Genomic DNA, 240,075 nt, shown 5'->3' with positions numbered 1-240,075 from the left:
CCGGGCGGCTGAGCCCGTAAGCCCCGCGGGCTCGGTTTGACCCAAAAGAATCACAATCATTTAGGTTGGAAAAGACCTTTGAGATCATCGAGGCCAATCTATGACTAAACACCACTATGTCAATTAGACCATGGCACTGAGTGCCAGGTCCAGTCTTTTCTCTAAACACCTCCAGAGACGGTGAGTTCACCACCTCCCTGGGCAGCCCATTCCAATGTCTAATCGCCCTTTCTGCGAAGAAATTCCTCCTGATGTCCCACCCAAACCTCACTTGGCACACTTGAGGCTGTGTCCTCCTCATCCTGTCCCTGGTTGCCTGGGAGAAGAGCCCGACCCCCACATGCCTACAGCCTCCTACCAGGGAGTTGTAGAAAACGAGAAGGTTCCCATTGAGCCTCCTTTTCTCCAGGCTAAACACCCCCAGCTCCCTCAGCCGCTCCTCATAGTACTTGTGCTCCAGACCCTTCAGCTTCGTTGCCATTCTCTGGATTCACTCCAGCACCTCAATGTCCTCCCTGAACGGAGGGACAGAAGGGGACGCAGGATTTGAGGTGTGGCCTCACCTGAGCTGAGTGCAGGGGTAAGAGAAGTTAGGAAGGGCTCTGTCTTAAACACATCACATATTTTAGTGTAAATTCTACCAATGGATGCAGAAATTAACTCTGAAATCAGAATGCAAAGGAATGGAAGTCTCCCTGATTTGGCTTATACAGGTTGGGAATGCTGAGTGCTTTATTAAATCATTGAGCCGCAATTCTATCATGTGTGCACAGCATGGAGCGGTTTTCACTGCTCAGAAAAAGAAAGTAATGGCTGTTGCTGTATTTACTGTGATTATTTCTTCAAGTCTTTATCAGTTCTCAAATCCAAATTCCCTCTGGCCATTTCCAATGTTACTAATCATACAGTCAGGCACAGCTATCTTGCCAGTTACAAAAGAAAACATACCTTTCCTCATTGCTTTAATTTGCTTAATTTTTCTAGGCTTCAATGTTGACCTATTTGAATTCCACTCACTAAATTTAAGAGTGAATATGTTGGGTAAAATTATTCCTTCTGGAAAAAACATGCTTTGCATGATAACACCCACTTTGGGAAATGATGGAAATTATGATTATCGCTGATTTCCTAGGGGTTCAGCTCCTCTGGGACAGAAGTAATACCTTAAGTAACTGTGTTAACTCCTGCTTTCACACTGGGCTTCTAGGTGGCCTCATGCAGAAGAGAAAGGGAAAGAATTAATTACCTTCTAGCTCTATCCAATGATGGCTGGGTGAAATTGCATTTTCAAGTTGGAGAGCATAAAAAAGACCTGTCACTTAAAAATATGCAAAAAAATTTCATCCTTAAAAAAGTGATAGGTGAAACAGTGGCCTATTGCCAAAGCTAAATTACATGGAGGAGGAATTTGGAAGAGATTTACTAAAATCTCTAATTTCAGGGTTGGTGAAAAAATGACAGGAATTGGAAAAAAGAAGTTGCAGAAGCAGGAAAAAAAAGTAGTTATGTGACTCTGAGAAACAGCTGAGTACTTCAGGACTGCATAAAAAGAAAGTATCTTCTGAATTTTTCCTCTTGTCAAGGAAACAAGGTTTGCCATGTTGTTTGTTAGTAAAACAGGATTTACATCATTCTTACATCATCATCAGTTTCTCTTCCTAACTCAAACTACAAACCACCAGATTTTAGTTAACTCATTGTGAGGAAAAGTGAAATTATAAAATTAAGGTATTATGAAAGGTCCTGATTACAGCAATTCTTTCCCTCTGCCTTATAGATTGTATCAGAAGTGCACCAATATTCATCCTTCACTAGAAGCTGGCAGACTGAGAGCTATTTGCTATTTGATACCATCCACGCAATGAAAGAATAAACAGAGAAAAAAACATTGCCAAAAGTGAAGGAATCCTGTTTTACAGCTTACACTTAAATTAGCCAGTTTGTGGTATTTCTAGGATTAAACAGGAATTGTTTTCATTCTAGATTCTGGACAATTGTATGTGGTCCTAAAAACAAATGAACAAACCCAAGAAGACCCAAGTAAAAATTAATTAGCACTGTTTACTATTTATCCTGTAACTGTGTCTCCCATGGACATCTTTCATACCATGTGGGTATTGTGGTGGATTCATTGCTCTGATGTGATAATTCACAGAAGATAAACATTTTCAGCAAATTGTATCTATGATTAAAAACTGCCAAGAACCTGGAAAGCTGAGTCTTTTCAAACTGAATGCAATACAACTCTCCTGCACATACCACAGTGCTGACACTTCCACTTTCCCCTTGCAAAAAAGAGGGTTAAGAAATTAACCACATCTATCTTGCTTCTGAAAATTGCTTAGAGGAAACCTACTTTGTAGTAATCCACTCATGACAAAGAGCATTTATGTGATGCCACATTATTATGCATGTTGTCTGGTATAATCTCCATGGTTACAGATATATTTTTTGCTTCAGCACTTTAGGAAGAAAAATTCTATAGAACAATTTAGGGGAGAAAATTAATTTTCATTGTCATTTATATTGCATTTATTTTATTCTATTTTCTTTCACTTTCTAAACAAGTAAAATTTCAGTAGAGATGGAAAAATTTGTCTCCAGCTGTTGCTTTATCCTGCCATAACATCTTTTAAACTGCAAATTCCTGGAGATGGGGACAGTATTTTTTATGCATACATTTAGTTTCTAATTTGCTAAGAATATAAGAGGGCACTGCGTGTCACTGACAGAGTCATAAACAACAGTAAGTGTGGTGGGATGACTGAACAGTAAATATTTTTTCTTTGCAAAGATTAGGACTCATGCTTCCCTTCTGAGCAGTTCTAAATAGAAATTAGCTGAAGTTAGTTCCAGAAACTGGTGATGGGAAAAATGTAAATCCCAGATATTTATCTCTCTTCCTATACCATTTGCACACCTGGTTATTCTTTGATAGTATTCATAGGGGAAACAGAGGAATGCTTGAGGAAAAGAAACGTCACTCCCCACTGTATTATCTAGAATGCTGTGATGTCCCATTTGTTCCCAAAATACACAGTTTTCTGTATGTGCAGAGTTGAGCTGCCAGAATTAGTCTAGGCTCAGATAACTTGTAAGAAGAGGTACATGTACATAGTGTGCCCTCAAAGAGAGTTTGTTCTATATAAAAAATAATGTAGTCAAAGACGATTTTCTATTTGGGCATGGATAGCCTAACAAGAAGTACATTTTACAGATTATTTATATACTTAAGAGAATGCAGTTGACCTTGCCATGATTTATGAACTTCAGCATTCAAAAACCATAAAGCAATAAACTAAAATATATCTGAAACAAGCAATAGTAAGTGAAATATTACTCTGGTTTTGGTCTTGTATGAGATTATGGTGTTTTGACTGTACCATTCACTTTATTTTTGTTACAAAGAGCCGGAAGTCACCACACTAAAATAAAGATCACTGTCAAATAACCTTTCAATTTCAGATACAGCTGGGATTTGTCAGGATCATATCACAAGGTCATTTTTAAGGAGATTCTCACTGACATTTTGTGAGGTAAGGGATTTCACATTCCAGTTTTACAAGTGTTACACTTCTGATCGTCATGATTATCAACACCATGACAGATTTAGGGCCTGATCTTAGAACTTTTACAGAAGGAGCTAAGTTTATTGTAAATAACTTGATAGCCAAGAATCAAAAGAAAATAAAGGGTCTACAAAGAGTTAGAAGAGGTCAGTCCATGGCCCAAAGCCAAGATCAGTTACACATATATAATTTTTGGCATGCCATTTTTTTAAATGCAGCTAAGATTGTGGTATTATCATAGCTGTTTGTTTAAAGTACTGGACTACTTTATCATAAGGAAAAAACCCAACAACATTTACCTTACCTTTCACTTTCTGCAGGTTAAGCATATTAATTAATTCCATACTGGGCATAGCCATGAGATTATTTTTTCCCCTTTTTTTGCACCTGTATGATAAATATTCAAAAATCATTATGTTTTTCACTCTTTATAGTTCTTTTCCTCTTTCAAATAAGTCCTGATTTCGCAGTTGTTTTTTGTAGGTCATGTTTCCTAACTGCCAGTCACTCTCCTTCCCCTTTGGACTCCTTCCAGTGGGCCAGTGTTTCCTGAAGTGTACTGCTGAAGCAGATAGATTAAGTGAAGCTTTACCTGTTAAATGTAGAGTAGAAAGTGTGCCTTAGTGTCTTACAGACCACACTGAAGCCAGTTTGGTAAAAGCATGAAGTATTACAAAAATGGATAAGGCAGGAGATTTTTTTTTAGAATAATAAACAGCTAGTTGAGGATTTACCTCCCTGAGTTAAACAGTGCTACCTTGTTGAACAACTGTTGGAAGGTAGTGTGAGCGTACTTGAAAAAAATTCATGTTAACAGATCTTGTCCCTCTTATTTTTAAATCAAATTGTCCAGATCTTAATATTGACAAATATATTACATTAATAATGAAAATTACTGGCTTTTATAGCAGTCAGCATTCTAGCAGTGTGGGAGCAATACTTCAGAAAGAAAAAGAATTTTCAATTAAAATTATATTATTTTAAAGTACTTACTTCTGTCTACAATCTCTAATTAAGTTGATGTAACTTAGAATGAGGTTAAAATGTCCTTCTGAAAATTAAACCAGATAACTTTTTAATGTAAAAATATTCTGACCATGAAAGCCCTTAATTTTTAGTCTACTATCTTCATTACTATAAGTGCAGTTTTCCCTATTCCATGTTTAATCACAACATCTTTTGCAAATGTTTGGAAGCTTTGATGCCCTTTCACCGTTTAAGTGGTAATAGAATTTTTTTTTTTCTAAAGCATCTCACAACTTAGCAGAGAGATCCTGGCAACTGAATTTTATAACACGGTTATTTGTTATGACAGTATTTTACCTCTTCAAGAATTGCACTCCTTCTAGAATAAACTCTGACATGACTTGGCTAAAAACTATCAGGCTTTTCTTGCACCTACAACGTAAATTTGCACTACTGTGCTGGGAAATGTCTTATTAAAGAAGGTCTAAATGGGAACTTGAATGGAAAATCTCTTCTGGAAGTTCAGTATGAAGTGGTTCAGATGGTGAAACAAGTGGCTACAAATTTTGTCTACAAAAATTCCTCTTCAGCTGCACTTTGCTACAGATACTACACCCTAAATTTACACCATATAACACTTCACTGTTTGTTAGTTCCTGTATTTAAATACAGAGGTGAAATCCTTAAAAAAGTGGGTAAACTGGGTAGTAAACCTGTAGGAACTTACTCCACCAGTGAAGTTTATGAGAAAGTTTGTGTGTCTATGAATACATTAATGTAAGTATTGTATTGTTATAGCATTACCTTGTCCTCAACTAGAGAGCTTGTTAAGCACATTATACAGTCATATGATAATATTGCTGCATTTGAGAAATGTTCACTGCTGAGCTGAGTGTTCATGTGTTAGTTTATACAGCATTCTTTTCTAGAAAAGACATGTTACTTGTGGTTGGTAAGTCTACAAAGTCTACTAATACAGTCTACAAAGAGCCTCTCCTTTTTTTCAATGTTAAATTGATAAGAGTACAATATGCTTTACATTAGAGGATTAAGAGGAGCAATTTCAAAATAAGCATGCATTGTATCCTGTAAGATTTGGGCTTTTGAATTGTTTTTTATCTTTTCAATGAACAGTAACATACACTTAGGATCTGTCAGAGGAGTCAGAGATTAACTTTTTAGAAAAGACTATTTGCTAGAAGCTAATTATGTCATTAGTAACAAAGTGTGATTCAATATATTAATAAGTTTAATCAATATGCAATCTGCTAACTCATTAGTAAATACATTGTCAATTATTAAAAAAAAAAAAAAAAAACACCACTACATTCTTTCTTCTGATGCAATTTACAGTAAATCTCCTATTCCTTTGGAAAAGCTTGGGAGGAGCTGTGCTGGTTTGTGGGGTCCTCAGTCTACAAAAGTAACGTACCTTGGCCAAAAAAATAAGTGCAGTACTCTCTCAGTTCACAACCATGGCACCACGGCATAAGCTTCTCTTCAATCCTCAAGTTTTGTTATTTCATTATCATTTATTTCTGGAATACTATAAAAAAATAAAACAAGAGCACTGCAGTAAAATGAAAGCTAAAAAAATTGCCAAGAGCTAGGATATTCTGAGTTGAGACTTTTGGATACTGTGGATAATGTGAGCAAGTAAAGAGGAAATATAAGGAGGAAGGAACCTGTGAGGGGAGAGAGAGATGCATATCTAAGTGGGTATATATGCATTTCTAATTTAAAACTTGAAGCTGTTGTGATTTTGCACAACTGAAATAGTTTGTGAGGGTCAGAAATACTGTTTGTGCCCAAAATTCATTGAAGCTACACTGGATTTGTAGCACAAGAGAGCTGCATTATGTAGTCACAAGCAAATCCACCCACTCTTCTACCTAGGCTAATCTCCTCAAAATAAATAACTGAAATCCCAAATTCATCTCATATTTGCAGCCTAAAAGGAGGTATTTACTGGGAAACAGTGCATATTTGCTTTAATTTAGTCTGGCTTTTCCCTTCCATTGCAGGACCGTGTTTTAAGACCTTGCAATTTGTGTTACAGATTTGCCTAGAGCAGAATGGCCAAAGAATGGCTTCTTCAGACTTTTTTAAATAAACTACAGTTTATTGAATAGTGTCATATCTTGGCTTTCTCAAATCTTGTTTTCTTGTTTTGACATTTTAATGAGAACAGAATCTGTATATCATTTACTGCAAATCTGCACCAGTACTACTGCTGAATCAGTGTGTCTGTAATGCATTTAAATGGTGAACAAATTAATACAAAAAGTTATGTCTATTCAAAATGAAAACCTAAAATTTACAGTAAAAAATAAACCTATATCTGCATCTTCTAAAAGTCCTTGAGAACTATGATTGCCTTTAATCATACGAAACACTTTTGTGTTACTTTAAGATCTTTAGTAAGAAGCTTTACACAACCTTTCAGAGAACAATAAATCAAACTCTGACTTTTCAAAATTGATTCGCATGCACTCAGGCATGAATTTCATCTTAAAGATGGATTTCTTGAAGGGCAACAACAGACCTTTAGTCTATTTTTCCTGATCAGATTTTCAGTAGCAGAAAATGAATCGGTTTGATCTGGGTCACATAACTACAGTTATAACTCTTGCCATTTTTTAGGCTTTCCATTTTCCATGCAATAGTTCATTAACATTTTAAATTGAATGATAACCAGGTCATAAGATGTACAAGGCCTGCTTTTCCCCTAATTCCTGTCTGTGAAAATACCTTCAAAATGCTAAATATCAACTGATAGAGATTTAATCACTAGAGAAATGGTCACATAATGTGGAGAGGTGGCCCATACTCTTATTTTTCCATTCTCTGGAAGCAGTGCACAATGCATTAAAATGAATGTGGAATCTTCCTTCAGTTCTTTAAAAAAAAAAAAAACAACAAAAAAACAGTCCTTCATGCTCTTTGGAAAGCAAAAATGCCCATTGTGGCTGCAGATATCCATCATGTCAGATGCAAAATGCAACAGTCATGTCACGTCCATGCTAGATTCAGCTTGATGTAGTTCTGCCTTTTCAGTTTCCTTTCACAGAGCCTAAGCAATGTGACCACCTGCTGAATCCCTCTCTTTAGCGTGTAAAGAATCCTTTGTTTGGATCAGCTGGGCTTCTTTGACTTCTTAGCTCAGAAACAGTTTCCTTGTGGCTTTTCTTATACCTCTCCAAGGGTTTTCTTGGGATAACTTGGGAAACTTTCAATTCAGGAAAAGATGGTAAAACTCAATTCCTTTTCCACTTAGCTGATTTGCGCTTTCTTGCTTTGTTGTCTATCAATGGAGATAGGTCTGAGCTAGCATTTCTAAGTACAGTCTGAATCACTGAAGAAAGAGTTGCAGCAATATTCTGCTTGCAGTTAAAATTTCCTTAAACTTCAAGAGTAATCTTTAATACTTTATTAAATTGAGCTCATCTTTACAATTCTTATAATTTCTTGCCCAGAGAGAACTGTGATTTAGTTTTCAGTTTCACTAAGCCATAGCTAGCTTTTCTGCCATTAAGGTTCTATGTATCTTATGGAAGTTTCATTTTTTAGTTCTTGTCATGCAAACATGGCAATTAAAAAGTAGAAGCAGGTAAAGATTTCAGCATGGAAAAAAAATCAAAACTTCTGATGGAGAACTATTTTGCAAACAGAAGTAAAAGATTCACTTAGAACTTTTACCTGTGTTAGAAGAACTGATTATCAGCATTAAAAGTTAGGAATCATTGTAATATGACTCTAGAGGGTTTTAGGAGACCTCACATCCAGGAGTCTATTCCAGTTAAAAGCAAATTAGATTTATTCAACAGCTTGATGACAGTGTGGGAAACACTGTCTCATCCCCAGAATTTTCCAGCTTGGTTTAAAGCTGTTCTCAAGATCCTTATGACATGTAGTTCAGCTGTTGGCTTTTGACATAGCTGTTGCATGACACAGGTGAAGTACCTGATAATTATCATGTCTGCTTCTCAGAATGGCTATAAATAAAAAATAACCTTTCCTGTCAGTTCCCAAAAGCCGTAAGTGTAAAAACAAGGTGTGATTGCCATGATTTGTCCTTGGTTGCCGCATTTACAGCATCAATTTCACCAGGAACTTTCACCTTCTCTCTTCTAAAATAAAAGCCCTTTTAATAAAAAGGCTGCTCTCCTACCATGTCAGTTATAAAAGCAGCTGTCATAAAGGAGGATACTGCCTGATTTTACAGATCTCAAGGTCACAAATCAACAATGAAAAAGTCTGTAAAATTTATTTCTCTAGAAAGATTGTTTCCATCTCCCTCAAGCAAAATATAAGTTTATTTTGGCTACAGAAGAAAAAATACTTTTTGTGCGTTTCCAGTCAGCTAATGGAGGACCACGCTCACCTATCTCTTTAGAGACTTCTTTCAGTATATAGCCATAATTAACAGGAAGACCAGCCTTTAAAGCTAACCAATAAAGCATCTGTCATCTTTTTAAGATGTACATTCCTTCTCCATCTAGCAAATTTCAAAAATGTGTCACAGGTTTGGCTCATGGAGAGACTCTAAAGTTGCTGCTAGAAGAGATGTGAAAACATGCTAGTCCAGATTAGAAAGTGCTGAGCAGCAGACAGAGCTATGATATGTTAGAAGGCGCCACACTTGTGGCTACTCCTGATCTTATTTTAGATCCACACCACAGAGCTATTTCCTATTTGTATTTTGGTCCATGTGCACTTTTAGTTCTCTGAGAAGCATGCTTTGTGTTCCAGCAGGAGATTTTGAGTCAGTTTTTATTCTTATTGACTAATATTAATTTTAACTCCATTTTTGTTAATTCCAAACTTTTGACTATTCATTTTTCAGGAGAGTGTCAATGGCTCATTGCTCCAGGACATAACTCATTTGTATTCTTAACTCACTAAAGTAGACTTTTCCAGCCTGCCAGAGACACAGCTCCACTGATTTGGGCAGCCAGAGCTCTCATTCAAACCCTAAGTTTTGAGTGAACATTTTTCTCATATGCTCCTGAAGTCTTCCAAATCTACCAAACCAGTCTGCTGGCAGCCTTGTTTTAGTTATATAAAAAAATATTTTAGTTTCAGCTCTTACTCTGTTCCGTGTACAACCATTTCATTCTAATTCTGCCAAAACTTTACCACTCTTGTTCTAGTTCCTGTTAATAAAATGCAGTGTTTCCTGGTCTGCATCCTGTTAGTGCTGACACAGTCTCCTCATATCCAGTGTGGGTTCATCCTACCAAGGACAGGAAATGTTCTGCTTTGCTGATTCAAATCCAACCAGAAATAAAGTGGACAAAGAAACTTTTAAGAGGGATAGTTTAGGTAAGAACACAATAGTTGAGAATGTAACAGTCAAACTCAAAGGGACAAAATATCAGAACTCGCTTGAAAGCCCTTGATAAATGGTAAGAGTAATAGTAATGAAACATAGTCTGAGATTTTAGATGCATTCACCTAATATCACCTTTCTTCTTTGTGTGTTTTTCCTAAGGTTTTTGTTTTGTTTTTTTGTGTTAGTTTTCTTTTAAAAATGCACTCAAGTCTGTATAACTTGTTATTTACAATGGTTGAGCATATACCAATTTAAATTTATATTATTTAATAAATGTTTCACAAGTATTTTTGGAATTTAATTTTACTAATTATAACTTCATGTGGAATCACCTCATGAGGTTGACAGATTTAAATCTGCCATTTAAGCTGCCACATGTGGCCAATTGTCTAAAAAGACAACCAAATCCACTTCTAAACAGTTAAAACAAACTGTGTGATTGACTGTGATGGGTTCTTGAAACATTAATATTACAAAAACTGCTGGGGAACTGGCAATTGCTAGAAAAGAAGTGAAGGACTATTAAAGCACAAGAGGCTGAACTCTAAGGACTCTGCTTAGGGGATATGGAAGTTCTGTATATAAAGACAAACCATTGCTATTCAAATTCTGCTACTTAGTCACACTAAATATATTTGAATTTCACAAATTATCAAATGGCCTGCAGTAGATGTGCTGCTGAAAGAATGAAAGTTCCCTGCTGAGAATTTGAGTGGGACATGGCATAAATATTTAAGACAAGGCATAGCACAAAAAAGGTGGAAACTGACCAAGTGTGCTTGTTAAAGCTTGATAAAGGGAGAAAAAACAAAAACAGGTAAGCCCTCAGGTTCTTCATTTCATAGCTCTCTTGAGCAAATTAGAAAGTCACAGTGTAGGAGAATAAAGTTTAATGGGTACTTTGCACAGTCACATCCAAAATCATGGCTTCTTTTTCCTAACCAAATCTGAATATCCTTCTGCTTCAGCAAGGATAGGTAAGGGATTTGCTGTGTTAGTAGGGCCTCTTTAGCTGATTTAGCATGACTAGGCAGGATGCTGTCCTTCCTCTGAGATTGCTAACGAGCGTCAGGAAGTGTTGCCTTCCTTCCTGACTCCAAGCTTGCTACCTCCACAACATCCTATGCCTCTTCTGTCAGGGCTTCCTTGCCAGAAGACAGAGCAGATATCCACATGCTGCTAAAAAATAGAGGATCCAGACATTTCTGGTGGATACAGTAATCTTATTTCTTTCTTCTCCTCTGTTGTATAAATAACCATCATGTTTTATTTAGTAATGAGTATTTTGGTCGTGAAGGACCAATCTTTCTTATGATGAACTTTATTATGATAATTATTATAGCAATGTAAAATTTTGGACATATAGATTAATTACAATTTTGGAAAGCAATAGTTTTGACACCTTTGGGTTTGAAATATGCTGTATTAACAGATTTGGGTATGTTCAATATACCTACAAAAATTTGAGTATGTTCAAAATACCTACAGTTGTAGTTATTTTCTTTCAATTCTAGCTGTCACAATTACATATTTCACCTCTGTAACAATGGATTTTTCCCAGTGATGACTCAGAGGAAATAGTCTCTCCATGCAATTTTTCACAGAGTAAATCACAGAAGTTTCCCAAAGTTTTCACTGAAAAAAAATGCTACTGTTCTGCTAGAGCAAAAATTTAATGCAACCCCAAATAAATACTAGCCTAAATATGTGACCAAATGTAATTTCATGAAGTTGTGACCTCACTAGAATAGTGTCTGGTTTGGGAACCTTTTTACACTGTTACATAGCAGATGTGCAATTCTGAGTTATATTAGCAGCCTATAACACAAGGCATCACAGATCAGCTTGTCCTGCTGACTAAGCTTTATTTAATGTCTACACAGTCTAAGATACTGGGAATGAATCTATTAGCTGCAGTATTAGTGGCCTCCTCTCCCCTTCAGTCCTCTCTATTTCAAGAGCTATTTCTATGCTATGGTCTATTTCAAGACCATATTACATTCCAGTGACTTTAGCACTAAATCTGGATATACACTGAGATGGCAGAGTAGAATTTGACAGCTATTCAGGATGGAGCTAATTTGTATTGTAAAATTACTTCTTGTTTCCTTCTTGATCTTCACTATTAGCTCAGCTGGTTAGAGTATGGTGCTAATAACAACAAGATCATGGATTTGATCTCCATATGGGCCATTCACTTAAAAGTTGGACTCAGTGATCCTTATGGGTCCCTTCCAACTCAGAATATTCTGTGATTCTGAGATAACAGAAAGTTACAGACATAAATGATGCCTTAAAAGGCATAAATGAGGCGTAAAGACAAATGCCCCTTCCTTGTGGAGATTATAATCAACAATAAGTAATAAAACCACAATATAAAAAACTACTGCCAGGAGGCAATAGATTCTTTCCAGAGACTATGCTTTCCTATGGGACATGCATGCACTTAGTCATTCTTACTCTACAATCGGTCCAGATTAAGTACTGTGTTTCTTTTAAAGATGTAAATAGCAACGCCTAGTGGATTAGCATAGAAACATGTTATGGAAGAAATGCATCTTAGGAAGGATTTGAATGGAGATAGCTTTGAATGCAAGTTCTTCCAGAAATCTTATCAGAAAAGATTTTACATTCAGAGAAGAATAGTTGCTGCCTTTTCATCACAGTTACTTTCTGAAAAACAAGCATTGAAGAGAGATAAGGAAACTTTCTTGTAGACTATTCCTATTATCAAATAGCAACTTTGCTCCACCCTTCCCTTGTATTTGGCTTCTTACAGAGTGCCTGGAGCTGCTGTTTTGTTCCAAGATTACCTTCAGAAAAATCCCCTGCTATTATCAGACATGCTAACAAAAGAAAGAAGTGTATACCACTTCCAAAGAGGAAAAATATAATTAACTGCCATTGATCAAAATCTGGAGAGGTACCCCGTTAGCTTGTCTGAGATGACAATCAATAGCAGTTCAGGACTATGATTTCATACCTCCTACCATTGACACTGTCATACCTGGGCAGTGAATCAGGCTTGAGGGGAAGGCTGGGTGGAGCAACAGGCTGCAGGGGAAAATTACTGTCCCTTGCTCCTTACTCTGTGTCCCATCCCTCCTTCCCACCCCCCAACAAGTAGCAAATGAGAACAGCAGTGGTGGAGAGGTGCTGCTGTGTCTGCTGTTCTTACCTGCTCAGCAAAGAGATAAGGCAGCAGGCTATCTAGGAATGTTTTTTTTCCCACGTCTAAGCACTCAAAATCATTCAGACAAAAGCACAGCAAAAACTTCCATGTATTAGGGTGCTATCCTTGCCCACATTTCCTTCTCTTTGGGATGAGGCAGCAGCTCATCCTGAGAATAATTCTCACTCCTCTCCTTCTCTTTGGGAGGAGGCAGCAGTTTGCTAGTTGGAATTTCCATAGAAGAGGTGTTTCAGACAAGACAGAAGATCCTGCAGACCAAACTGGGCCAGAGGGCTGCATTTTTAACCATGCTGGTCAAGAATCTCCAAAATTCATTTGTGTCAGCCTGACTGCGTCCACCAACTGTGCTCAGTGTTAAAAGCTTTTGGAGATCACTGTTTATATCTGGTCATAAGACTCTTATTCCATCCTCAGTCTTTGTGCAAACCTTCTCTTTGCAATAGGACACTGCTCACAGCAGGGCTACACAACCCTATCAGGATAGTCTCAGACACTGGGCAGCATTACAAAGGAAATTGTCATCACCCAAGAAATTCACGCACAGCTTGTGGCTTTTGGAGTCATCAGTCCTTACTAGAAACAAACAGAGACCAGTATGAACAGGCTGAAGAATTATATTGAACTCATAATTCTGACAGTTGTAGCCAGTTTCATTTTTCCTTGGTTACCTCATTTGTTGTCACAACACTTCATTCTGGAACAGAAATCCAGTGGATAAAGCATGGGATTACTAAATTAGTAATTTAACTGCACCCTTAACATTAGTCCTTATGTACTGTGACAATGTGGAGATTTTTGCACAGTATTATAAAGGAAAAAGTGTTGTGTCACAGTGCTGAGGTGGGAAAAGTACTGTTTGTGATTACGATTGATACTGCGTTGCTGCAGCACAGTTTTAGTAAGAATAATGCTGCAACATAAATGTTTCTTTCAGCTGGGAATATACCTTGTTTGTTAGACTACAGGAGTAGAAGGAATTTCCAACATTCAAGCTCATAAGATGCCTTTTAAGTGAAAACAGAGGCTTGGCTGACTGAGACTAACACGAAGGACTGAAGAAGTTTGGCATTTAGATCACAGTAGTAGCAAAACCAGATGACAAAGCAGAGCTTTAAAAAGCCTCTCAGATGGAAAGATTTAGGATGGAAAGGAAGTGAGAGGAATGGAGGGTGTCGCTTATTAAGGGGAGGAGATAGGAAACAATGATGCTATTGTGGCAACAGAGCTGATGAAGGTCAGAGACAATAAGCTCTGATTTGCATTCTTTCAAAACAGTCATACAAAGTTGGTGATTTTTTAGTGTAAGATTAGGGACATTGTGGCCAGGGAGTTTGCTGTGCTTGTATGATTGTAATCTACAGTGCTTTAGTTTTTCAAGCAAAAACAGTGCCTTCAGCATTTTCATGCAAAGGATCTCTGCTTTGCATTAGACTTGCCATAAGCCTTCTGAAGAATTAGCTACAAACCTTAAGATCTGCAGTTTACAGGAAGCTCTGGGAAGGGTCAGTCCAAGCTCTGGTATCTGGAAAAGCCACTGGAGGACATGGAACAAGCAATGAGGCTGTCAGGTCTAACTCCATCCAAGAGATACTAAGCAGAATATTTTCACTTTAAATACATGCTTTTCTGACCACCTACTGAAGAACTGTGCCAGACACAAGAGGCAAGTGTCCCAAGGGCATGGGATCATAGCTGGATCTTGTGAAATTAATGAGGGGTAGTCCTACAGCGGGATCCATGTTAAATTTCTTTTACAGAAATTGCTTATACATATCTATCTCCTAGGAAACAGTATTTATCTACATTAACATTCTTTATCTACTAGATATATAGAATATGCCTAGGTTCATTGCAGTTTAGATTTCCCTTCTTTAGCATTCCTACAGCTTGCCAGAATGTCTGCTTCTGCAGAAACAAAGGTTAATTAAACACATCCGCCCATTAGATCAAGGAGTGAACATTATTACAGTCTGGCCCCGAGCTACCTTCTTCAGTTGTCAACACTGAAAGACACTTGGAACTACAAATTAGTCCGCAAGCAAAACTAGTTTCAGCAGAAACCACCTGTTTTATTGAACAGAAAAGGTCTTCCCCATATTTACCGTTTTGGCTTGTACTTGTCTTGCTGTTCCTAGTTCCAGCAAGATACATTCTAGGGGTATTTTGCATGTTGTGTGATCCAAGGTTCTTGGGCCTTTATAGTGCCATGTTAACATATAATAAGGAATGTTAAAAAAAAAAATCTACCTTGTCTGCATTGCAAACGCCATATTTTATAATTAATAGAGTTTAAGGGAACTCATATTGGATTTTTTTTTAACTTGTATTGCTTAGCTTTGCCCCTTTCACTGCGCTTTGGCCAGTGAAAGAGCTTGGGAAATAAACTGGCCAACTCTCATTATGTATTTCTTTTTACTTTCTTTTCCCTTTCATTTTCTGGCTCTTATGTATAAGCACCATATTACCACACATGCTTTCTCAATTCTGTGAATCAAATCTAAAGAATAACACATTAATTATATGAACTCTTCAGAGTAGCACTGTGGCTGTACCTCAGTTTCCCTCTTGCCATCATGGGGAATGAAGTCGGGCAGCATATACCTTTCACAAACACGTACTGTTACCATGCCTATAATCCCCACTACTTGAAGAACTAACATTCTTAAAATATTTTCTTTCTGTGCTGAATCAACAGAACAAGGCTGCAATAGACCTGCCAGAGAGCAGTGACCAATAATCTGATTACTTAAGGCAGGCAGGACACAGTGGGGTCTTCTCTGAAAGTAGGATCTTAAATAATGTTAAATATGTAAAAAAGCACAGTATCTACTTAATCATAGAAGCTGGCTTGTATCTATTCTCTTCAATAATAGATGAAGCAAGTATAATTCTCTGTATCCAAAATTCAAGGCCCCTATTTTGTCAGAACTCCTCTCAAATGTGATAATGTATTATGCATCCCCCATTCTCATTCAGATTATCCACAAGTAATTTCTGCTTTTCTCAAGCTGACTCATTCTTCATACTTATTAGATGAATTGTTAATGAAAATGAATCTCTACCCATTAACTGAATGTTCATGTATTTAATTTCTACTGGTTTGGCTAGTTTTGGTGAGACACAGATTCTTTTCCCTATTCCCAATCAGGAAGAGAACACCTGAGAATCTTATTTTGAACCCTGTTTTTCAAAAATATTGTCTAATGTTTGATTAAAATTTTCAACTTCTCAAACACTATTACCATTTCACTTAATGGGTTAATAATAGCAACTACAGATAAAAGGAGACATAAATGAAGAGCTACCAAAAAAATCAGTTATTTGCATTGCTTTCTTGGGTTTGGTTTCAAAGTCTATAAAAGTCACAAAACTGTCTTCTTTGCCCCATTTGTACTAAACAACTCCTGCCTGCTTTTCAAAAACCCTTTGAAAGGCAGTATCTCTGTCCCTGATAGTGGTACACAGACACAGAGCTGTCTTGCAAACTGTTCATCACTTGGCTTCAGGATATTTGCTGAAGTCTCTGAGAAAAAACTCTTATTCTCTAGCAAAAACAGAAAGCAAAGTTGGAGTGGTATTCTGATGGGTCTTGGACAGCCGATCACTGATTACATAGCCCAAGTGGCAAAGTGCAAAATATGCTCATAGTTAACATTTTAAGAAGCAGATAAACCCCAAAGGAAAACTACATGGTAAACTAGAAGTACTGACCCCAAAGAAGAAGCAGAATGTCCTTCTTGGAACATCTCTCCTTGGCATCTTACCTGAAACATTCTGTCTAGCCTGTAATTCAGTAGGCAAGATGTGACAATCTTCTTTACAAGTACAACACATTAAATTACTTCAGAGTTGTTTCTATAAATATAGCATGCCAATGCTTACTGACTGGTACTGCCACCTAGGAGGTTTATTTGCATTCAGCAATGAAGCAGTTGAATTTTTAAGGTATTTTGTTGTTAAATTTCAATTAAGTTGTAAGGCTGCCTACATCACAATGTAAAATGTAAATTCATTACATGTGGTAAAAGTCTTTACAAAAATCTTGGAGCTGACCACAGCCTTTGCTGCTTGTCTCACCCACACAAAAATACTGTATGATACAAAGTATTGTATAAGACTGTGTAACAGGCAGCTATGTCTGTACTCAGGTTTAATAGGGAGCAAGCCACAGTAATATTATTCCCTCATTCCTCTTTCCTGAGCCTTTTTAAGTCTTATGCCTATGTACATATTTTTATTCTCTCCTATGCTGAAGAACACTATTAAGCAGGTAACATGGCAAGGATTGGAGAAATTTATGTAAGTCCTATCAGCATAAACAAATCTGTGGACTGTGCTCAGGAAAGCTCTAAAGCTGCTGGAGCATTTCATTAGGCTGAACACGGGTACTGTTCACTTAAACAGGTCTGCAAGGATGACATCTCTTTCTCTACCAGTTTATTCAGAGATGACACAGCATGTAGTTTAGTACTGCACTTCTAAGCAAATATTTCTTGACATGCTGTTGCTCTTTTGTGCTTCAGGATATATTTTCATTTAGTCATGACAGCATAACCAGCAGTCTATCTTTTCCTTTCTGTGGGCCAATAACTTCAGCATGCTCCATTAATTACAGCTATGGGTATTATTAAGTGGAACGGCCCTATACTCACAAGAGTATGAAAAAAGTTATATTGACTGAAGGAGATTGCTCAGAGATTTAAGGGCATTTTTAAAGTGTATTCCTTTTTTTTTTTTTTTTTTGTGGAGATCTGCTAGATTATATTTTTGAAGTTCAGGATCACTGTAAACAAAACATATTGAGCTGATAACCTGAAGCAATATCTGAACGAGAAAGACAAAAAGGTCCTAAGCAAGGAAAACTTTAGTAAATATTTCAGTATTGCTTAGGTGATTAAAACATAATACTGCAACATGAAAATTAGAACAATTATTTTAATAGACTAAGGAGTTTATTCAACTTCATAGTTAAGTCTACTTTGATGATTAAAATACAGGAAAAAAAAACAGAAGACAAAGTCTATTTTCAGCATTAGCACTGACTCACTGTGGGATATTAAGCAAGTCACTTATTTTACTGCCTCACACTCTGTCTCACCTGTAAAATGAAGGAGCCCGCCTCACAAGTGCTGTGTGGGATTACTTAATTAAACATTTGCTATGCACTTAACATTTCTTTAATGCAATGTGCTGGAAAATTTATTTTTGAAGACCTATATAAACAGGATACAAGAGCAGAATGAGATAGTTTCTATAAAGAAAAATACACATCTCTTTCATTTGATTCCTTCTTCTCTTTGGATTTCTAAAGCATGACAACAAAATAATTAACTACTGGACCTGTTGGTCAGCAACACAAGCTAATTGGTGAGATCAATATTGGCAGCAGCCTGGGCTGCCATGATCACACACTGGTGGAGTTTGCAGTCCTCAGGGATATGGGTTAAGTGAAAAGTAAAGTCAGGCCCCTGAAAAAGAAAAAAAAAAAAGAAAAAAAAAAGAAAAAAAAAAAAAAAAGAAAAAAAAAGAAGAAAATCCATTTCTTCAAGAAGTTAGCAAAAGGAGCCTCCAATAAACCGACCCAGACTTCAGAGAAAGAGGGGCCAAATAGAGCTGTCAGACCTAGACATTTTCCATAGAGCAAGAGCTCTCAATACCCAGGTGTAAGAAATCAGGAAAGGGCATGCGGGACAGGGAAGAGATTTGAGATATTCAGCATGGCTTCATCTAGGGCAAATGGCCAACCTAGTGGCCTGACTACATCACACATTCTAGAATTCTAAAACTGTGAGTGAAGCCTTTGAAATAAGTTTGTAAGTTGAAAAAAATCATTGCCACAAACTAGACAGACCAAACTACAAGTAGGAATAAAAATATATCATTATTCTTCAGTAGATCACACAATTTAAATACTAAGGTGAGTTTTTTTCTATGATGTATAAGCAAGTTTACATCTAATGGAAGTGAATGGCAGTGATTTAAATCCAGATAAAGGAAATAATGTTTTTCTAAAATAGAATTTTTACTGAACTCATGGCCACACAACTTTGTTGGAACCAAGTTCTCAGTGAATTCAAGAAACAAACATTTCTATGGAAATGTGAACAGCCACTGTGATACTCTATTAAATGAAAGAGTTACAAACCCCTCATGTTGCACGGTACAAGACAATTATTAACTGGTAGACATGTAAAAGAACTAACTGGAAGACATGTACAAACATCACCTGTGAAGCCTATTTGACAGCTGATCTCTCTGGACTGCAGCTGGATCAGAAGCAGGTGGTACAGGTCTCTGCAGAAGGCAGAACCCTGGAGGAGGTGTTCTAATGGTCATCTCTGGTACAGCAATCTCCATGCTAATGAGGCTGAACAGCACACAGCACATCTTTACCCTCCTGCTACTCTTATCATAGCCATGTTATAGAAAATGTCAGGTTTGTTCTATCATAAAACTAACTACATCAGCAGTTTTTTAACCAAAGAGGAGTTTTTACCTCACAGTGCAGTTTAGCAGACAACAAAAAGCAATGCTTTTTACTAACACTGTGCTGTGACCCTATGAAGGAGCTCATCAAAACCACAGTGAGCAAAGTAAAAACACAAAATAATGTCATCAATGACATATGCAGAGGTTATGTGTTTCCTGTATGGTTGCTCACATTACCAAGGACTTCTTTGAAGACAGTTATTGTTATCTTAAGCATTCACAGAAATATCACTTCTGCTTTCTGTTGGTTTCATCTAATCCTAGATTGAGGCCTTTATGTAAAGCATGATCATAAGTCCTTTACAACCTTGGAATGAAGTCAGTGCTTGTATTCTACAAGGACAACAGACACAGAAAAATTCAGGTGCTCTATCCTTTTAAAAGCAACTTTCTAGGTTAATAAAGGAGTTCTACAAGTTCATTTGGTAGATATAAAAGCATGCCATTTATTTACTTTCATTATAACATTTTTTATGCTGTGAAACATGGATCATATTACCTTATACATCTATTAAATATAAAAATAAATCATGATCATAAATGTATTATTTATATATTTAAATTGTATTATTTATATAGTTTCTACTAAATTATCACATCAGAGACATTTAGACAAAACCTTAGGCCCTCCACCAATGGTAGCAGAGCCTTCAGCTCTGCATTTCAGAGCTACAGACCAAGATGGAAAATTGCAGCAGTAACACCACCACAGGTTATAGTTATACTAAAAAGAGTCAGTGATTCACTGTGAATGTTTACTTGGCCTGCATGCTTTAGGGATGAGTGACGATTACTGAAGACAACTATTTCTTTTATTCTCCCTTTATTTTGCTTATTACTAGCTACTACTACTACATTCCTTATATGAAACCAGATTAAGAATAAACAAGAGGTGCTTGTCATCCAGCATTAATACAGTACATGTGCTTGGGCACAGCTACTTGTACATACATTTTAGCATTTGTTTCCTGTCTGCCTGTCCATCCACAGCAAATAGGTATGTTGCCTGGTGCAATACATGTAGCTTTTCTACACCTAGTCCACACCTTTAATCCAATCTCTGTGCCCTGAGAGCCTCCCATGCTGCTGCTGTTCCTTTTCTCACCCCAGCTGGGCCAGGGAACTCCCTTCTCCGCTTCAGTGTCAAATACTGACAGCAAGTTTTCCTTTTACTTTTGTGTCCCAAACTACACATAAATGTAAATACACAGAGCAGTGATTGCTCTCTGATCCAACTTTACAAGCTGGATAAATTGGCTGCTTTCTCAGCTGATACTCACTGTGCTTAAAGGATCGTTCGTCCTAGAGCAGTAGTTTCTTAAGGAGTATGAATTAGGGAGGCAGGAGGTGGCAGAAGGAGCTCCACTACAGTTTTACAGACCAATCCACATGATGACTCTAGCTGGACTCCTCCTAGTGCCTCAGAAAGTTATAAGAAAAGGGAAGGGCTCAGGATATGATATCATGCACTCATTCTAAAAACAAGGAAACTGTTGTAGATAATTTTAAAAGTAACAGCTTAAAAATCCTGAATGGCCAATAGGAAAAAATTACTTTTCTAATTCATCTCTCCTACCTTTTCCAGTGAAAAGTTCCAATAAATAAAAATTATAAACTTAGAAAACTATGTTTGCATCATTAGTAGGACTAGCCTAAGAGACCTACTACAACTGAGCCACCTCAGAGCAATGCTTGCTGCTGCCTCTGTCAGAGCTCAAGCTTTGAGCTTGTTGCCAGCTCTGCTGAGGCAAATATACCCAGGCCCAACACAGCTGGGTCTGTGTAAGCAACAGGGACCCACGTGTATGCACTCCTTGGCAGTATCCTGACTTATTTATTGCTTTTCTCGGCAAAAGTAAAATCTTCTAAAGCATCTAAGTGATTCAGGAATCCAATTAATATTTTCTAAAGCAATGTAAGCAAACAGGTTTTTAAATCTTATGGAAAGTCAATGTAATTTTGTGAAGATTTGCAGGGTTAAGTTTTACTCCTTAGATCCTTTTCTAATTGCAAGTCTGCTTCAGAAACAATCAATTTGCAGGGATATATTACTATAAATGTATTTACCAGGCCATTGTCTACAGCTTTTAAAAAAGAAATTAATATACATTTGAAGCAAAGCAGATGTCCTAACTCAGCACAATTGTTTCTTTACCTGGATTTAGCTTTGAAGTTTTCTGGTTTTATTTCAGATCCAAAGCAGCATTTGCATGCCTGAAAGATTCTGTGCCCTTTCCAGCTTTATCAATTCATCTACTAAGTTACTCATTTTTCTTTCAAGTTGTCAGGATAATTTTGTTTCTGTTATAATCCCATAAAACACACTCATAGGAAAATTTAGCCCAGATTTCAAGCAAGCAACATTTTAATACTGTGTTAGGAATTGTGCTTGCCTTTCAAGTTTCTTCTTTTTGTATTAAAAAATTCCAGTGATTTTTGTTCATGCAACTCATCCCAGACTCAACATTAAGGCCACCCATGAGTGATATATTATAGTTTATCTTAATTTTCAAGCTCCTGTATTGGCTTTTAGTTTAATGGCTGGGGTTTGGAGGACCCTTATCATATTAAATCAGTTTAGGGATCAGGCATTTAATGTTTCAGTATTTGTCAGTACTCTTCTACTGAGCTGCACAAAAGGGTGTTGCTCTTGCAGCTCTATTGTTAAAGAAGAAATATTTTGCTGCCAGATTTCTTGTTCTATTTGTGCCTTTTGTTAGTGGACTTTCAATTTCAGGAACTTATTCTATTTAAGAGGATAGGGGAAGAACAATACTTTATAATATATTATTTATTAAACAGATGCTGGTATTACCAATGCTTTTTTATCTGATGGTGATGCATCTCCCAAATAAACCAGCAGCAGTAGTAAAATAAACCAGAGCACAGAACCATTTTCTTCATAAAGATTCTGGGGACTTTTTAACTACTTGTACTCTGAAATGAAGGATCTGGGGGCAATGACTTCTCAGATTGTTTATGAGTTGGAGGAGTGTGATTTAAGATTGCTAATACATTAATTTTTGTAGAATTTGGGAAGTCCTTCTAACAAAACTGTGATAGAGTTTACATGTATATTTTTGTTTCTCTGCTCTCACTTTGATTTTTAGTAGTACTATGAAACATATAGAGGTGGTCACCTGGATTTGAGATTTCCTAAAAGAGCAAAGACTTGTCACAGCTCTGGACTTGATTTGGCCATTTCATGTATTCACACACTGGACTGCAAACCATACCTTTGAAATGCTCATAAGACGAGGGAGCTGGAACTGCTGCTTGCCATGAAGGGGGCAGGGGCACCTCTGGTGTGCTCCTACTCCTCTGTAGCCCAAAGGGGGTTAATCTCCAGTGAACATCTGGCTGCAGCACCTGGGTCACTGCTCAGCCCAAACTCTGAGGAGGTGGGTACTGCCTGCATCATGTTCCTACTCTGAATCTGCAGCAAATAAAACAGATGGTGCCTTGGAATATTTCAGAGGAGAATATTCTGAAGACAACACACACATTTCTAACCAGGCTTTGAGGTCAAACAGATGAAGTAAGCCTTGGTTAACCACAGATACACTGCTGTTCATTCTCTTCTTGGGTCTCTGCAGATTTTAACATCTCTCCGATTGCATCCTGAGTTACTTCAGTGTCAGTATGAAAAGCAGGATAACTGTACAAAGCTCTGTTTTGTTTTGTTGTATTCCTTTTGCTTCTTGCCAGAAATTTGTATTTTTCTTAGATTCTTGTGTGTTCTCCCTCTTCCTCTTTTTCTTCAAGATTTAATTAGAATTATGAAATAATTTTGATTAAAAAGAATCACTGGAGATAACTTAATCCTTTACCCACTAAAAACAGAGCTTCAAAGTTAGGTCAGGTTGCTTAGCACTTTGCCTGGTCCAGGTGCGAATATCTCCAAGGGTGGACATTCTAGTCTCCCTGGCCATCCTGTTTAAGGGTTTGACCACCCTCACTATGAAGTCCATATGAAATGTAACTCATGTTCCTCTCTCATGTATATATATAAGGCTGGGAGGTTTTAACATACAGCATCTGGTAGAAAACCTGGATAGGGAAGTAGTTTCAAGCTTGGGAAAAAGGTGGAAGGGGTTTATAGCATGGTGAAATGAGAAAAAGCCAAGACTTTACATTTATAGTAGGGGAGACACTGATAAGAAGGAGTAAAAGGAAACATGGCAGTGAGGGAGAAAAGCAAGGACTGCTTCACAAGTCAGGCAAGGTCAAGTGTGGGAGGAGAACTTGGATGATGACAAGGCAGGACCATAACTGAAGTGGTCACCACCCTCAGATTTGGGTACCTCTTACAACCCTAAATAAATCTTCAAGAGTGTGCCATAGCTAAAAATATCTTGCCAGTTCTGGCATGAAGTTGATTGCAGGAGATTCCAGAGCATTTTTCTCTCTTTCACTCTTTTCTCTGTGCGATTCCAGCTGGATAGTACGCTTCACATTTAAAACAGTGCTGATCTTTTGGTCTGCTGCTGTTCTGTTCCAGAGAAAGTTGCCTTTTTGAAGAAAGAGCTACAGGTCCTGCAGCATGCAAACATAGGCAACATTTAATATTTACACAGGGCACTATTTATAGATAACTCCAGTTTCAATCACAGTTAATTCTCTTAAAGACTGCTGGACTAAAAAATGCTTTATAAATATATGCAGATATTCTTCTCCATAACAATACCAAGGAGTTAGAGCAGTGATGAGAAATTTTAGCAGTCAGCAATATGAGGGAGAAAGCATTTTCCAATACTGATAAAAAGGAGAACAGAAATTGAAGAATAATTATTTTCTTTTGGTGATTATTTAATTGTTTAGGAAAATACAGTGTGATTGTTAAAACTGATCTCAGGTGTATAAAAGCAATGTTAGTGGCAACTGCACTTTGCAATAACAGAATGCAAAGAAGAATACAGATGTCTGAAAAGAGAGAGATGTTTAAGAAGGGTGAGACAGGTTTGTGTTCATAAGAACCGAAGCCTAGGTGATTTATAATAGGAAATCACTTTTTGTGATTTAAACATGTTAACTGATGATTCCTCCCAAGACTGTTGCGAAGCAGGGAAGGATTATGCCTTGTTTTGACAGATGGAGAAAAGGCTAAGTTCTTACCAGGAACTTTGCCAGCTCCTTTCAAAGTAGTTTCCAAGGAAGATCTTTCCCTTCAGAAATCTTGAAGCTAAAGACATCTCTCGAAGCTTCCCTCCATTACTGTGGGAGAGCAGAGATGGTCAGAGGTGTTGAAGGTACTGGCCTGGCCTTTTTGGAACTCTGACTGGATTCAATCCGAACAAAGAACAAGCAGAAACTGCCTTTCCTATATGATGACTCACCCTGCCAGAGGAAGATTAGTCAATGGAAATTTGTGTGTGCCTTTATTAGTCAGTAAATATATACCCATGCCTGCACATGGCCAGGGGAAAGCACCAGGGCAGTGGGAGTGGAAGGCTGAGTGGAACAGTCACAGCTTTTTTGCTGTCGGCACTCCAGCATCAACAGAAGTAAGAACAGAGGAATGCTAGGCTGATTTCCAGCACTGTAACAGACTTAATGTGTGAAGGATGTCAGGTGCTGAGTCTCAGCTCTCTCATTTACCCTTTCTGCTCAAAATCTGTCCAAGGCATACTCCAACCTTTCCCCAAAACATCTGGGGTCAGTACAGGACAGTTAATTTTTCCTAAATCTTTTCACAAGGAAAATTATTCACTCTAAAACTCATGTAACTCTAGGTTCATTTTGCACTGCCCTTTTAATCAGTAAAGTGGTAATGTGGTAACGAGAGTCTCACAGTGGTAAAGGTAAATAGAGATTTAAGAAGTTCATGTTTAATAAATATTTGATAAAAAGCCAGTCTGCTTCTTTTTTCCTCATTCTGGTCATTGACCACACTTGCATCATGATAGTTCATATATATTGTTAGGTGTACCTTGGCTTTGCCATTCTTTCCCAGAAGTTTCTCAAATAGAATTATTTGCCAGCTAAACCAACTCCAGCTCACATGTTCCTAATACTAGTTTGAATGTTGCCAGCAACATGGTATATCCATGTTCACATCCTAAATGTAGCCTTCACTAGAGATCCAAACAGAAACCTTTTAAATCTCTCTTCATGGCAACTTCTCTCTGCAATGAATTCTTGTTGAAACAAACTGGAGATAAATGGGACCTCAACAACATAACTTTGTGCCTCTTGGTTCACCTAAAACTGCAGATTCAATCACATAAATAAAGGCTGCTATTACCTTACTGTAAAGAAACATTTTCATTAGTCTTAATGATTATAAGATCATTCTACTGCCATATTCTCTCCACTACTCATTAACTGTAGGACATAATTAAAGTACCTGCTTCCAGTGTGTCTTGATGAAACAATAACCAATAACAACCCCCCGCAACACCAGCTCGAACCACGGGACCCATTTTCTGTGTTCCAAGCTCTTAATGCAAGCTGAGCAACTTTAAAATAACTGTTCCTACATCATTGTAATGGCACACACATAGACTGAGAATCCCTCCCTGACCCCTAGCAGAGGGTCTTCAGAGGGGCTCCACATGGAACTGGGCTAGGAGAGCCATTTGCTTACTTATTGACAATTTCCTTAGCTTAACTACCAATGCCTACAAGCTTCCAGTTCAGTCTGTTAAGAGGGGAAAGGGAAGACAAAATTCTTTTGGTTAGCAAAGATTTTCTTTATCATCACTCCTTACTCTTTTAAAAAAGTTCTCAAGTTACACATCTTTGCAAAATAACAAGTCATTCGTCTTTTCTCAGTCTACTCTCACTCCCATGGCTTCCAGGTTTTATCAGCATTTCAGGTGAGACAGAATGCCTCCTGTTGCTCTCTGAAGATTATCTGTCTTAATATTTGGCAATGATTTGCTCTCATTTGCAGAGAAGCCTCCCTCTTAATATGTAGGCTGCCTTCTTTAGTCACATGCTCCAGCCAAAATACTCCAGCTCTGTCTGCATCAATGGAATTTGGTTTGTTTTTTTGTTTTTTTTTTTGGTGGGGTTAGGATGGGAACAAGACAAATTCAGAGATTACATCCTTGACTACCTGACATTGGTCTCTCAGTTTTATTTATTGCAGGTTGAGAGGTCAAACACTACCCTGGTCTGAGCATCATAATAGACTTCATCCAGATTTTTAGTACAGACTAGAAAAAGACAGAATGGCAAACCTAGCACAAATGTGCTCACAATACAAAACTAGTGTATAATTCAATGCAGATATTTTTGCTTCTCTTAAGTGCACCTCATCTCTCATAATAAAAGCTATTGGATGACAAGAAGTTACTGGTTAGGATAAGAACAAAAGGGAGAGAGGAAAACATGACTCAGAGTGTGTTACTTGTTAAAGAAACTCATTATTTAAATATTAAAATAGGAAACATACTGCAGAGAAACAAAAAAGTTCCATTTAACTGCTCTTCACATTCATTTATCGTCATTAAAAGCTATCAGGTATCACCGAGTCTAATTAATCACATCCTGAATTCCCATGCATAAAATAAATTTGTTCATTTAGGGGATCAAAAAAATATATAAGACTGTGTTGCGTGATTTGCTTCTGTTTCTTACCCACATATGCTGTATCTCAGCTTCTCCTAGTGCAAGAGGATGTTCTATCCTCCTGAAATTAGGTACCAAACACATTTAACCTGTGTAAGTTTCAAAGCCAGCCCACCTTTTCAAAAAAGAAACACAAAAATAAAATTCATCACAGATTATTTGACTCTTAGCTAAAGGAATTACATCTATTGAAACTACATTTCAACTACTAAGACAGTCTTTAGCTTAATTTTCATTAAACCGTTTTCTTTGCACAACAATGTACCTTTTGGGGCAGAACATCTTCCTTTGCTATGTTCTGATGAGCCACTAGATGTCCCTCGTTCCTACGTAAAGCTCCAGGTGGGAGACAATCCATGAGGAAGAGCGGGACTACGGTGGAACTCAAGCAGTGCAAAAGCACGTTTGTGTTCACATCCTGCAGGAGTTTTCTGTAACAGGTGCTGGTCGTTTGAATCACACCACTGTGACTCTCTAAGTCACAGCAGTTCCAGATATTGGTGCTCCAAACAGACAACAACAGTAACTGTGTTCAGACAAATTACAAAACCAAGATTCATCAAGGAAAAGGCCTCCAAGATCATCAAGTGCAGTCTTCAAACAAGTATGGCCATGCCCACTAAACCACATAAAAAAGTGCCATGCCTACCTGTTTTTTGAACACTTCCAGGGATGGTGACTCCACCACTTCCCTGGACAAACTGCTCCACTTAACAACTCATTCAGTGAAGAAATTCCTAATATTCAATTTGAGCCTCCCCTTTTGCACAAAAAAGTGCATATATGGCAAATACATGAGACTGAAGAAAGCAGATGAAGACAGCATTGAGGAAAATGGACTAGAAATCCAAGCATCACAGAAACCTGCATCATCCCATTCCAAACTATACATTGGCAACAGCATTTTTCATATACACATGCTATTATCATTTTGCCATTCATGAAGTAAAATGGCATAGTCTCTCATGGCAGTCAGACTAGATAATATTTAATGAAACCATGCATTTGTCTGTAGTTTAGTTGGGGTTTGGAAGGATCGTATCACCATGTAGATTTAGATAACTCCAGTCTAGCTAGGGAATGCTCATGTCAGTATCAGACTGTGAATGCTGGGCAATGTAAGCCAGACATGACACAAACAACAGCATTTAACTTACACTGGCAATGATGAAAGCAAAGTCAAACACTGCTCTGGAGGAAACAAAATGTTTCACCAAGTAAATAGTGTCAGGAAGCTGCTTGCAACTGCCCACTACTTGTTCAACTCCCTTTTCCCTTCCTACACCCTATCTGCCTTTCACAAACTTCCTGACCCCCATCAGTTAATTTATACCATCAGCACTTTGCAAGACCCTGCCACAGAAAGTGCTGCATCTCCAATTCTGTTTTGGAAACTCTTCCTCAGATTAGGACTCACTTCGTCAGTATTTTAAAGTCACAAAGTGGGAGGGAAAGGTCACATCTAAGGGAAAAAAAAGAAGAAACCCTTCCTCTGGATTAGTTTTGCTTTTTAAGTCATGTGAATGATGCCAAATTATATCCATATAAGAAACAGGACTCCAATGGCTTTCTTTGTCAACAAAATGTTCATGACAGAAAGTCACAACATGTCCTTTTCCAGTTGTTTTCAAAACAGGGGTGCTGTCATTTTTCAGTAAGGTTACATATAGAAGGTTCTGCCAACTCAGTGTACTTGTTACCCAATTTTAATGCCACTGACTGAATGATACAGATTTTCATTGCTAATTAAATATCAGATCATGGTGCAAAATCTCAATGTTATTCATGCTTTTAATGCCTGATTATTTCAGGGGGAGCATAAGCAGCTAAATGCCTTTATGAGTCGAATCTCCTTTCCCCTCCTGCTTACCCATGCTGGATATCTTTTTAATAGGAAACTGAGAACTAAGAAATGGAGAGAACAAAATGACCTATTGAACCAATTTTGCTCCACAGCAGAGCTGACAGGAAAACAGCTGCCTCAGCTCAGGGTTCCAGGAATGGAAAAACAGATGTTTCTTAACTGCATTTAACAGATGCTATTCCAGCTTGAAACAACATTTTAAAATGCAGTGTTTATGTATTTCCAAAGTATTCAAAGAATGGAAAAGTAGAAATTTCTTGCAAAGTCTTCAAGTAGTGCCAAGCATGCCTTTTATTCTTTTTCTTCCTCCCTTTATTTTCCCAAACTAACTTATCCAGTTTAGCATTCCTGTGGCTGATACATGCATCTAAATATGCGTTGGTGCCTACATGCCTTAGATAATCAGATCAGGTAGATTAACACTGCCACAAAACTTGCATGTGACCTTGGGCAAATCCCTTTTTTTCCCTGGATCTCAGTTCTCCACTTATGCTACCTAGAGCTTGTAACTTCTCCTTAAGAGCATCTCTCTTAACTACCAATAACTACAATAGCTAATACACAGAAACCACAAACAAGAACACAGCCCTGGGGAATTGCCACAAAATAGATTTTAAAAATTAAATTAACTACCAGCTATTCAGTGAATAGCAAGGGTACATACACTAAAGTGGGTGAGACACAGGTTCTTTATAGGGGAATTACAGACTATCCTGTCAACTGGGAATGCTCTAAGTCCCAGCATCAAGTGTAAAGACAGAAGGGCAGAACTGTGAGAAGACAATAATTTCCAGACTATTCTCTGAATATATTCAAGTTGCTGTGTTATTCAGCTATTACAGCCAATTCTTAATTTAGAATTAAAAACCAGGGAGGGGAGGAGAGGTGTGCTGAAACATTCTTACCCTGAGCCTGACTGGTTTGCCTCTGAGTAAGTTTAGCCCATGAAAGGAACTCTTCTGTCAAGCAACACAGAATTTGTGGGTTATTATTCTCATACTACAAATAGAGAACTGAAGTGACAGCAAGGAATAACCAAAAATATACATTAAAGATTGCAAGTCCATGGAACTGTGCATTTCCCAAGAATAAGCTTTAGCCCATATTTACATAGTTTCCTTCTTCCAGTTATGCCAAGTAAATCACAAGAGTTGGCTGTGATAAAACACTCTGAGCACTTCCTTCCCTGGCTGAAACCAGAGATTTGCTACCAGCCCCAAAATAGAAAACACCTCAGCTTAAATTGGTTACCAGCTCTAGTGATAGTTTTGGTGAAAGTGAAGGTAGAGAAGATGACTTTACTGCAGGAGTTCTTGAACTTGTCAGATATTCCTAATGTTTAGAGTATTGTGCAGTCTGGGGTTAGGGAACTGAAGCTCTTAATGGGAAAGAGATGTTACCATCAGTAGCAACAGAAAAGGAGCAGAAGCACAAATTTAAGGAAGATATTTCCCTGATGTTCAAATGTACTTGCAGTAATTTCCTGGTGTTTTCCCATACACCCCATTGATACACAACAAGTATAGAGAAGATTAAACCAAATGGGTTATCTTTACTAAAGAGTTATTGTGAATAGGATTCTATTCCACTAGACAGCTGAAAAAAATCACCACTTTTTAACAATGCAGATTTAGTCCAAAATTGATTCCTTTTAAAAACCTCAATACCTTCTGACAAAAATGTTGACTTTTACAGAATGATTATTCTATGTGGAAAAAATGAGCCATTATTCAAATATTTCAAAATAAAAACATAATATTTGGGATTAGAAATTATTGAAACACTCTCCAAACATTTTAAATACATAGACTGGAAATCTTAAAACCAAGTCTTCAAATGTTGACTTTCAGAACTAAGATAACTTCTTGTTTTAAGCCAGCCATAGTCAAAAATTCTTTAAAGAATACTGTGTATAATACAGCAGTGTTAAGGGTGAAACCATTGGCTTGTAACAAGGCATTAAAGGTTGATGATTAGAATTTAGTGTAGATTGTAATAACACAGAAGTGATGCTGGGTGCTCTTGGTCTTTCATGGCCAGAGCTTCTATTCTTGCTCCTTGTATTTATGTCTCATAAATTGTTCAAAACTTTATCAATTGAATTAACAGTCAAAATATCACTTCTCAACATCTGGTTCATATTGTCCCAGCTATGCTGGTGCAACTCCAAATTAAACTAAAGGCCTTGGAGTAACTCTATGATGGTATTTGGAAGAAGTAGAAGTCTTTTAAAAATGTCTGTGTTTGCAGCCAAATAAAATCACAGGTGGTTACAGCCTCTGTGGCACGAGATTGCCATCCAGTGGTAATTCCCAAACCTGTATTCACTGAAGGGACTCCAGGAGAGTTAACCAGCAGCCAGTGCTGCTTATATCTACCAACCTGTTACCTGCAAATTCAAACTCCTGAGTAGCAATTGCTAGGCTGAGAGGAACATTTCTGTTAAAAATTGGTAACTTATCTATTAAAAAAAAAAAAATCAGCTTTCCATATTGAAATAGTTTAGACAATGAATGTAGATTTTTGCTTCCTTAAGAGCAGGAACATGCTGAAGGAGGAGGCCCCTGGCACAGCTATATTCAGAGGTACTACCACCACCCTAATGCTGCCTCTCAGCTACTTTTCAGCCCCCTCTGCTGGCATGGCATTAGTCACATCTGAGAGGAATACATCAGTGCTTATTTAAGCATCCTTGTACAGAGCTTTACTACCTGCTCCGGAGTGCCCTGTGCAGGGGATGGAGCTGTGACAATGAGTGATCAAGCTTTGAAACTGGTTTCATGTGAATACTTACACACCCAGACTTCAATATGGCTGCTGGTATCTCTGATCTGCAAAGAACAGGCCCTGAACTCAGACCTTCCACTTGCAGGATAAATGCTTTACCTGCTCTAGTAGATCACATAAATGTCCTTTAGAGAGAATAGGTACAGCTCCAGTTGTCAAGACTCAGTCTGATTGGCATCCTTTAGAGAGGTTTGAGGATTACCTCTTGAACTGAGCCTCTCTGGGGAACTGAATGAAGCAACACAAAGCTTTTAGTTCCTGATTGACCTGAGATATGAAAGAGTGCCAAGCTGCTCAGCCCTGTTGAACTGGTGCAGATCTAGGCACACAGAGAGGCTCTATACAGCAGAATATAGCTTCTGTATAAACAGGAAATGTGGTTTGGGAATCTAGGCATGATGCAAGGTCAGACACAGCTCACTGGGGTTTTTCCACCAACTCTGTTTTAGACTTAGGAACTCAAATTCTGCTCTAAACACTTGTTTTTTGGACTTGGCCTATAGCCAATAAATTCTGGTTAAAACCCCATGTATTTCATGTCAGTTGTACCAATCTACCTAATTCTCTGTTTCACCCTCCCCCCATCTGTAATGTTTTCCTTTGTACTTAACTGTATCTCTTGCAAAGCAGATATGTAGGAATGATTATGAATGATTCATGTATTTGTTTGGCCTGATTGCCCACAGATTAAATAATTTCATACAATGTTCCCATTAGCATTACAGGCATCTTACTTCTAAGCAGGAATTGAGTTATCTGGGGTTGTGGAGGCACCATTGCCGTTAATACTGTTAATACTTGCACGGCAGAGCTCATCCCAGTGAGCAGCCCTTTCTGTCAGGTCTCTTTAGGAGATGAAGAAATAGAAAAAACAATACTTTTCTTTCTAGGAAAAATCCCATTTTGATGCATCTTTTGCAGTAACATATGAAATGAGATGCTGAAGGTTCAGGCTGCTCCTAAGAGCAAAACAACAGTGGAGCTTCTCCCTCTAACTTCTGAAAGAGATCAGTGGGGTGCACATAAAACTGAGACTTTCACATTATGATCATTTACTTCTATTTCACATTTCACTCTGTTCAAGAATGAAAAAGTATACACTAAATTAGTACAAATAAACTATTTTACCTAGAATTGGTCTAACCAAAGTACTCATATTCAAAATTGTATGAAATATTAACAAGTGTAGAAAAGAAAATACACACAAACATTTTGCATTGAAGAATAAAGACTCAAATGCTGAAAATGAGACTCATTCTCCAGGACTAAAATTAGTTTGATTTGACTTATGAATTTAGTGTGGTACAATTGCTTTGAGCCACAGAAAGTGAGAGACTGGTAAACCAGCTCTTTGTGTGCTTTGCAGCAACCATCATATTATGGATATGTGGTTGAATGAAACAATGAGTAATTTATGTGTCTTAATTCCACAGCAGTTAAGATAAGAACAAAAAAAAAAAAAGTATCCTCAGACATTTTCAAAGCAGTTTGATTAATTTTCTACTTATGACACCCATGCTGCAATCCACAATTCATTCAGAATTTTTAAAAAATCAGGAAAAATGTAAGAAGAAAAAAAACTCAGAAAAAATAAGTTCTCCCTTCAAAAAAAAAAAAAAGCAGAACCCAAATGCTTATTATCAGAAACACAGATATTACTTAGTATCTATGGGATCGATACAGTTTCCTCACATTTCTCCAATAAAACAGAACAAATATTTTTGCTAGCCTTTTCTTAGGTAAGCTGCTTTCTCCTAGATAAAATTTTATTGCTGGCTCCTGTACACAGAGAAAGGAAATTATCTTCTTGGAATGCAAGTGCTCTGTCAGTGCAAAAGGCTGCAGTGAGCAGTTGCAGGAACAGGATTAATGACTTGCTGGCAAGAGAAGCTTGGAGCAAAGGTGGGATACAGCCACAATCACAATTTACATTTTCTGGCACCTTTGCTGGAGTTTCTACTCAGGAAAAAAAAAAAAAAAAAAAAAAAAAAAAAAAAAAAAAAAAAAAAAAAAAAAAAAAAAGATGGGGGGGGGGTGTCTAAATTCAGTGAAACCATCATACTGTTCATATTTGATCAGACTGAAAATGAAAAGACAACTGGCAAAATCTCACCCTTCCAGGGTGCAGACCTCAAAGGAAGAGCCAAAGAAAAGTGCAGATCTGCCACCTCCTGTTTCTAGTGTGGACAATACAACGACGGAAATAATTAGCTAATCTTTCATTTAAATAAAGTGTTTTGGGGGAAAGGCTAAAAATAAACACTGATTCATTCCTTGTCAGGGAAGTTTCTTCTGTCAATTATCACATTGTTACTGCTGTTTTTAATCTAGTCAGATGGTGAGATTGGCAATCCTTTCTGCAGGGGCTTCTGGGTGTTATTTTGTGGAGAATCTTACTTGAAGGACTGATTACTGCTTTTATGGGAGCCAGTGGGAGTTTGGCCACAGTCCTTCACGCATGTTAATTTGAGGGACTTCCAAATGTTAGCTAATGATCTCAGAGTTCTTTTTATGAAATATGTGTGGGTTTGGTTTGGGGTTTGGGTTTTGTTGTTGGGTTGTTGGTGTTTTTTTTAATTCCTAGGAGAACACAATTAAGATTGGAGAAATTGCTGCACTGTAGCTCTGGACTGGCCTCTCAATAACACTTGAGTTCTAGAACGACAAAATTCAGAAGCACGCATCACTACTACAGTCGGATATATTATACATAATATATTAAAATAAAATGAATTTGCATTATTTATATAGTCCAAACCATATGCTTTGCATTGCTATGGACTGGGTCTATCTGTTGGCCTTCACTTGCAGCTACCCAAGTAGTTCTTTTTTTAGGAACAATACTAGGGGGAAAGCTTTAGCCTCCGCCTCAAAGCAGGGAAATATGTCAGCATGGAAAATAGATGCACGTGTGGGTGGGGGAGTTTCATTCCTGTTTTCTGAAGCCTTATGTAGCTGTAAACGAGGAACAGGCAAAAAAGCGAGCCGGTGGCAGGCGAACGGAAAGCCAAGGACACAAGTCCAAGCAAGCGCTGGGGCTGCGGCTCACTGAAAAGCGTGCAAAGGGATCTTTGGGCTAAACCCTGATTTGAAACGGCTTGAAACGGAGCACGCCAACAAACACCGCTCTCCGTCCTCCCCCTTCCCACCGCCGCTACCACAGAAAAAAAAAAAAAAAAACCAAACCCAAAAGTTATAGAGATGTTTGTTTCTGGCTACGTTCAGGCCAGAAACGAGATTTTTGCACTTTCCCCATGACTAAGAGGGCAAATAACGACTACGAGACGTTCCTTCCCGCAAGGAACAAGCCCGCAGCACCCCGCGCATCCTCGGCTCAGCCTCCCCGCCGCGGCGCCGCTCCGGCCGTGCCCCGGCCGCAGGGACACGGACAGAACCCGGAGCCCACCCGCTCGGCCCCGAGCGCATCCCCACCCGCGGGGCGGGCGGCCCCGAGCGGCCCCAGCGGCGCCGCGCAGGCTCCGGGCAGCGGCCGCGCCTCCGCCCACCCCGGGCTCGCCGCCGGCCCCGCCGCCCGCGGCAGGGGAGGGGAGGGTAAGGCCGGGGGAGGGCGGGGGCGCTCGGCTGCTGCCCCCGGGACGCGGGGGCGGCTGCCGCGGGCTGCCGGCCGTGCGGGACGGGCGCGCCGCTCCCGCCCGCGGCTGCGGCCGGGGATCTCCCTGCCGCCCCGCTGGGCTCCGTGCCTGGGGCGGGGTGCCTGGGGCGGGCCCGAGGGGCGGCAGCGGGCGCGGCCGGGCTTGTTGCACCCCTGACACATGCCGGCTTACGAGAGTGTTTTCCCCTCTTTTCTTTTCCTTGTTCCCTCTGGGTGAGGACAAGCCCAGCCGTGGTGGGAATTACAGGAGAGGGCGCTGAGGCCTGCCCGCCAGCGGGGGCACCTGCAGCAGCCAAGGCCAGCCCGGGGCCCGCCGAGGAGCAGCGCCCGAGCTCCGGGGGGAGAAGGGGCGCTGAGGGAAGGCGGGGAGGGCACTGAGCAGCGCTCGTGGACGCCCAGCAAACACCGGCACAGTCTGGCCGTGCACACCGCGGTGCTGCTGGACAGCGGGGCTGTGTGCAGCTGTGCACAAAGTCGCTTTCACTCAAAAGGTACGAAAAGAAACAAAGCGCGTAAAAGGAAGGAAGCGCCGTCAGCGCTCAGCAGCCAGGAGACCGCTGGGGACAGGGACCTGCCGCTTCCGCGATGCTGCGCAGGAGGTCTGTGGTAGGAATTGCCAGAGCTCTTGCTGCCTGCTTCCAGTTTAGGAGATTCACCACCCTCTTTTTGCTCATTCCCTTTTCCACAGTCAAAGAGCATAAAGCACAAAATGCCTTCTGTCGAGCAAAAGACAAACAAAGAAATGCAACCATCCAAAACCCAAGCCAAAGTGCATCTGGCTTGGGATGAATACTGGACCATGTCAGCTGGGAGTGAGAATTTTTCAGAAAGCTGGACTCCAGTCCAAAACGGACCTTGTCATTTGGAGTCTGAATATGAAAACAGCTTGGAAAACATTTTTTCAGGCTTCTGACAAAAGAGTTGGTCCTTCTTTTGCTCTGGTATCTAGGCTACATTGTGCAGGCTCATGCATATCACTGGTTTTATTCACATGAGTAATTCTATTTGAATTTGGAGCGACAACGTGTATGTCTAAAGTTACTCATATGCTTTCTGTCTCTTTTATATACTGCAATGATGTGGGTTTGGTTTTTTTTTTTCCATTTGATGGTGCAGCCCAGTAACTGTTGGCATCAAGGTTATAGTGAACCATCACAGTTATTATTACTGTTTGTCAGCTGACACCTTTGTTTTCCTTGCCAGACTAAAATGCAGCTATTCTTCTCTATGCAATCCATTTCAGCTATGCAATTATATCATGATTTTATGCAACCATCTTTCACCTGATGGTATAAATTCATCTCCCTATAAAAGATCTTTTTGTACTGAGTTTTTTCTCCAGTCATGACTGACAGTCATTCCAGTTGTGCCATCTGAGTTTTTCTCACACAAGTCTCTCATGACTTCTCCCGTACAGAATAATCTAAATTCATACTGATTCTAACAGTATATCTGGATGTTTTAGTGTCTGCCAGCTGGAACTTTTTATTTTTCTGATTGCCAAATGCCCTCTCTTTCCTTTTTCATATTTCTTTAAGCTACAGTTTCTGCTATTCTCATAACCTTGTATGTCTTCTCTAGCTCATTGCTGCATGTTTCTCTGAGGGCAAAATGTCACAGGACAAGAAAAACACAATGTCTCTCTTCCATGAAGTGTGGCATTAAGTTTTAAGTGTGACTGAGTGTTTTATTAGATGCTTCTTTTCCTCAGTCAGGAGATATAAAGAACAACCAAGTAAAATTCAATGCCGACTTTTTGTTTTTAATGGAAGATAATAGTTTTTCACTGCTATACTCTCAGCTGTCAGGCATATACTCTAGTCCCTTAATTTGTGCCTGAGGAGAGTAGTCAGGCTGAGCAGCCACTGACTCCTTTGTCAACCAGAGTCTTTCTTCCTAACCTAGAAAATTTTGTGAATTAGTGTGAGCAGAGTCTCCCTTAGGAAATAAAGTATTCTGAAGTTACTTCAGCAGCAGGTCACAAGCTGTCAAGAAGATGCATTCAGTCACACCTAAGGACAGATTTATTACATTCCATCTCCAGGGCACCTGCCTACTGTATCTTGAAAGAATCCAGCTAGTTAGTTTTTGTGAAATCCCCAAATGATTCCTTCTAGGAACACTGAGAACTGCAATTTCTGGGGGAAGGGTGATGACCTGTGCATTGAAATGACCTGCTCCAGTGGTGACAGTACAAATTACTTCCAAGGAAAGGCTAAAAGGCCAAATACATCTTAAGACTGCCCTGAGAACACGGTGGGAATTTCTCATTTCTTTTCTCATAAAGTCTGAGGACCAGGAACCTGTATTTCCTCCCTCTGCCATTCCTAGAAGATGCAAAATCACCTGTTTGTCTTGGGTAATTGCTGAAGAGCTGCCCTGCTGCAGCAACACTTCCACAGTCAGGGTGCCCATTCCATTTAGGTGCTGAGACCACAACCAGAGACTGAGTTCTGCCTATAGGTGGAGTCACCAACAGGACCCTAAAGAAGATTTGAAAAGCAGATTAGGTTCCTGAGGTAAATATCCTATTATATTAAGGACCATATATAAATAAAACCTATGCACACATTGATTATGAGTATAAACTTTTGATCAGACATGGCTGCTACCCTGGATTTATATACCCATAAATGCTATACTTGTGCCACCCATGGATGTGTATTTAGGGAAGTTCTTTCTCAGAAACTTCATTCAAAATTGAGATGCAGTTAAATGACAGATTACCTGGGGAGATCCACTAATCAAAACTATATATTCTAATTTTTATTTTATAAAAAAGCCCATTCTTAAAAAAAAAAAAAATTATCAAATAACTAGCAAACAAAAACCAAACAAAAAATCTCCAGCAAATGAAATTTTAATCTACTAAGGAAACTAAGGTGGCAAATATGTATGCACTTTCATCTTACCATAAAACATATTTAAATACAGTAGAAAAGGCAATTTCCTGATTCATATGCTAGAAGTGTATATAAAAATGTAACAACCCCATAAATATTTAAAATACTGAATTTCTTTTTTCCAGATACTTCCTCCTCCACCATGTCTGGGAAATAGATGAAATATTTACTGTATTATTCTAAACCAAGTTTGTATTTTTGTATTTGTTTACTTAAAAATAAGATATATACCTAACATATAGGAAATACAATTGCATATATTTTTATTTAATAAGTTAATTTATTACTACTTAAGAGTTCACTTTGTAACAGAGATGAAATAGTGCTACAAAACACTAATGACTAAAGGATTTTCATTTCTGGGTGAAAGCTTCTAGAAAAAAACAAAAGACAATATATTAATAATGTCAATTTGCAAATATTAATTTTGGAATGATACACAAACATAAATGTATTATGAACTTCTAAAATTAAAGCTTTAATATTAATGTGATCTGAATTAAAAAAAAGCAATATCTTGCCTGCAGAGCTCCAGAAACAGGCAGTGAGCTTTTCTCTGGGAGAGACCAATGATGTTCTCCTCTGCTGTGCAGTGATGGTGCCAGTGCCCTCAGTGCTGTGGCACTGCTCTCTCCAGAAGGAGCAGTTACATACAGAGACTGTAATATATGCTGTTTCAGAAGAGTTGCCCCCTTTAAAATACCTGTTCATGTCAAAAAGCATTTTGAAGCACTGAGATATAGCAGTGATCATATTTACAAATACTGCCCTAAACGTGTTAAAATTCAACCAAGAGTTAATCAAATAAAAGCCTCTCAGTTTTTCTGTCAGGTTTTAGTATGTCTGCTCTAAGCTTTATTCAGACAACAGGGTTGTTATTGTTTTACTTGAAAGTACCTGTCTTTCTTCTGAACCCTGAAATCAGGATGGAGCCATGTCTTCTGCTTTGATTTGTCATTTTACAAACCCTCTTTCTGTCCTTCAGCTTCTCTTCTCAGTAGAAGCAATACCTCTTTCTGCTCCCTTCCTTTTGTCTTGACTCCTGTTCTTGTAAGCTCAGTCATGTGGTAATTGCATGCCTTACAACACGTGGCAAAGCCAGGCCCTTATTTCAGTACAGAATGCCATTAATACTGAGCTGTCACAGACACCCAACAGTCCTAGAGCCATTCACATTTTCAGGTTGGAACTCTGAAGCTGAGCATCTCTGAAAAGACAACCCACCAGGGAAACAGTTCAGGTTTATCTTGAGTTTAGGAAAAAATAAAATTGCAAATCAGAGGATACTAAATTTATCACACATAGTGAAGCATTGCAAGTAAACATGATATACTGAAAAAAAGCCTTTTTCCCTATTCTAAACAAGTTGGGTTTGTTTGTTTCTAAAACTTTGTAAGAGCCTTGCAAGTCTCCAGAGTTTCCTCATTCATGCAGGCAGTCCCATTAGAACAAGACTTACAATAAAACCACCTCTAGAGCCAAGGTTTCTAGGATAAGTACAAATGAGAAGATCTGTTATTATTTTTGAAAAGCAGTAAAACATCAAGTTGCCTAGTGAAAAAAATGCAGTGTTCTGCGTGGAAAGGTTCAAGACTTGAGTTCAGAAAACTGGGTCATTAACAAAAAGGCCCCAAAACAGAACAAGATTTCCTACTTGGGCCCCTCCCCATATGAGTGGTTTCATATCTCATTACATTCCAAAAAGCTTGATCATTTTAAAAATGAAACTTTTCTGAGTGTATTGAAAACAGATGGAAATGAATCAAGAGGCCAAGATAGAAAAAAGCTGTAATGAAGATCTATTTAAGCAATACTTTAAATAAATAAATCATTTGTACGATAAACCACATCTATCAAAAATATAAATCATTATATAATGAACATATAAACTACATTTCCTGAAATAATTCCTGTCTTGCTACATTTCCTGAATTATTTGTATTATGAAACAGTAGTGGGGCGCCATTAATTGATACATACTCAGTGCTATAGCTACTGCATTAATTGCAGCTCTCCAGGCCCTCGACTCAGCTCCTCCAGCCCTTTAACAATTGGGATTGATTGCACAGGAGCTATTTTTAGAATGGAATGGCAGAAGATTTTGGAGAGCAGCAGACAATTTTGTGTGTGCTACAGCTGTTTTTGGGAAAAAAAAAAAGAAGTTGAATAAAAATGTTCAGAGTTGTCTTCTTGGATTTTTTTTCTGAAGTCAGAGCTTCCTGTTGGATAACTGATATTGTATCAAGTTGAAACTGAGGTCAATGGTGCAGGACACAGAGGACAAGGCTCGGTGACATTGTTCTCAGAAGAGGAACAGCTTTTCTGTGGAAATGGGACTGCTAAGGTTGACAGTAGATGAACTTTGGTGGGTTGGGTTCTGTAGACAGGCAGTCTGGGAGTGAAGTTTGCAATTTAAAATACCAACAATGAAAGGCAAGATTCATTATTAACTTGGTGAGGTTTTTTCCCCAACTGTGGAGTGGAGCAGTTAACTGATTGTTAGAGATTGTAGGTCTGCTTCCAAGAATGCTTCAGCTGAGAGTAAATGGCCAAGACTCACAGGGGCCAGCCGATGCTGAAAAGGTGTGACTGGGAGGTGACACCCATTCAGTTCATCCACACTTGGCCTTTTGTTATCCCATCCTGCTCGCCTACCTTGCAAGAGTTCAGCTGGGCTAGATAACAGCTGGACCAGACTTTGTTGCTAATCTCTTATATGAAATCAGGGCTGTCATCATCTCTGAATGGTTGTACAACAGGAGGCAAGGCTTGGAGGAAGATAAACAAGCAGAAATATGTAGGAAGAAGAATAACCAGCTTTATCACTGAGAAAAAGAAAAAAAAACCAGCAAGGGGACAAGCCTCTTTTACTTTTGTAAAGTATTAGTAACCTATCACCCTTTTCAGAGTTAATGACATCAATAGCAGTAATACCTTGGCACTGTTACACCACACTGCATCAGCAAATTTGAAGTGTTGTACTAAGGAAGTGACTGTCCCCATTTAGTTTTAGTTTTGGAAGTGAATGATTTGGCTGTGGTTGCTAAGAAGCTTGGCAGAGTTAGGGAGATAATCCCTGTTTCATGCCTTCAGCTGCTTTTCCCTTTTCAATGGGATGCCAGAAAGCATTATGGACTTACACACCTATAATGTATCATTACTTCATATCTGCTAATTCCACTGGACATGAGAAATGCACCTTTAGTAAGAGCCACCCATCTTTGCATTCCTTCAGAGAAAACATACAAAGAATATAATTCAGTTTCTACAGTAATAGCTTATAATACTGGTTTGCATAAAAAAAAAAAAAACCCAACAAAATTGAAGTAGTTAATCTTGCCTGAATATGCTGCAAGAGATTCTCTAGCATCTCTTTGTCACTGAATATATTCCAGTCTTAAAAAGGGTAAATTTTAAAGATTAATGGATGATAAATTAAGTTAGGTACAATAATTTCATATTAATAACTAGCTTTTTTATTTAGCTTGTTTTACTGTAATCTTTGTTCTTCCTCAGGTTAAGTGCAGCTTGCCCTGGATTTACATATTACTGTTAGGTAAATGACTCTTCCTTATTGATTTCCATCCTGGGTCCTCAATGCAGCTGGAATTTGGCTCCCACTGGAAAGTCTTGGAACTGGGAGACTTTGTCACTTCATTTGGTGATGTGCCACCTCAGACACATTATCAACACAAATTCCAAAATCTGGTCTAATGCTGGGGGAGGGGGGGGGTTGGGTTGTGCTGTGTTAAAATAAGCCACTGTTTTGAAGAGGATTAATAGAATTTCTTTCTGGTACTTACGTCTTCACAGAACACAGTGACATCTTGTGGCATGGGAAGGGCTGGTGTCATTTTTTTCCAGATGCATCCTCATTTCAGCAGGTTTACAGATAAAAGTCTAAACAAATTCTGGACAACTGCTAATGCATTACTTCCATCTGTAATATTCACTCTTTCCAAAGTTATTTTTAGTACTGGTTTGTCTAAAGTACTCTTTTAGTTGTGCAAAAAGACCAAGCCTTGATATTGTAAATGTATTGTGTTGGAGCTTCACTGATTTCAGTTCACTGATATTCCTTGGAAAACTTTCAGCTCCAGGAATGCTCCTGTCCCAGCCTCACTGGTACAGGAATCTGAGTCAGAATTTCAGGTGCTTTACTCAAGTTAGTATGTTATCACAGATGGACAAAGTTGTCCAATGTTGCTTTTGAGGGGATTGAAAAGAAAACACAGGAACATTTTATCATAAGGTGGAGACTTTTCTTTTTTCCGTTTTTGTCTTTTTGCAGACCAAACAGGGTTTAGCCCTGTCCCTGATATTTTGGGACCCTGCTCTGACATGGCAGCCCTTTGTGAGTTGATTCTTGGATAAGATCCTGGTTTTCAGCATGAAGGGAAGAGCTGGCCGCGGTGCATGGGAAGCGGCCGAGGTGCAGCAGCCGCGTCCCTGTGACCGATACAAACACGCCTGTGCTGTTTGCAGAGGCTTTGTTTATCTCTACGGAGGCCATGGCAGCACCACGCTGAGGGACTTTTGGAGATACCACACAGGTGAGCTGGCCCCTTCTCTTGTAGGTCAGGATTAAAGCGATTCTACATCCAGTCATCATGAAATTGAGGATGCTCTGTACTTAACAGATTATCCTCATTTAAAGTCTTTCCATCACAGGGCTGGATAAACTGATTTTTGTTCATTGGGCATATGGGGGGTGTTTGCTCCTCTTGCAAATGTCCCACAGAGTTTTGATTTCAGTTCAGTTCCTTTTGTTTTTGGGTTTTTTTTCCTCGATCAGAAATACTGAGTCATTTAAAGTATCCTGGTTCTAGCAAGGGATATCAGTGAGCTTTCCTGACTCTCTTAACACAGCAATAGTTCATGCTGTGCACAAAGGGAACATATGAATAAAATACCTTGTAGGTTTGTAGTATCAAGGCACTATCAAATATAAGACTTTTTATTTTTTGACTTGATGTATGGTTTTCCCTGTTCAGTTGTTACTGGAATAAAACAGAATTGTGCAGGGGTTCTTGCTCATGGAATTGTACAGATTTGACGTAGGCAACAATTAAAGTAAAAGCAGTAACAATTATTATATTTAAATGTAACTATTACTATTATATTTAAATTTGCTAAATAGAAAAATGCATGTATTTAATTTCTAACAGAGGAAAGATGACAAAATGCTTCATTTTAAGCAGCACAGCCACACTTAAAGCCCACCTTTTCACCTTTTCCCTGCTGTTTATATGTTGAGTGCACCACTGTCTTAACTTTAGCTTTGGTTTATAGTGAAAAATGAATGGGAAATGTTGGATTGCTCAAGAGATGGTCCAGAAGAATTGGAAGAACATTCAATGGTGGCTTATAAGGTAGTAGACCAGGATTATATTGTCCATATCCTGACATTTTATTTCCTACCAGTGCAAAAAAATGCCACAGGTTATTATGTACTGAAATACTATGCCCAGAAAGCATTTTTGTGTTGTTGTAGTTCAAACCAATGTTTGGAAATCTTTCTGAACAGAGTGACAGTAATTCAGCTCTGCAGCAGCCCTGTGGTTTCCTCAGTCAGTGCTCAATAAGTAGCAGTAATACCAGATAAAGACTGGCAGCACTTTCTCTGACTTATCTGTGCAGTTGTAACAGTTGCTCTGAATTCATTTACATGATCAGCTATGGCATAAAAACATTCACTGCAGAACTTGCGCAGAAGAGGGACGGGGGAGTAAAGCAAAGTAAGAATTACAGCACTGCCTGTGAGAGGAAGACAGAATTTAGGATATCAAGAGCTACCACACAGTGAAACATTTCCCTAAACATGCATAATCCAATATACCTGAGCAATGCCTCAAGAGAGCTCCAGATTCCCAGTGCTGAAACTGCCCCAGGCTGACAAGGAACGAGCAGTTCTGAAATACTGTCCCCATTAAACAGCAGAATGTTCTTCAGGGCTTCCCACTGGGAGAAAATAAAGAGAGAATAATTAAAAGTTGGTGGCTTTTTGGGATTAATTGTTAAAATATCATCATACTGTTAACTATATTTTGCTGATAGCAACCTTTGCATTTAAGAGTTGTTTTCAAAATTATTTTCATGTTGTGTGCCTTCCTGTAAGTGACAAATATTTGTGCATTTTGCAGGGCAGCCTGTATATTTTTGGTGGGATGGTGGATTCTGCTTTCACACAAGCAAAAACTCCTCTCTGGATATATGACATTGGTATGATACACAATAGCCAGTCTTTTCCATGGGACATTCCAAGTTCATAGGCAGTAATAAATAATGAGAACCAAACTGTTTTCTGCTGCTTGTAACACAGCCTTCCCTAAATTTTATAACAAGTAATGTGTGTAAAACTGTGTGCATATTTTCCTCTCAAAATTAGGCTGTTAAGCTATCAGAGATGCTGCTCTTATTTCAATTAGAGAGGATTTTATGGGAAAATTTTATGTATTTTAAGATCTCAGAATTTCCATTCCTCCTTCTCTCCTTCTTATGTTTACTATTTTATCATAAGACCTGATAATTCATGTATTATTTAATTTTTATTTTTATGCCACATATATTTTAGAAACGAAGCTCTTATAGAAGAAATTAGATCAGTAAAGTATATCTCATTTGTACTTTTACTGAAGAAACACATAAGCTAGAGCAAGAGAAATCAATTATTAAATAAGGTGGGAAATTAACATCAACATTTTATAACATGGATTTTTTTTTCTTCTAAGAACAAACATTTGGGATCTCTTAAGTGTATATTCTAATAAAAACAGAGGAGCATTTGAATTTAATACCAATGTTATACACCGTGGATTTGCCCTTTGGAAATCCTGTGTACAGTAGTACTGTTATTTTGATGTCAGACTGGGAGGGGAGAGAGAAGCTCAGTTCTTTTTGAGCCAATAAATCTTGTGTCCAGACCAAGATTTAAGTTTACTGGCTTCTTTTGCTACTTCACGATGTAACTTTAAGTCAATGGGGTTTTTTCAGTCCTTCCTCTGTGTTTTCCATCAGTTGTCTGAGATAACCTGCTGGAAGAAAGAAAAGCCTCAGAACATATTTTAAAGGAGAAAGCATCTTATTACTCACAGTACTTACCAGTGGAAATTGGAAATGAGTTATTCAACATTGGTAGTGTGTCTAGCTGTTTCATAGTTATTATTTTAAATCTTTTGGCAAGAATAGCTTTAAGTAATGCAAGCCTGCGCTGATTTCTTGTTGTACCTCTGTGCTGGGTTATCTGATATTTCCTCTCCTTCACAGTGATCTCAGATCTGTGATTGGTGGCTTTTATTTGAGGGTTATTTAAGGGACCTATGAAAAAGAACAAGAAGGAATAAGTCTGCCATAATAAGGTGTATGTGGTAAGCAGAAGGAGTCATACATCCATAGGGAAATTTGGGATTCCTACAAGTTTAGAAAATGATGAAAATCACAGGTTACTTCTGCATTATGAAATTTTGCTTTAGGAAACAGGAATACAGTGTGGTACCTGTGTAATTCTGTATCAGATAAGGACAGAGGAAAACGGTTCAAACTGTGTCTCCTGCAAGTCTCTCGGTGCTGCTGTCTTAGCGGGATTTCTTCAGCCTTGTCAGTAGAAAACACCAGGACGCGACTTCCTTGAAAATGAGCTGTGTAGTTTGAACAATTACTGTGGGAGGAGTGTCCTCTTGTGGTGCGGGATCTAAACTGCGCTTTATTAACTCAATCCCCCAGATTCCGCAAGATGGACACAGAGCTGCAACGAACCAGCAGAGACGGAGGTAAGGAGCCAGGAAGTGGGGAATGTGTGAATCAAATGCCTGTTGCTTTGTTGATTAAACAGATTGCTTTGAAATATGTTCCCCCAAACAGTTCCAATCTCATCTCTTCAGAGACATGTGGCTGTACTTTATTTCTTTGCACTTTCAATAACTTAAGGCTTTTTCCTTCTTCAAAACAGTGTTTAAAAATACTGCTCTTAAATTTTAAGTCCTATATAAGAAGTTAAGTCCTTTCCTCTGCTGCTGCTTCTGTTTTTCTGAAATACTTATCAAGAAAACTAATTTTAAATGGAATATTGCAACCATACGTGAAGCCTGTGCTTTTAAAAGTAGGGTTGTGAAAACAGATTGGCAGCCACGCTAATACGTTTTGGAACGTGAAGTGCTGCAGCATTTTTCAATTCTTCAGTGTGAACACGTGGACTCACCAAGTTACTGCCACTACTAATTGAAACCTGAGTGGAAGCACTTATGGCTTGGTCTATTGAGATTGATTTTGTATCACTACACATTAAGAATCACTCATTTTTTTGCTACTAAAACTTCATCATCACAATGCTTCTATACCTTGAAATTACACCCAAATTTATTTTTTTTAAGATGTGACACAGTTACCACTCTGGTTACCTTTGCTTGATAGAGGAGTCAAGGGAAAGTTTGGGACTGCAGGGTCATTTGTGGGGGAAAAAAAAAGTGTATTTCCAAGACAGACATTGCTGCTGATATGACTCTATAGGTTTTTGTCTTATTTTTGAACTGCTCTAGAGCTCTGCACCAGCTAACAGAAAAGGTCACAGTGCAGTCGTGTACCATTCCAGCATGTACATCTATGGGGGATACTTTGGCATCAAAGGCATTTCTCAGGAGTTTTGGGAATTCCATTTTGGTAAGTTAAAAAAGAAGGATAAGGTTTTGGTCCAGTGTAAAACAACAACTGCAGCAGGAGAGCTTGCTCTGCTAAGAAAATTCTTGTCAGTAGAAATGCTCTAAGTTAGTTTTGGCTTCTTTTCGACAACATTTAGAGATAAAGTCTGTCAGTTCAGTTAATTGCTTGCTGAAATTAATTAGACTATTCCAGTGGAATACATTTTACAGTATTTGCCAGTTTTACAGCTGAAAATCAGGGAGAATGTTTGTTTACTACTCACTAAAATTCTTCAAGGATTACTAAAAACTTTCAGATCCAGCAGGGACCCTGATTTCAGTCTATTAATGCCATCTTTTGATCTCAAGTCTCCAACTGACCACGGGGAGTCAAACCTGACAGGAGATAGTTTATTAGCATATTCATTACTAGTCTGATTATTGCAAACGAGATGATTCCCAGCAATTTCCTAAACACATAACTTGTTACCTGATGGCCATTCTGTCACTATTTTGAAACAAATGATGGTTTTATCTCATCCTTCCCTCACAGGGAGAATAAGCAGAGACATTAGTGAATTAAAATTTTTGTTGACTGAGTTTTTCCCTCTAACAGCCAGGAAAGTATCTTTCTGTGTCAGAGTCAATGAAGTGACAAAGCTGAAGGAAAAACTGCTCTGTAAATAAAATTTCCATGGCATCTGTCACACAGCATCTGACATTTTCATTAAAAGTTTATTTCAAAACTGATTTTTTTAAATGCACTTTTTCAGTGTCAGAATTTAAACTGTTAACTCATAATAAGCTTAGACTGGAAACCCTTATTCTCCAACTGAATAGTTACCTCCTGCAGGAAGTAAATCCTCTCTCAAATAGGGTAAATTTGATCCATCTATAAATGAGTGTTTTTGTTTCAGGTACAAGGAAGTGGTTGTGCGTCTCCAGCCCCTGTCACAGCAGTGGTCCCGGAGCACGGCACGGCCACTCGGCAGTGGTTTATCACACAGCCATGTACCTCTTTGGGGGGCTGATGGGGCTCACTGAACAGAGGGACTTGTGGAGGTGGGACTTTGGAAGCAGCAGCTGGTCCAGCATCAGAACAAGGTAAACTATTCTATTTGTTACACTAAAAGAGCAGAGAAAGAGAATTAATCTTACTCTTTGATACTGTGTGCGGGTGGAGAGGGAGACGATGCCCTCTTGGTAATTGTAGGGATTGTTCAGATCAGGATGCAGTGCTGCTGCCATCCCTGGGCCTCCAGTTGGCTTTGCTCGGGAGAGCTGTTGGCAAGGTGTTGATGCAGCTGTCAGCAGTGTAATTTTGATGTCCCAATGCAGCTGTTCAGCAGTTATCCTTCTGAGTCAAAAGGAAAACAGAAGCTAAAATCAGTGCTAAGTTTCTTTTTGGTCTCCCCTTAACTGCTGGTTTCTCTTACTTTCAGCCAAGGACCTCCTCCAGTGGTAGGTCACGCTTCAATAGTCTGCAAAGACTCTATGCTGATTTTTGGTGGAGGGATTTCAAATTCCAGCCCTAATGATGACCTCTGGAAGTATAATTTCCATACGCAGACATGGAAGAAGCTTAGTAGTACTACAAAGGGAAACTTTTCTCCTAAAATGTATCACTGCATCTTAGGAATTGGTGCGGATTTCCAAACTACCTCAGATTTCACTGATACATTCCCCAGCCACTGCAAGAGTGAGCAGAAGGACCATGCCCTGCTGGTGCCCATCCTGAGGCACTCTGGCTTTTGCAGCTTCTTCCAGCCACAGCCCATAGAGCGGAGCAATGCCATCGAAATGAAAACCTTCAGCCTGCCCCTGGAGCCAGCAGAATTCCCTGCCTCCCAGACCACTTCAGAGGCAGGACTAGGCCCAAAGAGAGACAGGAGCTGTTTGTCTAAGGACAAGTCTCTCCATCTGTTGGCCTGTTCAGGAGAGGCTTTTGCTGCTGCTCAGGCTGTGGGTGAAGAGGAGAGACCCAGCTGTGGGTGTGTGGCCACGGGGGGCGAGATCAGCAGTACCAACACACTGCTGCTCATTGGGGGCAAACCTTTGTCCAGCTTCTCTGAGATCTCCTTCAGGCAAATGGAGTTTGATTGCTTGTGATTGCTTTGCTTGCAAAGTGAAGGAATAAATTTCCACCACCGTGGCAGTAGGTGGAAAACCAACTGCTTGCAACTGTCTTCAGCTTCCTATCAGCACGCTGGGGAAAAAAATAATTAAACCTTCTCATACTTGCTGCGAACAGATTTTTTACAATGTTAACAAAACCCGACATATATTTAAGTCACAATTTGCATGTAAGTTGTGATTTCTGAGAGAAGCTTGTTGGAATGCTGCTCTTTTTGCTACTTTTCTCCTGGTCACTTCATACCCTTTCAAATTGGCAATGGCCAATGCTGCCTTGAAAATCAGAACTGCCTTAACCCATACTGGCTCCACAACATGCCATTTCAGGGGCAAAGCTTGCTTGTTTTGCATGGGCATAAGAGAGAAATACAGTCACATTTGAGGGATTCAATTAGTCTTAACAGGAATTTTCTCTAAGATTTTAAAGATTTTATATTCTTGAATTTTCTTTGCACAATATATTTGGAACATAAGATGGCCTACAACAAAGGAACCCAACAGACAAATCAGTAACTCAATTCTAGAAGATATTCAAGGATTTGAGGAAGTGAAACCTTGAGGAAGTGAAACAATGAGTGCCCCCTGGAAATCATCAGCAAGGACCAGAGGAAGGGCATTATACCTGTAAGAACAAAGGATGTGCCAAATGAGTGTTAGCTTTAATAACTGAACACAGACTCAAAAGGGTTTGATTTCCTACAGCAGGGTGGGAAGGGAACAGAAACAGGACAGCTTAACAGAGTGGCACAAAGCATGGGCTGTTTTGACTGGTAACTCATGTTTTAGCCCTAAAGAGATTTCTGCTTTTCCAACCCCATCTCTCTTTTATCACCCTATGTAGTACTTGTTACACATTTCCCCTCTGTAGTGGTAAATTCTGAGTTCATATATGGTTTTTCTTCGCTGAAAAGAAAAAGTGCTTGTTTTGCAAGGTAATATTGTCCAGCGTTCAAAGCATTTATTTCCATAGAAGTTACTAAATACTGGCCTTCTGACAGAACATCAGCTGTCTGTAAGAGCTGCTGGTATCTGAAATTACCTGAAAGTGTAAGTTAATGCTTCCAAATAGTTGAAAAGTTCACTTTTCAAAATATTTGGAAATACTAACTTCCAGAAAGTTCACTTTTCAGAAGTTTCATAGAACAATGACTTTCAAGTAATTTACAGATTTCAAGAATATTTACAGATACTTTCATCATCTCTTCACAAGTAACTGTCACATGAATTCAACAAGAAAATTATACACGGATTTGCAAAAGCTACTTAAGAGTTACTTGGACCATCCGTGACCTTCACCTGGAAACAAAGAGGATTACACACTGCCATGTGAATAAAGCCTGCTCCATTTCCTATCACTGTGTGCTCATGTTCACCTTTATGAGTCTAAAATATGTGTTTGTATTTTTTAATTGAACAAAGAACTTACCTTTCTGACCAAGTTACATGATTCTGCAAGCCCCAGTAATTTCCCTGCACTTCAGCTCGCTTCGAGGGCTGCCCATCCTTTGAATTTCTCCAAGGAGAAGAATAATTTCCCAGTTTGAGGAGGTTTGTTTGGAAGGGACATCAATACAGTGACTGAGCCGAGCATGTAGTCAGCACTGCAGTCTTAAATCAGCAGCTTGTTTTCCTCGTGCTGACTGACATGTCTGTTTTGGCTTTATCCTGAGAGCTGCCGTAACATACAGCCTTTTATCAAGGATTGACAAGGGAAGGAAATTTAACTGGAAAGGGCAACAATAAACGGTGATTTTTTCAAGTCACGCAAAGGCCTCCTGGCAGGTAGCGGTATCCTGGGGATGTGCAAGAGCCCCAGGAAAATGCCATCCAGCCTCTGCCATTCCTTTCTTCCTGCCCCCTCAAACTCTCTTCCCTTTGGCAGCCCCACGAAGGGTTTAACATTTATTCGGAGCCAACACAGGCGGGACACAAGCCAGCCCAAAGGCAATGGCTTGGCATAGGCAGGAAAAAGCAGCTTGGAGCGAGCCCATCTCCCCTGTTCCCTCCCCTGAGCTCTGCCCGCGTGCCAGGTCAGGTGGGGGCAACCAGCACTGGCAGCACCACACCCACTCTGTCACCTAAGAGATGCCAAACCTCTTGAGCTGTCCCTAAGGGCCCCGCTGTTCCCTGCCCCTGTACAGGACACGAGGAGCAGGGGCTCGGGAAAGGCCTGGCTGGAGGGATGGGGGCTCAGGGCTGGCTCGTGGGATGCTGAGCCACAGTTGGCCCCAGCAATACTGTGCAAGGGGAGAGAGCCCTGATCCTGAAGTGGGGCTCTGTGCTACAGCAGCTTTGCTGAAGCCACTGGAGGCTCTTTCTCCCCATGTGGCCCATTCCCAGGTCTTCAAAAAACAAAGGTGAGCTCAAGCTGGAAGGGAGGGGTGCTGGGAATTGAAGTGACTGCATCCCACAAATGCCCACAGGAGTGCCTGACACTTCAGTCCACTCAGCGCACATACAACCCATATTTCAGGTACCCCCCAGTGTCCAGACCTAGGGACATAATCCTTGCTTACACCACTGTGACACTTCCTGGGTCATATCCCCTTTCAAACCTTAGCCAGTGCTATCAGCTACACCAAAAGGGTTCTCAGAGCACCTTACTCCTCTTTTCCCACTGCAGGCACCTTTTCAGAGAGGGAGAAAAGAGCCTTTGTGGATGTGCTTTTATTTCTCTGTACCTGTAGCAGTTAATAAGAATTCATCCCAGGCCCAAGCAAGTGACTAAAAGCTGCTGCCATCTGAAAGCTCGGTGGTGGCCTGCATGAACTAATGAATGGAATTATTCCAGCTAGAGGCAAATATTTAGAAACAAACCAAAACATACCATTTTTGGCTGGGACTGAAGGGGCTGCCACTGAAGTTGGTTGTTTATAGAGTATCTCTGAAGAGCAGGGAACCTTGCACATATCTGATACGCTCAGAAATTCAGTCCATAGAACAAAAGCAAAAGGATGCAGCATTCTTGGCAACCTCATCTGAGACATCAGATGTGCTGTTGTATCACAAATTGTATATAAGGGAACAAATTGATCAGCGTTAAACAGCTGAACAAACTCATTGTTTTAACTGACATTTGATTTCTGAACATTAACATGTATGAATGGCAGAAATATTTTTTTCTAAAATGCAGATATTCAAAGGGTTTTTTCAGTTAATAATAGAAAAACCTAAATGTTTAATTGTTTTGAGTTGTAAGTGGATTTGAAGAACAATTCAGTGATTTATCAGTGGGATCACAGTTTGACCTACACAACAAATTGTGCCACAGAGAAATTATCTCCTATGAGCTTAGTCATTAGGATGGAGTAATTTCTCTTCCTTTTGATACTTTCCAGTTTTTGAGAAACAAAGATGTTCAAAGGGTTTGGTTGTCCTTTGCTGCCATCTTTAGCATTTAGTCGATGTCAGGGCTGGGGAGTAAACAGTTCCCTTTGAACAGTCATTAGTGCTGCTTCACTTGAGAACACAGCGCAGTCCCTTGCTGCAAACAAGAGTGAGGGTGCTCGGTTAACTGGCCTGCACTGGAACCACGCCGGGCAGCTCGGGCTCCCCTTCTGGGCACACACCTCGGGACTGGTTTTCAAAGGCAGTGGACTCCTGACAGTTCTCCTGGACAATCTCAGCTCTGTTGGAAAAAAGGCATTTAATTCTTTAACATCTCCCTGCAAGCTTTGGTGCTGTCCTAAGTTAAGCTTTAACTGACAACAGGCTAATTTTGGAGCAGCAACCTGGTGCCCCAAGCCCCAGCTGACCCACCTCCTAGTGCTGTGCCGGTGTAATGCAGGGGGCTTAAAGATGACTCTGCAAGACTTTTGCACTGACATGGTGTATTTCAGACAAAACTACAGTATAAACATTCCAAGACTGGGTTGAGTGGACTACAGATCTACTTGTTCCCATGTACAGTTTCAATACAGATCTCAGTGCAGTGCCTAAGACAGTTCATACGTCACCAGTGTTATGAAACAGAAGCAAGAGGGTGCACTTCATTTTATAAAAAAAACAACAAATAAATTATACATTGAGAGCTATTGTCAAGCTTTACATATAAAAAGTAAAAATACAGTAGTTAGTGCGGCTTTAACAAAACAAATCTAGCTAAAAAAATATTCTTATATACTTTAAAAATAAATTTGTCCAGTTATATAGGTAAGGGTAGTGTGTGTGTGTTTATGGAGCAGAGTGCTCAAACTAAGCAGTCAAAAGGAGGTGAATTCTGCAGGAGAATCCTGTGGCTCCCGGCCCTGTGAGTGTGGCAGCGCTGCTGGCAGTGCCTGCTCCTCAGGCCAGCAGCAACACGGAGCCACTTGTGACACCGAGCCGGGCCCTGGCTTTTCGGGGCTGTGCATCCCCACCAGCACTGCCCGGAGCCACCACAGCTCTGCCTCTGCCACGGCACTGTGTGGAGGGCCCTGCACTCCTGTCCATGCTGCCAACACCTGGAGCAAACACACCCGGGTCACACCTGTGTCACTGAAAGGCCATTAGTATATATTGTCTATATTTTGGTTGAAAAGTTATGATTGTCCAGCTGCATTTGAAAGCTGTGACATTACAGTGTCTAACAGCTACATATATATATGTATGTATATAGATACTACAGCTTCCTAAACTCAGAAACATTATGTGCCCAGATAGAGCTTTAAATGCTAGCTGGCTGCTAGCTGCTATCACTTCACCAGTAGATTTGGGTCGTACCAGAATACGTTCACAATGTGAAAAACACATCCAGTGCTGCTTGTGAAGGACACGCTCATCCCAACAGTATGTCTTTGCTTCATGAAACGAGAAGGAAGGGTGCAGACAAAGGGAAAGCAGGCAAGGACTGCAAACAACTTGTACAGAGACCCACACATAGCTGCACTGCTCACCTGAGCTGCTCTAACAGGGCTGCAAATTTTCTTGCCGAAGTTGTGTCCAAAAAAATGTCCAAAATTGTCTTACATAGCTGTCTGTCTTTGACAAAGTATGAGAAAAATTTAAGTTTAAAATCAAATACATTCAAGCTAATTCATTAACCATGACTGATTAACAGGAAAGTAGGTAATTTATGTCCTATAACTTACCTAATATTAACCTCTATTACCACTGAACTAAAGAAGAGATTCCCTTAATTCTGGTGTAAGAAAGCCTCAACTCCCACATTTTAATCTCCATCTCCTAAGCCTGTAAATGCACACAGCACATGCAGATTCTGATGGTCTTAAATCGGTGAGACTGAAATGCATGTCTCTCAGGTTAATCAGTCTGAGATAAGGGCAGGGATGCTGTTATTATAAACACCAAGATTTCTATAAAACCTTTTACTCCAATCACAGAATATGACTGGAGTAAAATCACTTTTACTTTCAGATCCAATCACTTAGCATTCATTCCTGTCAACTCTTATAGCTTTTCAGTGGTTGGCAGACCTGCCAACATCCTGACACAAGATTCACACAAAAGCTTTATTTATAAATCTCTTTAAATAAATACCAAAAACTAGACTTTAAGAACATGCTTGGACCCTACAGCCACTCAATCAATAGTATAGCAGTGGTAGGAAAATCCTTTTATCTCAGTAGCACACAGGCATTGAGTGATACTTTATAACACTAACTGTAGGAACTATTATCCCTATTTGTGTTTGATAAAATGCACGTCATGAGGAATGCTATATTACCTGTTAGGCAGTCATGTTGTAATACAGTACTTCTAGCTGCAAACCAGAAGAGTGATGCCAAACTGCAGGATGTTCAGATCACAAACCTGTGTCACCTTGGTCTTGCCAGGCTCCCTACATAAGCAGTGATTTTGTTAGATAAGTAAGCTACATCAATGTACACTGAGTGAATAATTGCTCCAAGTATCAGATTTTGCTGGGAAGAGTTGGGTTTGTAGCCCCAAATCTATTAGATATTGCAAGTTCCCAAATTACCAGTTGAAATGTTTGCATTTTTATGTGAAATTTCAAATATTAGTCCTCTGAAAATTGAGGAAAGCCTCGCCCCTCTGAAGTTTCTCTATGTGTGCATGTGCGTAATTACATTTCTCTCCAAACACTGCTATCCTGACCACACTGAAGTAACAGTTGGTTATTTGGATCCATTTAGATTTTAGGGGACATACTCACCACACACTATTTACTTGTTATTTGCTGTGATGGCTTAGGAAGAATCTAAGGATGGTATTCAACATGCAGTGCTGGAAAACTGTAAACTTCTGTTATTCCAGTTTTGGGAGGGATTCAAGCTGACAGTTCGCAGAGCTCCTGAACCCAACGGGAAGAGCCAAATATCAAACATGCCTAAGAAAATGCTACTGCATTCTGTCTATTTACAAACCCAACACATGTAGCTGGCGAATGCCAGCTCAGCTGCTGAGCAAACAGATGAATAGCAAGTGCCAAGTTTCCACACACAGTCCTGGCTTTGTGCAGAAAGCAGACTGTTGCAGCCATTGCTTCCCTTTTCCTGCAGGAACTTTGCTGGCAACTGCATTATTAATCCTGACTAAGACACTTGATATTCAAATCAGGAATCTTCTACGTTTTAATAAGCAGTACGGCTGAGATTTAAAAGTATAAAAAAAGCCAATACTCAATTGGAAGTAGCAGTGAGAGAGCCCAAGGGCTGGGAGCAGGAATCCTGTGCCTGGCTGGGGCAGTGGCTCTGCTCATCAGGCAGCACGGGAGCAGGACCTACCCGTGTGCTGCTCTCCTGCTGGCTGGAGAGGCACCTGCAGCACCTGCCACTAATCCTGAAATCCTGGCAAATTCTTGAGGCAAAGGCTGCAAATCACTGCCTGCAGAGTCACTGGTAAGTCAGTCCTACAGCTTTCTCTGGTCCCTACATTCCTCTCTTAAGGCCTCAGAGGTTTTGAGATGTGGCAGTGGGCCACATAAAATTCATGTGGCTTCTCCCTTAACATGCATTCAGCATCTTGCAAAGAGCATGAGAGCAACAGCAGCCTGAACACCTTGGTGTGAATGCAGCAGCCTCACTGGGCCCAGCTTACTTGCACAACCCATAGTGGTTTGGTCCAAACCTTTGTTTACACTGAGACACGTGCACACAGCCAATGGGCAGAAATGAAGTTGTGCATGCAGGATCCAGAACCAATTTTCACATTTAAATTTGTTTCTAAAACCCACATGCATGTATCTACAAACAGCAGCACTATGCAGAAAATGCCCTCCAACCCCAGTCATATGTTCAAACCTCTTCCTCAGAAAGAAAGATCACAGTTGTTTCATCTGTGCTTCCCTGTTAGATGTGGGATTAATCATCTTTGTTTCTCCTCCCTCTGACTCTGCATTACTTTTTTCACAGGCTATATCACCAGGGTCCATGTGATGATATTACTGCCCAGAGCTCAAATGATCTCTGAACTGTATCCACGGTACCCCAAACTTCACCTGACACCCAAGGGCCTTCACCTCTCTGGGCAGTATGTGCTCTTACTTTCCTTCTACAGAGAAGTGAATTGCTTACAGGAATTTTTCATCCTTTTTTCCTATTTTCACCTAGTCTTTCTGTTATTTGTTCCACATACAACAATTAGATGACACTTGGAACAGGATTCAAAGTGGTGTTAAAAACTGATCTAGCTGTATCCTCATGCTGCAAAAATACCTGGTTAGTATTGCTTAAGCACAGTGTCTGGAAGAAACACCCAGAAACAGCATGAAGAGAAACAAGAAAACTGTTTTCCTTTCTAGTCCTAGAAGACAACGATACTAATCAATAAGCAGTTCCTGAAGCAAGCTGCACTCACACCTTCACTGCTTTTAAAACATACAGATCTCTAGTCTAAAATGCATGTATTTGAATCATGTAGGAAATGAAATTATCAGTATAATATGTATTCTGCTAACGCTACAAGCTGTTTGGCAGGTAATTTGCATTTTCCTGGTTGCAGTGAGCAGCAGCTCAAATCCAGTCTACACAGCTGGTCACTGATGAACTAAATTTCCTTGCTTTCCAGGTACTATCATAGGGTGTGCAAGGATTATTAAGGAGGTTAAGGCCAAAAAGGAGAGTATGTGTTGGTAACAGGAAGGAAAACCAGAGAGAATAATCACACAGAAGAAAAATGTCCTTGGCTGTACGGGAGGGACAGTGATCATCGTGGAGAGCCCTGTGCAGGGCACGGCCACGAGGTGGCCCTGCGAGTTCTCCTCATCCCTGGACGTTCCTTATTCCACAGCCACGCAGGCCCAGAGCTCACAGCCCACAGCACCTTCCAGCACCAGAGCCAGCTCAGGGTAAGGAACAATTAACCCAGCACGAGCAGAACACAACTGTTTTCTTTTCCTCAGTTCAGAACTAGCTCCAGTGTGACATTTCACTTCTCCTGAAGGAGAAGATCAAATGGATCTTTTGGTGCATGTGGTTTTATATCCCAGTTCAGGCTGCAGTTCCAGTTAGATTGTGAAAAATGTAAAGTCTCTTCCTGGATCCTGGCAAACGAGCTGGCTGGCTGACTCCTGTTCAGCACGAGTTTGATCCCAAGCAAGTCTTTTGGTAGGATCCCATAGAAATATGTTAGAAGATTTGAGTTTTTACAAGGTGACAGTTTCACAGACTCCTTCTTCTAGAGTTCAGTGGTGAGTAAGCATTTTGGTCTTATTGTAGCATCCTCAGTAACTGGGCTAAAAGGGGGGAAAAAAAGGCTCTGTAAATACACTCCTCCAAAAAGGTCTGCCATGATGGATTACGAGAGGAGTATTGCTTCAAAGAGCATTCATGGCTGTTCCCCTTGTAACTTAATGAGACCAACAGACAAACCTTTCTAATGGACAACTGCAGCAGAGCAAACAGAATGAAATTTAAACAGTGCAGCAGCAGTACCACTGCCATTCTTTAAAGATGATCGCTGCAAGGCCCGATGGCCACTGCCATCATTCTGCCTCATCAGCATGGCAGAATGGAATAGCAAGGGAAAAGGCTTCTACCAATTTGGTTTTCTGACATCCTTATAGCTTGGAAATAACTGGGGGGCATCCCTCTCCACACCAACTAATCCTCTGGCAGGTACTGAAACACTATAAAGAGATTTCTCAGAATTTTTTTCTGTACCATAACTTTAGTCTAGCATTAGAACATGTGAGCAGATAAGGAAAGAAATTGAAGTAAAATTATAATATACACACATCCGTTTATTTGTCATACTTCAAATGCTATGAACTGAGACAGAGCTACAGTTTATTAGCACAGCAGAACAAGGCATTGTGTCTCAGTGGCCTCTGTAACTATGTCAGTGGAAGCAATTAGAGTGCCCACACTTGTGGAGTGAGCTGAGAAGACCTCACCTCACTTCAGGTGCCTGCTGGGATGGTGTCAATCCAGCTGAGGACATCAGGGTCTCCGTGCTGCCTTTCACTGCCTTCAAAGACAAGGCAACATTATTTCCCAAAGGCCCGTTGGAAATCAGTCCTGTCTGAATGGGGAAGAATGAAACAAGAAACTCAAACAGTGTTTTTATCTATCTATAACACCAGCCAGGACAAGACAAGCTAACTTTTCAATATGATTTATGTATAAATGGCAAAAATAGGATTCATTAAACTCCAGACTGGGCTTTACTAATACAAATTCTTTAAGATATTTTATGGCATTTACCTGCAGTACAATACAGCAAAAATGAAGTTTAACTATTAACAGGGTATATTGTCTGATTTACTCCAGCTGAATTAGTTTGCTTTATTTTTGGTCTGGTACATTAATTTATAGACCTTCAAACTACTAAAAATTATTGTATTTTATTATTTAACTTTAACTCCTGTTTCTTAATCATGACAAAAGCTTTCGTTTTTTTCTTTAAGAAATTGTCAAGTAACTCACTGGCACTATCCACCTCGGTGTTACAATGGGCTGAGAAGACGCCTACAAAAAGCAAACAAAAGCTCAATTAAAAGGTTGAAAGTAGTTGAGAACGCTGTCAAAATAGCATACTGCAGGCGTCCGGGGATGCAACAGCATACTTCCCAAAACAACACCTCCCCCAAAACAATCCGAGATATTTGCCCCTCGTTAGCCTTTGAATCATGCTAGTGATTAGGTGGAGATGTGGCACCCACTGAGCACGGAGCCAGACACTCACTGGGAGCAGTTTCAACTCAGTGCTCCCTTCCAAAGGAAAGAATCCATAATCTTTTAGTGCTTTGTGGACAACCTTAATCCAGAGTACACTACTGTGAAGAGTTTAAAGGTTCTCTTTCTTCCTCCTTTCTCTTGGTGCATAAAATGTAACTCGTTTTTGCCAGCATAGTTCAGAAGAGATTTCTTTTTATCTACATAAAAGGCTTGATTAGCATTACAAGTTTACTATTCAAGTATTTGTGTGTGTATCTATATATACAGACATACACACACGTACATGTCTTCCCATGTAATTTCTGAACTATGTATTACTGAACCCTTATGTATCCCCAAAAGTGTGAGAAGCAGACTGGCACTTGCAGCTCTGCTAAAACAGTACTAGAGGCTCCTGTGGCACACATACAGGTTCAATTTTCAGGTTCCTTCATTTCCCCTGCAAAACTGTCAAGTCTACACCCCTACACCAGCCACCCTGCAGGTGGGGGCCATGTGAGCAGTGATCCCTGTCCATCACTTCTTTCCACTGCTGCAGATCCAAGCCTGGCAGACAGACACTAAAGCCAGAGGAGAGTCCATGAGTAAAAATCACTGTTACGTGCAAAGGAAAAAGTTTGGGTTTGAAATACATTTACCCGAGGTGTGGCTTCTGTAAAGTCAATTAGATTCTCTGTCAGTGATGTTAAGGAAACGTCCTGGTCATCTGGAGTGCTCTATGGAATAAATCAGTTTTGAATTGAATTTCCAGTACTAACCACCCAGGTCTACTGAATACTCTAGTGCCTTCCTGAGTTATAGACCACTATCTTTAACGAACATCACTTTTTATCAGGCCTATTTTTCCACATCTTTCCATTTGATCTTTTTTATAGCCTTTTGATTTCCCTTGTTCTCACATTAAAGTACTGGAAACAACATCGCTGCCACTGTAAGCAAGCAGTGAAAGTGTCCCTTCTCCTCTGCGAAGGTGGGGCACAGCACCATTCAAAAGGTCAGCAAGGTCTGGAGTGGGGTGTTGGAACTCGGTGAAATTTGTGATTATTCAGTGTGATCAACTATGTAATACTGGTTTAGAGGCCCAGCAGCTACAGGGCAGGGTGTTTTGGTCATCCAGAACAACCTGTCAGTCTGTTCAAGTAAAGGCAGCACAGATCCAATGCATTGGACTCTACTTTTCTTTTGGAGAGGGACAAAAGAAAGTTTAATCCCTGAATTTGTGCTCTTCATGGAATCCAGTTAAAAAATACCTTAAGGTAACTAGAATATTATAAATAAACATCTAAATTTAAACTTTTCCTTCTGTGGTTCTTTTGATGGGAACTGCCTATGTCAGAATTTCATCCCTACTGTCTCCCTACTGGACCATGAAGTCGTTGGGATGTAAGGGGCTCTCTCCAGTGTGAGAAAAACAACCAGTTTAGAAAAATAAGAGTTACACCAAGAACTGGAAAGGACATGCAGAAATGGCCTTTGGAAAGATCTGTGCAGTGTCCTTGCCTGCTTCAGAAAGCACTCTCTGGCATTCCCCAGCACCTGGCATTCACTGAGTTATGAGAGGCATGCAGCAACGTCTGCTGGGCTTGCCTGGAGGCATCGGGAGCTCAGAATGTGACATAGAAACCTTCCAGACTGGCAGGTGGTGATACCTTTGAAACAGCAGCCTCCTCAGTTGAAGCCAGGTTGGCTGGAATTAGCAGGTCCTCATGGTTAGAGTCAGCATTGTCCTCATTCAACGCATTACTGAAAGGGGAAAACATCCTCATTAGCACCCTGCCTGGATAGCATGGAACAGGGCTGCTTCCCAGACAGCTCAAAACCTTGACACCAGTTCCACGGAGGCAGACAGTAGACTGTTGTTTGTATGTTAATGTAAATGCCTTCCAACTACCTCCACAGATTACTGCTCTCTCCCATAGTTCCAGCTACAGCTGTGTATAGAGCCAACAGTATCAATGTCTTCTATCTCAAAGGAGTTTTCTTCAGCCCTTGTGTCTAATTTGCCTGAAGCCTTTCCTGTCATCCTCTTATCTTCCTCTTTAGAGCCGGGGGCAGCAGGATGTCAGGAATCTCAGTCCTCTCAGAAGATGAGAGAGATTCACTTACTGCTTGCAAGGATACTCACCCCGAGGCCTGGCCTACTGATTAACTGCTGCAATGGTAATTAAAAATGCATCCCTAAACCTGCTTAGATGTAGCCTAAATGCTCAGCAACTGTTCCTCATCTTTTCAGGCCTTTTCATCATAACCTCCACGTGGTCCCCTTACCCCAGAAACATGTTTCTCCAGAATCACTCACAGAACAAAGGTGTTTGAAGCAGGGATTGCTCTCAGCAGCTCTCTTGGATTTTGAAATACCGGACTGGTTGCTGGGGGACTGCTCTGTGATTTGCCTGACAGGATAAGGTTCCTGGCACAAACCAACAGAAAACAAAAACAGAAAACAAGTACAACCTTCCATGAAAAGCTCTTTATGAATCACTTGTTACAACACAGTTTTGGGACTCCTAATGTAGATTTTATTTGTACATTTTATTTACAGTATCACCCTCTGCTCTTTGACGTCTACCACATGTGCATCTTCACAAATGGGTCAAGAAGTTAGATGTTGTAACCTTTTAAATTTTTCAATGCCTGCAGCAATTCCATTGGACCCTGCAATCATTCCATATTTAGTAATTCTCAGGAAATTGTCACTGCAGGGGTTTGTATACAATTTTTTTTCATCCACTAGAAAACACCTACTGTGAACATACCCATCCCCTCCCCACACTGAAGATGTTCACATTTCAGAAATAATTAGTGATTGAAATTGCTGTTGTAACAATGGTCATCAAGTATGACAGAATAAAAAGCATCTGTATTACCTTGTATATAATAAAACTTAGCAGTTATAATCCTGGTTTTTATCTCAAAACCAATTCACACTCATGAGGTTAAAGTACCCTATGCAAGATAAAATGCAATGGCAACTGAGCCACTGGCAGACCAAACTAAACTGCAGATTCTCAGTTCTGTAGTGAGGTAACTACACCACATGTTTCTTACAAATCTATTCACTACCTGGCAGCAGCCTCCTGAATATTGGAATTCTTGACACCTGTCATGCTGTCATCTTTTCCAACCTGAGAGGAAGAAATGAACAGAGACATACATTTCTGATACCAGTTTCCATCTTGTGCCAGTTCTGAGATTCACAGTAGAGCTGAGTGTCTCTATCCCAGCACAAAAATGTGCTGTTCATCTACAGCTCAGGGACTTAGAACATCAATTCCATATGACAACTTCAGTGCAGAAATAAAAATAGTTCACCAACAAAACCAAATAAAATACTGTTATTTGCTAAGGAATTTACTACAACATGCAAAAAGCCCAGTCTTAGTGACAGAATAATTACTTGATTAGAAGTCAACCTTTGGAGGTTACCTGTCTCAATGACCTCTCAAACCAGGGCTTACACATGGTCTTGTCTTGTTACCTGTTGAGTATCATCAAAGACAGAAATTCCTCCTTGGGCAACCATTCCGGTACAGAACAATTATCACTGTGAGAAGCCCTCTGACTCTGCCTTGGACAAGGCTCTTGGAACACCCTTATCTGCAGGGCACCTTCTCCAACCTCAGGCAATTGAAGAGAAATAAAACATTTGAGAGCATCACAGCTCTGCTCAGTCCAGTATTTACCTTGTGCCCTGCTTCTGCCTGGGCCTTCAGGATATTGCTTTTGAGATCTGCTGGAAGCCACTTTGCTGCTACGATTGGGCTCTCGATTGCATTGTTAAGACATTTATCTGTCAACTTCACCACTTCATCCTAGACATGAAAACATCTTGATCAGAAGCAGTTTCCACATGGGCAAGTCTGGGCAGAAGTTCATCAACATCTCTAAATAACAACAAGGCTCTGAAGCCAGAGGAAAGTCAGTAGATTTATACTGAAATGAAAAAGCAATTTTTTCCTTTATTTTGGAACTCTTCCTTTATTTTGTAATGTCAAGCAACACATAAAGGAAAAAAACCACAATGCTTGAATATGGATATGCAAACTGCTGTGCTAAAAATACAGTGTGCAAGAAATGAAGTGCATCCTAAAACTGCAGCCTAGATTACTGAGAGGAGATTAATATAACAGCCATTATATCATGTCAGTGTAGCCTAAGTAAAAGTTGATAATTTACTCTCAAATGCAAGTTGGGAAGATTTTTAATTTAAAATCCACTTATAAGTTAGACCAAGAGTTTAATTAATGTGCTGGTAACTACCTCTCCCACCACTGATTATATCAGAGCAAACTGGCAGCCAGATACACAATGAAGAGAAGTAAAAAGGAGATACCTTTCACTACAGTATATTTCATGATGAGAATTTCATTTCTTAATTATGAAATGTTAATTAAGCATTCAATCTACTAATTGCTATTTGATTAGTGGCAGAAGGTAATTAGCTGAGTGAAAACTAAACCCTCTGACCTTCCGTCTGAGGGTATGACTCAGCAGGGGGAGACAGAGTCCTGCTTTCCTCACCATATGCCATGGTCTAGAGCAGGCTGTTCCCAGGAGGCAAGTGCTGCAGGACTGCCCGGAGCAGGGACAATCCTGCTGCACTCCCACCTGCACCAACTGCAGTGTGCCCAGGAGGAATGAAGCCATTGCAAAGAGAAGAGCAGAACAGAGGAGTTAAAAAGAGGTGAACACCTGTCCCTCCACAGATCTCCATCCACTCTCAGATTTCTAAATTCTCTGGAGACACTGCTGAGAACTTATAGTAATTTACTCTTTAGAGAGGGGAAAAACATTTCCTTTTTTTTGTCTCCCTCTAAAGCACCTTTTGGGATATCCAAACAGGATCTTAGGAGACTATCTAGAGGAGAATCCATTTTCAAATTTTGACCCAGTCAGCAATGAACTTCACGAAATATCCAAGGGTCACTGTCAACATAAAAAGCTATGAGGACCAACAGTACTTTTAAGTACTTTTATTTTAGAGAAGCTGCTGGTATTGCCAAAAGGAATAATTACAACTAAATTATTATTATTTGTACAGCTGCAGCACCCACTGTGATAATCTTTAAGTCTTTACTGGACCTGACTGCAGTAGATGCCATGTGTGACACTACCTGCACAGCATTTTGAATGCATTATTCCACTAATACAGTAAATCTGATTATTTTAACTGAGCACATCAGTACACTGGTGCTTGTTTACCTTCCTCTTAGCTTCCTCCACCTGAAAAATCAATTTAATTAGGTCACTCTAGTCTATTAATGATTAGACTCCCTTACTTTTGAAACAGCTTAGTTCTAATACAGAATATTTTAATTCAGTAGAGCACAAATTTCATACCACCAAGGAAGTATTGCCCTCAATATTAATGATCCATTTTTTTCAACCTTATTTTGCACTTGAAAAAAGCATAGGTGTCTTACAGGTTTTTTTAATGAAAAAAGCATGTAGCTAGGGGGAAAAGCATCTGGCACCTGCTAATGCCTCCAGATGTCTAATTTACAAGACATTTCAGGTGTTCACACAAAACAGTAAAGCTGCTGGGGTTTGTCATTATTCCAGCTCATTAGGAATGTCTGTTGTTTCCATGGACTAGACCAACTACACTTGTACTGTGTTCTTCAATCAAAACATGGAGCTAGGCATTGATGCAAAAAGGCAAGGAAAGATTAAAGGCAGTAAACAAGGCATGTGATCCCAACCCTTTGTGCTTTTGAGCTCTGTTCACTTTATGCAGGAAGATGGAGCCTAATGCAGGTACATTTTGAACCAACTTCCATGTATTCAGAGATCACACCAAATTCAGAAAAAGTAAACCCTCGTGTCCTTGTATTTCTGACTTGGGAGCAGGCTTTGAAGACGGGCAAACAGGGTGAACCTTTATTGTTCATTTCCCTTCAGAAGCTGATGAAAGCAGAGCGTTGGTGTGTTTAAAGCTATTTGCTCTCTTTGTCAGATCTGGTCACTGCACTAGTGAAAGCTGGGAAAGGACAAAGTCGCATTCTTCCATCGCAACAGATTTTGGCAGTGAGCAGCAGAGAAGAATGAAGCCATTCATTCCCTCGCTTCCTCTTTTTCTCTAGAAGAACAGGGGAAGCTAGATAAATATTTCCCTATCAAAGAAATCAATCAGGATTGATTGATTGCAAGTATAGAATTACATAAAGATGACTGTCAGGCTATCTGTATCCCCTGATGGAAAACAGTTAAAGATTTTTAATTAACAAAGCTGAAGTGAGTTGGCATATAACAGTGCCATGAAGTTCAGGATGCAGCTCTGCCTTCAGGAGTAGAAAGATGACACTTTCTCCCAATGCATTTTACCAAACCTCTTATGTACTGTAACAGTTTCTGCATGTGCTGAAATTTCTAATCACACATGTTCAGAGAGAATGCTGAAATACTGCATTCCCTCTGAAATAATAGCAAGCTCCAGGATCTAAACTTATTGCAAGCTTTTAGTGGATACATTGCAGTCCCATACAATTCTGCCGGAAGAGGATAGCACAAACACTTCTTTTACTAACAGATTAAGAAGAAAAGTAAGTAGAGGAGAAGAGCCCACAGGTACATTTTATAACAAACACCATAAATGAAAGCTTCTATGTTTTCTAAAGCAGCCTTCAAAGGCAGGAAACAAAGTATTTTTAATAGTGACTTTTAGGTCACTCTTTTCAGGACTGGTTTCCAAACCATTAACCTTCCTCTCTGAAGGGTGTGCTCATTTGGTGCTACTGTAACCTACATGTCTTGGCAATCTGAAGCATTGGGAATTTAAAGTATGCAGAGTCTCTAATCTTTGTCTATCTTTTTTAAACACACACTCTCAAGTGACTTTTTGGTAAACTACATCATAGGCAGAAAAGTTTTATTCTATCTCTTCTACCAATCTCCAGTGATCTACTCTTATATTTTCCTAAAGTAATTTGCAGTTCCTTCTTGAAAGCTGAACTGTGTTTTACCTACCTATTGGCATACTGTTGATCCATAATTCTTTGTTATGCAAATGTTCTTGCTCTCTAATCAGATTACTGTCCTCCCAGCATCTGTAACCTCTAAAGTTACTCAGCACCTTATGTGACAGCAGCTGGATGACTGTGACTGCTCTGTATTGGCAGCTGTTTGTTTAGCTCATTACAGGAATCTTAGCTTGCTTATTAAAAATCAGCCACAATTTAAAAACCTCTGAAACAGGTTCGGGCCATTCTCTTCAATGAACCAATTAAATGTTCTTCTCCTCTCTGTCTGAACTAAAGTGGAGCTCAACAGCTAAAATATTCTTAAATCAACTGTGTTCATTTGCTTTAGTTTATGTAGAAGCAGTGTTTCAGCATAACAGAACCTACAGTCTACTGACTAATCTTCTTAGAGACCTGGTAATCTTTGTAATGCACTCACCAAGCAGAGAGGTGCACCAGGCAGCCCTTAAAGGGGACAGGAGCCAAGCAGCCTGCAGCACCACCCACACCAGCAGCCTTCTCTCACATGGAGGTGGAAAACACACGCTTAGGAGTGGGCTTAGCTCAAACACACACTGTTAAACACCTCTCCTGGCACCTGGTTCCTGTTACTATTGAGGGAGCAAGAAAAATCATAGCTGCTTCACTCAAAGTGAGATAAATCCTCGGGCCTCCCTGCAAGGGAGGGTAATCTAAACAGAGATAACACTGTCAGGTGTTTCACTCTCTCTGCTTGCTCAAAACACAAAAATCTCCCAAAGCTTTTGCATCAGAGAAAGCAGAGTAATGGAAAATTAAATTTCATTTTTTAAAGCTCATTAAAAAAACCCAGAAGAATATCCTGTCAGGGGGCAGTTGTGTGATAACCAGTGAATTTATCAAAGTTCACTGCTGTTCTAAGGGAGGATTCTGGCCTCTCCATCCCATCTAGCAGCACTACTTATTTTCACTATGGCCCTGGCATTTCTTTGACCCCTTCCCTGAACCTATTTAACTCACTATTTACCAAGCTAAAGAGCAAACTAAAAACCTAAAGAAACCCAGAACCTCAACAAAAAGTTCAAAACAAAGGCAGTTTGTAGATATATTTGTTCACTGAAACCTGCAATGATTCCTGGTGGTGAGAGAGGGAAGCTGGGGAAGAAAAAGTGAAGAGGAAGGAGGGAGAAGAGAGCCCTCACCCCATTCAGGGCATTCAGGCTTGTACTTTGGCTCAGCTGCTCGTGAAGTGCAGCCTGACTTGCTCAGAGAGATTTGAGAGCAATAAATCAAACCACATCACTCCTCTTTGTGTAAACACAGAGCACTAACACTTACATCAGAGAGCAGGTACAAACTGGCTACTTGACAGGAGGGATGGATCATCAGCAAACCTGACTCAAAACAAAACATCAGAACAACTTTCTTGGAATTGAAAACTGCCAGGAAAGCAGCTCAGCCCTTCCAAAAAGAGGGTGAACTACCCAACACCATGCAGGTAGTAACCTACAGATAAATACAACTGAGAAACATTTCAAGCATTTATGCCTTTTACTCCCACTGATTTTGGAAAATCTCACCAGGCTGCAAGTCTGCACACATGCACCTCTGCCCCCATTTTTATCTCACTGCTTTGTCACACACAGGTTTATATATCATAAAGCATTAGTATTTCCTTTCCCCAGTATTACTCACTCATCATCTTAGAAGTCTTGCAAACAGAGCAAGGCAAGGCTTTTCAGAATGATCTGAACAAAATTCAGGACCATAGCAGGGGAATGAAGGCCAGTTACCTGCACGTTTATGTTTACATTGGGACGCTCAGTTGGCACGGGGCTGCTGTGCTCTGTCTCCAGTTGTTTCAGCTTTAGGAATGGGTCTTCATATACTGAAAAAGACAAAAAATAGATCATCTTCCTAATGTTACCGTGGAGTTATTTGACTTGTAACTTGCATTATTCCTGAATACTAATTACATAATTTTGAAGTTGTGCAAAAAAGCACAGGGATGGGGGAATCTACTTGCTCCAGCTTTGGTGCAAATTTCAAGCCTGCAGACTGTGTGCACCAAATGAGAACACTCTGCACTCCTGGCAGCTCATTTAGCCAGCCATCCTCACAGTGAGCCAGCGAACACAGAGTTAATTGCCTAGATGGTTGCACTTTACTGTCTTTGTGGACAAAGTCACATCCAATGAAGAACTGACTTTTCACTTGTATCTCCCTCCTTGCTGTTCCAGTAATAGGTGAAACTGTCCTTATGTATATAATCTAAGGGAGCTTCCTAAAACAATTCTGCATTTTTTGTAAGGAAACAATCTCGTATCAACCAATTATTTAATCTTGATCTCACACATGATAACATAGAAAAATCTATCAGTTTGCTTACGATCAGAGTCTGCTTTGTCTGCAGCAGTTTCCTTTGTGCCAGGAGGAGGGCAGCTAATAGCCTCTTCTGAATCTCCTGTTGCCAAGCCAACAACTGGACGGCCCAAGGCATCATCCACACAAGTTTCTGGCAACTCTGTGCTGTCTAGCAAATCAACAAGAGGTATGCTGCAAAGGCAGAAAGATGGGCAGAGAGATGCACAATTCTGTTACCACTCTTCCTGTAACAAAAAAAAGCTTTAACACATGCAATCTCTTGTTTCAAGATGTCTTCTGCTGACCAGCCACAATCTACAAAAACTGTTTCAGGTAACTAACACACACTGGCTTTCAGTGAGCTTAAGAAACATGAAAAAAGGGAACATTTCATATCTGTATAAGAGACTTCATAACAGAACAGGTCCACATTGCCTCTGTGTCATCACATAGCAGTGGAAAAAGTGAAGAGAAAAGAAGGGAAGTTTTTTATCCATGAAATACACTCTTTGGAACAAACATCTGAAGTTTTTCTAACAAACTTAAGGAACCCTTTAGGATTTTTACAAGAGAAAAAGAAAAGTTAGGGGGAGGGAACTTGGTATCACAAAAAGGTGTTTTGCAGCACTTCACCCCACACTGGTAAGCAGAACAGAGGGCAAAAGGGTGCACTGCACAGGACTGCTCTGACACTTACGGTCAGGCATACCTAGAACCAGTTTCAGTTCTGTTAACTTAGGCAGAGCTGTGAATGAAACCTTAGCAGTCACAGTGTTTTAAATGAACCACAGCATGTACTCTGTACCCTGTCAGGATCATTTGTTTCACCTCTCTTGGTTTCTGATGGAAATGTCTCCATTTAATTTTGCCCTATGAGCTCTATTTTCAATGAACAAGGAAAAACAATTATAAAAACAAAAATGATATTACAATGTTTATGTTGAGCAAGAGTCAGGAATCTCATACATTTCTCTAAAGCTTGGGAGCAGCTAAAGCTATTCTAACAACAAACTAACAAACACAGAAACCACTGCTGCACAATGCAATGGTTAATCAGACAGCCTGTGCACACAACTGCAGCTCTACTGCTCCCCAGTTCAATCAACAATCACTCTCAATCAACAATCACAGTTTGGCTGCAATATAGATTTAAGAAGAAAAATCTATCAATCCCTTTTGCAAGTCCTGTCCCAAATATGAGAACAATGATATCAAGCCCATACCCACCACAACAGAACAGAACCTACCCTTAAGCACAGACAAGAGATGTTTTCTACTTGACAGTTTAGACCAGTTTTTCCCTTACCACTACCAGGTTAGTGCCTCATGTCCCCCTCCAGCCCCTGGAACCTGGAAGCAATGCCCCTGTTGTCACTACAGAGGCTGCAGGAAAAAACTCCTTCCCCTTCAGCTCAAGCACACAAAGAACTCTTTCAGTGTTAAATATATACCTCTGAATCAGATTACAGGCTATCACTGTTCTAGTGCTAATAATGTAAGAATAATTTTAAGTCAATTAATTGCTGTGAGGCAAATTGAGGCCACTGGCTTGATTCTCTTGAAGCAGTGGAATAAGAAGCTACTAGCAAAGCAAATATAGGGAAAATTTTTCAACTTCCTGTGCAGCCTCTCTCTGCACCACTAATGGGAAAAGGCAATCAGCACACAGTCTTGCAGAGAGGCAATAATGGATACAGAGATTTAATTGTTAGAACTAATAGACAGGAAGAGATGCTCTTCCAGTTAAGGCAACAAGGAATGTGAGACTGAATCCACACCTTACTTTGCTGATACATGAGTCAAAATGTTTTATAATCTTCATATTGAGAGAACAGTTTTCTTCCTATTTTCTGACAATTTTTGGTAAATAGTCTCCAATCTTTAATATGACCACTATTTTAAGAAGTTCAGATTTTACCTACAGCATGCAGTTGAAGGAACTTGGCATAAGTACGGCCGCGCGTCACATAAGCTGCTATGAACTCCACATCACACAGATGATGTAGAGCACCAATAACACTTCTTGTGCTTGAATTTCCCACTCCTTTTCTTAGTATTGTAAGAGAAAACACATGAAAAATGAAGATTTTCTTCCTTAATTGCTAGGATAATTGCATTACACTTTTCCTCCTCATGACTACTACAGTAACATTTACTAGACAGACAAGAGAGTTGATTCAAAAACTTGCCTACTACAGATAAGGGCAGTCTTCATATCTGGCAACATTCTCAAACAGCACACACAGTGTCTAGTGTGCTCCAAAAGCTGTGCACTATCCAAAAGCTGTGTACTACTTACACTGAGATGGTCAAAGTTTGTAAAAAACCTCACTGCCATTTGTGCCCTGGGATGGAGACCTGGCTGAGATAGCACAGACAACCAGGATGAGTCCCTGCAGCTTCACCCCACATCAGGACAGGGCCTCAGGGAAACAAAATGAATTTTAGATAAACTCAAGGAAGCCTCATAAGATTCAAGTAGGAATTGACCCCATCTTGCCTTCACACCCACTGAAACACCTCCTGAGCCACCTGAAATAGGCAGTCAATAAGAGGAAAGTCATACTTGGGGGACCCTCAGCCATTGGAATTTGCAGGCATGAGTTCTCCAAAGAGCAGCAAAACCTTTGAAGTCTCCCAGACTCTTCACCCTCTTCAGAGCACCAGGAGGAAGACTACCAGGCAGGCTTCATAAATGGCCCAACCACAAAAGCAAAAAGCACAAAACCTTGAATCAATGCACAGAATTTCTGACACCTCTTATAAAGTACTGATGAACTGGCACACCAACCATAAGGGAAATTGTCCAAGACTTCCCAGGAAAAGTAGGGCTTCTACCACAGTCAGCTCCCACTCATCAGGAATTGAACAGGCATTACCCTTCCACACACCTGCATTTACCCACATATAAAGGGATATTTTGAACTTTGCATAGTAGTAAGTGCTGGGCTTTATGCCTTCAAATCTATTTCTACCATCATATTTTAAGAAAAATTCTCTGGGAAATGCTGATAAAGGATACCAGGAGTTCAAGCCACATAAATAATTATGAATATAGGAATAATGAAGGGTTGTAATGCATGTAAAGGTTTGTCAACCCATTAAGAAGTCATTACATGCTCAGGAGCTCACACAGTTAAGGGAGTAGCTAATGAATTACTCCTTCTTTTTGCCTGGCCATATATTGGTATAAATATGTACCACACAGCATTCCACGCATAATGTGACTGACAAAGCTCTCAGTTACAAGTGGTGTGAGCAATCTTGGTTTTTTTCTCCCTCAACTACACAGACATTACACAATATTGTAAAATTGAACATCTTATTTTTGTTTGCATATTCTCATGCAACTTTATAAATATGAAAAAAAACAAATGGGTTTGCTTCACTCCAGAAGTTTACAACATGCACCACTCCAAACCTAAAACTAAAAAGAGCACAAGAGATTTTTCCAATCAGCTTGGTAGGTGTCACAGATCTTTAGTTTACAGCTTGCTCATATTTTTTTTTAAAGCAGTGTTGTAAAATAAAGACTCATATTTCATTAGCAAACTCTTTCCCCCCATCAGATGTGGGGGTGAGGAAGCCAAAATATCTCAGGCAATATTATGTCCTCGCTGACATTTACTTCTTGGTTCTTCAGGTCTGGATATCTGAAAACAATGTCTTTTTATTTCTGGCCTCTGTGGCAATTTGAAGTACAGTGAAATAATTTGAAAATCATTCAAACAACTCCTTTATCCTAAAAGCTACATAGAAATTAACTTTAAAAGCCCTCTGTTACAACTTTTCCACCCTTTTTTTAAATAAGAAAAGAATATTGCAATTTAAAAGCAAAAAACTTCAGAAAACACAAGAAAACACAGCGTGTTCAAGGGTAAAGGTTTGTTCTTCATGTTGTTAAAGGACCCCAAGAACACCAATGATCCATGAAGCTGGAGTCTTAACCTCTGACTTAACAATTAACCTTGTGACTCATATGGTAGGACTGGTGTTTGTCAGGAAATCTTTCTGTTTCTTTTCAACTGGACCAGAAAAGCAAAAAAAGAAAAAATGTAAAAAGCAAAAAATTATTAAAAAAAATACTCTTCCCCTTTTTGACAGTTCTGCTAAATTTATTTTTTAAAAATTGAAAATAATTCTATTCCATTTCCAAACAATAGTTCTCAGAAGAGGTCTTATTGAGGGAAAAAAAGGTTGGTTTTCAGATCAATGACATATCTGAGATATTTTTACATGACCATGGTTCAAAAGAAGGGCCAGTTACATCCTCTATTTCTCTTAGATTTTTGAAACCATATTATAACCCACTAGTTGCACATGCAGTTTTATAACAAATGTGACTTCCTGCATGGCTCTCAAACCCAGCTAAAAAAATGAATCTTTCAGTCATTAAGGAAACCTTTAACACAATTTTAAAACATATCTATCTATATGCACACATAGATAGATATATGCTGTTTTTAAAGTAAGAGTGATGTGTGGCTTCTGATCTATATGTAATTTTTCTTTAAAGACTCAATACCAACAGCACGATCTGCAGAGCCTTTGTAATAAAAGCTTCTGCCCCTCTACAGTCAGCTCCAGGTCCGTTGTCCTTATGCCAGAGGGAGCTCAGGAGGCGATTTCCCAGCCTGTGCCGGGAAGCAGTCCCGAGCCCCGGCAGGCCCACAGTCACAGAGCGGTCATGGTGGCTTGCAGAGCGCAGGCAGCGGCAGCGCCGTGCAGCCCCGCGTTCCTGGCGTTGCGCTCGTGGACGAACGCGGGGCACTGTCCGTCCGTGGCGCGGCTCCTCGGCGGGGCCCACGCCTCCCACGCGGCTCCACCACGCTGACAGCGGCCGGCGGCGTCGGGGGGCCTGGAGCGGTGGGGAGCGGGAGGCGCAAAATTAGTCAACGGGCACGGAGGAGGAAGAGGGTGGAAAAGTAAAGCAAAGGTGAGGACAAGAAGATTGATGCGAAAAGACAAGGAAAAGGGGCATTCCTGGAAGGTGAATACTGAAGGGAAGAGGCATGCAAGTACACGTGCACATGATGACACTGCCAAATAAACCCCTTTCTGCACAGCATCGCGCACGTTTCTGTACAAGTCCAAATCAACGAGTTAAGCTCTCATGTATATGTTGCTTACACTTCCCAAATGTAAAGCACTTTATATTTCAAAACACTTCACAGAACTAAGCAAGAATCATGTGCATTTTACAGATGTGAGAAAATAATGTGAATGAGGAACAGACCTCAAGCATACAGTACGTTTTATTTGCAGAAAACAAGTTTAAGTGGCAGGTCTAAATGTACACCTGAAGCAAACATCTATAGCAATACCAGTTTTCAAAGTGACTGGAAAGTGCAGATTCTAAAGTAAATTAAAAAAAAAAAGAAGAAAATAGAAGCTCAGAAAAAATGAACATTACTGTGCAGGAGCAAACAGTAGAGCAAATGAATCATCCACAATTTAGGTGACTAAGGGATTAATACTATTGAAGAAGTTGTCTGCAGCTATAACTTGCATGAACATAGAAATTTAGCTGGAAAAGAACCATTTTATAAAAGGTCACAACACAAACTAAGACCTCACTTTCTAATTTTGCATATGAAAGCATAATGGTTTGTAAATTTTAAATTTTGAGTTCCTAAAATCAAATCCACAGAAATGCTGTGCACAGTTATGGCCACTCTTTGCCACGGTTGGTATGAAGTCCTCCAAAAGCTAGAAAGAGGTGCAAGGGAGAACACTCATCGCTTTATTCAGTCTTTTGAAAAATATTATTATGCAGGAGCCCCTGGAAGGCTTTAGGCACAAACATTTCCAAAGCCATAGGGATAAGCAATTAACTGAAAAAAGCCAAATTTTAAAATAGTTTAAAATGGACAATGATCTGTTAACTGTTGTCTGTGTAGCACTAGGGTCCTTCACTGCTATGTTTTAGGAGAGGCTGATAAAAGGTACAGTCATACATCAAACAAGTGCTTTATAATAAAAAGCACTTCATAAACTACTCAAGTAAGGAAATTCCTCAAACAAAGGTATTCCTTCAGTTTAATGTAAAAGCTTCGATTTAATGAGCTGAATCTAAACAAAGTGGAAGGACTGTTACTGTTCACATCGAAGGGTCAGATGGCCTTCAGCTCAAATTCCACCTTCTCATGTTCCAGAAGAGCTAAGCAGACAGCTGAGTTGGAAGATCACACATATTAAGGCAGGCAAGCAGAAAAGTATGCAGGATTCACAGTGGTAAATGATTAACATTTGGGGATAGTCCTCCTTTAGAAAAGAAACAGGATTTATGCAAAGATTACCCATGTGTAAATACAGAATTTTGGGTTTTGTGAAATACACTGAGGAAGTGACCCATGAATACTGAGGGCTCCAATCCCCAACAGTTCATTCCTCTATTTTACCATTTCTGTCATGGATGTGGTTAAGGGCAGGCTACATCCAATAGCAAAAAAAAAAACCCCTACTTCCCTACTTATCCCATAATAAGGAAGTAACTATTAAATCTCTGTCTGCTGTCCTAACTTCGCAAAAGAAGAGCTTCTTGGGGAAAGACTAAACTTAGAAAGACACTGATCATGTTTTACGTTTTCCAGACTCACAACTAATATTCCAGACCATTTTCAGATCCTGCAGACCAGTACAGCTTTCCTGTACTGACAATTTTATAGAAATGAAGTAAAAAAAAAATCCAAACAAAACCATAAACCCAGAAATAATAAAACCCTTTGTATCTGGCACGTACTTTCTACAATCTGGCAAAATTGCTGTTGGCAGTTGCAGCATTAACATTTTAAATTAAAGGAAACATTGACATTAGGAAGGGATCTAAGCTGCAAAGTAGCCAATAGAGGCATCTGCCAAGCAGAGTACAGAAATCCAGGAGGTCGGGACCTTACTTCTAAACCCCTTCAATCTAACTATCCACAAAATCCACAGTCCAGATAATTTTGGTGTTCTCAACAATCTTTGGCAAGCTCTCTCTAAAGGAAGACTATTTTTCTGACAGAAAGCAAAGATAATTCATGCAGAAACAGGCCAATTAAAGACAGTAGCAGTTGAAAGGAGGTCTTGTTAGCAGTAGGGAGACACCCTTGCAGGCACAATAGCCAAGTCACAGCCCCCAGCAATAAATATATATGTTCTGGCAATTCCATTAACCTAACCCCACTTCCCATCTAGGAAACCAGAATGTAGCTCAATTCCTGACTCAGCTCTGAACTGTTGTCTTTTTTCTACAGCTGGATTTGCCCTGGGTACAGGCAATACTGTTTCCAGTGAATACAGCAAAACCAGAAGACAACTACTTTCACTAACAATGTCTCAAAGAAATGTAACACAGACACAGTAGAAGCAATGCACTCTCAATTAAAATGCATCAGTTGCTTGTTTTCTTTAGGACACATTGTTTTGGGTTACATGCAGGTGTATTTCCCATTCATTCCCATTCTTCTATACAAACACTACATCTTGCAGCAGCTGGCATGTAAGCTGAGATTCCTGGACAACGTTAAAACAGACAGGCTCAAGTTCTCAATGCTAAAAACAGGCATAACAAACCCAAAACTGAGTGGCTATAGAGCCCTGTCTGCTTCAGAACCAAAGCAGCAGGATTTCAGTAAGCAGCAGCAGCCTTGCAAACATGAGCAGGAACATTAGCACAAATCAGGTACCCAAGAAGAGCTGGTCTGAAGCCAAGTCAAACATTTCCACCAAAGGAAATACAGGTGACTAGCACTCATCTTGCAGTTAGGCCAAAAGAATAAAAATAAAACCATATTGAAAATGCTGAAGAATAAAGATGCCACCACCTTTCACCCACCACCATGGAAGGAATCGAGCGATCAACAGGATCCCACCATAGACAAGCACAGATTTCAGATACTAGATAAATCAAGGGCAAAAGAAAGAAAAACAGCATTTATCATCATATGTTCTGATTGAAATGTCAATAAAATGCAACTCAAAGCAGAATTACCATCCCCTTTATCATTCAAAACTGATAGTATTAAAAGTCTTTAAATTAATACAGTTTACAAAATCACATTTGTCACAGCACTGTTAGAAACAGATATCATCTACTTGTAAGAGATACTGAAGCAAAACAGATTCATATGCCTGACAATGGGAGAAAGATCCTTTTTCTTGAGGGTTGAAACTGCTTAAGATAAGAGCTTTGGTGTCACTCCATTCTACCATGACTGCTCCTGATGAGTTTGGCAGAAGCCAGAATTTCCCTTCTTGAACAAGCCATAGGCATGAGAAGCCAAAGATATTAAAATGATCTGTGCACAAGTACTGCATTGATATATGCCAGTTTTGGTTTGAAAATAACTTTGCAATATAGAATTAGTTTAAGAAGAGATAAATGACATGTACACTTATCTATCTTCAAACAAATCCTCTTCATTTTGAGATGCATCTAATCCATAAAACAAATACTCTGATTATACAAAATCAAAGCTCGTATCTTCAGCTTGTGTCATTTTCCCCAAGCTCCCATTCTACACAAGCTCATGAGAAAAGTCAGCTTGCCTATTTCAGAAAGTTCAAAAGACAATTCACAAGGATACCAGCTTACAAAGTTCTGTATTATCCTAAGGATCAAAGTTAAGTCCTTGGACCCCATGATACCAAACAAAGGGTTACAAGCTTATAGCAAATGAGAAGGACCCAACTCTCTCCAAAACTTGAAAATTCTACTCCTCCTTAATTCCTTTAGCCCCGAAGAAATTTTCTTTTGGTTGGCAGTGACTAAGCCTGTTGTCCTCACCTCTCCACACACAATTCATAGGAAGAAATCAGCTGCATCATTCCTAATTTGATTGTCAACTTACATTAGAGATACAAGGATGGCAGCTTATTTAAGTACAGATAAAGGAAAAGCTACTTGAATCATGCATAAGTAATCAGAATTCATTTCCCAGCAAAGCTTAACATACCACTTCTTATCTTGCTGGCTGGCCCCTGGGCTCCTTGGGAGGTTTTCTATTTCCACTAAGACTGGCGCAGAAGGAACTGCTGTTAGGACAGGTAGGTTTGGCTTTGCATTCCAGCTCTTTAGAGACAGAATATAAACAAGTTATTATACACACATTAATGAAGTGATGACACAGTAAAGTGAACAAAACATATCAACACTTCTTCTTAAGCACAAAGCTAAAGCAAGGCCATTTTCTTCCCTCACTTCCCTAGCACTGCATATCTATGCCCAGTCTTTTCCAGCACTGTACACAGTTAATAGTTAACTGTAACATTCAATTGGTCAATCACTGGATTTCAAGAACAGATAACAAAATCTTCAAATCTGTTGAGACACATGAAAATTGCCTTTAGAAAGAATGTAAGAGAGTCCTTACTTGTGATCCATTAGTTTGGCTGATAACAGCATTGTTTGCAGCACTGAAAGACAAGAAGAATTTAAAACTGAATCAGATCAACAAACTGCTTTTGCAGGCTTGTAGAACTGTAAGGACTTTCAGAAAGAAATAGAGTCTAAGATATTTCCAAAGTATTAATCTCTTTTCACAAAGGCTATCAAGTTATTTTTTCTTTGTTCAAGCTGTAGTTTATCTGTAACTCATCTGTTTTAACTCTTCCTTTCCTAAACCAGTTTGGTTTAAAAAGTCTTCCTGATTCAGCAGTAAGATGTGGCACTTCTAAAGCAAAAATTATATAATTTTAGTTAAAACACCCAGCAAAATGTGACATTGTCAAAAGTTCACCTACGTGCTGTAGATACTATGTCTGTTCCATAACTAGAACCCTCCTGATTTGACGTTTCACATCACAAGAGTTTATCAGAAAAATTAAAGAGCTTCTTCTGCATAGAACCTCTAATGGACCTAAAAGCAGCTGATCAAATTTACATGCACAGCAACTCAGCATGGCATTAATAATAATTTTATGTTATTAAATATTTACTATATTTGGTGAATTAAATAAGACCCATATCCCTATTCTTGATGATTTCTGAACCTGCAAAAGACATTTTTGAGACTTTAAAGCAGTAATTATGCATTATAGATTTCATGCAAAGCAAGCTTTTCTCCCAGACTTCCAGCCTTTTAAAAAAGGTTCCCATCTCTTACGACTTTTTAATTTTCTGATTTATGGTCTGGACAACAGCTATGCAACCTGGCAAACTGACAATTCAAACAGATGTCTGTATTTACTTCAGTGACTCTTTAGAATTATTTTACTTAAAACACCATTATGTCAACACTGAACAAGCTGTTCCTTGCCTGTTTCCCCATTCACTCTTTCTCTATTGAGCGAATGTGGAGGCTACCCCAGAATATTCAGAAATATTAAGGAATGCCTTCTGACTAGCACATTCTCCTGTGCTGGGTTAACACAAAAGAAGGGAACAACATACATATTTCATGATGCATTTCAATTAGCAACACTGGAGTGTAGAGTTTCAGAAATGGCATAGCTTGCTGTGGAGACACAACAGTGCCACACCTAAGTGCAGATCAGGAGACCGCAGTCTTATCAGGAGGAGAAACTGCACATGAAGTTTCTCTTCCCACTCTCAGAATGACCTAAGCAACCTGAAACTCATAGAAGGGCATGACAACACAGAGCACTAATCAGTCACATTTTGCATGCAGAGGATCTTAATGACACCCAGGTTTGCAGAGTACTTTCCCACTGTATAGAAAGAAAAAACAATACAGGAAGTCACACTGCAGCCTTGTCCCCACACTTTGAGACCTCTTCCACTCTCATGCAAGAACCAGCTACTACAGACAGAAAATGTTGGGCTGCATTAAGACTGTTGTTCTGAAATGTTATTTTGGCATTCTGTGGTGCTCATCATTGTGCTTAATATCTGTGAATATCTACTTTTTAAAAAAATAATTTGGTTGCAACTGATCGTTGAAGTGTTCACAAGTTATTAAGGCAAAAGACAGAAACCAGAACCGAGTGAACTAAGTTTCTTCACTACCAGGCACTTCCTTTTAACCTGTTTTCCTCTCTTCCCTTAAGGAAGGGTATGAAAATTATATGATTCAGATACATATGAGTAATTTACATTGCAACAGCAAGTATGAACCTACATATCCAGGAAGACTTTTGGTAGAGAAATAAAGAACCAAAAGGCATCCCTTTCAATGATGATCATGCATAAAAATAAATGCAAGTGTAATACAGAATATAAAGCCATCAACTTATTTCAAAAAATACTCATTTTACTGTCTTTTCCTGTCTTTGACCTTCACTGAATGAGGTATTTCAGTCACACAGCTGGAGCAGGCAGACTACAGATGAAAGACCTCCTCACAAACTTTTACCTGATCACTTTGATGGCAGCACATGAACTACAGCTCATATCCAGCAAGAATCATAGCTAATAATAAACAAAATTCTTTGCTAGCTAGTATGCAAGTCTGGCAAAATTGTCTGTGTGACAGCAACACAGAAGCTTTGCTCTGAACACTAACTTTTCTATAAAACAAACACTACCCACAGCAAAACCACAGTTAAGAGTCCAACATGATATCCTCCTTCCGCAGATATGTGCTCAAGTAAAGGTGCCAAACACCAAAGACAAATTCAAACACTGGAATGCACATTACCTTGTTTCTTCCAGTTTAGCAGTGTATGCTGCAAAAATATAAAGCATTAATTAAAATTTAATTTATAACTAGGTTATTAGTTAAATATTAATTATATTATTAATAAAAACAGCCTAGGACTGCCTAAAAGTAGGCAACCAAAGGAGCAAAAGTTGAACCAAAAGAGCAAAAGTTGCACAGATCTCATGTATAATGTGTGATAAACAAAATCTAAATCAGAAACTAAAATAAAAAATCTGAAGAGCAAACTAAAACCAGATTTAAGCAAGTATCTGAAAGCAAACATGGCTGTCACACTTGACCTACGCAAGAGTGGTAGTCAGAAACAAGGTATCAGCTGCTGTTAGATCATGACAATGAAGTGCAGCTCCTAACAACAATGAAAAAAATCTCAATGACAAAAATTTTGAACTCAGTTCATAAATTTAAAATACTGTAGTTAATATATCACTGTTTCCTGGGCCCAAGTTTTCCATCTTAATACCAAGACCTACTGTGCAATTTTTATGGGCAAGCTGGTTTGGACATGCTTTGGACACAAGCTTTTTCTGGTAAATACATGAGGTCTCTAAGTCAAAGAAAACCTAATTTTGAAAATTCAAGAGAAGGGCAAACAGCTACAGGAGAATACCTACCCAGAATTTTTAAAGGAAATAATTACTTGAGTCTCACATTGGATTATACTTCTCAGAATGGAAATTCTTTTACCTTTCATTTGCATGGTTCGTCTTGAGTATCTCTTGCTGGGCCTTCTTTCAAAAGATGCTGATCTCCTGGCTTTGTTGGTCTTTGTGGTTTGATATTCTGTTTTCCCACTAAAAATGCCATGTAAGAGTTCAAAGCAGTAAAATAAATCACTTATTTTTAATGATGGAATAGAGATAATGTTCATAAAAACATCACACTTCTATTTTAAATTCATCTCATGTCAGTATTAAGAAAACATCCCAAACTTCACACCTCAAAAGACCTTTCACAAAAGAGGGTAGGAGTTTTAGAAACATTCTCTTCTTCACCCCATTTCCTCAAGACAAATGGCAGAAGCAACCACTTTTTAAACATTAAGTAGCTGATAAAAGCATGTGTGCCCTTTGCATATTTCTGCGATCCCACTGCACGAGTTTTGGAGAAGCTCAAAATTCTAGAAGAGAATAAAGCTTAAGTAATATTGCCAAAAGTCACAGAGAAAGCTGATAATGTGACTAAAACCCAGCATCCAGGAAGAGCAAGGAATGACAGGAGGTGTGTGCCAAATGACAGTGGCACTGACCTGTATCGGAAGCGAGACCCCAAGCGAATGAAGCCAGACCGACTGGAGCTTTTCTGGACAGGCCCTCGGAGCCGGAAGAAGGCGTGGTGCTCCACTGCACATTTCCACAAGTGCTTGCAGGCTTTGGGATGATCCAGTCTAAATACAAAAGTGTGCTCCTGCTCCTTTCCCTTAAAGCACACAAAGCACACTGATGACTTACAAGGGGCTTGAATAATTCAAATCTAAAATTCCATGCAAGCCAAATAAAATTTGCTTTTTATGATTCCTTATATTATAAAAAATGTTTTAGGCAGGAAAATCAAGCTTTTCAGAAGCTATAATGAACAACTGCTATATCATCTAAAGTTGGAAAAGGCTGGAGTCCATATATTTAACAAGCCAAACCTCTGAATAACTACAAATTAAAGATACCATTACAACAGGAAGGTACTTGTTGATGAGGCTAACACAGTTTCACTTCCAAATCTAATCTTCTCAAATTACCAATGCTCACTTTTTAATTGTCTCAGGGGTATGCAATTTCTTCCCCACAGAAACAAGTCTGAAACCCGCTGAAGTAATTCATTCTACTAAATGTGGTATGTGGGATTTTTTTTAAACTTTCTTGCGCAATGCACGCTATTTCCAAAGTACGTGCTCTAGTTTCACCAGGAATTCTATTTTTAAAAAATGGATGACAGAAAAGTTTATCTTTTACTTAAGTCCCTTCATTTCCCTCCTCCCCACCCAAGTCACAATCACAAATCTTTCAGGCATCCACATTAATTCTCAAAACTTAAATATAAGGAAAGATTAGAAGTATGTAAACTAGTACTGTATAATCAAGACTGAGATGTAACTAAACAGATATTTATCTACCTGTTCATCATCTTCAACAACAACTAGAGTGAGTTTGTTCTTCTTGAAGTCAAGCCTTGTTATCTTTGGCCTGCCAGATGAACAGAAAGTGCAGGTTACATCTAACTTTAGTAATTTATGGAGAAAGTACCTCATATTCATGGTGTTCTCACAACCCAAACAATTTTTTTTGCTATCATAAAAGAAACAAAAGAACCAAAATAAAAAACAGATTTTAGTGTACAATCAGAGAGCTTACCAGAAAAACAAACCAATCTTTGTGTCTCCTTCAAAGACAAGAACTCCTGTAGGTGTTAGTCCCAGGCTGTAATCATTGCCATCTCTTGCCTAAGTGCCACAAAACAAAAATTAGATTCATTTTGGTGATTGACCCTCTATCCAATTTACTAGAGTGATTCATGTGGTTTGTTTGCCCAGTGTTATAATTGCACACATATCTGCTATCTTATACAACAAAACTCTTGTGTTTTGATGATCTTATGCAATGGATTTTTCTTGTTTGCAACCCTTCAATAAGGCTGACTAAAGAGGAAAATTAAAGTTCCTTGATTTGTCTGTTCCTTATGCATTTGCTGCACTTGCACCTCCACAGGAGATTGATGCTTTTTTGTAGTTTTTCAGCTGGTAGCTGTCTACACCCCAGCAAATTTGAATTACTATGATTTTTCAACAAAACTCCTAAGCCTAAATACAAACTATAGTATATACTTCCACATCAATCACACATTTAACATAGAGCAGAAATGCTTGGACTCAAGTTTTACCTTCTAGAAATATATACCAAAGAGTGGAATGTTGACACAAAGCCACATCACTTACTATACAGATTGCATGAGAACAATATTTCCTTTTCTTTCCCCCCTCAAAGCAGAACCAGTGTTGAAATGCAACACAAAACTGACATTATCATTTCCAAAGGTCACCATGCTGTGGTTAAACATACCTTGACTATGTGCATGTCTACACCATACATTTCCAGCCACTTAGCTTTGTTTAAGTAGTTCGTTTCAGCCTGTGCTGGTGTTTGGCCCCTGAAACAAAATTTTTGCTGTTAGGTAGATGCCTGAAAAAGCATAGAAAGGAAAAACTGGTAAATGAGGAAAAAGGAAAAGAACTTCCTGAAAGTTTGTGAAAAATGTAAACATTGGTGACACCTGCTCACCTTATTGAAGGTTAAGGTCACTTTTTAAAGTTTTGATCTGAAAATGCTGCTGCAAAAATTACTGTGTTTTAAGATTTTGTACCTCATAAATTTACTCAGACCTTTGAAAAGCTTCATTTATCACATTATATTCTTTTACAAAGTAGGACAGAACCATATTAAAGTTCTATTTCTGAACAAGCCACAGAAGAAACATCAGCAGTATCTTTTTAAGAGATTCTCTTCACAGAAAAATCAGTGCAAACAGCTGGATAGCATTCACTGGATGATCTAGTACCTGCATTCCTTCCACTTCTCAAAAATAGCTAATTCCATCTCTTCAGTCTGAGTGGGAACAAACCTGAACTCAGACACCAGCTCAGGGACGTGTTCAGCAGGATCATAGTCTCCAAGTTCAGCTACGAAAGATCAACACTGTTAGGCACCGTTCTCAATAAACACCGTGGACATTTCTGCATACAGAATTTCTGCACACTTTTTGAGTTAGTCTAAAGTTGTTCCTTCTCCTCCTCCAGTTCTCACTTCACCTTTTTTGACAGGGAAATTATGAACACTGAACAAATGGTTGTGTTGTCTGGACCAAAGTTTTGTCTTAATGTTTACAAAGTATTGTTGACATATTCCTTAAAAAGCTTCCTATAAAGGGAATTTATCACCATCATTGAAACTCACCTTTTTTCTTTCTTGCAGAGAGTTTTCAACATTTTTATTACTGAAGTATCTACTGAGATGACAGCTGACTAAAGTTACAATAGAATTTTGCCTTAAAGAATTAAAACAATATTTCTTGAGATTTATAAAAAGCAAAATCAGTTCTGACACTTTCCATGAAACTATTTGTCCATTCTACAAGTCAGTTTCTGGTTTTATGATTTGATAGTGCCCTGTCCTGCCTGCTAAAATTACTCTGTGTCAGGGCACAATCATGCAGCTGTTATTTGTTGCTCTCCTTTTCATCTAAGGATATAATAAATGCCCTCCTGGGTCAGTCAAATGGCTCATCGAGTCCACTGCTGCATGCTCAGAGGAGCAGTAAGAGATGCTATGTAGAAAACATACAGGAACATACCAGTTAAGGGGTGTGTCACATCAAAAACACAACTCCATCTCCAACAGATGCTAACAAGTCCAGTTGTAAAGACAGATTAAATATCTAAAATGCTGAAACTGACAATTAGAAACCTTTACTGATTTTCAGAGTCACTAAGCACTGGCTCCTCCTACTAATTTCAAGTTGGTTTGTAATGTCCAGCTCGTAGTCAAAAAATTAGGAATAATTCTGTAACTTGGACTTTGGAAGTCTAATGCAGGCCAATAATTGCTCTGTCTGAAAAATGAAACTACAGATGTTTATGTAGAGAAAAATAGAGAAATCACTGGGAAGACGTGGCAAAGTCAAATAAATGCCAGTATTCCCCAGGTACAGAAATGCCACATGATATAAAACTCCATTTCTTGGATTCTGAATGGTGCAAGCATAATAACAGTCTTTTCACCCCCTCCTTTTTCTTTTTTTTTAAATGCTGACTGAGGAAGTCTGTAGTTCTATAATAATTTACTCCCACTAAAATGCCTGCCTCTGTTCAAAGGAATGCTGTCAAAGCCAGCTTAGGTTCCAGCTGATTTAAATGAAAGTACACAGCTGTCAGACAGTAAGATTAAAGCCCTGCTACAGGCCTCATTGTGGAGCAAGGAAAGAAAAGACCATCACAAAAAGCAGTGGATATATGGCCTAATTAGATCACTTTGTTCTTCCAAAATCTTATTTACTGAACCTGTATCTTAAGGCTCTAACAATGCTAATATTTTTAACTGTGGAATGTATTCTAACTGCTTTCCTTCCACACAAAAGAGCAGGTTAAAAAGGCAAGTGTCTTCACAGTTTAATCCCAACTCTTATACCTACACATGATTTAGGGGTATTAGCACTTCCTGCATGAAAAGAATAAAAGTGTTTTGAAAAATACTTGTAAGAGAACAAATTTCAGCGACTTAGTCCTATTTCATGCAGAGTAAGTGCAACGGATTCATAAGATGAATGTTGTATTGAGAATTTGTGTGGTTCAAACACATGGCACATCAATTGGCTTGAATAAGGCCATATATCCATATACCTATACCCTCCAATACTCTAGCAGGCATTTTTAAAACTTCAAGCCTCCCCTCTTTCTTTTGTGAGCTCCTCTGCTTGAAACCGTAGGAAACGTCACATTTGTTAACATCACCCCCTCATCCAAACAACACGTTCTCATCTGGAATCAAAAGTTAAAGACAACTGATTAATAAAATCTCAGATGACTCAAACACAGTGCTGTATAGCTGAGGATAAAAGAATATGTCACATCTTGTGGCTGAAGAAGGATCTGAAGTACCAACAAGTGCAGTTCAACCCGGAACACTGAAGTATGAGCATGAGACATAGGGCATGATCATCTACAAATAAGATGAAGTCAAAAGCTGGTATTTTATACACAGTGCAAACAAAACCAATTTTGTATCTGATTTGGACAACAAAGACAACACTTGACAGAACCTATATGATGAAAAAAAGTGAGCTGTGTTACTACATCAAAGTGATTCAGGAAGGCTGCAGGCCTCGTATCTTCTGTGAAAGTGGACAGATTTGCACATAAGCACCTGAGAAAACAACTTTAGGGCAAAGCTGTTTATGTTCAGAACCTCCTTGTTCTGTTTCCTGAGGAATTGAGTAATTTTCTGTACATACTCTCAAGCACAAGTACTATCTAAAAGATCTGCAATTCACACTGGATCACCAATGTCTGGCAGAATCTATTTTATGGACATAACAAGGACAGCGTTTTTTAAACAGTTAATAAGAGTCTACACAAAACTGTTTGTGCAACTTCACCCTTCCCTTCTTGCACCTACTCACCTTGCATGTTATAAGCTGCCAACTGGACAGCGGTGTCAAAAGGACATTCCAATCTGCCAAGAGAGAAATGCATTGTTAAAACCTGAACTGACATCATTAGCAGACAACTTATGTAACTGACAGTAAGAAACTGCAAATGTCTGGGATAAGAAAATGAAAAAGTACTTGAAGATTTTCAGAAAATTGAGGAGATAAGCACTACATTATTTAAGCATTCCTCTCCTGATATTCATGTATATAAAAGTAGTATTTTAGAGAAAAAAAAAATTACATTACTAAGCAAAACATATTAATTATCCAAATATAAATGTAATAAACTCTATGTTAAACACGCTGTAATAGTTTAAAAGGCTGCTTACTTTCCACTAAGAATATCCAGTTTCAGCTGCAGAACAAATAAATACCTGTAGGATTAAGTAAGAAATAAGTCATTGAGTAATAGTGCTAATGTGTCACTCAGTCAACAGGAGTAAGTTAGAGCTTGACAAATAAAAATGTTTTCTACTTTTAACATGGGTTTTCAAGACAAAAGAAACTGCGCTGTGACCTTTCAAGGCTTTATCAGTCAGGTTTGTGTGTTTTGTAGGCATTTCAAATGAAGCAAACCCAAAAGTACAAGTCGTCAAAAGCTGAACTACAGTGTTGCATGGAAAAATAAACAGGATATCCAAGTAAATATATTTTTTATTCTCATCTGATTCTACTTGAGCAAAGAACACATTCTTTCATTATTCATACACATACCAGCCTCATAAAAGAATGGTTATTTTTATGTCTTAAAAAAAAAGTTTCTACTATGGATTGTTTAGTTAAAATCTAACCTGGAATGCTGACTGCTAAGTGACTAAAAATAAACAGCAGGCTGCAGCCTTTTCAACTCGTTTACTCTTCGGAGCCAGCTTTCCTTCACCGCCTTGCATATTCTCTACTCTTTTTGCTTAGAAATGGGGCAAATATTGAATATAAATCCCTTGGGTGTGCAATACCAATTCTTCTGATCCAATACCCCTGAAGAGCAGTCCCCTCACTCCCTTATGGTACACAGCTTTCCTTTAACAAGAGAAGAAGTCTCATCAAGTGTAAAACACTGGCATCAACCATGGTATCCAGTCTGAATTCTAGCACAGACTCCCAGATACCTTACACACAACCTCTGCATCAACATGTGCCTGTGTCTCCTCACACTTTCAAACACAGACACAAAACAGGTGCAGGTGTTTTTCCTACAGGTTCCACAGAAGTCCACAAATACTTTGCCAAACCATTTATTAACCAAAACCTTTTGAACACTAGCCTCTCCATGGGGAATAAATTTGGTTGGTACTGACCCCAGATATGAAAATTAACACAGGCCTCCAGTGGGTAGTGGGTGTGACCAGTCTGTGCTCATCAGCCACATAACACTTCCAAACAATTAAAGCATTTCCCATGCTGTGTTACGTGACCACTGGCTGAGAACATGAGCAAGCTGCACCTGTGGAAGCTGAAAAGTAGCCCCAACTGGGTGTCCTGCTGTTTAAAGGTGGAACCCTGGGAAAGCTCCTGCCAGTGACACCTATAACCCATGGCAAAGCTCTGCTTCCCACTGCTTCTGCTACTTTAAGGTATCACACTGTCTCAAGACAGAAGGACAACTTGCTGCTCTCCTGTTCTGGAGGATTAGCTGAACAGGCAGACAGTGTTTAAAAGCCCTCAGGTTTCAGATCTGCCCTGCTAAAATCTGCACAGCAAGGTCTGATTAGCAGAACTCTAGTCAAAATGGATGAAAAAGTTCCATAGATCAGGTCTCAATTTTGTCTACAGTTGCTGGTTTTAAAGACAGTTAAATGTTTATTTAGGAACATGAACAGGGAGGTAAAACATTCTTCCCAGATCAGCAGGAAAGCATTAAAAAGCAGCAGTTACCACATTATGTTATCACATGTAAATATTAAGCTGCACAGGGTACATATGGCTGGAAGGGGTAATGCTACTATAATCTTCCTGGTAGCACTCCAAGGGATTTGGCTAAAGTGCAGATTGAAGAGCCACACAGACATAAACCTGAAGAACAAACAAATGCACTTCACAGTCTTACAAATGGCTAAGGTATGAAATGTCTACAGCTATCATGAAAATACAACTTTGTTTACTCTCCAAAAGGGATCAGCAGCAGTGGTAACAACGCAAAGAAATGTTGCCTTTTACAACAGATCTATACTCCTGACAGGTGGTAGGTTGTGCTCTTTTTTAAAGCACACGTAGTAGTCTCAGCCCATTTGGAAATGCAGTTCTGTGAATGGATTTGTGAAATGCTTTAATCAAGAGGAACTGCTGCTCACCTGATTCTACAAACCTACACCACCTACAGTAGTGTCAACTCAGCTTAACATGGCAGTAAAATACTACATTCCCTTTCCATAAGCTCTTTGAAGACCACACATGCAATGAAATGCTAACTGAACTTCCTTTTTTCAAAGAGAACCTCTAACTTGTAATTCAATGCTTTTCTGCCTGGAGACAGGATGATTGCATGCAGTTCAAACAGCTTAAGAAAAATAAAGACAGAGGAATGATGTCTACTCTCTTCAGTGAAAACCTCTGTCCATCGTGTATAAGCTACTCAGATCAGTTGCGAAAATTGCCTAAGAGAAATGGTGCATTAAGTAATATATTAGTATTTAGATCTCTGCGTCACAGCACATTTATTTCCACACACAAAACAGACACTTTACAAAACGAAAACTACATTTACAAAAAGCCAAGTAAGCAAGCAGTTCTAAAGAATTCTCCAAATTGTTTAAATAGATACCATGGAAAACATTTCCCTGATCTTATTTGGGTCCCCCTCTCACACCCAAAATCCTTCTTACCTTGTTAGCTCTTCACGTAGATTGTTGGGCTCTGATGAGTAAAACTTTACACGAAAATGCAGACAATATGGGGGGCCAACTGCAAAGCAGAATTCATTCAAGACAATAGTAACAGTTACTGGATGAAACAGGTTATTTATTTATTACACAGAATCACATCACAAAACTTGACTGAAATTGGTTGGCTATGTGCTACAGAAGGTCTTAAGGCAGGAATTCCTTTATGCCAGGGAAATCCGTGAGGAACATCAGGGTGAGCGGACACTTAAATATGTGCACGAAAGAGTTTTATGTGTTACAAGTCAACCCAACGGTCCTATCACATTAACGTGATTCTTCCTGCCAAGAGCACACGAATCCAGGATAATCCCTATGTTTAAGGGCTCTATCCATCACCAAGAAAGCTGAGCATCTTGGCTCTACAGTTGACTAAACCTTCAGGCACGCTGTTGGTCTCTGCAACACCTTCCCAGGGCTCTGAGAAATACTCACTGCTGACAACTCTGGCCCTTCTATTCCACAGAAGTTTAGACATACTTTATGGGCACTTAAGAGACTTTTCTATGGAAAAATCATCTCTTCTGGAAACCAAAGAGTTAATTCAGCAAAAGGGTGGATTAATAGCTCTTTAAAAATGTGCATCGCTCTGCTGATTCTTGCATTTGACAGGAGGAATTTTCTCCCTCTCACTGCTTCCAAAACCTCTCTTGTATTAAAACAACACCACAAATCCCTGAAGACTTCCCACACTGCAGAGAAAGGAAGCTGCTAAACAACATCTTACCCAAGCACACATCACTGCAACAACCAGGCTACACTGAACCCTTGAGCAGCAGGTGAGGACTTGGTGGACTGGACACAGATTCAAGCACGCAAGATTGCCCCATCAATGAATGAGGTCCAAGGCAAGTTTTCCTATAGCCAGGATAATGTTCTTTAATATTAGAACATCTTCAGCTGCCTTGACTCCACTTCAACTATAATTAATGAGCCCATAACATATGTTTAATTAAGAACATTAGAATAAAGTAATATGAGCTACAGAAGGAAGATGCCATTAAACAATCAGTAGCACCTGATTGCTGGGCTTTTGTCACCTGCCACCCTCACCTCCTCACAGGACACTGCCCCCCACCACTCATTTCAACTGGCTGTGCTTTCCTTATGTTAAATACAATGTTCCAAGAGAAAATGGAAAGGACACTTACTTTTAACTTGCTTTTTAATGCTTTTGGTGTTGTCCAGCCAGTGCTGAAAAATAAATTAATTTCATTGAATTATCAATAAAGAAATCTCCTAAAAAGAACAACAAAGGAAGTGTTAGTGTAGACCATCTTGGAATAACAAGTAGTTTGTTAAAACAATCTAATTCAAATCTTTCACAATTCATAGCTTTCTGTGCTTGCTGAAGATAATTTTGCTCAAAGTTTGTAATGCAAAATGTCAGTTTTGAACAACAGAAACATCCTGTAGTACCTTATTTAAACCAAATCTTCAAGGCAGCACTGTCTATTTAAAAGAAAAAAAAAAACATACTAGCAAACCACTTCACTAGATCTTCATCCTATCCAGACAAACACTTAATTCACATATTAGCAGGTCAGCCAGTGACAACGGGCCAGAGAAGCATAAATCATAGCTGAAGACTCTGGCACTCAGCTGTGTGCGATGTTTACTTGGGGCAGGAAGGGGAGAGACAGAATAAATATTGTTGGCTTTCAGACATTTTCTTTAGATGACTCAAGTGCAGGAACAGCAGAGCTGTCTGTGTCCCAACATCAGAGTCAGCTCTACCTAATTCTCAAAAATCTCTTCACAGGCGACATTTTAGCAGCTGTCACATGGGAGGACAAGTTACTGCCTCACCTACTAATGCTAATTATAAGCTATATACTGGACAAGAAGCCAAAATAATGGCTTGACTTAGACTGTGTACAACAGCATGTGCAAAAAGCTAAACTTGACAGATTGAAACCCTACACATGTACACTATGGTCCCCAAAGTAATTGCACATCATCACACTGCTGAAGAGTTTATACCAGAAGTTAAAGCTGGAAATCCAACACACATCTAGCGGGACAGATCTCCTTCCTAGTGCTGTGTAGGGCCAACAGCTCCCTCCTCCAAAGGAGGTGACTCACCTAAACAGGAAACACGGCACAAAACATAATTGCATTGACTCAACAGCCAGAGCCAACTACCTGACACACTGTGTCCTGCATGGTTCACCATGCCCAGGGAACACCACCTCATCAGATCAATCCCAAATGTCACCTTGCAACTAATACAGATGAATTATATACTTAGCAAGACTCCTTTTGTTAAACTGTGTGACATGAAGTTCACAGTGAGCTCCAGGGAGGACAGAAAAGCATCAAGGGTATGAAAAAGAACCAGTATTTTCAGGTTGCACTGCCAAGTGTAAACAAATTCCTGCCTCCAGAACAGCCCTGCCTTCTGCAGAGAGCTGAAGTCAGCCTGTAACACAGCCAGGCTGTGACTGATTGCTGTATTAGCTGCAGATGAGAATGCTTAAACCATCTGCTGCTGCTATGCACACAGCTGAGAATGCTCTCATTGCCTATTCAAACTAAGTAGCTACAGAGAGCTGAAATGTATCTAATACATTTTTAAAATAAATCAGGAAGCTTAAGGAGGAATGAAGCAAATATTTGCATAAATTTTGCTTACACTACCAGTGAAATGGGAGGTAAGCAATTTTTTTTTCTACAAGGAAATCATATAATCTTTTTTCCTATTCCATAACCTCACTTGCTGTAAGAGAGTTTACTTACTCCTTCCTCCACAAAAAAAAATATAGAAACTACCCAGCTGGAGGCTTGAAGGTGATTTACATACAGACATGGCAAGGAGAGCCCTTTCTAGGCTCCAGGGCTGGCTGTGCCCCCCTGTTTCATCTCCCTGCTGGCCTCCCCCCTGTTTCATCTCCTCCACATTCCATGGGAAGGCAACAGGCACCGATAGCATTTCACTCTGCTGGGCTCTGACTGCTGCTGCCCACAGGAGCTCTGCTCAATGGTGATGGTGTGCAAGGGAGAAGGGAAGCAGAACTGATTTTAAGTGGGGGTGGGAATGAAACAAAAAAAACAGCCCCAAAACCAACACATGAATGGACAGGCACAGACGTCAAGAAACTTGAGATTTATTCCAAGTGATTACAATGGAATTCAAGTAGACCTGGAAAAGAAGTTTACTTTTGATGAGGGTTTGCACAGAACAGTCTACTGCTGAAAATCAGAGATAAAGTTTGCTAAAGAGAAGGCAATGCAAACAACAGACTGCACAGAGTACTGCAAGTCGTTACTAAAATAGTTTGCTGCTGCAGAAATCAAAAACAAAACACATACAAAAACCTTCAAATCTTGACCCAGCAACATTTCAAGAGTTTGGGCAAATGAGGTTTGTTAGACAAGATGTTGCAGCTAAAACTGATCTCTTCCTGAACAGCAGGGATTTCTAAAACTTTTATATAATTACATGTTGCCAGTTTGTATCAGAAAAAGTAACTAGCAAGGATGGCAATATTCTTAAATTGAGTAGCAGAAAGATTATATCCTTCAGAGCCAGGGACAATTCTGCCTGCAGTAAGGGACTGCATTCTTACACTGTTTATTTAACAGGACTCCTGAATATTCTTGGACAAGTCACTTGATTAGTCTCTGTTCTTTGTTTCCAGCTGCAGATTGGGTTTCTGCTAGAACTTGCCAGCTCCTTTTGCAGGAATGGCTGCTATTGCAACAGTTCTTCATTTCTTAAAGCAATTAATTATCTCTGGCTGTTGCATTCAGCTTTTCTGGCAAAATGCAATCTTTTCTGCTTCATTATACGCAGCTCATCATTAAGGTCCAGTGTAAACAGATTGTTATCTCTACTCTGCTGCTTTTCAGTCACACATAGTTAAGAAAAGGAAGCAAAGTTTGAAATCCCCTGTACCTGGTAGATTGTGCAGTATCAAATATTCAATCACGTGCTCTCTGGACTGGCAGTAATAATTTGCTAGACAAAAGCAAGGCATGACCCACTGCTGCAGCAGAAAAGATTAACTCTTATTAACACATTTCAAGATGAACTACCTTTATTTGCTAGCAGATCAGGAAGATTAAAAAAAAAGTATCATATAGATAGTTCTACCAGTTAAAACTAACCCACTGTGACCTCTTATGAGATCCTAGAGACAGGGAAATACATCAGAAGCCACACAGCAGAAACTGAGTTAGGATACGTTAACCACATAGACAATATTGCTTTTCTGAAGCAAAAAGACAAATACAATAGAGCTCTTCACTATCAATAACCAGCATCTTGGACTGCACATGCTGAGCACAGCTAACATGATCTTGAGAAATATAAAACAGTATGCAATAGGCTGTTTTCTCATTTCTGTTGGTATGCATGGTTCTGAATGCCATCCATCTGTTAGTGGAATGATCTTTTTCTCCTTAGTGTTAAATGTTTCTGTTCTGCAAGGGGTTTAAGACCACTTTCACTACTTGGAACTACAGACCAGCAGCAGCTAATCCCACTGGCTGTGAAGTTTGCTTCAGATGCTGAACACCAACAATTTTCTCTGAGGAGCACATTCTCTACAATTACATGCTAAGCATAAAATTCGATCACAGTAATTTTGGAAAGAAGCCATCACGTTATAAGTGCTTTGGGGTGGAGCAATGTGTCCAAAGCTGTTAAGTTTCTTTAAAAGGTTCAAGTCTGTGGATTTTATTTTTGCCTTTGTACAAAGCTGCAACAATAAGAGACCATCTTCAAAGTGTTATGGATGCAGACCTTCACAGAAATAAAGGAACGTAAGTCACTGCCTCCATTTTTGTATGCTGACCATGAACAATTCAGATATTTAGCTCAACTGTCTGTGCTTCCCCTCTGCCATCCTAAGCTTGAAATAATTCTGAAGTGGCCTTGAAACACAAAAACAATTAGGTTATATATCTAAGAAATAAGATTGACATATGCAGCAGGAAAACACAGTTCTCATTCTACCTGGGGATTTTAGCTAAGTGAATACAAATTTAAGTTACAGGGATGCAGGACAAAGAAAAAAATACTCCTTGCCTAAAGGCTCACTTAACTTGCAGCTACCCTAGGTGGCAGGATTAAATACTTGACTATAAGTATCTATATAAAACTGCATAGCCCACAAGTGAAAGAACTGTGGTTGCTACTGACAATGCTCTGCTTCTGACTTCAAAACCTGTTACATTTTTAGAAACACACAATAAAACACCAACAAACTTGGGCTTGGAAGAACCCTCAGCTCAAAGTGATACATATAAACACACCCATAGCCTCCTAAAAACTTAAGAGTTGCAGGTCTGAGTCACACTGATTTGAACAAATCAAAGGTACACTCCTCCTGCAACCAGACATTAACAAGGTGACTTTTGCTGACAAGAAAGCTGACTGCATTTGCAAAGGAAAACCTTCTCCTCTCTGTATAGCACACAACAGAAGGGCCAAGCACACACTCTAGATTTGCCCCGTCCCCTCTGTATCATCAGCACCAAAAGTTTCTACACGACACACCAGGCTCTGGGGTCCAACTGGACCAGCCTGCCTAGTGACAACAGGAGGTGTGACAGGAACATATGGAAACAAGGAAGGAAGAGACAACAGCATGATCATATGTTAGAGTGCTGGAGGTGGAACTAAACACGGGACACGGAAAATCACACATCTCACAGCTTCTGCACAAAACTTAATTCACAAAAGGCAGCTTTCTTATAGCATTTTTGTCAGTATTAGGATTTAACTTTTACACTGTTGCTTAAAAAAGAGCATAACTACTTACTGCCACTTGTGCTGAATCCATGAACCTTAATCCAAAGTAGTCGCTTTCGATAAGGTCCAGATGATACATGATTTGCTCAAACAGGAGCTGGCCTTTGGCTTTTTTCTGAAAAGATAACAAGACTTAGTACATAGCAAGTAGATTTATTGTAGCATCTTCCTTTTTCTCTGCACATGTTACATTTTAATTCCAAAAATTTAGCTTCTGAAAATATGATGTGGACACCTTTTTTCACCCCCTTGTATTTTCTGATGGCTTCTTTTCTCAAAGGCAAATCTACACCCCACAAGAAACATACAGAATATCCATAAAGAACTTGCATAATCTCCTTTCTTGGAAAATGTCAACACTGACTTGCCAACAGAGTGTTAAAATGTCATTTTATCATTTTTCCTTTTAGGCTTTCCTTACTCACTGACATTCAACAGAACTGGAAACACAGCCAGTACAACTGCAATAACCAATGTACTGGAAAACTTTAGGAGCCAAGTACAGCAAATTGCTTATGAATTCACTACTGTTTGGTATCTAGGCGTTTCACCAGTTTAGAAGCAGGTAGCAAAACCTATTGAATTAGGAGATAGCATTCGATTAGCAAGTGCTTCTAACAACTGCTAGGAAACAGTCTGGGGCAAACAACTTGAATAAATAGCACTTAGATATCACACTCACAAAACTAAGTTCATAAAACTAACTTCTAGGTGCAAAAAGCCAGCTCATATGCTCATACATAATTTATGAAAAAAACAGCTCTGGCCCCAAGGAAACATTGCTTTTACAGTGATGTCTAAAAAATTAAACAGTTGTTTTTAAAGAGAAAACACATAAATAGCACTGAGCAGTTTCTACACAACATATATTCTTCATGCTATGAGCTCCTTTAAATAGATGTAAATGGAAATAATATATTAAGAGTTATTATATCTGAGATGCTTAAATGTAGTAAAATACATTAATAAATTATTAGATCAGAGTAAAGGTCATAGTGTTAAAAAAAATTAAACGCCAAGAAATGCAGGCATTATTTATGCTTACTCAGCCAGCAGCTAAAGGGTTTTTCTATTTCTGTAAAGCCACCATCTTGAAATCCTTTACCTCAATATTTATACATTCAGAACATGAGAAATGGGATAACTTTCTAAGCACATATTTAGTAAGCTAGTAATTAGCAAATTTAGTACACCTCTCAAAATTATGGGCCAGACAAATTTTTCTTCTCAGAAATAATCTGGTTTAATCAGTAAGTAATACCTAAGTAAGTAAAGTTGCATGCTGTAATGCTTGTCATCTTCCTCTACCCTGACCTTCAGATATTTTATATTCAACTTTGCAATCACTATCACTGCTTTACTTGATGTATCAGTTAAATCCAACACAACATATCATAGCCCAAAGCAAAATCTCAAAAAAAGTTTGCAAACAGAGCCCGTCTAAGCAAATTCTCACACAGTTATTTCTTTCCAGGTACTGGGGAGAATAGCAGGAACAGAAAGCATTTGGGCCAGGCAGGCAACTTCAAAAACACACAGCATCTACAAAATATTGTATAATGCAAATACTAAATGTCAACCTCATCAAATTCATTCAGACAAAGTGTTTTCTGTTGGTCTCAGGAAATAATTATTTCTCAGGCAATAACAGATTTATTAAACACCAGCTCAAACAGAAACCTTAAGGCAAACAATCTATAAATACAAACTCATACTTTTCTTTCATTAATTGAGTCCATAGCCTCAGTCTCGAAAGAACAAGGCATTGAACTGTTGATATTTTTTCTCAACACATGATATCTTCTACTTAAAGATTAATATAATAATACAGGTGAAATCAATTCAGCACCTACAACAGCAAAAACAGAAAAACTCTATGTTGCATGAAGCGTTTGGTAGCTTGTCTAAAACTAGTGGAAAATCTCCCGTTATTGAGCAGAACATTTGAGATCCTTCTCAATTCCTCTTAGGTCATCTTTAAAATCTGCAAATTAACCAGTTATCTCAGGCTAATTCCCTGCCAGTGACAGAAGCACTTTGACTCCAGCCTGGAATACTACACATACTACCTCAGACTACCCACAAGCAAAACTTCAATTTATGCAGTGTCAAATTAGTTTCAGAATGTGTTCGCCATTTCGGAAATCTCAGCAGAGGACTCAAAGACTAACTGGACCCTGAATGACTAATGTGGGATAAAGTCCCTGAAGAAACAGTGGAGTGGCTGTGGAAAGATCTACAGGACTTCTGGTTGTTCTCTGACTTAAATCACCAGGGCTGTCAACATAGAATTAATTATGCTCTACTTTGCATATGACTTAAATCACCAGCAGCTGTCTTTGGTATAAGTCAGCAGAAGTGTCACACATGCTTTACTTTACTAAAGTCCTTCCTCCTTAAACAAATAGCAACCAAAAATATTAATGCTTTGTAACCAGTCAACTTTCATGAATCAAAATTTATTTATTCGTATTCAATAAAACTGAGTTCTCAAGAGTTTTCAAAGAGCAAAGATACACTTTTATTACATTTTCTTGTAAAATATTGCTCTAACTTTCTCATGGCAGCATTGGTGCTAATAATATCAAGGTTGTGGGTTCAATCCCCGTATGGGCCATTAAGAGTCAGACTCGATGATCCCTGTGGGCTCCTTCCAACTCAGAATATTCTGTGAAAGTATCATTTTTATCCTGCTGCTGTCCTATGCTTCCCCCCACCCCATCCTTTCTTTCCCTTACAGCATAGCTCAGGTTACACAAGGACAAATATTTTCAAACTGTGTAATGGTTACCGATGAACTATTAACAACTCCACTCACAAGCAGTCCAGTCAGTGGCTGGTCCTCCCTTCAGGGCACAAATTAAACTTCTCATGGCTTTGCAATTCAGTAGAACCTGACTACTCGATTTACAGAGTTTTCTTTTCTCTCTAGGAAGCAACAGCAAACATCTCACAGCAGGAGAATCAACAACAGGAAAATGTAAATAAAATACACCATATATGCAGGGCAGGACCTCTCCCGATTTTGCCACACTGGATAAAAGCATCTTCTGATTACTTGGGAATGAATCACATGGCCCCCGCCCCCCTCCCCCCAATGAAAGGGATGCTCCCAACTAATGACATCTCCTGCTGCTCTTAATAACTGCAATTGCTGGCTGAGTAGGTGTTCCAAAGGCTGGGCTTAGCCCCGTAGCTCAGCAACAAGGCTGGGTGTTCCCCTCGGCCTCTTGGTTTGTCCCTTCACTGCCGGGTAAGGCGATCCCGAGACATTCTCCTCGGCTCAGGCATCTCAGACACTGCCTAAAACCTGAAAGGCAGCATTTATACCCTCTTCTCATGGTCTCAGAGTATCGGCTTTTTCACGGACACACATCCATGAGGATAAGCCAGCCAGGTGCTCCAAACCTGCCTGATGTGAAAGCCACCTTCAGTACTAGAGCAGCCAGTGCAAACCACCACAGGGGCAACACAAGCTCACAGTAACTGGAGAGGAGCTTGTGCTGGGTGAGCACCAGCTGAATGGCTCACTTCAAGTTTTTAATCGCAGCAAAGTAGTTATTTTTTTCTCCAAAACGTGAAAAAAAAAAAAAAACCAAGATCAAAATACCCACCTAAAAAATCTACTAATTAAAATACTTTTCAGAAAATAATCTCTCCTGTTTATTTCTTTCTTTGTGAAGAAATGGAGGGCCCTATACAAGATGAACTTTGAAAAAAATAGATGAATAAGCATTACCTTCATGGGACTTAGTATCCCCTGCATCTTTGCAGCTGCACTTTTTGTTTTGATTTCTTCAAATGACCATGTTAATATTTTTATTAACAATAACTAACAGAAACTATTGTCTTCAATAGCGACCAAGTGGCAAAATTTTTCCTTCCTGATTTTTGTCAATTTATCAGCAGGGTTACCATTCATATGCATACAAGCTTCCTTAGAAATATGCCACTTACACACACACACAAAGAGGAGGTATGGGTCCCTATTCAGGATTTACAGCTACCCAGTTGCTAGGATGTCACCTATGCATGTTTGCAGACCACAGCAGCACAGAAGCAGCAGAGGAGCCTGTCCATTTTTTAAATGAAGTAAATCCTCTTCTCCAAAACCACAGGTTTCAAATAACTAAGGCATGAGAAAGCTTCAGCAGTGAGCTTTAAAGGAAGAAGATTTCATATCAATATCATGCAAAAGGTGTCTGTAGTTAACACCATTAAAGTCTGCTGCAGAATTGGAGGGTTAAAATCCCTTATCGTTACAAAGGCAGTGTTAGAAGTACACATTATTTCTATCACCCTGATCTTCTTATGGCTTTAAGTACTGACCTACAAATGGAGCTGCTCCTCTCCTCAAACACCAAGCACCACACCTACAAATAACTTTTCCAAACTCTCCAGTCAATTTTCTCGTTCATCTAAAGATGCCACTGGCAGCAAAACACTAGTTCTTCTAGTGCTTCCCTCTCTGGTTTATCCTCGGTTTTTGACAACACTGCCATACACACTTGTTAATATAAAACCCTGCAGGCTGGAAGGTTGGGGAGAATTTCTACCTCCAGAGACACAGCTTGTCAATTCTTCTATTTACTCAGTGTTGCACAAGTACAGGAAGGTAAGCATTTGGGATTAAATATTTTGTTCTTTTATTCTCTGGAGAAAGAAGGCATTTCCCAAAAATCTTCATAACAAAGAAATTATTTCAATACCCATCCTAATTGTACATTCATTAGAGTGCTATGTAGAAGGATTTGAATGTACTGTGCTCAGGCTTATTGACCCTATTACATAAGAAAACAAAGACTCAAAACATTCATACCTGACTATTTGTTTTGTGGAAGTCTCTGTTTCAACTTCCTGAAAGTTTTAATCTTCTAACCACCATTTTGATTTAACCAATTTTTTAATTCTTTCTAATACACAATATATCCAAATTGCTTGTTCAGCATTAAGGTTTACAGATTAAATGCCTCCCCCCATTATATTGTCAAACTTTACATTTTTATTTGGTGTTCCACCTGCAGGTTTCTCACAAGCACTCTGATTAAGAGCACCAGAGTTCCAAGGCTTTGAGCTCTTTGCAGAGGCAGTTCAGTAGGAAAGCAGGACTTCAGATCAAATTTACTCTGAGTTAAGAATGTGAAACTTTCAGGCAACTAAACCAGCCTGCAGCACAAGCCCCAGAAACACTCTGGCAGCACACTGCAGGCCAAACAATTTAGTCTTCAAGCAGCACAGATTGCTGCCAGCTGCTCCCTTCCTCCCTCCTTTCCAACAGTGCCAGGGCATGGAGCATTGCACCAAGATTGAAATACTTTTCTGCCATGGCCCTGAAGCAGCTGGGCTGAGAGCAGGACTCGTGCAGGACTCTGTGCTGCTCACACAGGCACAGCCACTCAGCATCCCCTGCCTTAGGTTCCATCGCACCACGGATTTCACTCTGGCAGCCCAGGAGGCACTGGCTCACCCTGCACTATGGCCGGGCCCCCTCCCACGGCACAGACAGCAGCATCTCTGCTGCAGAACACATGGCTCACAACTGATTTTTGTCCAGTTTCAGTCCCCTAAAGGTCTTTCAGAAGCTTAAGCAAACACTCAAAAGTACGTCAATATTTTCAGACAGAAGATCACATGGGAAATAAAGTTTTAATCCAAAACTTTATAGCTTTATAGCCTTAGCACACACAAAAAGGGGCACGTTCAAATATTTATTACTACTTTTGTCAGCTGAGCTTTATTTTGAAACTTTAGAGGTCAGCCTTGAACACTCAGAGTACTCATTTTATTTGATGACTGATTTTCCAGCATTTTTAGCAGTAATGAATTTTCTTGTTAATCAGCATCCATGCCAGGAACAAAATTATGTATTTCATATTTACATCCACAAATATTTAGCAAGTGGCCATAAATATTCCACAAGTTTTTAATAAACCAGAGTGGATTATTAAGTAAAATCAACTTTCACAATGCATTTCTGATCTTGCAGTCAGATCAACACAAATCATTTCTCTCCAAAAAAAAGCCACTGGCTCTCCTTAATGACTTTTGCATTCCAGATAGATTTCTTAATTTTTATTTAAAATAGGCACTACAGATACAGTCTTTTTTTTAATCTTGTTTTATACTCCAAAAGTCTAAACAGCTTAGTTCAATCCCACTATTACACACAGCCCTTGGACTGGTTTATACAAGACCTTTTTTTAATGATACTTCATTATAATAAGGACAAAACCATCTCATTTTGCAACCTCCATATCAAATTTCATGCATGTGTAAGTAAGGAATATTCCAAGATAAAAAACTACTCAGAGAGAGCATCCATTCTCATAATTTCTGTCTTTCATCTTATATCACCAGGAAGCTTTTACCTAAACCTTTACACTTACAGAAAATGGAATACAATTAACACTCCATTATCCATGAGAAGATTATGTAAATTGTGGGTTAGGCAGGGTCAGGTTTTTTTACTGAAACACTGCTGGCTTCCACGAAGTACAGTTCTGCTTCCATAAGATCCTACACTTACTATCTGTCTCTCTTGTAAGGCTGACCTTGCTCCCCCATAAAAAGCAATCAAAAAATTTTATATTCCAAAATTTTATATTCCATTATTTATATTTTCATTTCTCCCCCTATCTATATTATCTTTTCCCTCCCCCAATAAGTACTATGGACAGCATAGAATTGAGTAAACAAGAACTTAATTTTTAAATATTTTGATTTTAAAATCCTCTGGAGCTCTCTATTACTTAAAACAGCACTTCATTTCAAACTCGTGACAAACATTTTTGTTCCTAATTATTTAAAAAGTTGTTGGTGACCCCAGATGAAAACTTTTTGTACTTTCACCTCACCAACTTGCCTTTCCTCACAAACCACGAGCACCAAGAGAGCTGGTATTCCAGCTGTTGAGAGGTTCCCTTGATAGACTGGTATGACTAAGCTGATGGAATCTTCAGGTTATAAACCAGGGCTATTCATGGCTTTTGAGCTTTGGGAATACCAGAGGCACAGTGGGGGAAGATGTAGTTTAGTTTTGCATGGGAACAGGATGAAAAGTAAGATAAGGGATGTCAGCAAAACAGAGTTCTTGTCCTCTCACCACTCACACTACTCAGCAAACATTCCATCCAGGGATCTTAAACAATTGGAAGAAAAAGCATAACCTGACATTTGTCCAAGTTTAACTCAAGTCAACAGAAAAGCAGAATGTATAATGAACAACATCCACAGCAGCATTTACAGATAACATCTATTTTACAAAAACTTTTTCAAGATCAACAAAGTAACAAGCTTCTTAGGGTTTCACTAAGCACATAAGTCTGTAAAAATGGCTGAATGCATTTGGAGAAATCTAAAGCTTCAAAAGAGAGGTAAGAGATGAGGAAAAGTACCAGGTCAAAATGCAACTTTAAATCTGATATTAAGGTGTGGGAAAAAAACTGATACCTTTCAATCTGCCCCAAAAAAACACTGATAACTTGCATTAAGTTCATGCCTCCCATTTTGAACATACCAAGGTGTCAGTAAATAGTATACATGACACAGATATTCTTCAGTCATTGACATAGCTACAAAAGCAGTAGATTCTTGCAAAGAATCCAGTCTATGTACTGTGTATGACTGCAGCTTTGGTGAAAAGTTCAAGTCAGGCATTTTTCTAATTAAAAACAACAGAAGACACAGAAAAGCAGAAAGATTAAGTGGCTTGACAGACACCAAAGATAAGACCAGTGGACAAAAAGCAGAGTTACTGCTCAAATCCTGGCTCTGTGTCCAATAAGTTAAATCTCAACTGCATCATTTACAACCTGTCCCTTCTGTCTCATTGTAAATATTCGGAAAATATCAGTCTTTGCTACTTAATAACTCTCAATTGCATTTGGTTTACATGGCAATGTCCCTTGTGTCTGCTTCTTACTGTTGATTTTGCCTTTCCTTTTTTTTTTTTTTTTTTTTTTTTTTTTAATTAAGGAGAAATTTAGCAATCTCAGGTTCAATTATATCAATGATTGTAAATGCAGATTACTCTTCTCAGTAAAAAATTCACTGTAAGGATAGAGCTCAATGGCATTTTGAGCAAACTTAAGCCTGGTTATCACCTCTAAATGCTTCTTCACCACATTTGGGGAGGCACATGGGGAACCAGATTGGAGAATCACTCCAGCTGGAAACTACATGATGAAATTATACCGATTATTTTCAGCCACAGCATTTTCTTGACTTAGCTTACTGCCTGGCTGCTAAAAAACTGTTTCTCCTGCCAAGGGGTATGAGGAAAACAAGGACAAATGCAATAACGAAAGCAACATCTTTTCTTCCTGTGGCAGCAACAGCTTATGCCACTGTAAAGTAATTGTGTAGCCATGGATTTAAAAAGGTATGGCATTCATTCCTGCCTAGACAATCCTTTCTCTGGCTGTGAACTAACCTGTTTGCTAAATGATTCATTCTCAAGAAAAGCTTTGTTATTTATTTTTTTAATAAAACAATTTCACAGTGCTTAGGTAGACAGTGCGATTGTGCACAAACGAACTGGCAGAGCAGGGGGCACCTCTTTGAGAGAAAGAGTTCATTTTAAAGCAAATTTACTGCCTACAAACTAACCAGTCTCAGAAAAGATCTTAGCTCAAAGAGGACAAAGATTCTCAAATAAAGGTTTTGTAAAAGAAAAAAAAATATACACATGTATTTTTAATTTAAGCTTTACATTTTAGGAAGTGATGTTGTTTTGCCAGGATTTTGTACCCCCCCACTTCATCCCCCGTCTTCCCTACCCTTTTTTCTTTCCTTTCAGAGTCAACCCCAAAATATGAATGATGCAAGTGGAGAAACAAGAATAAACAAGAATAAACACTCTAGGAAGCTTGAAATGAAACATTTAATTTACTTTTAATTTATTGTATTTTAATCACTGAAGAAACTGGTACATGTCAGCCACTGACGATGCACTGTAATTAACACATCAAGGGATGTCAATTTGGTTACTGTTACTCATAACTTAGATGTTCACAATCAAGGATCTCTATTGGCTTTTAAAGAAAAATTCTGGAGTGAAAAGTTTCTTGTAGAAGTAAATAGGTACTACTGCACCCTGGTCTGAGATTTATAGGCCAGGTGGCAGGCCGTGACACCTCTTCAGGTTCAATTTATGCTCCTCAAAGCCTTAGAAATATTGTTGGAGCCACCAGGAATTTGCCTACAGAGCCAACTCCAGCTCCAAAGATCACTGCTCTAGTCAGCAGAGACACCAATTTAAACTTGAGTACTTTTTAAGTGTTAACTCTTGCTATGAAGTGTTTGTGGGCATTCCTGGCCTCAAACCAAACATCCGAGGCACTAAGTAGCACTGGATATATTCGCTACATTGCTACATTGCTTCAGAGATTTACAAATTGATTTTACCACCCTCTATAAACGCCTATCTGTACAGTCATTTTGCAAATAAAGATGCCAAAGGGTTTCTCTGACTCTAGATTATTAGGAGTTCAGGATATCACAAGAGTTATTTCTGCTATGTCAACAACACTGCTCAATCAAGCTGACTTCCTTGCACTACCTAAACACTCCGATTAAAAAAACAAAGGGAAGAAAGAGCTGTGTGGAGCAGCCAGTCTTGAAATGGCTTTTCCTTCTAGTCAGCAGTTCCAACACTAGCACAACTGTGATTGCAGCCAAAATCCTCTGCAACTAGTCAGGTCTCACAGATCCACACCTTCCCAACTTCCTAATGCTCAGCTCCTGAGCTTAAAACAAGTCACTGACAACTATAACACATGGTAATGGATAAACAGAGCACATCACTGCTGGTGCCACTGCTCATCCTGTGGGCCAAAACCAGGTATATAATTAGGCAAGCAGAACAGGCACGTGCATATTAAGGAAGCTTTAGAAATGTAAAACAGTGGCTAACACCTCACTCTGAATAAAGCACCATGCCATGAGACAATCCCTACTATATAATCTGCCCTGAGGAGGGGAAGGAAGCAAATTTTTCCTCTTCCCCTCCCCTCTCAAGTTAGTGTTAAAAACTATGTTCATCTCTGACATAAAACCAGACCAAACCCAACCCACACAGAAATTCATGCTGGTACTTCTGCTCAGCCCTCCTCTTCAACAAGTTACACCAAGAGATTCACCTTCTTTGTCAAGACAGATAGCTCACCAAAAAGAAAACCCAATTCACCAAACAGGTTATCCTCTCTAAGTTATGCTTTGGCACAACAATTGCATTAAAACATCAGAAAGTGGTCAGTGCGTAAGGCATGATGACATCTAGCAAAACACTCTCGAATTTCAGTGAATGCCAGTTACCTATTCCTTCAAAACCTTTTTATGAGCAGTAACTTAGTGGACATCAAGGCACAGGGTCGACTGCTAACAGCAAAGAGCAATATCTTTACCTAACTTGCAAACACCAATCCACATCAAAATAACACAAACCAAGTGTATTTCAAAAACACACTTGGATCGCTCATACCGGTAAGTCCACGCTGACATCTGTCCCGTCCAGCAGCGCCACTCTGCAGGTGATGATGGATTTGGCGTCCCCAGCTGCAGGGATGTGGGTTGCAGCCCTTTGGGCCTCTCTCAGCCTTTCCTTCTCGGCATGCTTACGCATGGACCGGCGTCCCAGCGTGCGGCGGAAAAAGCTCAGCATCTCTGCTACAAAATCCAACAGAGAAAATGAACAGGGTGGAGTTTTTCTACAGAAGAAAAACCCTAAAAACAAAACAAACAAACCAACCAATCTCAAACCCCACCAGGGAAAAAAAAAAAGCCTGCAATAAAGTTCTTAGAAAATCCTAGACTTTGATAAAGAAACGCCAAGAATCAGAGTTTCACTTTTATTTAAACACCCACAGTCTTTGGCTGTGAAAGCCTTTGAAAAAAACCCAGCTTAGAACTTTGAAGACGGCTGGATAACTTTTTGGGAATACAGGAAACTACGTTTAAGGAAAAAAACAGCGACCGCGCAGATCACCTACTGTTCTCTGCAATCTTTCAATGATACAAACGCCACCGCGCGCTTCTCCGAGACGGTGAACCTCCGCAGCTGGAGGCAACTCAGCACTACATACCACCGGCTCCTTTGCTGGCTCACGCGCTCCACCTCTCCCATCGAAAACAAGCGATAAGCGACCCTTCCCGCCTCAGAGCCGCGCTCCCAGCTTTCCGTGCACGAATGCCTCTGGCAGGAGCGGCGAGCGCCCCTCGGGCACGGCGCTTCCCGTCGCACACCCGGAGCTGTGCGGGGACTCAGCCCCGAGCCCGAGGGCCGACCGCCTTGCCCGGCCGCCTTCCCCGCCCGCTCCGACCCCCGCCCGCGGCGCCCCTGCCCTTATATAACGCCCCGGCCCCGCGGCTCCGGCCCCACCTGCCGGGCTCACCTGCAGGGCGGCGGGAGCGTCCCCGCGGCGGCTCCTCCAGGCCCCGGGGGCGGGCGGGGGGCGGTGAGGGAGCCCCAGGAGGGGCCGGGCCGCCGGACATGGCGGAGCGACGTGGGAGGCCCTTAAACGGGCAGCGACGCGCCGGCCATTTCCTCCCCCCGCTCTCACTCACCTGGCGGCTCCCCTGGCCGCGCTCTCCTGCTCGGTGGCGGGGCGGAGATGAAGGCGGAGGGCAGCGGGAAGGGAAGGCGGCAGTCAGACGGGAGAAGGAACGCTCTGCTGCCCGCCGCGCCGGGAGCCCATCGCCCCTTTAACGGGGCGGGGCCTGGTGGAGAAGGGGTGCCCCCCCTCCCGTGCCAGGTGGTTTCGCCCGGCGGAGGGGCCGCCGCGGGGGGTAGGGGGGGGGGCGCGGCGCCGACCACGTGCTCCCCGGGGGGGCGGCAGCGCGGGGCCTGGAGCGGCCCGAGGAGCCGCGGCGGGGAGCGGGGGCGATGGGGCGGCCCCGGGGATGGCGCACCCCTGGGGATTGAGCCTTCGGGACGCGTCTCAGGCTATTTCCCAAAAGTTCTGGAGTTTTTGCTAATGTGGCGTGGAGGTTTCCCCTCGGTGGTTTGGCCAGGAATGTGACCAGCCCTCGGCTGCCCAGCGGTGACTGGAACCTTTAGGCAAATGCGCATTTGAACCATAAAATTTGTAAGAAAATCTTATCTTGAAACAGTGCCTGAAAGAGCAGCGGTAGCAGTGTATTAAATTAAGCAGAGCCGTCTACAAACGAGCACTGTTAATATTTATACACTGAAATAAGGCTGCGACTACAAAATGCAGTTTGCATTTTAAAGTTGAAATGCAGACGCGCAGCCTGTGCCGGTGCCCCGCGCTTCCATCGCTTTTCTCACGTGTCACTCCAGCCCCGCTCCTCGGCAGCAATTACAGAGGGGTGCACTTTACTGTGCTTTTTTTATTACATAAATATTTGTGTCCAAGTCAGTATTTGAGGAAAAGCAATATTAAACTTTCCGTGCGTAATGCCAGCTAAAAGTGACAAAGCTCGGAGTAAAGGAGCTCCCGACACCCTCAAAATCCCAGGATAACTGGGAATCCAGCCTATCCAGTAGCCTGGGAAAGCAGATACTTCGGCTAAAGATAACACAACGTTCACGCTCCGCTCTGAATCGCGGGCTGACACCCGGTCAGTCCCTGCCAGGCAGTGGAACTGGCAAAATGAAACCCACATTAATACCTCAGCTCCACTGCCTGAATATACATCGAGTTCCCTTGTTTACTGAAATAGGGGGAAAATTAAAAAGGCTGACACGTAATTGCCCATTATTTGCTGATGAAGTAACACGTTGACAACCACTCTCCTGCCGCTGGGAGGAGCAGGGCGAGCTTTGAGGAAAGGTGAGATTCACATTCATGTGCCCTGTTTATTTATTCAGTAAGGTGAATTACAAAATGGGGGGAAATTTAGATATTTACTTTTTATCAGCGGAACAGGGACTTTGCTTGCTCTCAGTAGCCTGTCATGAAATACCTGTAGGAGCTTGCAATAAAGTTCCCAAAGAAACCATACAAAATCTTACTATATTTAATGTGGAAAAATAATTTATCTTGAGGATTTGCAGATATCTGATGAATTCTCAGATGAACTAACCAAAGGCTTGCATATCAAAGATGCTTAGTTTGTAGTGGAGATCTGCTAAGTAAATGGGAGTCTCCTGGCTATTAAGTCTACACCAATTCACATTCTCCTATAACAACAAATTGTGGGTAATTCCCTGATACTTGGACGCTGTCCCTAAATGTTCTAACCATCTTCAACTATTCCTCAAATTGAGCTTCTTTCCACTCAGTCATTCACAAGCTCCCATGTTGGCACAAAGATTATGTTCTTCCTGTAGCTACAGTGACAAAAAAGCTTAGTTGCTCATTTTTGCAATTTCTACTTCACACCAGCCTCTTGCTACTCTTCCTGTAATTGCAGTCTACTCCTTCCTCGCTGTTTGCTACTCAGATACAGTCCAAGTATGTACAGTACACATTCAACTGTGTAACTCGTCACTTGTCTTATATCCAGTCTTCCTATTCCAGTTTAAACAAATCTATTGAAAAGCCTCTTCTTACACCTGTTTATCTCCTTAAAGTGCTTTCCCACTAGTTTATATTTTTGTACTTCAAATCCAAACACCCTGTCCTCACTTTAAAGTCCTGTATTTTTCAGTGGAATTAAGAACATATGGGGGGCTCAGACACTCATCCCTCCTGAGAATTTTGTCTTGCCTCCTAAGCCCTTTCATTATCGTTACCTGCTTTTGTTTTCAACATCCCGTCACTTTTTGGCAGCAAATACTTCATCACAAGCTTCCATTTGGAATTTTTGTTCTTCACATCAGTGTTCATCATACCCCTAGCTTTTTGATCAGATTGTCACTTCTGAATACCATCTCCAATACGTTCACTGTATAAAAGGTAATTTAGAAGTTATTATTCCATTAGAGCAAATCTTGCAGTATTTATATATTTTCAGGCAAAAACTTGGGCTGATGCTTTAACCAAGCAACTTAATTCCTGATAATTTGCAACCTCTTCTAATGCACAATCCATAGGGGTGTATTTATGTCATACAATGTCAAGAAGGAAAATACAAGGTGAACATTATCTGGCACCAGACACATATAAATGTGGCACAGCAAAACCATGTGTACAGTAGCAAGAAAATCGGAAAAAAAAATTAAACTTTAAATTACTAAAGCACATCTTTATTTTGCAATTAAACAATTAAGATCCACAAGTAAACTATATATATATTTTCAAGTCTGTACCTAGACAACTATTTGTCAACTGAAATTAAATATATCCACAAAATATGCATAACAGCATTTTTTCACATAATAGAATGAAATTTTACTTAAGACTAAAACAAGACTTGTTAAATGTTAATTAGCATATTTATCCTGGGAACTGCTGGTTTTCAGTAGAAGTTAGTGTATAATTTTAATGGCAAGAATTTTATCAAAATGAGGACAAATACATAAGGCCCTTTAAAGCATACAGTAGCTGCAGTGACAAAAGCTGAATTTATTTTCACATTGTCCAGTGTTGACCAATTTCAAGTTTCCATCATTTTCCATCAACCGCCCTGGCTGCTCAGCCAAGATGGTGCATTTAGGTTGTTGGTTTGTTTTTTTCCCTCCCCCTCATGTGCTTTTAAACAAATTTATAAGCAGAAATCTACTTATGGGAAGAGCCTTTGCATCCCCCCAGTATTAATAAAGATACACAAGAGTTAGTCTAAACAATGCAAGAGCTGTTCAACTCTGAGATGATTTACTCCACACTTGCAGTCCATCATTCAGCAGTATGAAACTGAGATGAAATTTGACAACTGAAATCCACAGCTGGAAATGCAAATTAATTACCAGAAGTAACTGGCAAAAATATTGCCACCATCTGATTGTTAATAACAATCTAAATGATACTCTTCCCTTTGTATTTACATGTTGTATAGCACCTGTTACAGAAAAAAACCCAAACTCTTACACAAACAGCCCTGCCAAATTGACTGGTTAAAATGGGATCACTGGTAAATGAAGCAAACCAAATGGAAAACAAATCTGGATACACTGGATAAGATAAAACCTTCACTCTCTTACCTTAATTTTCCTGTAAGATTATTATGGGTTGTTATTGTGGTGCCCCAATGTACTGAGATAATTGCACTGGATCATTTATAGTCTAGTCCTTGTGGATATATTCTAGTTAAAGAACAAAACAGCTTAACGTAAACTGTTTAACCCTTTCACTCATTTCTCAGGCCCCTGGCCTAGGTGCAAAAGAGTGACAACTTCCTTAAACTTTGTTGTGCATTATCTTTAGTTATCAAAATTCAAATAAGTTAAGTAAAAAAAAAAAAAAAAGAATACTGATTTCCAGGTAATTGATCTAATGTTAAAAATAATGCTTAGCAGAAACATTTACAGTAAACATAGCTAATTTGCAGCTAGCTGAGAGAGATCACATAAATTTACAAGTACCATGTAAGTTTCTATTTGAACCTTATTTTTCCTTTTTTGTTTTTTTCCCCAAATGCAGGCTTCATATTCATATTAAGACAGGAAAATTGAGATGATAGAATTATCTTATTAATATCTATTTTCTGAAAATCCCTCAGAAACACATGAACAATCAACAAGAAATGGTTGGAACAACAGAAAGCATTTGTACCAGGGTGTAATCCAAATAATCTCTGTACAGAAACCCATTAAGCATCTCTCTCCAAACCCAATTTATTTTGTCCAATAGTTCAGTCAGTAGTAAGCATGAGATAAAGTGCTACTATTCAAACATCAAAACACTTTGAAAAAAATTATCCTTTAAAACGTGTAAGCTTGCTAAATATGAAATACCACAACCAACAAGCTGCCAGCCAGTCTGTGAACCACCGTTCTTGCTACAGCAGACTATAATCAGATATTTTAGTGGCTTTTTAAAAATGAGGCTACTAATCAAAATGTCTGAATTTTAAAATTGAATAGTTCAGCTTTTTTTAAAAGAAAGTCATTAATCTCTCCTTTTTACCATTGAGATTTCAATGAGCAAACATGCCAAAGCCAATAGCCAGAACTTACAGCTTATGCACCAGATCAAAACCTGTAGCAGGAGAAGGCCTATGAAAAGGGACTTCCCACACCTGTGGGAATAACAAGCATAGAGGTAAAATTCAGTGAAAAGGAACTGGCCTTCTTTGCAGACTTCTAAACAAATGAGTGACTAAGTGCAGTGGGATAACAGAGACCAGACAGAACAGTTACACTGAAACAAACCATTTCCTCCTTCTAACAGCTTCCCAATCACCACTAATCATAAATCTCTGCATATTCATGCAAGATCCACAGGTAATCAATGAGTATGTTTTTACCAGATCTTAATACTGGATCCTAGCACTAGAAGTAGCAATGGAAAAGAACTTTTTCAGTCTCAAGACGAAAGATGGGTGCACTAAAATTGGCAAATACACCCAACCCAGCCAACTGGGTACCTGAAACGTGAGCTACAAAAAGACTGCAACTGATATTAGAGGACGCCATTCTTCAACTTGGTGGAAGTCCAAATATGCAAAATATTCATCTGGACCGCAACCAAATCACTCCTTTTATCCTCAGGGCTGAGGGGCTTGCTGATTCCCTGCTTGTGGCTCTACAATCAAAATAACAGCATATGTACTGGACAACCTCCTTTTGCTTGGAAATTGGTGGATCTGTAGAGCTTTTCATGCTCATGCTGATTCCCTGAGCCACCAAACATCACCCACACACCTGCACACACACTGCATAAGCATAAAAATATCACATAATTCAGCTCCACAGCATACCTGGAGCTCCAACATCTCCATGCCAGACCTTCCCTTCGTCCCATTTCCCTGGGCAGTGCAACTGCAGCACATCTGCTGCATTTTGGCCCTTCCACAGGTACCATGAAGCTTTTTGGAAGGTCTCCACAGAAAGTTGCCAGCTACACAAGTTCCATAACAACCTCCTCATTTTCCTTAATGTCCCAACTGCTTTCCCACCCTTTCTTCACTAGATGGTGTGCCAGACTGTAATCAGATATTCTAGAAGTGTTATTGCTTTACCTATATGGCATATAAGCTTTTGAGATTTAACAGAGAAACGTGGAAGAAATGTCAGCTAGCATTAAATCTAGTGAGAAAAAACCCCAGGTGTTCTCTTTTTCATAACTGGGAGAGAATAGATAAAAATAAAATGCATAAAAGCAGTATTTTACTGTGTAATACCTACAAGTGATTGAAAATACCAATGCTTCCAAATTCAGGATAAATGAAATTTTCAGCCTTGAATTACCTGGGATTTCTAATGCAGTATTTCTCAAGTGGACTGGCTGACAGTCTATGGGTGGTTTATTGAACAATACCTGTATCTTATTTCATATTTAGCAAAACCAAAAAATGCTCCCAAAAAACACTCAACGCCCCCACTACAGCCCTATGTCTTCCTACTAAAAAAACCCCTTCAAATCCATTTTAAACAAGAGATGGTAGTGGTAGTTTTCAATCTGAACCTAAAAGTAAAAACAAAAATCTTAACATTTTACATTGGCACAAAATTGTCATAATATTGCTCTTATTTACAATGAAAACTACTTTTTTTTTTTTTTCTCTTTAACTGGATTTGTATCATGGAAGTGTTAGAAACATACTCTTTCCCACACCCACCCAACATTTTTCCTAATCAAATGGTATGAAAATAATTATTCATAAAATCCAACAGTCATAACACCAATCACATATAGGTCTATAAGTCATTATGTCTGAAAGATACATTCATGTTTTGTACAGCATGAAACATACAAAAACTTCTTTAAAAAACTCTTAAGGATGATACAGATCTTCATAACCCAAAGTAAAATATTAAGCAGTTTTGCTTTTTTTGGCCATATAAAAATATTTTAAAGGCCATTTATACCACAACAGGTAGAAAAATTTAAATTACTGATTTACGGTGCAGAAAGGCTTCAGTGCTATTCTCTTTCCCAAGCAGTTTTTGGTTACCTTCATCCTGGCTTTGGAGAAGCCAAAAGCCACTGAGTTGCTGATGGCCAATTAAGAATAGTTACTTTGTTTCAATTTTTTTCCCCAGTGCAGCTAGTTAATAAACTACAAGTCAGTGCAGAGGAAAATGCTGAAGAGACCTATTATTCTTGTCTGTGTCTTTAATCAAAACAGTGATGACAGATGACCAATACATTTCCCACACTAAATTGTGGTATAAATGGGACTTTTGAACTCGAACTGCTATGGCAATTTTACATAAGAATATTTAAATATGTGACATACCAATGTTATATAATGCTGCTATAACCTCCATTTCTGATTTTCCTCAAAATAACAGGGCAAATGCTATTTTTGTTTACAACTTAACTATGAACAAAATTTCTTTCAGTATAATGGATGAATTATTTTACTTTTTGGATGTTAAGTGATGAGTTCAATATAACTTTTTAACTAGCCAGCAACTCAGCTAATAACCTTATCATATGGAAGTTAAAGCATCATAAAAAAGAATTTTTATTTGTTGCAAATGGCTTAAAATATAACTGAGATTAAAGCTACCATATTACTCTTTTTCAGTTCAGTTCAGATCCAGAGATTCTTGTAAAATTTATTTTTCACTGAAGGATAACATTGACTTAAGCATCAAATCTAGAAATATAAGTAACAGGGCCACAGCCCTCCTAATATTATTTTGTTTTCTAAAAATATTTAAAACTCTATCTTCCATTTGGCATTGTAGTTCTCGTTCATTACTAAGTCATAAGCCAGGATTTCATGTTTCCTGAATCCCTTTTCATTTAATAGTTCATAGCTGATCTGTTTCAAATGTCCATAAAACAAAGTATATTATACAATATAATTCTTCAATAGTTAAAAATTATTTAGCGTAGAACTTTGCATTTTAATTCTATGCTATATATATAGCTTACAACAAAATTTAATGGATAAACATCTTCAGGAAACCAATACAATAAATTAGAACTTTTAAATAGAGGGCACAAAGTTATGCTGTCACAGGGCAGTCAAATAAGTGACTGTTTTTTTTTCTTACAGTATATTACACTGGGTACCTTGCTTCTGACTTGGTTTCTCCTATACTAGAAAAATATTAAAAAATGGGGACACTTATGCATCTTTCAAATGAGTTCAGATACTGTATCAGACAGACATTTCTTACAAATCTTCTACCTACTTAAATAAGCAACCCATACCAACTAGAACAATTTTGCACAAGCATAACAGAAGGCGACTGGGGTCATTATGAAATTAAAATTACGTTCTGGCATAACTTCATAGTGTTCTCCTCCCTTCTCTCCTCCAAACAAATAAAAGAAAATAAAAGGCAGACCTGTACGAACATGGCTTGAAATCAACTATGAGGACTTAACAAGTTAGTTAGAAGGTAATGGAATTAAATCACATCTGATTGTAAGTTCAACTTAATTATCAGTGCTATTAAAGAGTTATGTCTAATCGAGTAAAACAGCTATTCTCAATAAAAGGATAAAACCAGGTATCAGCTTCTAATGACCTACCAGCATTTCGTAGTAAGATGCTAGTAAGTTACTAGTTGGAAGAGTGAAGGAATGTGTCAGATTTTTGATATAATTACAGCACAGCAGCATAAAATGCTCATTCATTAAGTTGGCAGAGGTGCTTTTGCTACAGAGAGTAGCACACAGGTACTTGTATAACAAAAGAGGGAATGGTATTTCCATGACCCCTTGTGGTAACATATTCCAAGCACCAAGGGCCATTTAAAAAATCTGAATCCATTAAGATAAATATGACAGGACAACACCACCCCCATGGAATCATGAGTGCCTTTCACTGGATGTACGCTGTAAGTCTGAAGGCACTTAAGGGGTTAAGACATAATGCATGCACTAGTTCCCATCACATACTCTGAAGTCACACAAATCAGAATACACCAGTGTATGACACACAAGCTGTGCCAAAGAAATGCTGTTTATTTATATGTTGGTTTTTTAAAGTTTTTATTGTTATTATTTTGTACAAGATGCTGGTAAGTGGGCATTATGCAGCTACTGCTGGGTTAACAGACACCAGCTCTCCTCTAACAACCAGCTGGTCTCTACTAAGGGTGTAGGACAAAGTGTGCTGCATCAGTAGGCAGTGTGTATCTATCTAGTATTGGCAATATTGCTAATGTTGTAAAAAACAAAACTGTGAGAGTCTGTACATAGTAAATAAACCTAGCACTGGAAAAAGACCATGGCTTAGTGTATTTTTTCATTTGTTTTTCATTTTAAGAGACATGGGTGTAAAACAGAGTGAAATAATTCCAAGCCTTGTTTGTAGCAATTCAACCAGAAGCGCAGTATATGGCACTACAATGAAATATCGTAGATTACCCTGAACACAATTAGTTCTTTCAGTTTATGGTTTCGGAGCAAATCACGAAAATAAAGTCTTCAAACAGATGAAGGTTAGAAGAGTTTCAGAGACTGATTTTGTTTCAACGTAAAGTGCAACAGTGCTGAAGTTTTCAAAGTCCTTTGTCAATTCTTTGCTGTACTTCACTATCATTTCCTGCAAGCAGTATTATGGCACAAAGAATGTTGCCAGTTCATTATAGAGGACAGGACTCCTCAATTGATATCATAGGGTTTTTGCTCTTTACTTATGCAGTGATGCTTGTAAAGGTTTAATAAATCCTTCTTCATACACCTTCAAAATAGCTTCACATACAAATCTGTACTGACTCTGAAAAGGAAAGTAGATTTAGTAAATTGAAAAGAAATGTAATTGAAAAATGTCATTTGGAAACAGAAAAGGCCTCTAAGATTTCCCCACCCCATTTTATTGACAGACCAAGAACTGTGTTTCAAAGTTAGTTTAGGAAACGGAAACATAATACAAAAGGAACTTTGGATGAGAGCATTTTGTTTCTCAACAGAAGAATAGGATGAATGGCACTTTGAAATATATACCGAAAGTCATACCCAAATCCCCAGTATTATTATTACAACATCACCTATTTAGTAATTTTCTGCTCTTTATTTCCTTGCTGAAATTTCACTGACCTGAGGTTTCCATGCCCTTGGATTTAGAAGCCATAGTTTCAAAGCACTTTTTCATACTTACATTAACTCAGGCATGTTAGTGGCACCTCCCTGTCAGAATCTGATTTAAAAGAAATGTTTCATGTTTTAAAAACCCAGACCTCCTGTTTCTTATCATTATATAATGTTTAACTGTTCAAGGCACCTGCGTACACAGAGGTGACTAACAGTTTGTTTTATTCAAATAGCAGTTTAAAAACCTGACAGTAATCAAATTACAGTATAATGAAAACAAACAAATAAATGCAAAGCTCCACAACTCACACTGCATCCTGTACAATGTGTTTATGCTGGTTAGACCTCCAGCACACCTGCACTGTCAGTGTTGTGGAACAGCCCTCTCTATGCAGCAGTTAGTGATGTCAGATCTTAAGAGATTAACATATGACCATATCTAGCACTAGAGCCATTATTTGCTGTCCTGTCCCGTGTATCTGAAACATTTCATTTCTCTCACTGGTGTAAAATCCGCGTTTGTCCCCAGCGCGCCCCGAGGGCGGCGGAGCTGGCCGTGCACAGCGCCCCCCCGCGGACAGCGAGCGAACCCCTCGGCACACACGAACCCAGCTCCTTGGGCAGAGGAGGAACGGGAACGGCTGATGGTCACGAGACCTTAAAAGAACCACCCAACTCCTTTATTAGACCTTCTTGCTCTGATGCACTAAACACCTGCTTTGCACTGAATCTTGAAATTTTGTTTTCTAAGAAAAATGAGGAGACCAGATTATATTGAGCACATACTGTGAAAAAATGCAGTTAGAACCCTCACCACTGCAACTCCTACCTTTACTAATAACACTTTCTCCCCCTCTACATATGTTAGACAGCTATCCATCCTGAAGAACTGTCACAAACAGCAAGAGCTATCCTTTGCGATTTTTCATGTATCATTATCTTTCTTATCCTTCCTGTGCTACCTGAATACAACAACTTTTTAGTGAAACATGAGTACTGGAACATTAATTCAGCAGCACTGAATGGCTGATGAGCTAGAAATGGAGACACATACTTTTTGTCAGCCTTAATACGCTCTGAAGAACAAAAAATTTTATTCAAATTTTATTAGAGGAACAGCAGCAGGGACATGAAAATTACTGCAGTAACTACCTTCAAGTAATTGTGATTGGATCTAGTACCTTTTCTCTTTCAAGATGCTTTCTCTCTAAATGCTGTGTACTATGAGTAAAACTACACCCATTACTCATGATTCCTCTTTCAAAAAAAAAAAACCAAAACAAAAACAAAACAACAACAAAAAAAAACAAAAACAAAAAAACCACCACAAAAACTGGAACTATCCAAAGTTGTTTTTTTTTTTTTTTCTTTCTGAAAAAATCCAAGTTGTTTTTTTTTTTTTTTCTTTCTGAAAGACAACACAACTCAACCTTTTCACCCTTTTTAGGTACTTTCTGAAAATGCAAAAACAAACTACTCTTAGAGATAAGCAATACCTGACTGATATAAAAACAAGTAAATCTAAATCTGTTCTAAAACTCTTACAAGTCTGAAATATAATACATGAATTATCTCACAAAACCCGAACATTACAGGTGCACAAAAAATTCTGGTATCTTAAAATATATCAAATACCAGGAAAGCCCCAAAAAATCCTTTAGTAAGTTACTATTCTTAGACTAAGTGTACTTAGGATTGTTTTGATGCATCTCACATGAGATTTAATTGAACTTATTTTTACAAATATTATTTCTTTGATAATTTCCCTTTCAGTCATTATAGAGCATAATTGAGGCTTGTTTCCATTACAACTAAGGCAACATAAAATCACTGAACTTCATCACTGAAGTTTTTTCTTGCATGTCTTGGTTCTTTCTGTGTTTATCTTTTATACTACTCCCGTTCTTAACACCTGGAATTAGGCTCCTGCTTTCTTCTCGGAGTGATTTTTACACTGCTGAAACTTGACCCTTTTTGTCATTATTCGCCAGATATCCCTGAAACAGCTGATGCTTTTTTTCCAAGTTTTTTCTGTACAAATATAAATAATTGCTCCTTTCCAATAGCCTTAAGAATTTATTTTTGCCTGGAGCCAAGGCTACAGCTACACTGGGTAAAGGTAATCTCAACAATATGATCAACAAGTACATTAAAAATCCATCCAATATGACTGGATCATAGGAAATTATTGTTCTGCAACCTAGAACAGCAGGGATGATACTCACAGGTGTTTGGATCATCATGGCTCTTTGATCTCTCATGGTTCTTACAATATCTAGAGGATAAACAGGCTGATTGCACTCAATGAGACACATCGCTGTCTCCATCGTGATCAGAACCCCTGTGCGTCCAATCCCAGCACTGGAACAGCAACAAAAACACAAAGTGGAAAATGAAATCAAGTGTCTGGAGTTCACACTCAAAGACCTTCCTTCTCCTGGATTCTCAGGGTTGATCATTATGGCTCCCATACTGCTGGGGCAGGGATTGGACTGGTTCTGTCTGTCTGGAAGCAGCCTCTGTCCTGCCTGAATAGAGCAAAACCCATCAGTACAGAACTGCCACTCCTTGGAAGAGGAACTGCCTCACCCAGCCATTCCCCTGAGCAGAACTGACAGAGATGTTTGTTAAGATCCTATTACAAACCACACTAACATCTAGAGGATAACAAAACATGAGTGTATGCTGGACACATTGTGTCAGTTTGACCATTACTGAAATGTAACTTTGAAAGTTACTTGTTCTGATTTTAAGGAGTTACTTCAAATTAAGTCTGGCTAAACGACTATTTAGTTCTTTGTCCAGGAGGTGGCATTAAAGCTATTCTACATTTCAGTGATATCATAAGAATTTTAAGCCAAGATGTACATGTGCTGGTTATATAAAATGATTCAGTAGTATTTATATTTCTAGAATTTATACATATAGAACTTAAATGCAGAATGCTTTATCAAATCCAAGCACAAACAAACAGGAACTGTCAAAGAACCTAATGACTCATTTTACAATTTCAAAAGATTCAGAGGGCAACCACGATGGAAAATGTGATAGTTTCCCTATGACAAACATAAGGTAGGAGAGGACTCTTCAGCTTAGAAAAAGAATTCACTGCGTGATGGAGTAGAATACTGAGACAGGGCATGAAAATCATGAAGGGCATGGACAGGATGGGTGGTTCCCATCTCACCTAGAACAGGAATTAGAAACTGTTCAACGAAACTAGTACGACCTTGTAAAGATAAAAATAACCACATGATAAAACATCAGAATCTAGTGGTTTATGCAGCTCAATATAACAAAAACCTTTCTAACTCCTTAAGGTCTTGGTTGCGTTATAATCTCTGTGGGTTTGGACCATTTTATTTTTAAATTATTATTATTGTACAAAATAAAATAATTTTCTATTAGCTACGTGTGTTCTTCACACTAAAGCTGGTGACTTAGTCCTGAAAACAAATTTTGTTGCACTAATGCCCCGTCCTATTACACTGAAGAGATGTTAAAAATAGAGTGAATGCACCATATGGAGGAACACCTGGGCTCCTTCTGCTTGACTCCCTGCTGGAATTTGGTTATACTTCCCAACAGCCACCAAGTTGGGCCAATTAAGTAAATTATGTTCAACTGTGATAATCCATCTCTTTTCTTCTGTGAAACATAAATTTTTCATAAAGCTTCAATTACACATTGAAATTATCAGTTTGGAGCTGAACTGGTGCCTCCTTGAGATGAATGAAACTGTTCCTACTCTCCAATGCTGTTCCAGTGTTTCTGCACTGTTTATCTCATAGAGGGTATATTTGGCTGCCATTTTCACCATCTTTTCACAACCATATTAACCAAAAATATATCAATAATGGAAGCTGAGAAGCAGTATCAGTTAAGACACTGGCATTCTGGTACTACTTTCCCTAAGTCACTAAGATTCACCCTGACCTGCATAAAACAGAACTTGAGAGCAGAACTAATGACATACAATTTCTGATACACAAGGTGTATTTTTCTTTTTCTTTCATCTCCTTCAATAAATACCTAGTTTACTTGTAAGCTTTAAGTTTATTTTATCCCTTACACTTCTCAGCTTCTCTCTGAAAAGAATGCTATATTGCCTGACTCAGGAACACTGACTCTCTGGGGAGTATTCAGAATTGAGAGGTCAAATATTATTCACAGAACTGTTCCCCAAGAACTGTGATAGCACATGTTCATTTGAAAACAACTGGTATTATTCTAGTTTGCTAATCAGGTATTTTAAAATTATTAAGATCTTGAAATTCACTACAGGAATGGAGATGCTATTACAAAGTATTGCACAAGGAAAAGAAAGATAACATTTCATGTGTATGTAAAGATCTAAACAACAGTTATTTTAACTCACAACAAAGGTAAATTGTTGAGAAAAATGTCTCATCTTAATGTAAGTATCAAAATACCACATATCCTAAGACTGCAGACTCGAGAGAAAATGTCTTTTAATTGATCTTTTAACAAACCACCTGCATTTTCCACTATGGATCATTTACACAGCTATTCTATTTGTAGAATAGGGACCTATTCCTTATGGTTATCTTTTGCCATTTCCCTTAATTATTATGTAGATTGTTACCACAAGCATTTAAATTGCAAACAAAACAAAACATACCAGCAAAATGCCTGAACAGAACAGCACATGTTGCTATTCAAAATCTTGCTTATTGAAATGTGATTACCACATTAAATATTTATTTTATTTCAAGGTTGATTTTTCCTGTCATCCCCAAAGCAGATAATATTAAATATTTATTTCAAGAACAAAGCACAGAACAGCTATTTGATGATAAAAAGTTCACTTTGGTGATGTAATAAAATTGGAAAGAAATTTGATACCTGCAGTGAACAACAACAGGTTCTTCTCTGCCAGCCCTCTTCTTTCGCACAAGACACACGAAATCGAGGAAGTCGCTGGAATCATCAGGAACCCCATGATCAGGCCATGCTATGTACTGGATTTGGGTTAGGTGGCGGCTTTCCTCTTTCTAATAAGACACATGAAATTCAATCAAGGGTAATTCAAGTCCCATTTTAAAAAAGCACCAAAAATAGTAATAAAAAAAGTCAATAGTACATTCATAGCAGCTTGTACCCATAATCAAAGTGGCTTCAGGCAACTAGCACTACTTTCTTAGTGTTAACCATCAGTCATCCTGGATTTTACAATTACTTTTTCTTTTTTTTTTTTTTTTTTGCTTAAAAGTGAAAAAAAGGGAATTCACAAATGCTTACATCTTCAACAGGTGAAAAAAATTACAGAGCACCTAACAGCAAAGCAGTTCAAGGACACCAGCAATCTAACTGAACACTAGATGTACAAGAGGTGGTCATATTCTTAGCAAACCAAATTTAACAGAACAAGATAACATCTTACAAGATCAAATGACAGAAGTGGAGTAGGGAGGGGAGATCAGACATAAAAGGTTTCCTTCAGACCTTTTGTGAACAGCAGCAGTGTTTTGGCTTGATATGACCCTCCTACACCTACAAGGCACAAAGACTTTGTTTTCCACTCCCTCCTGGCCCTTGCTCTGGTATCTCAAATATAATCAATCGGCCTCTGGTTAGGGGAGGGGACAGCCCGGGCAACCAGACTCGAATTTCAAAAGAGGAGCTACTGCACTTTAAATAGCCTTTAGGCACTGAATCATTTACAGAGATTCCACGGCTAATAGCAGATGAGCAATTGTCTCAAGAGGACACAGGGCAGGAATTTTAACTGCAAATTGACTAAAAGGCAGCTCTATAAAACTGGCTTCTTAACCGGTAACTCAAGCAGCGAGAAATAACTGTGAACTAAATTCCAGATACTAATTTACAAACATTTCTGACATTGAAATGCTGGCTGGGGAGGCTCTGAAAACTACACATGCCCTGAAAATCATGCAATGTATTTTCAAAAAGGTCCTTGTTAACATGTAGCCACCACTACAGATTCATCTTTCAGCAGGATTTATCTTCCTTCTTCTTGCACATATTGTTCAAGATGGAATTATTAAGAACTATTTGCCTCTACAAAGACTCTTCATCATCAGTGTGATGATGAAACAGCTCTAATGTCTCATGTTCTGAAAACATCAAGGGAATAACAAGTTTCTCAACTTCTTTTATTACTCTTTTCCTTTGACAAGGTTATGAAAGTCACCAATAAAAACTTCTGGATAAATAATATATCCTTCATGTGATCCAATTAATATGATTATGAAAATGAATCTTTGTGATATTTTTGCTTATGAAAAGTTTGTTACCATTCTATTGACAGAATTTCTCCTAAGAAAGTACATGACAATGAGTAGATTTCTAGAGGGTTCTAGAAATAAACAGTGCCATTTACATGGATGTGCCACCAAGTTGAAAAGAAAATCTACATATGTTATAGGTAGTTTCCAAGGATTCTGCAGATTAATACATGAAAATATATTAAGATTTTTACCTCCAGATTAGTCAATGTCATTTCTCGAAAGACATAAGCAGGATTTCCTTCTTCTGAATGGCAGGTAATCTGAAAATTCCCATACGATGAGCTTCCTGATGGCTCTGGCCAGTACTGATGGCATTTAACCTAAGGTCAACACATTTTTAAAGATGCCTATGTTTACATTGAGAGTATAATTTTCATTTTCTCTAGTTTTTATACCTTTATTTGTTACAGATTATTTTGATCATTTTGTAATCACTAATTACTTACCAAATAGACTTTGTTACCTAATTACTGTTTATAAAATAAGGTATCACAGAGATTTCCTGTTTTTGTTTCCAAGAGGACACACGCACCAGCTCTTGCAGTTAGTTTAACTGAAGATGCATGCCTTTAACTCCCATTACAATTTTTAAAGACTTTATCTATAAATAATCCGTCTTAACGCTTGACTGAGAAAGATGCTGCTTTATAAATATTTCTGACCTCCAAAAGCCTAATCTGATCTTCTCAAAGTACATTTATATGGGAAAAGAACAAACCGAAAAAAGGGAAATATGCAACAAAAAAGTTGCTAAGCTAATGCAGAAAATAGGGGGATGAAGATGGTGGACTTCAAGGACTCCCAAACAAGTCCTCAAATGTGAATGAAAACTTCAAACACTATGATTTTCTGATATATGGTTTGAATGCCTAATTACAGAGGTCATTTCAGCTCAAGTGTACTTTTGCATTTCCAACCCACCTGGCGAATCTTTAAGAGCAGCCAGATTTGCAGACTTCCTGCTCCACTGAGACATCCCGGCATGCAGTGGGATAGTGATGTCAGAAGCCTCATGATCAGCTTTAGAGCAGGGAGTCTGCCTATGGGTATAAGACAGATAAGTCCTTTTATTTCAGTATTAAGCAGCTCTCCAAAGAACTCCACAAATATCATTATTGAAGGGGTGGGGGAACCTCAGAGAACTGCTATTGCAAGTCTGTTCTTAGCAGATCTGCAAAGAAAACTCAAAGTAAAAGGGCACTTGTACTGAAATTCCCTCTAATAATGTTTATTTGGGAGCAGGCAGCATCATGCAAACATTGAATCACTGAAAAATGGTTTCAAACCACTGCAACTTCCCTTCAATTATTTTAATTCTATTTTGAGACCTGACCTCAGAGCAAGTATATGGTTGTTAAAAAATCAGAATATATACAGACAGCAGAACCACAGTCCAAGTTGATCAGAACAGCCACAACCCACTATAAATCCATCTTCAAAAGAAATCCTGATATGGAGGAATTCCACTACACTATTAGTGCAGACAGTAATTCCTGTCCACACACTTAAGCAGGCAGTGTGCTACTGTGAATGCTCCAGACTAAACCAAGTAATTCTGGAATTACACTGTGTCTATGACCACACTTGATTGTTTTGCCTATCTCCAAAGGATAGAACTACATGAAATCAAAAGCTACTAAGGAGAAACTACAGCTTAAACCAAAACCAAACAAGCCACAAAATACACCTGAGGCCTTTTACAGCACCATACACAATTATTTTTACTAATTTTAACTCTAATTACTCTATTACTAGTATTCTATTTTAACACATTTTATATACAAATGAAAGGGCAATGATTATTTCACATGATTAAGCAAATCTTTATAACAGAATAAAATTTTATGGAAAATTTGAGACTTCATGTTTTAAGAAAATCCTTGATAAGACAGACATCCCAGACAGGCATGGGATATTAACACTACAAAGCTGTGTTGGGCTGCCTTAAAAATTAATCTCACTACATATCAAAGAAGTACTCTGTGAAAACTGATGCAACTTCTTGGAGTTCCTTCATTTGAAGTTTAGAGAAAAAAAAGTTCTATGAAGCTAAATTCTAGATGCTTTTTACTTTACAATAAAGAATCAAACAAAGCTGACTAAAAGTATCAAATACTTTTATAGTATTTGATATTTTAAATATATAGGAAATAGACAAAGAGTTTAGTGCATTTCAGGACTGAACAAAGTTTAACTATTAGCTGGATTAACAACACCAGAGCATTTAAAATCTAAGACTCATCATTGCAAAAGAACTAGGAATGCACTGCTCTTATGAAAAACAGCTACAGCTGTTCTGGTTGGAAGGGACCTTTAAAGACCATCCAGTCCAGCCCCCTGCAATGAGCAGGGACATCTCCAACTAGATTGAGTTGCTGTGAGCGGCATCCAACATGACCTTCAATGTTTCCAGAGATGGACATTCACCACCTCTCTGGGCAACTTGTACCAATATTTCACCACCCGTGTTGTAAAAATTTCTTCTTTACAGCTACTCTACCTAGATTTTTCTAGTTTAAAATCACTTCCTCCTATCCCCTTGACATATTATATTCCATTACAATAGATTCCTCTAATCTTATAAAAGCTAATCACTAACAGTTGTTTAGAAGATTATGGAAGTAGTATTTAAGGAAATGTTTTACTTACTCTGCCCCGTTCTACTTGGGTTGTTAACATCACAACCATAGAAGAGCCTTGCTCCCAAGTCATCTGCCAAAAATCAGGACAAGTGTTCGGTAACGGACCTTGGCAAGCAATGTACTGGTTTATTATTGTGGAAGAAGGGATTTCCATCTAAGAGAAGACAAAATCATTATTTCACTTCCTACAGCAAATGAAAGTCAGGCATCAGACAGTTACAGTTTAGCAACTAATTTTTAAAAAAGCATCCATGACATTTATTCTATTTCTTAAAGGCCAGCAAATATGAATTGGCACAGATAAAAATTCTTTAAGTGTTTCACGTGCAAAATTACTACAAAGATTCAAATACACTTTACATATGAACTGACAGTCATGTAGTTGCCATAATGAAGATTAATGAGTAAAAAAAGAAATGACAGAGCAATTGGAAAATAATTCAGATGCAAATATTTCTTGCTCTGTGGGTTTTTGACACCAGCTTTTAAAACACAGATCTCGGAATTTAATATCTGGTTTTTTTTTCATTAAAGTAAGTAGCTGTAATTTATTTTTTGTTACTAACAATGAAAAAAACAAGATGCAAAAGAAACTGATGCCGAATTAAACTTTACTGTTGTTGAACACAACTGTTGGAAAAGTAATCAGAAAAGAAGAATTAATAGCTCTGGAGAGGGCTGGCTTCAGATTGCATTTTTTCACATTAAATGCAGGGCTAGACTTTAACATATATGAAAAGATGTGCCAAAAACATTAGGAAGCAAATATATCTACAGGAAATTTCAAATCACCTGACTAGAGGCTTAGTAGCCATTCTAGCCTGAACTAGATTTATATAAAAAAAGATTTTTTTAAATCAATTTTTTAATTGAAAAACTGTAGAATTACTTAATGTCAGAAGCACTTCTGAAAAGTACTACTCACATTTATATAATTTGCATTGATGTAATCTTCATTACTTTTTAAAATAACCCGTGTAGCATCATCTGAAAAAAAATTTAGAGAGATGTTACTTATTTAGTAACCACAGTAAAATACTTTCAGAGCACATATAGATATAGCAATACTTACAAGGCGAAATGTCTCTGTATCTATTTTTGGAAATGTTTTGAGGTAATCTGGCACAAGACATTGTCATTCCAGGCTTTTTCCTATACAATTGCTAAAAGACAAAGCTGATGGTCAGAACATAATGGATGCAATAGTATCATTTTTATATTATTTGCCTAAATAGTATTTGTTCTAAAAAGAGGTGCTTTTTAGAACATAAACTATGGAGCAACAGTAGCTTCAACAAACATGAAAATACTTTTAAAAATAAAGCACTATAAATTTAGTTATGCTAAATCACTGAAAATGACCAAGATGTAACCAAAATTTGTTTAAAGACAAAGTGAAGATTAAATTTCAAGCTTCCACTAAAACACTGATCCAGAGAAAAAGTGATATTGCATAGTGGTAAGTGAATTCACTGCTACTGACATCCCACTTGGTATTTGGGGCAAGCAGATTATGTTGTGTATAGGCATCTACCTATATTGAACTTTTTCACTTAGAATTGTTGGGTTTTTTTCCCCAGACATCCTCTTGTAGTTCAATAACTGTAGAGCAAATCCTGGTTACCTTGCACTTTTCCTGCACAAAATTGCCTTTGAGAAGTTCCTGCCCTTTCATGCCTTAGTCATGCGTTGCCACAACCTTTGTGCTACAAAAAATATCAGTGAAATGATCCAGGTTCAAAAAAAGCAGTTTAAAAAACTTTTACACATTGAACCTGCTAGGGAGAATAAAACTTATATTAAAGCAGAATTTTAAATAACTTAGAAAAAAATCTGCTCTTTCTAAATATAAAAGGAAATTTTACCAAAGTTCTTAAAGAATAGTATATAAAATATATTTTATAAATATATGTTGTAAAATATATGCTAGGTCTCCACTTAGTGAGGAATTCATAGAATTTGCAGTGCTATGTTTTACAAAGCCACTGTTTCCTGCTTTAAGTCCCTTGATCCCATGCATTTAAGATGGATATTACCAAGGCACAAGTCAATGCTGAAGAAAGACCATGGCTATCAGCAGCTTAATGCCCCACATAAAATGCACTACTGTTCTGAAATATGTCAATAAAGATCAACTATTTATAAAATACACAGTTGTATTAGTCTTTAACATTAGGGCAGTATTTTCCATTGGTTATTTTACCTTCCCTCATTGAGATTGCCCATAGAATATCAACAGCTCAGTGTCATTCAGTTTCTACAGCAACTTAGGTATGGAATGAAGGCCTTAGTACAGAACATGTATTTTGGTATACATTCTTCAGCCTTCATCTTTCTGAAAGTATTTTATTAGCATGTCCCTGATAACTACAAAAAGTGTAAATATTCAATAAACCTATTTATAAAACTAAAACATAGGATTAGATATTCTTAATTTGCACATACAATACAGGATTGATTTTTTTCCTTGGTTATTTTTCTTTTGAGAGGGTAAGGCAATTGTTTTGCTAAAGGATGCTGACTGTACTGAAATTTAACTAATCTGCTTTGTTTAAAATAATTGCTATCCCAAAAGACTTGGAACTTGCACCAAGCTCCAGGCAATATGGTACTTACATCAAACTGAGCCAGGACAGTTCCAGTGATAAGCCCCTCTGCTAACTGAATCATGGACTCCCTCAGAGCATTATCATCTTGATGGACACCATCAAGTGGAGATTTCTCAGGGATGTACTGAAAATCAGGCTCACTCTCCAGCTTCTCTTCCACAACATCATAGACAGCTAGAACAAAAAAAGGTATGAATACTCTGAAGATGCTGTTTGACTAAAGTTAGAAGTCATTTATTTAAAATAGCAAAACCACCACATTTCTCCTGTAGAAAAATCCACACTTATTAGCACATTGATTTTAGTGCCCATCAGCAAGGACAGGGAGTCTTTACTGATCATTATAATTAATGATAAAACTATTTTTTCTTTAGTGTAATAGTAATTTTAAGTGAAAACCCATTCACTGACAGCTAAAATTTGATCTAAACTCACATTATACCCTGCCTTGTCTGATATAACTCTCTAATCTCAGATTCTCACATCATGCCTCTGATATCATTACAGCTGCATTTACATTTTACTTACAATTCACTTAGAACTCATTTTAGGCTTCAGTAATTAGGGCAAGATGTGCAGATCACCTGAGAAAATTTCATTTAATACATGGCATTATAAAGCTATCAATGTTCTATGTGTGCTTTGCCTATAAGCTCAGAAATAATATGCATCCTCTGCTACACATAACAGACATATGCTGTTCAAAAGCCTGTTTTTAAATTACTTGACATCACTACAAAGAAGGAAACTGGCAACTCCTCACTTCTACAACTCACATGTTTTTATCCAGAATACAAAGATAATCAATATGCAAGGGGAAAGATAGTTTTAGAAAATGTGCAAACAAAGCTCATAATTTTGTCTGAAAAGAAAGTAAGCACACAAAAGCTGCAAGAGAACTTACACACAGAATGACAGGACATGTAAGTTGAGAGTGCAAATTAGTGAATAAGGGAAAATTTTTTATGAGGTGGATGAGGTACTCTGCAAAAGTAATTTCAATTATTCCAATTAAGCACCAATATTTTTCATTTTGCTTTTTCCTCTCCAACTTCACTGTAGTTAGGAGGTGAAGCAGAATTAAATCCAGTGCCCATCTGCTGGCTATGATCCAACAGTGTATTTTGTGAATACACTGCATAAGCTTTTACTTAGACTGCATTTTAGCACTTCTACGACTCCTCAAGCAGAAATGTTATCAGTGATTTTGGATTGTTTGAAAAATGTATGGAAGGATTTTGTATGTATTGACCTCCAATGTCACCCAAACACTGAGTATTTGGTGACAGGTTATTTGTTTGTGTTTGTTTAAATTTTCCTTAAGAGAATAATAATAACCTTATGAAATACATTCAATATCCATATAGCTTTCTGGACATTTTTATCAATGAGTGAGAACAAAATTTAAATTATCTCTCTGTTAGAAATATTTGATGTCTGACTTCTTAATTATTTTGCAACTTTTAGTTATACACATTTCCTTAGATTATGGGATCAATAGACTGTGCTGTTGCAATTCTTTTTCAGGGAAGGGAGTTATTTATTACAGGTTAAACATTCCATCCCAGGACACAAAATGGAGGTTAGAAAATGAGAGCAGGGTGTGGATTTTTATTTTTAATTATGATGTACAAGCCACTCACCATTGGGTCGAACTAGGAGCACAAGTTCCCCTGAGTGTCTTTCACAGCTAGCTTTAATAAACATTACAACTTGGTCATGGGTATGCTCTGCTATGTCCCTGCCATTAATCAGGACAACCTGGTCCCCTTCATTCAAACGAGGGACACACAAATCAGCCTGCAAGGTTGAGGGAAAAAAAACCAGCTGTAACACAAGCCATTACCAATTTCTTACCTTAAAATAACAACTTAAAGTAACTGTATTTGGGCTCTGGAATCCTAACAGCCCTGTTGCTATGGTTGCTGCACTGTATTCAAATGATAAATCCAAGAGTTACACAATACACAGGCAGTGCCATTTGCAGCTGGGAGGTGACTGGCACTGTAACTTGTGTTTCAGCAGCTGTTACTCTACCCCTTGGCTGATGCAGAAAGCTCCTCTGTTTCAATCACCCTTTGTATAGGCAATTAAAAAGCAGGATGTTTTAACTTTGAAGGGAGAAACATGGCAAAACTGTGTCCAAATCAATTTCACAGGCTTAAATGCTTCAGGTCTGAAATACTACAATAGTAATGGTAAAAAAAAAAAAAAAAAAATAAATATGCATAACTCCCAGTAATCCCAGGGAGAGGAAAAAGATAATAAAAATTGTTATTATAACCACAGTCTAAACATCATTGGAGAAAAGAAAGCACACAAGCCATCACCAACTATCTTCTCCCTACAGAGTGAATGTCTAAAGCCAAAACTATTCATGTTATATAATATATATATAATAATTAACAAGATACATGAAGAATTATTAACTCCACTCTAACACCTATCGACAGCTGACTCCAGTCAGCTGAGTACCAGGTCAGAATTTCTGGCAATAAATCGACAAATATTGTGCCTAGTTTGAAGACACTCTTATAGTCACTAAACATCAGTAACAACACACAATCAGACCTGATGAATGATTCATAATGTCTGGTTTTAATCTAAATGTTGGCTTTACTCAGCTACATCTGTCGCTGAAGTAAGACATTTGCTATTTTAGTTATTTTAAACACTCTTTCAATATGTAATTTATGTGAAATTACTGAATGTCTATATCTAAAAAAAGCAATAAAGTAAAAGTATTTTTAGGATGGCACAGCTCAAGTACCAGTGCATACTGAGCATCTATAATGCCCTGTAATTTTCAGAAATTAAACTTTGTTTCAGCAGGAAAAAAATACTTTTGAGGTCTGAAGAACTTTAAAAAATATGTTATACCGCCCCATCAAATTCTTACTGCACGTAATTTGCTTTGTTCTGATAATGTTATAGCAAAAACTAACTTTCATAGGCAGCTAGGAAATAATTTCTCATTTTCAGTATATCCTTCAAGATACACAGATATTGCTATGAAGTCTGCTTTTTTGATAACTTACAGGTGTTCCTGGAGCTACCCTGGACACTATTACCGGCATCTTCTGATCATATCCACCCTTTAAAAAGAAATTAAATTAGTAAGAAATCCTAAATGTCAGAAGATAACCTTAATAAACATAAAAGGAGTAGATGTACTGTTACCTTTACATTGAAGCCAAACCTTCCATTTTCATCTGGTTTCATTCTGATCATAACAAGATTGTCATGGGGGACACCACCATTGGGCTAATAGATAAAAGTTACATTATATTAGTATGTATTTTGTTCACAGATTTTGAGGATATTGTATTTAATAATTCTGCAGTTTCCTTATCAAATAACTGCTCCTGGACACTTGAGAAAATATCAAGCAAGAACACAAACATCTTGGGTTTGCAATTAAAAGGGAAAAATTACACATTTAAGAGTCTTGGACATAACTAAGTTAAAGGCCTGTTCTGTCAAAGCAAGCTCAAAGCAAGAAAGAATATTAGAAAAGACTAACTGGCTTCAAAACTCTAATAAAAACAGCGTACCAAATAGAAATTTCTTAAATTCTTTTTAATTATGACCACAATGAAGAGCTGCAATAAGAATGTAATACATTGAAAAGGAAGATAATGGAAGACGTCCTTTTGTTTCTATTAACTGCAATATGCCAGTAGTAAGTAAGGAAATCCTGGTTCCCTATCCCTTACTCCATTTTCCAGTCTAGTGGAGTATGAGGGGTGACATATGCTCTGCACTGTTTCAACTCTGAAAATTTTAGCTGCTTTCTTCTTGGTTTTATTTGGATGACAACAACACTGTTAAAGGAAATGCCAATAAACGGAGGAATACTAGCTACCTTTTTAATCTGAAAAAAAAAAAAACTTAGTGCCATTGAAGTGATTTTTAGCTGGTTCCCATCTATATTTATTTCACAGACTGAAATTAGCTAGTATTTCTATAGTTCCTACAGTGAGAGTGCAAAGTAATAAAGAAATGTGTTTCAAGGAAGTTTTCAATGTTATCAGTTATAGCAAAGCAGAAGTCTCATACTTGGAAAAATAAACAACAAACTCAGAAAAGCCAATATTTTTATATGTTAGAAAGTTCAGAACCTGGAGTTTCACTATGCTAAAGAAGTTGGCTCAACTTGGCTCATTAGCAGTTAACTCAGCTGCAGGTGTCTTCTGTTCTTGGTTTACACGACACAAAATTGGCCAAATGTATTCATACTAATGAAAAAGTGAAAATTTTGGGAAAGTAATGGCACAAGAAATGTTGATGAAAGGGAAGGGTCTTAGGCAGCCTGATCATATGCCAATCATTTCAGCCTATGCTCACTGGTGTGGGAGGTCAGACAGAATGAATATCAACCAAGTGCTCACCTGCAGCATTTGGCAGCTTTTGTGCCACTGCATTCCCCAGACAGAAATGCTAATTTCCTGGTTTAAGATACTATTTTGAGCAGAAGTTTATAATGTAAACATGCAGAGAGCACTGTATGCCATCATTAATGTGTTTGAAGGGATTTTGACCACACCTGTTTTCAAGTACTTTTAAGTACTTCTGACATTCTCAGACTGGACACTTAGGGATTGCATATGGAGTAAAAAGTTGTCATTCCCATGTGTGTCCTACTACCTTTCATCTCAGACCCTCCATGCATGCAAAGGAAATTCAATAGCTTTATGTAGTCAAAATGGTGAGGGATTTTCTCTAAAATATTTGAGATGGAACAGCAGAAGACTTTAGCAGTGCAGGAACCTGAATTCTGGTCAGAAAAGCAATTTTGAAACAAAACAACATTCTAAAAATTTCAGTCATGCTATGTTCCTTTTTCTGCAATCCCCAAAATAAAAAGTCATCAGTAGACCAAATTAGATGTTCAATTACAACTGTGCGCTGCCTTCAGCGAGACTGCATAAATGTGTCCCACTGGAGCACAGCAAACAATCACACTGACAATGCACAGAGAAAAAACAATCTCATTCATACAGCTGTGTTGGTTTTGCAGAACCAAAAGGAGTTAAAAAAACAAGTGAAAGTTATTTTTGTCAATTTGGTAAAGATAACCGAATACAGAGCAGAAGAACTTGATGACTAAAGTAGTGTTATATTTCAAAACAGAACAGTACTTTAATGTGACTCAGGTAAGCACTGCCTGAAGACAAAGCTGTTACAAATTCTGTTTCATTATTTAATTATAACAAAAAGTTTTACAACATTCCTAAAACACTCAAAAATTCAAAACTTTCACTTTTGAGTCTTTTACTAAAACTCCAGCTAAGAAATGAAACAGAGGCTTTATGGGAATCTTAACTTTGTTGTAAGGCCTGAGAGAACAGAACACCATAGGTTTACAGTTGAGGATGCAAAAAAAAAAAAAAAAAAAAAACCAAACTAAAGCATTTCTAAATATCAGTTTGGGGAGGTGACTCATAATTTTGAAAGCCTGAGGTTGACAAAACTGTTTACACAGTATTTGCTACAGCTGGACGTTTTCCTATCCCATAACACATTTCTTGTCCTAGTTACTGTTCACATCAGTATAAAATCTAGAACCACTGGAAAACTTCTGGAAGGACAAAAATCACAAAAGTGATCAGGGAGATCTCTCCTCAGTCAGACAATCAACTGACTATCTTACTCATCTCACACATACTTGATTATGGAAAAAGAACTTCTGCTCATATTTTTGTATTTGCTATCACAGGCCTCTTGACAGTCTCTTTCTTGGAAATTCTGATGAGAAATGCAACCACATACTCAAGAAGCTTCTCCTGATAGAACTATTTTAGAAGCTGGCAGGCATTTTCAGGTTTAGCTTTTTAGCTAAAGCTAGATTAAACACCTGCAATGTCTTCTTTAAAATTAATGGCAAATGACTTCTCAAAGAAGAGGTTAGGCAGAAATTTCTGCATGTGCTGAAAAGCTAACGCTCAAAAGGTTTGCATAACCCTCCCAATGTAGTGATTTGTAGTCAATTGACAAAGCACTACTCCAGCAGCTAGAGTAAAACCAGCAGGAGCCAGTGAAGGGACAGTAATGCTGCAGGGTAATGCACAAACACAGCAGCTCTGAAACGCTTCAGAACCAAGCTCATGTAAAATAGGACCATCATTCTGATAAAAAGCAGAATGGTTCAACTGGATCAAAAAACTTACGGTGGATTTTTCAGGTGATGCAGGAACATCAAATGTTTCATTAATATGGTTATCCAGTTCTTGCTGTGAGTGTGAATGATGAATTTGGTTCCAACTGTTCTTTTTAAATTGTTTGGGTGGTAACGCTGGAGGCTGCCCATCTATAGGAGTCTCTTGAGATCTAAATACCAAAATAGAAGTATGAAGTGGAACAATCATGAGATATTGACAGTTCTTTCAGGATTGCAAATAAACTGAAAATGTTAGAAGAAACTCAAGAGTTTGAGAGATGATTATCTGTATATATTTTTAGAACCTCAAAAATGTAGTGCAGTAGAATATATTGGCAGCCTATGTTTGCACCTGTTGCAGCATTTTTCTTGACAAGTAACTACAGAGAACCAGCAAGTTCATCTTTTACCTATGGCCTTCTTAAAACATGGTTTTAGCATGCTTAATCCACTACTTCTAATCTGCAAGCACTCCACTGTAGATTAGTAAAAATGTTCTCCATGTTTTTGTATAATATGGAGAATTTCCATTTGTTAGTCCTCTTGGAATAAAAGCTTAATTGTGTAATTCGTACTACATAAATATATGATTCATCTTTCATTACATGGATTTATATTTAAGAATTAAGAACATTTGGAAAGGCTCAAAAGGGCAGCGAGCTCCCAGTTCCCATTAACTTGGTTTGAATGCCAGTTTCTAAATACCAGCAGGATATGTCATCCTCCACAAGCACCCCATTAAAAGGTGCTATTAAGTCATTTAACGATTTCAGACAACAGCCCACTGATACCAGATCCATAAAGGATCAAAAATGAACTTACAGGTTATAGCTAAATCTAGAGAGAATGCTACCAACAAAATTAGGGGTGTCTGTTCTTTCACCCACATCCCTGGCTGCTTCCTTGAAGAACTAGTAAGGCAGCTTACACCAAGCAACTACAACCACTTTTCAGACAAGTCTGGGTCCTTTGGTTTATCTCAGGGCTGGCCACCATGCACAGAGGGAAGGACACTCCCAGAGGCAAAAGGAGGACACAGCTCCTTACATTATCAGCAAGCTGTAGTGGTAACTCATCACATAACTCCCTCCAAAACACACAGGTAGCCACATGAGCAACTCTACTGTATTTAGTAGTCGCGCCTCAGTGAACTGTTAGCAGGGCAAGACTCTCAGTATGGGACTGCACAAGGTTTCAGGTTCCTGCAAATCTGAAAACCTAAGGCACACATCAAACTCCATACCATAACATTTATCTCGATCCAATTCAAGAATGGTAGATCCCAGATACATGTTCAAAAATAAAAATCTGAGCAAAAAGGAGTATACTGATAAAAAAAAAAAAAGATGAACCTCTTTCAAAAAGCATGAAAACTGGGAAATAGAACACTTCACTTTGAAATGCCAAACATTTTCTGCTTCAGTTTAAAAAAATTAGTCAATATTCTTAGAAAACAAAACTGGTAACATTTTTGTCAGTGTATAAAAGAAAACAGCACATTCAAAAAGATCCCAACAATATTTTCTATATTTTTCTACATTATTTCAACTTTCAGAAAATATTTTTTTCATGAAGTGTTACAAGAAAAAAAAAAGTACTAATTATTCAGTCTGATGTCTGAAGAACCTTATGTTCAAACACAGTTGGGAAGAAAAATAGTATTTCTTAACACTTTTCAGTGCAAGTAACAGAAAAAAGAGCACATTTCATTTTTCAAGATAAGCAGCTTTTCTAAATTCATTTTTGTGGAGAGAAAAATATGATGATTGTCAACATTTGCAAAACAAATCTGCAAGGCAGCTATAAACTATTTAGACATCGACTTACAAAGGTCACCCAGAGATTTTTAGCTGCCTATGCATTCATTCATTCAAATCTGGCCAGCACAGATTACTCAGCCTTTTAAGTTATGTATTTTCCTGAAAACAATTACTCCTGAAAGTTTTAAACCAAAGAAAAAAGGAACAGAAAACACGAATAGAAACACAAAAGAAGTTATTCTGATAAAAGCAGAAGATGGATCTGATGTTTGACTAGATGTCTATACATACATGTCAACAAACACAAGTAAATTCCTACCGAACACACAAACTTAAAGAAAAGATTTGAAAAGTTACTTAAATGAGCATTTTACAAGCAGCAATGCAAGTTCTGTAATATATTAGCATAATGAATTCTGAGAACTAACAATCAAGCCTCGGGCATAAGCTTCACTGCTTTATATTTGCCCAGTCAGCTTTGAATTTCCTTATGAATGCTCAGACAATGGCAGTGAAAGCAGCCTATTCTGCAGGCAAAGCAGCTCTCTGTTACTGAGTTCAGTAATTTACATAATAATAAAATAACATACAAACCCTAGCACTGGCAAGCTTTAGGTATTTTTGTTACAGATATCCGGTCTGATCTTTTTAATGTATTTAGCAAAAGTTCCATACACACCCCCATAAATTTATTAAACTAAACACTTACCACGTGCTTTTGGAATTTGAGGTTATAATTAGCTAAGGGAACTACAAGCACTATCTCTCCATTTAGTGTTGAATAGGATGTGCAGATGGAGAAAAGATGTGCAATTAAAGGTTATATTAGCTGAACTATAATATCCTTCTGAACTGCATGGAAACTGTTAATTTCTTTTCCTATGCTGACTCCAAACTCAAAAAGATCACAAAACCTATTTTCCAGTCAGGTTAGCCCCTCTTTTTCACACATATAAATTTTGATCAATAAATAAGAGCTTCTGACAAATTAGCACATGGACTACTCAAATATTTTCAGCCAGAAAGGTCAAATTGATTAAGAAATAGCTTTTAGGACTGTAGAACAGTATAGTTTAAAATTATATAGCTAATACGAACTTCATGTCTACTACATTCCTTCATAAATGGCAAATCTTGAATCAATAACATCACCTTAAACCTTCAAAAGACCTTAATGGGATTCATATATTTTTGAAAGTCAATGTCCTCATTCTTAAAAGTATCTTATGCTGGAAATCTATACTGGGATATTAAATTTTAGTTTTAAGCTTCCAATGAGAGGAAAAAAAAGAACAAAAATGGAACGCCTAACACTTAGTGATGGAAGAGCAATACTTTTTCTGCTTGGGCATAAAAAGTGCAAAAACATGAAAAAGAACAGCCAGAGTTATACAAAACCACTTCCTCCCTAAGACTCATTTCTATGGTGACTTACTCAAGAAATCAAGTACTAAATAAACAAATCCTAAGAACACTCAGGAAGAACTTGTACATCTTCAAGTAAAGGCATATTAATCAAATAGAGTATTTAAAAATTGTGCTTTCTTCACTGTATCATTGTGTCATTCAGTAAAGATTTCTCATAACTGACTTCAGTTGGAAATCTAAGAACAGAAGGAAGCTGACCCTGTGTGGCCTTTGGACAACAAAACTGTAATATGAGAAAAGATTCACAACTGTTCTAGTTCTGAGAGTCCTTTGGCATGTGAATGTTAAAAAGTCCACCAAAGAAAGGATAATTTACATGACTAGGTCAAATTAATATTACATAACCCTGAAAGTTAGGTAACTAGCTGAGGGTCAAATTGTAACTATTGTAGCCTATTGTAAAAAGCATCATGTGCTATTTTATAAAACTTAAAAAATTGTGTATTCCATTTCCCTCCTCAAAATTACACATAGTTGTTAAAACTTAAAGGACAGTTGGTCTAAGCAAGGTTTTAAAACTGTGTTTAAATAGTTTCCCAGAATAATTTTTCCTGAGACATAGCATTTTTTTATAAACATGTAAGTAGGTATGTAGTGCTTTACACTTCTCAATTGGTTTTGAAACTGTTTGTACAATTTTCCTGCTAACAGAGATTATTATACAAAACTATGAGGGCATATCTGGCATCACCTGTACAGCCACACAAAGATGGTCCAGTGGCAGTGATGAAATGGTATATATTGAAATATTTTCCCCAATTAATCTGTACTCTGAACATAATTTATTGAGTATTTCAGTATCTTTGAAAAACTCAGTGGAGTTTTTTGACTTTCTTCTGAACCCAATACACAATAATAGATCTTATTTTGCCCATTGTATCCTATGGTAAGTAAGCTTACAGTATATTCAGCATTATCAAAAAAAAAAAAAAAAAAAAAAAAAAGCCTGACAGTGTCAGCTTAAAAAAATAAACTCTGTAACAATATACCAAATACACTAGTAATGTCCAAATGTCCAGGTGCCCAAAAGGTATTTTGGCTACGTAGTTTTGTAAAGTTCACTTCTGTGCCTTGACAAAAAGCAACATTTCCAAACTTGTGGGAATTAAAACTTTCCTTCAATTCTATCAAAAACCTAACTTTTGGTTCCACATTCACACACTGATGGTCACACTACAGCAAACCCACAGCTTGGATTGGTGGGGATGGTATTGTAATCCTGAACCTGGAATATGTCAGAGACACATCTTCAGTTCTGTATCATCTATCTCTTCCTCACAGCAAGACCTACACCAATACTGCCTAAATAACAACCACCTTTTTATTAGATTGCCTGCATCTCCCTGACCTCACATTTAATAAATTCTTCAAGGCCAAGATCTCTGACTTCTCTTCAGCAGCCCTGCATGCTACAGTGGCGTGGTAAGAGCAGAACTTACGGGGATGATTCCAGTATGATGCTGTTGGCCTGGGTGGAGGATGGAGATCTGTGATTTACAAACACTTCACTGGGGGAGGTGTGAACCACATGATCCACTAAATGTCCGACTGATGAGGGTCGTAACCGGGCCCCTTCTTGAGTGAAGGCAGAGTTGTGACTAAGAGGGAAAGCAGAGCAGTGCAGTGTGACAAGAATATCATTGCTGATCTACAGTTCTGATACCACCCACTAAAATGGGATGCTAAACAAATTATTTCCTCTCAATGCAAGCACATGTTCATACACATATTTTTTATTAAAATTTCAAAAATCACTGAAACAATTACTGTTGTCAGATCAACATGTATTTCATTTAAGTGTTCAAAAATTATTTTAATAAAAACTAAGGGTTATTTAAAAAATTTATTTACTTTTAATTAAAGAAGCCTGAAACCATTATGTTCCAATGAACAAGCTGACAGCCCAGTCAACAAGAAGAAAAACGGATTCCTAAGAAGACAAATTCTAAGTTCATGGTAGAACTTAACCTGAATTCATTAGATGAACAATTTATCCCCTGCATCTTCCCCTAGAAGAATCATAAGCTTTGCACTGAGAGTCTTATAATTTCTTGAATCTGGTATTTTCCCATTTGAAAACTAGCATCACAATATTAAAATTCTTTTAAACATGCATGATTACGTATGTTATGCTTTAAGCATCATTATTATACAATTTTCAGTAATTTTTAAATGCTACAGGTATTTACAACACTGATCTTGTGAATAATATGCTGTAGAATCTAAAAATCTTGTCGTTTACATAACACAAAATTGAATAATACTGATTCTTTAGCAAGTTTCAGCACACTGAGAAAATTGGTCACCCTCCAAAAGAAATCAGGAATGTTTTCTCACTAACTTAAAACAGAAGGCTTTATTATATGAAGACTGAACATTGAAAGGAAAGGCACAAAAATTGAGAGGAATAAACCTGCAAGGATTTCCAATAAAGTAATTTTCCCCAATATTTTAAAAAGTGGTATTAAATGAAATAAATTATTTTAAAAATATAACATAGATTTTATCATCAGGGTCTTTTTTTAACCAAATTAATAACTTAGTTTTAACTGTGCTTGAGAAAATGCAAACTCTCAAATTTAGGGTAATATGATACATCCTACATTTTTTACAGGTCAAATGAGAAGCACCTAAAACTTACCTCTAAAAACATTTTTGAATCTGAAGCTAAGTGTTACAGAGAATCATTTGGCACACATTTTTTGAAGCTATTTGTCTACATAATACATTAATCCCTTTATTACACAAGTAGGTCACTCACATTAGAGGTACAGAGTCACTTGTAGGGAGAGAAGATTTGATGCTACTCACTGATTTGGGGTTCCAGGTGGAGACCGTGACGGGAGGCTCTGTGTTTCCAACCTATCATCAGACAGTGAGTTCCTACTCACTACTTCCCAATCCATCCCACTCATTACTTTCCGTGCCAAGGGTTTACTGGGGGATCTAGAAGAAGAAAGTAACATGTCTAACCAAAAACTGTATGATGTAAGAACAAAATTATATAAAGCTCACCACAACGAAATTGATGGTCTATCACAGGAAACCAAATGATATGTTAGAAAAGAAACATAATAATGCCAAGCTGTATTTACATGGGCAGTTCTGTATTTTCTCCATCTACTGTACTTCATTTAATGTACTTTCAAAAGAATGCCATTGAAATACTAATAAACTACTGTTGGCTGTGAGGGAGACAGGCAAGGCAGAATCTGAACTCACTAGACTTTTAATGCCTCAAAGACAATCTGATTCAAACAATGTAATCACTGAGAGATCTGAACTTAATAAATGTAGAACGAAACCAAACAAATAAACAAGTGAAAAAATCTCCTCTAAGGAACACAACTGTTTAGCCACCTCAGGAAAAATAAAGCAGTGAAGACACCAGGCTAAAAAACTCCCAAACACTTTGAAGAACTGAAAGTGAGGTAATCAACAACATAGCAACACAGTTACAAAATTTTGTTTAGACATTTGGGATTTCCATCAAGAGAACGTGTCTTGTCACTTGCCAGGCAGATGCAATAATATTATTTAACTATTTAAACTTCTTTGTGGGTAACGAACTTCATCTGTTTTTGTGCCTTCAGGTTAAAGGTCATTCTCAGCTGTGCTTTTATACAAAAGGAATTCTGTTTTCTACTTGCTGTCCTCTCTTGACATTAACAAAACTTTTTCTTCCCATTCTCTAATCATTCCAGGATGCCTGCAATCTCCTGCTGTTTCTTTCACCTCTTCCTTAAGCATAAATGAAACCATACTTGTAATCTCTCATGAAATACATTTCCCTATTATATTGGGAAGCAGCAAATGAATCATCTGTGGTTGCTTTTTTCTTAGCATTGCATTGGATGGTTCAGTCATCCTGCAACTAAACATACCCAGACTTTGTAGTTTGTTGTTTTCAACTGAAAATTCTTCAGCTAACAACAAGAATACTTTTAAACAATCCATACATGTCTGCTGCTGTAACTGTGTAATGCTTGACTGCATTAGTTGCTGGCTGTATATTTTGTGTTACTAAGTTTTTACTTAACTTCTACTGCTTTAATGGTGCTACATAGTTCGGATTTCTCCTCTGTCATTAATCAACCCTCTAGTTGCAGTGATACTTCAATCTTTTGTGACATGATAATTTCATTTCCATTTGCATACATAGTCTATTACTAAATTCTCCTTTACACAACGAGGTGACAACATATTATTGTATGAGCAGTACAGCTTCATACACCCATATCAAAAAATAATTTCTGCCTTCACTGTCCTTGTGACACATGGCAACTGTTCTTTATCTTTGTCATTATTACTGGTTTCCTGAAAGAGCGACTCCAGAAAGAAGGAACTTTGAGAAATTAAGGAACTACCTGCACACAAACTACATCCTCTGAAAAAGGGAAATTTACTAACAAATGTATTTTTGCTTCTCAGAGAACTTAAAATTCAATGCAAGTCACCACCTTGAGCAGATAATATTGTCCTCAACATTATAAAAAAAATCTACAACAACCATTCGAGCATTATATTGAATAAGCTTCATATACAGAAATAAGATGTCAACACTGTTTGGTACTAATGGAGTGGTGGTGTTCTTGTGGAGGGTTTATTTTTATTTTTACCCCACCAAGCAGTTCTAAACATGTATTGCATTCTGCTCAACTGCTCTGAAGTTTTAGTGAGTAACAGCTGACAAACTTCAGACAGTTAAGCGAGATGGACTATTCTAAATAATACTATTTCACGTGTTATTTCACCTGGGGGAAAAGATCTAACAGTATATTGATATTTGAAAAGAGGGAAAATATCAATTAATTCCTCAGGAGAAGCACATCCAGTTTCTTAGAATGCTTTACTATATTTAAGGAATATTAATTTGATTTGAAAAATAATTAGCTTGGTATCAGATCAATTAAACCAAAATTCCAGTTTCTGTAATTTGCTTCAAATGTGAGTAACTCAACCACTTTGGTATCTTTCTTCACAAACACGTACATGCGAGCAGTTCTGAACAGGTAAAGTAACATGAAACTGAAATAGCAGAACTGAAATGCATGTCTGATTCTAGCCTTTTGTTATTCTTTTATTGATCAGGACTCTGATTAGCTGGACCCTGCTGACACTCAATAATTTGTCTACAGCCAGCAGATGAGCACCAAGAGCCAGCTCTACCAAGAGGTGGATTCTACTACCAACCAAAGAGCAGTCTGAGAGGAAAAATGCAGAAGAACATAATATAACCAATGTTGAATTAGGTAAATACAGGACTGCAGATACAGTATTTGCTGACAGACATGTAAAGGTAATTACTGAACCTCATTTACCTTGAGTGACAAAGCAACAAATGGAATGTAGGAAAGTTGGAGGTGGAGCTTTTCTTTATTTAACATGCAACAACAGTATAAGTGCACCGTCCTTGCCTGTGTGAAACTAGTTAAATTACAAAGAGAGACATAGGACCATATAGAGTGGGGGAAAAAAAAATCCAAGTTTTTCCAAAAGTTATATTACTGACTGTTTAAAAAAACCCCACGAATTTGTATCTTAAGCCAAAGTCTGTAACTATGTTTATGTAAACTTCCTCAATTGGTACAACAAAGGAACACAACTCCAAAATGAGCAAAGCATCACCTTCTTCCTTATGAAAACATCCAATGTCAAGAAAACACTCACCTTTAATTGTGGATAGGGTCTGATCTTTCAGAAGATCACTTTACCACCATGATAAACAGCTGCAGTGTTTATCACCAAAGCTTCATCTCAATTATTTTATTAACAGCTCTAACCTCAGAGTCCCCACCCACTCATGTTTGTTGCCCCAATTTCCTGTCTTTGCAGAAATTTCAAAGAAAAAATTACCACACTGCAGAACTGAACTTCTTAGTGCTGTGCTAATTTGAGTTCTCCTGTCAACACTTCTAAATCCAACAATAAGGTTTTTTATTTTAATTAACATTTCAAGTTTGTTGTTAAATATACCTACAAATTTGTCCTTTATCTCTGACTTCTAATAATATTAAAACAATTTTCTTGTCCCAGAGTGCAGCAGAGGAGATGGGAGGAGAACTAAGATGCATAAAACTTTGAAATTTTGGAATTTTAAATTTCACCTCTGTCTCTTAGCCTGGATGCTTCTATTGCACCCAGCACAGGGCACTGATAGTTAATAGAATAAGCCATTTTCAGATTTTATTTTGGTGTACCTGCAGAGACATTCCTAGAAGTTGGAAGCAGTCTCATCTATTTGAGTAGCAACAAAAACTGAAAACTTTACCTGCCCCCAAGTCTTATGAGCTTCAATGTTACAGCAAATACAAAAAATAAACCCAAACACCCAAAACTGAATAGCAGGGATGAAATTACATAATGCAACTAAAAAAACCCATGTCATTATATTAGCTCAGCTACAGTACAGAACAGCCTTCAAAGACAGAATTTGGCATCCACAGCTGAAGAGCTAAAATCTTGCAGAAGCTGGGAAAGAACAAAGGTGGTGTTTGGCAATACAGGTGGGAATTTAAAAAATAATTTCTGTTCCAAAAAGAAACATAACCTGAAGACACAGCCTTGCTTTGTATTTTGACAAGGAGTACAGGGAACACATTTCTCAGCAAAACTGACAAATACTGCTGCAGACCAAGAGACTAAAACTATATAGAAATCTGCAAGGTGCATCACACAAATGACATATGCAATTTAAAACAGCTGAGAAATTATTTAATAGATCTGAATAAGTGCATAATTGAAGCAAGATTGAATTTCTGGAAACAGAGACTCCAATTTATGGTAGGGAGTTTGCAGATACAAATGACTGACACCCTCTCACTCAAACTCCCTGCTCTCAGCCCCTCATTCACACCAGAACTGAGCAACCCTAGATTACTTTGCAAGCACTCTAAGAGAAAGCAGTGCCCTTTAAGAATTCTCTCAATTCAGTACTTGACTGAACATTTTTACTCTTATTATCCACTTTTATTACGTTTCTGGGAATTCTTATGGGGTTTCATGGATTGTGAATATCCTGCAATAAATTAGGCCAAGAGAACAGCTGTAAAGAAAATGATAAAAAAATGCCAAAAGCCAACAAAAACCCCCAAACAACAACAACAAAAACCCAAAACCAAACAAACAAGCTACCCACAAAAAAAACTAAACAACTGCAGCAAGAGTCTTCAGAATGCTGAACTTAGTGCTGCATGAAGATTAAGAAAACAGCACCTACATAATGTATGTGAATTATTACAGAATATATCCTTCACAGTAATAATTCCATGTTTAAAGGTTAAATGTAAATGTTTCTACGATTTGGAAAAAAAATCCTTCAGCTGATTTTAAAGTAAAATCCTGAGAACAAACAGCTAAGCCTAGTTCCTGTAGGTTAAAATTGCTTGTTTAACTTAAACGGCTGTTAAAAAAAAATTATTTCCCTGTCTCATGCCACGGTTCACTCAGCATGTAAAGGCCAGAGCAGCTAGTCATTACTTGTGGCAATCAACATTTCCCAGCTTAGAACAAACAGATCACTCAAGTAACAACTCAGTGTAACTCCCTAAGTTCATTTTCTTACCATGAAATGATTCGAAGATTTGCTTAGACAGCATTAGTTCAAATAAGGCAGTTTCTAATTAGATATTATTAAGAAATCCAAGTGTAAATCTGGATAACTCTATTAAAAAAAACACTGCAAACATTTAACTGATTTTGAGAAAATCTTCTTACATAATAATAACAAAAGTAACAGCAATTATTTCAACTTATAGGTCCACCTAATTCTCAAGAAAGACCTTGAAAAGCAACCAAAAGACCCCCACTGCCTGAGAGCTTAAAAAGCTGTTCAACCCCACCATGACTTTGTCTGATAAAGACACACCACAAAAGAGAAAGGCAGGTTCCAGGAATAAAACCCACACTATACCTGGAAAATCTTAGAAAACAAAATTTATCCTCTGTATGAATACAAAAGGGTTGACATCTACTCAGCATATCAACCTGAAATGCAAATGTTTAGAAGACGAAGAACTAATGTTCTTAAGTTTCTTGAACAACACTGTGTTCTAGAAATGTCTTCTCTTTTAAGCGTTTTCCACTCTTGAAAATATTAAAGGTCTTTAAAATTGAAAATAAATTAATTGCACACTGTCATGAGGAAGACAGAAGAAGAAGAAGCAGCTGATTTGTTAAAAGCCTTTTGAGATGTATTTGTTACAATATACCACTATTTCATTTCACTGATATAAACATACATGCCTCAGACATCAGTCATCAACACTTCTGAGAAACTCAAAATATGTGGATAAATGCTCTATTTCATAATAAAAAAGCAATAGTGAAAAAAAAAATCTGAGGATGGACGAGGCAAGCATTTTATTAACCAAAAAAGCCAATTTTTATTGGCTTTTAAGTTCCAGCCATGGCTTTTGATTTTATCAACTTCATTGATTTTATCCAACTATATATTATAAACTACAAGTGACCCCCAGCAGCACTTGCTGGGTTTTGCTACAAAGGGAATAGTGCCATCTACTGCATAAGAGTTTCTGAAATTATAAAAATACTCCTCAAAACAAACTATCAGCTCTCCTCCACCCTCCTGATTTGGGGAGAATTGTCAAGTTCAGAGTGCAACAAGAAAAACAGTTTTTAACTGATTCAAAACTGTCATTTAGTGAAGTAAAGCTCACCTGTCACAGAGCTGAGTCTCCTCAGTACTAAAAAAAGTTGCTCCAAGTACAAATCTAAATTCACTCACATTCCCAAAGTAAATTAAATGGAGTAAAAAATAGCTTTACGCAGAAAAAAATGGTTTTATAAAATCTACTTGTTGAAGCAGCATGTTACAGCATTTCTGCCCCCCAAACCTAATATGGAGCTATCTATCTATGGTAGGCTGAGCTAAAACCCAAATTAGATTCTAATGCACAGGGGGAAAGAAGGGGTGGAAACAGGGAAGGAAATCAAGGCAGAATTCACCAATGCTCTTAGAAACAGTGTCTGCAGGCACTTGGAAAGTTTGCTGGACTTACTACTAGAAGTCTGCAAGCACAAGTTTGAACTCCAGAGTTCCTTAAGGGGCAAAAAGACATCTCTGATCTCTATAAAAGTAGAAGCTGAAAAAAAAGAACAGAGCTGCCCCCTCCCTGCAAGGATTCTATTCATGATCAGAACAAACTGCGGTGGATGCAGCAGTTGTTTTACTTTGGAAAATAGCATTATAATTTCTGAAGAAATAACTAAATTTATGTCTTGAATCTTTTATTGTAATCATTAAACTCCTCAGGAGCCTGGAATAAAATTAAGTAATATATTCCTGATTAGCCAACTACTCTGTGACCTCACAGAGACAGTGATAAAGCTGTTCTAACAAGTAAGACTCACTGCACTTATTTCTAAAGGAAATACACATGTACAGTTGCAAGATATTATCACAGACAGAAATACCCATTAACTCAGTATTTTAATGGAGTATTTTAACAGCAGGAGGCCATTCTTTGTAATAAAAACAGCACAAAGAGAGCTAATAAATGTAACAACAAACCATGTAGACTGAAGGCTATCCTGAATTTTTAAAATATATAAATGGGGAAAAACTAAGGAATGTAAACTACTTACCTTGCAAATACCCTGTCTTTATTTGCTCTTTCTTTACCATACTGCACAGATTGGACCTCTGTTCTCCCACTGGAAAGCAAAACAAAATCAAACTGCTAAATCCAACATGATCAAATAACAATTTCTTGTTTAAAATTGAACCATCTCAACAAAATGCCTAAATTCTGTTTTCAGTCATGCTCAAGCAATTGCCCTAGCTTCAGTACTGCATAACCTTAGAAAGCATTTGGTAGAAATGTAGGTCTTCTTTCCAAATAATTTTAGATGTTACAAAAGCTTTCCGTTCTGATTGCTTTTTTATCCAAAGCAATAAGAAATCTCTGCTTGGATCTTTGGGTAACACTTAACACTTAATAGTTCCTGTTATCGCCACTGTTAAAAACTTACAGCATCCCTTCTATGCTCCCCCTAAACTATTCCCTGAACTGCTAGTAACTTAGTTGCTACTTAGTTTAGCAAAATAACACAAAAAAATTACATGATAAGCACATCAGGATTATATTCTTCTCTGCAACTTGTCAAAACTAAGTTTAGATTTTGAAACTTGCTGACTTTTCATATGACCAGATATCTTGTGTCAAATCAAAGATTCTTTATAATATTTCATAATTTTTCTTCTAGAAAAAAAATAGCATTTTTGAGTATCTATCAGCACTTAAGAACTGGTGACAAGATACCAGCAACACTGGCTCTTGTAGCCACTTTTCCATTAATAACTTTCGAGCAAGCACAGAATCTCCTACAGGGATATTTACACTATGAAACCAAAAATCAGCTATTTACACCTTCATATTACAGAACTACTGGGTGTGTGAAAACCTGAGAAACAAGTCAGCTGGAATCTCATGAAATTCAGTGAAGGAAAATGCAAAGACCTGCAGCTGAGGAGGAACAAACCCATGCATAGGCTGAGTGTCAACTGGCTGGAGAGCAGGTTTGCCTAGCACAGGTGAGAGCACATCTGGAATGCTTGGTGGAATTCCAGAGCTCCATAAGTCAAGCAAAGGGCCACAAAGACAACTGAGGGTCTGCAGCATCTGATGCATGGGGAAAGGCTGAGAGAGCTGTTCAGTCTCAGGAAGAGAAGGCTTAGGAAGATCAAATGCCAGAAGGGGAAAGCAAAAAATACAGCCAGACACTTCTTAAGGGAGTCCAGAGACAGGACAAGAGGCAATCAGCACAAACAGAAATATGAGACATCCTAATCAGGGAAGGCAGCAAGAACAGGGCTACAAAACAACAGCCTCATCACCCACCAAGACAAAAGAAAGTTTTCACTTTAAGGTAGTTTAACACTGAACCAGGTTTCTCAGAGATGGTGCAGTTTTCCTCCTTGGATCCATTCAAAACCTGGCTGGACACGCTCCTAGGCAACATGCTACAGTGGGCCCTGTTAGAACAGGGCATTGGACTTAACAGTGTCCAGAGCTGCCCTCCAACCTCTGCCATGCTGCCAATCCAGGAAATTTCTCTTTCCAAACCTGCAGCCAGCTAAATTGCTGGGGTTACACATTTTAAACTCCAAAAAGAAGTAAGTTGGCTGTATTTGCCTCTATTCCTTTCCAATAACTCTATAATTGTAATTGTTCTTCTATAACTGCTATTAATAACTGATTTAAGGTTTTCAGAGAATTGATGCTCCTGCTCTTTTCTCTCTCTTTTTGGGCACTGAACTTGATCTACTATTTTATTGTCTACTCACCCCTCATTGTGAAATACCCCAAAACCTTCTACTGTTGATTTCAGATTTTACTACAAAACACTGTATCACTTCAGTGGTAACTTCCCTCCGTTGTGAAGAAGGAACCTACTTGTTTCCCATCTGGTTAAAAGAGATGCTAATACACAGCAAAACTCTTCACATTTTTTGGTATTTTGGAGTATTTGGTTTAGGAATACTGTAAGAACCACTTAGAAAAGTCCAATGACAGTGTACAGAAGTCACCTTTGCTCACTAACAGTCTTCTAGATCCCTCTTGGCAGGTTTATTTAAAAAAAAAACAACCTAAATATCCTTTAACAATTGATGCATAGAAGTATTTTAGACCAATGGAAATAGGTTATGTAACAATTCAATAGTTCAACAATTTCATGTCCCCGATTTATTTCAGAAGAAATTCTGAAATTGAAAAAAATTTGAAAATTCTGCCTAGATCTGTCAGTTCTGTATTTTACTGACTCCTTTTGATAATACAAATGTTGGCTAGAAGTCTCTAGTCCAATCTCCTGCTAACACTAGGTCACCTCTGGCCATGGCTTTGTCTAGCTGACTTTTGAAAGCCTCCACTAACAGAGATCCTCCAGCCAGTCCAGGTGACTTGTTCTGGCAACATAGTTCTAAAAAACCCAAACACTTTGCCTCATGTCCACCCAGAATCTTCATGGTGAAATCTCACCTGCCTGTTACCAGCACCTTTGGGTCCATTAGTACTAACATTACTCTTGAAGTAGCTTTAGGATTGCAGCTGAATTACCCCTTAGCTTCCTCTTCACCAGATTAAACAAGCCTAGTGCCCTCAACCTCTCTTTGTGGACCATGTTATTCCTGTTATGCCGCCTCTCAACAATCTCTCAAACTACGTGCAGAAATTCCCGCCTTTGGCTGTTCCAGCAACATTAATGACCTTCTTCAATTTTATGCAGTTTCCCTTTTCATCTTATGTTAACTTAAGTTGAATGTCATCATCAAAGAGCTATTCTGTAATAGTAATAACCACAACGATTCAGATTCAAAATCCTTACAGAAATGAAAAAGCTCCCTGAAATTCTCTACAGCAACATCGAGTCAAGTGTCAAACACTGTTCAGGATCATAGAATGCTGTCTCTCAAATGGGTACTGTGAATGCTGGTCAAAAACAGATGCTATAAACAGTTAGACACTGAATTACTTTCCTCTTTATACATTTATGCAATTCACAAGTGTGACAGAAATAGGCTGTTACTCTGTTTTCTAGCTTTTCATCATGTCCCTTTGTACGTCACAGACACTACTGCCATTCTAGATGGATGACTAGTACTAGCTCTGTTATTCTCTGTTTCAGGCATGATTTAAACCACCGGCGTTCTGCATTACTTGCAGAAACAGCTAATTCAGTCACTGAACAAATTTTTTTAAAAATAAAAAGTACAAACCAGCAAAACCCAAAACCACCCACTCCACTATTACAGGTATTATAGTTATTGCACATTCTGTGCACTTCCAAGCTTTTTGCCTATTAAGTTCATCCTCAGAGGTTATGGATTTAATTTCTTCCTCATTTTCCAAAGTTCTGGGTTTGAATCACAACATGCATGTCCTTTGTTTTCACCTGATTCCTATTTTATACGTGTAGGTAAGTGGGCTTTACTTGTACAAGCTTCTTTACAATGATTTGTATTTGATATTAACTTAGGTTCTGTTTTGTTGCTGTTGCTGCATGCAGTATCTGAGACTCAACTGTTTTCAAAAAGATCAGGTCAAACACTTTGAAGTTTTGAGACACTACTTTTAAGACAAACATAACCCAGCAGGAGAACAGGCCAAGAAATGCAGCTTGGGAGACAATCTCAGAGCACTAGTGTAATAATGACCACTAATAATATAACAATTGTATTTTCAAGCTATCTTAAAAAATTAGTGACATTTGAAACTTAGGCCAACAGGGAAGGGGAACAGTTGCAGGATTCAAAACCTACTTGAATTACATCTTAATGTAGATTCTAGATAACTCCCTGTGTTTATTGATGAGCTCACTACTCATATTTTTTCCCATATATTTCAAATCAGCACTTACCAGTACCGGAACTTGGAACCCAAAGTGAAATAATGTGCAAAAAAGTTCTTCTGAGGCGGGAGTGGTCTGTCCAAACGGAAGAATGTGTGATACTCAACACAAGCTTTCCACAAATTCTTACATGCTCGGTAATTCACCATATTGAATCCCAGTAATGTTTCTCTAGATTCATGCTAAAAAATAAGAAAAATGTATTTCACATAAGAATTATTCAAAGTACTTTTTGAAACTAAGATAAATATTGTTGGCTTTGAGGTATTTTTTAAATTAATGCTTTTTGAAGTGGTACTCTAATTTTTTATTAACTTTATGTACAACAAATCCTTTTGAACTACCTTTACAATTTCTTTAAAGAATTTTTTTTGTTTCCCTGAATTATTTTTATATTAAAAACAGCCTGCACAAAGGTTAACAATCTGTTTAGTTTTATAGAAACAATTCTAAAAGGTATGACCCAAACTACATGAAAAGAATTCCATGATTTGGGAGCTCAAAGACAATATGCCTTTCTGTTCAAAACTACAGTTAAGATGAGTAATTGTCATGAACATGTGGCAGTTGGAGATTGGGAACAGGTATTGATCTCAAGAGCAACTGACAGTTCCTACTTTTAAATGATTCATTAGATTCCTAGGAAACGTAAGAAGCAAAACGGCAAAGCAAGCTAAGCTACTCTGCCTGTTGAGAGAGCTTGATAACAACCTCTGTAGGTCCATTTTTCTTTCTCTTCTCAGTACAAAATCCTCCCCAACATTTTGCACACCTTAACTGATTTAACTTAGTAGTAAAGCCCTTCTCCAAGTTAAGCTTTTGTTGGTCTGCTCATCTTCAGATCTGCTGAGAAACCAAGGCACAGAGACCTGCAATTCTTCCCCCAGTGTTTTATTTGGGAACAAGAACAACACTATTTTCAGTCACAGGCCAAATTTAGGACAAAATAAAATGGATTTTAAACTAACAGCAAATTCTAAGTATTTATTGATGAAATTTAAGAAATTATATTCAAGAAACTAAATCTTGATATTTTAATTCAATTACAAAGATTACTTATAACTCTGTTTTTAATTTCCAGGTATTGCCAACTGTTCCCCGTATTTTTTAGACATATGAACAGAACGATTTAAAAATTAGAAATCAGAAACAAGATAACAGAAATTAAGCCCATTACCTATGTAGTCATAAAAGGCCTTATGAACAATATAAAAGTCAAACAATAAAAACAAGGTAAATTACTATTCTTCAAGATAGCAACTATGTATGATTTTTGGACTGCCTTCTCTGGATCCAGTAAAGGATGAAACAACTAAGATTTTAGATTCTAACAACAAGTAATCATGATGTAGCAAATTTTCATGTTCTGTCAGCCTCTTAAACAGTTGGAAAAGAAAATTTGACAAGTTACATGAGCTGGTGATCATGCATTTTAATGTCAAAGAATTATAATTATGGGTTGGGGGAAAAAAAACCCTGCTGTTTCCCCTAGTTTGTATTCCAGAAAACAAGCTGATCTGAGTCTCATCCCACCATCTGATCACTAGATCAGACATGAAGCATGAAGGAGGAGCTGGTATGGCAGGATGAGGAGCTGCAGCAGGAGCAACTTAATTGTAATGCAAGACAGCACTTTCACAGGAACTTGGTGTGCTAGAGCTTTAAAGTTACCTTAACAATAGTTCTATTCATAGCTTTTAAAGCTTTCATTGCAGTGCAGGGAGAACTGATCCTCAAACCTTAGTCTTCATCTCAATTACAGCTAGGAAACATTGTTTAAGGTAAAGAATAATATATGCCATTGGCTCCTAAGTGTACTCATCCCTCCCCTATTCACCCTTGAAGGTTCTATAATATTCCAATGTAACTTGGGCACTTGAAATTCATCTGAGCTGATCATTCTGGGGTGCAAGATCTGGTTCTACTGCTGGCTTTAGAGTAAGGCTGCCCCTGTATTCCTTGGAAACAGCAGACTTGAATCACTGTGGGCTCAGCACAGGGCTCCAAGCTGACATATCCATGGCACTTCAGCTGAAATCACATAAAGTAACAGCCTACAGAATGCTTTTACAACACTAGGATCCAGCAAGATGCAGAATGCTCTGTGGTCTGATAATGACATGCAGGCATTTCAGGGGGTTATGTCTGTTGAGATCAGTGCTAGACTGTGTCAGAGAGTCACAGCAGGATTCTGCCCCAAAATTATTACCTTACTAATTATGTCTGTGGTTTTTATTAAAGAGAGGAAAACAGTCTGCTTGCCATGGAGAGGAAGAGTGAAGCAGCTTGGATGTAATATTGGTAATGAAGATCTGGGCCCCAGCACAAAGCTACAGTAAGACAAATAGAGGTAGGATACAGTAAAGGCTAAGTAATTTTTGTGATTCCTATTATTAAAAATGCAAACCCAACAAAAAAGCAGACTGGATATTGGTGCTCTTCTCACACAGAACAGCTCAGTACTTGAATAAGCACCTTGAGAGGGGCCTTTCATTCAAACCCACCTTTGCCTGCCTTGAAACGGTGACTCCAGAGCACTGCTCCAATCTCTCGGTGCTCAGGAAAGAAACTGAGTTGCAAAACTTACTCTCTAATGAGACCCTTTTACTTTAGCTAAACAAGGAAAAATCCCCCCCCCAAAAAAAGCAGAAATTCCCTACCCCATCCCAGAGAGACAAAAAACTTGTGCTTTATAGTGGCAGATGCTCCCCACACTCAGCATCTTCCAGAAATATGCGCAAAAGTTCTGTGAAAACGTAAATGCAGTAAATATACTTCTGCCAGCAGTATTTGCTCTTCATTAAAAAAAAAGCAATGCACAAATTTTGATAGGATTAGGCAGCAATCAAGTAGGCATCTAATGAATGCCAGCGCTACTTAAGATCAAGAATGTACTTGGGCAGATAAGCCCATGCACCACTTTGTGATTTCAGACCAAGTTCATTTTAAAATTCAGTCCAAAAAAGTCAGACAAAATTCAAAGGACAAACTTCAGATACATAACCTATAATTAAAAAAAAGAAAATAAATTATCTTGGCCACTCACTGAAACCAGGTTTCAGTTATGGCCAGAAACCTATCATATTCCAGACTCAAGTAATTTTTCAATGGACATCTGCTTTCTAAAAGAGCAAAAGAAAATGTTGAACAGCTTCTTTGACTGTCAAGGAATCAAGATCACAAAACACGCTGGATGGCATGAAGAGCTTGATGCTGGCTATACTACAGCCAAGGGTGCAACTAAATAGAACCAGAGAAGTTGAGGGAAACATCTAGAAAAACAAAACTACTGAATTATTCTTAAGCAGCTTCAAAGCATGTAAGGGAAGCAGCATACAGAGCAGGCAGAAGAAAGTAAGATACAATGGAAAAAAATGCTATTGAAGTAATGGTTCAGGGGGCTTCTAATGCTGGATGAAGAAGTCCTACATATAACACACTTTTCTCCCATAAAATCATAAAAAACAATGGGGAAAAAAACCCTATTCCAGTGGATATATGCTCCAGCCGTATGATTGTCAGAATACTCTACCAGCTTCCACTCAAGATTGTATTATACTACCACAGGAAAATGACTGTGACATTCAACTGCTTCATCTCACTTCATTTATTTAAACACAGATATAATATAATAAAAGTAGGCAAATAATTCTTTACTTATGTTGATGCCTTTAAGCCATGCCAAGTCAGCGAATAAATTTAATAGGCGATTATGAGATAAGGTACTTGCACTTTTGAGGACAGTTGCAATTAAAAGCACTCAACACTTATTAGCAGTATTTGAAAAATATCTTTTTAGAATTATATAAAAGTGTATATAGCCTAGTTGGGAGAAAATAAAACCAGTGGAAAATTCCTTTCCCAAGTCCACTAACTTAATATTCTACAGGATCTCAGCTTTGCATTCAAATAAATGCAGTTTCTCAGATGTACAATTTATTACATATTTACACACCAGTTTGAAACACATCATCAGCATACCATGAATGTATTTCCCCTGCCATATCGTAAATAGGTGATTTTAAATATGCACTCAAAGCACTAGACCAGAGATATTTTACATACCAAATGTGCAATCACTGAGTCACTTCACCTAGTTTATGCTGCCTAAAGAGAGTAATTTAGGCTCCCTTTACTGTTAATGAGAGCAAAAACAAAAGCAAAATGAAGGATATACCACCATAGAACAAGTTAATCCACCCTAAAACATACTTCCTGTTCAGGCAAGATGTTTCAGCTTTTTTATGTGATTATTACAGAAGAAATGTAATGATGAGCTTTGGTGAGCCAAGTATCACAAATCAGAAAGTATGTTCTTTTAACCTAACTGAAGCTGAATATAGGTGAGATGGATCTTATCCTATGATCCTAGACAGGGAAAGTAACTCTGGAAACAATAATTTTAATATTAGCAGTTATTAAAAAATTAGTTTAAGTATGACTTCTTTGGAAGCCAAATTTGAGCTTTGATCTTAAGATATTCATGACTTGGAATAAATGAAAATTAAGTTCTTGCCACCAGTTTTCATCTGATACACAGAGTTTAAAGAAAAACACTACAAGGCTTTTTAATTTGTTGGCTTGGATAAGATGTCTCAGAAGAGAAATTACATTAATTATATAAACTACATTCTCATGTAAGTAACAATATGTATGTAGAGTGTTAGACAGTAACAGAGAAATAAGATGAGAAAGCTGTCTTACTATTACCTTCTATTATAAGCAGATTTCTTTTCTGCAGAAAATAGAGGAAATACTAAATTACACAGTATCTAATCCTATTTTATATCTAGGTATCTTAATCTTCAAGGTCCTCAACTCTGCTACCACAGCATTTTCTTCAAGTCCTAATTTAGGAAACAACTACAGTCCATAATTTCTGATTTCAAAAAAAAAAACCCCAAATTCTCATCTCACATACAAATACAACTTTCCTGCAACTGTAATGGAAGTTACACACACTGGTATCATGACAAAATTTGACCTCAGCCTGCCTTTGAGAAGAAGACTGTAGCTCCAGCAAGGTTTTACAAAAATGCTGTGTCACCCCAATAAAACATTCCCCCCACCTTTTTTTGTATCACCACTTTTCTGCTCATGTTGCATGATGTCTGCTCACATTGACAGACCTGCTCACTTCATATTTTTAAAGGATCTGCTTTTAAGATGCACCTGTTGTATACCTGTATGACTCCTGCTTTCAGCACTAGTACCAGCCACCAGACATAGGCCTGACCTGACAGAAGAGGTGTTTCTCTTCTTTAACCACCTTTCCCAAAACCTGGAACAGCCTTACAGTAGTCAAGATGCATTTCTGCCTAGAGTCATCGTTTATATCTAGTCTGTAACTTTGCATTTCAGGTCTTCAATCAAAGAATCCTATAACATTAAGGGTTGGAAGAGACCTTAAAGATCATCTAATCCTAACCCACCTGCCATAGGCAGGGACACCTCCCATCAGACCAGGTCGTTCAACACTGCCAGGGCTGGGGCATCCACAACCTGTTCCAGTGTCTCACCATCCTCACAGTAAATCCTTTCAGATGTAAGAATTCTTCACTAATCTGACAGGTTAATCATGTGGTCATATTTTTAATAAATTCCTCCACCTTTCCCCAGTGCTATGTCTGTAACGGAAGCTCATCTCTCGGGGGCACAGAACAATCCATTTCTTGCTGAATTAAATGCTCAGTGGTACTGTGGTGCTTCATGGGGTAGCAAACCCCTCAATGTCTCACCTCAAGCCATGAGACATTCAGCTCCAAGCAGGCATGAAAATATACCATATGTAATTTAGAACTACAAAGGAATTCTTATCTCTTCTGTTTAAATATAAGTAATAAAGCCATCATGTATTACCAAATCTGAATAATACAAATCAACATGTCTATCAAACCTTAATTTACAAGCATATATACAACTGAAGCAGCACTAAGCAGTACCTTTAGTTTGAGTCTGGTTTTTATGAAATTTAAATTTAATATTGATTTACTTTTAATCTTTTTCACATTTATCTTATATAAACAAGTTACATTTCCTGCATACAAATGTAAAACTAAAAGTATCTAAAATATAAGGCAATTCAAATGAAAAAGAAAACTTATAAAACATTGTAATGGTCTGTTTGAAACATGAAACAGCCAGAATGTTGATGAAACTGGACTTTTAATTGCAGACAAAACCAAGAATCAACATAGTATCAGTCAGTATAATGCAGACATGCAGTAGAAGAAATTCCATTCCTTTTAGATCAAATTTAAGACAGTACTCACCAGTTCTTTCCTAAGTTGAATAAAAAACTGCTTGCACTTGAATGAAATTTTTACAATCTTCAACCTAAATGAAAAACAAAACCACAATATTAAAACATTTCATATACTGCATCATGGTTAAAGGCTTAAATACACCTACTGAAAATATACTTTCTAGAGAGAACAGATTTCCTTTCCATGGACAAAAAATAAGATACCAAAGATTATATAAAATCGTTTGTGTAATATGAAATCTATGAGCTGTGTATTTACATTATCTATCAAATTCACTTGTTTACATCCCAAACCCAAGGCAGTTGCTAATTTTGATATTTTTTTCCCCATTCCAAAGCCCAAAGAGCTTTTCTATCCTCAAGTCATTCCAGGCAGATGTTGTTTTTTCTGAGGCTGCTTTCATTATCCCTTAAAATATAAAAAAATCCATTGCACTTCACCTGATCCCTGAACGACATTCTTTCTCAATGTTCTTACATGTTTTTAAATATAACCAGAACTTGTTTTAGTAAAATAGTAAAGATAAGATGTAAGCACAGAGATATGACTCACAACCTTAAAAAAAAAAACATTTACAATATCACATGACAGGGAAGAATCTGCCTACAGACATGTTCACCTTTCAGGGTATCTATAAACATATGAAATACTGACACTAATTCCAGACTGCTTTGGATGGTCACTTTAATAGCAGTTATACAAAATGGGAAAAGGCAAGCTGTATTTTCATCACAATCTAATGATACACTGCTTCAAAGAAATATAATATTAGGATAGTCCATATATTTTATTAAATATACAAGAGTATCACTTTGGTCAAGAAAAAAAAGTGAGGTTCAAATTGTAAAAAGAAAAACATAGTAACTTTTGTTACTTGAAAAATGAACAATTGAATAAATACTGCAAACTGACTGGAATTACTATTGGCATATTTATCACTTGCTGAATAAAAAACCCTTTAGACCAGGAAGGATGAGGAGCAAAACATTAACAGACACCTAAGTTGGATATCTATATATAGAAATTATCTTAACTAAATCAAATAAAGACATTTTTCTCCAGGGGATTATTCAGAGCAGGAACCTAAGTGGGATGTCCTAATTTGTTGGGAGAGTCTTTATCTGCAGTAACATAAAGATACTTTGTGAACATTAGTGTTTAAATTATGGTTATTTACATCTTTTCCCATTTCTTTTTTCTTTCCCAGCCTTGCCATTAGTTTAACAGTTAACAATAAAAAAAATTTTAAAAAGAAGCAGCAGCAATAACTGTTCTATTTGTTTGTTGAGTTTTCTTTTTTTTTTTTAATTCTTAAATTCTTGCTATCAGAGTTGGTTTCTCAAGGATTTGAAACTTAAAGGTGAGTTACATCTTATCTACTGAAATCAAATTATTCCCCTGGCAATGCAGCAATCTTCTTAGAACCTCCTGTGACAAAAAATTGCTTAAGGGTAACGTAGGATGGATCTTATATTTGCTGGATAGGACATACACTAGTGATTATTAACAGTCTGACTGTGGGAAAAACAGAAAAAAATATTAGGCTGCAGCTAATCAATGAGTATGTTATTACTAATTTTTCTAGCACCTTGGTGTACAGTGCAACTAAAAGAACACTTCAATATATACCTTCTCTAAAAATGGTGCTCCATACACTTTGCAACATATCAGATTTACTTAGCAATTGTTCCATTTATAAAAACATTTACTATCTCTGACTCTTTGGGGCTTCCTCTTCTGCTAAAGAAATTACTACCCTTGGTGACTTACAAACTCAAAGAGAATAAGAATAATACCTATGGGGTTTTAATATCATCCCATCATTTAGGCTTACAGAGGGACATCAGATGACTTTGAAGCCTGAAACCATTTGGAACAGACTCAAAGCTGTAACATTAGCCAGTAAGGTCTAACTCAACTCAAAAGAGCCACCATTCAAGTACAAAGGAATGACTTCGCAAAGCTGTTTCCCAGCTATTTCAAAAAAATACAGCAGGTAAGAGTTCCTATGCACTGCTAATATCCTGCTAGGCACTGAATGAGCATATCCATACTCAGCCCAAGGAAAAGGCATCCTGTCTATACTTCCTGATATGATTTTCCCATCTACAGTCACCTCAGACATCCTAAATAATAAAATATATCTTTTTAAATGAAGAGATATTTGAAATCCTAGTCGAAAATGCAAATTGTACTCAAACATGTGGAAGGAAGCTCATGATACCAAGCTCTGGCTCTCACAAGGGCTTTACCACCCCAACCCTTGGGAGAGTGATAAGGCGGGACATAAGCAATCCAGCAAATTTCTTAAGCAAGACCTCTTTCACCCAGGTTCTGGACCAGGCACCCAGGGAAGATGCTCCTGGTGGCCAAACTCACAGACAAGAAAGGATTGTCCAGATCTAGTAGCCAAAGACAAGCAGGGCTCCAGCAGCTGTGAGATGGCCAAGCTAAAGATCTGAAAGGAAGTGGAGGGATGTAGCAGACTAAACCATGGGTTCAGGAGAGAAAACTCCAGTTTGTTCAGAGTTCTGGTGGGCAGAATCCCACAGGAGCTGCCTTTGGTTCACAGGAACAGAGGACAGATAGTCAGTCTTAAAGGACAATCTTCTCAATCCAGAACAATCCTGATGTGCTAGAAAACATGCAAGAACGAGAAGAGGCCAGCCAAGATGCACTCAGAACTGCTGACTGGGCTCAAACACAAAAGGAAGTGTCCAAGATGTGTAAGCAGGATCAGATGACCAAGGAGGAACACAGTACCACCTAATCATTCAGGGATAAAATTAGGAAATCCACAGCACAACTGCAGTTGCAACTGGCACTGGATGCAAAAGGCAACAAAGCTTTCCAGAGATACATCAACCACAAACAACAGGCTAAGGAAAACACATTTCCAACTGCTGAACTGGTAGTCTAGAAACAAAGGAAAGGCTGGTGTACTCCATGATCTTCTCCTTTGGTCTTCAATCTCCTTGGATTCCCAGGTCTCTGTGCCTGGTAGCAAAGTTTAGGGAAAGGAAGAATTATATACAATACAGGAAGATCAAGATAGGACACATGGATACAAGGCAGTGTCCTTTGTTTTCCCCTATTCCTCACTTGTCTTCCTCCTGTTTAATTTCTCCTTATGATCAAAAGGTTCACAATGAGCAATTAAGATATAATATCAAATTAGAAGTGAGAGGGCAAAGACATTTCACTTGAGTCTTCTCTAAGCAATACAGTTAAATCGTTATTTCTTCCCACAGACATGCATTTCTATCCTCTCACTTGTCTCAAAATTCAAGAGTACTGAAAAACAGGTATCCAAATATCTACTATACCTATAAATCACTGGGAAGACACTACACAGCTCCAGTTGCATAGGAGCAACAATAAGTGGAAGCAAAAAGAACTATCAGTACTAGTGGCACAAGAGCAGCAGCGTGATTATGGATAGAAAGAAAGGGTAATAGGTCTATTATTGAGCTATATTGTGGAAATTGGTATTTCAGATTATTACTCATAGCAAAAGAAAGCCTCTAACAGGGTGAAATGGGGAAGGGTGTTTTTTTGGGGTTTTTTTTTTGTAAAGACCAATTATGTTGGAACTATAGTCTTCACAGCAAGAAATTAATATCCCTGGTGTCAGCTGATATGGCTGAATACAAAGAAGAACTGTTTAGGTAATTATACACACACAAAAAAACCACACTAAGAATTTAGATCAGCATCCCTGGCATGCAAACAATATGAAGCAGAACTCAGAGAAACCTCCAACTTTCATTAATGACGTGTAGTGTAATTATGACTTAGATTGTACGTACTCAGTAATTTACCAGTGTGATTTACAGAACCTATTTCTACTATTGCTGTTTCCCAAAAATAACAGCAGTAAAATCAGACTGAAATAAAACTTTCCTGATTATTACAGCATTCCATTTATAAAGCAGCCTTAGCCCAGAAATGGCTCCAACATCTCCAAATTCACACCACATGAAGGATATCTTTTCTGGAATGTGTCACTATTAGAAGGACAGGTCTGACTGACTGGTACAGTAGTTTCAGGTTTATCATTGCAAGCTCCAGTTTTAATTTACCCAATAACCATGAAGACCAGAAATTTAAATGCTTTGAAATGGTCTTAGACTTACTTTCCTTCAAATGCATACAAGTAAAAAGTTCACCACGTTCAGTTGTACTGGCTGCAGATAACACTTTGATATAGCTTTGTTTTTTCTTTCTTTACAAAAATCAACTAAAATTGGACCAAAGACACTGTTTCTTATCTTGGTAAATCACAAAATACGTAACTTTCTACAATGAACCTTGAGACTAAGCTTAGCACAGAAAACCAGAACATCTCAGAAATTCACTGGGTTGCAGAAAAGATCAAGCACACATAAGCAGCAAATAAAATTACAAAATCAGTAGCAAATGAACAGTTCTGATCATTTATCTTGAACTAACAGCTTTTGTGCCTGATGAACTAATGTCTGCTATGATAATCTTATATTACTGACTTCACCCACTCAGAATGCAGCCACAGCAACTCAGCAACACAAGTAATAAGGCTGTCAAAGTGGACTCCAAACAAGCAAAGGAAACCAAGGGAAGGTTGCTTCTGCAGGAACTAAGAAAGGCATTTCCAGAAATGTGACATAACCTCTATAGAGCACCACAGAGACTATAGAGCACTTCTAAAGAATTTAGAGGTGCAAAGATTTTCTGCAGTAAATGCACTTTTTGATCATATAATGAACATGGTTATTCACAGATGAAGAGATGACAGTATCCTGAATGCTCCACCTCAGTTATTCACAAGTACCATAACTATATTAAATTTCAAACACACACCACAATTAATTTATAGGTCACAAAACAGGTAAGAGCAGTCAGTCTCCAGGTTAATATTTTTCAATTCACCTGTCTCTTTAAAGACTAAGCTAGACCATCACACTGGCCCTGGCTATATAGTTAATTAAAAGTAAAATATGCTTACAAACTCCTGAAGAAAAGGAGGACTGAAATTAATTACAGTTCCATTAGAGTTTCAAAGTTGTTAAACAGCACACCATGCAGACCAAACCCCCCCCCAACATTCCCCATGGCACATGAGATAAAAAATTACAACATGATACGAAACAACATAAGTTTCAGTCTTTTTAAGAGTGCTAAAAATATTTTGAAATAGTAAATAAAAACATTAAACAGCTGTCCTTACCACTGAAAAGTGTTAATTCGTACTCGGTTCTTAAAAATTAGTATTCCACCTGACATCACTCCAATCATTATTTCATTGTTACTCTGATCCTTTAAAAGAAGAGAGAAAATTACTTGAAGAACAGTATAAATATCTTTTGAAACCTCATATATATTCATTCTCATCACTCTCTAAATACACAAGATAATGTGGAAGGAAATATGTTTTAATAAGACAAATAAGAAATTAAATTATTCCCTCCTATTTAGGACAAACCTGAATGTTTGCTCTGAGTTCCTTATAGGCTACCACAAAATTTTAATTTCTCAAGTTAGATCTTCTGTATTTCACCAACTTTGATGAAATAAATATGACAGTATTCTGGTTTATTAAGAATAGCAGCACAAATAGACTGGCTTGGCATTTGCTACACTAAAAGCAACCAGCAACTTCAATTCCTACCTGAAAGGAAATTGCAATCTCAGAACACAGAGAGGAGAGAGTCTAAAACAAACAATATTGTATATTTAAAGAATATTTAAATAGCACTTTTGTCTTGATATATCTTTGCACTCTAATCAAGCACCTGCTGTAGAACTCTCAATATGACATTCAAGGCAACAAAGCTCAACCTGATTAACACACAGATAACTAAGCACAAATATGAGCCAAGAAATACCCTCTCTATAGTGAAACAGTGGATATTCAATCAGAAAATCCCAGTTAGGCACCTCACATTTTTTTCTTTTATTTTCTCTTGTCAGCAAAAGCCTGGAAGTCTCACAAAAAGAAAAGCATGTTTTTCCATAAATCTCAGAGGAATACATTTTCACCTTGCAACACTAGTTCATCCAAACTTACCCTTGCATAGTGCAATTCAACTCCATAAAGTTCTAAGGTACGTGCTGTATTGAGATAATTGAACTCTGCTTCTGCAGGAGACAACCCTCTGAAAGAAAGCAGCTAAATCAGAAACGTTCTAACACAACCTCCCACATCAGTGAGTGTAGACAGAAAATCTGCATTCATTTTACTACTTCTATCCCCACCCTGAAATCTGAATTTCCTTTCTCATGATAAACAGACCGTAACCCAAAAATTTTATCAGAAAATAACTTATTTCCAAAAGAACAGAAGTCTTGACAAGAGCCCACAATACATTTTACTTTAATGTACATTATCATTTAAATGTTTGTGGATCCCTAGAATCTGAAAATTAGTTTTACAGTCCTGTATTTGGCATTGGCTATTTAAATTACCATCAACTCACTCAAATGTCTTTAACGTAGCTAAGAGAATTTTCTAAGCCTTTATCTGAAATTTAAGGGAACATTCTGTAGTTTTGAAAGCAAACAACATGACCTGATCAAGCAAATGTTTTATAAATATTGCTTACATTTTGTTAAATTTAACTAACAAAAGGCACTTAAGTTCTAAAATAGGAAGGAACCATCACTGGAAAGTACTACAATTTTACATACTTAAAAAAAAAATATTTTCCATTGCTTCATTGCATTTTCCTCTTTCTGAAAGGTCAGAGACTCGCATGCAGGAAAGAGCAGACACTGAAGAAAAGGACTTTGTTACTTCTAAAGTAACTCTTCACTGGTGAGAGTATCATGAAAACAAAGCCCTTATGCTCAGAACATTCCCAAGGACTGAAAAAAAATCTTAAAGAAAATATACCCGGCTAAGTTAATATCCAATATAATATGCACAAACACTGTTTTCAGAGAACCTTTAACTTAACAAGTTCATTCTTTCACTAATTTAGATACTGATATTCTGTATAGACCATAAATGGTATTTATTATATAGGTATTTAATCTACAAAAAGAAAAATCATCTACAAAAAGAAAAATTATCTTAAAAGAAATAACCAAAACCAACCAGCTGACAAACCCAACAACCCACCCACCTCAAAACCTTTAAGAAAAAAATACTGTTTTGTTTTATATAATAGCACAGCATCAGCAGTCAGGATTTGACAAAGTCAGTATCTTCTGATGTAAATCCTTACATGTGCTGCTGATGTAATTTTGCTATTTCTTTTTCAAAGTCTTGAGGCTGGCTAGGGATGAAAGAATATTCTGAGAGGTAGCCTGGCAAGTTTTCTGAATGGTTGTAGTCTCCCAGCTCGGCTAAAATATTAAAAAGAGAGGTTATTGTTTATCACTAATGTACTTGGCATTGTGCAATGCCCCCAAATTCACATGAGTTTGCTCCCACATAATTTATGATCCACAGCAAAGAAAAATAGAGAAGATATTTGGACTCCCATTTTTCCTTTTGAATAAACAGTCACATTCTCAGTGAATATCGAGATTATTTAGAGAGGGCTTTGATTATGCACTTATGAAGGGAGTTCATAAAGTGTTTAATTTTTAGCAGACAATCCATAAATGCTGTCATTACAGCTAGCACAAAGTAGGATATATATATATATATATATATATAGGATAGTATTCAATTTTCTCTTATTATTTTACTTTTGCTTGTTTTCATGTGATTACACAATTTTCTTATTTTAACACTACAACTGCTATTTAGTCATGAAGATCTGCAAAATCCAGCCACTCATTCTGCACCAAGACACACTCAGAAGCATTAGAAAAATATTTTTTGCACATTAAATTGTATGTATGAAAAAAGCACACAGACATACACCTACATTGAAACTACTCTACTTGAAACTACTAAAAAGTGTGTTTAAATAATTTGTAACATTTTCCTAAAATTATAAGAAATAGATTACAATCACATTTGTCAGAAAACAACACATAAACAACATTTGGTAAAAGTCTTTGAGGCTTTCTAACTACAGTAGAAAAAAAATTCAGCTTTAAAGATCTGCAATCCATGTAACATATCGACAGTGATAGATAAGAAACATAAAAAGAAAAGTGGATAGATAACAGTAATATATCATGATATGGGGTCCTAGACAGGCCTAGCAGCACTGACAAGGCAGATGAAGGCACTTATTGAGCAGGAGGATAAGGAAAGGAAAGGAAGGTAGGAAAGACGTCTGGTTCACTTGCATCACCACAAACAGATCCTACTTTAAATAATTTAAAAACTAGAGAATTGGACCAGGTTTTATAACAGAATGCACTCCTTGCTGATATCCAAGAGTACAGGACTGAGATCTGCTATTTACATGTATTTATAAAGAATCCAGGAAGTTTATTACTAGGCAGGTACGGGAATCATTAGCTAGAGATCTGCAAGCTGAAGAAAATAGCAGCAGGATGTCATGGATAAATGTAAATACAATGGACTGTGCATACCCATCACTTCTACAATATTAAAAAAAACAACCCATATTGCATTCTTAAAACCTTAAAATGTTATCAAACTTTCATAGTTCCTGTTATCAAATACTTTACCTCTTCTAAGACAAATCCCTATGGCATGACAGCATTTGCAGTACATTTTTCAGGCAGCTGAAGTGTAGGAGTTTTGTTTAAGAGAAACTGTTCTATTGACTGACCTACGAAAAGGTGACCACTGAGCAAAACCATGCATAAAACAAGACATTAACATTACTCTAAGTTTTTTATGAAAGTATTAACATGGACACTGTTTCTCTGATATCTACGAAGTATACAAAGTACTAACATGGATGTAAGTATCTTCAACAGTAGAAAAACACATGAATGTGAATGAATATATTGGGATTGCTTAATTTCAGCTTATGAAGAAAAACTGAGTGAGGAAGAGAACTAAATCTCAGTTTTCAAGACTCTTCTACTCACTGGATGGCTTACAATTGCCAAGACGGGTATCAAACTTTTTGGTCAGATAAGGCCAGAATTCCTTTTTCCACACTTATTTGGAGGTTCACTGCATAGTGTGTTAAAAATGCTTTAGTGTCTTAGGAAATACTTTTTAGCATCATTCTCAAAGCAAAAGCCACAATTCCATGCCTCAGAATATACAGGAATAAAAGAGTATTGATCTGGGGTTTTCTGACAGGGTGGCTTTAAGTATTTTTTCCATATCCAATTCAGCAAATGATGCTGGGGGAGGACAACCAATCAATTTCCTCAATCATGAGAAAATTAGCATCATGCCCACAAACACCACAGTACAATGCTATACAAAGTACATTCTTTAGAAACTAATCAATAAGACTTTTTATATATTTCAGTACTAACAAGTACACAAACACAAATTATACTTACATTGAACAGCATAGGAAGCCAGAAGAGCAGCAGTATTATAAGGACAGGGCAATCTGTTTTGTTTTTAAAATGATAAATAAATAAAATTACATATTTCATATGACATTTGGCTGTTGTGAAAACCCTAGTCTTTTATAGTCTACGGACATATTTAACAGGTAATTATTATAAATATTTCCACTTGTATAGACAGTGATTTATTCTTAATATGTTTTTTATTTTTGCAGGCAAAATCTCTCATTATGAACTTTTCCTTGCCCAGATTTGCATTTAATGCTTAACACAAGAAAAATGTCTTACCTTCCAGTAAGAATGTCCTGCTTAATTTGCAAAAAGTACTGGTACCTTATTTAGAAAAGCAAACAAAAAACACTACCATTAAAAAGAAAATCATTTTTCATCAATTTAACGTAATTTGCTTTCACTAAGTATAAAACTAACACTTGACATTTTGCATGCTATTTCCTAAACTCTAATAGGAAAGAAATGAAACTTTGCTTAGTAAACTAACACTACAACTTGGTAAATTAAATTACTTACAAGCTATGAAGTTATATTTTATATTTCACTAAAGGCTACAAATTTCACATTTTCCTGCTTTATACAGCAACCACAAGTTGCAGTTTGCATCTGTGCATGGAGGTACCCTCATAAGAATGATCTGTATGCCTGGTAGACAGAACTAATTTATTCTGAGTATTTGATACTGCTGTGTTTTCATTTATATTAATTTTTCTTAGTATTTTGGAGTTACATTGTTATTGCAAAAGTTGTGGAATCTATTTTGTCAAACACCTCTCAATTAACTTCCCTTGAGCTTCTGAAGTTTTCTTTAAATTATGATGTGAAAAAAGCTTGTTTTAGAAATTAATCTATTTTTTTCATACCCATTCTTTCAAGTCAGGAAGGAAATTAATATAAGAAAAAGAACAGCCAAACATTTTAAAACACAAAGGACTTCCCACCAAACAGGAGCACCAGAAACACCATGATTTAAAAACTCCAACAAGCTGGAAAGTACAAACAAATTTCCCTCTAAATTACTTCCTTTGTTTCTCCAAGAAAACTCAAATATTTTGTTAACCTATCAGAATGAATCTTTTGTTCATTCAGTTTAGTTCCTTCATATTTCACTTAGAGGTTTTAGAAAATTTGACAAAAAGTATAATGTTTCCATAAAGTGGCAAATCACACCTGCTACAAAGCTTCACTGAACTAGAGATTGCAGTGGGGTGCCAAACAAGATTTTTCAAGGTGGCAGGATGTTAGCAAAAGCTTAAACTTTCAGAATAAAAATCCTTGTAACAGAGCATAAAAGCTGCTGTAGAATTTGTCTCCACTGCCTTTTAATTTTTTTAGTAAAAGCGTCACTGTGTGGCAAATTTAAGCATCATTCCTGCTTTCTTATAAATTTAAGCCCTACATTATTACCAATATAATAATCACCTGGTTTCCTTTGTGTAGTTCTGATTCAAAAGCTGGGCTATACCCATTCATTACAAACACCAATATTACTTCTGAAAAGCACTAAATATTAAATATTTATTTCCCAATAACAACTTCAACTAAGAAATTAAAGCCAAAATATATCACTTTATTACATATAACATGACTTCTCATAACTGTGTAGTCTTCAGAAAGTGGATTATTTACCACTTAAAGTCTTACACAAACATTTACAAATACTCACAAAGAAATCCAATTCTTTATAAGCTATATAACAGTAGAAAGGTAAAACATTCCATGTTTGTAAGAATATGAGGGAAAACATTTGTGAACTGACAACCAAAGATTAGTCCATGTGCTCAACCCCTACAAAACCATCTAGAGATTCTCGAACTGACCAGAAAGGCAAGAAGCTTAGTTTAAAAGATATTAACTTCAAGAAGTTAAAACTTCGACATTAGCCAGGCTTTAGAGATCAAATACTTAAAAGACTTAAAATGCATACTGAAACAAACAAAAACAAACAAACAAAAAAAAAGATAAAGCAAATTTCTTTACTGATTAATAAATGCAATAAATTACAAGTTAAATTTATATATTAAATGGATATGGTTCACATGCTTTTCTTTAGCATCTTTTCACAAATATATAGCTGCGCCTCCATTTTATTTGGATTTTTTTGGTATAAAGCTTTATTAGAAATATTTCATGGTACTTAAAGGACATCTTGATTAAGGGATGCCAAGCAGAGTTCATCTTCTGTCCACTGTTTTCAGTGAACAGTGAGGTTAATGGCTTGTTAGCCAACCACCAGTTTGAACACTGAGGCTTCATATATTATTGAGCAAAATGGGAAATCAATAGAAGCTTTAGCAAAGCAGATCTGCAAAAGCCTGAACAACAGACTCCACTAAAACGACAATGGCAGCACTGCATTACCATGTTTTCATCTTGCTTATATAGCTATAGCTAGAAAAGGGCAGGACAGAATTATTGCTAACGAAGTCAACATTAATAAGCAATTCCTCCTGCCATGAGGAGCACTAACGAAGCTTCATTCCCTCCCCAGCCAAGGTCCCGAAGCGAAGCTCTCCAGCACACACTGAGCTCCCGCTGACCTCTCCTGACGTGAGGCATTCAAACCTGCCTCGCTCACGTGAATGCACAGAGGGCTAACAAGACACTGAACCTTTCCCTGACATCTCTTCATACTGCTTCATGTGTTGAGCCATTCCTCTGTTCTCATGGAATTTGTAAAAACTGAGCATTTTGGAACAGTCTCAGCTTCACCCAGAATTGTCAGAAGTTTGCACTTTCTTTTCTTTCCCTTTTTTGAGGTGGGAATATTGATTACGTGAAAGGACCTGTATTTGTGACATAGCATCCTAACTTCACTCCAAAGAAGCCCATGGATAATATCTCTCTCTTTATACTAATTCCAAATGAATTTTCTTGGGGGCAATTAGGCAAAAAGGCAGAGCTGACCTAGATACAGAAACCATACATTATTTCTCATTTAAAAGAAAGCTGTGTTTATAGCTTTGTATTTAGAGAATAACACTTCTCCTGTTTTCTCCTTCTTTATGGTTTACTTCACACTGATCAACATTTATCCTTTTTTTCATCTCCTCATGAATATTACATATTTTCCTTTATTTAAAAAAAATATGTTTTCATTATTCATTATTTTGATAAATTGCCAAATTTTCCTAGAGTAAATATTTCAGTAAAACAAAGTCTCATGTAGAATCTCTGGGACTCATTTTAGTGAATTCTGTCTGAATAGATATGTGCAGAATCTTGTCCAAAATATGACAAATTAAAGGCAATGATAAACAACTGTGGAATCAAAATGTACTCAGGTTTCAAAAGCTATCCTCAATAATTTTTTTGAATGGGGCTGACCTGTTTTCAGAATGGCCAACATCCAAAAATTCCAATCTGTCAATTCATGCCATTTATGTAGAGGGCCAGAAGTAATTAAAAATATGGAAAATTTGAGGCATTTCTTCAGGGACTAATTGCAATTCACAAGCTTCTGATTTTGATTCACACTGAGCATTTTCTTCAATAGATTTCAACACACTGCTATCAAAATAAGCTTACATGATTTAAACTACAACTACAACCACAGACAGATTAATTTTATTAGTACTAAGTAGAAAATTGGGGAGGAAAAAATGCATAATGCTCAGCAATTCTTTAGTCACAAGGGAGAGCACAAAGAAAGATAGAATTAAATTTGTACTGATTGGTAAATACTGGGATTAAGTTTTTCCTCTTTTCTCTATTTTCCTTTTTCTCTTTCTACTTGGTAGCATTTGCTTCATGCAGTTACTTCACTTTGCATATAAATTCATAAGTTTATTCACATAAGCTTTTTGTTATATTGATTTGGTTCAACTGCACAGTTCATATCTGTAATTATTAGATAAAACTTAGAAGCTTGTACATACAACAAGAATGAGTTAAAAGAAAATTTCCATTAAAATTCCATTAAAGAAATTAATGACTGTTCTAGAGAAGTATTTTATTGACAAAGCAACCAGACCTACCTTGTATATTCTTCTTGGAGCTTGTTTGGGTCACTTACAAAAAACTTAACTCTGAAGTTCAGACTGTGAGGAGATCCTCCTGTGGTCAAGAAAAGTTATTTCTAATTAATCAGGGCACCCTGGAAAAATAGCATAATAACAATAGATGAATTGACGAAATACATACATTACTCACTTTTTAATTGTTTCCTGATAGGTTTGTTTGGATCCAACCACCTCTGGAAAGAGACAAATTGTAACACCAACTTGAGAGAAACAAAGTACAAATCACAGCCTTATACATCAAGAAACTGGTGCTTTTCTATTACTTTTTACTTGGTCTTTTACCAAAGTGCATCACTGGCATACACAGGCTTATTACTGATTCTGGAGACATCATCACTATCATCAACAACTGCTACTGCTCTTCCTTCCCCAAGATTAACCTATGTTGTCCAGATACCTTTTTTACAGCACTAATTCTACTTTGAGTTGCCTCTATGACTGTCACAAGAACCTGAGAGAGGTCAGAACCCAACTATGCTGTGTTTAACAACTGTCAGCTACTCTTTAAGAACTACCTATGGTAATGAAGAGCTGTAAGCAGGCTCATTTACCCAACTCAGAAGTTAATTTGTTTGACTACTTCCAGTACATATGACTCTGGATTTTGCAGCTCTGCCACACCCAGGGAGTGATCCCACTGGCTCAAACTGTCAGCCTGAATGTCAGCACTGCTACATTACTAACTGGATCTTGGAAGCCAGAGACTCAGCACTCAGCCTCCTGAATTAAGGACTACAGAATAATTTTACTGAACAGTTCCAATTATTGCTTGTTTCTATAGGAGAACACTGCTGTGTACAGGCAGAGCTTTATAAAAATCAATGTGGCAAATTTCAGATAAAAGTATGATCGCCTGGAAAGTTCTGCAAGTTGTTTAAACCACTGCCCATCAGCAACCCAGCAGTCTCTGTACACACCAACGTAGTCCAGGTAACTCCTAAGTCTATCTTTGCTATAAATACTGCTCAATTCCTTGTGCTGCCTTGCAAGGCAGGTCCCCAAGCATCAGGAAATTGTTATCTGGGCACAGTTCCTATGCAGTAACAGACACCTAACTCAGTACAGCGTGCGACTCCCTCACACTTATCACAGAGCTTTTTATTTTTTTCAGGTGAGGGAGGAGGAAGCAAACACACAGGTACCTGAGCTATCTGACATACACTACGGATCTGAAGTTAGTCCTGTGTCATTTTATTCATGAGGAATAATAAATAATGATGACTAGATCCACATGCTGTATCCTTGTAGTAGTTAACTCAAGAGGAAGTAAAGGGACAGTTTTATACAGCCTCAAAAGTGAGAATATCTGAAAAAAAAAAGCCTCATACAGGATCAATTCACTTTTAAGCCTAAATGTAAAAGCTTAAAGAACACTCTAGGCAGGGATATATATGTACATTTTATAAGAATCTTTCCAAACATGTTGACAGATACTTGATTTTTCCTTTAATATTAATATTATAAAAAAACACAGAGGCTCTGCAATTCATGAGATCCATGTTCAAATACAATTCTAGAGGTTTCACACTCAATTAGTAGAATCTCCTTTTCCTCATCATCTTTATCTGCTGCTGCATTAACTACATCTTAGCAAAATTCTGCTGTGTTATTTCACAAATAACTAGAATATTTGTCAACCCAATATGATTTCCTTGTCCAAATGAACCAAGTGTAAAAGTAAATGTGTATCAAAACCTGAAATTAGTCAAACCCATACATTCTTCAAGCTGACATGACTAATATTGGTAATAATTCTTTTTAGCTCTGACACATTGTTTTCATGGCAACTAGATATGTGCTGAGGAGACAAAATGTTTAGAAACACAAAAAAAAATCTAAAAATCTTTAAAGTATGTGCTTGTACCAAATACCTGTTAAGTCATTCTTTCAGACTAACCCATAATCACCTTGCATTACAGTGTTGTGTTCACCTGCTCCCAGACAGATAAACTAAAAGAAAGAGAGCTTAGAGGCCTACCCTTTGGAAAGCCAGATAAATTTCTGAATGTTGAGTGAAATATTGAGCAATATTCAATTAAATACTTCTTTTAAAAAGCTGAAAAATAATTCAGCCTTTTATCCTGCTTGTTTATGTTTTTTAAGCCTGAAACAAAGGTTAGAATAAAAGTATTACAGAGGCAGTCCACCAATGTCTTAACAGAACTGTCAACAAGTGAGTGTGGCTGAATTTGATGCACAAGTTGGGAAGTAAGTTTTGACCCCATCATTGTGCTGCACATACAATAAGAATTAGGTAAACAACTGTCTTATAAGGAATAATACTTAGCTAAACTGCACTTTGCAAAACAAGTATTGACCATTTGATACTTATAAAAGAAAATATCCAAGAAGTGCTCTTTAGGCAATCAAGATCCCAGTAGTACCACTGTATCTAGTGAAGTGAATGTTACATTTGCATCTCTTGGTTTCCACTCGTGATTTACAAAGTTTCATTGTGTTGAATTTCCTTTCAATTAAGCCAATGGACTGCTGTAAATACTCATTTCCAAGGGAGTCCCTTCTTTGTTAAGGTGATGAGATGACAGCCCTTGTCAGATACTGGACTATATGAAGCACTATTGAAAGATCACCAGATATTTGAGCTAGAAACGGAAACTGCATACACGACAATCTAAAACTCCCTCATTATTCTCGAAGTCCTAATGACAAAAACAACCACAAAACAAATCTAAAACAGTTTTTTTTTTTTTACTACGATAATGCAATCTAGTAAGCAGATACATTAAAACAAGCAATATCTTTTTAATATATTATTTCATAAGCACAGAACTCAATATTTTACTCCAAATTTGTGACCATTAACATGCAATTTTCTCATAACTACAAGATGATAGAGACCGTCACAAATGACACAGTTGGGGAAGATGGCACAATCTTGCAATGGCTTCTATTTACATCTCTGTAAATAACACAAAGCACAGTGATGAACATGATTATGAGTTTTAAAACTGTACTTATAAAACAGAGTTTTATAAGGGATAACTTACAGGGTTATCAGTAGATTCATCAGCCAACTGTAAACCAAAGTAATCTCTCTCAGTCAAATCAAGATGCTTGAAGACTACATCCAACAGAACTTGGCCCTGATCGTGTTTCTGCAGATAAAAAATAGAGACCTTTTCTTTAATCAATAAATATCTACAACTGGACACACAGATTTCAGGCAGGTATAGCACATATAAATTCTTTCAGATGTGCTCTAGCAGCACTTTTTAAAATATCACAAAGTGTATCCCAGCAGCACTATTTTTAAATGAGCTTCATCTCTTTTTGAAACATATGTAAGGAAATCGTTTTTCTTCTCTGTCATTTTCTGACAGTAAGAACTTCTCACTTCTCAGCTAGCTACATGATTATTTCTGAAAGCCTTTCATTAGCCAATCTTGATATTTAAAAGGAGAACAGAAAAGGAAAAAAAAAAAGTTCAGGAATTAATAAAGAACTCAGTGCAAACAAGAATCTTGTTTGGGTCACTTAATTGAAATGTACAGGTCTACACAAATTATCCTTCTTGATCTGAAAATCTATTCCTGACTTCTAATGAACCAGCATATTGAAAATGTTTCTAAAGTTTAATGGCAGAGACAGCTGAAAGAGCCAAATATCTAACCAAGAAGTATCATTTACATAGATTCTAAGATAGCACTCCACTCTAAATGAATTTCTTCAATGAAACTGAGTAACAGTAACACTTCTTCTCAGAGTCAAGTGAACAAACTTGATTTCTACTACAGGGACAAATTTCACCCACAAAATGATATAAAAAGAATCTGTAGTTGTTAGTACCTAGCAATTTTTTTGCCTAACCTGGAAATACTGCCAACATAGTAATTGAAACTGAGTGTGTCATTATGACAGGACTCAATAAATACATTTGGTGAAATCTGAAGGGAGTTTCCCAAAGAAGTTAAAAGTGTCATAGCATCTTGAAATACAAAAGACAAGCAAAATTCTGCAAGAACTGTCAAACAAGAAGAAATATGAAAGAAGATTGATACATTTTCTACCCAGAATTTCTACTTGTCACCAAGCAGAGAAGCTTCTAATAATTTTCTAGGTGCCAAGTATTATTGCAGCTACAATGGATTTGATATACCTTGCCTAGTTTACTGTAGGCAGTAAGAATAATTTTAGAGTTTTAGAACAAAAAAACCCTGCTGTTCTGCTCCCAAAGGACACTGCTTTGCAGAGATTACTAACAGTTTACCTTTACAGTTGTTAAAATGGAAGTATGTAGCTAAAAGATCAAGATAAGGTTGCAAGAATCCCATTAATATCCGTACAAGAGAAAAATCTACAAATCTACCTTCAGACATCTGTTAGCATCTAAGAGCATCCTATCAAAATTAACTTTTTTTTGTTCAGATGAAATTGAATTCAACTGAAGTTTAATAAACTGTCAGAGGCAGTTATCTGAGCCTTAAAACTCCAAGAAGCATGATAACTTATTTCATAATAATAAAAAAGTAAAGTATAATTATCCACAAATTATGTTTGAAGTTAATCCCATGAGGATGATCATACCCATAACTCTGCATGTATCTCTATGTTGAAATTACATAAGGGATCTATTTCAGGTCCCATATAAATTTGACTAAATTGAAGTGACCTAAAATTTCCTGTATTTACTTTGCAAAGGACCTTATTTTTATTTTTTAAAATGGTACAGAGAAAATATCTTACGAAATGTAGAAGCACCATTGTTAAGAGTCAACCACTGAAAAATTTACTTTACAAATTACTAGAAACAAGCAAAGAAAAAAAACAGATGTTAATAAATAAATGTACAACAGCATAAACGCATAAGGCATTTTTATATACAATCCAAATATAGTCACTTAAATTTTTACTAAATTAGGAGTTTCTGTTGTAGTTTGAAATAAACCAATAATCAGTACAGTTTTTACAGCAAATAAAGCTAATTTTAAAATTACATAGCAACACTAATTGCCTCTTGGCATTTTTCCCATGTAGATTTAAATAAGAATACAAACTAAGAACTTTTAACAGTAACTACCAGAAAATGGGAGATGTCTGGAACCTAAGTTTAGCCTTGCAATTACCACAGCTGACACATTACATCCTCTAACAGCATGCAGATACCATCTCTGTAGCTTTTTTCCAATCTAATCCTGCCAATGTATACTGTTTCTTAAAAACCTGAACAAATGTTTCCTAATGAAAAGCTTAGAACTGGCTGATCAGTTTGAATTAAGAAACACAGAACATCATTCCACAACCACAAGGAAGGTATTTTTCCTGCAGTTGAGCAGCAAATTTGTTAAGAGAAGACAGGTTTCAACATGAAGCATTTGTTTGGATCACAATGTTTTACTTAGTGCAAAATAAAGATAAGCATCTAGCAAAACCAGACCTTAGCTTAACCCATCTCTGATATTTATGTAATGATGTTGCAGCTTGCCAAAGTAGGTGAAGGTCACAATTCTGCTTGTTGAAAAAGATCCAAAATACTTGTAATACTATCATAACATTGAATAGCTGCTCAAAATTATAAAACAGTATGATAGCAAGTTTAAATATGTGATTTTTTAATAAAAAAGCAAACCAAATAAATGTAGATGAGCATAATAAGAAACTTGCTTTGTTGCTACAGAGCCAACTTAAACATTATTTCCTCATAAAACAAGAAATAATGAAAACACATATGAAAAATGGGAACTATCTAAGACAAAACCACAGGAGTTAGACACAAAAATGTCCATTTTTGTCCGAATTGGAAGAATTAGAGGGTTATATGCACTTACAAGTCATTGCTGGAGGCAGAATATCTCACAGATTTTGGCCTCTTAGGACAAATTTGACATGAACACTAGACATCAATACATGAACTGCATTTTATGAACTATTTATCATCTAGTACCACTAGCTATAGATTCACTTTTAATTGCAAAATGATTGTCACTTGTTCACAAACACCATGTGTGAAAATTTAGGCAGACACCTGCAGGTTTACACATTACACAGGTCTGATGCCTGCTTACCAACTCCCACCCTCTTCTCAGTCCCCATTGCTGACACTCTGGTTCTGCTGCTGCCAACAGAACTGCAAACACCACAAGATATTGCTGCCATGTCAGCCCAAAAAAATTTGGACTTCTGATGCCAGAGGAAGGGGATGACAGGTTCTGGGCTCTCCTGGAGCAGTCACAGCTCTGCTGCTCACATTTGTGGGATGCTGTGCTGGCTCCTTCACTACTGGCAGCACAGAAACCTTTCCCTAACAGCTCACCACAATGCCTGGGTTGCTGCTCCAGGAGGTGCATTCCCCAACACTGCACAACTGTCTCCTTTCCTTCTACAACTGATGCTATTCTTTTAATTTCTTCTTTTTTTTTTTTTTTGTCAAAGAAAAAAGGGCAAATATCTAAGTAATGCTGAAGATTAAATTACTAAGAACTTCTAAAATTAGAGGGGGGTGGTATGGGGATTTTTGTTTGGTTTGTTCTTTTCTTATTTGGTTTGAATTATTTTACAGGTTTTTAAATTTTGCTTCCATTAGAGTATAAATTCATTAAGTTTGTAGTTCTGGGATAGTAAAGGCTCCAAATTGAAACATTTATCCGTGACCATTAGCCTTGCTCACAGAACAACCCACCCCATCTACCTTGATATATTGGCTTTCAGGAAATTTAAGTAAGTCAACCTGCACGGAAAATATGTAATTTTAGGTATTTAAACAAGTAATTAAAACAAATTAAAGTAATTTGATCTCGAAGAAACAGTTTTACGGTAATGCAAATCTTCCTGATCATGTTGTTAACTCACGTCAGCCTTCTTTCTTCCAGCTACATGTTCTGCTGAAGTCTGCTTTTCAGGATTGAAGGAGGATTTCTTCATTTGGGAAGCATTTTAGAGAAAAGGTTTGTACTCCTCAAACACATGCACAGGTTAATTCCAACTGATTCATCTGCTGGGAACCAATGCAGTCTTTCTCTGGCTGCAGTCCACGGGGATTATCTGGTTTGATTTGTTACGCTGTCTACAAGGTAAGGCTTAGCACAAAGGTGCCTTTTTTTCAGATCGATGGAAAGGGCTGGCTGGATTGTGAACTTAGAACATCACATAAATTATCAAGGGACATTGTCTGTGATCAGCACTTTGCTGTTGGAGAAGAAATAGCATTTAAGTACATTTTTATTAGCATACCACTGCATCCTCCAGATGATTTTACAATCATTAGCATACAGAATACCTATAGCAATCACCAGGAGAAAAAAAAAAAAAAGAGGTGCTAATTTATTTGATATTATCTTTGTTCTTCCTATTTTGAAAACAAGTCCATAAATATTTATGGCTAAGTATAGTGTCAACCACAATAAAGTAAAACAAAGCTATAAAACCTGAGAACCTGTACAGCATGTAGGTTACATTTGCTATGAATGAATACTTTATTATTCCCTATTGTGAAAAAACAGATTGAGGCTAAGACATGAGATCAAGATGTTCAGCACCAAGAAACTTTTTATTCCCTAAACTCAGTTTAAATAGGCAAACTTGCAGGCTGATCTGTATAAGCAGTAAAGCATGATCCATGCAACTAAAATATTTAGTACACTAAGAAGGTGGTAAGAACATATTACATAATTTTTTCTTGGGAGAGACAGAACAGACATTTGAGGATTTACAGCTTTCCTACTTTTCTAGTATCCTCTAAAAATGTACAGCTTTTGAACACCTAGATCAGAAAGAAACACATCTCCCATAACTACTGCCCAACAATTATTCCTTATTTTTCCCAATTTTTACATTCTTCATAAGAAAAACCCGTAAGACAGATATTTTAATGGAAAACTCATGCACCTGAAAGCAAAGATGACAACATTTACAATTTCTTATGCACTTCTAATGCTTTATGTCCAACTACATTTTGCACATATTACTTTTTGGCAGGCAGTATAAACTGGGAAACTGTTAGCAAGGATAAAGAAAAGGGGAAAGGATATAGCAAAAATTATCCCAGAAGGGAAAAGAGGCTTGAGGGTACTAAATTAAAGTCTTTAAAAATCCATCCCTCAGCTCTATCCTCCAAAATTCCCACATTTTACTACTCAGAAGTCCAGAAAAATTAAGTATTTTTTGAATGAGCTACAAAAGTGCCTCAAGAGAATATCCTAAACCCTTCCATCTTGACTGACATATCTAAAACAAATAAACATCAGATCTGCCTCTGAACCTTAAGCCTCTGGATGTTGGATCTTTGCAATTTTTGCCAGATAACAGATTTAATTTCTGATGAGAAGCTGCAGGCTCTGATTACAGAACAGAAAAATGCAATCCCTCTCACAAATCTTCCCTGAAACATTCTAATATATCAGTATCCTTGCTGAACACTGGATGTCACAATTCAATATAATTACTGAGCATTAGAACTTCTTCAAATGGTCTGAATTCGATTTTTCCACATAGATTTGACAATGGCTTCACTTTCTCCCTCACTTCCCATCTGAAGTCCCACAGCCTTATTTGATACTCCTACACTCCATTTGCTGAAGTTCAATTTCCTTCTGAGAAATTTTAATTATTACACCACCTGTTAACTTTCACCATCACATTATTCAACTTTTCTCTATATAAGTCATCAATTCTATAGCTTTTAAAGTAAAAGCAGAGTTCTACTACCACAGGAAAACCTACAGCTTCTTTCCTGTTGAGTTCTGGTTCTTACACACAGATGACTTAAATGCTTTAATGTTTTCTTGTGAGGTCCTTGCCTATTTTTCTTCCCCCCCCCCCCCCCCACCAGGAAGCTGAAAGAAAGGGGTGCACTTTGTGTAACATATAAACAACATCATGAACATTTTTATTAGCAAATGGCATAAATAGCCTATTTTAAATTCCAGGTTCATGTGTAAAAGTTATTGCTTTTTTCCATTAACAGTTCACAATATTCAGCAACCAGTTTTCCATTTTCCTTCCTGTCATTCTCATTAGTGTAATAGAAGGTGGTGAGTTTAAGTGAGGGAAATCACAGAACAAGAATATTATCTGAGGAAAGCAAAGAGCAGGGAGATACTCTAAGACGGCAGCTGTGACCAAGTATAACCATACAGGTGATTGAACTACACAGCTACACAGCTATGGGAAGACTCCATCTTACTCGTGCTCAAAACTCAAAAACCAGAATGCAGCAGAACAAAAGCTTCATTCAGCTCAATGGCAAAACTGTCCTCCATTTCCACTGGAAAACTTTAATCCATTAAGAGCATTACTAGAAATAAATTACGCTTCGTACATTGGATTTTGAAATGAAGATGTGTTAGTATGACAGAGGATGCCAGAATGACTAAGTTCCCAGTAAAACTGTGCACATGTACAAGCATGCCTGCCTGAACACAACTTCCCCTTTTATTCTCTACTTAACACTGTTTCAAAGTCAAACTCCAGCCATACAAATGCAGAAAAGGAAAGCAAGCTCGGGATATTGATCTGCAATAAGCTAGATATTGATTTTCAATAAGACCATTACTTACATTAACTCTGAAAGCTTGTACAGTGTTATCCAGGAGAAGAATGTTGCAGACCACCTCCGTATGCTGCCTGTCTCGTGCCAGCTCAGATGCTCGGACATTGTAGGTTCTGCCAGCAGGCAATCGGAAACGTGCGGTCATTACTGTCCACACAGGGTCTGCAGGCAAAACCAACAGAAAATTTAAAAAGAGCCAAAAAACTCAAATGCAAGAATGTCTTGCTTCAAAGAAAGGTGAAAACACAGCAAGTCCATTATTTAAAACCTCCATTACTGACAAAAGAAAAATGAATACTAAATTCACAATAGCCAATAACAAAGCAACGTCTTACATGTTAGAACACAATCTTATACCAAAATACTCAGTCCTTTACTTTCTGCCCATTGTCCACACCCTCCCTATTTTAAGGTTGTTTTGTGGGTTTGCTGTTTTTTTCACTGGGCTTTTTGGTTTGTTTTTAAAGATTCACAACAACATTTTCAATTCAAAAAGCTCTGTAATTGCTGGGCATCATGGCTACCAGCTTCCTGATATTAGTTGCAATTAAGTAACTAATTTCAGTGCAAAACAGCAAAAAAAAGCTTATATAAAAAGCTTTATGGAGAAGAATAAAACAGCAAACACACAAGACTTTGAGGCATTATTCTGCAAGACGAGTGCATTCACTGTAAAATCATAAAACATGAGAATGCACAGTAGTAACAAAAACATTACCATTGTTTCTTTTCCCCTTTTTTTTTAAATTACAACATGAATAGTTTAATGTTTGTCAAACTACTGAATCTTCTGTCTATGTCATTTTGACTGGATTTAAACATGTAGTTTGGGAGCACAAACAACTCTCATCCTCTCAGCAAGCAACCATGACCATCACAAGTGTATGCTGTGTGCTGAGAGCTGATAAATAAAATGTAAGAATTGACTTTCACTTTTCAAATGCAAGATTCTGGTGATGATCATCCAGCCCCAGCCCAGCAAAGCCCTTATGTGCCCACCTGAAGCTATTAGCTCTACCCAATAATACCAGCTACTTTCTCAAGGGCCTCAAAGGATCAGGGCCTGTGATTCACTTAATTATACATTCAGCAAACTATTTCTACATCCTTTGACAAGGGCGTAAGCAAACAAAGTTTTGTAACTTAAGTAGAGAATATATTGAGACATAAAATTAAAATACCCTAGAGTGTACCAAAAGAACACAGGTATATTCAAAACCAAATATAAAATTATTGATTTTCCTTATCTTGCATAAGATTATGAAGCCTTTAAACACATCTACATGTTGGCTTCACATTTGTAGAGGGGGATAGGAGCATATGATGATAAAAAAAAAAAAAAAAAAAAAGGAGAATTTAGCAGAGGACAGCAAACATTCCAGCAGTGATTAGAGAGCTTGCATGGATCATAAGAGGTATCTATGCTCCAATATACATAAATGAAAAGGGAGGGGTAAGAAATGAAAGATCAATCCCTCCTAAATAGTTGGTAACTTAAATACATAGGCTCTCATGGGAAAGTGGAAGACCAAGAACCAAGCTGGGACTTTGCAGTTCAATCATCTTTCCACTGCCTGCAGACAACCTCCCGAGCAACTGCCCTAAAAATCCCTGAGGTATTTTGCTTTTCTAGATCACATCTTCAGCTCTTTAAGTATGACCACACACCTGAGACATAAAAAAATCTGCTTGATGATCATCCATCCTTGCAAAATGCTTGTTTTGACTTACTCAGCATTTTCAGATTAACAAGTACTTGCTTCCTCACTAGGCAGCTTTTTTATTTTGGCTACTCAGTCACTGGCTTCAGAACTGAAATGCTGTATTCATGTAGAACTATAGCAAGTTTATTTTTGTTTTGCTAAACCAACATGACAAACTGAATGATACAGGGACTAGATAAAGCCATCAGATGCTAAATTTATGACTATGTCTTAATGAAAAATGTATGAAAAATTGTGTCACAAACATTAAAACTCTCAAGTAAACCCTAAAAACAAGTCCATCTGACAACTCCTCATGGAGAGGCTGCTTCTGCTATACCTTCTACAGATCTCAAAAATAAAAAGCAGGAGAAAACCTTTAAACATCAAAGAGGAATTGAACCTCCACACCAGTGATCTGAGCCAACCGCGTAGCATTTCACAAACAGTGTTTTGCCACATAGACACAATCTACAAGCCTTACTAGTCATAATGGCATAAAGGTTGGCATTATCAGTGCAGCTACACAAGTGATAACTACAGCCAAAATTTTAGGATGATATTTGCTGCTGAGCTGAAAGTAAGAAGGTTTCAGGAAAGCACACAATTTGATTAAAATTAGTTTCTCCATACCACGGAATCAATCCCTTGGCAGGTGTAATACACAAGGATTTGAAAAAGTAACAAATGAACCAAGAAACATTGAGAGTGTAATCTTCAGAGTGCTTTTCCACAAATACAAACAGTAATGCACAAAGGACTGTTCAGCTTTCAAATAAGTACTGCAGTCCTCACAAATCCATTTGGTAGTGAGCTAGAAGAGTCTAACTCAACAATACACAGTTTTGCAGCAGAGGAGAAAAAAAAAAAAGACTTGTTAAAAGCTAGAAACCATCATGTTTTAAGAGAAGAAAAAGTTAAGTCTCACCTTTTCTCCTGTTCTTTCCTCTATTTTTGTCTTATTTGCTGATCAAGACAAGACCAGCAATATTTTTCCTTCCTTATCACTGCCTTAAACTAGATAGAAAACTATGTTTCAGATACAGCAACAAATCCGTAAGAGTGAGTAAAGAGAAAATCATCCCTTAGTGACCCTCAAAATCCTTTATCACCATGAAACCATTCACTCAGTCCCTTCAACAGACCCAACCTGCAGATCTATCAAGGCTCTTGCTGTAATATAGATCATCTTTGCTCCAGCCAAACAAAAAACATTGCACAGTTAAAGACAATGACTGGATTTTTTCTCAATGTACATAAATGAAATTATCAAATTCAAGAAAGAGTCACTGTATTAAAAGTTTGCTATGGAAACAGGAGCAGCTATATTGGGCCAGAACAACAGTAGCTTGCAGACTGGAAGGGCAACGACTTCTCCACTCTCTTTAAGGACGAAACAAACAAATAGGACACACACACTTCTCATGCTGCTCCACAGTCTGGAGTTCAGCATCTTCCCAGTGTGAAGCTCATACTCCCATTGTGCTGGACATCAGTCATTCATGAATGTTTTCTCCATGGACTTAAGAAACTATGTTTTGTACTTTCAGATTACGCAATGAAACATTATATTCTATGTCCCATATAAAATACACAGTAGTTGGAACCACCATCTCATAGTAGACAAGTTTCTTGCATGAAGCGAAGAGGTTTTTGCAACTACAGAACACAGTTTTGCAAGTATAATGACTCAAATCCTGAAATGCATCTACAAAATGGAAATAAAACAGCCATGAAAGTAATAGAGAGAAGGTGACAAAAGACTGTTTTCTGCAAGCCACTCTTTTCCTATACGTCAGCAAAGAAACTATGGAAGAATGTAGAAAATATGTTAAAACACCTGCACCATCACATGCACTTCCAAAAATACTCCTCCTTCTAAGACCTGCCAGGGTTATTACATGGAACCGCTTTGTGGCCAATCATGTGCACACAACCCATATTTAAACCTCTATCAGCACATGTACACTTAACAAAAAGGACGCAGTTGTTAAGCACAGATAGACCCTTCAATTACTGGTTTTACTGACACACTTGTTTTACAACATAATTGGCCCCAGACTGTACCCATATCATCTTTGCAACTTCTTTCTTTCAGAAATACATACACCAAGAACACAGACAGTATTATGTCACCCAAACACATATTGCCATTCCTGCTATATATTTTGAAAACTTACTTATAGTGAGATGGCTAGCTCTTGCTTATAAGGTTACAAATTGCAGCTGATTTCCTAACAAATATTGATATATAAAATGAGAAAATCTGATAGAAATTCAGCTACACTCATTGCAGACTTCTGCAATAAAAATATTATAGCTAATGTTAGTATGGAACAGAGGACTGCTTTAAGCTCCAAAGTAAAATTTGCATCCCCAAAAGAAATAGGAGTATAAAAACAAAAGCTGAGACTTAAACAAAAAATCAGTTTGAGAACAACTGGCTTAAACAGCAGGTTAACTTAAGCAAGGTACTACTGTGTGTGCATATCCATGTTGTGGGCAGTGCCACAGCCACTTAATGCTAAAATATTTTTATACATGCAAGTGGATTATTTAAACTGGATTTAATCTTCACATATGATGAAGGTTTTCTGCTTACAATTTTTCAGTGTCTTCTGGTAAGCATGTAATACTTATGTGAATTAACAATCTAAAGAACGTGCTGCTACAGCAACTGGAGAAGGACAGAATTTGTGCAAAGCAACTCCACTTACCTTCCAGGTCTGTGGAGGGAGTAAGTTGTACATTTCCTGCCTGAGCTCAGGTTTCAAGTGGTGAAGCAATTCCAGGGAGTGTTCCCTATCAAAGGGCAGAACATTCCTGCAATACTGGCTCGGTTAGGGCACTAAAGAGCATACAGCAGCTTCACAAGTGAATTTTCGGCATCCTTTATTCTTTTATGTAAATGTATACAGCATAATGACAATTTGCTTGGGCTTACAATAAACTAACTGATTTTAAGCAGCTTAATAAATAAGCAGTTGGTTAAGCAGGTAATTAACTGAAATTTAATTTATCCAAGAGTGCAGCCAATTTGCTGACTTGATGCGAACTTTCTTTAAAAGAACTCTTGAAGTAATGTACAGAAAAACAACCACCTTAACACATTTACTGTAAGCACATGTGCATGCAAGGACATGAGAATTTAATTTTTCATGGCTCATCTAAAGCAGCTAAAGAAGCTCACGCATTGCCAGATTTCCATTTGTTTAGGAGCTTGTATTTTAGCAACCCAGAAGGCATGGATTTGTGGCCCACCTGCTCATTTGGGTCCAACACTGTACATGAATTTCCTACAAGAAGTAGGAAAGTAGGTCAGACTTACAGAAGACCCATGTCCTTATAACATGATGCAGCTTGAATATATTAAGTAAAATGCAGACCCCATCTTTACTAAAATTATCCAGCCAACTTAATTATATATATATATAACAAAAAAAAAAAAAAACAAAACCAAAAACCACCCTTTTAAAAGTACAAAGACAATTATGAAGGTTTAAACAGAATAATACAACATATTGCAATTCAGACAAACACTGAGATATACCTAGAGCCCATCTTCATAGAAGTTTATTGAAAACACATTAGTGACACTACATTAAATGTTTCAATCCAAACTAGTTTGAAAATGCTAAATATTAGCTGGTCATGCGTTTTCTGAGGGAATTCCACATTAAGTCCAAAGAAAATGTTCTTGTCTTTTGTCTTTCAAAAATTTGTTTTGAAAGCTTTCAGCAATTCTGATGCAGTACATAGCTTCAGAACATTGCTTATAAATTAAAGCAGAGCAGAAATGCATTTTCATTTAAGTGAATCGACTCATGCACTACAATCCTGAAATTGTTCCAAAGAGAGTTGGACTTGGATCCTTGTGGGTCCCTCCCAGCTCAGGATAGTCTAAGATTCTGTGATTCCTTCCTGCTTTATGCTGACCAAATAATGGAAAGTATCTAGCATTCATTAAAGTTGATATGTAAACACTGACTTATTTCACTTTGCAGTCACCAGGTGCAAGGCTTCCAGCAAGACTTCTAGCCAGGCAACGGCATCATTAATGATTCCAGGCTCTATCAAACCCTCTTGTTTTATTTCTAAGCTTATTTAATATCAGTTATATATAAATTGACCACATTCATTCTACTAAAGATAATATGCTCCTGAAAAGTTATCATATGGCCACTTCTTAAACTTTTCCTAAAACTTCACTGAAAAAGAGGGATATCATATCTTTACTGTTGACCAACTGGGACAACTATTCTGACCATACAATATAACTACAGCCACTGGTTCTTCAGTGCTACTACACTCCCAGAGAGTCGTGGGAAGAGCCCTGGATATGAGGAGATACTGGCTTTGGAAGCTAGGAAGCTGAAGTTCCAAAAACCTCCACAACTTCTCTCCACTGTGGGTAACCAGACTGTGCTCTTTAGCCTGGTACCTGCATGGGGCTGGCAGCTCACCGACTCCAAACTCTCCTGCTCCTGGGTCAGGGATTCCTGCATCCTTCCTTACAGCCTGGCACTGAGCAGTCTCCACACTTCCTCTGCAAAAACAGTACACAATTTGAGCTGATGTGCAGCTGCTTCTGTACATTCCTCCAAGATCTCTACTATCTGCAGACACTGAGCTGCTTGAGCAAATCCCTCATGGATACCAGACGTATAGAACAATAAAGGAAAATCCTACTTCACTTTTGAAAGTCACCAAGAAAACCTTACTCATGTTCTCCTCAAAACATTCATTATCTCACCTGCATTTCAATCCATAAGCTACTCTTACAGCCTCCTTTTCCACATTCTCAATCATAAGAAAAGCCAAATCTAACCAAAAAAAAGTGTGAGTTCTTAACCTATATGTGAGTTTCTGAAAATATTGGGCCAAAAGTTCAGCAGCTAAGAGAAAAGAAGTTGAATTTAGCCTCTCTCCCCCACCATCAGCTTCTCCTATATATAAACCAATAGCAGAGAAGCAGTTTAATACTCTAGCCACTTAGATAAATTTCTAAGATTGTTAATGCATCTCATGAACATGAGGGTTTCATGGGCTTGGCTGTGGATTTCAGTGCAGTCTTGATGCCTAAATTAATAAGCATTCTCAGTAAAAAATTATCCGAGGATTTTTTTCAAGCTAAGACCTCCTTGAATAATGTTTTTTATCTACTTCTCTGAAAAGGAATTTCACATTTGAACAACTGCTGTGTGATATGAAGCAAGAGTTTCACTGTTATAATTACTGATAGAGACAAAGGTTAAAGATGAAACACCTTGCTTGGTCACTCCCAGATTTTCATACTTTCTAACATAAAAATAATAATTAATGAGTGTTCAGTCACTCTACATAGGATCTGATAGACACAGCTGGAGGCTGTACACCAGAACACAGCAAATTAGTGAGATAGTACTGTAGCACACTACTGTTTTCTCTGAAAAATAAACTATTTGGACAATTTGACAATTCCCTCCCTTGCTCCTCCTTGCTCCCAAGAAAAAGGGCACAGCTAACAGAGAAGCCTATTATAAACGACACTTCTATCTAATTAAATGTCAATACTCATTATGCTTGAACTGCATGCACCACACTCACAAAAAAGCCTCTCAAATTCAGCTGATCCCTTTCTCTGTTTTGAGCCAGAAGTAGAACAGTACAGAAAGACTGGTATCTGCTTTGCTTCACTCCTGTATGCAACATTTCAGAACACACATTACAGCAAGATAAAATTCATTGGTTTGAGATTACAACACCTACTGGCAGTTTAGGAGCAATATCAATAAATAAAAGAGTTCTTAGAAACCATGCCATCAACACTTACAATTATTTTGAACCTAAACCCTTTATGTCCTCCCTTTCTGTGCTCAGTCATGTTTCACATGTAGACAATAACCTCTCCATCTTCACTATCCAGGACTCTAGATGAGATAACAGCCTGAGAAGATATTAAAAATTCTCTGGCAAGGAAAAAAGAAGTGGGGAAAAAAAAGGCAAATAGACTTATAAATTCCAAACAGCTCAATATGGTTCCTTTTAAACCCATTTTTAAGCTTCAAATTTAGACTTATTGAACACCTGTCCAAACACATTACAGCTTTGCATTGTCAGAGAGGCTGAAGAAACTCAATCAATAGACTAAAAGTCTGCAACCAAGAAAGAGCTAGAATTAAAACAGTCAGACCCTTTCCCCCCACCCCATCCTACATCATCAGGGCCCCCATCTCCCTTTTCACTGAATCAGTCCTACAGGCCAGAGAATGAACAAATGCAAAGACAACAGAAAGCCTCCTTCCAGCTATTCCTGACAGCTCATGGCTCAGCACTCACTGACCTGATGACAACAATACTGCAGAAGAGACAAGACCTTTCCATCACTTTCACATGATCCAAGGAACACCTGTCCTGCAGGTGACACACTGAAGCCACAATCAGAGTGGAAACATCATATGAATTTGTGCAGCTGTTTTGTTTCTGACCTGGAGACTTTTCATTTCTAGGTGCTATTCAGGTGTTAGGGGGGTTTTAGGGAACAAGTCACACATACATGTGAACAAGATGTGTGAAGAACCTCACATGAGGTTTCAGAGATTACTTTGAGCAAAACCATGGAAAATTTCTCTATAATATGCAATACACCCCTACACACCTTAAGGACCAGAAAAAAGAGCACACCTACCCCCCTATTAAGCAATGGACTATAGCTGATCTTCAGGAATCACCTGATCACAGTGTGACTGCTTTACGGAATGGTTTAGGGAAGCCATACCTTGGTGTGAAGAAACAATTCACAAAGAGAGAAGGTAGCTGAGGCTAGAAATGTCTTTATGTAACAATATTGGTACCATGTAAGGCCTTTTATATGAAAACACAAGTTGATGGCAAGCACCAGCTAGAGCAGTGCCAGCTTGTGAGGCAGTAAGGCCACAGAGAGGGAAGAGGCCCCAGGGGCACAGCTGTGGCCACTTCAGGCAGGCAGGCAGCAAACACGCACAGGCACCGTGGCAGCAGCAGCAGCCACACTCCTGCAACGAGCCCCTGAGGATGGAAACGGCAAAGCTAGCAGGGAAAAAGATTAAATCTAACTTTATTTTTTAAAAAGCCAACCAATCCCTGTGGAAGGGCAGATAGCTGAAGCAGTCAGTAAAGGATATGTCCACCAGGAAAAACAAGAACAGGAAGAGGAGCACTGTCCTATCACTAAATGATGATTTAAAGTATCCTCCTATATTTAAAAAATATTATAAATTAAACCAATATGCAAATGCATTTATAAGACATAAAACCTCCTTGTTTCCTAGTATGCAGCTGTCAGTTCATATTTTGAGGTGTTTATCATGTGTAAAGATTACTAGGAATAAATAAAAAAGTTTTCCAAGTGAGTTCTACCTCCATTATTTTAAACTTGATTCTATCCATAACTTGCCCTTGTTTGAAAATATCATTAAAAATGGTAATCCATGACCTTCACACAGATGATTACTACATCTATCTCTTTCCATTCCTGGAGCTAGATCTCTTATTCTTGCTTTTATGACTCAAAGCTATAATAAGATGTAGTAAATGAAGACTATAACGAAACATTACTAAAATATCTTGAGAGAGACATCTCAAAATAAATCCCCAGTACTTTTTAAAATGTGTTGTTAAACTAGGTTAAATAGATTTAAATAGATCTTTCATTAAAGGGAAATCTGGCTCTGATACAACTCAAAGATCAGGAAATCTAAATATTACCTATCAAAAGAAAAAAGGGCTGAAATCAGAGCAAGTTCAGACAAAGTACAGAAGCACTAGGTGATAACAACTTAATATTTAATATCTTGCTTTAGGGTGGGGAGAATATACATCCCCCACATCCAAATTTCTTCCTACAGTTTTCCTCAAAGGTTTCAAAGCATAATTGATTCCCCTTTGCAATATGACTTTAAAAAAAATTCTTCACCTATTAAAGAAAAGACTTTACGGTTCTCCACAGACTTAGTAGAAAACAAAAGCGCCTCAGTATATAAAAGGAGTTTTTAAAATTTTTGAACCTTTAATGACAATGCACAACTGCCTGTAGCTAGCATAATCAAGTACAGTCCTTTCATGACACTAATTATTAACAGATCTAAACTTGAGCAACAGCCCAACTACACATGCTGAATCAAGGAAATATAGCAAGAGAAAATTAGGTTCAGATTTCAGCTTTTCCATCAACAAATGAGAGAGGTTTTTAAACATAATTTAAGAAATCAAAAAGAGAAAAGTTATATGCAAATCACAACTGATGGTCCTCAACAGTTGTACACAATTAAGCAGATAAAACATGTAAAACACCAAATGATGCGAAGTTACACATTCTAATTTGGTGTGACTGTAAATGAACTCTGTTGTACAAGCCTCAACCACAATTACCTGAAAACAACACGGACAGAAAATATATGATGGAGAAAATCTGTGGGCTTGCCGTGAACCACTTGAGCACCCAGGGATCAATACTGCTGCATGCTGAAGGACCTGCAAGTCCAGAGCAGCCACTGGAACAGGCAGCTGGAGTTCCACCTGTGGCACCTGTGCTGCGAAGCCTTTGAAGTTAAAGGCAGTCTGAACTGAAAACAAACTGGCAAAATTCAGAAAAAGCTTTTATTCTACTCATAGCCAACATCAAGTTGAATTTTGGCTGTCACTAAAACTGAGGTATTAGACAGGGAGGAAAAGTTGTCTGTGTATATTTTGTTCAGAGTTGCTAAACCTAAGCCAAATTATCTTCAATAGATTTAAACACAGCAGATGCTAATTCTATGGCTTAGTGTAACCAATTGGACACGTTCCATCAAAATTAGTTTTTAATCAGAAACACCATTTCCATAAAATAGAACTTTTCACGTGGAAAATTTCAGTTTTGCCAAAACCCACCGATTTTCCGCGGGAAACACTGAAATAATGCCTATCTGGCTACCTGCCTGGAAAACACTTGTCAACTCCACTTCTTCCTCCAGCAGAAAACAAACCAAGGGATGTCTTCTCGCACTGCTGCCCAGAAAAGTGACCTCAGTCCATCCGTGGCCCTGGCTTTCAGCCACACTGCCTTGCACTCCGGGCACTCGGCCTCTCCACAGCGCTGTGGCTGTGGGCTGTGAAAGGCAGCAGGTCACGTTTTGGTTGGACATGGGATGAGCACTCGAGAGACCCCAAAGCACACCAGGGAACTGGAACAAGGAGCTCCCCACATGAGGCAAGATCAGTTTTGCTGGTGCACCTGCCCAGTTGCAAAAGAACCATTCTATTTTACATCATCCCAAATTTTAAGGCCTCCTTTTATCTATTTCTTTATTTACTATATTTCACAACTTCACCTCAGCTTAAGTTAAGTATTCTTCCTACTTCTGCCTCCTCTCGAAGACTTTCTTAATAGAAAACAATTTCCAATTTCAAGACAGTTCACGATTAGAAATTCAAAATTATCTGAGTGAATCTGACAAGGAACATATCATGCATGTTCAAGCAATCAAATCTTATAATCACTCACATGAAACACAATTTTAAACAGGAAATATAAAATCACAGTTTCGTGGGTTTAGTTTCTTTAGCAAAGTATTTTAAAGATGTCTATACTCCACAGATTTGTAAATTGTACAAATGCACTTTGTAACAATTGTATCTGTACTTCTTACAAAGTAAAATTCTGAGCCAAATCAAAAGTTTTCCAAAATTGTGGCATACTGATCCCAACAGTCACACCCTGTCAGGGGTTATGACACACTTACACATTAAGGGCAGACTGCAGGCCCCCTGCACTCATCTTCATGCATTCACAGTTTTGAAAATTGTTAAACTACACTCACGTTTGGACATAAGTAAGAAGATAAATGATCTTCATGCATATTTCTAAGATTATCTAAAAACACTTTTCCTTTTGGGATGTATTTCCTTGTCTTGAAAATAAATTGACAAATTTACAGAAGCATCTGTAAAAAAAGACCTGGGAAGAAAACGTAATGCAAGAGGAAAGACAAGATCCAAAATTACATAAAAGTTAGTAATTCTGACCAGGGTTCATCAAACCCAACTTCAAAAAAACCCTTCAAGTTTTTTTTTTTTTTTTGTTTCAGAATATGACCGTTTTCTTCCTTTTAGCTTTTGTTCTTTATAGAATTACACAGTAATACTTGACAGTTTCCACAAAATTAACTCAACAAAAATAGCAGACACTATTAATGGTGTGAAAAGCAACACAACACTGTCATGGCTAACTATGAATATACCATAGGGGGAGGTGGGGAGCAGAAATCCCTACATTCCTAAATCCAAAAAGTAAAGGCACAAAGTTGAAGGTATACAATTGGAAAAGGTGGAAGAGCTAAAAACACAGAGTTTATAATGCACTACAGCTCCAGAATGAAGACACCATGATACCCAAGTGAAACTAAAACTTACTGACAAAGTGTATTTCTGTATTATACATCTTATCTATTCAACCTCAAAACTTTTATTAGAAGTTAGATTTCTTTTACTAGAACATTAGCAAATCACTTTCCAGGTACAGAGTATACATTTTCTATAAAGAAAAAGCAATCTAGTCTATTTGTATTTAATAAAATACCAACTGAGAAAAATTACCTGACCATTTTGCTTGGAGCTGGGAACTTCTACAATCATCTGCCATTCAGAACCAGCAAGAAACTTCCAATTTGGTTGGTCTGAGATTAAGTGAATTATTCTATTATTTACTGAGTTTATTTTTAGAAGGAAAACAACTTCTACCATCTCCTGTAATGCATTCATGTTCAGGAAGACACAGAGGCTTTAATGCTTGTTTATCATATTGGCTCAGTTCAGTATCAAGTTTCACATCCGCTGAAAAAACAGGCACATAACCATGGTACAAACCAGTTATTCAACTAAAAATAAAGCAATAAAAGAAACATCACAACTCCAGTGGAATAAAACATTACCAAGAAGGGCAAATGAACCCACACATGCAGAGTTTGTGTGTGCTGAGGTTAAAGAGCAAAAGGCTATTAAAAGGAGAAAGTACTACAAAATTATAAAAGGCTATTTATAGGCTTCATGTCATGCCACTATTTAATCATGCTGCTATTTATGCTTTCTGTCATGCATTTACCACCTCTAAGCAAGAATTAAACCTTGAATGTAGTTTAATCACCTGCATGTCACAGGGCCTTGAATTGTATTAACTTCTCTGATGCTTCCAAGAACATACTTTCATCTGGCCAAACTGATTCCCTGCAAGGACACAGGCACACACCTCCTGCCACAAACCAATGTGGGTAGTGCACATTGGCACTGATGATTCCGTGACAGTAATCAGATTACCTCCTATTCTTCCCTGTAATACAACCAGACGTCTGGAAGGACCCTGTAAAAATATGTTTTCTGTAACTAAAACTGCAGTATGGTTCAAATCCTCACCTTGCGCCTTTTCACTGTGCTGCAGCTGAGAGCACAGAGTTATGTCTCAGCCAAGAGGCTGGGGGCAAATTCAGGTTTTGATTTTTTTCCCCTAGCACAACTCTAAATGCCAACTTGATTGTAACCACAGACCAATACAGAAGTTCATGTCACCACTTCAAATTTTCTCCAACTTGTAGTATGAAAGACTGTACCAATTTTTTTTCTTCTCAATAAAGCCTAATCCTAAGAAAACCATGCTATCAGTGATGATTACATATCTAGTCACTAAACTCTGAGTAAGTGTAAAACAAATAAACTTTTATACTACATTGCCTATAACTGACATCTATTTATTCATAATAAAATAATCCAAGCACAATAGTTGCTCTCAGAAGAAGTCTTAATCCAGTGATTAATTTAGCTTTCTATGACAGAGAATCATAATACTTGCACAGAAAATAACTATTAAAAATAAACTTTACTGTTCAACTGTATACAGGAGAGATTGCCATGTTCTAATCTTCAACCATCTTCTCCCACTATAGTAAAGCTAAGGACATAGCACTTGTTTTGTCTTTGAAATCAAAGGACTAAAGCTGTAGACTTGATTTAGAAGCCTTGTATGCAAACTAATTCACCTTTCAGCACAGAGCAGCTTTACAAAATGCTTAGCAAAAAATCCATTTGGATAGTCTCATCCACGATATTGCAGGTAAGAGAGATTATTTTAAGAGAACAGAAGCAGTTATAGCCCCCAGGCTGTTAGAAACCAGAAGTTTGCAGGGCTGCCCCATTTTGCCTGCAGTGAGTTCTCTGCTGCCCCAGGCAAGCGCTCAACTCCCAGCCCCACCCCTGGCTGAGCCAGGGGCTATGCAAGGCAGCAGGTTTGAGTGACAGATTTGAACCAATTCCCTCAGTGCTCTCAGTTCTCCTTTCAGTCTACTGAAAAAGTACATAATAATGTGTAATAATAATACATAATAATGTGTATGTGTATACATAATTATGTTGGACGTCTCTCTGTTTCAAATTCGTAACAAACACTGGAAGCATGTGGTAGCTTATGAAAACCTGACAGCAGAGACCCAAAGTAAGGCTTAGTGAGCTTGTCTGCAGCAAAGGGGGCACACTATAAATACCAGAAAGGAATTTCATAGTCAAAATAAAAAGGTAATGCAAATCTGCCAGAAAAAACAAACATCTCACGATTTCCAAAAGCACACAAGGAATTTTAAGTAGCCAATCTACTGTTGGCAATGACAGCACAAGAAACTGTCACAGCGTAAAACTCACCCCGTATAACCCATATTTGTTCTTTTTATACAAGGGGCAACATCCTGACTCCAAAGCTACTTGAGAAGCATTTCAGTTACACAAGTCAATGTACTTTGATGACAGTAGACCTTCAACATTTGGGAATTCATACAAGCTTTATGTAGACATGCTGATGTTAAACCACTATGAAAGACGACAGTAACTCCTTGGTCAGAACTAAGCACAGAAACTGTGCTGCAGTCCTTAAATTTAGGACACAACTACATCCTCAGGTGCAATTATGGCTCAAGCCAAAGACAGCAGTGGACTTAAATCAGCAGACAAGTTTCTGCCTAGCATTTTAGTTCTCAAGGATCTCTGCAACCCATACTTGCAGTGTGAACTGCTTTGTGGAAATGCAAATCTCTGACAAATTAACTCTGAAATTCCTCCAAGCCTGTAGAGCCAAAAACCCTCAAAACTCTTTACAGAAATTATAATTGTAAGTGCCCCTACAGAGAAAACGATTTGCAGAATGCACCCAAGTTTCCCAGCTTCTTATCCTTTTGGTAAAGGTGAGAATAAAGATTTTTAGCTGTTGTCTATAAAAGCAGTGGAGGGGAAGCTGCCAGCAAGTACAATCACCACTTCCTTAAATACCTTTCCTTTAAATCCACCATTAAACACTTTTTTTTTCTGCTCAACTGCCAAGCAGTCAACATTCTGGGACAGATTCATTTCTCTTTTCTAAAAGGGAACAGAAGTTACTGTGGGAGAAAAAGGAAAAAAAAGCCTCCACCTCTCAAAGTACAGAGCACAAATGACTATCTGTCCAGTGTTGCCCTCTGAATAATGCCAGTGCAGAGGCTGTTGATGGTCAAAGGAAGGAACATCTTGAATTCAACCCGGGGTCACCCTGGACCAGCCCCAAATTACCAGCAATCCTTAGAAGAAATGTCACCAGTAGATCAGGTGTAATTATTCACCGCTAGTGCGACCTTGAAAAAATGAAAAATCTTACCTGCAAGAACAATTCAGTAAGCAAACCTCAAAAATAATGAATGAAGCAAGTTCTAAGAAAATTGTGGCTTAGTTTTCCAAAAGCTCTAAAAGAGCTTTCTCAAGACATTTATGTTTTATATAAAGGAAAGTGCAGTTCTAAGATTTCCCACTACAATTCTTGCTTACATTCAGAGTTTGATAAGTCACAGTAAAAAGCTTAAAGGTATCAACACAGATTTGCACAGAAATGAAAACAAGTTACAATAATGAATATTTGAGTTATTTTTATGAATACCATTAGGGTCAAAACCCAGTCCATTAAGTTGATAATATAAAAAGTACAATTTTTTCCAATATACCTTCTTGTTTTATAATGATACACTGTGTCCCTTGGGAGAATTATTCTTCCATAAATATTTGACATGAAAAGCAAGATTTTTTTGTCTTAGCAAGTATGTTGTGATTCCTGACAGAAATAACAGATAACAATGGACAGTGAAGATAGCACATGGTTAAGTTGAACATAAAATATAAACTGTTAAGCTTATATTTTTGCATATTTCAATTAGGTCCTCCTTTAAAAGTGATTAGGCATTATTAGGCAATTTAGCTAATTTATTAAATCTTAAAATAGCCTGGCTCTTGCTCCTGTTGTTTTCCCTGGATAGACAGGTACAAATGTGGGTCAGATTCACAGCTTGATGGTTACTGATTCACAGGTTGATGAGACAGCCATGTCGAAACTACAGAGGTAATAATTCATCACTTAAACCATCAGTTCTCTACCATTCACTTACGGCAAATACTCCAGATTTCTTCCATGTATGTTCCTTCCTTCTCAAGGCTCTTACAGCCCCCCTTCTAACTGTTCAGTTACCTTCATCACTCAAACCCTTTCCTACATTTTGTCCATTTCTCTAATCACATTTCATCTTTCCTCTGGCTTACTTGATGCCCTCCTCCTTTGGGGTGGGCACAGAAGATGGAACAGCAACAGAAATCACAAGAATGTCCCCAAAATGCACAGAAAATCAAACAGGTTCTGCCTGAAGGCAAAAGAAAAACTGTAGCCAAGAGACAAGTCCAAGTCTGCTCCCAAGGTTAATACAGACCTGCCAGGTACATCCACAGTCAGAGTAACAGCACAGATGTCTGATGCATTCTCCTGAGATGCTCTCCATGTGGTTATGAATGGAAAGGATGGATGGCAACCTAATCACCTATGCAGCATTACCAAAAATCATTAAAAAGGTTTTAAATTTCACACATTTTAACATGCGGTACAGAAAGACTTCCAAACCATTACATAAATTCATTAAGAACCTACAGAGTCAAGTTATTTCACCCTAACAGTCTCCTACATACATACATACATGTTGACTTAAATCTGTGTTTTATTTTTGTCATTTTCACCAACAAAATTAAGTCAAGCTTTTAATGCTTAGGGACAACCTCCTTCAAAACAAAAAAGACTTTCAGAACAGAAGACCTAGAAGGAAAACTGATTAAGTAAAGTTTATTCTCAACATGCACAAACATGTTGACAGTGACATGAGTAAGTCCAGTTATCTGATACTTAAAAAGAGAAGAAAGTTTTTTATTTATCAAGCTGGATTAAATATCTAACTGTTGGACTTGATGATCTTTAGAGATCTTTCCAACCTAAACAATTCTAAGTGTGAAGAGACACTCAGGTGATAAAAGACAACACTCATCTTTTCTTTACAGTGAAAATATTGTACAAAGTTCACTGAGAAGGAACAGTCTACCAACATACAAATGAAGACTGCATTAAAGGGCAACAAGCTGAGTCAGCACATCTGCACTGCTCCTCTTGGGCACTGTGTTTAAAAACTCTGTCTATTCATGTGCCCCTGCAGTCAGGCCAAAATGGCTTTCTTACACCTGCTTCTTTAGGCACTCTTTTGTAATTAAACTCAGCTTCCCCAAAGTCTTTACATGCAACTCTTTATAGCATCCCAGAATTAAAAGGCTATAGAAGAGGGACATATGGCAGGATATGGAATGTGCACATTAACAAAGAAAACCAAGCAACTGGTTTCTGCTATTTTCCAAGTCTATTCACATGCATTTTTCCCTGCTGGCAACTCTGCAGCACAGCCCAGGTCCCCTAAGAAGCAGCTGCAAGGAGCCACAGGTGGAAGCAGCAGGAATGTTGGTCCGCAGCACAGGTCTCTCTGAACAGTGGCACTATGCTTATCTGAGGACACAAAGCTCTTCCCCATGCTCCCAGAAATGATCAGAAGAGGTATTTTCTGAAAATGAAGACACTACTATCACACAAGCAATAGCCACCATACTCACCAATGAGACACAGTCACTTTCTCTCTAAACAGCAATTCAGACTTATCAGAGTATCACAGATCAGACTCAGTTCTTCTGGGGACTCGGGTCTTTCACTGCAATACGTACTTTAAATTGGGACCTTAGGAAATTCAGTACTTTCAAAACTGCATTGGTAAACTCAGTTTGCAACAAGCTTCCTCTTAACAAAGATGTACAGGACAGCCCAGAATAGCAAGGCTCACCAAGTGCAGAGCACCAAAACAAAACCACCGGTTTCTTAGTTCAGTTTTCCCAGTTATGTCTTCTCTGAAACAATCAGTGGATCAGTGACAGAGATTAAAAAGCTTGCCATATTATGAAAAAGCAAAAACTTCAACCCACAAATAGGAAAGCATTCATTTCTCATTGCAGGCTAAACCTGGGAACAGCCATAGAAACTACATTTTTTAACAGAATAAAAAATGAGATCTGAAGCCATCACATTTGCATTATGATTATGCAGAGCACTCTGTCTGACAAAGTCCAGATTGAATTGATCCTTCTGAGCTCTAGCCACCACACCAGCAGCATTAGCAATACTGACTTCAGAACAAGTACACTTGAGCAAGTGTCTGTTGCCATGGATAAACACATATGGAGTAGTCACCTAGGTACAACCATGCAGTTGTTGAAACAGGATGACAACAAGAGAATTCAAGAGTCTCAGAACTGTCAGCACACTAACACCAACAATAATGTACCATGAAATTGTAAATACCTTCTGTGGAAAGATGTGACAAATTTGTTCCCTAGATCACAGGAAGCAGATCCTGGTGACCCATGACTGGAAATGTTTCGGTAGCTCCAGGAAGTTGCAAAGAGTAAAAAAACAGATCAATGAGCCCCTTTACCGTCCACTAAAGGTTTGCCAAGTTTTGCCTTTGTCCACTGCTGTACAAGGTCCTCTCCCCAGAAGTCAGTTTTAGTGGGTCCAAAGCTGGAGCCTGTGAAACCAAGGAATGATGCAGCTCCAGATGGATCACACAATCACTGAACTGAGGCTGCCAGGAATATTCACTGCCCATGGAACAGTGGGTGGCCAGTGCCATGCATCATGACTCTTTCAGCATTAGTTGATGGCTGGGTGCCTCACGCTGAAGAGTATCTGAAGGGTTCTTCAGTTCTGACTACTCAGAGGAGAGAAATGTATCAAGGCTTGTCCTTTCTAGATGCAGAAATTGGTGTCAGGATGCTCTGACAACTTCTTAAGAATGATGAGCATGATGTTATGTACATCACAAAGAGAGGCAATGGTAAAGAGTTTAATACCACCACCACATTATCCTTATGAAAAGTAGTTCCCATTCTCCAAGAACCAGCACAGCATGCTTATTTACCAGGTCACCCAAAAATATCTGAGGGAGCTTCTCAGCAGCTAAGAGTATGAAGAATCTACAATGCCCTTCTGAGAATTTTCTGTTCACAAACTCAAAGCTAGAGCCCAGAGAGCAGAAATCCCTGTTATTTAACACAGAATCAGCAAGAAGCTTGTGTCTGCTACTGACAGGCAGGCAGACTGCTACGAGCTATTCTGATTCCTCATGAAGGATGTAACATAAGCATTATTAAATAACAGACGTGTCCATCTGTCCTCTGGAAGTATATAAAGAGAAACACAAATTAGAATTTCTTCACAGTCTTAGATCATCCGCCTTTCTGTAAGAAAATCTGCTGAAAAAAACCAGAGAGAAATGAAAAGGTGCCAACTAGACTGAGCAAGTGCTGACAGAGCTCATGAAAGTGCAGAAAAATCCCATCTAGCTCTCAAGAAATCCAAAATAAGTAGCTCAAGAACACATACACCCAAACCTACAGTTTATGCATACTGTGTTGTAAGCTTTGTTTTTTAACAGATATAGAGCTACACTAGCTGGACATCTCTGTCACATGGTGGTCACTATGGCAAAATAACTCAAAAAAATCTACGACCAGCCACTAATATTTTTGCCACTATATATTCTATTAAGTCACTTTGTAAGATTACTGTAATACTCCTCTGAAACATGATATGGGAAGATGTTGGTAGCTGGAGTAGGAGCAGCCATGCCACCATTACATAGCAAGTTTTGATGCCACTACAAATCTGGTTCTTACATCTCATCTTGCAGTTCCATGGACTGATGAATTTTTAGTCTCAACCACAAGGGATGAGAAAAGTGTTAAAATTGTAGGTGTCTGAACATTTATCTAAAATTCACTGTTGTAGTTAGCTTGTTTTCCTGTTTTGCTGGCTTCACTAAGAAGTTTCTTTCAATTTTCTATTGAACATGATTGAGAGTTTAAGCAAATAAAAAATTGCTTTCCAGAGTAACTATATCAGAGTTAAAGACGATCAGAGAGCTATTACTTAAATGTCTGTTTTCAGAACATTTACAGATAAAAACACAGCATCTATGGAAAGTATATGAAATCTAGGCAATGCAACAGGAGACAAATAGCTGAAAATTTGTCAGTAATGTTAAGGTAAAGAGAACACAACCATTGTCTCCACTGGCAGCAGATCCAGGAAAGTATTACCTGAGAAATCTGAGAGCAACTCCTGAATGAAGATCATGCCTTCCTTTCAGCTGGGAAAAAAGAACTCTTATGGAAAAGAGTAGGCAGGAAGATCCATGTTATCAGCAGGCACCAGCAATACAGAACTGATACAGGCTAAAAAGACATTACACAACTATTGAGAACAGGAGGAAGGTGATGGAAGGAGCTCCCAGAGGAGTGCTGCCAGCCTGGCATCAGATGGGCATCAGATCCCCAAGTGTACACATAATAAGGCCACAGGATATTTTGGGAGAAGATCTAGAGAGGAACCCGCAAAACGTCATATTTATTTACACCTTACGTGCCACAGACAGTTTGCTTTCTATTTCCAATTTGGGATTATACTTCAAGACTTTGGAATTTGGTGGTTCACTTTCATCAGGGCAGTGCATCCATTCCTGGTATTAAACATTGGAAAATAACCTATTTACTGAAAAAACCCAAAACTGAATGGTCATGTGCAGCCTGAGTGAGCTCATGTCTGTTTCAGTGCATTAAACTCAGATTCTTGTTTTACTTCATAGCTCAATCTTTGAAAGAACCAAACATTGATTCGTTTGTATAGAAACAAAAGGAAATTTACAAAGTCAGTAGTTGGAATTATGATAGCCAGAAAGAAGGCATGGACAAGACAATGAACTATAGCTCATATGACTGACCAGAGATTAACAAATATCACTCCTTTCTAAAAGGTTGTACACACCAAGCTGCAAAAATTGTCTCCATGTTGTTCATCACACTGTTAAACAATGCCACTTTTTCTGTTATTTTTTTCCAACTAAGTACAGGAACAGAGGGAACATAATATACATGCATTTTTAAGAACAACAAAAATACTGTCATATTAGCTGAGATGTTTTGAGACTTCAAGACATGTAGACACACCATTACTTACAGGTTTGGAATAAGTCTATTCATATAGGAGCATGCAGAACTGGATTTAGAGGAGAATTCTTTTTTTTTTGTGCACTTTAACCTAAGTTCAGGAAAATTATTATATTTGCAGGTAACTTAAATTCAGATGCACATTTTACCATTTCAATATCAGTTTAATATCTGTAGAGTAAAACTAACATCCCCCAAGAAATACAGAAACAAGAAAAAACCACCAAACACTTTCATGCTGCTTGTTAATAACTATGCAAAGTAATGAAGTGCAGACTTAAGAAAAGGAAGGGATTATTTAGTACATTTGTTTGCCTAGAGCATCTCGTGTTTGACTTCAGGGATATGAAATATTTTGTATGTACCATAAATGGTACAGTATGTACATGCAAAAAAACAGTACAGGTTTAACTAATGATGTCCACACAAAATTATTCAAATAGGAGGTTTACAACCTATCTTGAGGGCAACAGGCTTCACCTCTTGAGCACACTGAGAAATGGAGGCTTTCTATTGATGCTGTTATTGATCACTTATTCTAAGAAAGAGATAAACAAGGAGCTTTGGAAAATATAAGGGGGAGAGGTAGAGAGGTTAAAGAAAAAAGCAGCAGAGATGAGGATTTCTAGAAGTAGGATGTGACAATATCACAGACAACTAGACTTTACTCTAACAAACTCTTTTTATTTTGACATAACCTGGCAGTGCTAGCTAACACAGCATCCCTGACCCACTCCTGAGTCTGGCCTCTTGCTTCCAGCCTTGCATCATCCTTTCCCTACTGCTGACATAGCCATTTGTATAGCCATATGGTAAACCAGAGTGGGGAAATAAGAAGCAACACAATTTTGGCAAAATTATTCTTCAGTCAGACCAATTCCCCAATATGACTCACTGTGCAGCGGCAAAAGCACTACAGCAGCACAAGGAGGGCAGCAGGTGGCCATGAAGAGAGGAAGGCTTCCTTCGTAGTCAAAACAAGGAAAACAGTAAAGGTATTAGCATCCAGCCAAATAAATATCATTCACTCATCCATTTTGTTAAAAGCCATTTCAAAAAAAGAATAAAAGGGTGGAAAATGGTGAAAAGATGAGGAAAATGTGAAGATAAATTCAAAACTGAAACTTTCAACTGTGTATTTCCTGAATATGGGGCAGAACACAGCCAGATAAAATGGGGTGATAACGAGAATCATCAATGGGATCTTTTTTTTTTTAATTATGAAGCAGAAGCAAGCATTTCATGTGATGAAAAAAATCTAAGAAAGTGAGCAAATTAAAAAGGAATTAAGAATGATGACAAGTGGAGTGGAAGGAGATGAAGGTGGAAAAACAGAGGAGCAATCACAAAAAAAGACAACAGCACATTCTTCTTTGAAGCACTGAAGACCAGAAATTTCATGTATTCCCTACCATTTCCATAGCTACTTATGGACACAATAAAAGTACAACTTCATTAAAAAAACAAAGCACACATCAAACCTGTTAATTTCCATATGTCAGTGCTGAAATAATGCCTTTCTTTTTATGTTTATCCAAATCATCTTAATATGTGTACACCTGAAACTGTTGCATCATTTCCCTACTTAACTGCTACAGACCTCCCTTAAAATTTCCTGCATTATTTAGGTCCCTTTCACCACTGAACACACAAGGACTTGCATACAATACAGCAAACAATGACAATGAAGAATCATTGGGAAGAAACAAGTGGCACATGATTTGTTTTGTGACTGAATCACTAATTTGTATCTTGTTTCAGGAGGTGCCAGGGGAAAGATTAAGACTATCGTGTTAATACAGACAATTCTGAAAAGGTCAAGTTCCCCAAAACACTATGAAAATTCCGTGACAAAATGCAGCCAAAGACATAACATGACGGAGGTGATGGAGATTGACAGTAAACTACTCTAAAGGGCTCCCTGCACTCTTTCATCTGAAGGCGGTGCAATGTCTGGCGTATCAAACAAAATGTAATGGTAGTTACCAGTGCAGACACCAGAGGAAGTTTTATTGAAGCTGTACTTAACTAAAAAAAGAAACTGAATAGAATATGCCCTGAAGTGCTAAATCTGACCTAAACCCCTATTTTTTTTTGTGCATTAAGAGGTCTCCAAAAGTACAATGTGGCTTAATACAACCCATAATGAGCAGCAAGACTCACCCTACTGTGCCTGTACTGGGAAAAGACTTGCACAGAACCTGGTATTTGCAGCACTTTCTATCTTCAAATTTATATACTCAGTAGGCGTTCAAAAGAAATATCTCCTTTTATCCAGTGATCTCAGAGTTTTACTGGGAAACTATTTCTCATTTATAAAGGAATAGAACAAGATGCAGAAAACCAAGTAATTTGCCTGTCATTACACAGTGAGTCAGTGGCAGCAGCCCACACTGGTCATACATCTCTTGCTGTTCTTATCAGGTACTGGCATTAGAATAAAGTCTTTTATAATAGTTACATCCATATGTATCAACAACATGATCCTCATAATTTCAAATTTATGCTCATTCTTTCTTTTGCTCTGAAAATGAACACTAAACTTATACAATACACTCTATTTAAAAGATAACACATTAGTGCCTTCTTTTTTCAGCCCAGTATTTCTCTGATTGAAAGATACCAGAAATGCTTTTGTGTTTGGGTTTACCATGAACATTTAACAATAGTTAAATATTCTACAGAATAAAAGTTATAGCTATATGTAGCTACATGTTAAAACCCCACAAACCTAGGAATGGATTTAGAATCAGTTGTATGTGGCTACATCAAGGAAGGTTCTCTGTATACAGGACACGAGTCTGATAGTCTCCATGTTATTCATCAGTGTCAGAATTACTGAGTTCCGGATCTTTTATCTGATCCAAGAGTGCACTCCCATTCTTATCTGCAGCACGTGCTGTGCCAGCCCTTTTGATGCAAAATTTTTCTCCCTGTGATATGAAAAGTGCATGAGTGCATGAGGGGTGGGGGGAGAATGACGATGACAGTACAAATGAACAAGGAACAGTAACACATAAACAAAAGATGAATTGTTAGAAAAAAGGTTAATTTATGCAACTCAAATAAAAAAATCTCCTCTAGTTAACAAGCAATTCTTAAAACCCACAGAACTTGGCATCAATTCTATGATCCTTTTAGCATATCATCTTTGGCACACAACCACAGGAAAGGTTGGATTTTATCTTCATCAATGACTTTGGCAGACCTTTCCAAAAAGGAAGACTGTTGTAACTGTTGCTAATACATTTTCCTACAACTAGTCTCTGCAGCAGAACTTTCATTTAAGTTTCTTACTGTGCACTCAGTTTTACCATTTGCCAGAATACTGATGGAGTCTAGACTTTAAGTCACAATTTTTCTTATCCTGCACATGTCGAAGTCCAAATAGATAAACTCATATTGGAGATAATGATTGCCACTTTTGCCAATGAAAAACAAATGCTATCCTGATATATGGAAATACAGAGGTTGTGCTATGAAGAGCTTCATGCCAGTGCATCCAATGTAACTGGCTTACAACTTTCAGCTCAGGCAGCAGGGGGTGGGTAGGCAAGGCCAAGTTGATTATGTAGCTGCTTGATATATCTTCTCCCACCTGAAAATGCCATGTAACTGTACGTACAGGGACAGACTCTGAAGACCTGTTGTGGGTAAAGAAGAAAACCACCAACAGCTGAAGGAAGAGAGAAAGCAGGATCTGCTCCTTCCTTTCCAAACATCTGTCATTATTGGCTCTTTCAAACAGATATTTAAATGTAGCATCCTGGATCTTGAGCCCCTGCATGATTGTTTCTGCTGCACCATGCCAATCAAAAACCTATCAATCCACACCAGCAATGAGCACACACCCCCATCACACTCTGGTGACAGATCATGACATGCACTGAGATGGTGGCACTGGACTTACAAAGGCAAAGGCAGTTGGATGAAACAACCTCCCTCCAGGAATGCTGCAGGCTCCCACAGGTGTGGGGAGCAGCCCCACCTGTACACATGCTCTTAAGCTTCTGATGTACGAATAGAACTCTTAAGTTGCCAGTGAATGTATAGATTCCCTTAAAAAACCAAAGTATGCATAACATTTAGAATAATTCTATTTTTAAATGCATGTTGGAATCTGCATAGCCATAGATAACCTTGTTTCACAGGATGTGCAGTGCTCAAGGGATGTATTCCTGTCAATAATACAACAGCAGGCAATACAGCAGTGAGAAGAGCCAAGGGGACATGGGCTTAACTATGCATGGCTAAGCTAACATCTTCTGGAAAGTGACCACCTGGCATCAGTGTAGGTCTTGGAACAGTAATTGCTACAGAAGAAAAATATTTATACACAGTAGCCAATGTTTAATTGGGCATAGGGAAAGGAGAAGGAATATATATATATATTTAGGTGTACTTGTCTATTAGACAGCTTAGTTAGCTATAGGTTACAAATTGAAAGATGATTTTCAGAGAGCAATGTTTTCTTTCTAAAATGGAAACTGACACTGAAATAATATTTTAAATTTACTTTCCATAATATAAGTTGTAAGTGCTTGGAGTCCAAGTCAAGGAGTAGAAGTTTTTAACTATCCCATGACATGAATTAATTTCTTACCTGTTCAAATATTATGTTCCATACATATTGATATTTTCTGCTTCCCTCTATTTTTATACATAAGATGTTTAAGATGCATAAAAAGACTCCATAAAACCTTTTTCCTCAAGAAATAAAAATAAAAAGTCCTCCTCCAAAAGTCAAGGCAAGTGGCTTCAGATGTTCAGCTTTCAATCCAGAATAATAAAAGAAAACTATTTTCTGAAAACATAAATTTCCTTCATAAGTTTGGATAGTTTCTTTACTCTGTCAAGCAGGCACAATTCCCTACAAAAATACCAAAATTGCATACAAGGTGGTTATATATCAATTCCGCTGAAAGGGTCTTAGAAGGTAAGTGGAAACAGAATATTTTTAGTAGGTCATAAGATACAAACATAAACCAACTATGTCATGCTGTTGTAGAGAGGGAATTCCTCAGATGAGGATACGGAGTCAGGCGCACAGCCCACGGGACAGATGAAGGTCCTCTCTCATGATTCTCAGTATTGCAAAACTTCAAATGGATTTGGTTTTAAACTTCCTAAACCAGATGCAGGTCAAGTAAGAACAGTCAAGAGACTGTTCCAATACCAAGCACTACCAAAATGAAACACCTGAAAAGGCACAATAATAAACCAGAAAGAATTCAGGTTACTTCATACAATACTGCAGAAATTGAATCTATTACAGCTTTCAAGCACTTTGAAACACAATTTTTATCCATATATAGCTGAAAGAATGCTTACTAAGACATTCAATGTTACATCAATTAGATAATAGATTCAGTTCTTTTATTATGGTAAAGAGGAGTGCAACACACTCACAGACCCTGTCCTGGGAGGAGAAAGAACTTCTGGAAAAGGGATGACAAGTACAAAACACAGTAAAGTGGTCAGGGAAGGATTTAGTTCAAATTTAGGACCATATTTTTGTCCCTGAGATAAATTTTTAACTACCTATTCCACAAACAAGGTATATACTTTGAAACAACATTCAATAAAGGGATTACCTGACAGTGGGGAGCTATGAAACACACTATGCTGTATCAAATAATAACTTCTATTCTTGCTCCATACCAATACTATATTTTATTATATTCATGTTTCAGGTTTTCTGGCACCTACTTGCATGAGCTGGATAGATTGCTGCTTTCCAAGTCTTCTCCATCTCCTATCACTTCTGGTATTTTCTGGTTTTTCCACTTCTATTTCTCCTTCTTGCATTCAAAACAAATGACAAACATTTGATGCAAAATGTATCAAAATGTTTCTGATATATTTGAGGTTGGCTGTCTAAGAACAGCAATGCCAAAGAAGATTGGTGATACCCACAAATATTTGACTCATGTCAAATAAAACATGAAGTACTCGGTTTGCCTTGCTTACTGTCATGAACAGTTTTTCATAAAGAAGCAGAAGACTGATAAATCTAAAAACACAGAGTGATGCTCACTTTTAGACAGATCTAAAATTATTTTTTGCCCTTTAGCAGAACCAAGTTTCCCTAACTAAACTATTTTTAGATGCCCATTATTATTTCTTCCAGCTTATAAATTTGTTATATTCAAAGCACCTACAAGAACAGAGGAAGGGCAAGAAAGTGTTTTAGGAAAAAAGAAAAAGTCATGTTTAATAAACTTTAAACATTAGCCTTACAAATTGTGCCAGCAACATTCCATTATCTTGTTTCGATAAATGCTGAACAGCCTGGGAAATTAAAAGAAGCTTCATGTTGCAGTGACAAAATTAAGATAGGTTTTGGTGTACCTATCAGTCAGTTGAAATGCAGACATTAACATACTAACTTTGTGGATCCTTGAATGACATAAGTGTCAAGATGAAAGCAGCTGACTCAAATGCAATCTGAATTAGAAGTGGAAAAGGAAATGGGGAAGAACTTTAAGGAACCAACAGAAGATCTAATTTCACTTTACTTTTTTTTCTTTTTTGCATGGTAACACCATGACAGGATTTAAATCCTAAATGCATATAATTCCAAATGACAGCACTGAACAACAAATGGCTCTGCATTGTCTGTATTACCAATCTTGCTCCTCACCATACTCTATCTTGCCTCTCTTTCCCTTCATCACCAGCAAAACACTTCTCAGGGTGCAGTGTAAGTTGCATCTGAGGAGTCTTTCCACTCCAAGTGTTAGGACAGAGAAGGACTAGAGACAGGCCATGCTTCCCTATGTCTCCACCAAACTGAAATGTTTCTCAAGTGCCAAAACGTGCACCTGCTCATGCAGCAAGGTAGGTGAGGAGGGCACTGTGGGTCTGCACCTCAAGTGACTGGACTGGTGGCAGCAAGTCTCAGCATCAGTTGGTTCTCAAGATGAAATTCCACAAAGAAGCTCTTAACACCTCCTTCTCACACAGAACCAGAGTGTCTGGTGAGTAGAAAATAGGAGATTAGGAGGGTGGGGAAAGGCAACTGTCATCTAAAAGGCACTACTGGTACCTTGACTTGGTTTTCTGAACTATCAGCAACAGTGAAAAGTAAAATGAGAACACAGAAAAATCCATTAATCTGAATACCCTGCTGACAACCAGAACAAAACTCTTCCCCAGGTGGTAACACTGTACCATTACCTGATGGGAACTGCACGAGCTGCCCAAAAGCAACACCACTCAAAGGGCTCATTTAAAAGGCAGTAAAGCATTACTGAACACAGAGTGCTGTACTTCACATCACATAATCTTTGGACTACTTCAAAAGACAAACATCAATTTTCTAAAGCTTCTGGTGTGCTCAAACCACCTCCCTGAAGATAATCTCACTTCATAGAACCCACCTAAAAACTTCAGGATCAAAGGAACTGTTCCAGATGACATGGCCTGAGGTGTAATATGAACACTAAAGGCTGGAAGTAGTTCCAGCATAACCCTGCACAATCACAGGTTGGTCACTTCTGCAATTGTTAGGTTTGGAGGAGAGGATATGCTTTACACTGCATGAGTTGAACAGATGAAAATTAACCAAACAACTCCATTCTTTGAAGATTATTTTTACATTTTCATCACAATGTAAGAACAGGAGGTTATACCTAACACTTGGTTGATCTCTGAGGAAAAATCCACCAGTGAGTATTTTACTAACAACCTTAACACAGAGTGCAAGATGCAAAATAACATTAATAGAGCATGAGAGAAAAGATAAAAATTACACTCTTTTGGAATGCTGAATGTAAATACATCATTTTCAAATGAAACTGTCAAACATCTTGTTGTGGTGGTAAAAACCAAATCACTATGCAAAATGATAATACAAGAAAAGTCAATTGTACGTTTCTAATAATAAATGCTCTTGTGGCTTTTGAAGTCACAAAAAAACTCTTGGCTGAATTGAAGCATTGATTTCTGTAGTTATTTATGTGCAGTTCCTATTAGAATTCTATTGAATTCCTTGAATGGTGAATGGAAGTGCTTTTGAAAACACACACAAAAAACTGTTAAACAAGGGACAAAGTAAATGGAGAGTGTCGCATTGCCAAAAAGTTTCAAAAAGTCAACAGAACATTTCAACATTATTTGGAGTGCAAGCATGTATGACAAGGTTTGACAGAAAATAAGTCTAATACAAAAACAATATACAAAATACATTTCCCCATCACTCCTGAAGAGGAAGCATAAACACTGGTATTTGCTTCTCAGAGGTTATTTCTAAATAACTTGCAATATTCTTGAAATATAATCTATAGTAAAACATAGTTTTATTTTACAGAATTTTAAAATGCTATCACTCCATCTTTTTGTCCACTATACACCCAATATGATGACCTTTTACTTACTATGCACACAGATATATCCAAAGTGTATATTCTGTTAATTTTGCTAAGAAAATAAGGATATTTCTACACTGCCAAAAGAAAAGGTTTCACTGTGGGTTTTTCTGAGTACTAATAAGAGACATTTAAGTCTGGAAAGCATATTTTTAGGATGTAGTTTTCTGTTTACAGCAGAAAAATAATAACATTAATAAGTTTATCTTCAGAACTTCTGTATCAGCCTATTTTTATTTTAATAGAAACCACATTTGTTTTCTCATTGAAAGTAATGAGTACTTCTAAATTAATCTTACCACAGAGTGCTCTTCAGCAATTTAAGTAGCATCTTATTTTGAAGCAATTTAAAATTATTATTATTATTACAGCATTACTCAATACATATATGAATTCTTTTTTCTATTTTTCCTAATTACTCATGGCACACTCATTCTGCTGAACTATGGCAACTTCTTTGAATCTGCAGTTCCACATCTGTGTCCCTAACACGATGACATAATTTGCTATCACACACCACTATCCGATGAGGGATGGATCTCTGGTCATATAATGCATCCCAGCTTATTGTACACAACTGCTGGAACACACACAGTTATCATGGCACACCACAACACAAAATATATTCAAATGAATATGAAAGACTCCAGTGAAAAAAGGCTTTTGCAGATACCAGAGCTGCTACAATCATTTCCCACAACAGTTAGAATGAATCTGTTTGTCTGGCAAACAAAGGAAAAAAATACTGTAAAGAGGTGGATTGGAAAATGCTTACATCAATGTAACTTAGAAATAGAAAACAGAGATTTGACAAAGTAGCTTTACTGGAAACATAAGTTCTATTCAAAGGTGGTTGAACATGAGCTGAAGTTTCAGATGTTAATCAGGTTTCTCTTTCAAGATACTCTCTCACATACATTTCATTAGTATAATTTCTACAAAGCACTTTTATTTCTGTTTTCTCAGGACTACGTGTATGTGCTTCCAATGCCAAAGAAGTTATTATCTACATCACCCTTATTCAGAGAAAGATGCTTTTAATGAAAATCCTGCAGAAAGCATCCAGCATTAATGAGCTCCCATATAGCTTTCCTGTAAAAGGAGGGAGAACCTATATAACTGGGGAGGGGACAGCACAACGATCATTAAAAGGAGGCAATGCTTCTGCTACTAACTACAACTGAGTCTTTTAATTGCTCACTTCAGTTTTATTAAATAGCTTACAGCTATCTAGAGAATTTCTAATCTTACATTTAATTAATCTCAAGAATGAAGTTCTCCTGCAGGAATTTCCTCTTGGAGGACTTTCTGTCAGATGTTCATTTTCAATCTATTTTCTAGTCCTCTACTGAGGAATTCTGTTCTAAGTGTAACTGTATGTACACATCCTTAGTGGTTACTCACACCTCATTTTCTTACTGTACATCTCTCAATCCTTCAAGCGGCATGTTTTTGAAAGCAGCAATATTTTAATTAATATACTTATGATGTCTGTTATTCAAATCTATACAATTTACTTAACTATTGCAAAGCTTGAACATAATCTAGAGTTTCTGCAAGCAGGGGGATTGTGGAAAGTCAAAAATAGCTTTACCAAAAGAACCCAGGGAAGATCCACCACACTGCATCCCTCCCCAGGCACACACTCACATGGTCACTTCCCCAAACAGATCCAGGAACTGCAGAACAAAATACTCAAATCTATACCATGAGAAAAGGGAAGAGGCTGTATCACCAATACTGTAAGTCTCTTAAGTAATAGCAAACCTATTAGGTGAAGGTGCCAAAAAATTGTAACCACATTACACCACCTGGGAAAGCAAAGCAAAAATAATGTTTTCCCAACAACAAACTCCAAAATTATTTCCTTAGTCCAAATTTGAACATCTAAGGCCACTTCCAGCCTGAGTAGTTTACAAATCTGACTTACATGGTATATTTTAACCTATCATACAATGAAAGGAGAAGCAAAATATTAATTAGGAAGGGTTAAGAAAGGTAAGAAACTTTTGCCACCATTAACGTTCTGTCCCTCCTCACCTAGCTGCATGTATAGCAAACTTGAGAAGAGATGACAGAACCACAACTAGCAGCAACTGCACCAGCTCTTACTACTGAAAAATCTAAATCAGTAGTCTCACTTAAGCCCACAGGAAACAAATAAGCCAAAAAAAAAAAAAAAAAAAAAAAAAAATCAAATCATTTGGAGGTAAGACCCCATAATATAACGGGTGTGTTTGTTCCATTGTAATACAACTTCCGCATTTCAGTTTCTCCCTCCTGTGGTAGTGTGTGCTATGATTATTTCAGTACAAACTTCACAACAGGTCATGACATTTGTGGACAATTAAAAAAAAGGATTTACCTCTCCTTTTTCATTATGCTTACCAAACCCCTACACACTTTAACATTATTATAGGGCAGCTGTCCTTCTCCTCTTTTCTATCCTGACTTAGACAAAGATGATATACCCCTTCAGTTTTAGAGGCAGACAAATTTCAGTCTTTCAAAACCTTATTTTTATAAATATTACATCCTTCCAAATATTAAAGAGATCTGCTCCATGGAAAGCAGGTGCACTTGGATGAGCTAACAGGATACACTGTCTCCTTACAGAATCAACACACAAGTCTAAAACATAGTAAGTGGGGAATTACTTGTAGATTAGGATTCCCATCCATAGCCTCATTTGCACTCAAGTACTAAAAACAGACTGTGGCATCAATCCTAACTGCAGCCTGCCTCCCAAAAAAAAGACAAGAGCCTCTTCCAAGGGAAGTCTTAATAGCAGCTCACAGTTTGGAGGTTACAGGCCACAGATTTAAAATTCAAATGCCAAGTTCCATAAAATTTTATTTTTAAGTCAAACAAATTGATACACATCTCTTCTCCAAGAGCAAAGGTTTTCTAAATAGGGGGACTATAAACTAGAAAAAATTTAAGAGCAGTACTGAGGCTCTATGCAGTTTAGAGACAATGCTGGCATATGCAGTGCACACACACAATTTGTATGGGAAAAAACAACTTACAATGCAACACATTACTGGACATCAGCATTGGTCAACTTTAACCCTATTTACACATCAAAAGACAAAAATATATCTCAGTTTTTCAGATGATGCTAAAAGCTTGTTGCACGTATCAAGAGAGACAAATGCAAAGTGACATATGTTAATTTTAACTCTCTCCAAAGCCCATTTTTCATGGGAAGACTGCAGGGTTTTTCCCCAAAAACATCTCTGAATTCACTGACAAGGCTAATAGAAACAAAACAAGCCCAGTTTTATTACGTGATCTTCCTCCTAAATTGTCATTTTTTAAAAGCAAAAGCATTTAATCATAGATGTAAAATCTGAGAAGCATTTTTTTTTTTTTTTTGGTACCAAGAGAAATATATTACATTTTGGATTATTTTTTGTTCAAATCAGTTATAAGAGCTTAATTACAATTAACATGTTTTGCAACTTCATGCCTTAGGAAAATATAAGGGAAAGCACCATCAAGAAATTATCTCTTGGTCCAGATAAAAAACTGTGCTAAGTTGGAATTTCAGAGAGCATTAACAGTTCTTCCACTGACTGGTGTATTTTCCAGGTGCTCTTACTGACCATGTGATAATTTCTCTACCTGAAGGACAGGAATTAACAACCTTTCCAGTTTATTCAAGCCTGAATTAAGTATGAAGTTACTTCAGCACTGCATCTCTGTTGGCATATACGAGCGAGCACAAGTTTTGGTGTGTCACACTTGAATTTCTCCTTTGAAAAAAAACAGCTTTGCAGTGTTATCAAATCCATTTGCTGGATTCTTTTGCAAATACCACCTTCCACTGTGACCAGAAAACACAGAAATCTCGCTTGTTAACCTCCTCCAAGACAAAGTATGCCAGAACATCTCTGAGACAAAGGAGCCACAGCAGGCTCTTTAACCAGCTGCTGCATGGACAGCAATCTGCTGCAGATACAGTTTCAATTTCTGGTTTTAAAGCTGATATAAAAAAAACCAAACAACTTAACTAAGTATCATTTTCTCATCTAAGAAAACACCACTTATGTAACTTTTCTTGCACTCAATAATTGACACAAGCTTCAGAGCACTACTGATATAATTTGTTTCTCGTGTCTGTCTTCTGCAGCAGACACAAAACATTCTTTGGAGGTTTGGTTGGTTGGGTGGGTTTTTGGGAGGGTGGGTGATTTGTAGGTCAGAGAGATGTCGGTACACTAATGCAAAAAAACTAGCCAAAGGACTCAGGAAAAGCTAAAATACACTCAACTGTCTTAAAAGCTAATATCTTTCTGGAGACAAAATGAGGATCATTGCTTAATGCAAGCACAGTTAACAGCACAAAATCAAGTCAATTAAAATTGTTACTCATAGCAAACACCAGAAAAGAGCTTACATTTTTTTTCCAATTAGCTTATTAACACTATCAAACAAAATAGCAAAATCACATAGAACTCAATACCTTCAGACTTCAAACTGATGTTTCCCAAGAAAAAGCACCAGTCAGAACAAGGTTTTGACTAGCAGATATTTAGCAATTTTTAATTTAAAATCCAAAACTCAGGCTAATAAGAAAACTGAATACATCCTCCTTAAATCTAATCTACACCATTAATTTTTAAAAAAATCAAAATTCCAAGTATGAAAATGTTAATCTGTAGCAGCACTACATTTTATTGTCATTTGAAGCTCTGGGCTTTTGGTCATGCAGAATAATTCAGTTATTACTCTCTAATCTAGTTACTCTGAAAAAGATAAGAAATACACAGAAAGGCAATGTAAGAATGCACATGCCATAAGAAGTGGGTTGTCTATTTCTTCCTCATCGATCTTGGGGTCAGACTGAAAACTGTGAAGTGGCCATGAAGAGCTCACTTCACACTCTAATCAGTGAAAATATTTCCCAGAGCATTCTTCATTACAGATCATAAATACTCATAATCAAAAGACTGTTTATTTTTAAATGGATATTAGCCATTTCCCCCTTTCTCATGTAACTGTAGAGATGGCAATGTCTCATAAACCACACAAATGGAATTGCATTTATCATCCAATAGTCACAGTAAACTTGTCCAAGAATAATTGCAGTGTGAGACAAAGTAGGGTGCCAAGAGAGGCCTAATTGCATCACCCTACCAAGTCTTTGTTTGAAGGTACATAAGCTGAGAAAGGAGAAACTGGTTCAATTCTCACATTTCAAAGAGAAATTCATCAAGTTATGTTTGTCTGATCTACTGTGAATCTCTGTGACCAGCAGCTGTAACATTCTGTGGCATGCACTGGGACACTGCATCCAACCAGCACAGATTTCAGTGTGCTGTTAACCAGATTCTTTTAACCTACACATCTGGACATTGAATTCTGGTATGTCAGCACATCAATAAAACTTCTGTGAACACTTTAACTGCAATAAACTTGAAGTAATTTATTTTGTAAGTGGCAAACAGCAATAGTTTTCTAATTCTGAAATTCTCCAAAATAAAGATGGAAATATTGAATATGTACCTGCATATATAATGCTATAATAATTATAGACGTGTGTATATATATATAGATATATATACAGACTTTAAAGGAACTCCAAAGTTCTAGAAATTAAAGGTTTTCAAAAGCCTAGAGAAAATTGGTTTTGTGCTACTTCAGTGGATTACAAGTCCTGAAGGAAAAACAGCCTCTGTTCCCAAACAAGCATCTATGAACAGCTGGTCCAGACAGCAAAGACCTGCTGTTGTATCACCAGCCCACTGCTGAGCTCCTTGGGTTTTGTCTCCTACTTGGGCCATTCTCCCCTTCCTTTGCTCTTCCACCTTCACATTTCCTTCTTTCCCCCATGAACAAGTCCATATTATACACATACATGAACCATTTTTACAGTTATTTAGGTCGGAGGACATTAATACCCATGAGAATTTTGTCTGGCCATTTAATGAAAAGTGACAGCACCAGAGTGAAAGTGTTGTATTAAAACAAACAAACAAACAAACAAACAAAACAAAAACAAAAAACCAAACAAAAAAAAAAACAACAAAACAAAACAAAAAAAACCAAAAAACAACCAGTCAACCATCTACTGAAAGATTCTCTTGTTTGACCATTTTTTAATTGGTGAGAATGGAAGTGAGGTGACATAGAAACAGGATGTGAAGGCATGGGATTCATATGATCTTGCACCAAATATAAACCAAACTGAGGGAAGGGAAGAACTAGACACAATCATGATGAATCAGAGGATCAAACTATTGATAGTAAGAAGACAAACCACAGAAATGTACTATTTATCAGTTTAAGGAAAATAGTCTAACATTGATTCCAAGACAAAAAAAAAAGTGATGCACATGTCTACTGCTTGTTTTAATTAAAGTTTTGACCAGTTGAAAAGTTAGAACAGAATATTCAAACCATTGTAATTTTAAGAAGACATTTACCCAACCCATTGACCACATCCAAAGCCTGAAGTGCCCCGAGCAAGCTGCTCTTTTTCCCACATACAGGTGAGCTGAGGCCTGACCCATCCTGGCTACCTTCCCCTCCAGTGTAACCTCCCCTCAGTTCTCAGTGTGCATCCCACTTTCTATATGTGCACACAAACCAATGCACAAAACTCCCATGTACACTCAACAAAATCCTTATAAAGTAACAGCCATAAATAATGGCCCAGTGAAATGGAGCCCCCGATGCTGCTCAGGACCTTTCAGCAGTGCTGTTTTAATATGAAAGCAACCTTTTAGAAGTGCCTTTATCCCCAGTAATCATGTCACACACCATTGTATGAGCCTGCCAGCCCTGGAGCTCTGCATGCCCAGAAGCCCCTATGACATCACACAAACACAACCAAACATTCACACACAGCAAATGCCCACGACAAACACAGGCCTGATGTCAACTGAACCAATGCTGGAGCTCAAGTTCCTGCAGCAACTTCTGTGCAGGTGGATCCATCTGCCCAAAGAGGGGCCACTGCAGGATCTGAGCCAAAATGAGGTACCCTGAGTATTAACTTACCATATATTTCAAATATGCTAATGGCAGTGACATGTAAATAGTACTGCATGAACCCTGCTCATTAACAGAGAGCTCATCCACTCCACAGAGCCATTATTCTAAATTACTTAGAATAAGTAATTTAGCATTACTTCTAAATTTACAGGATTTTGGTTTTTATTCACACTTTAAAAATATAGCTGCTAATAATTAATTAATTCTAGTCACAGAAAAACAGTATTGGCTTAACTTTCCTGCTACTATGGTGTAAGTGTACCCAACCCTGAAATATTTTTAGCAAGAGTGTTCATCAATACTATTATGTACAACCTAAATTAGACATTAACAGGACATAAGAATTGTAAAGTATGGCAACAAACAATACATTCCACGGACAATTTTGCTGAATAAGAAGTAACCATCCCAGTAAACCCTAAACAGGTAAATTTGATTCCAAACAAATTTAACTGCAAACATAAGGAAAACATACTGAAAGGTAAAATTATTTAATACATTTCTGCTTGTGAGGAATATCCATTTGTATTTCAATGTTTAATCTGACTTAGAAAAACTAAAATTAAAAACACACACATCATCTAAAAATACAAAGAAACTGTAATGACAACAAAATTACAGCCAAAAAAAAAAAAATTGGACCAACAGTACATTTCTGAGTTTATGAAGTAAAAACTTGCCTGGGAAACATATTGACACACGTGTACATATCTGTAAGCTTATCACCCAGAATCATATTTTATCAACATGGTGCAAGCCAGAGTCATGCCAATATGTAAAAACAACTTTTTAGGTCAGTGAAGCAAGAAATCCATTGTCAAGAAAATGGCATCTATAAGATTACAATACTGAATATATTATGTTCAAGCAATGAACTGGAAAACTTTCCTACAGTATACATATCAAATAAGAAATGGGTTTACCAATTCTAATGTAACTCATTCCTGTATTCCTGCAACGCACATTTACCATGTGACGAGCACACAATGCCTGCATGCGTGTGAACACGTCGGTGGCTCCCAACATTACAGAGCACTTATTTGCCAAAACAAGCAGGCAAACGTGCACTCACAAAACCCCCTTACCACTGAACGCTGAGTTTAGCTCAGGGCAAGAGAAATGCCCCGTGGGTGAGCAAATGTATGTGCACACTGCAGTCTAACAATTATTCTTCAGCAGAGATCCATTAGCACTTCTGTAATACACAAGTCACACGAATATTTTCTATCTCACAGTTCAAAAAATTCTAACAGCTTGGCCACGCTGAAGTCCTGGATGGGTGTAACTAACAGCATAAAGTTCATTCACGTGTATTTTACATCTGAACGATGTATATCCTTCGAACAGACCAGAGGTGGGAACATCTCACGTACACTGGCAGCTATCTAGTTTTAGCTAGTAGCTCTTGGAGATTTTTGAAAGGAAAAAGACGTTATGCCTCTTCCAGCCGGTGCTGCAACAGCATGCACGAGTTAACCCATCACCAGGTACACGAAAAGCCTCTGTCGCATACAGACACAGCGATTATACAAGCCTTCTGCTCGAGGGAGACACTAAAAATGTACCAGAGGAATGCAACGACAGCACTCAAACCTATTTTCCCTGCCCATAACCAGGGCAACGCGCACATGTGCCTAGAAAGCACAGGATCGCAAAGTTTTTTATAAAACACGCTAAAATAAAAATCCGTTTCAGGCGTTCGGCGGAGTTCACTGCGTTTTAGAGACCCCGACCTGCCTCCGCAGCTCGTTCCCCTCGAGGCTATTTACGGTCCCCCCCTCCAGCTCCACACAACCCCCACACCCCCTTCGCCACAGGGGAGCCGGCTCTCCCGTTTTTTCGGCGGGGGGAACCGGAGGGAGAGCGCACACACACAGGCCCCCACCACGCAAAAGGGCTCAGGGCAGAGTCGCTCCCCGCCCGCGGCGACCTGAGCGCGAAGTTGCGGGAGGGGGAGCGGGTGGGTTACAGCACAGAGACGCGGCTCGCAGCACCCCTCGTCCCCCCCAGCCCGGAGCCCCGAGCGCGCCGGCGGCCGCCTTTACCTTCATGTAACATCCACGTCCTGGTTCCAGATGGAGCGGGGAGCGCGGAGGGAAGAGGCGCGGGGGCTGCGCGCTCGCGCCGCTGCCGCCCCGCACGACCCCCAACCCGCCTCCGCGGGCGCGCGCACGGGCACGCGCGCCGCAGACGCTCGGGCACGCGCAGCGCCCGCACCCCCCGCGGGATCGAGACCGGGAGCGGAGGCGCCGCTCGCCGCCCCCCACCTCAGTCTTCCCGCAGCGCCCGCCCGAGCCGCAGCCTCGGGAGCAGCGACAGCAGCCGCCCCGCGCCCCGCCGCAGCGGCGAGCGCCGCATCGTACTGCAGCGACTGGGCCGAGGGAGCGGGGGAATGAGAGTGAAAAAGAGCTGGGGGAGAAGAGGACGGAGGAGCCCCGGGGGGAAGGCGGAGGACACCCCCACCCTCCGGCCTCTCCTTCCCCCCCTCTCCTCACAGCGACCGGCCGGAGGGGCCGCACGGGCCGGGGCTCTGCCTCACGGGGCGCGGCACTGCCTCGCACGGACCGGCGGCTGCCCCGCGCGCAGCCCCGGCCGGGAGGCAAATGGGACCGGGGGGAGGTAAAGCGCCGGGGCGCTGCGGAGGCGCCTTCCCTGCCGGCGAGCGAGCGAGCGCCCGTGGGAGAGGAGGGGGGAGGACCTGCAGCCTCCTCCCCTCATCGCCGCCCTCCTGCCCGCCTCACGCGGGCAGCATAGCAACCAACATGGCGGCTGCGCAGTCACCCGGCGGCGGGCGGGAGGCGGCCCCCGAGAGCTCGCGAGAGCCGATGGAGGGCGAGCGCTGTGCTCTCCCTGCTATTGGTCCGCCATGTGCCCAAAGGAGGGAGGGGGCCCGGGAGTGCACCTGGCGGTTTGATTGGCTGGGTTTACCATGGCTGAAGGCGGCGTTGAGCACGGATTGGTCCGCAGAGCCGTCAGTCACGGCTGTAGCGGTGCGCTGAGCCGGGCAGCCCTCAGCGGCGCTCGCTGCCTCTGCTTGCTTCCCGCCGCTGTCCCGCCGCCTTCGCCTCGCCTGTGGGTCCTGCTGAGGGGGTTGTGCCCGTGGGAACCGCAGGCTGCTCTTCTGACCCGCTCCGTTCGGAAGGAAAAATGAGCCACAGTGGAGCAGTGGGGTTGTCTTAATGTCGTAACCCTCCGTCTTGGTCACATGGCCACCCAGCCTCACCCTGCAAATGTCCCGGAGGGTCATTACTGCCTGAAGGTCCGTGCCGGAGCTTTCCAGATTATGAGGTGTATTGTGCCTCCAGGCCACATAAAGATTTTCATATGTGGCCCATGGGAAGGTTTGCGTTCAAAGACGTGGTTTAACACAACCCGGTCCTTTGATGTACTTATATTCTGTATGAAAGGGTTTGGTTAAAAATGTCTTTAATGTCCACTTATTAAAATACAACCTCTCACAACAAGCTCTTTACCTACTGACAGACACATAGAATATATAGAATCATTTAGGCTAGGAAAGACCCTTAAGATTACTGAGTCCAATGTTTGGGAATGAGTTCACAATAATTTCACAATTAAATTCCTAACCATAGCAAGATGTGGACTAATACTGAAGGAGTTTGCATGTTCTCTTCTAATTAGGAAGCTTTCTAAAATCTCTTTCGTTTGATGTTTGCAAACCTTATATATATTTCCAGCCTAAATTGTTCTAGTGCCAGTTTTGTTCTTTTGCTTAAATAGTCCTTCCCTCTTAGCAATGTTTTCCCTCAATTACTTTCAATAAAGCAGTCGTACCCCCTCCATGTCAATGGGCTAAATAATCCAAGGACTTGTAACCTCTCCCATTTCCTTAGTGAGTATTAGGATATACAGGATACTCCACATGACTTCTTTCAGGAACAAGTTGAATCAGGGGTGAGAAGACTGAATTTGAGGAAAGCAGTCAAGCAGAAATTTCAGATCACAATCTCTGGAGCACTTTTAAATAATAGACTTCTTAATGATAATGAGTAGAAAACAGTTATAAATGGTAAAATTACAATTTATTAACAAAAGTCTAAAAGATGACAAAGCTTGAAATGTGAATGATTCCCCTGGATCAAACAATTGCTAGACTGATGATTTCACAAAGCCCCAAAATAATACACACAGCATCAATAATGTCATTCCTTGTTGCATTCCTGTTTCTCCAGCTCTGCCTGAACATCTCTGTAGTTACATTGACAGACTGATTGTGGTGCAAGGAGAGACATCCAGCAATTGTATCCCCCATTTGTGAGCTGCTGCCAGCCTCTCGAGCAGGGCATATGTTCTTCTGTGCATTAAAGGCATCCTTGGCTGCAGAGTTGTCTTGGTTTCCTGATAATTCTCTTTCAGTTCATGTTGAATTGCACACGTACATTTCAATCCATTTGCGCTTAAGATTCTGTCTCTCGCATTTTCATATAATTTTCTTGTGCATGGTTTGTGTCAAACATACAGTTATGTTCAATCTGAGAAGAGCAATAATTAATACATTGCTTTCAACAGAGTGTGTGATGGAGAAGCAACCCAAACCACTCAATGTGGTGACCGTAGAACTACACAACATCTTTTTGGCAAATGCAACCTTGCAGTGTTACAAAGGGATTTGTTTTGCTGATCTAACACAAAATTGGTGACACATACAGATGTTATATATACATTCCAAAGTTAATTCCTTGCAATACATTGTCTTTTCTGCATTTTGTTGTTTACAGAAGGGTTGATTCAAAGCCCTAAATCAAGGCAGTGGAAGATTCCCACCATGTGCAGAGTACTTCAGGTCAGGCCTACATTGCAAGAGCACTAAACAGATATTGAGACAAAGTTCTCCAGCTCATGCTCTTACAACAGCAATGGAGCAAAATTGCACTGCAGAATGTTTGAGTGCCAGTATTGCTCAGACAAATTCAGCAAAAAACTTATTTTGCAGAATTCTTAGTTACATGTTATATACCCTGAGCAATCGCTTCCCAAAATTATGAATGAAAGAGAGAAAGCAAACTGAAATGTCACTTTGTCATTATTTACTTGAAAAAGCACATTCCTTTCTCATGTAAAAAGTGCATTCAGCTCAATTCTCTTTCAAGAGCATGGCTCTTTCATATAACAAGTTTCTGGGTGTTGTCTGCCTGTGTACATAAGAAATGGAAGCTGCATTTTGTGAAAATATTTTGCATAGCAATAGTTTAATTTTCAAACCAGTGTGTGGGGATTTGTCTGTTGATCATTTTGGGGAGGATATGTTATCTCATGGCTTGTCATGTCCTGCTAGCAAAACACCAGTATCTTAAACCGTTTTGTACAAGTTAAACCTCTTGTGTAAATATAGAAGCAAACAAAAGCTTCTCCTTTACCAAACAGATCTATGGTATGTGTTTGTGCCAGCAACCTTATTACTCATGCAAGACCTGCCAACCAAGCTGTGATTAATTTATGTGAGAAAACTGTATATTAAAAATGTGAATGGGATTTTAAGCCTCTCACTGAAATACATGCAGACTGCTTTGTGGCCAAGAACACATACTTAAACACTGCATTAAAGCAATTGAAGATAAATTGCTCTCACCACAGGTGGAGTTTAGATGTGAAAGGAAGAGACAAGACACTTAATGCTAAGCTTGATCAAGCATAATGTGTGTTTATTAGCAGATACATTTTCTGTAAAGCAAGGTCCTAATTCAGCAAAGCCCTTAGAACATACACATGTTACTCAGGGAAAAACCTTAAAGCTGGCCAAATCCCATGTGGGAAGTGCCACTGCTCAGCATAAATGGCAGAGAAGTTTGTGCTGGAGCATGGCTTTGGGATCACTGTTAATATATCCATAGTGCATTGTATGGACATAAATACTGAACATGAGTGCTCAACAATGTCCTAAGCTAGGAGGACAGAAGAATTTTGCTGCTTGGGACAGGGACTCACCTTCTCTTTAAGTTTGTGCAATACCTGGTGCCATAGGGCTCCACAGTACTAATTGTTAGAATACTGTGAAATAGTAATTTGTGGTAATAAGCTTGTTTCAGCTATCATCCAGTCTGGAGGCTGGCTGTATTTCTTTTTTAAATATATGTAATAGATAATGCTCAGAAATGCACTGAAACTGAAAGATAATGGAAACATCAGTACTTACAGTTTCTGGACCATGTTTCACCAAATCCCTTTTTTCTCCAGCCAGCCTTTGACAAACTTCTTTGTCTTTAATGCACATCAAAGTACCACAAGGTTGAACTTCTAGATACCCACTGGAAACAGCCAAGTGATTTTGTGAAGTCCACTTGTGCATTCACAGTGGAATACTGTTATTTTATGCTTCTGTCCAAAAGGAGAAGCATAAACTCTGGCAAGTAGCATAAACCGGCAAAGCAAAACCATACTGAACCAGGTAAAAATTTATTTTGAAGCATAATTTTTTTTTCCTCCAAACATATCAACAACAGATCTGCCAGAGAATGTGAGGAACTAGCAGGCAATAGAGATGTAACAGAAGCATTCAGGGAAAACAGGAGAAAAGTAAGTACTTTTTTTCCATCACTGTTCTTTTTGGCAGATTTTGAGGTGATTGCTACAACAAAACCTTTTTAGGGGCATGGTCAGAACAAACATATTTGTAAAACTGAAGCAAATATGGAGCCATTCAGTAAACTGTAGAGTACCTGACTGCCAGGACAATGTATTTTTCACCCAGGGTTCAAAAGGAGCTTGGATCTGAAATTGCCAAACTATTAACTGTGCTTTGTAATTTACGGTTTGGAGTGAACCCAGTTCTGGAAGAATAGAAATTTTTAGACAAGACTTCAGAGAAAACAGAAATGACAACCCCGTCAGTCTAACACATGGCTCACCACCATGTAATGAGAAGAAGCAGAAACTGCAAATCTGGAAGTGCTTTAAAAATGTCAGCAAAGTCAGCAAATATTGATAAAGAGGAGTTGGCTTATGTAGACTTTGTATAAACACTGGGACACCGGAGTCTTCAGTCTTAATCAACTCCCTGTTGGAAGAAGACGAAGTTTGTACCAGCTTCTGCTATTTTCTTCCTCCTCTCCTCCTCCCCGCTTGCTTTTACTCCCAGTCTAATTGCCACAGAAGGGAAATCCAAATGTGTGGCACTCGGGGAGACAGAGCATGTTTGGGGTATCTTCCCAGTCTGACCCATAAAGGAGCTATGGGCTATGGACATGATGTGAAGAACATCTAACATGCAGCCTGGCTGAAGCAATCACATATAAAAATTTCCCCAAACAGTTTTACAAAGCTCAGGAGATGAGCTCTCTTTGTGATTGGCAACTACTTCAAAGGGAAGATGGATGGGTAAATTATGACAAAGGGAGTAACCAGTGAGATTCCAAATGCACCTGAGCTTTACAACATGTTCACATTGATAAGTGAAACAGGATTCGACAGTATTTTCTAGGGATTCACAATGATTCGGGAAAATCAAAACCAAAACTGCTGACACGAAGTAGCCAAAAGAAAAAAAACATTATGATAAAGATGGAGTAGGTGATAAAATAGCAGCTAAAATGCAATGATCAGATGTCAATGAAAGGAAGACAAAAAATATCTACTTGTGCAACATAAAAGATAGGGTCTAATTAGTTCATATCAGTCAGCAAAGATATTTTGAAGTCCCTATGGTTAGTTTTCTGAAATTGTTATCTCAATGCTCAGAGAGGCAGTTCGGACTGGTAAGGACAGAAGAGATTGAAAAAGCAACAATAAAATAAAATGCTACTGTATAAGTCTTCAGAAATCGTGTTCTTTCCTTTAATACAAGACAAAAATCTGCTTATAGCATCTTGATACATGGTAGCATCTTAAGCATTTGAAAACCATGAAAAAAATAGGAAAAAGAGTGACCAGATTGATCACAAAGACCGAATACCTTCTGAGATAGATCAATTCCTCTGGAACTACTTAGAAAATAGATGAGAAATGGGAGATGTAATAAAGGGGTCAAAAATCAAGTCTGACATGGGAAAGGTGAACAGGGAACAATTACTCATTTCTTAATGAGAACAACGATGAATCTAATAATATTTTTTCAAATGGAAGTGTAAAATAAGCAAAAGGAAGTACTATTTAAACAACATCTGCTTAATTTGAATAATTCATCATCATGAGATCTTTTAGATGCCAAAAATACTTAGGGTTGCAAGAAGTTCCTAGACAAATTTGCAGAAAAACAGGCTGCTTTGCAGAGAAATGGAGAAAGCCTCCCATTCCATCCTTAGATAATCAGAGATTGAACTGGTAAATAGGAGGAGAAATTAAACTGTAACTGCTCTCTCCTTATATTTCCACTGTAGGGAACTGCAGGGTACCAGGTTACCTGGACTTTTGGTGTGACCCGGGTCAGCCTTTCTTATGTTACAGCTGCAGCAGAAAGATGTCCCCACCTCAGACCTCTTGCTTCCTGTCATATCTTTTGGGGATTGAACCTGAGAAATCCCAATAAAACACTTAAATCAACGAAACATCTAATGAACATTTTTAGAACTTTAAAAGGGATTTAATATTTTTGAGATGAGATCCAGTGACCTTAATTTAGCAAACCAGTTGCATAGATACAAAGCCAAAAATGACCGTTTAGTTAGACCTTCATTTTGACTTAGCCCAAAGGACCTCACCCAGTAATTTCTGCAACAGGCCTATAACTTTGGTTTGAGCTGTGTTCATGTTTTAAAATAGTGTTTTTTTTCTTTTTCTAAGTCCATCATTAAGCAACCCAGCACTAACAACTGCCACTAAAGCCTTCTGGATTTGGATCTTTTCAGAAAATTTCTGGAGTATTTGAGAGGAGAGAAAGATACATGCAAAATTAGTTCAATTCTATTATTGATTTCTTTCTACAGTGATAAAAAAAAATGAAATAATATTTGAAATGAGCAGCTCACACATACAGGTTTCACCTCCACAGGCTTTATTTTATTTTTCCCTAACTTTACAGTGACCTTTATTTGACTGAATTGTAGGTAACTATCCAGAAAGCAGACAGTTTTCTTTCAAAGCTGAAAGTCAGATAGCACTGGTTCTAATAAGAATGATGTAAGTGCACAGGTTGCTGTGTTTTGTACTCAATGCTATTTACATTTCTGTTGCTAAGATCCTTGAGTGAAGGCCACAGCACTTTATTCTCTTAAGGTGACAGCAACTTGGGTAGATAAGCAGTGCACACTGTACATCAGTAAAGAAGTTGCTTGAGTTGGTTTTTCTTCCTTGATCTGCAAGACAAACACTGGAATAAGCTCACGCTTTCAGATGGGCAGTTTCATATTTCAGCCCTGTTTCCAGTAGAACATCAGGAAACCTTTTGAAAAATACCAGTACATATAGAAGAAGAGAGGAGAAAATGGCCTCTCTGTCATCCTTTCCCATTTTTTTCCCTGCAGATTTAAAAAAAAAATCCTGTAGTACTTCAGCCTTTCCCAGGCTTCTTTATAAAAGTTTGCACAGAACTCCTCACTCATGTGAGACCCAGTGTGTCACCTCTCACTGCGCCGCAGTTTCACAGTTGTGGTTTTGAGGTCAGCATTGTCTGCCAACAGCCAGCAGCAGTGCAGGGCTTTTCCCCCGCTGGCAAAACATAGCCAGAAATGCAACCCCAGTCCTGAAAGTCTTTCTCCATTGCAGTATAACATGACATGTTTCCAAAGTAAGTGTTCTTTACAAGTATTTCTGAAGAGAAAAATAAAAGAGTATTTACTGACTGTTGTGGTTTGCTCTGACCTTGAATTAGAGTGCGGTACAGAAAACTGCCGAATTTGGCCTGTCCTAAGAAAAAGACAAAGATGGCACAGCAGCAACTCAGCTAAACAAAACATATGTGCAAAATATTTCCTGGTACACCCACATTCTGGCCTCCTGCAAAAAAAAATGCCAAGATAGATTTTTTGACCAGTTAAGTTCTTCCAGGAACTGTACAACCTGTTCTGCATTTTTGATTCATAGCATGTTCACTTTCTGGCTTCCTGAAGTGGTTCCAAATTTCATGCCATAGTAGAAAAAATTTCAGAAAGCTTGAGCTGATCATGTAGAAATTAGCCAGACTAATTATAATAAAAGACATCAACATTTACAGAAAATTTGGCTCACTGCATTTTCTAGTCAGGCGGAAAAATATTTTCAGATCAAAATGCAAAATGTTGTATGTGTTCCTTTTTGTTTAAAAATATTTGTATCCTAAAAATAGTATGGATAGAATGTACCAGATGACATCTGAAACTTTCAGCAAAGACAAGAGGACCAGAGAGCCAGTGGGAGTTTTCAAACTATTTGCCATTTGGTGAATAGAACCCTGGAAAGATGCTTTCACAGACACAAAAGTGGCTTCTGGGTTACCAGGGAATAGAAGAAGAGAGATGCCAATAAAGGGTGAGTTGGCAGGCCCATGGACTGACAACACTGAAGCAGGAAAGCACAGTATTGCTCTTACACCATTACTCTATTTGCACCTTCCTTACTCAAACCCAAAGGGACCACACACGGAGGACAGGATCTCTCAGTGCTTCATGGCTCTGGTGACACCACCACCAAGGCTAGCATTTATTTGAACATTGAATGTGGCTTTTATCTGATCTATAGCAGGTCTGTAATGTTACCCACAGCTCATAAAATTTGCTTGCTATCTAAGAATCTTAGCTTTCATGTTCTAGTGTTACCAACAGCCATGGTAATGATGATTGATAATGATGATGTTTCTAGTCATAATAGTTGTGGGGACTTGGAAACGTGAAAGTTAAAAAAGTCAGAAAAAACCCCAAACAATAACAGAATGAAAATTAAAATGCACCTATATTATTTCACAATCTTGGAAACAAACTCTTTTTTGAACGCTTGCCTTTACCAGTAATGTTGCTCATACTCCCAAGTCATTTTTAAGACAGTAGAAAGTGTGCTTGTATTCCTCTCTACATAAAAAGGTAACAATCTGGAGCTCTTTCTCTCCAGTTCCAGGCTCACTGGACTGCAGTGAGAGGGGTTTTTTGGTGATGCCTGCTGCCATTTCTTAAGTACTCAAAAACCAGGATAGTTACCCTCATTGCAGTGAACTTGTTCTGGGATCACGGGACAGGACTCTCAGCAGTTCAGAGGAGTAGGAAAACATCAAGTAATGAGGGTCTGGACTGAGATTAGGACAGAGCTGAAAGGCACTTTAGGAGATGACCTGGGAGGCATTTTGGAAGACAGCTGGGCAGTCCCACTGCTTGCAGGCAGCACTATCAGCTCTACTCTTTGAACCAAGGTAGGAAAACAGGAATCCCCCCTACTTTACACCCTCCAATGTGCTAATGGGGATGAAGGAGTGAGCAGATCTGACCTATCTTGCTTCCAAGATTTAGTAAAGACAAATACAGAATGGAGAACCCTTGAGTCTGCTGCCTATTGGTTAGTGCCACAAGGTTAATGCAGATTCTTCTGTAATTGCTTGCTACACATATGTGGCAACATACAGAGGCCTCATGAATTGCAAAGAAATTGTATCTCAGATAATTTTGGATTAATCACAGTTTTCTCTAGAGGTACTGTTAATGAGGGACATACCCTCTACTTTGTATTCCTGCCCAAGGCAGCACATTTCCATGCCATATCATGAGGAACTGGCTCTACAAACCCATCATTAATTTCATAGCTGTCTCCCCCCTCTAACAGTGGAGGACTCTCCACTATGAACTGTGCCTAGAGGCAGACTGGTGTGTGGATTTGTGCTTCTTTGTTCACCTCCCCATAAAATACTAAAGACGTTATGCACTTGAAAAGTCACAATAAAGTTTAAAAAAATAATTATAAAACAAGCCTTCTATTCTTTACTCTGTAAAGGTCACAGTTATTGAAAATTAAGTTTTCTTCTCTTTTAAAATGGATATGCTACTCTAATTTGTTTATAAACAGAATATAACAATGACATTCAGAAAAAAATTATATTAAAAATGTTACACTGAGCTTTTTTTGTTGCTGTTAAGTAATTACACAGAGGAGCCCATTTTTTAGGACCTGCTGAGATTTGGTATGTCTTGAAAGCTAAGCCCTTGAATCCCAGATTAAATATGCAAAGGCAGTGGGAACAATTCCTGCTTTGCTTGTGTATTCACAACTTCCCTGAGCCCTGCAAGGTCTGGCTGCACCACAGGTCCTGGACCAGTCCTGAGCCAAGTCCCCTGTGAGCCAGATCTGGCTGTGGTGTTTCCAGTGTGACCAGCTGCTGCAGCAACGCTGACATCGTTTGGGTCGTGCAAGGGCTAAGTCAGGACAAAATTTGGGAACAGCAGCTCTGGCTCTGTAGTTTAATTGGAGACAGTATTAGCATGAACTCAAAAAACACAAAACTGACTAAGCCAGGACAGAAACATTATTGCTGCAGCAAAAGGAAATTTAGCTAAGGAAGTTTCTAAAGGACAATTTGCCTTCATAGCAATTGTGTACCTCAGACAGAGAGACTCTCCTGAGCTGAATTCAGGCCAGTGATACCACCCTGCTCTGCCTGGATTAGAAGCCTTGTACTGTACGCAGTTAATTGCAGTCACTTTGCAGAAACCCTCGAAGTGTTCCACTGAATGATTTGAGGGAGTATTCCCAGTATTCCCTCTCCCCAACAGGGCACACTTTCATCCCCACTGTGCACCAGGGTTAATGGCACTGTTCTGCTTTGCATTTTTTCTGTTATTTACCCTTTCTCCACTAGATGCTACACTGAGACCATCAAACATTTATTGAGTCAAATAACATAAATTTGAAGACTTAGCACAGAATAGTGTGTTTAAAACAAAACAGTGACAGCATTGCTGTGTGTGGTGTGAGGGTGAGACTCGTGTATTTCACATTGGAGTAACTACTCTGACTTCATCAGAGCTTCTTACTTGGCACTGCATGAAAGAGGGATAAAGCAAGTTTGTGTTTCCTGGCATTATTATTCATATGCAACTGTATCAAGAAATTACCTAAATGTGTTAAATGGTTTACTGAGAGTGCCACACAATCTCAAATTAACCAAATAATATATGTCAATATAATGAGCTAGTCCTTTTTTCTATTTATATCTTAGAAATTCAAAATCACACGCTGAGCTGGAAAATTACACTAGATTATATTTTTTATGAAGCTTCTTCAAATAATATCACAGATACACATTACTTTTCTTGATGTTATGCAAGCCTTTGACCCAGGCAGCTGGGGAAGTGCTATGCAGTGTGGCTCCCACAGAGCCTGCCAGCCTGGTTTTAACTTGTACATTGTGCAACACCTTCTGGTAAACAACCTGAGATCCTCTTACCTCTCAATGCAGGCAGGCCCAACCAAGCACTGCTGCACAGCCTTTCTCTTGTGACAAGTTTATGGGATAAATGTGTTCCAGCCTGTCTTGGAGGCTCTACTTGGACAAAGCGAAGTGAAGGTCGGAGACTGTTTCAGCTAATTAAGGTCTTCAGAGCTGTGTCTCTATCAGGTCTTTAGTTATCCCCCATTCCCAAAGGTCTGCTTATTATGTACCACAGTATTCAGAAATGTGCTGTGTGTTATAGCCCAATTAGCAGCACCTTTATTGTTTTAAGAAAGGAGTAAATATAATTCGGGAAAACTGCAATATGACCTGGTTAAGTATAGCATCAGTGATATACTTCCTTTCCAGCAAAAATCAAAACACAGCTTCAAAACCCTGCTATGTTGGCCTGTCTTGCTGTGACATGCTTTAATTTGCTTATCTGGTCTTAATCTGGGAAAAGAACTAGAATAGAAAAGAATGGTTTGTTGAAGCTCAATAGGGCCTCACAGCAGCCAGTATTTACTGTTCAGGAACACAATCTGCTGCTGGTGTGATGAGATTCAAAATATAAATGATATACATCAGCTGAGGCCAGATGCTCAGCAAACTGGGCCCTGGCCTCCTTATTGACCATTCACAAGCTCATCTTCAGATTAGTATAGAGAAAGGTAGATTAAGAGTGTGGGGAGGGGGAATCTCCTTTTTTGTTTTTCCTTTCTTCCTGTAGACATGGTTAGGCTTAGATCAGTTTAGCCAGGGGCAAGATGCAGCATTATTTATTCTAAGCTATGGACTCTTTACAGTGTTTCAGGCCAGAGGTTTCATTTTGGCAGAATTTCATGTAATACTCTGCAGTGAGGAGTAAAAGTCAAGGTTGGGAATAAAAGCCACAGATTTACAAAGAAGGGCCCTCAATATTTTTACATTTCACTGGTTACACTGAGAAGCTATTAAAAATATTTAAAATAAATTATTAAAAGTATTAAAAATAAATGCTTCTCCTCGGGTAATTAACTTACTGTTTACTCCATCCAAAGAGTTAAAAACAAGCACAAAGCCCAGCCTCAAAGTAGGTCATAATTCTCTGAAAAATCATACATAAGGTCATGACCTAAATGAAATAGAGTTTGCTTCATAATGATCCTGGGAAAGAAGGGATCGGCCAGTGGTAGGGAATAAGCATGTCAAAGGGAATTGTAAATGGGAGCTTTGCAGAGCTTTCATCTCTTCCAGATGGGTTCATCTCCAGCTCAGGTCAGTATTGACTGAACACTGTTACTCTGCACAGTCTGTTCAGTGCCCAGTGACTCTGGGAAATGAATCACGTTCCCAGCAGACAAGCAGTTGCATCGCGTAAAACCACCACTAGACCTGAAATTAATTTCTAATTTTGCTGGCAGCCTTCCAACAGAGAGGTCAGACCGAGGAGCAGCCGTAAGGATGAGAATTCCGCCTGGCAAAGCTGGAGGCATATGGGGGGCACAGACCACAGGGAAGGGCAGAAGGGTAGCAGCAGATTTGCACGTCTGCCATTCAGGCAGGGACTTCAGTCTTCTGAGTGCTGGTGGAGCAGCAAGTTCAAGGGCTGCCCCCAGGTCTCCCCTGTGAGAGGTGGTTCATGGCAAGAGAACAGGCTGGAGAGAGACCATCACAGCCAGACATGAGAGCCAGCAAGGCCGGGCAGTTTCTCCCATGGCCCTGCCGAGCGCCTCAGCGAAGCTGCTGGTAACTCCTGGCGGGACCACACAGGTGACTCCTTGGAGTCAGACCAACAGAGGCAGCATCACAAGGGGTGACTTAGAGAAATAATTTTGTGGCATGTTATTGCCAGTGTGGGAGGTAGGAGGAACACAAATTTGATAGGGTACTACAAAGGTTTAAGTGATCTCATGTGTGCAGATGAATATTGCTCTTTATCTGCCTGTGCTAGGAAAGAAAGCAAAAATATCCCTGTGTTTCTTTTCCACTTCTGCTGGCTTCTGTGTTTGACAGCATCAGATAATTTTTGGGTGGAGAAATTTTGCTTGCTAAGGAATACCAGGGAGGAAGCATTTAGTTTTCAAAGTCCCTGGGCTGGAGCTTATTCTTGCCATTTGTAAGGAGAAATCCAAACATTATGTGGACCTTTTTGCTCCAGTTAACCATACAAGAAACAGCAACAAAGCCAGGAAGTGTTGCAGTTTGCAGTATTGGAAAGCTTGCTTAAAAAGGAATAGTAATAGGAATTACTGAAAGCAAGGAAGTAATTTTTGGAGCTGAATTTCTTCAACACATTTATATTCTTATAAGATTAGTTAATATTCTTGCCTTGCATGTGATGAATCACACTGCCCCAAGCCATGTAGAACAATGCACTGATGATGCTAAATAAATTTAACTTATCTTCAAATCCCAATTGTTGAGTGCCTGACTGTCATTTTATGGTAGAACTAATCCCAGGAAAATCCGGATGAGTGATAACCACTTTCAGGTATCAAGCATAGGAAAATGCATGCACACATAAACCGACCCTTTGATACAAAATCTTAGCAGATTACCACTTTTCTATTTAGCACATTCAAGAAATACTGCACTGCTTCTGCACTGTGCTGGTTTGAGCTGGGGTAGATCTCAGTTTCTTCACAGTAGCTGCTTTGGGGCTGTGGTTTGGATTTGTGCAGGAAGCAGTGCTCATAATTCATGGTGGCTTCATTATTGCTGAGCGGCGCATACACGGTCAAGGCCTTTTCTGCACCACCCACCAGTAAGCAGGCAAGGGGTGCACAAGGAGCTGGGAGGGGACAGAGCCAGGACAGCTGACCCCAAGTGACCCGAGGGATATCCCATCTCATATGGCATCACGCTCAGCATATTGAGCTGGGGGAAGGTTGGTGAGGGGCCACTGTTCAGGAACAGTTGGAGCATTGGTCTGTTGGTGGTGAGCAGTTGGGGTTTTTTGCATCACCTGTCCTTCTGGGGTTTTATTTCTCTCTCTTTCATAATTTTCTTTTCGTTACAAATTCTTATCAATATTATCTTATTTCTATTATTTAATTGTACTTTTCTCAACTCAAAAGTTTTCTCACCCTTCCAATTCTCTTCCCCCATCCCACCAGGGGCAGTGAGTGAGCAGCTGTGTGAGGCTGAGTTGTTGGCTGGGGTTAAACCACAATGTACAACAACTTATTCCCTTTCATTATCCCCTCTCACTCTCCCAATCCTCCCTGCTTTTCTCCCAGTTCCACTCTATCTTTTGCTAACTATCTTCTTGCCTGTAACCTCTTGAACGTGAGCAAGTTTTTCCAGAGTGATCATAAGCTGGGCTGGTACAAGACCATTATTTCTGGATTCATCCAAATGCTGCATAGATCCTGATGCACTCCCCCACCTCTTCTTACCAGCCCTCCAACCACAGCATCTGACACTTGTTAGACTCTGTTGTCCCTGACTCTTGTTAGACTTTGTTCCTTCCAAAATCTTTCACCTTCGGAAGGTGGAGAGTCCAATGTGCCGTTGAGTCCTTTTGCTGTCCTTTTTTGTGGATCTGAGGATCCTAGTGAGACACTTCACACATATTTTAGGGACGGCAAAGAACCTCTGAAGGTGGGGCAGAGAGGAAATTAAAACTTTGTGCAGGATGGCTAAGTCACATGAAGCAACCATTTACCAAGTGTTTTTCAAAACCAAATTTGCTGGCAGGTGGACCAAGTGGCTAAAACAGAAGTTATATTTAGGGATTTAGAAAATGTCCTCAGATAGAAATAGGAACTGTGAGAATGCTCTTTTTTCATGCATGCTTTGGACCAGTGCTTTCATATGAGGATGAGACAAAGGGCTTCACCCAAGCCCAGCACAGCAGGTTGTGCCTGACATGCAGTGCCAGGGTACACTGGCACTGGCAGCTCCCCATCTCAGGGGATAAATTACTCATTTAATTCCTGCCCACTTTGCAACCCCCTGACTCCCTTGCCTGCACCATTCAGGGTGCTGTGGCAGGTGCAGTCTTGCACATAGGATGTGCTGCCACATCCCCTCTCTCTATCTATATTTCCATGTGTCAAAGTGATCATTTCTCACACCACTGCAATACCCCCTGGCAGGGCACAGCACAGGTTTCGAGGCTGTTAGAGGGCAGGCACTGAGGCAGCTGTAAAAAGTGACAGATTTTTATATCCACCCACTGAAGCACTGTTAATGCATCATACACAAAGTTTAATGGAAAAAGTCAATGCTAGGATCACACTTCCACCACAAGTGAAATGGCTTGTTGTGCACATCAGTAATTACACTTCTTGGCATTTTACCCAAGGCTCACAGTATTTTTGGGGAGCTTTTTGTCACTGCATATTAGTGATTTTGCCAAAGCTGAGCCACAAATAAAGAAGGAAATATAGTGCTCAATTGAAAGCAGCCCAGGTGCAGTAATACAATTTGTATGAGGCAAATTTACCAACTGCAGTGGGCGTAGTTCTCTGATGGATGGTCAGATTGGCTGGTCCCTGTAGCCTCATCTGGCCCCAAATGTTGGAACTAACCCTGGAATAAGGTCCACATAGGGAGGTGCTCTGAGCCCATCTGAAGGCTCATCACTTGTGATTTCTACCTTCACACCCCACCTTAGGAGGAGAATACAGCTCTATGCCATCAGCTTCAACCTGCCAGCAGTATTGCCAAGGGGCTGCATATATCTCAGAGTAGCCTGAGGGGCTGCCCTGCCAAACTAGGTGTAGAAATTTGGCCAAATGTGCCTCAAATCTATTAATTTCACAACTGAAGGTCAGTTTTGCTAATACTTATAACACACCATGCTATCTGTATCTGGTGAGAGTAATGAGGTCTTGGCTAATGCATCATTTAATACTGTTAAAATTTTGCTGAAACTGCCAGGCTGGGTTTTTTTTTTGTTGTTGTTTGCTTTTAGCTGCATGGACATCTTGGGTTTGGTTGAGTGAAATAAAGAATTAGATCCAGCTAGAATAAAATTCAAACATAGTTTCTGAGGCTGAAAAACAGCATTAAAGTAGGTCTTTTCAGTACAAACCAATTCAGGTTATTATTGCATGAATAGCCTCTCAAGAGAAAATATAAATGGAAAATATAGATTTAAGATACAACTGCTCAGACATTCAGCAAAATAGATGCATTTTTGCTTTTACATCACACAGCCTGTTAGAGCTGAGGTGACTAAAACACCCTGCAGATCCGTGACTTGGAGTACACAACCTCGTGTCAGAGCCTGCTCAGATCTGCAGTGTGAGCTTCCCTGGAGCCTGGTCTGAAGGCACTCTGTCCTGTCTCAGCATGGAGGCTGCAGCTATTTAGTCCTCAGGTTGCCAATAGCACCTCACTTTCTCCTAGAGGGGTCTTCAGAGCCAGGCAGGTACTTACCAAGAAAAGCTTTCTGGATTGAAGGCTGCTGAGGGAGGCAGTGTGAGGAGCCAGAATACATTAGCCAGAGGCCAGATACCAAGGATATAAAGGAAAATAGAAAAGTGGAGAGGATTTTGCCTGTTTGAAACAGGTCCTTAATGAACATTCTAAGTTTTGATACAGCAGAAATCAATGACTTCCTAAAAACACAGACCACTTGTGTAGATAACATCAGGTATAACACAGGGGAAAAAAACCCCAAACACCTGAGAAGGCATCTCTCAGAGAGTGTTTAAGGGTAACCCTCTCATTTAGAATAGCATGTACCACTAGTTCCCAAAAAGAAAAGGTAAAGAAAAAGCTGGTCAAATCTGGAAAAGTGGTAAGAAGGTCTCAAAATGAAAGAGCAATGCCTCTACCAGTGAGGTGTCAGTAAGAGCTGAAGTGTGAAGTTGTGCTGTTTCTGCAGGTTAAAATTTCGGTCTCAAGGGACGGGGAAAGCAGATTTGCCTTAACAAAGTGTCCTGTGTGATGCCAAGGGAGGCAGACTGCCCATTACCCACAGCTGACATGCACTGTCAATTTCTGGTGCATCAGAATCCTGCTCACATTATTTCCTAGTCAAATCCTTTACTATTACTTGTAGAAAAAGGCGGTCCTGCAGTTGTAACACCAGCTCTGTACCAAATGTCTGCACTAAGGAATCATTTCACAGATAAGTGTTTTTCAGAACTGTCTGCAGATAAAAAAAGTGGGCTCAAAATGAATCCTTACAGGATATCCGCTAAGTGGATTCATGGCTGATCATTCACATTTACTGCTGTCTCCTGAGGGGATGCTGCTTAACAAGCTCACCGGATGGCACGGCTAATTTGTAAGTCAGTGTTTCAGCTTTGTCACTTACAACATGCAGCATCTTTTTATGCAGCAATTTACATACTCAACATCATCAAGCTGCTCAGGTGTGACCATGCTATAAAACCTACATGATTCTAGTACAGCTTTGTGTAGACATTTATTTATTTGCTATAGCAGCCTACATCAGCACAAAATAAAAGCAGGCAGAAAAGGCACATGAATTTTATTTGGCTTAAAAATCAGTCACAAGACTCTTGTTCCTACAAAGACCATATAGACTGTAAACCCGTATTTTATGTCTAAACATATCTGCTTCTTGCAGTCTTTTCCAGTGATTTACAATGCTAATTATGCTAGAATTGGACATATGGAATGGCATCATCAGGGATGATGGTCTGCAAGCTTTGTATAAAGCAAAGGTGTTTTAAGCAACACAGCAGTTAGATGTTTCTTTTCCAAGAGAAACCAAAAGGTATAGCTTTCTGCACCCAAATTAAACCAAAGGCTCAAACCAAACAAAAGCAATACATTGCAAGAGCAAATACAATGATGAAATAATTTTACATATGCATCCGTAGAGGATATCAGAGTGATCAATTTGCATACCCAATTCTGAAATAAGATTCCTGTGTGACTAGTTGGTTTTATTGCAATCTTTTGTTCCATCTACAGGAGCCTCCACCTGTGCTGCCAGCCAGCTGCAATAGGCTGTTACACAACTCAACACATGTCCCAGTTAGGCCCTAAAACTGGTTTCACCCAGCTCTCAAGATTTCACTTCTCTTGAGAAAAGTAATTTACTAATTGTGATGTGTACTTAAGGCTTCTGGTAGTGTCCTGTGCCTTCAAGGCCCTGCTGACATTGTGTTCCTGTGCTTTTGGTGGCCTGCACTTTATTGTCCTGTTTTTTTTCAGTGAACTTCAAGGCCTGGCTTCCTGATAAAATAACTCATGTTTCACTAGCACAATGTGTGCATCCCCACTCTAAGGTCACTGGAAAGTTCAATGTACAGAAATAATGGTCTGATGGGATGTGCATAAAGATAAGCAGAGAGCTATAAATAGATACAATGCTTTCTTACTGTTCTATTATTAATATATCTTCATTATGACAGTATGACTGCTGTGTTATCAAAACTGCTTTACAACAGATGCAAACTTTTAACCAGACATATGGGTTGATACAGTCTAGAGAGCTCTTTGAAGTCAGAGGGTGAATAATTGAACCAGCTTAACTTTAAATCCTCTCAAAAAGCACACAGTTTTTAGAATTAAGCAATTGCAGTTTGCTTTAGAAAGACAAGCTTTTAAAAAAGCTAAATCTAAAGGAAATGTTATTACTGTTTCACAAAATATTTTACTTTTTTTTCTCTTACACATACCTCATATACATCTCTGTGGCTTGGAACATGGGTTTGTTCACTGCCTGTCCAGGGCTTAACAACAGGATGCCAGATTCACAGCTATTTACAATGCTTGACACCCACTGCCTGCCTAAATGTCAATTATAATGAAACAGAAGAAGAAACATGGTGGGGAGATCTTTTTGAGTGAGCTTTCTAGATTATTGTGTCTTGTTTTTCACAAGGGTTTGTCATCTTTCATTACAGTGTCCAGTAATCAGTCTTATCCATCTTTTGGTATTTCCCATCAGCAATCTGTTTAGATTCTAATCAGCTTTTAAACACTAAATAGTATCCATTTTAAACATGCTTTTGTATTGATAAGAAAAGGATATTTAGAGTGAAACGAACACACACAGAGCCCTACGGAACACATTCCTAGTTTGGGCTGCTGCATTGTTCCTCCATGCAAGTCCCAAACAGCCTCCCTGTGACTAACATTGCCATGGCTTGATTTACACACAGATTTAGTATCTGCAACTCATTATCATATTTAAACTTCTGGGTGGCTCAACTCCTTTGAGAAATTGGACCTAACAGCATTCTACACAGAAAAAGATATAAGTACCTATTAACCTGTAGCAATTTACCATAGCATTTATAAAGATATGAATAACGTGCAGAGTCATGCACATCTTACTAATGCAGACTGAATTATTCATTGCAAAGCTGGGCAATATTTTTATCAAATACTTATTATGGATAAATATTTTCCTTATTCAGTACCTTGATGTATGTTTGAATAACACCTTGCAAATAATTCTTCATGCAAATGTTGCACTGAAATATTAGCTCTTTCTTCCTTTGAATAGTTATTTCCAAATCAATTTCCTTTGTGTTATTTATTCATTACAAATGAATAAATGGTATTCATGGAGCTTGTTTCTCTCTAGGCTAATAAACAGACTTGGTGTTAGCCCCCAAGTACTTGTAATCTCAGCTTCAAATGTGCAAACTCTTCCACATAGTGGATCTCCATGCTATCACAATATTTCTGGCATCTACATGGAGATAAAAAAACATAGGAAACCAAGGAAAAATGACTCAAAAGTTCAAAATATTAAGTCAATGCATATGTATCAGTTATATATCCTTATTCCATTGACTGTGATTCTTTATGCTGGTTTTGATCTTTCTGCCCTTTTCTTCCTTTAATGCCAGAATACACTCAATCTCATATTTTCTTGTCTATTTGTTTGAGATTTACCAGTTTATATTTGCTTCCAATTAGTCCTCAATTTCTGATCAAATGCTGCTCTTGCAGGACTGCAAATACAAAAACTCTATAAATAATTCTCCAGCCATGCAAATATTCTCCAAGACTTAACCCCAAGGCAAGCAGGTGCTACTTCTGTCTCCTTTCCTTTAATTTTCAAATATAAACACCAACACCATGAACAAAATTCACGTTTGTCATCAGTGGCCAAAACAGGACAAGCCCTGGCATTTTGTGGTGCAAAACCTTGTGCACAGCTTGTACTTCCTAAGTTTCAGGGAAAGTATTTCTTCTTATAAATTATAGACGAGATGTGCATACCGTGAGATAAAATGCAGCCACTGATTCCCAGCTCCTGGAGGTACAGGCTGGCTTGTGTCCATAACGATCAGGGCTCCCTCCCTCTTAGAAAGGTCATGCACACTTTACAGGATGGCCCTTCTCATTGTGAGACATCATCATTACTGTCATTATTACTGTTATTACTGCTACTATGGTAATGCCAACAACAGGGAGCTGGCTTTTTTCAAATGCACTGTGTGAAATAACATTGCCTGTGCTGCAGCCCTCTGGAGTAAGGCTTTTACAGGTCATGCTGTTGGCCTGGCATGGGGTGTGCAGGAACATGGGGGCTCTGGGTGACACTGGATAACCAACCAAGGTGATAGGGAGTCATACCTGGCAGAATTAGGAGAGACATTTCAAAATCGTGCTCCTGAACCAAACTGAAATGCTGGTGAAGGTGCACCCTACAGTGTGTGCACAGATGTTACTCTCCTGCAGCACATCAAGCTCCCTTCTGCTAGAATGAAATGCTACCTTTAAAGTGCTTCTAGCTGCAAACTGGCATTACTGCTTCTTCCCAGTAATGAGGCTCTGGCAAATAATTTACTAGCATTACAATTTACCTGTACTCAGCTTTGCACTTGCATTTGCTGATCACTGCAGCTGAAGCAAAAGAAAATAAACACATTGAACACATGCACACATTACTTAAATATAATGCACATTACTACTATTTTGTCCTCAAAATAAATAAGAAAAACAGAAAGCAAATTCACAGAACAGGGTCTCTGTCTACTCTGCCAGCTACTTAAAAGTCTGTTGTGATCTCTGATCAGCCAGATCAGAGTCAGATATTTATGACTTTGTAATTTTTGAACATAGAAAAATATAAGTCATAGCTACTTTTAAAAGAAAACCATGGTGTGTTGAAAAAGAAAAGATAATAGCAGCACAGGTTCTGGCCAGATCTAAATCCCAGGTGATGGAGAGAGAGAGGGGATTAGGATAGGATCCTGTGGTCCAGTGACAGCCAAACTAAATGGTGATTATCCAGTTCTAGTTTAGGCAATTTTCCATTCACCTATGTCATGTCTTTCAGAACAATAACCATAGGAATTATTTAACATCTTTATTTAGGGCCATTCTTCTGCTTACAGATGAAGGCTGCAGCAGTTACCATCATGAAATAGGACCATATGGCTTCAAGATCAGAAACAAATTTGCTAAACCCTGTCTGCATTATTTTAATTCCTATCTTGATAATGAAACACCAAATGAGAACAGAACTTAGTAAAAGATGAGGTGTCAGAATAATTTTTTAACTTGTCACTAGGTAATGACTGTAATGGTATCTCTTACTTAGGTAGCTTCATTAACAACTTAATGGTGAGAGCATGTTTTAGTGATTGTGAACATGTGGAACACTCCATGTTCTGGGGCAAAAGATTAGTTTAATGAGGAGAGAGATAATTTCCTGAAGAAGTGCCTTATATAGTTCCTGCTTTTAAAATAAGAACAGTAACATGGACAATTTATCATTACAAGATATAGAAACACTTAACTTCATGGTTTGGTGCATTTATAGCACTCCTGCAGAGGGAAGAGAGATTAACAGATTTTTCTCACGTGGTAAAATAGGTGGAAATCTGTTCTTCCAATTCCTTTTGCTCAGTAGAGAAACATTCATTACCAGGAGATTGGGTTCAAAGAGCAAACTTAGGCTCTCAGTCACTTCATGTTTCTCTACATGTTTATTATGTTTTTAGGCACACCTTTGAAAATGTGGCCCACAGCCACCCAAACCCTGTGAATAGAGCTTTGATAAATGCTAGTATCTTTCAAATACAATGTACTTTATTTTGTTACAAGCAAGTAGCTTCAACTTC

At 38.3% G+C, this 240,075-nt stretch overlaps 3 protein-coding genes and 3 long non-coding RNA genes across 22 annotated transcripts; 2 read left to right on the top strand and 4 right to left on the bottom strand.

Moving 5' to 3' along the window:
• The first annotated feature begins 35,245 nt into the window (after positions 1–35,245).
• LOC128809771 (leucine-zipper-like transcriptional regulator 1) lies at positions 35,246–50,415 on the top strand. 6 transcript variants are annotated; one of them, XM_053982033.1, is made up of 10 exons: positions 35,246–35,330; positions 35,883–35,990; positions 41,811–41,850; positions 42,586–42,847; positions 43,587–43,666; positions 44,438–44,516; positions 46,017–46,063; positions 46,829–46,949; positions 47,845–48,031; positions 48,370–50,415. In XM_053982033.1, exons 4-10 carry the CDS (start codon positions 42,685–42,687, stop codon positions 49,034–49,036), a joined length of 1,344 nt encoding a protein of 447 aa, XP_053838008.1. In that variant the 5' UTR covers positions 35,246–35,330; positions 35,883–35,990; positions 41,811–41,850; positions 42,586–42,684; the 3' UTR covers positions 49,037–50,415. The 6 variants fall into 6 exon arrangements, with proteins under 6 accessions (XP_053838008.1, XP_053838009.1, XP_053838007.1 ...); XM_053982034.1 differs by lacking the exon at positions 35,246–35,330 and adding an exon at positions 37,816–37,910 and having other exon boundaries at positions 35,570–35,990; XM_053982032.1 differs by lacking the exon at positions 35,246–35,330 and having other exon boundaries at positions 35,570–35,990.
• LOC128809773 (uncharacterized) lies at positions 38,586–45,325 on the bottom strand. The gene is made up of 4 exons (XR_008437844.1): positions 45,105–45,325; positions 44,134–44,255; positions 40,950–41,119; positions 38,586–39,501 (listed from the first exon to the last, which is right to left on the bottom strand). It is a non-coding gene; the product is annotated as an uncharacterized LOC128809773 (long non-coding RNA).
• On the bottom strand, positions 45,529–48,267 carry LOC128809774 (uncharacterized). The gene is made up of 3 exons (XR_008437845.1): positions 48,086–48,267; positions 45,790–46,038; positions 45,529–45,611 (listed from the first exon to the last, which is right to left on the bottom strand). It is a non-coding gene; the product is annotated as an uncharacterized LOC128809774 (long non-coding RNA).
• A 1,340-nt stretch (positions 50,416–51,755) lies between the features above and the next one.
• On the bottom strand, positions 51,756–106,609 carry EPB41L5 (erythrocyte membrane protein band 4.1 like 5). Of its 9 annotated transcripts, none has more exons than XR_008437878.1 (27): positions 106,267–106,366; positions 105,357–105,541; positions 94,887–94,991; positions 90,270–90,312; positions 89,062–89,140; positions 86,569–86,613; positions 86,210–86,262; positions 83,594–83,714; positions 83,098–83,185; positions 82,393–82,481; positions 82,155–82,224; positions 81,294–81,463; positions 80,732–80,838; positions 80,024–80,051; positions 77,798–77,840; positions 77,381–77,496; positions 68,467–68,633; positions 67,871–67,965; positions 62,823–62,951; positions 62,203–62,264; positions 61,439–61,549; positions 60,789–60,882; positions 59,778–59,855; positions 58,888–58,929; positions 58,356–58,483; positions 53,935–57,695; positions 51,756–52,688 (listed from the first exon to the last, which is right to left on the bottom strand). XR_008437878.1 is itself a non-coding variant. In XM_053982455.1 (26 exons), the coding sequence occupies exons 2-26, from the start codon at positions 105,534–105,536 to the stop codon at positions 57,638–57,640; spliced, it is 2,301 nt and encodes a 766-aa protein (XP_053838430.1). In that variant the 5' UTR covers positions 105,537–105,541; positions 106,439–106,609; the 3' UTR covers positions 52,880–57,637. The 9 variants fall into 9 exon arrangements, 7 of the variants coding, with proteins under 7 accessions (XP_053838430.1, XP_053838434.1, XP_053838433.1 ...); XR_008437879.1 differs by lacking the exon at positions 51,756–52,688 and having other exon boundaries at positions 52,880–54,019; positions 54,726–57,695; XM_053982455.1 differs by lacking the exons at positions 51,756–52,688; positions 106,267–106,366 and adding an exon at positions 106,439–106,609 and having other exon boundaries at positions 52,880–57,695.
• A 2,394-nt stretch (positions 106,610–109,003) lies between these two features.
• Positions 109,004–217,958, bottom strand: PTPN4 (protein tyrosine phosphatase non-receptor type 4). 4 transcript variants are annotated; one of them, XM_053981766.1, is made up of 28 exons: positions 217,842–217,958; positions 183,730–183,814; positions 179,317–179,471; positions 172,813–172,920; positions 169,935–169,977; positions 169,760–169,838; positions 166,059–166,103; positions 165,759–165,811; positions 163,592–163,712; positions 162,433–162,520; positions 161,593–161,681; positions 156,393–156,456; positions 150,130–150,302; positions 146,356–146,424; positions 139,561–139,695; positions 138,189–138,347; positions 133,572–133,731; positions 130,582–130,665; positions 130,440–130,496; positions 129,045–129,201; positions 127,409–127,575; positions 125,865–125,955; positions 125,718–125,779; positions 124,800–124,946; positions 122,342–122,470; positions 120,745–120,893; positions 118,104–118,239; positions 109,004–115,564 (listed from the first exon to the last, which is right to left on the bottom strand). In XM_053981766.1, the coding sequence occupies exons 3-28, from the start codon at positions 179,452–179,454 to the stop codon at positions 115,478–115,480; spliced, it is 2,790 nt and encodes a 929-aa protein (XP_053837741.1). In that variant the 5' UTR covers positions 179,455–179,471; positions 183,730–183,814; positions 217,842–217,958; the 3' UTR covers positions 109,004–115,477. The 4 variants fall into 4 exon arrangements, 3 of the variants coding, with proteins under 3 accessions (XP_053837741.1, XP_053837740.1, XP_053837742.1); XM_053981767.1 differs by lacking the exon at positions 183,730–183,814 and adding an exon at positions 115,946–115,984 and having other exon boundaries at positions 115,454–115,564; XM_053981765.1 differs by lacking the exon at positions 183,730–183,814.
• A 2,313-nt stretch (positions 217,959–220,271) lies between these two features.
• On the top strand, positions 220,272–224,284 carry LOC128809652 (uncharacterized). Its single transcript, XR_008437812.1, has 3 exons — positions 220,272–220,600; positions 222,258–222,330; positions 224,130–224,284. It is a non-coding gene; the product is annotated as an uncharacterized LOC128809652 (long non-coding RNA).
• The last annotated feature ends 15,791 nt before the right edge of the window (positions 224,285–240,075 follow it).

The sequence above is a fragment of the Vidua macroura genome, chromosome 7 (genome assembly GCF_024509145.1).
Source record: "Vidua macroura isolate BioBank_ID:100142 chromosome 7, ASM2450914v1, whole genome shotgun sequence".
Lineage (NCBI taxonomy): Eukaryota > Metazoa > Chordata > Aves > Passeriformes > Viduidae > Vidua > Vidua macroura.
This window is presented reverse-complemented; position numbering and strand designations above follow the sequence as displayed.

Coding starts and splice junctions, on each gene's coding strand:
- LOC128809771 (XM_053982033.1), top strand. CDS start 42,685: ATGAAGGGAAGAGCTGGCCGCGGTGCATGGGAAGCGGCCGAGGTGCAG. Junction 42,848..43,586: donor CTTTTGGAGATACCACACAG/GTGAGCTGGCCC, acceptor TTTGGTTTATAG/TGAAAAATGAATGGGAAATG. Junction 46,950..47,844: donor GTTTTGGGAATTCCATTTTG/GTAAGTTAAAAA, acceptor TTTTTGTTTCAG/GTACAAGGAAGTGGTTGTGC.
- EPB41L5 (XM_053982454.1), bottom strand. CDS start 106,366: ATGTCCGGCGGCCCGGCCCCTCCTGGGGCTCCCTCACCGCCCCCCGCC. Junction 94,992..105,356: donor ATGTCAGCGTGGACTTACCG/GTATGAGCGATC, acceptor TTATCTTTTCAG/AAAAAAGCCAAAGGCCAGCT. Junction 61,550..62,202: donor ATTCAGGAGGCTGCTGCCAG/GTAGTGAATAGA, acceptor GGTTTGTGCCAG/GAACCTTATCCTGTCAGGCA.
- PTPN4 (XM_053981765.1), bottom strand. Junction 169,839..169,934: donor TATCAGGAAACAATTAAAAA/GTGAGTAATGTA, acceptor TCTTGACCACAG/GAGGATCTCCTCACAGTCTG. Junction 129,202..130,439: donor GGGTAGCTCCAGGAACACCT/GTAAGTTATCAA, acceptor TCAACCTTGCAG/GCTGATTTGTGTGTCCCTCG.